General features: G+C 33.0%; 1 protein-coding gene across 1 annotated transcript; it reads left to right on the top strand.

The window, feature by feature from the left end:
- The first annotated feature begins 70,399 nt into the window (after nt 1-70,399).
- Nucleotides 70,400-242,110, top strand: vg (transcription factor vestigial). Its single transcript, XM_035353725.2, has 4 exons — nt 70,400-70,736; nt 126,426-126,753; nt 218,059-218,556; nt 233,502-242,110. The coding sequence occupies exons 1-4, from the start codon at nt 70,599-70,601 to the stop codon at nt 233,546-233,548; spliced, it is 1,011 nt and encodes a 336-aa protein (XP_035209616.2). The 5' UTR covers nt 70,400-70,598; the 3' UTR covers nt 233,549-242,110.
- Nucleotides 242,111-288,358: the final 46,248 nt, after the last annotated feature.

Genomic DNA, 288,358 nt, shown 5'->3' with positions numbered 1-288,358 from the left:
TTATTAAAGTTAAATTTGACGAAATATTCAATGAAAAGAGATAAATGAATTATCTACTGTCTGTTCTATTGAACCTTTCTCTCTAAAATCAAATGAAAAATTTAATAGTAATTCCCCTGCTCATTCTTTTTTTTTTTTTTTTTTTTTTTTTTTTTTTAGAATAATTGCAGATTTTAACTAATCATAAAAGTATGATTAGTTGAAATCTCATATAGTCACAAATTATAAATAAGGTGTTTTTTAAATTTCAGATAATTAGGCATGAAATCAACAGAATGGCTTTGAAAACTTCCCCTCTTCATAGCAGGATTCCTTTATGAAAGAAGTGAAGAAATAAAAATTTAGATCCTCCTTTCTCAGATCATATCGGAACTCTAACAGAAGGGAGGGAAAATCATTTATTTTCCGTTTAGCAACTCAAATACTGTTAAGACCAATGTCAAAATCAATTTGGTTTATAGCGTGCGGATGAGGCATTCGAGTCAAAATGTCTGACCAAACCTTTTCTGGTCCTGTCCCTGATCCGCTACAGTTGCAGAAGTTTTCCCAGCTTTCGGCAAACTTCAAGAGACCCGACTGACAGCAAGTTCTTTGTGGCGGGCCCGATGCCGACCACAGATAGAGGCACGTGACCTTCGTTCGTGCACCTCCCCCCTTACGTAATGAGCCATCACGATGCCCAAAAGTCAACTTTTTACTCCACTAAAATGTTGTTTTCACTGTTATCAGTGTGAGAGTAAACAAGAGGTATCTTGATGATGCTATCTCCAGAAGAACTTCAGCTCGTCGACTGGTTTCGTTGCCACCGAAACGGAATTTACATAAATAAAGAAGAAAAGCTAGAATTTGAATGCTGCAGGTCAAGAAAGTGACATATGCATGTTTTGTTTAAAATCCGACACTGAAAATTGAGTTGTTTGATGTAGACTTTATGTCTCTCGGATGATGAACTAGTTGAACTTCAAAAGATAAACGTTCAGACGCACGACTTGTCATAATTTTTTGATTTTATTTATCGTGTAATTATAAGCAATATTTAATATTTTGAATTACTTATTTCCATAAGTTATGAATCTCTGAGCCAATTTTAAATTGAGTTTTTCACTTCAAAATATCACATAGTACTTCTCCTCCTCGCGATTTCTGCTCTAGATTTGTCATCATATAATTTAGAAACTTTAGAATTATAACAAAAACGTAAAATATTCAAATAATTTTTAAAGAACTTTACGCAATTGAAAAGAATATTGTCGAAGTAAATAACTATGCGGAAGTTAATATCTAACGTCTTTGAAATGTGGAATATAACAATGTTAACACTTCAGCTCACGTGTACTTTTTAGTGACCTACATTCATCATTTAAAAGTAAAGCTTAAATGTTCGTTTCACTTTTTAAACTGTTGTCACCAAATGTTAGAGTCCTGCACTATATTTGAAGAAATTAAATAATGAAAAACTTGCATAAATTATGTATATTTCTCGCATTGTGATAAAACAACGGTATCTAGAGCCATCTAATTTTGAATGACGTGATCCTACTGCGAATATGGGCATCTGAAATCCCAAATTTGAAATTTGGAATTTGTTTTATTATTGATTTCATTATTTTAGAAACTTTAAAGAATTTTTGATTAACAAACTCAAGGATTTCAAGGCGAACAATGGCAACGTTGTACAGAAAAAACACTTTTATCTCCAGCGTGCGAGAGTGCATATCGGAAATTCTAAAAATATGATCATTTTAAAATTATTTTGCGATATTGCTCTTGAACTGAATTTTATGGTTTAAGCTCGAAGATATTTAATAAATAAAAGTAACACGCAAAATGTTAAAAAAACTTCCCTTTGGACGTAATTTAAAATCTAAACTTTCAGATTTTTTTTAAATTCTTTTAAATTTTTTTTTAAGTCTGACATAATTTTTGGCAGACTTTCAGAATCAGCTTTTCTTAAAGTTACCTCCGGCTATTAAAGATTCATTAAAGTTTTAATTCATCGTTGTTAGTTTTCTTACAACTTCAATGATAATGACATAAAATTTTTAAATCAAATACAAATTTGAATTGCCGCAGATATTTCAAACACGAACTAAACATAATTTTATATCATCAGATATATAAGAAGACCTTGAAAAAATTATGATTAGAGCTGTTTGAGTCGCAAGATTATCAGATACACAAAGATACAAAGATTATCAGATTAAAGGAAGACGCTTTCGAGGAGAATATTTTAAGGAAGATTTTAAGGACATTATCAGAAAACGCTTTCGAGGAGAACATTGTAAGGAAAACTGGATCATATTGACAATAATAATACATTTTTTCTATTTAGTTTTAGACTATTAAAAATAAATTTTGTCTAATATTAATTTTTACACTTTTCAAGATCCTTTTATATTTACTTTATTTAATTTTTAATTTTAACAGCTATTTCTAATATCTAATTTTTAACTAAACAGTTATGTTAGGCATAGCTGTTCGCAGGTGGTAGAGACAAACGGGATATTTGGCTTCTTGAAATCAAGAAAAAGTGTGTTCTTTATTGATGCAAATAAAGTTTTTTTTTTTTTTTTTTTTTTTTTTTTTTTTTTTTTTTTTATGTATAGTATATGTTTCTGTAATGATGTAATAATATAGTCTATAATTTACTTGTGACCTCCCAAATTCAGGTAATTGCGAATGCCATAGACCTACCTGTGTTTTAAGAATTAATATCTTTGAAATTAAAATGCGGAACAGAAAATGTACGTAGCGTATTCGGAAAACGTACGTAGCGTATTCGGAAATACCGTTTCATTCTAGCGCCGTCGTAGGCTTCCCGCGCATGCGCACTAGTCTTTCTTGTTCACTGACTTTCAATTGTCGCTCTATGTTGTGTTTTCAGTTTGTTGTGCACATTCAAAATGTTTAAGACAATTAGTTCTCCCGCTGACTGTGAGATTCGTGCCGTGATTAAATTTTTGAACGCGAGGAATGTTAAACCGGCCGAAATATATCGTCAAGTGACAGAAGTTTACGGTGAATACGCGATAAGTGATGGAATGGCGAGAAATTGGGAAAGAATGTTTAATGCAGGTCGAACAAATGTCCACGCCGAGGCTCGGAGTGGTCGGCCTTCTGTTGTCACCGATGATTTGGTAAGGAAAGTTGATGAAGCAATTCATGAGAACAGGCGCTTCACAATGACAACTCTTTCAAAGGCATTTCCACAAATTTCACGTACTGTTTTGTTCGAAATTGTGTCTGACCGCTTGAATTATCGCAAACTGAGTTCCCGTGGGTTCCAAAAAGGCTCACTGATGTTCACAAAACAAAGCGACTTGGTAGTGCCCTGGCATTTCTCACGCGGTACAGTGATGAGGGAGAAAACTTTTTAAACCAAATTGTGACAGGTGATGAAACTTGGGTGTGTTATTTCACACCAGAATCGAAACAACAATCGATGGAGTGGAGACACACTCATTCTCCGAAAAAACAAAAGTTCAAAGTGACAATGTCATCACAAAAAATCATATGCACTGTCTTCTGGGATAGAAAAGGCGTTTTGCTTACTGAATTTCTTCCTAGAGGTGAAACCATTAATTCGGCACGATATTGTGAGACTTTAACAAAACTAAGGCGTGCCATTCAAAACAAACGAAGAGGAATGCTCAGTAAAGGAATTGTGTTGCTCCATGACAATGTTCGGCCCCATACTGCTGGTGTCACTCAATCGTTAATTCGACAGTTTCATTGGGAGCAGTTTGATCACCCGCCGTACAGCCCGGACTTGGCGCCGTCCGACTATCACTTGTTCCTGCACATGAAGTGCGAGCTTGGTGGCAAGCGCTTTGGATCTGACGATGACACGAAAAATGCTGTGAAGTCGTGGTTATCGAAACTGGCGGGAAGTTTCTTTGACGATGGTATACAAAAACTGGTCACCCGCTATGACAAGTGTTTGATCATTGGCGGAAACGATGTTGAAAAATAGTTTAAGACATGCATAAAATCGTTCACTAAGACACTATCTCGTCATAAACTGGAAAATGGGGAGACATACGCATTTATTTCATCATGAAAAGTCTCTATTAAAATTCAAGATCTAACTGTGCATTTATTTCCTTTATTCACTCGCGTACGAGACTTGCAAATTGCAATACCTTTTATTTCTCTAGGCCACGAAATTCACAGACAAAAGACAATGATCACCTCAAAGAAGCCCGCCAGCGGCAGAGAGGTCGAATGGGCGTTTTCGTGCATGGGCATTTTCGTGGTTTTTCTCCATATGTATACGAGTCAGTTCCCCTTAGAAACTCCTCCACGAAGAAATGCCTTCCCTTAGGCAGGTAGTCCTAGTGTGCTTTGCCATAATATACCAAACCACCTCGAAGAAATTTCCTTTAAGGTATTTAAAAAAATAGCTGCAGAGTTACTATCTTACTAAAAAATAATATCTGACTCTTTAAAATGGCCAAAAGTATTTAGTTTCGTATTTAATTTCATACAGATGTCAGATTTCTTAATAAAACTGTAAAGAAATTTCTGTTTATGACTTTAAACTAATAGGGGAACCGGAAAATAATGTCGTTTCTGCGCATGTCGACAACAACGTGCTAAGGGCAGAAGTGGAAGCAAATCCATGTCAAACACTCTTAACCAACCTTGGTCGACCATCCAAGAACATTTAAAGAAGAATGGAAAAATAAGCAAAGGAGGTGTTTGAGTCCCTCATAATCTGTCCGAAGAGAACAAAGCCAACCGATCCATCACATGCAAAGTATTGCTTCAACGGCACCATACAGAACCGTTTTATGATCGCTTGATTACTGGAGACGAAAAATGGGTCCTATATGATAATCCAAAACGCAAAAGGCGGTTTAAATAGGGGTCACAAAGGGTTTACATCCCAAAAAGGCGCTTCTGTGTGTTTGGTGGAGTATTCGCGGAATTGTTCATTTTGAATTGCTGAAACCTGGACAAACTGTTAATGCAGACCTTTATTGTGAACAATTGGATGGAGTGAACCAATCTTTAATCGAAAAATATCAATTGTGAACAGAAAAGGCGTCATTCTGCAACACGACTATGCAAGACCGCACTGTGCAAAACGGACACTGAAAAAAAATGAATGAATTAGGGTACGAGGTACTGCCATACTCACCCACCATACTCGCCCGATATCGCAGCATTGGATTTCCATATATTCGGATCCCTGCAACATTTTCTTAGTGGCAAAAAATTTGAAAATTTGGATGATGTCCAAAATGTCCTCTCGAGATATTTTACTCACAAACCAATTGATTTATATCAGTCTGGGGATTGAAAATCTGCACACTAGATGGCAAAATGTTGTTGACAACGAAGGTGATTACATTATTGATTAAAAATAAAAATTGTTAAAAATTTATTCGTGTGAATTTAATGTAAGAAAGCGACATTACTTTCCGGTCCCCTTATTAAATTACACTTCATAAATCCTGCTTCCAGTCATTCAGTGATTCCCTTTTTGCACATTAGTAATATGAAAAGGAAGAAAATATTTTTGAGTTTCATAAAATATTTTTATAAAAATATTTTTGAGTTCTCAGTTTCTGTTCCACTAACAATAAATCTGATTGCATTATAAAGAAGAAGAGAGAGAATCTAAATTCCCTGTGTCATCATAGATTTTAGACTACGATATGGACATTATTTATTCATAATACCACAGGTCAAATGAATTAATGGGATGCAGTTCACGTACTTGATAATGAAGCCAGACACGAAAATCTAATTCCCGTGATATGCTATATACATTTTGGAAAAAAAAAAAAAAAATCGTGGTCTGCATTTACAATGATAACTTTTTATTCAATAATAATGTCATTCATTATCTTATAGGGTACACAATTTATTAAGTGTTCATATACATAATCTTTGTTCACACAAGCCACCGAAGTGTAACGAAGAGTTGAATATTCTTCGTGTTTTTAGATATGTCTGGGATGTCCAGTGATATTTTTGTTGAAGGGTCAATGCACACGAATTTTGTGACGTACAGTTAGGAATTAGTATAAACATTTTCTATGAAAATATTATAATATTTTATACATTTATTTTTACTTTATTGTGCTAAATAAAAGAAGTATTGTAGTCGTGAAAATTTTCCGATATCATACTTAAACGTAAATATCCATTTCGGCCTTTCTCAAATCCATTTGGACAATTTTTTTGAGTGACTTCTGTATGCAAGGACAGAATAAAGAACTCGTTTTTCCAGAACGGGTTGTAAAAAAGGATGTTTGTTCGTAACGTCTGTGCATACTAACTACATACCTACGTATATAGTTGGTATAAATCAGAAACGATCAACCATAAAACGTTGAAATTTTTATATGGGACAGATATAATATCTAGTTGCATAACTTCCTTTTTTATTCAAATTGGTAGAACCAAAAGTATATATATATATAATGTTGTATGATCTTAAATTCATTTAGTGCGAAAACAAGTTACTACTACTTGCCTCAATTGCTGCAAAGTTAGCTAATAATAATTTATTTCTTAAACAATATTGATTAATTAATTATATTATCTCCTAAGTTTAATTAAAGTAGAATTATTTTAAAAGAGTGAATCCATACTGGTAAGTTATATTTTGAAAGATGTTTTGAAGTAACTTGAAAGTAAAATGTTAATAATGTTTTAACGGGGACTGGAATTAAATCATTATGAAAAACAAAATTTCAATTGTAAAAGGAAAAATTAAATTAAAAACATGTAATCATTGTCATTGATCGGAAATTAGTTGACTTTTCAAGGAAAACAAACCAACTCCCGTTCAATGAACAATAATTAATAAAAATACGTAATTACGAAGGTGTTTCGTCTTTACTCGAGTTATAAGGTAAAGCTAAATCGGCAATTCTAGTCAAGCCAAATATTTCCGCGAATAGAAGGAATTACGAACCAATGCTGATACTCAAAGAACTTATTCTTACGAAGCATTTTAGCCAATTCAATTTGGAGTAAAAAGCAATTTCTGTAGAGAAATCTGAAAAAACTCGAGTAACCGTCCCCGACACCTTCATGTTTATGCTTTTGAGTTCTATATTATTTGTAAAAATTAAACATTGGACATTGTCATTATGAAACAGAATTCAAAGTAAAGTTGAAATAAACATAGAAGATTACAAAATAAGATAAATAATGCAAACTTTGTACAAATAGATCAAAAATAATATAAAAAATATAATAAGAACAGTGAATGTACATGGAGATATAAAGGCCAGAAAGGGTATTAAGTAACTTACATTCTTTCCAGTGGGGAGTTGGCAAAGTGTTCTCTTCGTGTCTGACTCATAAGTGTAGGGTGTCCTATATACTTAAAGATTCAAAAGTTAAAAGTATATTGGTGTCAAAGCAAGATTATTCCTCAACAATATTAATATTAGCAATCGTGTATAAGAGGTATAACCTCCAATACACTTTTAACTCCAATTACTTTTAACTATTATTAATTATTTAATTTGACTCCAATTTACTTTTAACTTTAGAATCTTTAAGTCTGTTTTACCCCAATCCTGCAGCTATAGCGCAAGACGGGTATAAAAATTTGCTTTTAATTTTAGCTTCTTCTTATGTTTCTTTTTCTATTTATATATATACTTAGCGTATTCGGAAACTAAGTACCGTTTCATTCTAGCGCCGTAGCAGCACTATGGTAGGCGTCCCGCGCATGCGCACTAGTCTTTCTTGTTCATTGACTTTCAATTGTCGCCATTTTGGTTGCTCTATTTGTGTTTTCAGTTTGCTGTGCACATGCAAAATGTTTAAGACAATTAGTTGTCCCGCTGACTGTGAGATTCGTGCCGTGATTAAATTTTTGAACGCGAGGAATGTTAAACCGGCCGAAATTTATCGTCAAATGACAGAAGTTTACGGTGAATACGCGATAAGTGATGGAATGGTGAAAAAGTGGGAAAGAATGTTTAATGCAGGTCGAACAAATGTCCACGCCGAGGCTCGGAGTGGTCGGCCTTCTGTTGTCACCGATGATTTGGTAAGGAAAGTTAATGAAGCAATTCATGAGAACAGACGCTTCACAATGACAACTCTTTCAGAGGCATTTCCACAAATTTCACGTACTGTTTTGTTCAAAATTGTGTCTGACCGCTTGAATTATCGCAAACTGTGTTCCCGATGGGTTCCAAAAATGCTCACTGATGTTCACAAAACGAAGCGACTTGGTAGTGCCCTGACATTTCTCACGCGGTACAGTGATGAGGGAGAAAACATTTTAAACCAAATTGTGACAGGTGATGAAACTTGGGTGTGTCATTTCACAACAGAATCGAAACAACAATCGATGGAGTGGAGACACACTCATTTTCCTAAAAAACAAAAGTTCAAAGTGACAATGTCATCACAAAAAATCATGTGCACTGCCTTCTGGGATATGAAAGGCGTTTTGCTTACTGAATTTCTTCCCAGAGGTGAAACCATTAATGCGGCACGATATTGTGAGACTTTAACAAAACTAAGGCGTGCCATTCAAAACAAACGAAGAGGAATGCTCAGTAAAGGAATTGTGTTGCTCCATGACAATGCTCGGCCCCATACTGCTGGTGTCACTCAATCGTTAATTCGACAGTTTCATTGGGAGCAGTTCGATCACCCGCCGTACAGCCCGGACTTGACGCCGTCCGACTATCACTTGTTCTTGCACATGAAGCGCGAGCTTGGTGGAAAGCGCTTTGGATCTGACGATGACACAAAAAATGCTGTGGAGTCGTGGTTATCGAAACTGGCGGGAAGTTTCTTTGACGATGGTATACAAAAACTGGGCACCCGCTATGACAAGTGTTTGATCATTGGCGGAAACTATGTTGAAAAATAGTTTAAGACATGTATTTTCATGAAAAAATAAAATTGGATTCGAAAAAATTCCTTTACTATTTTTTTTTTCCCCCAAAACGGTACTTAGTTTCCGAATACGCCTCGTATATATACACATATAAAATTATTTATCATATTATTTCTTATCACAAAAGTAGTTAGAATGCTATTGAAATTAATTATAACTCATTAGCATATTTAAAAATTTAATCTTGATTAAATTTAAAATGGAAACATTAAAAAAGTATAATTAAAAGAGAAAATGCAATCAAAAGATATATATGTATAATTATACTCACCTCCTTCGTATATATATATATATCCACCTCCTTACCCGGTTTAAAAAGCCTTATCGGCCTTTATTTTCGAAATCGTTTGGCTTTGTCCTATACTTCAAATTGCGTAATTGTTTTAAATGACAAAATTGTTCATGCTTTATCAATGTCAACTTTTAAAAAATAATATCTTCCGACAACTAACGAAATTTATCTTTTAATGCGGTCTTCCGATTTCTACTATAACTAATTATATTTGGAAAAGTTTTATACTTGTGAAAAACCAAATTTATAAGAAGTTTGACTCCAATGCGAAAAAAATTGATTCCGTGTCTAGTTATGTCAAGCGGAGTACATAAAAGTTGTACGAAAAATTCCAAATTTCAAAATTTGCAATTTTTGTTGTCATTTCCAACTTGCTTTGAAGGATCGGTTAATTCGGTTAGAATAATTCGTGGAAATACGTTTAAATGAAGTGGAGCAAAAATGTGTATAATTTAATAGGGCATACAAAGAAATCATGTGTTATCCACATCAGAATTGTTTTGTCCTATACACGCGTGCGGATGTTGCTAATTTGAACTGTTTTAACTGGATGAATATTATTTGCGAATTGCATGCAGTGGTAAATTTATGCGCCAATTTATTTATTTATTATTTGGTCTTATTTATACACTGAATTGTTTTATTGCTTTTAATTAAGGAATTATGAACACATAACGGTTCAAAATTTATTAAAGTTCTAAATTAATTTACATTATTGAACTCGAAAACTGTCGGTGAATGGCGCACTTTTGAAAGTACCTCGAAGTTTCCAGGTGAAAATTCTACTATTATACAGAGGCTGTTCGCACATTTTTTAGACGACTTTGGTAAGCAGTAATAAAAAATCCTTTCCTGCAAAAGAAGTAATTGCAATTGTACTATGTTTTTATTGCAATGTTTTTATTGCAAATTCCAAACATGTATCCAAGGAAAAAACGGACATCTTCGACTATTGCAAAGGTACGTTGTTTAATGTTAAAAGAAAATCCTCCTAGTCAAAGGACAGTTGCAAAATCATTAAAATGCTCGGTGGCCACTGTAAACAAACCGATAAACGTTGATTTAAATCTTAAGAAAGTGAAAAAATGCAATGTTCATCGTCTTCTTTCAAAGCATATCGCTCAAAGCAGGACACGCTGCAGAATTCTATATGAGGAACACTTATCCAAAGAAAAATGGGAAACAATTGTCACAATAGATGAAGCATGGGTTTATTTAAATGATTGTAACAAAAAAAAAAGAGCCATTTATTATCATAAAAGGGGAGGAAAGATTTAAGTACATGGTTCAAAGAATCGAAAGGAAATTTTTCTAAGGGATTGATGATTGTTGCTAGTTTTTCTTATAATGGCAAGTTAAAAATAAAAAGAGTGCAAAAAAATGTCAAGATTAACTCTAAATACTATCAGGAACCTATTTTATCGCCAATTTTTCTGAATGAAATACCATCGCTTTACCCACAGTGCCATCCATCTGTGAGACTCCATCAAAACAAAGCTAGCAGTCACGCATCAAAATCCACTGTCAATTTCCTAAAAGAAATGGAAAAAAAAACTGGTATCAAGGCCATACCCTTCACTGATATCCCTGCTAAATCTCCCGATGTGTCACCTATGGATTTTTGTGCTTTCGGACTTTTAAAAACTGCATTATCCAAACGTTGTCCCAAAACCCTAACAGGACTCTGGAAAGCTTTTCGGGAGGAATGGGATAGAATAGCTCTTCTGCCACTTCAAGAGGCATTATTATCCTGGAAATTGCGGTGTCGAAAGATAGTTCAGAATAAGGGATGTCAAATAGAACATTTAAAACACAAGAATTTTATGTAATTTAGTTTTGTGAATACAATATATATCGTCTTTTTAGACAGAGGCTGTTCACACATTAAAAAATGTGTGAACAGCATCTGTACAGGTGCAAATACGCAAAAATACTCTATAAATTCTCTCCCATTACTATAGATGGAAAATTCCCCACCACTGGCGCGAATTCAGGGAAAACATTTCCTTTTCCTCCTTAGCTGGGTTAAAAAATCTGTTACTTTAATGGAATTTTTATGGATAATGAACAGTGGTTTCAGTTTTGAAAGCTGATGCTAACTGTGTAGGCAGCTTACGATATAAGCAGTCTGTGTAGTTACTAAAGGTGCTAGCTACATTCAGGAATAAGAATATCTTTCTGCGAATGAATTTATTTTACTTATCCCTCTGTTTGAAAATATAATACTTAATAACTTGAATTAATTACATTTTAGACTTTCCTCATATTTAATCAATATTAAATTAATGACAGCTAAAAAATGCAGCAAATCTTAAGTTGCACAGGAAAAGACAATAAAGCCTTATAGTATTGGAAGCGGTAGTTTTTCCCTTCGCTCTAGAACAGCTTTTCTAAGTCTAAGGAGGTAGTAGGTCGACAACCCGCCTTTTAAAAGTTCAAATGCGCAAAAATACATTGATGGTAGATCAAGGGACTTTAGTACGGATATGAGTGAAAGGTATATGACCTTGATACCCCTTTCTTATTCCAGATTTTCCAGGAAATTAACAGTAGATTTTTTTTTTTTTTTTTTTTTTTTTTGACGTGTAGGTGTTTGCTTTGTCTTGATGCTGATTAATCACTACTGATTAACCACACTGTATGTAAAGAGAAAATATTTCATATTTGATAATTGGGCATAAAAAAATACTTTTTTCATAATATTGTTACAGATTTGGTATTTAAATAGGTAATGTTAGTTGAATTATAAATTAAATTGTTTATATTCCTCGTGCAGTGCAGAGCGTGACGAATATTAAAGGAAAGCTAAGCCAGAAAATTAAAAATACAAGAGCACGTGCATCTAATATTTAATAAATAAATATCTCTTTCTGATTTCGAGAAAGTACTAGAAAATTCTCGCGCATTTTTAAAGCTCATATAAAAAGGAGGAAAACCTCTCAATTCGATTAGTTAGTTAGTTTGTTGTTGTTTTAAGAGTTTGTTTAGAAAACTGCTTTTGTCTATTGTAACGAATTCGCGGATTAGCTTTCTTTAGCTGTTTCGAATTAAGTTCTTTTGAACGTTTGAGTAGTTAAAAGATAACTACTGTGAGATTTTGTAATACTGCACGAATATCTGAGGAAATTTAACCATTATTTGTGGTGATAATAATAAATTTTGTTCCTTTTTCATCGGACTTATGCATTCATTTCGTAACGAACTCGTACGCACGCAACAATGTGTGGAATTTATTTTAACAATTTGAACCCATACACTTTATTTTAATTTGCTATTATATGAAACTAGAAAGCCCGGCGGTCATACGAAATGACCGCTGTTCTAGATATTATAAATTGTAATTAAAATGGTTTGTGCAAAGGTGTATGCTAATTCAAACTGAATTACCCAGGGCAGGCGGCGAGGACGCCCCTTTGCTTACTGCTCCAGGGGGTTTCCCCCTTCTACTTGCTTAATTGCTTAAAGTAGAGTGCAATGAAGGAAACCACTGGCGGTACATTTGTTAAGAGCCACCGTTAGCTCAATAAGTAAAGGTGATTTAAATAATAAAATGTTAATTCGCATGTCAAAGATATCTGTGTACACAACATTTCTTGTGTAGACCTTTCTATCATTTTTAAGCTCGCCTTGCAGAGAATCATCAATTGTTTTTAATTTTACGTCCGTTCTTTCACAAACTCTTGAACAGGAACTCACGAACTCTTACGTTCAGTTGTAAACCATTTCAAAAACAGATGATTGCTAATGCAAACAAAAGTTCGCGTTCCACCTGACACGCTCAGTTTGCGTTCAGCTGAGAAAATTCAGTTTAAAATACAATGTCGGAATAAAATCCTGCAAAATTTTAAACTCTTTACGCGAAAGGATATTTAGTATAGGAGTTTGGGTAAACCTAACCTGATGAGATGTACTTCGCACAACTCGTTGGTTGGTTTCGTCTCCTTTAATTTCTCAACGTTTGCAAGTTTCTAGGTAACTCATATGTTAATATAGTTAAATGCATAATAATCAACAATTGTATGAATAAAAAATATTTAAATGTTCTTAAATACCATGATAATTTAATTAAAACAATGATAACTGCGCGTATGCTATCAATGTATATGGATTATTGAATGCCGTGGCAACTTCCCATTGCATAGTACAGTTACGCAAGCAACGAATAAAATATCGGCGACAAACAGACACTTAAGCCGCATATATATAAGAAACCAGCAACAATCATAAATCCCTTAGAAAAATTTTCTTTAGATTCCTTGAACCATGTTTTACGAGTTTTTCTTCTGTTTGATGATAATAAATGGATATCTTTCTGTTGCAATCATTTAAGCATACCTAAGATTCGTCTACTGTGTCAACATTTTTGCGTTTTTGTCCGGTTAAATGTTTCTCGTAAATAATTCTGCAGCGCTTTCAGCTTTTGGAGATATGTCGTGGACAAAGGCAATGCACACTACGATGTTTTTTTTCGCCATTTTCAAATTCAAATCAGATTTTGTTTGCAGTTGAAACAGAGCATGTTAATGATTTTGCATCTGTCCTTTGAATTGGCAAATTTTCTTTTAAAGATCTTACTTTTGCAACATTCGAAATGCTCCGTTTTTTCATTGGATACATATTTGGAACAATTTTTCCACTTAAAGTTAAATATTGACGTTTTCTTTGCTGTTGACAACATTACCTATTGCAACTTTAGATATCAAAACATCATGGATTTTTACAGCATTTTTTAATAACTGAATATCCAGTATTCCCTCCATTGTTTCTTTAAAAGCGACATTTTGCATGAAAACAAAACTGCCAAGTAGCAGACGATAATTTGTACTTTTAAAAATATAGCTGCAGTTGGAAAAAAATTGCAAGCAAAGGATTTTTTTTTTTTAATTTTTTTTTAAAAGCAAAGCAAAATCGTCTAAAAATGTGCGGTCAGCTTTTATTCTTCTTTCCTCTTTCTATTCTTTACTTTTTGTTCAAGTAATATAGTACATAAAAAATAAAATATTTTAAATGTATTTTCAAATCAGACGATTTTAAAGAAATCCGCTGAAAATATATCATAATATTTTCGATCATACATATTTAAAACGAAAAATCAGTGTTTGATAAAAAAAACAGTAGCCTTCACAGAAAACAACGCAAGGGGAAATCATCGTCCTACAAAATATCGTGGGAGAAAATTAAACAAGAAAACATCACGTTGTAAAATATCCTTCTAGAAAACAAAAAGGTTAAACAATTTCGCAGTTTTGATACATAGTCATAAAAAATATCACGCTAACCTATAGAGCACCTACAAATAATGGCATGATAATAATATAGCACACATGTGTTTACAGGCTTTAAAAATAATTAACGCATTTTCGCCCAGTGATTTTTGAGCACAATATGGAGTGAGGAATGCTTTTATTTCTATATTAAACATATTTGAATTAGGTAATCAACTTTTAACTAAAAATACCAGAAGCAGGCTTGCGCATTCGAAAACATAAAATTCATAAAAAAATATGTTGTAGTTAACATACTGAACTTTTTTTATAAACTTGCAGTAGTAATTATCTCCTTTATAAAGATTGGCTGATATTGCAAACATGAATTCAAAACTTTTAAAATCTAAAAACACAACTATGTGATGTTATCAACATGCTATGATTTATAGGTGCTTTATTTTTTACTACGTTATTTCCTACGGCGATGTTTCAAAATCACTTTATTTTATAATGACGATACTTTATACCCAATGTTTTAAAGAACTGCTATATTTTCTTCTTGCTTTCTTTTTCTCCCACGATGTTTTGCCTTATGATGTTTACTCCTTTCATAACTTTCATGCGACGTTTTCGTCCATGATGTCTTCGGCGGGCACCAGATTTTCAAAGAAAAATTTCGGTCAGTTGAATATAATCATCCTTTGACATTTCATAGCTACATATTATTTCCTTGAAATCACCTAAATGACCTAGCAAAATCATTCATGGAAGCTCCAAAATTTTGTGTTTAGTATCATATCATTAAGAATTCTGTACAACTGAAAATAACTTAATTTTATCACATTTAAATGAAAACCGTGTAAACTAAAAATAGATTTGTATATGCTTTATTCTACACTTTTAAGTTATAAAATGCAAAAAAAAATCAATAAAGAAGGAAAAACATAATCTCTGCATACAGAATTTTTTTTTCCAATTTGGCTTAATCTTCTGATTTATTCAAATTTTTATATTATTTAGAAACCTGTTCTCTTCATCACTTACAATCATGGATCTACTGATAATGAAAGATTAATCTTCTTGATTTAAAATCCCATCTCTTTTTATCAGCCGCACAATAGTTATAGAAAAGATTGAATTAGTTTCGAAATAGGTTAAAATTCTTGAAATAATATTTAAAAGGCGCAAAATTCTCTCATGGCAAAACAGGAATTTGTCAAAAAATTTTTATGCAATCATGGATCTACTAATAATAAAAGATTAATCTTCTTGATTTAAAATCCCATCTCTTTTTATCAGCCGCACAATAATTATAGAAAAGATTGAATAAATTTCGAAATATGTTAAAATTCTTGAAATAATATTTAAAAGGCGCAAAATTCTCTCATGGCAAAACAGGAATTTGTCAAAAAATTTTTATACAATCATGGATCTACTAATAATGAAAGATTAATCTTCTTGATTTAAAATCCCATCTCTTTTTATCAGCCGCACAATAGTTATAGTAAAGATTGAATAAATTTCGAAATATGTTAAAATTCTTGAAATAATATTTAAAAGGCGCAAAATTCTCCCATGGCAAAACAGGAATTTGTCAAAAAATTCCACCAGTGAAATTTAAAAAAAAATATAGCTGCATTGAACTGAAAAAACGTTCTTATGGAATATTTTATTGTAATCAAAAATATGTATGTGAAAAAATATTTGTAAAAATTCTGGTTGGTACAAGGAGATTAAAAACTCATTTGAAGCTTTGATCCGAACGAAAACAGAAACCAAGTTTACAACAACCTTCAAGTTGCTCTGATAAGAATTCTGTAACTGACTTAAAACTACAAACATGAAAAAGAAAAGGTAAAAGAAGCAGAAGAAACCTGAAAGGATGGCATAAATTCCTCGCAAGTGTATTTTATTTCCTTCTCTATACTCTCAGTGAAAAATGTGTCTGAGATTCGCACAAAGAACTGAATGAATATCTATTACTTCGCCGCAACAGTAAATTGCATGCTTGGAATGAAAATTTAATGCCTCGATAGTAGAAGTTGAGTTAGAAGTTGATGTATGGTATCTGAAACAAGTCGACGACTAGGTGGTCTTACATCTCAAGAACCACCAACTCTCGATCAGGTGAGAGAGAATAGGAATGGTATCCACTGGAAGGTGTTAAAAAACATATAACATTATTATAGATATTTGGATAATTTTGATTCGCCTTCTTGCACAATTTTTCGTTTAATCCAGAACAGCTATTGCAAGTAAAACATCTTCATTACAGTATAATAACAATTATATGGACTCCAGTTATATGGACTCCAATATCATTTATTCCAGGTATTTCAATTACTGGAGTCCAATTATATGGACTTCAGTTATATGGACTCCAATATCATTTATTCCAGGTATTTCAATTACTGGAGTCCAATTATATGGACTTCAGTTATATGGACTCCAATATCATTTATTCCAGGTATTTTACTTACTGGAGTCCAATTATATGGACTCCAGCAATTGAAATTATCAGGACTCTAGTTATCCGGAAAATTTTGGTTCAGATTCTTGGACAAATTTTCGCTTAATCTAAAACAGAATTTCTTATACTGTGGGTCGCCAATCCCATGGAGGTTGCGGGACCTGTAGCAGGGGTCGCCAAAAATTTCAGCAGTTTTGACATTTCTTTAACTTACTATAATAATTTTACGACTGCCAAATATTTTTACACAATGTATCTGAAAACAGATAAAGATAAGGCAATACAGACGAATTAAAAACGAAAACGTTTCGAGGCATTCGTTTTATAATATAAACGTTCATTTTACTTTGCTATGCAGTTGACACTGTCACTTCGTCTGTTACTTATTTAAAATGTTCATATTGTTCTATGTCTTAAAATTAGAAATTAAAGTTAATGACCTGAAACTGCAATAGTATACTACAATACAAGTGAAAAAATTGACAGTTTCACTTACACGCGTTTCGAATTCGCGCAATGCTTATGGGGAGAGGGGATTTGCGCAATGTTCCACAAAATTTTCGTAAATATTATAGGGTCCTGGAGTCACGGAAAAAAAATCTTAATTATAAAAAGAGGTTGCGACTGAGAAAAGAACACTATTGCAGGTAAGATCTTCATTACAGTTGAATACCGATCATCGGGATTACAGTTATCAGGACTTGCAATTATCCAAAGCTTTTGTCTTTTCGGTAAAAATTAATTTTGGGTTAACTCACTAATTAAATTACCAGTTTTAGTTATTTTCTTTGGTTCGTTTTAAGAACAATTAAATCAGCTTACATGATACATTTATTAACCACGTTACATGTCATGAATTTGTTGTCGGCCCTTTCCTTAAATCAGTTTTTTTCTTTTGGGTATATCGCTTTAATGACAGAAATAATCCGAAACCTGTCACATCGAAAAAAAGGACGAATAAACAGTTTCCTTTAGGCCTTGTTTACTAAATGATAAGAGCTCTTACATATAATCCTAAACTTATCACATCGAAAAAAAAAGGACGAATAAACAGTTTATTTTAGGCCTTGTTTACTAAATGATAAGAGCTCTTAAATATAATCCTAAACTTATCACATCGAAAAAAAGGACGAATAAACAGTTTCCTTTAGGCCTTGTTTACTAAATGATAAGAGCTCTTAAATATAATCCTAAACTTATCACATCGAAAAAAAGGACGAATAAACAGTTTCCTTTAGGCCTTGTTTACTAAATGATAAGAGCTCTTAAATATAATCCTAAACTTATCACATCGAAAAAAAGGACGAATAAACAGTTTCCTTTAGGCTTTGTTTACTAAATGATAAGAGCTCTTAAATATAATCCTAAACGTATCACATCGAAAAAAAGGACGAATAAACAGTTTCTTTTAGGCCTTGTTTACTAAATGATAAGAGCTCTTAAATATAATCCTAAACTTATCACATCGAAAAAAAGCACGAATAAAGTTTCCTTTAGGCCTTATTTACTAAGTGATAAGAGCTCTTAAATATAATCCTAAACTTATCACATCGAAAAAAAAGGGCGAATAAACAGTTTCCTTTAGGCCTTGTTTACTAAATGATAAGAGCTCTTAAATATAATCCTAAACTTATCACATCGAAAAAAAAGGACGAATAAACAGTTTCCTTTAGGCCTTGTTTACTAAATGATAAGAGCTCTTAAATATAATCCTAAACTTATCACATCGAAAAAAAAGGACGAATAAACAGTTTCCTTTAGGCCTTGTTTACTAAATGATAAGAGCTCTTAAATATAATCCTAAACTTATCACATCGAAAAAAAAGGACGAATAAACAGTTTCCTTTAGGCCTTGTTTACTAAATGATAAGAGCTCTTAAATATAATCCTAAACTTATCACATCGAAAAAAAGGACGAATAAACAGTTTCCTTTAGGCCTTGTTTACTAAATGATAAAAGCTCTTAAATATAATCCTAAACTTATCACATCGAAAAAAAGGACGAATAAACAGTTTCCTTTAGGCTTTGTTTACTAAATGATAAGAGCTCTTAAATATAATCCTAAACTTATCACATCGAAAAAAAGCACGAATAAAGTTTCCTTTAGGCCTTATTTACTAAGTGATAAGAGCTCTTAAATATAATCCTAAACTTATCACATCGAAAAAAAAGGGCGAATAAACAGTTTCCTTTAGGCCTTGTTTACTAAATGATAAGAGCTCTTAAATATAATCCTAAACTTATCACATCGAAAAAAAAGGACGAATAAACAGTTTCCTTTAGGCCTTGTTTACTAAATGATAAGAGCTCTTAAATATAATCCTAAACTTATCACATCGAAAAAAAGGACGAATAAACAGTTTCCTTTAGGCCTTGTTTACTAAATGATAAGAGCTCTTAAATATAATCCTAAACCTATCACATCGAAAAAAAGGACGAATAAACAGTTTCCTTTAGGCCTTGTTTACTAAATGATAAGAGCTCTTAAATATAATCCTAAACGTATCACATCGAAAAAAAGGACGAATAAAAAGTTTCTTTTAGGCCTTGTTTACTAAATGATAAGAGCTCTTAAATATAATCCTAAACTTATCACATCGAAAAAAAGGACGAATAAACAGTTTCCTTTAGGCCTTGTTTACTAAATGATAAGAGCTCTTAAATATAATCCTAAACTTATCACATCGAAAAAAAGGACGAATAAACAGTTTCCTTTAGGCCTTGTTTACTAAATGATAAGAGCTCTTAAATATAATCCTAAACGTATCACATCGAAAAAAAGGACGAATAAAAAGTTTCTTTTAGGCCTTGTTTACTAAATGATAAGAGCTCTTAAATATAATCCTAAACTTATCACATCGAAAAAAAGGACGAATAAACAGTTTCCTTTAGGCCTTGTTTACTAAATGATAAGAGCTCTTAAATATAATCCTAAACGTATCACATCGAAAAAAAGGACGAATAAACAGTTTATTTTAGGCCTTGTTTACTAAATGATAAGAGCTCTTAAATATAATCCTAAACTTATCACATCGAAAAAAAGGACGAATAAACAGTTTCCTTTAGGCCTTGTTTACTAAATGATAAGAGCTCTTAAATATAATCCTAAACGTATCACATCGAAAAAAAGGACGAATAAAAAGTTTCTTTTAGGCCTTGTTTACTAAATGATAAGAGCTCTTAAATATAATCCTAAACTTATCACATCGAAAAAAAGGACGAATAAACAGTTTCCTTTAGGCCTTGTTTACTAAATGATAAGAGCTCTTAAATATAATCCTAAACTTATCACATCGAAAAAAAAGGACGAATAAACAGTTTCCTTTAGGCCTTGTTTACTAAATGATAAGAGCTCTTAAATATAATCCTAAACTTATCACATCGAAAAAAAAGGACGAATAAACAGTTTCCTTTAGGCCTTGTTTACTAAATGATAAGAGCTCTTAAATATAATCCTAAACTTATCACATCGAAAAAAAGGACGAATAAACAGTTTCCTTTAGACCTTGTTTACTAAATGATAAAAGCTCTTAAATATAATCCTAAACTTATCACATCGAAAAAAAGGACGAATAAACAGTTTCCTTTAGGCTTTGTTTACTAAATGATAAGAGCTCTTAAATATAATCCTAAACTTATCACATCGAAAAAAAGCACGAATAAAGTTTCCTTTAGGCCTTATTTACTAAGTGATAAGAGCTCTTAAATATAATCCTAAACTTATCACATCGAAAAAAAGGGCGAATAAACAGTTTCCTTTAGGCCTTGTTTACTAAATGATAAGAGCTCTTAAATATAATCCTAAACTTATCACATCGAAAAAAAGGACGAATAAAGTTTCCTTTAGGCCTTATTTACCAAGTGATAAGAGCTCTTAAATATAATCCTAAACTTATCACATCGAAAAAAAAGGACGAATAAACAGTTTCCTTTAGGCCTTGTTTACTAAATGATAAGAGCTCTTAAATATAATCCTAAACTTATCACATCGAAAAAAAAGGACGAATAAACAGTTTCCTTTAGGCCTTGTTTACTAAATGATAAGAGCTCTTAAATATAATCCTAAACTTATCACATCGAAAAAAAAGGACGAATAAACAGTTTCCTTTAGGCCTTGTTTACTAAATGATAAGAGCTCTTAAATATAATCCTAAACTTATCACATCGAAAAAAAGGACGAATAAACAGTTTCCTTTAGGCTTTGTTTACTAAATGATAAGAGCTCTTAAATATAATCCTAAACTTATCACATCGAAAAAAAGCACGAATAAAGTTTCCTTTAGGCCTTATTTACTAAGTGATAAGAGCTCTTAAATATAATCCTAAACTTATCACATCGAAAAAAAAGGACGAATAAACAGTTTCCTTTAGGCCTTGTTTACTAAATGATAAGAGCTCTTAAATATAATCCTAAACTTATCACATCGAAAAAAAAGGACGAATAAACAGTTTCCTTTAGGCCTTGTTTATTAAATGATAAGAGCTCTTAAATATAATCCTAAACTTATCACATCGAAAAAAAAGGACGAATAAACAGTTTCCTTTGGGTCTTGTTTACTAAATGATAAGAGTTCTTAAATATAATCCTAAACTTATCACATCGAAAAAAAAGGACGAATAGACAGTTTCCTTTAGGCCTTGTTTACTAAATGATAAGAGCTCTTAAATATAATCCTAAACTTATCACATCGAAAAAAGGGACGAATAAACAGTTTCCTTTAGGCCTTGTTTACTAAATGATAAGAGCTCTTAAATATAATCCTAAACTTATCACATCGAAAAAAAAGGACGAATAAACAGTTTCCTTTAGGCCTTGTTTACTAAATGATAAGAGCTCTTAAATATAATCCTAAACTTATCACATCGAAAAAAAGCACGAATAAAGTTTCCTTTAGGCCTTGTTTACTAAATGATAAGAGCTCTTAAATATAATCCTAAACTTATCACATCGAAAAAAAGGAAGAATAAACAGTTTCCTTTAGGCCTTGTTTACTAAATGATAAGAGCTCTTAAATATAATCCTAAACTTATCACATCGAAAAAAAGGACGAATAAACAGTTTCCTTTAGGCCTTGTTTACTAAATGATAAGAGCTCTTAAATATAATCCTAAACTTATCACATCGAAAAAAAGGACGAATAAACAGTTTCCTTTAGGCCTTGTTTACTAAATGATAAGAGCTCTTAAATATAATCCTAAACTTATCACATCGAAAAAAAGCACGAATAAAGTTTCCTTTAGGCCTTATTTACTAAGTGATAAGAGCTCTTAAATATAATCCTAAACTTATCACATCGAAAAAAAAGGACGAATAAACAGTTTCCTTTAGGCCTTGTTTACTAAATGATAAGAGCTCTTAAATATAATCCTAAACTTATCACATCGAAAAAAAGGACGAATAAACAGTTTCCTTTAGGCCTTGTTTACTAAATGATAAGAGCTCTTAAATATAATCCTAAACTTATCACATCGGAAAAAAAGGACGAATAAACAGTTTCCTTTAGGCCTTGTTTACTAAATGATAAGAGCTCTTAAATATAATCCTAAACTTATCACATCGAAAAAAAAGGACGAATAAACAGTTTCCTTTGGGTCTTGTTTACTAAATGATAAGAGCTCTTAAATATAATCCTAAACTTATCACATCGAAAAAAAGGTCGAATAAACAGTTCCTTTAGGCCTTGTTTACTAGTAAATGATAAGAGCTCATAAATAGCGGGGTAGATAAGAGAGTTAAACTCTAGTAATTAATCCCGACTTCAAATCCTCATGAATAGGCTGGCTACATGAGTCCTTTTGTGGTTTTCCTCATGTCTAAATGAGTACGATAATTTTTTCCTTTAAGATGCCCTCCAAGAAGGCCTTCCTTAGGCAAATAGTTTTAATATAATCTAATGAATAAAATCTAATTCTATTATCAGATAAATGTGGTTAGCAAGAAACGTATGTAAACACTAATAAATGTTATCCGAATAGCCAGGTTGTAATATGATGCTAAGAAACAACGGCTCGCTCGGCGGTAATTTAACTAACAAGAACTAAACTTAAAATTCAAAGATTCTGGCATTGCCTATTAAAGGAATGGAGGCTTATAGGAAAGAAAGCATAAAACTTAACTGCTTATCCAAAATAAATATAAATCCTTGCAAAATATTACTGAAAACTATGACAAAAATTTATCTCATTAAATAACTTCCTTTTAAAATCTGGGCAGATGCAAAGAATATGTAATTTACAAAACATAGTACGTAAAAATGCAAACAAGCTTAAGAGGTAATTTTAATGGCAAATATAAATATTTCTTTGTTAGCCCAAAGGGCCGTTAGCCCATTAGGGCTATAATTAGTCTCGAAATGTCGTCTTGCGTTGAATCACTTTTCAAATTGTTGCCACCAAATATTATGACCCTGTATTGTATTTAGAGAAATTAAATTATGAAGAATCTGCATGAATATATGCAGATTTCTCGCACTGTTTAAAAACAACGGTACCTACAGGCAACAAATTTTAAACAACGTAGTTCTACCCCCGAATATGGGCATCTGGAAGCCCAAATTTTGAATTGTGAGTTTGTTTTATTATATCTTTCATATTTTTTATTAAAAAACGGAACGATTTCAAAGCGAGCGGTCACAACATTGTACGGAATAAAAATTTTTATCTCGAGCGCGCAAGACTATAGGAAATTTTAAACATATGCTGTTTTTAAATATTCTTAACTCAAAGGGACACTAACCCAAATGCACTCGATGCTCTCGAAATGTGTGCAAATGCAAAAAAAAAAAAAAAAAAAAAAAAAAATGCCCCGTTGGAGGTAATACAAAATCTGAAATCTCTCAGATAATCATAATAATAAAAATAGTAGTCACAATTATAATAATAAAAATGATAATAATAATAAAGATAATAATAATAATGCAGATGATGATAATAATAATAATAACAGAAATAATAATAATAAAGATGATAATAATTATAATAAAGATGATAATAATAATTATTATTATAAAAAAAATCTGACAAACTTTCAGAATTTTTAAGTCCAAATGGGCAATTTGCACAGAAGGATTATTAATGGCGTTTTGGCATTTTGCGTTGATTCACTACAAATGTTGTTGCACTTTTAAATTGTTGCCACCAAATATTATCGCCCAGCATTATATTTAAAGAAATTAAATAATGAAGAATCTGCAAAAATTTATGTATTTTTCTCGCATTGTGATAAAACAAAGGTACCTAGAGCCATCCAATTTTGAATGACGTAATCCTCCTGCAAATATGGGCATCTGGAAGCCCAAATTTGAAATTTGGAATTTATTTTATTATCGATTAACAAACTCAAGGATTTCAAAGCGAGCCATGGCAAAGTTGCACAGGAAAAACGCTTTTATCTCCAGCGCGCGAGACTGTGTACCGGAAATTCTAAAGGTATGCTCAATTTAAAATTATTTTGCGATATTTCTCTTGAACTGAATTTTACTGTTTGAGTGCGAAGAACATGATATTTAATAAATAAAGGTAACAAGCAAAATGTTAAAAAAAATGAGCCTTTGGACGGACGTAATTTAAAATCTGAAATCTTTCAGAATTTTATTTGTTTTTATTTATTTATTTAATTTTTTTCCTCTCAGTTACGCATATTTATTTTCCAAAATACCCAAATTATATGGAGTTGATCCCTAGCTAAAATGGCATCACCTCTAAATCAGTCTAAAACCCACGATTCTTTTGTCTCGGAGAAAACAGCTGAAAATAAATCTCAAACCAGACGGAGAAGGATATTTAGTATCTGTTTCAGAAGTTGGTGTGACACGTTCCACGAGGTTTTGCTACAGGTCATTGTGAACACATTTCTCTTGTCCATGAGCTATGGGTGGTGGCAATTTTTAACATTCTTTGACCTTCTAATTTTCCTATTTTTTACTGTTATTAAAAAAAACTTTTTGTCTCGCATTAAAATACGATAGCAGTTTCTTCATTTTGCTTTAAAGCTGTAAGGATCTTAAGTTTTACTAACGTTTATTTTATTTTAAATCTTTACTATCACTTCTTATTTTCTACTTTCGGCCAGAATTAAAAGCTTTAACTTATTTATGCAAATTTGTCTTGCGAACGCCAAGTACTTAAGTTGTGGCTTTTTGCCAAGCAAGAGAGAGGAAGGAGTTAGTAGAAGCAGGCCGCTTGCCTTAGCAGTTTTACTCGGTTGCTGCTTGCCTTCAAGGCCAGAGGTTTAATCCTCTTGATAATTTTAAACGTATCGTAGTGTTAATAGTTCTCTGTACTACATACGGCCTTTCTGTTAATATACGGCCAATCTTCAGAGTTAGCCACTTTCAGAATAGTACCTCAGTGTTTAGAGATGAATATAAGGTGTGTTATGAGGCCTTGTTATGTTGAATTTTAACACGTTAATGTTTTGATTGCAGGCGGTAGTGTTGAACACTTGTACACAAACACATTCGTGTTTGGTGTTTTCTTTTACAACACATGTCAGAGAGCACGGGGAGAGAATTAAATAAAGTCATGAATAAAATAAGAATGCTAAGAGAAATATAAATATTCATGTTACTTGCTATTTAATTGTGTAACATTTCATTAAACTAGTTTTCCTTCCAGATCTCTGGAAGGAACCAGATTTCAACTAGAAACTCCTGTTTAGATGCAGTACAGATGAAAAGTAATTGTCCATAGAATTGATAATGTAAAAACGAATTTTTTTTTTTTTTTTTAAATTTCTAGTTTCTAGTGAGAACTGTTTGTAAAAGATTGGCCTCGCGTTAGATTCTAGAGCTAAAAGTTTTCAACAAGGTCGTTTTAGACCTCAGTTTCAAACTAATTAACTCTGGCGGGAAGTATGTAAGGATCTTAAGTTTTACTAACGTTTATTTTATTTTAAATCTTTACTATCACTTCTTATTTTCTACTTCCGGCCAGAATTAAAAGCTTTAACTTATTTATGCAAATATGTCTTGCGAACGCCAAGTACTTAAGTTGTGGCTTTTTGCCAAGCAAGAGAGAGGAAGGAGTTAGTAGAAGCAGGCCGCTTGCCTTAGCAGTTTTACTCGGTTGCTGGTTGCCTTCAAGTCCAGAGGTTTAATCCTCTTGATAATTTTAAACGTATCGTAGTGTTAACAGTTCTCTGTACTACATACGGCCTTTCTGTTAATATACGGTCAATCTTCGAGTAGACACTTGTTTATTAATCCAAAGTTAATTTAGTTAGAATTTAGTTAATATTTTTATATTCTTACGTTCAGACCACAAGTGGTTGGTCTCTGTATTCCGAAGTCCGGAAATCATTGTAAAGAGAGAAAAATAAAGGGTTTCGTATACCCTTCCTTTGTATCTTGTCTACTTCCCACATTTTTTGAACATAGCTTTAGTAAGCTCCCTGTTCCGAGTCAGGTCATTTAAATGTTCCCCAAGCAATTAAGGAGGAGCACTGAACCTGATAAAGCTTTCGTAAGCAACAACTAGATACAAATCTGAAAAGTAAATATAAAGCAAAAATAATAAAAGTAATTTTTTTTTACCTTAAATCTGAAAGATGTCAGATTCTAACGGTCCCACAAAAGGGTTTGTTTATGTTTTTTACGCTCTCGCTGACCTGGCAGTCTACCCAGTCTGCCGTTATACTTACTCATACTAGCCTTTGTTGTTGTTGTTGTCTTTTTAGCTTTATTATTAATCCGTTGTTGCATCATGTCCACTCTAGAAGACAAAATTTTAAATTTGTTTATTCTTCTGTAAATGCCTTAACAGATTCCATTCCTGTGTTTATTCATTCTATATTATTAGGACTTTTCACTGTCATCATAGATGGCTGTATAGCATCACTAAGTAACGCATTGCTATTTGGAAAATGACTGCTATTTCTGTTTCCAACTTGGTACAATTTCTCATAGTAAACATTATATAATATTGCTTACATTTTCTTATACTGACATTTTTTATTCATAATTGGTCATTTTAGACATTTTATTTTAAATGTCAGTTTGAGAAAATTGTGGAGTGGGTAAATAAAGATCTGCCGAAAAGAGTGAATTGAAACTGTACTGCTTATCAAGCCAAAACACCACTGGAAATGTTTATGTTTGGCAAGGAATTTCTAGAACATTTGACTTTTGAATCCGATAGGTACAGGTTACAAAATCGCAGCAAAATGAATTCAATCACAATCGACGAAATGAAGGTATTTTGGAGGATCTGTATGTACATGTCAGTTGTAAATTTACCATTTAGAAGATGGTAATGATCACTGCAAACAAGGCAGAAAATCATTTCAAATGCAATGAGCGTAAATCGTTGGGAAGAGATTTGTATTGCATGTACGTATATGCATGCTGCCCACTGTAGTTAGCAAACTGTAGCAATTATTTAAAACGAAATTTGAATAAAATTCTTTTTTTTTTTATTATTACTGAAGTTATTTTAAGTAGAAAAAATACAAACATTTTCGTTTAACTTCTCTAGATTTGTATGCCACAAAGGGTTATGCATCATCTTCTTCGCACTTAGGCCATATAAAATTCAACAACAAAATTACAAAAATTTAAAAGTAGCATAGCAGTATACGGTTACAATTCTACAATTCCTGATGCAGAGGTAAGCATTGACATGCATATTTTTTTTTTTTTTTTTTTTTTTTTTTTTTCTTTTCTTAGTTCATCCTATCAGTGTTCAGTTTTCTTACCACGATAACCTTACAAAACATTTTTTTTTTCTCTTTTTTTAACGCTTGCGTGTTTACTATATTTATTAAATATCACGTCCACGGCGGTCATTCCAAGTAAAATTCCATTCAACAGCAAAATCACAAAATATTTAAAAACAGCGTATGTTTAGAATTTTCGATAGACTGTCTCGCGCGTTGGAGAAAAAAAAAATTTTTTTCCGTACAGCGTTGCCACTGTTCGCTTTAAAATCGTTAAATTTGTTAATCAAAAATTCATTAAAGTTTTCACAATATTAAATAGCTAATAAAACAAATTCAAAATTCAGGTGACATTGTTCTAGTGGAGGCTTGCATTATTCAAAATTTGGTGGTTCTAGGTACCGTTGTTTTTTTCACAATGCGAGAAACATAAATATCTTTAAAAATGTTTTTTTCTATACAACGTTGCCGTTGCTCGCTTTGAGTTTATTAATGGAAAATTCGTTAAACTTTTACAAAATGGAAAATCAATAATAAAAAAAATTCCAAATTTGAAATTTGGCTTCCAGTTGCCCTTTTTTGCAGGAGGATTACGTCATTCAAAATTAGATGGCTCTAGGTACCTTTGTTTTATGCGAGAAATATTTCACAATGCGAGAAACATATATACATTTATGCAGATTCTTCATTATTTAATTTCTTTAAATATAATGCTGGGGGATAATATTTAGTGGCAACAATTTGAAAAGTGCAACAACGTTTGTTGCACTTTTATCAACGCAAAATCAACGCAACGTTTTATCTGAATATGAATGAAATTTTATCAACGCAACGTTTTATCTGAATCAACGCAAAATGCCAAAACGAAATTAATAATCCTTCTGGACAAATTGCCCATTCGGACTTAAAAATTCTGAAAGTTTGTCAGATTTTTTTATAATAATAATTATTATTATCTTTATTATTATTATCATAATTGTGTCTATTATTATTATTACTATCATTTTTGTTATTATAATTGTGTCTATTATTATTATTATTATTATTATTATTACAATTATTATTATTATGATTATGATTATTTGAAAGATTTGAGATTTTGTTTGGGATTCTCATTATTTAAATATATATAATACAGGGCTCTAATATTTGGCGGCAACAATTTTAAAATTGAAACGCCATTTATAGTGAATCAACGCAAAAAGCCAAAACGAAATTAATAGCCCTTCTCTGCAAATTGCCCCTTTGGGCTAAAAATAGTTCTATTTGCCAAATGCCTCGATGTCGGTTGTATAGGAGAATTTCTTAAACTGTGGTTTGCGTCACCAAATGGGGTCGCGGGACCTGCAGTAGAGGGTGGCCAAACATTTTAGCAAGTTTGATATTTCTTTACTTATTACAGTGAAACGTCGAGATAAGAGTTTAATTCGTTGCAGAATTGAGCTCGTACAGCGAATTTCTCGTATCTAGAAGCAAACTTCCCCATCGAAAATAATGGAAATCCAGTTAACCCGTTCCACACGCTCAAAATTCTCAACATAAAAGTTAATTTTTCTAATAATTAACACTGTAATTTACCTTTATGATAGCTTCCGACACCGAACATTTAACGGCTTCCCCTTAATCCATACCAAAAACAGCTTCTCAGCATCTTCTAGGTGTGGTGTATTTAATTATGGCAAAGCACACTAGGGCTATCTGCCTAAGGGAAGGGATGCCTTCATGAAGGACTTTCTAAGGGAAACTGGCTCGTATACACGTTACACATGGGGAAAACCACGAAAACACCCATGCAGCCAGCCCGTTCGCGGTATTCGAACCTCGAACCGAACTACCAGTGTTCAGCTACTTTACCGCTCGGCCGCTTGTGGGCCAGCATCTTCTAGGAGTTCTGGACGATGCTTGGAACTCCTTTGGCTACATCAAGTTTCTTAATTTCTTCCTGCTTCTTCAGAATAGTGCAGATCGTCTATGTCGAATGGTCATAAGTTTTCGCCAGTTCTGTCAATCTTACGCCACGCTTGTTTATCTATGATTTCTTTCTTAATTTCAACGGCCATGGCTTCCTTATTTTTCTTTGTAGCACTATCTGAGGCAATAATTTTCTTGGGAGGCATCGTTAAATAATTATTTTCCCATTAAATGTAATAAACAGTTGACTCACAAGGGCATAAACACGTAGATCAAACAACACTGAGAGATCTGACGAGGGGATTCCCCGAGTCCAGCCGGATCGTTAAATGGTGCCATGCATACCATCAGCTTGGCTCACTGCTGGTTACTCGATTCGGTAATCGTATTTAGAGACAAATTTTTCGCTCATACTTTCCTCGTATTTCTGATTTCTCATATATAGAGGTTCTCGTACCTCGAGGTTCCACTGTATAATAATTTTACAATTACCAAATATTTTTACGTAATGTATCTGAAAATACGTAAACACAAGACAATACAAAGAAAAAACGAAAACATTTCTGCGCATTTTTAGTCCAAAGGGGCTTTGTGCCTAAAAGACTATTGTTTTCGTTTTTCGATTTTGCGTTGGTTCACTATAAATGTCCGTTTCATTTTTCAAACTGCTGCCACCAAATATTAGAGTCCTGCATTATATTTTAGGAAATTAAATAATGAAAAATCTGCATAAATGTATGTATATTTATCACTTTGTGATAAAACAACGATACATAGAGGCATCGAATTTTGAATGACGTAATCCTCCTACGAATATGGGCATGTGGAAAAATAAATTTTGAATTTGTTTTATTATCGATTTTATATTTTGTAAAACTTTAACGAATTTTTCATAACAAACTCAAGGATTTCAAAGCGAGCAATGGCAACGTTGCACAGAAGAAATATTTTTATCTCCAACGGGCGAGTCTCTGTATTAGAAATTCTAAAGATATGCTCATTTTAAAACTATTTTGCGATATTGCTGTTGAACTGCATTTTATGGTTTAACCCTTTCGGGCACGCTACCTTTTAAAGTCGGAGTTTTGATTTAAAAAAAAAAAGTAGGCAGTCTAATTAGGCCTAGAGGAGTACACGAGTAAAATTTTGTGAAGATAGCACTTATCGTTTTAATTCTGTGGGTGTGCCCAAAGTGGCACACTGATTGAATAGAGCTTCGAAAAGAGTCCTGAAACGAGCATTAATACACCACCCGAAATAATGTCAATGAACTGACCGCTGAGATGCGGAGAAACAAAGAATACAGACTCTCAATTGTCCTAGATCATCGGTGAGCCCGGTCTGGGCCCACCTAGGGTTCGCCGTTTAATTTTAGGCAAGATTTCAAGGTATAAATTTAAAACTAATATAGAATAAGGAGATTAGCATACAGCCAAAAAAACAGCATAGAAATTTCTTTTCAAACAATTCCTTTTATGCACTAAAGAATATGGAAGATTTCTTTGAAAAATGAGGGTCTTAAAAAACTAAGCATGGTTAAAATATATGGACTGGTTTGTGTTGAGCTACCATCTACTATAAATAAAGAAGGTTCAGAGTAACCTATAAATACTTTATCATTCAATTTTTCTGTGCGTACGGAAGGAAATTTTTAGGTGTGTCCAGACCGGACACACTGTGCCGCAAAGGGTTAAGTGCGAAGAACGTGATATTTAATAAATAAAGGTAATACACAAAATGTTAATGAAACGCCCTTTGGACGTAATTTAAAATCTGAAACATTTCAGATTTTTTTTGGGGGGGTTGTTTTTTATAATTAAAGCATTTATTTTACTTTAAGAATTAAAGTCAATAATCTAAAACTGCAATAGCATATTACAGCACAAGTGAATAAACTGATAGTTTCACTCATGCGTATGTCAGAATTGCGCAATGCTTGTGGAGTACCACAAAATTTTCGTAAATATTAGGGGGTCGCCACACCAAAAAGTTTAAGAAACCCTGTTGTATAGCATAGATAAGGTATATCTTTAGAAGTAAAAGAAACATATGTGAGATTTCTACAATATATCTTTTCATTTCGCGTGGCTGCATTGACATTCGCAGCTTAAGATTAAACATTTTTCTCAAAAATAACGCATAATTTTCATCTTTTCCGGAAAATTACAGCAAAACAAAACCCACATAAATAAAATTTAAAGCACAGGAGCAGTAAAAAACATTTAACGTAATGAAAACATTTCCGGTGCTTTCAAAGTAAACAACACTTGTTTTGCTAAATAGATATACGCCACCTTGTCTTCTTACAAGCAACTTCTAATCTTACACGCATGTAAACGAAACTTTACATCTCCGTTGCTGACATGTATTAAGCCAAAAGCCTTTGCATCCAGACAGCTGAATTACTCACATCATGTCAGAACCCGACAGCGCCCATATAATCTGATAAACAATAACCTTGCCCGCCTTCTTCATTTCTCAACTCATTAATTTGAAGACTAATGACTCATGAGCAGCTAAAAATACCAGTATATTACTTTTAACTTCCAAAAAATCATTCATAAGGCAAGTGAGCGGAAAACACAAAGCCGACATGCTTCGTTTGTTGCTCGAAAGAGAAACAAGTTGAAGAAGAAAATAAATAAGGGAAAGAGAGAAAGGTAAAGAACAAAGCGAGGAGAGCTAAGAATAAATAATAATAACCGCGAATCTTTTCTCTTCGAGGTTTGGCAACACATTTGTCAGTCGTATACGTCACGTGATACTCTGCCAAGTCGACAGGGCTGCAGAACGAACGTGTAGTGATGAGTTCAAGTATCTTTTTCTCGGAGCTGTTTTGGTTTTTTTGAAGAGTTTTTTGTTTTGTTTTGTTTCTTTTAGCATGCTCTTTTCGGGTGGCGTATTATTTTAAGCTCTTTAAATGCTTCGGGAAGCTGATCTGTGCAACGAAGCCCTGCTCTGGAGCGGGATTGTTCCGTTTCATCGGAGGTGAATTTTCAGAGGTACTTCGATTTGATACACTTTCTTTTCAGTTCTTTATTCAGTAAACTTTATTTTCTTTTCAGTTTTTTCAGTTTTACTTTCTTTTCAGTTCTTTATTTATTATTTCTTTTCAGTTATTTATTTATTATTATAGAGGTTTTTTTTTTTTTTTTTTTTTTTTTTTTTAGCCCAAGGGACATTTTGCCCAGAAGGCTATTTTATAGGAATTGGAAATTGTTTTCATTTTTTTTACCAAGTGTTATACTGATAATTACGAAATAACCCATGTCAAGTTCTGATTCATTTGAAAGTGACCATGTTATGAGAAGTGATAATGATAGTGATGTACAGTAATGACCTTGAAAGTGATAGTGGAAGTGACATCATCATTCGTTCTAAGAGATTACGAGTTATTAGTGATAGCAGTGATGATGATGAAGTAACTGCAAGTACCTCCGATGACGATATTATTGATGAGTTTTTACACGTGGATACAATTTTTTCGAACGAATCGAATACTTTTTCTGAACTACCTGGACCAAAACATACCCCTCCTCCTGATGCAAAACCAATTCAATATTTCAATATTTTTTTTTCACTTTTCAATAATTTTTTTCAATTTTCAATATTTTGTTTTTCAATTTTCAATATTTTGTTTTTCAATTTTCAATATTTTTTTTTAATTTTTCAATATTTTTTTTTCAATTTTCAATATTTTTTTTTCAATTTTCAATAATTTTTTTTCAATTTTCAATAATTTTTTTTCAAGTATACTAACCAACAGCAGCGTCTTCGCATTCTCGATACAAAACAAGAGAAGCGCTATCGCGCTGGGCCGCATTTTTCACATACGACAAGTGAAGCGCGCGCCGGACTCACGTGATTTCGTTTTTGCATTTTGCGTTGGCTCACTACAAACGGCGTTTCACGTTTCAAATTGTTGCCACAAATGTTAAAGCTCTGCATTATAATTAAAGAAATTAAATAATGAAGACTCTGCCTGAACGTATGTACGTCTTTCGCAGTGTGAAAATCAGCGATACCTAGAGACATCAAATTTTGAATAAAGTAGTCCTGTACTCGAATATGGGCATCTGGAAATTTGCAATTTCTTTCATTACCTATTTCATATTTTGCAAAACTTCAAAGAATTTTTGATTCACAAACTCGACGATTTCAAAGCGAGCAATGGCAAAACTGTACGGAAAAAAAAAAAAATTTTATCTCCAGCGCGCGAGACTGTGTATCAGAAGTTCTAAAGACATGCTCTTTTTAAATTATTTTGTGATATTGCTGTTAAACTCAATTTTATGGTTTAAGTGCGAAGAACGTGATATTTAATAAATAAAGGTAAACGCACAGAGCATTAAAAACTAAACACGCCCTTTTACACGTAATATCAAATCTGAAAGCTTTCCGATTTTCTTCTTCTCTCTTTATATATACATATTCTTTGAAGAATAAGATTAAGTACAGTGATTTATATTACTTATCGGGAGCAAAACGTACGAAGTTCCCCAAACAATTTCTTATGGATGAGATAAAATAAACGGATATTAAAATAAAATAATGAGTAGAAAAGAAAGTAATATGAATTACACTATTCTAATTAAATGTACAAAAAAAAGTTTTAAATTGTTATCATAATGCTTTTAAATTTAAAATTGTTATTATAATGCTTTTAAATTTAAAATTGTTATCATAATGCTTTTAGTTATACTTAACTGAAAATGAAATCATAAGCCTTCTGACACTAATCGGTCTCAAATCAAAATCGCCAAAGCTAAATTAATGCGAATTAATTGTAATCTCTCTTATAATACGCTATTACAATGTTATCACTTCTACTGTTTCTTGAAATTACGTTTGTATACCAGTACTATTCTTACATGAGTCTAGCTCGATAATATTTTCTTCATATATATGAGGAAGCATATTATAATAACCATAAAACATTCTTTTTTTATTTAGTGCATGTAACTAAAACAGAACAATTTAAAAAGTACCTTATATGTATATATTTTGGGAAATTAATTAAGAAAAAAATATGTGGCTTTGAATGCAAGGAAGTTTAACACAAAAAAAGTATCCTAAAATATTAAAAAAAAAAAAAAAAAAAAAATCTGAAAGCTTTCAGATTTTGCATTAGATTCAAAGGGAAGCTTTTTAGCTTCAATTTATAAGGTATTTCTCCCACTTTCTTGGCGTGTCTTCGCGGTGTAGTGGTTCTGCACGCTTGGCCGGTGTTCCAGAGGTCCGTGGTTCGATTCCCGCCGAAAGTGGTTGCTAATTTTTCATCTCCTCCTACTTCCTAAAATGTACCTAATGTCTCTACAATGGCGCCCGAACTAAAAGAGTTGCGGATAAAGACTCTGCACACCCAGGATTTGGCGATTGGGTCCCCTGAAACCTCCAGTGCCCTTAAAAAGGTGGAGTATATAAGGTACTTTTCCCGCCTTCCTAGCGTGCCTTCGGGGTGTAGTGGTCAGCACACTGAGCCGGTATTTCAGAGGTCCCTGGTTCGATTTCCGAGGAAGGCAATTGCTAATTTTTCGTCTTGCCTGCTTCAAAAAAAAAATCCTTATTTCTCTACAGTGGCGCCCGAACTAAAATTGTGGTGGATGATGATTTCTTTCCACCCAGGATTGGCGATTGGGTCCCCTAAAAACCCTAGTCGCTTTTTAAAAGAGGGAGTATATAAGGTATTTCTTCCACCTTCTTGGCGTGCCTTCGTGGTGTAGTGGTTCTGCACGCTTTCCTCTGGAATTCCAGAGGTCCGTGGTTCAATTCCCGGCGAAGGCAGTTGCTAATTTTTCATCTTGCCTGCTTCCAAAAATATGCCTAATGTCTCTACAAATTTACTCACACAAACACGATTCGAGAGCATTTGGGATAATGTCCTTTTGGGCTTAAAATATCCAAAAACCACATATGTTTAGAATTTCCGATAGACAGACTCGCGCGCTGGAGATAAACATTTTTTTATTCCGTACAGTGTTGCCATTGCTCGCTTTGAAATCGTTGCGTTTGTTAATCAAAAACAAAACACTTGTTAAAGTTTTAGAAATCTGAAATAGATAATAAAACAAATTCCAAATTCGAGCTTCCAAGTGCTCATATTCGGGTGGAAGACTACGTTACTCAACTGGATGGCTCTAGGTACCGCTGTTTTATCACAATGCGAGAAACGTACATATATTCATGCAGCTTGATCATTATTTCGTTTAAATGTAATACAGGGCGATGATATTTGGTGGAAATAACTTAAAAAGTGATAGAACGTTTTCAGTGATTCCAAGCTAATTGCCGTTTTGAGACTAAGAGCCCTTCTGGGCTGACCCCACCCCCTTTGGGGTAAAAAAGAATCTCTGCGTATAATATTGTTATTGCAAACATTTATGTTTCAAAATTCAAAATTTGATTCAGTATATTGTTTATTTATTGACAAATAAACAATATACTGAATCAATTTTTGACAATCTTTATTGACAAATAAACAATGATAATCTACTAAATTAAGATATGCAATGTCCAATGTAAATAGAGTTTTTCCTTAACAGCATGTTTAATAGTACTTAACGGTCGAAGGAGCGAGTGCCTTAGAAAATTTACAGGAAGTCTTCAAACATAACGATTTTGAAATTTATGAAATACGAAATACATACGCAATCAAGAGAAACTGAATTTTGATCTTTTTTTTTATCTTTTCCCCGGAATTTTAGATGTACTGGTACCTTAGAATAGGCACTGAAGGTCATTCCCTCCCCAGCAGCCTCATAACCATAGTAACGAAAGATACAAAAAAATTCCCAAGTTGGCTACATTTTCCTCTTTATTTTCCCCTCGTTTCCTTTTCGTTTAGCTCGTTTTACTTAACCAGTTAACTGTGGCGGCCTCGTTTAAGAGTGCGCACCGTTTTGTATCGCAAGAATCGAGCCATATTCGTCAATCACAGAGTAAGTTGTTCTAGTAAGATATTGGATGAAAAAGAGGGGTTTATTTCATAAAATTGAAAATTTTATTACTAATATTTACTTATTTAGTTAACATAAGCATATATTACATACATATTAAACAAAAAGTGCAATAAATTAAATGAAATATTATACATATAAAAGTAAGAATTTAAATTCCTGCTGTGGAGTGATATTCAGTAAAACAGGGTAGTATACACAAAGAGATTTTGCAAATCGAACACCAGTAACGCGATTCCTTCCTGATGTAGGTTTTTATTTTTTCTTCCAATGTTCCCGGTATATAATCCGGAACATGATTCCTGCCTAATTGGCTGATTATTATGTCTAAATGGCCGAGTTTGTGTCGATTTATTTCTTTCAATTGGATACGTCGCAAAAGTGTCTTCAACATATTTGAGCAAAAAGTTGATACGCGATAATGTTCCATTACTTTTTTAATATAATATGAATGCATTCAGACACATAATGTCTAAGAAATGGCGAAATATCTTTTTGTAATACTTTTTGAGTCGTTTTCTTGCTGTGGAGTACACTATGATAATTCCATCGCTCATATCCAATCCACCCATTTTTTTATTATAATCGAAGCTCCGGTTTCTTTGTTATTATTTTTATTTTCTTTGTTCCTATTACGTTGTCATTATGTACAGTACTTACTAACTAAACCTCCCTCTTATCCTTTCGTTTCATTAACATAATATACGCATGACGAGTATACTCGTCAATACACAAAATCGTGTCGCCTCTCCATAACGAGTATACTCGTCAATACACGAAATCGTATCGCCTCTCCATAACGAGTATACTCGTCAATACACGAAATCGTATCGCCTCTCCATAACGAGTATACTCGTCAATACACGAAATCGTATCGCATCTCCATAACGAGTATACTCGTCAATACACGAAATCGTATCGCCTCTCCATAACGAGTATACTCGTCAATACACGAAAACGTATCGCCTCTCCATAACGAGTATACTCGTCAATAAACGAAATCGTATCGCCTCTCCATAACGAGTATACTCGTCAATCACTGTTAACTGGTTAATGTAAAACTCGAGAATGAAGACTGGCGTGACCTGTAGTCTTAAATTAAGTGTAGAAAGTAAGCGAGTGGGTTGCGATCGTAAATGAGGGAGAGTTGAAAAGACCTTGAAGTGCCTAATTTAAAGTAATAGACTAATAGGAACATCGCCAGTTTATTACGTGCACACCATTAATAAATAATATGATGAACTAAGAAAAGACTGAAAAATACACAAAAATGTTTATCAACACTTATCGCTGCATCAGGAATTCTAAACATATACTGCTATGCTGCTTTGGAATTTTGAATTTTTGAATTTTGCTTTTGAATTTTATATGTCGTAGGGGCTAAGAAAATGGTGCTTAATAATAAAACCAAAAAGGCAATAAGCATCTTACCCATTTCTGACCCATCTTACCCATTCTGACCCATTTTAGACATCTTCCTAAGAAAACTGAACATTTTTATATAATGAACTGAGAAATGCTAAGAAATATATGCTAACACTTAACACTCTATCAGGAATTCTAAACGTATGCTGCTTTTAAAATTTTTCTGGTTTTGCTGTTGGAATTGTATGTAGCGTAAGTCTGAAGAAAGCGATGCTTAATAAATAAAAGCTAAAAAATTAGGAAGGTACTGGTTAGCAGCAGTGAGTGCATGAGCAGACTGCTAGACTGTGAAAACAAGGAGAGTGCAAAAAAACCTTAACAAATCGTTTTGGGCGATCGTTAAAATCTGATATCTTCCAAATTTTTTATTTTTTGTTTATTTTGAGGATAAGATAATCGCTTGATTTTTAGTTTTCTGAATCGCATTGGATGGAATTGGGTTAAAAGAGATTAAAATTTGGTTAGAATTTCTCCATAACATTTTTGTGTACTGACTTTTGGCGGGAAATTAAAACTCCAGTGCGATTTACTAGATCCATTTTTCATTCTTCACTTAAAAAGGAACTAAAAATTTGCCCTTACTTTCTACTTTTTCGAGTAAGCTTAAATTTAAGTCTAAATTTAAAATTATCGTAAATCTAAACTTACCTGATATTCCATGCTGAATTCTATCTATTGTCTCTTCTCATCGTTTCCTGAAGTTCTAAAATTTAAATTTAAGTTCAAATGAATTGAATTAATAGCATTTCTTTATGGCTTATTTAAATTTCAGCATTACTTTTATTAGCCATGAAATTATCATCTAGAAATTTAAAAAACAGAATTTGTCAGTGTGAAGCCATTTAGGTCATTTTAGATTAAAACGTGTTTATGCACAATTAGAATACGCAAATTAAAATAGATGATAATTTCTTAGATTAAAAAATAAATGCAAAATGCTACTTTATTTTAGTGGTCTTATTTTTAGTTCAAAGGGGCAATTTGCCCAGAAGGACTATTAATTTCGTTTCGGCATTTTACGTCGATTTACGACAAGCGTTGTTTCACGTTTCAAATTGTTGCCACCAAATATTATCGCCTTGTATTATAGTTAAAGAAATTAAATAATGAAGAATCTGCATCAATGTATGTATGCTTCTCGCATTGTGATAAGACAACGGTATCTAGAGCCATCAAAACTTAAATAACTTAGTCCTCCAGTCGAATATGGGCATGCGGAAGCCCTAATTTGGATTTGAAATTTCTTTTATTATCAATTTCATGTTTTGTAACCGTTCAACGAGTTTTTGATTAACAAACTCGACGTTTTCAAAGCGAGCAATGGCAACACTGAAGGAAAAAAAAAAAATCTTAGTTTATCTCCAATGCTGCGAGATTGTGTGTCCGAAATTCTAAAGATATGTTCATTTTTAAATTATTTGCAATATTGGTGTTCAACTGAATTTTATGGTTTAAGTGCGAAGAACATGATATTTAATAAATAAAGGTAAGGTTTAATTATATATATATATATATATATAATATATATATATATATATATATATATATATATTAAAGAAATTAAATAATGAAGAATCTGCATCAATGTATGTATGCTTCTCGCATTGTGATAAGACAACGGTATCTAGAGCCATCAAAACTTAAATAACTTAGTCCTCCAGTCGAATATGGGCATGCGGAATATATATATATATATATATATATATATATATATATATATAATGTTGTATGATCTTAAACTCATTTAGTGCGAAAACAAGTTACCACTACTTGCGCAATTGCTGCAAAGTAAGTTAATAATAATTTATTTACTAAATAATATTGATAATTGATTATATTATCTCCTAAGTTTAATTATAGTAGTATTATCTTAAAAGAGTGAATCCATACTAGTAAGTTATATTTTGAAAGATGTTTTGAAGTAACTTGAAAGTAAAATGTTAATAATGTTTTAACGGGGACTGGAATTAAATCATCATTGCTTTTCACTCAAAATGGAATTGGCTAAAATGCTTCCCATGAATAAGTTCTTTGAATATCAGCATTGGTTTCATAATCCCTTCTCTTCACGGAAATTTTTGGCCTGACTTGAATTGCCGGTTTGGCTTAGCCTTTAATGCTCGAGTAAAGACGAAACACCTTCGTATTTATTTATTAATTATTGTTCATTGAACGGGAGTTGGTTTGTTCCCCTTGAAAAGTCAACTAATTCAATGACAGTGATTACATGCATTCAATTTAATTCTTGGCTTTAATTTATTCCTTTTACAATTGAAATTTTGTTCTTTAATTTATTCCTTTTACAATTGAAATTTTGTTCATGATGATTTAATTCCAGTCACCGTTAAAACATTATTAACATTTTACTTTCAAGTTATTTCAAAATATAACTTACTAGTATGGATTCATTCTTTTATTACTTTAATTAAACTTACTTTAATTAAACTTAGGAGATAATATAATCAATTAATCAATATTATTTAGTAAATATATATATATATATATATATATATATATTAGGTCTTACAAGATTATATATATATATATATATTAGGTCTACAATATATATATATATATTAGGTCTTATAATTTCAATTATATATATATATATATATATGATGTACCAGCTTTTATCAGGAATAAATAGATTGTTGAAGAATCATCAATGTAGTCGTAGCTTAAATTATCAGACGATAGTTTTAAAAAACAGGATCCATTTATTATATTTCAGGAGAAAATAGCAATTACAAATATCTGATCTCCGGAGTAAATAAAAAAGAATTACTAATAATATTTTGTATGAAGTTTACTGCATCGTGACATTTAAGAAAAAGCCCCGATATTCCTTTTGCGAGTCTTTTTATAGCCTCTGGAAATGCGGAGCTTCCATGAAATGACGTCAGCCTCGTCAGCCAATCCATTTCGCTTGAAATATTTCCAGAACATTCTAAAACTGTACGTGTAGAAAAGGCGGGAAAAACAACTTGACTACGGGGCTGTGGATTTAATTCCACGTACTTTCAAATAAGAGAACGTCGCCATTAAAAATGAAAAGAACATACAGTTAGAATTTTAATTATATTCTTGACTATGGAATTTTATTATTACATATATATATATATATATTGTTAAAATAATGCATTGTTAATTTGTATATTAGAATGGTAACTAATATAAACTAAATAAAAATGAATGGATATTGGAAGTTAGTGTTTGGCGTTATTTTCTTATTGCAAATAAAACTTGAACTCAGACCGCAGTCTACATAACATCTTAAAAAATAAACCTATACAACGGTTTCAATGATTTCGACATGATATACCACGGCTTCAGTAACTTCAAATAGAATCTCTTTTCTAGTTAAAACTATTATGATGTAATCATACGTTAATTAGAAAATCTTATTCGTTAATCTTATTTGTTAGCCTGTTTATTGAAATACAAAAAATTATACTCAATCTATCCACCTACGGGAGGGATTTCTTGGATGGCTTTCGAAAGGAAATTCACTCTTTCGCGTTAAACATGTGGAAAAACTCGAAAGCACCCGTACCGCTATCCCTATATGGGAATTCGAACTGGTTCAACTACCAGTATACAGCGGTTTTATCCATTTAGCGTCTAAACAAAGATATAAAAATTATTTATTACTATAAGAAATTTAAAAAGAGAAGTTTTTTAATTTAAAAAGAGGCTCATCTGAGGTTTGTGGGAAATACAGTAATGAAATTTATCACGGTAACTACTTTTGAAAGCGGGAATATTTTTTAACTCAGTCTTCTTCAAAATCTGGGAACGGAAGAAAATTTTGGTACTTCATGAAATGATTTCAAATGATCTTTTTGTTTTTGTATAGTCACAAAGTTAACAGAAAGTCGTAAATTAATAGAAAATAAAGGATTTCGTAGTACGTGAATGCGGTTTGCATTAAAATGTATGCCCTGAATTCGAATAACAAAAGCTTTAGCTCAAAATTTGAACGGCAGATGGCGCTACATGTTGTAATTCTCAGCTGCCACTTAACGAAACGAAATTTGTTTGACAGCTAAACAATTGGTTTATGACAACTAAAGAAAACTAAACACTTGATAAATTAAAGTGTTAATTTATCAAGTGTTTAGTTTTATCCTCACCGCTTGAAATCCTGTTTCACAACAGTGTATCATTCATCGATATACTGAGCATATCTGAACCTCCAGGATTAAATGTCTTTGGAATCTCTTACGATATGGCAAAGTACACGGCTGTCTACCTTTATGGGTGAATTTCTAAAGTAAAGTGATCTGATTCACATTACACATGGGGAAAACCACGAAAACTTGCTTGCAGCCAGCCCGTCCTTCAAGCTTCAGTTTGAGATGAATAGTGTCATTCAACTATACTAGGAATAAGGGAATGATAGTGCGTATGCGGAACTATAACTATGCCCAAATTCTTTGTTATGGTTAATAATAATAATAATTTCTTACATAAGTTGCATTTAAAGAATGATATCTACCTCTCTTTCTCAAAGTTCCTATCATTTTGGAACTGGATCCAGCTAGCAGTATATTTCAAGGTTTTCATTGCAAGCAAGAAATATTTAGCATCACAAGTAACAGAAGAAAAAAAAAAAAAAAAAAACATTTAGCAATAAACCAAGGGTGATAAGTCAGTAATAAAGATAAAGATAAAATTTATTATTCAGGCTATGTTAGCTACTTCTTTCATTTAAATATTTGTCTCAAAGACGTGCTTTGATTTTTCATTGTTAGTCCAAAGGGACAATTTGTGCAAAAAGGCAAATTCGCATTCCTTTTAGCATTTTTTTGTTGTTTCAGTATAAATGGTTTGGTTTGTTTAATTATGGCAAAGCACACCAGGGCTATCTGCCTAAGGGAAGGGATGCCTTCGTGGAGGATTTTCTAAGGGAAACTGCTTCGTATACACGTTACACATAGGGAAAACCACGAAAACGCCCATGCAGCCAGCCCGTTCGCGGGATTCGAACCTCGGACCGAACTACCAGTGTTTAGCGACTTCGGACCAAACTACCAGTACCGCTCGGCCGCTGGTGGGCTAATATACTATGTACTCTTATTGGAACGTACGTTTTTCTAAATGTATAATTCTATATACTTCTATTAGTACTATATACTTCTATTCTAATGCTATATACTTCTCATTAGTTTTGCAGTGATCGTAGCCGAATCTTTCTAAAATTAAATTATTTTTATAATTTTATCCTCTCAATTTTCGTGCGATAAAATTAGTAAAAAGTGTTGAAAATACACCAGTAAATGTGGTAGTTAATAAAGAAATTAATGCGTGTAACTAAACTTCACTGAGCCGCTGAACCAATAAAAATGAATCTTTATGGCATTCAACCGGGATACCGTTAGCGACGTAGACTGCCGTACCGAAGGTCCCGGGTTCGAATCCCGGAGAAGGCACGGATGTTTATAAAAAGTATAGTGTCTATGCGGCATGGAGGTCCTTAAAATGTAAGGCAAGTCGAAATGTAAGGCTCTCGAAAGGTTGGTGATAGAGGAAGAGTGGGCGGGAGACCCTCGGATTAATCCCCCCTAAGGTGCTCTCCTTCAAATTTCGGGTGGAAATAGCAAAGTCGTATTATCAGTTGTACATTGCTCAACGCTCTTGGCAACGATAAGCGTGATGTTATACTCCTTGCCACGATGAAAAGGAAGTATTTTTATCGCGAAAAGTTTCAGGCATTATATTTCACCGAAAATATCCATTTTGACCACTATCGAACGCAATTTAACGATGTTTTTTTGCGTGACATCTGAACGTAAGGACAAAATAAAAAACTTCTCCCACCCAAAAAAAAAAAGTATAATTCTAATGAATTCTGAAGATAATTTTTCGTGGCGTCTGTACGAACGTATGTACGTACGTACGTATCTCGCATAACTAAAAAACGAGTAGCCTCCGAACGTTGAAATTGTGCATATAGGACTGCTATAACATGTAGATGTGCACCTCGTATTTTGGTTGCAATCGGCCGCACCAAAAGTATATAAATATATGCATATATATATATATATATCCACTCTGTTACTCGGCTCAGTGATCTCAGTTTCCTTATTCTTATATGTTTGTAAATTGTGCATTTTTTGCTTTGAAAATGAGTGAATTATGTTGTTCTTATCTTCCGGTTAAGGTTTTTATGCCTTTAGTAAATCTGCATGAATTATTGGTAAAATTATCAACAATTTAAAAGTTGTTTATGTGCCGCTAAGCCTAATTGCTTTTGCCATGGCGGCCATGTTTGTTTACATTTGAAACTTAGCAGAATAGTATATTTGTTGCCAATCTAGGGAAAGTAAGCTTCGTAACAACAAAGATAACGCCGTCTTTTATTATTGCGAATTATGCTTAATCCATTCTGGAGTTTATTCGAGGAAATAAGTGCTTAAGATTTACTTCTTAATTTTTATATTTTGAGTTTTTATGGTCGGGAAGTGAGTACTGAATTAATTGAATAAGAAATACTGAGTCGTCTTTGAAAACTGCTATTTTTTTTTTTTTTTTTTTTTTTTTTTTTTTTACATCGTTTTAGTTTTAATATAGTATTTTAACAGAACATGTGGCAACGATTAGATAATTCTTCAGACGATGTAAATTTTGTGCATTCTGAGTTATAAAATGAATAAAATGTAACGCTGTTAAGTGAACCTAACGCCAGAGTGTCGCTATTGTAAACAAATATTGTGAATTTTAAAGAGTACATTTATTCTTTTGCGGTTTATGCGCTATCGACAATGTAGATTTAATTCAATCCAATAAGTTTTAAAAAAAATGCAAGAAAAAATGCGTATAATTTAATATTTCGTACAAGGAAGTCATGTGGTGTGCATATGACATTTTGTTATCATTATTTAAGGAGAAACTTAGCTTATCAGGTTATTTTAAGCTTTTATTTTATTAATATTTTCCTTAAGAAGATATTCCAAAAAGTTATATTCCAAAAAAAAATAAAAGAATATGTCAGAATCTAAATTTCCTTATCCTTTCTTATTTCAAAGTATTCTATGAATATCCAGACTCATTCTTTGCAAGTACATATACAAAATATCTATGCATTTTAAAACTAAAATCTACCTTTGTTTTCTCCAAGTCAGTGATTCTCAAACTTTTTTTTGTCCCGGCACACTTTTAACGATTTCAAAGTTTGGCGGCACACAGAGAAAAAGATAAGTTTAAAATTGTTTACTTACCTCTGCGTAAAATAGTTTATGATAATAAATTTGAATATAAAATAAAATATGCACTATAAAAACAGCATTTCGTTTATTAAGGGATTAATTACAAGTTAAAAATAAGAATTCTTTTAATGAAAAATTTGAACTTGATGTTTTTTATAATTTCGTTTATATTCGGCCGTAAAAATGGCAATGCTACTCTCATATCGTCTTCTACATTCAATAGTCTCGATCTTTTTTTTCGTTTTTATGTTGATTAATACTGAAAATCCGAATTCACACAAATAAGATATAGAAAACTGTAATAATATTTTTAAAGCTTTTACGGCCATCATGGGATAATCGCATCTAATGTTAATCCAAAATGAATTAATTTATTCTTCGGACTATTTTAATATTAAATCTCGATTATTAGAAAGCCAAATTAGTTCTTCCTCTTCGTTCAAAGTTAATTCAAATACAGAAGTCTTCGGCACCAAAATCGGCTTGGATACCACAATTGGCGAGCATATTTATGTCTTAAAAACCGAATTTCGCCAATTCTCGTGTGTATCGTATACTAGGATTAAACCTATTATAATTTTTGCTATACAGTCAAAAGTCGTTAATCCGGACTCGTCGGGACTTCGGCGATTCTGGATTATCGATTTTTCCGGATTATAGATCATCAGTTTAAATCTGGTAAGATGGCATGCAGAAATTATAAAATTAAAAATATGAAACCATAATTTATGAAATAAAGACCAATTATGATCTAAAGGGTATCAAAATTTACAAAAAGAAAAAGCTTAATATTTATTTGTTTACTTTATTAAACATTTCTTTCAATGTAAGTTGTTTAAATTGCTTCGTTTTATGTGATAATACTTTCTCTTTAATTCTATTAAACAGACATAATTTCTTGTTTAGTTACAAAGTTCCGCTGTTCAAGTCCTATAATTGCTGTGTGGAGAATACGGACTAATTTGTCAATCGAATTTTTTTCGTTTTCAATAATCTCTGTGTCACTTTCTTCACCATCGGAAGCGAATTATAATGACGAGAAACTTGATTTAAATCATATCAAAGACGGAGTACATCGAGAATACTACATTTAGTAAGGAATTCTAAGCCAAATAAAATAAAAACATCTGCGCTGAAGATAAGGATAGTGCTGACAGATCAACTTCCATTTTATTGCGCGCCGCATCGTTTCCCTCCCCCCATAGAGCAGCGTGAAATTGATAAACATATTTCGGAATGATTAGATAATCAAAGGATATGCCTTTATCCATTTTTTGCAGCAATTCCACTTTCTGTTTAATGGACTTCGAAACATACTTTCGCTTTCTAGATCCTTTACATATTAGTAAATATATATCGGAAATTCTATTTGACATAATCGAAAGTTCAAGCTTACTTTTATAACATTGCTCTAACAGTCTGCAAAAAAATAATAAGCCGGATCCAATTCGAAGGTTAAGGAACAACGCAATCTGCAACATTAACTGAATTAGATAATTTTAGCTTAGCTTATACCGTCCGTTATACATAAAACGCGCATGCGTAAACGTATTATGCGTATGCGCACACGCATATTCGCAGCCGTAAAGGTCTTACGCGCACGCGTAAACGCCTATGCGCATGCGTCAACGTGACGCATGCGCAGAAAGTTTGTAGCTTTGAGGTCCGGATTATCGATCATTCCGGATTATGGGTGTCCGAATTAACGACTTTTGACTGTATATATTTTTTAAATTTGGCGATGCACTTTAAGAATTTGGCGGTACACTAAAGTGCTGCTGCCCATTGGTTGAGAGTCATTGCTCTAAATAGTGCTTCATTTTGCAACTTCCTCCCAGTTTGTCAAATATTTTGGCGTTTGGCTTGACTTGTCATTACAAATAAGATATCAAGAAATATTTGTCATTGCAAGTAATATAAATATTATTTTTTGAATAATAATATAAAAGTGATGAAAGGATAAACATACACAGGGGTAAAAAATACGAATTAAAATTCGAAAAAATATATAAAATCTAAAAGCTTTCAGATTTTACATTACGACTAAAGGAACTTTTTTTAACATTTCGTGTGCTGCCTTTGTTTATTAAATATCATGTTCTACACACTTAAACCATAAAATTCAATTCAACATCAATATCACAAAAAAAGAAACCTTGCACATAAGATATCCGTGCTTCAAGATGCGTGTGATGTTAATGTTAATGAACGTTCTGAAATCCTTGAGTTTGTTAATCAAAAATTCGTTAAAGTTTTACAAAATATGAAATAAATAATAAAGCAAATTTCAGATTCCAAATTAGGGCTTCCAGATGCTCATATTCTCAAGGATGATTACGTTATTCAAAATTTGATGGCTCTAGTTAAAGTCATTTTATCACAATGCAAGTGTATGTGTGTGTGTGTGATTATGGCAAAGTCTCGAGGGCTATCTGCCTAAGGGGAGGAATGCCTTTGTGGAGGACTTCGTAAGGGAAACTGGCTCGTATACACGTTACACATGGGGGAAACTACGAAAACGCCCATGCAGCCAGCCCGTTCGCGGGATTCGAACCTCAGACCGAACTACCAGTGTTCAACGACTTTACCGCTCGGCCGCTGGTAGGCATCACAATGCGAGAAACATGCATGCATTCATGCAGATTCTTCATTATTTAATTTCTTTAAATATAATAGAGGACTCTAATATTTGGTGGAAACAATTTGAAAACTGAACCGGCATTTACAGTGAATCGACGCAGTTTGTCCAAACGAAACTAATAGCCCTTCTGGGCTAACGCCGTTTGGGCTAAAAATTAATCTTCGACAAGTAACGAAATCTAACTTTTAATGCGATCTCCAGTTTTCTAGATTTATATCTGTGAAAGATTTATGCTCGTTATGAAAAAAAATAAAATTATAAGAAGTTTGACTCTCGTACGACAAGAACTGAACAGGGTATTAAATTTCAAAATTTTCAATTTTTGATGTCCTTTTCATCTTACCTGAATGATCGGTTGATGAGATTAGAATAATCCGAGAAAATCAGTTCAAATAAAGCGCAGCAAAAATTATGTATAATTTAATGGGCCATACAAGGAAGTAGTACAAACACTACAACGATGTGATATCCACATCAAATTTTTCCTTATATAATTTAAACATTCGCTTAGCTTTTCAGGAAATTCTTCGCTTCGTAAGATGGGTGGTCTTAGCCATGCTACACGCGATATAATGAGAGAAAATTGTATAGGCAGACTATCTTTAAGATATCAGCTAAGCGGAAGTAGTGCAGTATTAAAAAATATCCTTTCTTTTTAAAAAGTTTGGAAAACATAGACAGGAAAAAAAAAACATAGAAAAGTTAAATTCTATACACGTGAGTTTCATAAATTGTTACATCAAAAGTGAACTATTAAGGCTGTGAGCCGGTAGAAATGTCTTCTTCACGTCTTTTTGACAGATATGGGCAGAATTCTGTTCTAAACGGGGTTGTCGGTTTCCACTTCTCTCGTATTTATCGTCTGCAGGCAGGGAGAGGAATGCGGCACTGATATTTTATCATTCCGTCCTTCCAAAATTAGAGAAGTAAGAGAAGAGTTGTCTGCGTTAAGAAAATATATCATTTTAATTGGCTACGAAGAGTTGTCAGTTTGTACATGGCAACGGATGACTTACTGTTTTTTTTATCATTATTACTATTATTATTATTATTATTATTATTATTATTATTATTATTATTATTATTATTATTATTATTATTATTATTATTATCATTATTATCATTATTATCATTATTACTATTATTATTATTATTATTATTATTATTATTATTATTATTATTATTATTATTATTATTATTATTATTATTATTAATCAGTAAGAAAAAATGTGGAGGATTTCTTTTTCTTCTGCTTTTGTTCAGTAGTTTAAGAATCTTTGCAATAATAAAAAAATGCTTGAAAGTTTTCTGATTTTATATTACGACCAAAGGGACTTTTTTAACGCTTTGTGTGTTACCTTTATTTATTAAATATCATCTTCTCAGCACTTAAACCATAAAATTCTATTCAACAGCAATATAGCAAAATAATTTAAAAAGAGCATATCTTTATCATTTCCGATATACAGTCTGGCGAGCTGGAGATAAAAAATATGTGTATTTTTTTCCGTACGATGTTTCCATTGCTCGCTTTGAAATCCTTCAGTTTCTTAATCAAAAACTCATAAATGCTGTACAAAATATGAAACAGATATAAAACAAATTCCAAATGCCAAATTTGGCTTCCACATGCTCACATTCGGGTGGAGACGTACGTTATTCAAAATTTGATGACTCTAAGTGTCGTTATTTTATCATAGTGCGAGAAACATACATACATTCATGCAGATTCTTCATTATTTAATTTCTTTAAATATAATACAGGGCGATAATATTTGGTGGCAACAATCTGACAAGTGGTACCCCGTGCATATTGAAACGCTACAAAATGCCAAAAACGAAATTAATAGCTCTTCTGAGCTAACAAACGAAAAAAAAAAAAAATAGAATTTTTAAAACCTTAAACACTTTTAACCATTTTTAAAGTGACGTGTATATATTGTTATTTAAATTCAGCACCTATATTAATGTCATTATTTCCTGGTAAAATAACAAATACCACGACAGACTTTCTAATAGGGATCTACGCAAATACTGATATTATGTTTGCTAGTATTTAGATTTTAGCCCAGAATTGTATGTGACTCTCTTTACCTAACATCGCACATCTAATTCATTAAATCCTCAGATGTGAATTCTAGCCTCGCAGTTCTTTAGTTGGAAACAAAATGAGATCATGCATAAAAGATCTATCAAGCACATATCTCAACATCGTGTATAAAAGGACTGTTGCTAAGTAAAAAGCCTGATGTGGCCACCATAAGACCTCATTATACGTCCTATTACATTATACGCTTATTTAAACCTATTTCCTCGAATTTCATTAGAGATATATTTCTCATTCAATTAATTCAGTTCTCACTTCGTGGTATGGCAGAAGTTACGAGTTATTAAAAGTAAAAGAAGAATGAGAAATTTTGATTGAAGCAGAAGGTAAAGGGAAATAGAAATGAAGTTTTCAGCTGACATTTACACTGAAGTTCTTTTATTAAAAGCACAGCAAAAGAAACTCGGGTAGTTCCTGATCGATGCCCTATAAGATAACTGAAAGTTCAGATGAAACGGAGCTATTTCGGAGTAAAAATTAACATTATAATAAAAGCCACAATTTTAGCTGATGCCATATAAATTTCAAGTCTCTGTTTATGTTTTATGTTTATACATTTATTTGAATTGCTTTGAGTTCTATTTCATAATTCCAATTAAGATTACCACTGTTTAATTTTTATACAAATAGTTTTGAATTAACATGCATAAAAGCGAAGGCGTCGGGGGACATTTACTCAAGTATTTTATAAATTTTACTACATAAATTGCTTTTAACTTAAAATTTGTATTAGCGAAAATGCTTGATTCAGAATGAGTTCTTTGGTACTCTACTTCGGTTCTAAATCCCATCACTTCACGGAACTATTTGGCCTAACTTAATTTGCCACTTTGGCATAACCATTCTTACTTGAGTAAAAGACGAAACACCTTCGAATTTACTAATTATTGTTCATTGAACGGGAGTTGGTTTGTTCCCCTTGAAAAGTCAAGTAATTTCCGATCAATAGCGATAATTACTTGCTTTTAATTTTAATTGAATTTTTAAAGTTTGAAATTTTGTTATTCATGATTTAATCCAAGTCCCCGTAAAACATTTTTAATAATTTACATTCAAGTTACTTTAAAACACAATGTTCGGAATTAAACTTCCTACATATGGGTTCACTAATGTTTTATACTTCTACCAAATTTATATTAGGAGATAATATAATCAATATTTCTTTAGTAAATAATTTATATATATATATTCGCTATTTATTTTATTTCGTACATTTTCCTAACCAGGCCAAATTGTATAGTTTTTTCTTACACCATTAATGTGTTTTTTCATTAAAATTTTCCAGCGGACTCGTCGGGAAATGAAACAGAGAATGGAGACTAAAGTGTTTGTCTAAGTTATTTTTTCAGTTGATATTCAAAAAGTTTCATGTACAGTTTCAATTGTCTGTTTTGACGAAACGCGATATGAAATTACCTGAATTCGAAAAATATTATGTATTTCCCCTGAAGAGTCGGTAATGAGATTCGAATTGGGCTAATTTACAATTTACCGCTTTTTTGTTTTATTGTACTTTTGCTTTGTATTTTTATTCAAATGTTTAAAGCATGTCTTTTCCAATCAGATTTGAGTTTTAAATACGCTTTTTATTTGTAAGTATTTTAGTGATAATTTGTTTATTTTGTAATTACACTTTTCATTGCACTTTATTTTACTTACGTTAAAAAAATTCTTCATCGGAACCACAGCATCACAACCACTTTTAAACGGAAGCATTAAGAATATTCTTTTTACCTTGTTTTCTAATTTTTGGAGCTCAATGCGCAAAATACTTGACCACAAAGGTCTTTTTTTAGTTTGTTTTCCTTTCTTTAATTATATATATATATATATATATATATATATATATATATATATATATATATAAATTTTACTACATAAATTGCTTTTCACTCAAAATTTGTATTAGCGAAAATGCTTATTTCAGAAGTTCATGAGTTCCTTGGTACTCTACTTTAGTTCTAAATCCCATCATTTTACGGAACTATTCGGCCTAACCTCATTTGCCAGTTTGGAATAACCATTCTTACTTGAGTAAAAGACGAAACACCTTCGAATTTACTAATTATTGTTCATTGAACGGGAGTTGGTTTGTTCCCCTTGAAAAGTCAACTAATTTCCGATCAATAGCGATAATTACTTGCTTTTAATTTTAATTTAATTTATTTTTCAAAGTTTGAAATTTTGTTATTCATGATTTAATCCAAGTCCCCGTAAAACATTTTTAATAATTTACATTCAAGTTACTTTAAAACAAAATTTTCGGAATTAAACTTCCTACACTCTTTTTTGATACTTCTACTAAATTTATATTAGGAGATAATATAATCAATCTTTCTTTAGTAAATAAATTATATATATAGAAAGGTGTGTAGATAGATTATTGGTATTGTAATTAACAAATCTGATGTGTACGCCTCATGACTTATAAGGAATGTTCAATTATACGCATTTTTTCCTGCATTTTATTTAAACTTATATCCTCGAATTTCATTATTATTTCCTCGAACTGAATTAATTGCATTAGACATATTTCTCATGCAATTAATTCAGCAAGACAAAATTAATGCAATTAATTCAGCATGCAATTAATTTTCATGCAATTAATTCAGCAAGGCCACTTCGCGGCAAGGCAAAAATGCATAAAATGTCAAAATACCTTCATTAAAAATTTAAAAATATAGAAAAACATAAAATACTAGATACAGTCAAAACAATTTAAAAAAATCTGCATAAATATATGTATGTTTCTCTCTTCAAATTTTGCATAACGTAATCCTCCACCGAATATTGGCATCTAGAAGCCCTAATTTGGAATTTGTTTTATTATCTATTTCATATTTTGTAAAACTTTAACGATTTTTGATTAACAAACTCAACGATTTCAAAGCGAGCAATGGCAACACTGTAGAGGGAAAAAAAAAAAACTTTTTTATTTCCAGCGCGCGAGACTGTGTATCGAAAATTCTAAAGGATATGCTTATTTTAAGAATATTTTGCGATATTGCTGTTGAATTGAATTTTATAGTTTAGGTGCGAAGAACATGATATTTAATAAAAGATTAAACACGCAAAACATTAAAAAGACGCTGCTTTGAGCGTAATGTAAAATCTGAAAGATTTCAGATCTTTTCTTACATTTATTTATTAGTTTATTTATCGCAGCGTATTTTTTATGGAATCCAACAGTTTTGCCGTCGTTGGGAATTCCCACTCCGTAAGCTCAGTTCCTTAATAATTAAAATTAAATCTAATCATTTGATATATGCTGCTGATAATGTAATATTCAATTCTCTGCTGATAATATGGCAATAGGTTTTGATGGAGATGGGCCGAGAAAATTTTCGCAATCAAAGACCACATGTTATTTTCCGCAATTCAAAAGCAGCTGTTTTGTTTTAATACATGAATACCATCTACCTGAACGTCTTCCTTCTTTTTTTTTTTTTTTTTTTTTTTTTTTTTTTCCCCGTTGTAATAGCTTTACTGGATTTATGAAAAATTCCATTGTCTTTGGCATTGCGATAAGCCTGACTCCAGTTGCTCATTGTTGTGCCAGCCGTTAAAAAATTACCTAAATCTAAATAAATGTACATGTATTTTTCGAGTTTCAGAAATGGAAGAGAGGATGATATTCTAGTAGCGGTGAAAGGGGTGAATGAGGCAACAAAAACTGGAACCATTGTGTTAGAAAGCAAATAAAAGATTCTGGCAAATACTGTCTTTTATTTTTATTTTAAATTAAAACTAGCAGAAATTTATTTTAGATGATCCTCTTTGTTATCGAAAATATGCTTGCTTTAAATTAATTATGCCAATTTTTTGCATTCCTTACTTAATATGATCATTATGTGTATTGAAAATAAAGCTGTTACCTAAATTCCAGCTGGAGTCATTTAATCTTTTCCTGGAGGATAAAAATCTGGTTTATTTTTCTTCCCCCTCTCTCTTTAGCTTTTTAGTTCAAAAAAGGCTATTAGTTTCGAAATGAGATAAACACTATAAATGTGTCGTTTCACTTTTCATTCGGGTCTGTTGCCATTCCTCGAAATGAAATATATTTATCTTTTAGACTGATTGTTGTCTGTTGTGGATTAACAAACTAAGCTATCTGAAAGCAATAAATGCAGTTACTAAGAATATCCATTTCTTACATTTGAATTGAATTGATTTAAATATTAAAAATTTATTTAATTTATGAGTTATCTAATTAAATTATTCAGTGTTATCATAAAAAGATGATTTATATGTTTATTATTAACCCGAATGGGTAGTAGCCCAGAAAGGCTATTAGTCTCAAAACGGCATCTTGTGGTGTCTCTATTAACGGCGAATCACTTTTTAAATTGCTGCCACCAGATATTATCGCCCTGTATTATATTTAAAGAAATTCAGAAATGAAGAGTCTGCATGATATGCAAGTTTCTCTCACTGTGAAAAAACGACGGTACTTAGAGCCGTCAAATTTTGAACAACATAATCCCGCACTGAACATGGACTCCTGGACATCAGAATTTTGAATTTGTTTTATTATCTACTAACAGCTTCGCTGCCAGTCTTCGTCTGGCTTTTAAATGTACCGGAAAAATGGCTGAAGGGAACACCAAACGTTAAATTTAAAAACTGCGTAGAATTTTACTCTGCAGAAAAACTTCATAAAAAAAGTTATTACGTATAACAAAATTACAATGAAATAAGCAATATCCCTTAATACAAATATTAGTTATGCTAATAAATAAATTAACCAACTTCCCTTTGCAAAATCTTAAGAACTCAAATGGTATAAAGGAGGTTAAGAACTGTGTTTCCTAAAAAAAATCACTCAAAACTTTTCAATATCTTAAAAACAATGAAATGAGCAATAAATAACATAAAAGAATACAAAAAAAAAAAAAAAATTCTGAAAGGCAAAGTATAATTAATGATATTTTATCTTATATTTTCAAGAGAAAATTACAATGAAATAAGCTATATCCCTTAATACAAATATTAATTATCCTAATATTAAAAATTAACCAACTTTCCGTTGAAGAAAAAAAATCATGCAAAACTTTTCAATACCTTACAAACAGTGAAATAAGCAAAAAAATAACATGAAAGAAACTCAAAAAACAAAAAAATCTGCACACAATTTTACTCTGCAGAACAACTTTATAAAAAACATCAATAAAATGTATTATATATATAAAAAAATGACAATGAAATATGCCAATCTCTTAAAAACAGTGACATAAAAAATACTATGAGAAATTGTTGCGAAACCTATATTTCTAAAAGAACGAAACGATTCAAAATGATGCGATTTCATCAAAAATCTGTCAACAACAATAAGAAAGGAAAATTGTTGCCAAAATCACATTTTTAAAGATGTGAGATGTCAAAAGTGTACTCGGAAGCTTCATTTAAAAATTTTTTTAAAAACACAAAATATTATCATTTTTCCAAAATTCTTTTTGTAAAAGCAGTCGCAAGGATGAAAGTTTAATGTGTTCAAAAATCAAAGAAAAATAAATTGTACATTTTTAAAAATAAACTTTTTTAGAAAAAATGCCGTTGAAAAGGTATTAATCTCACATTGTTAAATAAATTCGTATTGAATCGATTTATTGAAACACGAAATTTATTTTAAGTTCGTAAAATAGTTAGGTGCCTACGTTTCATGACGATGTGAAAATGGAGCGTGTAGAGTAAAATCTCGTTTTCCTATAACCCTTTATGTCTCAAAATGACGCGATTTCGTCACAAAACATAAAATAAAAAAAAATTCGAATTCGAATTTCGAAAAAATCGCTTCGAGGTGCACTGGCTCTTGTCTAGATGCACCTATGTACCAAATTTCGTAGCCGTGGGTGGGAACGAAAGACACACACACACACACAGACAGACTCTTTTTTTTTTATTATTATTACTCGTATATGTAGAGATTTCATATTTTGTAAAATTTTAACGAATTTTTGATTTAACAAAGCCAACGATTTCAAAGCGAGCAATGCCAATACTGTACCGAAAAAACACTTTTATCTCCAACACGCGAGACTATTTACATATCAGAAATTCTATAGGTTTAAATATTTTATGATATTCCTGTTGAATTGAATTTTATGTGGTTTAAGTGCTAATAGCATGATATTAAATAAATAAAGGTAACACACAAAACGTTAAAAAAGTCCCTTTGGGCGTAATATAAATTCTGCGAGCTTTTAGATTTTGCTTTTATTTAGTTTCATATTTTGTAAAACTTTAATGAATTTTTTATTAACAGATCCAACGAGATGAAAGCGACCAATAGCAACACTGCACGGGATAAAAACTTCTTATCTCCAGCGTGCAAGATTGTATGGCGGAAATTATAAAGTTCTTAAATATTTTGTGAATTTGCTTTTGAACTGAATTTCATATAACGTGATATTTAATAAATAAAGTGCAAAACATTAATAATAATAAGACAAAAGTAGGTTTTGTAAGCCATGTTACTAAGAAAAGTGAATATGATGAGCTGAGAAAATATTTAAAAACGAAAAAAATATATGCTAATCAGGAATTTTGCTAAATAGCTACATCAGGAATTTTGAAAATATGCTGTTGTTAAAGAGTTGTGATTTTGCTGTTGAATTGTACGTCGCATAAGTATGAAAGAAACGATGCTTAATAATGAAAGCTAAAAAGACAGGGAAAGTAAAATGGGTTAACAGGACTGTGTGTAAGAGCAGGCTGCTAGACTTGGATCTCAGAATCAGCATAAAAAACCTGAACAAACTCTTTTAGGTGACTTTTAAAATCCGAAATCCTTCAGATATTTTTTATTTACAGTTTTTTACTTTTCATTCTTTTGTGAAAGAAAGGAATTGTGGAAGTTAAATAAGCTCTGAATTTTCCTTCAAGAACAAATCTGCGAAAGTGCTTCCCTCAAAACAGAAAATTCACCCAAAGTGATGAAAACAGAGCTGAGAAGAAAATCGTTTTGTTGATCTCGTTACTTGTCTCTCCGCCGAAATGAGTTTAGAGGGAAAATACGACAGAAGGGCAGAAAATATTCCAAAAATGTCCAACCTCACGCGCCAAGTTAGTGATACATCAGATGAAACACTTTGCCCAAATTTAGAGGCTCGCCGATTAACCGGCATAAAGCGTAATCCGTTTAAATGAACCGTTCTGCATCCGCCATTATTCATCCACAGCTTCATTCCAGGCATTCTCGGCTCGGATCCAGTGACGTTCCCAAACGCGTGCTTTAGACGCCTCCTATTGGCTGCAGGATGATGGATGACATTGACGTTAGGCGTGGCTGAGGCGAACATGTTACGCCTCTTCTTCCGAAGCCAGGGAGAAACCTGCTGCTAATCGATCAAAATCCGCGTTTCGCGTTGGCGCCCACGCTTGGCGACTTATCGCCCTTTTTAACACTTAACAATGAATACGTGAATATTTAGAATTTCTCCTAACAATTCAAACAATTTAAAATTTTGCTTAAATTCAATGTAGCATTTATGTTATTAAAAAACATTGTTTTTTAAACTATTAAATAAATGTATAATTTTTAGAAAGTAAATTAAATTAGTTAAAACATCAAAATTTAGGGAAAGCTGATAAATGTTTTCTTGTAATGGATTGGATTGGATTATTTGATTTGAAGCACTCGAGGGCTATTTGCTTATTTTCATACAATGTTTCTAACTCTTATGTTAAAATTTACTTTTTACTATACATTGTTGTATTTAACACGCAAAATACTACTAATGAAAAAAATAACTGTGAAACCAAAACATTAATTAAACCTGGGATTTTAATTTGTTTGTTTGAAGGAAAACTGCAAAGCACACGAGGGTTGTTTGCCTAGCGAGGAAAATGGTGCTTTCGTGGGAGAATTTCGGAGAGAAACTGGCTGGCATAAACTTGCGGGGCTTTACCTTTCCCCCAAATTTCTTCAGTGCTCACGTGATGCTGCTATTGCTTAGTTACAATATCATTTAAATTCAAAAAGCACATGTGTATTAAGTGCATGTATCTAAAACAATGAAAAAATATATTATTCGAAAAAATTATATTTATTATTCCAAAATATAATTGCATAAGTGAGCAGGCAGGAGCTAGACTTATCAACGGGATGTTGTCTCCAAACCTAACTCTTCAATTACTCATATATAGATATTGGAACAGAGAATTGAGACTAAAGTTTTTTAGACAGAGGTTATTTAATCCATTAAAAATTTCTCGCGCAAAGTTTCAATTGTCTGTTTCGGCAAAACGCGTAATGGGGTTAGCTTAGTTCGAGGTTCATTTTAAAGAAATTTCGCTTGAAAAGCCAAAATGAGCTTCGAATTGGGCTAATTAACCATTTCCGCTTCTTAATTTTAATATTTTTGTTTTTTACCTTGTTCAATTGATTAGTATTTTTTTGTGTTTATAATTAACTTTTGATTGAGCATATAGCCAATTATTCAATTGATTTTTACTATGTTAAAATTCCTAATTAGTTTAGCAAATAGTTTTTATTAATTTTAAAAAAAATTCTCTTTTTCACACTTTTCATAGATACTAAATATGTTAACTCAAATTGTAAATATTCAAATATTTTTTCTCCTCTTTCACACTTTTCATAGTAACTAAATATGCTTATGTTGGAGTTCTCTTGAAGCCACAGTTTTGGTAACTTTTCGGCGAGCTTTCTAAAATTTATCTTCTAATTTCCTTAATTTTGCAGCACAATGCGCAAAATTTTGACCTAAATTGGTTTTTTTTCGTTTGTTCTTACAACCTTACTTATAATATATATATATATATATATATATATATATATGTTTCAGTAATAACTTCAGTTGTTACTTAAACTTCTTCACAACTAGAAAAAACTCCGATTTCTACATTTAAAAAAAATCTTCCTCCGCTCTCAAACTTTCTCGTGCTTTTTACACACTCTCGCACATAGCGTTGAGCACGGATAATCCACAAACCGGATAATCGAGTCCCACTGCGTTTTAAATTTTCATGCTGTTAATGAATATGTATTATGCCAGATAACACTTTCCCTGCAGAAAGTAAACTATATCTCAGATAACGAAAATTGTTATCCTTTGGGATATCCTTTGGGATAACAATTTCCGTTATCCTAAAGGATAACAATTCCGAAGCTTTAGCCCAGAAGCTTTACCCAGGAGCTTAGTCTCAAAACGGGATTTTGAGTTGAATCATTATAAAAGTCCTAATCACTTTTCAGATTGCTGCCACTAAATATTATCGTCCCGTATTATATTTAAAGAAATACATAACAAAGAATTCGCGTGAATGTATGCATGTTTTTTGCAATGGGAAAAAACAACGGTATCTAGAGCCATCAAATTTTCAATAACTTACTTTTCCACCCGGATATGGACTCGAATATAGACCCGAATATAGACTTGGAAACACGAATTTTTAATTTCAAATTTGCTTAATTGTATAGTTTATATTTTGTAAAACTTTTGATTAACGGTCTCAGTGATTTCAAAGCGAGCAATGGCAACACTGTGCGGGGATAAACACTTTTATCTCCAGCGAGCCAGACTGTCTATCGGTAATTCTAAAGATAGGCTGTTTTTAAATATTGTTACGGATTTCGTATTTAAGTAGGTTATGTTAGTTGAATTATAAATTAAATTGTTTTATTCCCTGTGTAGTGTACCGCGTGACGAATATTAAAGGAAAGCTAAGCCGGAAAAATAAAAATACAAGAACACGTGCATTTAACATTTAATAAATAAATACATCTCTTTTTGATTTCGAGAAAATTCCAGAAATTTCTCGCGCGCGATTTAAAATCTTATAAAAAGGAGGTAAACCTCTCAATTCAGTTAGTTTGCTGTTGTTTTAAGAGTTTGTTTAGAAAACTACTCTTATCGATTGTAGCGAATTCGCGGATTAGCTTTCTCTAGATGTTTTGAATTAAGTTCTTTTGAACGTTTGAGTAGTTAAAAGGTAAATACTGTGAGATATTGTAATACTGTACGAATCTCTGAGGAAATTGAAGCATTTTTATTTTTTTGTGATAATAATAAATTTTGTTCATTTTTCATCAAACTTGTGCATTCATTTCGTAACGAACCCGTACGCACGCAACAATATCTTACTGTGTATTTCAAATTTTGTAAAAATTTAACGAATTTTTGATTAACAAATTAAACGATTTCAAAGCGAGCAGTGGCAATCCTGTACGAAAAAAAAAAAAAAAAAAACTTTTATCTACAGCGCTCGAGACTGTCTAGGGGAAATTCTAACGATAGGCTGCTTTAAAATATTTTTAGCCCAAATGTCCTCGAAATGTATATGCATGTCAATGAATAAAACACTCCTTTGGACGTAATATAAAATCTGAGAGCTTCAGATTTATTTACTAATCTAAGATTTGTTATAAATCACACTTGCTGATTATTATGTCTCACTGATCTGTATGGACAGAAAAATAAGCAATCAGAATGTGAAGTTTTCTTACGTGTCTCTCTCTTCCATGGAACGATGTTTGGTACACCAGGGTACTTGAGCGACAAGGCTCTACCTGTTGTAGAACAGTTTGCAAATTACGAATGGTATGATGAAATAACCTAAAAGATATCTAAAATAATTTGCTTTTTATAATAAAGTTTTTAAAATGAATAATTAATAATTTAGAATTCATATTTAAGCCAGAAGTTAGGAAATGCTAATTAAAGTGTTAAGCGATGTCAAATGAAAGCAGGCCAGAAGGCGTTGAGCTGATGAGCGTGCGGATAAAGGCAAGGTTAGGCGAACACTGGTAATTTGAATCCGATATGTAAGATACAAATATTATGAACTTAAAACTAAAAAGAATGGATAGCAGATACAATAAAAGAAGGTTAACATAAATCGTAAAGGCATTATAATAAATATTGCATAATATATATATTCAGTTGGGCTATGGCCCTGTCCATATTTGCTAGGCCATTGCAGCCATAATTGCAAATCTTAATGGCCGGGTTGTTATTTTCTTTGTCTTGTTCTTTATATTGTTCTTTGTATTGTTTTATTCTTTATATTGTTCTTTATATTGTTTTATTCTTTATCTTGTTTTTTATATTGTTTTATTCTTTATCTTGTTCCTTATATTGTTTTATTCTTTATCTTGTTCTTTATATTTCTTTATATTGTTCTTTGTCTTTCATGAAAGGTTTTAGCAAGTTTATAATAATGCGAGAGTAGTTGCTCCATACTCAGTTCTTCATGAATTCTATTGTTGCGGATATACCACTTCGCATTATCTATTTGCCTAAGAACAGAATTTTGGCAAGTCTGTAATTTTTTTTCCTATTACATTTTTTGGTATAGGCCCAAACTGGACTAGCATAACATAGTAATGGACGGAGAACGAGCTTATAAATGAGTAACTTGTTGTCAATTGATAAAACACTGTTTCGAGCAATTAAAGGGTATTGTAACAGCTTTACATATTATTAAAATCTTGTAGTTTAAACAATTTAAATAGATGAACATTAAGGTATTTGTGTATGGCAATATTTGAAACCAAACTCGAGTGCCTCGTGCGACTCTCGCACGAAGAATGTAATTTATTTTTAAATGTTAGAATATGTTTTATCTTCTTGTTTTTAGTGTTAAATAAAAGTTATTGCTGTGTTCCATCATTGGAAATGCTTCATTTCGCCAAAGAAGTATCACAGTATAGTTTAGCTTTACAAACTCGAAACTTTTGGATAATAGATGTAATGTGTTGGGCCCATGTAAGAGTTTTGTTGAGGATCACCCCAAGATAAGGAACCTGCTTGGCCTAAGGAATAGGGGTGTCACTGAAGATGAGATTTTTCTTAAATTTGCTTTTTTTTTTTTTTTTTTTTTTTTTTTTTGTGTGTGTGTGAACATAATAGGCAGTGTTTTATCCACGTTGACTTGAATTTTCCATTTTGTATACTAAGTCTCTAATGGTGTGAATGCAATTTTGTAATCGTTGAAAGACTGGACCTACGAATTCACTTACAAAATTAGCTATGTAATGCAGTGTCGTCTGCATTACATAGCTAATTTTGTGTCCTTCTTATGTGTCTAGTGGAGTAGTATTTAAGTGTAGTGCATACTGTCATCCTCTTTCTTAGAATCAGCTGTTGGAAACCTATCTCCTGTTTAGTATACTTCCAACGTATTATTTATCAACAGTTGTGTACTGTCATCTTCTTTGTTTTAAATAAAAGAGTCTGGCAGTCATTATCGCTTTCATGAAGATTGATATTAACGCCATGTGCTGCGAAATTTCAGTGCTGTAGGTAGGGTTTTCAGCGCCCGGAGGCAACTGAAGATCAGCCCCCCCCCCCTCCTCTTTGCCAAGAGTGGAACAAATTTCATTCTGAAAATTCATAACATGACTTTAGCGCCCACTGGAAGCTGCGCCCGGGAACAAATTTCCCCCTCTGGCTATGCCCTTGTATCAAATACTGTAAGTTGTGAACAACGGATCAGTAACTATAAATTAGTAATCATTAATGTATACATATACTAAAGATTGGTACAGGATTAGCTGTTTCGAAATTACTAACGATTTCAAATGCTTTCTTAAATTATTTCTAATATTTACTTTAATATACCACAAGCGATTTCAATAGAATTTTATTTACATTTGTAGAGTCATTAGGTTAATTGGAAGCAGAAAAGATGAAAAATACGCAACCGCCTTCGCCGGGAATCGAACCACGAACCTCTGGAATACCGGCCCAGCGTGCTACCGTTACACCACAAAGGCACGCGAGGGAAATGGGAGAAATACCCTATATACTCCCCTTTTTAAAGGGCGACTAGGGTTTTAGGGGATCTAGTCGCCAAATCCTGGGTGCGGAGAACCATCGTCCACACACCTTTTATTTCGGGCGCCACTTGCAGAGTTATTAGGTTAATTGGAAGCAGAAAAGATGAAAAATACGCAACCACCTTCGCCGGGAATCGAACCACGGACCTCTGGAATACCGGCCCAGCGTGCTTACCGTTACACCACGAAGGCACGCGAGGGAAGTGGGAGAAATACCTTATACATTTACATACAGCATCATTTGTTAAAGAATAAAATGAATTTCTTTCACTTTTATTTGCAAATACGTAATATTTATAATCGTTCAATAAAATATAAAAAATGAAAAAATGTTCTTTTAATATTTTCACATAAAATTAACTAGATTAATGGTTAAAAGCGAAAACATCGAAGCAAAAACATCGTGAACGGAAACGCAGTGCTGAGAACAGCGATAGCATCGTGGTACTAAACATCATGGGAGATAGAAAAGCGAAGAGAAAACATCGAAGTTCTAAAATAACGTGGTCGGAAATAAAGCGGTTCAAAAACTTAGCAGTTTAAAAACATCGCAATCAAAGTTAAAAATAAAACGGCTGCAAATCATTGCACGACGATAATATCACAGGCATGCACGATACTATCACAGGTACGTTTTAAGGGCTTTAAAAGTTCTAAACGCATATTCGTAATGATTTGTGAGTACAAGAAGGAATGGGGACTATTTTAAGTTGAATACTTAATATTTTGAAGTAAGCAATAAATTTTTACTGAAAAAGTAAGCAGGAAACTTAAGCATTCAAAAACTGTAAATGAGTAGAAAGTTAAGGCTACTTTATATTAATTAGCAATTTTAATCTTACGTAATTAACTAACAAAGGTTATTAATTAATTAATCACTTTTATAAAATTTTATTGATAATTTTTCATGAAATGTATCGTCAAAAATAATTTGGAAAAGAAAACGAATATCTGCATAAGGTTACTTCTCTTAAAATTGTTTAATTTAATTATCAAACTGTAAAATTATTTTCTTTCACTTTTGTTTCTGACATTCTTTTTGGTGGAAATCAAATCTTCTTTTGTTTCGGTTTAGTCGTCTTCTTAAAGTGTCATTAACATTTTCATGTACAATGTACAGTTAATCACTTAGATTTGTTAGTTGTGACGAAACATATCAGCTATATAACATTGATAATACCGATAATTTACGTAATTTTCAGTTTTCGAATGCTTAAGTTTCTTGCCTATGTTTCCAGCAAAAATGTATTAGTTCGTTCAGAAGTAAGAAATATAAAAGTAAAAATAGTCCTAATTCCTTCTTGAGCTTACAAATCATTCTGCGAATATGCACGCCTGGAAAATGTATGCATGCTATGTTATCGTCACGTGATGATTTGTAACTATGCTATATAGAATTTTTATTGTTTTAACTATATAAAGACATATTTTATTATTTGTATTTTAACAATTTCACAATAAGCTTACTTATGCTCTTTACACCACTTCACTCAGGATTACCTTGCTACAATGTCACATGCCTCACGATGTTGGTCGTCCCCTTTGGCAACCCTGCCCGTTTCCCCTTGGAATTCCACGAGCAGATACCGTCTTATTCTGAAAATAAGACATCCTCCGAAAATAAGCCCTATCGTAATTTTCGGAACTTTTTGTAAAATAAGACATCTCCCGAAAATAATCCCTAGTTAAAATAATGTGACAAAAAGAATTCGTTAAAAAATGCTGTTGATTTATTAAGTATAAGTAATAATATGTTTAGCTTTCCTAATACTCGTATTTCAGAGACATGTTTGAAACAAAATATTCCGAGAAATTAATTGTTTACCTCTACAGTTCGTTTCAAATTAATTCTTGGAATTTATCTTAACCAGTTCACCGTTTGCCCCGAGAGAGATACGTTCACAGGAAAGGCATCGTCATCCGTTAGCATCGGCAGACTCTCGTCGGGGTGAAATTTGGGCTGAACCGTAACCCCCGAGACACATACATGGAGGTAGGAAAGTCACATACACATACATGGAGTCTTACTTCCTACCTCCACGGACACATACGACGCAGCGACCTTTTTCCAACCCCCACAGAATGAGTCGAAAATCAAAAGGGGTGATTGATGGGTTACTTATCTTCTCAGCGGGGCTGTTTCAGGAAAGTAAAGGATGGGGACACTTTCTTCGAATAGCTACCCCCTCAGCATATCTTATGAGATCCACAACAGCTTTCTCCTTTTCTATTAACGAACAAAGGGATTTGAATGCTATCTTTTCAATTCTAAGGATTCAATTCTTCTCTTTTGTTACAGGCCATCAAGAGAATAATAAAACAAAATTCAAGGACATTAATAGAAGTATTAATTTAACGATAGCTATATCGCAAGACATAAGAGATTCGGACCAATGATTCAACAGGAAATGGATTTGGAAGAAAATCAGAATATAATTCAGAATTTTATTTGTGACGATGTTCCAGAAGAAGATGACATGACTGTAATTGAATAAATTTAAATTTCTGTATTCTGGGTAAAATAAATATTAAATAAAAATTTATAAATATACTTTTATTTTTTCCCTCCCCCGAAAATAAGCCCTAGCGCGTATTTTGGACCAAAAAAGAAAGTAAGACAGTGTCTTATTTTTGGAAAAAGACGGTAGTAACACGTGATGCACCCTTGCGGTGATATTAGTTGAGCCGGATACTCTGTGCGGTATTCCCGGCTATACAATAACAGTCAATCAGTCAGTGATAATGATGTTTGTTTTGGAGTGGATGATGATTTACTGCAAATAGTTTTAATTTTTAATAATTCGTACGTAAGATAAAAGTTTCATGACTTTAATGTCTCAACACTGATTTTCGTAACAATCTGTGATATTATTAGGGAAATAACCATTATAAATTAGAGGTTCAAATGCTTAAATTAAATTAAAGCTAGAATTAAAGCTAGAATTTTGATTTATATGTTTTTTTATCTCCCATTTTATCTTCAAAGTGAAAAAAGGCTTAACTACAAAAAAGCCATTTTCGAGAAAAAGCATTAAAGCAGTAAAAATGAAACGAAATAAATGTCCTAATATGAAAAACATAAATCTAGGAATTTTGAGTTAAATAATAATTTTTAAAATAATTTAAAACTTAAATTTTTAACATTATATGCAGTTTTTTTCGATCCAATTAAAATTCCAATATTCAGTCCAATTTCGAAATGGTCTTATTTTCCAAAATTCAAATGATCATCAGTCTTTAGGGAATATTTTTGTTCTTTAAAGAAGACCGTAAATAAAAGCTTTTACATAGCATTTACTTATCTTGATATATCATAAAAAATCACAAAAATTCACATTCTAATAATGCTTATAATTTATCTTATCATATGTAATGTAATGTTCTACTGAAATTGTAGTTTCATTTATATTTTTCATTATCAATTCGTACATACAAATAATTACATTTTATTTAGCCGACAGGATATCGCCTTTCGGTAAACTCCTACTTCATCGAAAATTTTGGCTGCAAGTCTATGTCTACAAATTTCTATTTTCTTGTAGTAATCATCCATATTGAAACATTGTTCGTGTTCAAAATTTAGTATTGCAGTTGCCAAAACAAAATAGTAGGCCACAAAAGCCAAATACTTGTTTTTCAAATCGTTTTGCAACAGGACAGAGCATACGTGATTTGTATTTTAATTTTTACCGGGATGTGAAATAGACCGGCCGGGACACCTGGATTTTGTCTGAAAACCGGAACTGTCCCGGTCAAACCGGGAAGTCTGGCAAACGTAGTTAAGGCCACACTTGTACTCGAGTTTTAATTCAATATTGAGATTAAAGCGAGATGAATTAAAGTGAAGTACTATAAAGATTTCATTTTAAATGTAGCAGTTTCATTAAGTTAACGGATTTTTTCAGAAATCTTGAGATATTATAGCCAAATTAAATAATAAAATTTTTTATCATATACACGAGTAAAGTGTCCCCCGACACCCTCGCTTTCATGAAAGTTAATTCAAAGTCCTTTAAAAATATTATTTTCGGGATTTAATTTAATAATTTTGGGTTACTTAATTCAGATACATTTTACTAACTTTACATTAGAAGATAATATAATCAATATTACTTCAGTAAATAAATTCGTACACCTATATATATCTGTAATAATAAAATTCCATAGTCAAGAATACACTTAAAATTCTAACTGTATGTTCTTTTCATTTTTAATGGCGACGTTCTCTTATTTGAAAGTACGTGGAATTAAATCCACAGCCCCGTAGTCAAGTTGTTTTTCCCGCCTTTTCTATACGTACAGTTTTAGAATGTTCTGGAAATATTTAAAGCGAACTGGATTGGCTAACGAGGCTGACGTCATTTCTTGGAAGTTCCGCCTTTCCAGAGGCTATAAAAAGACTCGCAAAAGAATATCGGGGCTTTTCTTTAATGTCACGATGCAGTAAACTTCATACAAAAAGTTATTAGTAATTCTTTTTTATTTACTTCGGATATCTGATTTTGTAACTGCTATTTCTCCTGAAATATAATAAATGGATCCTGTTTTTTAAAACATATCGTCTGATAATTTAAGCTACGACAAAAGCTGGTACATCACACATATATATAATTTATTTACTAAAGAAATATTGATTATATTACCTCCTAATATAAATTTAGTAGAAGTATCAAAAAATAGTGAACTCATATGTAGGAAGTTTATATATATGTTGAGAGAGAGGTAGATATATAGATATCTGTACCTATATCTATATCACAAGGCCCTATTGAAGAAAGAAAAGAGTTGTCAGAGTGTTGTTTGGGTGTGCTTTCTGGTGTCTTTTGTGCATTACAACACTACAAGATGCATTAAAGTGTAAACTGATATCATATATTTCCTGTTCGGACACATGCTAGTTTGATACTATGCCATTGTGGTCTACAGGTATTCTTTGTCTGGTATCGAATTCGGTCCCGGGGGGGGGCGAATGCGGAATGCAATCGTACCTCTTTTATACCAGAGAACAAATCATGTGCACCAAGGCCCCGTTGTTAATTATTGTGGCCTCATCTCTCAAGGTCACTCCAATGGTAGGAGAGAAAGGTCTCTCATTGGGATCGAAATGTGGATACCTTTGTGGAATGTGAACTACCAAAAAAGGGCGTTTCGCACCCAACAGATGTCTGTTGTAACAGTTTCTGAAACAACATAATAGAGTAATGTTCAAGTTCCAGATTGCTTTATCCCCGCAACTGTTAAAGTCTTTTTTTTTTTTTTTTCCCATTAAAGTTCATGTTATTTTTGAAAATTCATTTCAACCCTACATTACAACAGGTGCTTTGGGTAGCGGGTTCAGCCACTATACCATACCACATTAGTTCACATATTGCTTTGTGTGTGCAGTAGAGCACGAAAGCTGCTACACTGCACACTAGAATATCACCCCACTCCTCTTAGTCGCTCCGAATGAATTTTTATGTGAATTCATTCGGAGCGACTTGAAAGCCGTTATTAAATCTTCTTAATTAACTCAGAAAAAAATTGGTTAACTATATTACATAAATACTGCACATTCTCATGCGTTTTTCAGCCTTAGCTGTTGACGGGCTATGTCTTAATATATTATTTAATTAATAAAGCCAAGATGTGTATCCAACTCATCAGCAAGAAGACATGAATTTCACCAAGTATTTGTAATATATGAAACTATTTAACATTTTGTAAAATCGTACTTGTCCTCCCCTCGTAAACTACTTCTTATCTTTAATGTATTATTTTCAATACCAATACAAACTTTTCGGTGATTTTACCAGTTGCTAACCAAATTCCAGTTAAACAGAAAATTTTTGAAATTGAAAGTTACTTTCCTTAACCTACGCTTAACGTTTTAATCAAGGCACAATTAAAACTTTCTTAATGTGTTAAAAATTTAAAACTCTTAATCAATAATTATGAGAGAATATAAATATTAAAATGAGGAAACGAAAATTAAAATTTCTTTAAATCCAGTGCATTCTTCTATAGTATACATATGGATCAATAACTAAATCTAAACTTTTTTTTTTTTAGTTTGTTTTAGTTTTTGTTTTAGTTTTTTTTTTGGGGGGGTTCAATTATGGCAATTATGGTTCAATTAAGCCCTAGCGTGCTTTGATATAATTGAATATCGAGATTATTCAATTATGGCAAAGCACGCTAGGGCTATCTGCCTAAGGGTGTGGATGCCTTCGTGGAGAACTTTGTACGAAAAAATGGTTCGTATGCACGTGACACAGCTGGGAAACCACTAAAACGTCTATGCAGCTAGCTCGTTCGATTGGATTCGAACCCACTTAGGGTTTCGTTTGATTTATTTGATAAGGGCAAAGCACACGAGGGCTATCCGCCTAAGGGAAGGGATGCCTTCGTGGATAACTCTTTAAGGGAAACTGGCTCGTATACACGTTACACACAGGAAAAACGACGAAACCGTCTATGCAGCCACCCACGAAACGCCCGTGCATTTGCCCCGACCGAACTACCAATGTTCAGCGATTTTACGGTCCGACCGCTGGGGGGGGGAATATAAACCAACTATGCGTTAATAAAATTGCAGTTAAATTTGATAATAAGAATTATTATAAGATGGACTATAGGTAAATGAGAATACGTTAAATGAGATGGACTAAAAGTAAAGAGACTTTAAATTAAATGAGATAATAACATATAAAAATTAAAGAGACTATAATTATTAAATTATATGTTAAAGATACTTAATCCGATTTTATGATCGAATGAGCTTATTAAGAGATAAGAGTTAAATTTAGTATTAATATCGGTAAAACTATTCCTTTGTCGGCAATTATAGTATCGAGCGATGCGGCGAGGATTTTTTCTTGAATAGTTCTCCATAAAGGCAGCTAGTCTGTATATGGTTAACTTCTGCAGCAAACGTGAAGCATTTCCCACTCCACTCTAATATTCTTCATCTGTATTCTTCGTGGCCATCACACAGTCTAAACAGAAGATGAGAATACTCTCAAATTTAACGGCTAACATTGATAAGTTAAAATTAGCTTTTAATCTTTGCTTTATAGTCTCTTAACCAATGATGACCTCATTTTTGAAAAGTATGTATTCGAACTTCAAAAGCTGCAATAATTATAAATTATTATAACAGATTACTATTGTAGACTTGAAATTTGACTGCAAACACTTTTTATGTCTCTGAATTTTAGATTATGAAAAATATTATTGAAAATAATTCGTTTTTCAATGCTTTTATGGCGAAATTTGCTTTTATTTTCCATGCATTTGTTAATTAAAGCAATCTTAAATACTACAGTTATTATGGTTTAGTAAAATAAATTTTCGCCACCTGTTTTCTTTACATTTCTATGTATCTTCCTTTATTCCCCCATTTAAGAACGTTGAAATGTTTTTAATTTAGTAAGTTTTCTTTTACAATTGCATTTTTAATTTGCTCGTTCAAGAGATATTAATAACCAAAAATTATTTTTAGCTTAGATAAAATAACAGTGCATTTCTTCTGTAGCTTTCAGAGATGTCATTAGATTCAGAGATGTCTTTCACAGATGTCATTTCTTCTGTAGCTTTCTGCATACATAATCAAAGAGTGTCATTGTTAAAAACGTAGAAGTATTTTTAACTTAAATTTCCAAGAACGTGAAAGCGGAGTTTTAGCGAGTATCATGGCAATGACAGCAGACCGCAGGTGCTGAAAGCGTTCTACACACGCAACGCGGACGTTTGGCGACTTCTCCTCCTTCTCCATCGCCAACCCCACCTAATGTTGCGTATCAACGTTGGCGCGGTCTCTCGTCTCGCTTTCGTGGCAACCCACCAACACCGAACCGATCGTCAGCGGGGCAAAAAGGAAACCAAAATGACTCCTTCCAAAAAGTGAAGTTTCGTCTGCACGCATCGGACGCGTGCGCGAGAGCGGCCCGCTCGGGAAATTTTGATTGGGCACTTCGAAGTTTGTGACTTTTTTTGGTCTCAGCCGGGTTCTTGAAGCCAGATATTTTGGATGCCTATGCGGGATTCGATCCCGGAACAATGAGTTGCGCCGATGTCATGTACCAACCTTATTCGCCATATTTCCCGTACCACCAAAGGTCCCAGGTAGCGGTATCGTCGACAGGAGGGGTCGGACCCCTGACACCGGTACCGACACAAGCCACTACCGACTACAGAGTAAGTTCGATTTTTCTTGTTCGCTACAGTAGCTGTCTGATGCAAGGAAACCAATTTATAGGGTTTACATATTTTTATTTACGTACTGTTACTATGCAAAATTATTTACAGTCAATTCCCGATTATCCGAGTAGGAATTAACTGGGTTGTGCATTAATCGGGGCCTGTTTCCTTCCATCAAAAAATAAAAGTTGCGTTTGTTTGTTTGCAGTAGTTGTCTACAATAGTTGTCGGATGCAAGGAAACAAATTTATAGGGTTTACATATTTTTATTTACATACTGTTAATATGCAAAATTATTTACAGTCAACTTCCGATTAACTGGGGAGGAATTAACTGGGTTGTGCATTAATCGGGGTCTGTTTCCTTCCATTAAAAAATAAAAGTTGCGTTTGTTTACAGTATTGTCGAATGCAAGGAAACAAATTTATAGATTTTACATATTTTTATTTACATACTGTTACTAAATCATTCACAGTCGACTCCCAATTAACTGGGCAGGAATTAACTGGGTTGTGCATTAATCGGAGCCTGTTTCCTTCCATCAAAAAATTAGTTACGTTTGTTTATTGCGAAACCATGGAAAAATGATTGTCGCAAACCATCAACCAAGTGTTTACTTGTTTTGACTGTAAAACAAAACTGTTTACAGTAAATACAAAAAGGAAAAAAATGTAAATAACATATTGCCAGTATTGTACTTTAATATCTTTTATAACTTAACTTCTTCATTTCTTGTTGCGTTTATTCGTCTGTTATGCACAGAATGTTGTTTTTGTTTTGAGTGATATTTAATTTAGGTAAACAAATGAAATTCTCTACTAATTAACCAACTTTAAAATGCAAATAAATTGTTAATAGTATGTTATGTTAATGATAATGCGAATTGTTCCTCTTTTGTGTGTTTTTTTAACCACTCTCGAATGTTTTTAGCAGTACATGTGTATCGTTCCGGTATTACACAATTAAATCAAGATTTGACTATATATCGATTTACGTATTGATTACATGTACCCTATACTATGAATTTTTGTTCATTTAACTAAATTATGACAAACTTTATGAATCTCAGTAGATTAATTAGTTCATTGTATGATCCTTGTAGAATGTAAATACAGATCTTCGACTGGCAATGTCCATGCATGTGTATGCATCCCGGCCGGCAGTGACCATGTAGTCCGTGCATGTAGTAGTCGATGCATACTATAAATATAGTAGTTCTGTAATTTATAATTCATTACTCTATAGTACATATTAATGATGTATTGTGTGTCATGATAGTGCTTAGTAATGATGAAGTAAACAATCGTTACCATGCATTTTATTCAAATCTTAATTCATATATATTTGATATAGTGTTTAAAAGCAAATGTATAATCAAAGGACGCCATGAAAGATATAAAATTTTAGAAATAATATGGTGATGTACAGGATGTTTAGCTATACACAGAAAAGCTGGGGAAATATTTTAAAAGTGATTTCTTCGCTTTTATTAGGTTATTCTTTCAAATCCTTATTATTAAAGCTATTAAAAATAAAAGTTTTTAAAATGTTTTAAATTGATTTATTTTGTTAGTTATATTTTTTCAAAGGCTATGAGATATTTTATCTTATTGACTACTTTACCTGTACATATTTCATTTTATTTCGGTTTTCGTTTCCTGTTTTATTTCTGATATCTCATATATTTAAATCCCAGCCCCCCCCCTTGAGTATAAACGCATTATCTATACATATTTCCTGGATTTCTTATCTTTCTTTTTTGTTCTTGCTCTTTACACTTATACTCACTATTTGGATATTATGTCAATCATTTCCCGAGAATTCAAAAGATAGTTTTTCCTGAATCTAATTCCCTTAGGAATTGTTTGGTACACATTTTACCGATGTTCCGTGTTTTTCGTGACATATTCAAGCAACCAATGCGAAGAAATAAGAATATATTTGAGGATCATTTGAAAATTACATCCTTGATAATAGAGTAACGTGGAGATTAGAGATGTTATTAGAAAAGCGCAAATATGTGCACATCAAAAAAAGCTCATAATCATGCTACTTTACCTTTCATGAACTTTAAAGCATTTGTATAACGTAATTGGAAATGCACATATGTACGTATTTATCTTATCCTTCTAATGCAGCGGTATGGTAGGGCAGGGTTCTGATTATTACAGTGCAATCCATGTGTGCTACTGATAATTTACATGTCTCTTCTTAAATTATGCTCGCATTATATTTGTGCGTAAAGAAATATATCTCCAATGGCTGATGTTCTCTCCAGTGGATGATCGTTGGTAATTATCTCCAATGGTTGATGTCCTGTCCACTTATTCCTGTCGCAATACATCCTTGTGCCCGCGGAGATGGAGGCTGTAATAAAATTTAATACATTAATTACCTACTGGCCAAAAAAAATTATATTTATATAAATTATATTTTTTCTCAGTTTTGGTGCTCCATTAACGGTCCCCAATACAGGCCACACTTCATCTGGTCTTAGTTACAGGCATATATTAACCACGCTATCAAACATCAACTTTTAATATCTGAATACAAGCAACTTCTAGTCAACAGTAAGCTAGCCTGCTACCAAAAACATTAATAAAACGTAAATAGTCAATTATGAAATGTTTTCTATTTTACATGAATTATACTGTAACAAAGTAACCTAGAGAAAATTCTGCAAGAAAATTATTAGAAAGAGAAAATACATTTACAAGAATATAATACACTTATCAGCTCCTAAGTTTAAAACGTTTGAAAGATGAGTCATCTGAAGAACTTACGTAAGTATGCATTGCTGACATTAGACATGAAAAATATGTAGTGCTGGTTATACACATATGTAAGATATAAATAAATACTATGGCTACGTTAAAAAAAATAATTGGCGACCACAAAATTAACATTCTAAATTTGGTGCTCTCCCCCCTAAATTCATCTGTTGTCCCAAATTCGAGAATCTTCGATGATTATGACCTCTACGCTAATTATTCTTCTATGTTTCCCAGAAATATGACATATATATATTCGATTTAAGTAAGCTAGTTAATCAGGCGTAATAAATTGCCTAATACGTGCGCTAAAGCTGCAAAGTAATAAAATAATAATTTATTCTCTAATAGATTATTTAGTATCGGGTCAGCCCAGAAGTTCATGCGCATTAAGAGTATGCGTGGAATTCTCTATGACGGATTTACTAAAGCAATACAATTTTGAATATGCTGAAAATTGTCATCGTTTGACTGACATATTATTCAGTTCATCATCAACTTTCGTAAATATCGAACGCATTTTAGTACCCGTAGAAGATGAATATAGATAATCAGTACAAACGTACTGTGCTACATTTTTTATTTTCGTGTGGTGAATCTGCCAGGTTTGCAGTGATATAAATTGATAGTGTACATGGTGAACACATTATTAATGGACTGCCCAGAAATGGTTTAAAAAATTTAAAGTTGGAAAAAGCAGCCTTGATGATGAACCCCGTTCGGGACATTTTGAACTGTTAGAACCAAATCAGACGATTAATTCAGAAGTTTATAGTGAACAACTTTGCCGTCTAAACACAGAATTGATTAAAACATGCCAACGATTGGTGAATGTCAAGAAAGTGTTGTTTCATCGTGATAACGCTAGACCGCATAGGGCTCGAACAACCGTCCAAAAAAATAAAAGTTAATTTAATTGGGAGCTTTTGCCACATCCTGCTTAGTCTCCAGATATTGCCCCAAGTGATTTTCACTTATTTCGTGTCTTGCAAAATTTTTTACTGGGAAAAAAAATTAAATTCTGAACAGGATGTGTACAATGAACTTTCAAGTGTTTTTTCGCATCAAACCCAGAGTCTTTCTACAGCAATGGCATAAAAAAGCTGCCTGTAACATGTCGAGACATTGCGGATAATGGAGAGGAAATATAATTGATTAAAATGTTAAATTGATTTTTTAATATTATTTAAAAATTTACCAAAAAATGCGCACGAATTTATGGACTGACCCAATACATTATCTCCTTTGACAAAAGTAACTAAAATTCTATTGAAAGGTAGTAACTCATTAGCATATTCAAAATGGAATTTGAAGGCATTGTTTTTTTGACAATTTCAAGCTACGAAATAAACCCGTGAGTTTGTCATATTATCGCATTATTTACTAAAAAGTTTCCCTTGCAATAGGAGCCACGCGTTAGTTCAAATATTTGCTCTTATTTCCAAGTTCAACTGTACTCATTATGTATACGTCCTGCTGTGTGAAATTAATAAATAGTCTTATTTGGCTGTACACTCTCAACTGTCACTGTCATTTTAGATTATTTCCTCTTGAAAGGAATTAAATCAAAGAAAGTTATTAAAATACGAGTAAATTCATTTACATATGAAAATACGATTGATGTAAGTTTATTAGAAGTATTTCTTAGAATTCTATTCGAACTATTGAGAGAATATTCCGGTCACAATTTAATAAGACTGACGCATACTGATTAGCTTGAAGAACACTGAGTACGGTTATATATAATAAATATCAGCGCAGTATGTAGTTTAGACTCGTTTTGGCTCAAGCCTACATCAAGGCTTATCAAGAGTCACAGGAAGCATGTGTAATTATCTCTTATTGATAGCCTTTCGACCGCCTACCAGTCCCTCCATATAGAAACTCAAAGCATTTTTTTAGCCTTAATTGGCATTTGCCCAGAAGGATTATTAATTTCGTTTTGGCATTTTGCGTCGCTTACGATAAAAGGGCGTGACACTTTTCAAATTGTTGCCACCAAATTTTAAAACTCTGCATTATATTTAAAGAAATTAAATAATGAAAAATCTGCATAAATGTACGTATGTTTCTCGCACTGTGAAAAAACAATGGTACCAAGAGACATACAATTTTGAATACGGGCATCTGGAAGCCCATATATGGAATTTGTTTTATAATCTATTCCATATTTTGTAAAACTTTAACGAATTTGTGATTAACGAAATCAACGATTTCAAAGCGAGCAATGGAAACACTGTATGGAAAAAAAAAAAAAAAAAAACATTTTTATCTCCAGCAAGAGAGACTGTGTATTGGAAATTCTAAAGATATGCTCTTTTTAAATATTTTGCGATATTGCTGTTGAATTGAATTTTACGGTATTTGACAGTTTTAATGAATCTAAGAATAACGAGGTATAGAGAAAACAAACACTAGCTTTTAAGAACAATTTTAGCAGACTTTTAGAGATATATTTATTACATTATAATATCATCCTTTTTGAATATTTAAACTATATAAAATTCAATTTATCTCATAAAACATGAAAACAAGAAACAAATATGTAATTTTTTTATTATTAGTTTCTCTGAAATAAATTTAAGAAAACTGTAAACCTAATTTTATTTGGCTTTAATTTTATTTGGCTCGGACGTAAAAACCAAGTTCTGACCATCTTTATCGTTTCATAGTTTTACATTCATTGCATGCATGTGAAGTTATATGTTTCAATATATATAGCAGCAGCAAGCCTTAATTCTTTTAATTCACAAAATTCAAATTTATTTCTAATCAGTTCCTGTAAATATAAAAATTTAAATTCTTACTTGAAATTAAAGAACACAGCAGATTATGTTACAGAAACTGAAAATAGCCTATTTTTCGCAAGAGATTTATTTATATGTGCATTTTATCTTGCAACAACATCATAAGCAAAATGGAATTTTTCGTTAGCAGGAGGGGAGAGGGTAAAAGTTACATATCCCTTCATTAAAAACAAAATCAGTATTTTTAAAATGTGTTCTCCGTTACAGGAAATAACATCACTTCAAAATTACCTTAAATTTTAGTGCGTTTTATTAAGCTGTGTTATTTAGGTTAGCGTTAATGCTATGTTATGCTATATTACTTGGGTTATCATCTCTATTTACTTATCTGGCTTCCAATCCACATTTACTGAGCTGATTTGCTTGAAATATTACATGCATAGGTATTTTTTATATAAATACGATAGTTCATTAAATATGTGTTAATCCCCCACCCCACCCCGAAATTCTGACCCTTTGGATTCGTACACTGATAGGTGACCATTGCAGTAAAAGTACCCATTAGAATGTCTTACTTGGGGGGAGGGTTGTGTTGACATTCAAATACCCTTTCTCGGATTTTTATATTTCCAGTAAACTGCATCAATATGGACTTAATGACTTAGCAATATGGGCATTTTATTGCTATTCCTCGTAGATCCTACGCCATAGAATGTCAAACTGATCATGTCGAGAAATGGCAGTAAAAAATTAAAATACAAACAAAAACTTTGATTAAAAGCTTAAAAATAAGAAATGATTTGTTTAACTATCACAGCATTTTTTATGTTATATAACTATAAGTAAATTCATAGGCTAATGAAATCAGAGGCAATTAAAAATTTTTAAATCAAAGCTCTAAAACAAAAATTGACAAAATTTTCGTATATGTATTCTCATATGTATTATTTCCATGTTATCATGATCAGTGTCTCTTAAAACTCTGTTAATTTCCCGATACTGTTCTCTCATAACGCCCCATAATTTTGTGTTTCGTTTCATATGACAAAGAATGATGCAATGGGTAAAACATAAATATATATATTAATTTTTCATTGCTTTTTATAAAAACTGTATAAGATAAAAAGCGTTTTATCTTAATTAATTGTATAGTAAGCATTTTATCTCAAATTTTAATTAATAGTACATTAATATCACTCATCCTCGTTACACACCAAATGAGAAATTACTACAGCTGAAGCAATGATAATATTCTGATAATGCCAAATTTTAATATAAAGTTTTGTTTTTATGTTATTTCCAAAAGTGTTGTAATAAATTTTAGCTATTGGAAATTATTAATTAAAATTTGATTTTACGGAAAACGACAAGTCGTATTTCAGATTTCCTTCGTTATCTTTACTTTATCTTTTCGTTTACCTTTTTCTCTGTCGTTTATCTTTCTTGATAATACATAATAACATTTATGACTATAGAAAAGATATATATCTCATCAGACCTTTTGGCAAAGCCTTATAAATATTTTTTTTTATTATTATTATTTATCTTGACAGTTTTTAAACCGTTTGCTCAAACCGCAGCTAAAAGAAATATATCAGAAAACAGTAATGTGGATTAACCCTACCTTTTAAACGCGTCATTTAGCATTTTGCCATTCTTTAAATTTTGGATTCCTTATTTCCATCTTCCTTATACTAACTAAAGTAATTTATTGTTTATTAACATGCATCGCGGTGAGTTGACCTTGACCTGCGGTTACTGTCAAATACGTAAGTAGTTCTCTGACCTTGAAAACTTCGAGCCAGCAGTTTGATTCGCCAAAGCGGCTTCCGTGCAGCATAATAATAACATTTATAACACTAACAGTAACAACAACAATAATTTAAATCTGAAAGCTTTCAGATTTTATATTACTATCAAAGGGGCGTTTTGTTCATTTATACACACACGTTTCGAGAGCATTTGAGGTGGACTCAACGTAGACTAGAAGAGAAATAATGGGGGAGCAAGCTGGAAAAGATAATAAGCAACGGCATTCTTATTTACTAGGATAGAATTTAAAAAAAAAAAAAATCTGAAAGGTTTCAAATTTTAAATTACATCCAAAGAAGCTTTTTTTTTTTTTTTTTGAACATTTTGTCTGTTACCTTTATTTATTAACTATCACGTTTTTCGCGCTTAAACCGTAAAATTCAGTTCAACAGCAATATCGTAAAATAGTTTTAAACTGAACCCATCTTTAGAATTTTCGATACAGAGTCTCGCCGCGCTGGAGATAAAAATGTTTTTTCTGTACAACGTTGCCATGGCTCGCTTTGAAATCCTTGAATTTGTTACTCCAAAATTCGTTAAAGTTTTACAATATGAAATCGACCATAAAACAAGTTCCAAATTTCAAATTTGGGCTTCCACAGGCCCATATTCGCAGTAGGATTACGTCATTGAAAATTCGATGGCTCTATGTACCATTGTTTTATCACAATGCGAGAAATATACATATATTTATGCAGATTTTTCATTATTTAATTTCTTCAAATATAATGCAGGACTCTAACATTTTGTGGCAACGGTTTGAAAAGTGAAACAGACATTTATAGTGAACCAACGCAAAATCGCAAAATGAAAACAGTAGTCCTTCAGGAACAAAGCCTCTTTGGACTAATAATAATAACAATTACATCAGCAATAGTAGTTGTAATAGTAATAATAATTACAACAACAATTATAATAATAATTTTAAATAGCTTTATTCTTAAAACATTATTTAGGGAAATAAGGGAACAATTCAAGTTTGCTATGGATTCTTACAAGATGTTGATATAATGTAAAATTTATAAAAATTTATCTGAGAATAATTCCAGTACATTTTTATTACCCATTTATTTAATTGGTATAATTTTATAATAAATAGAAATTAAGTAAATAAGTAAATTCTTACAGGATACCGTAGAGGTAAAAACTTAAACTGATATTTTTGATTGGCAGCTGAGTTAGCAGTTATTAAACAAAAAATTATCATCTCAGGCATAAAAATATAAAAGCGAGCCATTTCATTTATGGTTATGTGACATCATATGCTCAATGGAAAAATATATTTTTTTTTTTTTCTAGAATGGTAAAAATAATAAATCTCACTCGATTTCAAAATAATGTTTCTGTTGGTATGCAATCTACAATATCATTCCACTTTGCAACAAGATGAGGATAAATTAAATAAATTTGTTATTAGCCCACAAAATATATATACATCAGAAAGTAACTCTATTATTTTGAAAGCATAATTCAAAAAGTATTATGTATTATATTTCCCAAAAGTATTACATATTATACTTTCCAAATGTATTATACTTTCATCTGTTATATTTCCAATTTTGTGTTATACTTTTCAAACCAAAATGGACAAAATTACCAAAATGAATTAATGAATGAATTAATTAATTTACCAAAGTGAACAAAATTTACCAAAATGAATTAATGAATGAATTAATAAATTTACCAAAATGAACAAAATTTACCAAAATGAATTAATGAATGAATTAATTAATTTACCAAAGTGAACAAAAATTTACCAAAATGAAAGAAATTCACTAGCTCGAATTACGAATAAAGCAAATCAGTTGTTTTTAATAAAATTATCTTTTTAAATTAATTGACGGTGTGAATTTATTAAAATTTGCTGCAATCGAAATAACGTCGAATAGAGATACCTACGCTAAAAAATGTGTTACATTTTCGTTAAATGTTTTACGAAGCAAAATTAAAAAATAAAAGTTATTTTTAAAATGAAAGCAATTTTTTAAAGATAATTTTATAAAAGATAAGTTTACTAGTGAAAGATATTTTCCTAAGTGTTTGGTTTGGTTTAGTTTATTACGTCAAAGCACACTGCCTAAGGGAAGTGATGTTTTCATGGAGGACGTTTTAAGGGAAACTGGCTCGTATATACGTTACATATGATTTTCCGAAGAGAAATAAATTATTAGGATAACATTGTAACTAAAGGCAATTAAAAATACGCAGCTGCAAGACATCTTTATTCATTTTTATCAAGCATTTCCATGAGCTAATTTATTCTAGCTCAAGAAAAAAAGAGTTTTAAATAGCAAATAAATTTTATAGTGCTCTCGTATTAAAAAAGTTAACGTAACATAAAATATATTTTAAATGTCTGTGTAAGAGCTAAATTCTTTCGCAGTGAATTAAAATTTCCAGAAAGTTTCCTTTAGAAAGTCCTCCATGAAAAGTAAACCTTTCAGTATACACAATTTTTCAAAACAAAATATATTCATTTATTAGAATTAACCTTGAATAACATTTATAATTTACGTTTCTGTAATAATGTTAATAAAATAGAAATATAAGTGATCATACACAGCTTATAAACAAAAACTTCCATTGTCACTTCTTTACTAAGGAAATTACGTCATCCCTCTGGAAATGGCGAAGTGTTATGACATAGTTTCATAGGAAAAAAAAAAAAAAGGAATAGGTAAATTATAAATATTATTAAGCACATGAAATAAAACAGTCATGCAATTATTTACTAAGAATACGTCTCCCGTGAATGAACTAGAATTATATCTTAGAGCAGAAATATCAGTCAGCATCAAGTGACCTTTGGATAGAACTGGTTTCTTGTATCTGATATAGAGTTTATCGAGTAACTCTTCACACTAGAAATGAAAAAGTGACCTTCACAGTTAACTTCAGTCATGTAACAATGAATTTCTTGTAGTACAGTTTGATAACTGTTAAATAGATTAAGGTGGTGTGGTGGTGGTGTATTTAATTATGGCAAAGCACACTAGGGCTATCTGCCTAAGGGGAGGGATGCCTTTCGTGGAGGACTTTCTAAGGGAAACTGGCTCGTATACACGTTACACATGGGGAAAACCACGAAAACACCCATGCAGCCAGCCCGTAAATAGATTAAGGTATTTTCTGCTATATAAACAGTTACCCTGCGCTTTCATTCAAACTACTAACCAGCTAGTCAATGCCAATGATTTTAATTTACGGAATGCAAATGGTTCAAAAGCATTTCTTTGCCGTAGGCGAAAGAGCTTTGTTGAGGATTTTGTAAAGAAACTGGTTGTTATTTGCGCTACACGTGGAAATCATTTGCTGAAATGCATTCTGTAAATAACTTTGAACGCCCTCTATCTAAATGGACGAATTTTTGGAGAATTTTTGTAGAGCACTAATATACTTTATCTGATAAATCAGCCAAATTATCCGAAGCAACTCGCTTTAAATAATTTATCCTTAAGGAGGAAACTTGATTGATTCCGCTTTTAGCTGATATAGAGAAGACATCCGTGTCCTTAGGTTTAACATAAGGATATCTTCGTGAAGCACTTTAAAAGGTTAGTATTTTAGCTTGTAAGGTCCCTCACTTGAAATTCTAAGTTAATGTTGGAAGTGAGGAACCTAGGAACTGATAAGCGAATAATCGCTAGAGTTCGAAGACAGGAAACAACACGAGAGAAGGGTAAATAACCCTTTATTATTTCTATAAGATTTAACAAAACTCCGCCTGGGAGTGAACAAATAAAGTCCGCACTTTCGACTTGAACTTAAAAGACTAAGAATTAAACTAAAACTAAGATTAACTAAGTATAGCCAAAGCTATCAAGATTCAATGAGAGTTGGCCCCTTAACTTATTTGACTACGAAGCTTAGCAAAGGCCTGAGTAGGGCCGAACGTATAACAGCTTTGAGAGAGAGCGGCAAGGGCCTGAGTAGGGCCGAGCGTATAACAGCTTTGAGAGAGAGCGGCCAAAAGGGCAGACGCGCGTAGTTCAGAAACTCTGATTCTCTCTCTGTCTCAGTAAGTAACTTCGTGGTTTAAATACCGCTCCTTCTCATTAAATATTCAGCAAATTCCAAAACCACGTTCTGGCCGGAAGTAGTAAGTTGAAGTTAAGAATTTGACAGGAAAGGAACTTTAACTTGAAATTTAACTGTTAATAAAATTAACATAATCCTTACACGCTATTTGAATATGGCAAAGCACATGAAGGCTACCTGCCGAAAGCAATGGATCGTTGAGAACGTGTAGAACTTGTACACACAGCCCTGGAAAATTGCCTTGCATTCACACAAGGCCATCGCCAGGGCATGCGGAAATGGTGCAGTCGCACCGGGCGGCAGAATTTTGAAGTCCCGGAGTTTGCCCCGGGCGGCAGAAATGTGTAGCGCCGGCCATGCTTTCACTTTGCATATTGCAAAAATCATGAAAACACTCATGCAACCAGTATGTTTGCCGGAATTTTAACTCTGTTCTAACAACCAGTCTTGCTAATATCAATAAACGGCTGGGATCACGTAGTGGGGAGACGGCGCTAAGCCAATTAACCAAATGGTAAAGTTGTGGTGCCCGTCTTCCCCGTTCCTAAATCCTAAATCCTAACAACCAGTGTTATCCAGAAATTCCTCTTACAGAAAGCAGAAGAAAAAAAAATTCTTTAGCTTTCTATAGCTATTCCCGAATTGTCCGTCTTTTTGAAAAAATTTACAAGAGATGGTGAAAGGGTGAAAAGTAATTATTTTTGAGATATACTGAGTTGGTGCATAAATCCTTAACGATCTTCATTCGGTTAGCCTTTTTACTATGCTATGATTTAATTAGTACAAAATACACTACACAACAGTACAATACACAATAACAAGACATTGATACGCTCCGTTATAAATAATCAATCATTCATTCGGTCGACGAGCGGTAAAGTCACTGAACACTGGTAGTTCGTTCCGCGGTTCGAAGTCCACGAACGGGCTGGCTGCATGGATGTTTTTATGGTTTTTCCCACGTGTAACGTCTATGCGAGAGAGTTACCCTTAGGAAGGCATCTGTCATCTTAGACAGCTAGCCCTTGAGGCCCTGCCGTAATCACACAAACCAAACGAAGCAACAACAATCTCTCCTTCACTTAATGTTGTAATCACCATCTTTATGAATGTCCCCCCCCCTGCCAGCATTCGGGTAGGAGCTCAGTGCCCTTTCTGTAGAACTGCTGTGGTTTCAAGTTGAAATCTGATAGACAGCTGCTAAGAGAAAAGTCATCGTGAAACACATACCCCTGAATGTTGTCCAGAGAGTGACTTGTTAAGAGAGTCACTGGGAAAATATGTTAAACACAAGGGGCGAAATATGTTTCAGAAATGTTAATTTTTCTCTACTTCACATTTCTCATTGATTATGGCTTACATAACCTGCTAAGAACATATTACAAGCTCCACTTCGCAACAATCAAACTCCAAACCGTTGTTGTTATGCCACTTGCAAATCCAAACCGTTGTTGTTATGCCACTTGCAACTCCAAACCGTTGTTGTTATGCCACTTGCAACTCCAAACCCGTTGTTTTTATGCCACTTGCAACTCCAAACCGTTGTTGTTATGCCACTTGCAACTCCAAACCGTTGTTGTTATGCCACTTGCAACTCCAAACCGTTGTTGTTGTGCCACTTGCAAGTTGTGCCACTTGTCTGACCTATAGTCAGCCCAAGGCCACGAAATTCCTCGTGGCATGGAGCGCAAGTATATGCCTGTCTTTGGCAACAGCCTTGAGCATCTTATTGCTGACAGTGCAATTTAGCTCAGCTCAACCCCCAGTTTTGATAAAGAGCACTCCGTGTGGGGGGCGACTGATCCGAGGGTCTCCCGCCCCTCTTCCTCTACCACCAACCTCACAAGAGGCCTTTCGGCTCGCTACATATTTAGAGTGCCCCCATGCCGCATGGACACTATACAAATATCCATGCCTTCTCCGGGATTCGAACCCGAGTCCTTCGGTACAGCAATCAGCGATGCTGACTACTATACGGGTTGGGCGGAAACTCTAAACTGAAGAGAAACAATTGAATAACGGAAAGCGAAGGCTATGTTGTTAACCCAATGAAGAATTCCACGGATTTATGCCCCAACCCAATATTTTGTCACAAAAAATCTATTTCTCATCATCTTAAGAATACTTAAATATTTGTTTAATTTTTAAGTGTTATTAACAGCTTTTATATAAACTATAACAATTAACTTGTAAAAAACATTTGTCTTTCATTAATTGTTTTCATTAATTGTGCAATTGTTTGCTGAAATTTTGCCAGATATGAAATATTTTGCTATGCTTTTACGTTACTTCCCTTTCCAGTTTCAAAATTTGAAAAATTCCCTGCATTATTTCTAGTTAACTTTATTTAAGAAATGTTACGTTTTATGTTTTGCATTTTTTATGATCATATTGATATTTTATGATCATATAGTTGCTCTGAATCTTTTAAATGGTATGCGCATAAATTTGGAAAAATATTTCTGACATTTTCATGCCTCATTTTCACATTTTTTGAATAAATTTTTGAGAAACGTCAATGAGATATTTCGCTCTCTGACGAAGTATAAATATCTAATTAGTAATTAGGCTTGTCATATTTAATGTATTCTTTGTTTTTAAAGACCTTTCGAGCTCAAAAGGGAGGAAAATGCAAAATTGAAATTATTTTATATAAGCACATAAGAGACATGTAGGAACTGATAAAAAAATTAAATAATAGGCTTAGCAATAAATCAGAGTAATATATATAGTTTGCTTATATATCGAATTGCTAAGACGATATTCTTAGAGTTGGCAACAAGAATTAAAATTCAAACTAGTTGTAAGATGTCAGTAGTTTTCTATTGTATTTTGTGTGCCGTATGTGTATTTGGCGTGCGTTCTGGTCCATTCAAATATCTTTCTAAATCAAGAAGCTCCATAGATTTAACTTCTGCAGTCCACATGGACTTTACAAATATGTGCATTGAAAAAAAAATGCTTGAGTTAATGAACTCTCATAAATTCGTAAGGACATTGAAACGTTCACAATGATTTCCATGCAGAAGATAGATGTTTCACATTACGAAGTTAAATTGTAAATCGGAGAGTTTTCCAACAAGTTCTTATGTTAATTCTAAAGATATAGCTTTGTAAATACACCTGTCTAAAAGATTAGCAGATAAATATGATGCTCACTGTTGCTAATAACTAGTATTCTTTTTCATTATATATACGTATATACCTTTATGCATAACATTACATAATGCAAAAATAGAAGGCTTTTCATTATAAGGGCATACCGAACCCTTCGTTTATCGAAAACCCATTTTTCCATGATACACATGAGTGCGTTATGATTTTTTCATGATACACTCATGTGGCCTTCATGATACACCATTTTTCCATGATGCTGAGTTAGTTAAACAATGCAGTAGAGTTTTAAACTCAAACGCAAATAAAAGATCCTTGTCATGTCGAATAGTAACACTAATAAGAATTGGCAGTTTGCCATACGGCGAGACGCAGAAGCTGAATAACAATCAGAGTAACTTACTCAGACTAAAGATTATACCTTTTAACCCATGGCAGATCAACTGCCCATGTCCATCCTCAAATAAATTAGTTACTATAAATAGTGCTGTGACTTATCTTCTGACAGCTCATGAACCTTTAGTGGCCTAACTATTTTGCTTTGGGCTACATAACTCAGATAGTTGCATTTGTGGCTTACCAGGTACATCACATCACTACTTGTTTCAGAGTAAAATATTCAAAGATCTACATTTTCGGCCCTATACAGCAAACAAAGCTCGTGAATAGTTTCAGCAGATTCTCAGGAATAAATCTCTTCGCCAGAAGCTTTACACTCTAATGAACTGAATATAAACAGTGACAATCTCCAATCAGTATAATTCTCATTTTTAGTTCAAACGGGAAATTTGTCTAGGACTATTAATTTCGTTATGGCATTTTGTGTCTATTCACGAAAAGCGTTGTTTCACTTTTCAAATCGTTGCCACAAAATATTATCGCTCTGTATTATATTTAAAGAAATTAAATAAGGAAGAAGCTGCTTGAATGTATGTATTTTTCTTGCATTGGGATAAAACAACGGTACCTAGAGCCCGCCAAATTTGAATAACGTAATCTTCCGTAGAATATAGGAATGTGGAAGCCCTAATTTGAATTTATTATCAATTATTATTGTTTTATTACCAATTTCAGATTTCGTAACACTTCAACGAATTTTTGATTAACAAACTAAACGATTCCAAAGCGAGCAATGGCAACACTGTACCAAAAAAAGAATATATATATATATATATATATATATATTTCAGCGAAACGCGATATGGAGTTAGCTTGATTCGAAATTCATTAAAAAATAATTTCCCCTGATGAGCCATAATGAGATTCGAATCAGGCTAATCTACCGTTTACCGCTTCTTAGTTTTTATATTTTTGCTCATATCACTTGTTAGTACTTTTACTAATGTTTAAAATATACCTTAATTTGATTAGTATATTGCTTACTATTAGTAATGATTTTTACTTGTAAATATTCAAATGTTGTATTTTTTTCTCTTGTAACACATTTTAATGCAACTTATTTTGCTTATGTTAATGTTTTCGCGGAACCACAGTATTTAAGCGGCTTTTTAGCGTACGAACTAGGATTTTTCTTTTAACCTTTTTCTTAATTTCTTCAGCACAATGCGCAAAGTTTTTGACCAAATAGGTCTTTTATCGTTTGTTCTTTTTACTTTACTTTAATTTATATATATATACACTTTTTTTTACACCTTAATGTGTCATTTTGTGTGGGCGCGTCGAGAAATTGGAACAGAGAATTGAGACTAAAAATTTTTTCTAGACACTTCATCTAATTAATTAAAAATTTCGTAACGCAAAAGTTTCAATTGTCTGTTTCGGCGAAACGCGTAATGGAGTTAGCTTGGTTCGACGTTTAACCAGAAATTTCCCTTGAAAAGCCAGGTTGGATCTCGAATTGAGCTAATTTACCATTTTCCGCTTTATAATTTTTATATGTTTTTATTTGTTTTATTTGTTTTAACTTGTTCCATCGATTGGTTTTATATGTTTTAACTTGTCATATCGATAGGTATTTTACTGTATTTTTTGCCATTAACTTGTTTCCAACGATTTGTATTTTACTGTGTTTTATATTTTACATTTTATTTCGCGTGTAGCCTAATTTTTCACCCTTCAATGTCATTGTTTTTTAAAAAAACTGTGTTCAACTTTTTCTTGGAGCCACAGCTCCTGGTAACTTTTTGGCGAGCTCACTACAATGTTCTCATTTCCTTAATTTTGCAGCATATTGCGCAAAAAATTTCTACTTTTTAATATTGTACTTACGACCTAGCTTTGAATTTTATATATATATCCAGCGCGCGAGAGTGTGTATCGGAAATTCTAAGGATATGCTCATTATTAAAATTAGTTTGCGATATTGCTCTTGAACTGAATTTTATGGTTTAAGGGCGAAGAACATGATAATAAGGTAACACACAAAATGTTAAAAAAACGCCCCTTTGGACATATTTAAAAATCTGAAACCTTTCAGATTTTCTTATTTTATTTATAATTTTTTACCTATGAATGTTATTAATGTAAGTAGCGATGACAAAAGTGGCTTATAATCTTAAAGATAATAGTTTTACTTTTGTAATATAATTAGTTTATTACTTTTAAAAATAAAATGATGCAGAAAAATCTGTCAGACAGACAGCTGCTCATTCTATGGTTTCCTGCCCATGTCCATTACCAATAGTAATAGAATCGAAAAAGTAACTTAAACATTTGTTGAAGAATGTAAATTATTAAAAAAAAAAAATCTGATGTGTACACCACATGACTTCCTTGTATGGAATATTAAATTATACGCATTTTTTCTTGCATTTTATTTAAACTTATTAGATTGAATTAAACCTACTTCACCGACAGCGCATAAACCACTATAGAATAAATGCATTCTTTAAAATTCACTTTGTTTACCATAGCGACACTTTGGCGTTACGCTGACTTAACAGTATTATATTTCGTTCATATTATAACTCAGAATGCAAAAAATTTATATCATTTAAAGAATTATCTAATCGTTGCCACATGTTCTATTCAAATACTATAATAAAGCTAGAACGATGTATAAAAGATATTAAGCAAACAAAACAAAAAAGAAAGTTTTTCACAGACGATTGAGTATTTCTCATTCAATTAATTCAGTTCTCACTTCGCGACAAGGCAAAAATACATAAAAACTCAAAATATCTGTATTAAAAATTACGAAGTAAATTTTAAACGCTTATTTCCTCGAAAAAATTCCAGAAAGGATTAAGCATGATTTAAATAATAAATGAAGGCTTTATCTTTGTTGTTGCGAAGCTAATTTTCTCTAGATTGGCAACAAATCCGCTATCCTGCTGTTTCAAATGTAAACAAGCAATGGCCGCCATCAAAAACATTATTAGGCTTAGCGGCACTTAAACAATTTTAAAATTGTTGATAATTCTAAAATTATTGCATACAGATTTACTAAAGGCATAAAAGCCTTAACCGGAAGATAAGAACAACATAATTCAATCACTTTTAATGCTAAAAATGTACAATTTACAAACATATAAGGGTAAAGAAACTGAGATCACAGAGCCGGGTAACAGAGTGGATATATATATTAACTATATTTATATATGTTTGGTGCGGCCGATTGCAACCAAAATACGAGGTGCACATCTACAAGTCATAGCAGTCATATATACAAAATTTCAACGTTCTGAGGCTACTCGTTTTTGAGTTATGCGAGATACGTACGTACGCACGTACTTATGTTCGTACAGACGCCACGAAAAATTCTCTTCAGAATTCATTTTAAAGCAGTTTTATAATTTTTTTGGAGGAAAAGAGTGTTTTATTCTGTCCTTACATACAGATATCACTGAAATACTTCGTTAAATTGCATTTGAAAGAGGTCAAAATGGGACATTTTTGTTGAAATATGCTGCCTGAAACTTTTCGCGATTACAATACTTCCTTTTTACTTCGTACAAGGAAGTAAAAATATCACAACATGTGCAATTTGACCTAGAAGTAGCATCTTTACTTTTTGAATTACGAATTAGGGTACTCAAAACACTATTGCCTTGAATACTAATTAGATAAGAGCATGGGTAATGAGAAATATATATTTAAATGACATTCTGGAGATATTAACTAAGAGATTGATAACACACTTTTGATTTACTAATGCATCCTCCAATAATTCAAGTTCTTTACGTGTCCATGTAATGCCGGTCTCGCTATTAGGAATTCACCTATTTAACCAAGACTGCATTTTCTTTCTCAGACACGAAGGTCAGCACAGGAACTGTTCAGCAAACCAAAAACTGAGGTTCATTAAATTAGTTACATTAACAAAAAAATACCGGGATAGAAAAACCAAAGCAAAGCTCAAGTAGAAAAAATGAAGGCATTGAGGTATACCGCATAAAAACGGAGGACATTTTTATTTAATCCATTCAACCGCAAAAAAACATACATGATATGGTCTTTGAACTGTTGGACACGTGACATATTTTCCGCAGATTTACTATCCCGGTAGGACCGGACGGTCATGTAACGCCTCATTGCCTCCGTAGATACCGCCCAAAGAGTCGGCTGATAATGAAAATCAGTGGGATTTCATTGACAGCACAACTGGGGCTTTAAGTGAATGGTTAGGTTCTTAAAGATATTTAGAGAGCGAACCAAAGCAGTATGGCAAACCTTTGATGTCAAAGTAATTCATTAATTAAACAGCTTGTGAGAGACCAATTAAACTAAGCATAATTAATTAAGTCTATAAAGCAGCCAAGTAAAATTCTTATATATGTATTGAACATACAACGGAGACTCTTTTCCCCAAACGTTTTTCATTAAAATAAATATCTGTTTCGTATAAATATGTGTATTTATATTAACCAAGATGTTGAAATAACAATTGCCGTTCTGTAACCCAGATTAGATTAAATTTTATTTGGCGGTGGCGTCATCTTTGTATGGTGTGTATCCTACAGCGAATAAATTCTGAAAGTAGGACAGGTTCAGGTTCAGGTGGAAATGTAGTGGGACACCCAATGTTTACTATAAGTAATGTAGGTATAGTCCCACTACACTTCGGTTTATTTTTAAAGTAATATTCAAAATAGTACATAGTATAATAAAACACATAGTATAATATAACATAATATAACAGTATGTCGATATTTTGATTGATATATCTATTAGATATAATTATAGTAGTTATAATAGCTATAATAATAGTAGGCTAACAGTCATAATTTATAACAGTTCTTAATAGTTCCTTGAGATAAAGTTTATTATATGAATCTGTATCTTCTTCCTCTTCTTTTTCCCTTTTTCACTATATCATTATTATTGCAGGGGTTTGTTTTTAAGATAATTAGATAATAAAAGTTTTAGATGAATTGCAGCTTCAAAAATGAATTTTGACATTAATTACATTAGTGCTCACATAAATTTTTGCCTATTGAAGATAGATATTTGATTGTATTTTCTATTTTACTTTTTAAATGTTTGTTGGTAATTGCAAAACGAAGGAAGGCATTGATATTTGAATTAGGCAATTTAATATGAGTTGACTTTGTTAAGGGATATTGAGTAATATAATGGATTGGATCACCTTTATTTCCACATACACATTGCTCAGATTTAGAGATGTTGAATCTGAAGAAGTATGTGGGAAATGGCCCATGTCCAGTTAAAAAGCGGTTTATATAACCATTGACCATTGTACATGTATCATTTACATGAGGTGCTATTTGATTTAATTGTCTTCCTGTATTTATTGTTGCCCATTCTTCTTCCCACATTTGGAGGCTGATTTTATGTAGATATTTCTTGAGGTATGATTTCGGCCAGGAGATTTTTCTTGAAGGGATATTATTGTTGGTAGTAGCTGATTTGGCTGCTGAATCGGCTTCTTAGTTACCAAGAACTCCGACGTGAGCCTTTATCCAATAAATGTTTGGTGATATTTGAGGATATTGGATAATTTTGTTAAAAATATCTTGAATTATTTCAGATGTGTGTTTGAGATTTTGTAGAGCTAGTATTGCTGATTGACTATCCGAGAAAATATTGACTTTTTGTAAATTGTTATCGATAGAGTATTCTATTGCCATTCGAATTGCGTGTAATTCTGCTTGAAAGATACTATTTTCCTTGGAGAGACGATTTTGGAGAGTTATTTTCTGGGTTTGATCAATTTGTATTATACATAGGAGTAGTAGGACATGGGTCTTCGCATGGACTGAAGTTGCTTTTATGAAAATATATGTATTAGGATCAGGGCTTAATTTCTAAGATTAGAAGTGTCAGAGCCCTATGGAAGACCGTCAGCAAAGAGGAACAAGAGTAAATAAATAAATAAAATGACTATTAAACTCATTAATAATTTTTAAATTATACAGTTAATTACTATCAAATTAATTAATAGCTATTTAATTAATGTTTATAAGTTGTTATTTAATCAATAATTATTATATAGTTAATTATAATTTGATTGATAATTATTAGATAATTAATTATTATTTATTCAAATAATTAAAGCTTGAAGTAATTAAATAATTAAAATTAAATAAAATGTAAAGAGATAAATTGAAATTTAATAAGCGATTTTTAATATAATTTTATTGCTAAAATAAAATTTTCGAGATAAAATTTCTACTGAAATTGTTATTCAATTACATAAAAGAAGTGCCGCAGCCTTCTTATTCAGTGCGTTAAATTGTGGTTCAGTTTTATAAAAAGAAGTACCGGAGCTCATCTTATTTAGGGCTCCGGTGCGCTCCGGCTAAAATTGTAATTTATCTTAAAAATTGAGAAGTACCTCCGGTGCAATTTAAGCACTGATTAGAATCCAGCTAAGAATCAAACTCAGAACCTCGGCCTTAGCTCTGCTTTTCACGGAAGAATTTCACGTTAACTTTTCTAATAACAAAAATAGGTTTTTACGCATAAAAGTTTTGAGTTTTGAAAAAAAAAATCTGAAAGCTTTCAGATTTTCCCCAAAGGGACTTTTTTTTAACGTTTTGTGCGTTACCTTTATTAATTAAATATCATGTTCTTCGCACTTAAACCATAAAATTCAACAGCAATATCACAAAATTATTTTAAAAAGGGCATAACTTTACCTTTTCTGATACACAGTCTTGCGCGCTGGAGATAAATACCTCCCCCCAGACGTACAGAGTTGCCATTGCTTTTTTTAAAATTGTTGATTTTGTTAATAAAAAATTCGTTAAAGTTTTATAAAATCTGAAATAGATAATAAAACATATTTCAAATTTTTCCTAATAAATCCCTAGATTTCCTAAATAATCGGAGATTAATAAATGTGAACTGGCAAAATTTTAAATTTACATTGAGGAATCCAATAGGATAACTCCTGTGTGAGAACTGTAAGAGTACAGTGGCTGTTCGCACATTTTTTAGACCATTTCGGTTAGCGGTAATAAAAAATCGTTTGCTGCAAAAGAAGTAATTGCAATTGTACTATGTTTTTAAAAGTCAAAATTATCGTCTGTGGCTTCAAAATTTTGTTTTTATTCAAAATGGCGAATTTAACAAAGCAGTGGTTCGAAGGCTACAGTTACGCTCTTTCCGAAGAGAAATATGCATACTCCGTTATTTAAAAATGATGTGACAGTCATGGTTTTGTGATATCTAAAGCGTCGATAGGTAATATCATCAACAAGAAAGGAAAAAACGTCAAATTGGAGCCTCAAGTGGGACAAAAATTCCAAACAATTATCCAAGGAAAAAACGGACATCTTCGACCATTGCAAAGGTACGTTGTTTAATGTTAAATGAAAATCCCCCTAGTCGAAGGACAGTTTCAAAATCATTAAAATGCTCGGTGTCCGCTGTAAACAAAATGATAAACGTTCATTTAAATCTTAAGAAAGCGAAAAAAACGCAATGTGCATCGTCTTCTTCCAAAGCATATCGCGCAACGCAGAACACGCTGCAGAATTGTATATGAGAAACACTTATCCAAAGAAAAATGGAAAACAATTGTCAGAATAGATGAAGCATGGGTGTATTTAAATGATTGTAACAAAAAAAAAAAGAGCCATTTATTATCATAAAAGGGGAGAAAAAAAAATTAAGTACGTGGTTCAAAGATTCGAAAGAAAGTTTTTCTAAGGGATTCATGACTGTTGCTGGTTTTTCTTATAAAGGCAAGTTAAAAATAAACAGAGTGCAAAAAAAATGTCAAGATTAACTCCAAATACTATCAAGAACCTATTTTATCGCCAATTTTTCTGAATGAAATACCATCGCTTTACTCACAGTGCCATCAATTTGTAAGACTCCATCAGGACAAAGCTAGCAGTCACACATCAAAATCCACTGTCAATTTCCTAAAAGAAATGGAACAAAAAACTGGTATCAAGGCCATACCCTTCACTGATATCCCTACTTAATCTTCCGATGTGTCACCTATGGATTTTTGTGCTTTCGGACTTTTAAAAACTGCATTATCCAAACGTTGTCCGAAAACCCTAACAGGACTCTGGAAAGCTGTCCGGGAGGAATGGGATAGAATATCTCTTCTGCCACTTCAAAAGACATTATTATCCTGGAAATTGAGGTGTCGAAAGATAGTTCAGAATAAGGGATGTCAAATAGAACATTTAAAACACAAGAATTTTATGTAATTTAGTTTTGTGAATACAATATACATCGTATAAAAAATATGTGAACAGCCTCTGTAGTAACTTCACAGAAGAAGGGTTAAAAGTACCCTTTATTTACTCTTTAAAATTTACAATGCACCAACTTGACGCTAACAAACTACGTCTCTGCTTGGGCGGTAACTGAAATCAAAAAGAATTAACTAAAGATTTAAGGTTAAGACAAGTCGTCGAAATAAACTACAGGGCTCGGAATAATTCCTGTATATTAACCTCCCATCGAAAACTAGTAGCAGGAGGTAAATGCAATTAAGCCACCCGAAGCAGCAATAATAATCTGGCAGCAGACGAGGTGACGGCAAATAGCCTTTCTTTCTTTCCTACTAAAACTCGGCTTTTAAACTCTTTCTTCAACGTAGAATTTGCATTCCTTCACGCGCGCTACCGAATTTAAGTATTCTGGCACTGACAATTAGGGGAAAGAAGGCTTATAAGAAAGAATAGCAAATTAAATAAAATTGGTTATTTAAAATAAATATAAATCCCTACAACATAATAACACGTAAGTGAATTTTATAATTTTTTAATCCAACACTACCGAATTTTTTCTACCGCATGTGGAAAGAAATTAGGACAAAGGAAAAAAAAAAAAAAATCTGAAATGTTTCAGATTTTAAATTCAGATTTTAAATTACGTCCAAAGGGGCGTTTTTTAACATTTTGTGTGTTACCTTTCTTTATTAAATATCATGTTCCTCGCACTTAAACCATAAGATCCAGTGCAACAGCAATATCGCAAAGTAGTTTTAAAACGAGCATATCTTTAGAATTTCCGATACAGAGACTCACGCGCTGGAGATAAAAATGTTTTTTCTGCACAACGTTGCCATTGCTCGCTTTGAAATCCTTGAGTTTGTTAATCAAAAATTCGTCAAAGTTTTAAAAAAATAGGAAATCGATCATAAAACAAATTTCAAATTTCAAATTTGGTCTTCCACATGCTCATATTCGTTGGAGGATTACGTTATTCAAAATTCGATGACTCTATGTACCGCTGTTTTATCACAATACGAGAAATATACATACATTTATGCAGATTTTTCATTATTTAATTTCTTCAAATATAATGTAGGACTCTAACATTTTGTGGCAACAGTTTGAAAAGTGAACCGACATTTATGAGTCCGACGCAAAATGCCAAAACGAAACTAATAGTCCTTCGGGATTCAAATCCCTTTGGACTAAAAAAAAACCCCTCAAACTGGATACAGAAATATTCAAAATTTCTTTCGAATCAAAAGAAAATACTGCTAAATTTTCAAGCTTTCTTGAAAATACATGAGTGAAAATGAAAGCAATCTGTCTCATGCAATACTTTACAAACAAAAGTGAGAATTTAGTTGAATGTTATGTGCGAATGCGAAGAAGGTCTTTACTGCTAAGCCATTTAACCTAAGGAAGATTCATGAGATATCTCTTAACTCAGCTGCTGGTCATATGACACTCCTTCCGCCGGTAGTTCCCCGGGGAAGGCGGACGTTAAATGGCTCATTGCTCCCCAAGATGCCGGTCAAAGAAACGGCTGATAAGATATAAGAGGGCGCTTTACTATCGTCACTTCGTGACTAGCATGTTACGCTAACCACCAGAGCGTCTGTTTCCTACAGAGTCAAACCAATGAATAGATTTAAGATTTCTATACACAAGAGTTGTAGTTGTTGCCTACCAACTTCAAATTTAGTAGCGGGTGAAATTCAAATATTGTTTCAGGTTTCGAATAAAATTAACATTAACTATTAGAGATGATTTTAGAAAAATGATGTTCAATAAAATAACAAAACATCCTAAACTGTGTTGTAATGTCTCACATTTAAATGCAGTGATATGAAACAGAAAGTGAGTCTTATCTCCAAATTACTTGCATATAAATATTCTCTGATTTTGCGAAAAATATTCAGTCATCAAATATGATATATATTTGGATATATGCTTTTTAGATATATGTTGTTCAAGACCCTCTGTAAATCATTTACATATCCAAATCAGGATGCATGAAATGTTTTTGCATTACTGCCGCAAATCAAATGTTTTCCCATACACGACAAGGAGTTAGCTAGTGTATAGTAAATATTAAAAATCTGATGTGTACACCACATGACTTCCTTGTACGGAATATTAAATTATGCGCATTTTTTTCTTGCATTTCGTTTAAACTTTCATTGATTGAATTCAATCTACTTCGCCGACAGCGCATAAACCACAATAGAATAAATGCATTCTTTAAAATTCACTCTAGTATTTGTTTATTATAGCGAAACTCTGGCGCTAGGTTCACTTAACAGTATTATATTTCATTCATATTATAACTTAGAATGCACAAAATTTATATGATTTAAAGAATTATCTAATCGTTGCCACATGTTCTTTTCAAATACTATAATAAAGCTAGAATGATGTATAAAAGAAATTAAGCAAACAAAACAAAAAAGAAACAGTTTTTCACAGAGGATTGAGTATTTCTTATTCAATTAATTCAGTTCTCACTTCCCGACAAGGCAAAAATACATAAAAGCTCAAAATATCTGTATCAAAAATTACTAATTATTCAAAATTAAATTATTAAAAATTAAGTAAATCTTAAACATTTATTTACTGGAAAAAATTCCAGAAAGGATTAAGCATGATTTAATTCGAAATAATAAATGAAGGCGTTATCTTTGTTGTTGAGAAGCTACGTTTCTGTAGATTGGCAACAAATTCACTACTCTGCTGTTTCAAATGTAAACAAGCAATGGCCGCCATGAAAAAAATTATTAGGCTTAGCGGCACTTAAACAATTTTAAAATTATTGATAATTCTAAAATTATTGCATACAGATTTACTAAAGGCATAAAAGCCTTAACCGGAAGATAAGAACAACATAATTCAATCATTTTTAAAGCAAAAAATGTACAATTTACAAACGTATAAGAGTAAGGAAACTGAGATCACTGAACCGGGTAACAGAGTGGATATATATATATAAATATATTTATATACGTTTGGCGCGGCCCATTGCAACCAAAATACGAGATGCACATCTACATGTTATAGTAGTCCTATATACAATATTTCAACGTTCTGAGGCTACTCATTTTTGAGTTATGCGAGATACGTACGCACGTACGTACAGACGTTCGTACAGACGCCACGAAAAATTCTCTTCAGAATTCATTTTAAAGCAGTTTTATAATTTTTTTGGAGGAAAAGAGTCTTTTATTCTGTCCTTACTTACAGATATCACGCAAAAACATCGTTAAATTGCATTCGAAAGCGGTCAAAATGGATATTTTCGTTGAAATATGCTGCCTGAAACTTTTCGCGATTACAGTACTTCCTTTTTACTTCGTACAAGGAAGTAATAATGCTTATGAGGACACTATTGGTTAGACTATTGAGTACCATTAAAACATAAATAAATAAGTAGTTTCCGAGTTTCTGGTAATAAAAAGTATAAAAACGAAGATACGGGACATCAAGGCACTCTGCAATTCATTGACGTTTAAATAAATATCCAAAAATGTTTTTGCATTATTGCCGCAAGTCAAATGTTTTCCCATGAAAAGGAGTTAGCTAGTGTACAGTAAAGATTAATAATACTCCTGTGGACATTATTGGCTAGACAAAGTGGCGGCAAATTTGGAAATTTTTTTATTATCTATTTCCTATTCTGTAAAACTTTAACAAATGTTTTATTAACAAACTCAGCGATTTCAAAGCGTTTCATTAACATCGCGTGCACGGATATTTCATGCGCGAAGTTTCTTTTTGCGATATTGCTGTTGAATTGAATTTTATGGTTTAAGTGCGAAGAATATGGTATTTAATAAATAAAGGTAACACACAAAACTTTTTTTAAAAAACGCCTCTTTGGGCGTAATATAAAATCTGAAATCTTTAAGATTTTTTTATCTTTATTGAAATCTTTAAGATATCGAGGAAAACTGCATAGGATAGAAGAAAATTCAAATCCTTATTTATATGCATTTTTTGTGTTATTGGCTTCTTGTTATGAAATGATGTATAGCACAGAGTAAGTTTTTGCAGTGGTAATATATATAAAACCAATCTGAAATAGGATGAATGATATATTCAAAGTTCTTATCATAACAACAGTTATATTTACTTTAAAATAAAATAATAATAATAATAAAAGACTACATTCATACCTCTCTGAAAATTTTGCATTTTTCTATAGTAGAAACTCAAACAGGTAATGCAATCTTATTTTCACATGAAATGATCCCGATGTCAAATTTGACCTGAGGCAAGGACAATAGGCTGATGAGCAATCGGTATAATCTTTCAAAAATGCATTTCAGGAAACGGGATCAGCAAAAGACTGTGTACAACAAAGGGATATTCTCTTCTACAGCAAAGGGAACAGGAATGGCTATTGTAAATACAGGAGACAGGAGACCACTGGGTGAGCAGCTATAAATATTAACAGAAATTTTGATGGTACGTACGTAGAATATAGAATGCATAATATGAATGCACAAATAGAATATAGAATGCACAAATAAAGATTTAGATACAAAATTTTGGTTATATACATAATAAATAAAATAGGATTTTGATGATTTGTTGAAATTCAATAATAGTTCACAGTCGATGTATAGTTTATAATTCATAAATAGTTCACTATTCATAAAAGTTCCCAGTTCATGAGTCTGTTAAAGTTTATTTATCTGTTGAAGTTAATAGTTAGTCTGAAATAAGTTCTGAGAAAGCTCTGATAAATTTTATAGTTAGTCTGAAGTAAGTTCTGATAAAGCTCTGATAAATTTTATAGTTAGTCTGAAGTAAGTTTCATTTTTATTGACTGAAGTTGTGCTGCCTTGAAGTGATGCTAATTATATCGAAAAAATGCTGATGTGGAATTGTGATGCCTTAATTTATACTGCCTTTAGATTATTACAATTTTCTGTGAGATATTCCATTAAATTATGAAGTTTTTTGCGAAGAGATTTACTTCTGAGTAATTGTTTGAACCATACTTGGGCATTTTCACTTGTGAAAGGACGAAAGTGGAGGTCTTTAGTGATTGCACATTCAAACAGGTAATGATCTATTGTTCCTGTTGATCAACATATGCATTTGTCTGTATGATACAAGCCGAAACGAAAAAGATATGAAATGAAGGGTCCATGTGCTGTTAGAAGATATGTTATTGCATTATTTGTTGTAATTAAATTTCGTGTTGGTTTTGGTAGAAACATAAAAGTTCGTCTGCCCGTATTATCTTGTGACCACATGAGTTTCCATTGTAAAATCAAGTCTTGTTCAAGTCTTGATTTTAAAAGTGATATTGGATTTCGTAAATACGTTATTGCTGTTATAGTACTATTTGCTGCTTCTTTTGCCAAGCTATCTGCCATTTCGTTGCCCAATGTTCCAACGTGGGCACGTGTCCAATGTGGTTTAGGTTTTTGTCCGGTTGGAAAATATGCGAGTAAATATTGTATATCTTGAACCAAAGGAGAGTGATTACGACCAGCTATTGCTTGAATACTTGATGCACTGTCAGAAATTATAACACTGGTTATTGAGAATTGCTTTGCATATGTTATTGCTTCTCTTATAGCCAATAGTTCTGCTTGAAATACTGAATTTGTATGATTCAATTTTGTTTACCAGGTTTGTATAAGATTATTATTTCTGAAAACGCAATAAGCACTGCCTACGCCTAACTCTGTTTTTGATCCATCTGTAAAAATTTGAATTTGAAAATGATCTATATTTGAATTTACTATTAGATTTTCTGAATATAATTGATTTGGATGTAAGTTTACATTTTGTTTGAGTTCTTCATATTCTGTTGGATGATAGATATTAGAATTATAGGTGCTTGTTTGTCGCAGGCGTGCAACTTTTGTTTTAACTGCTTCTTTTTGTAAAGTCAGAGTAATTGGTGGAATACCTGAAATTATTTGTAAAGAATTATAGGTGTTGTTCTATATGCTTTTGTTATTGATAGCAGAAAAAGCCGTTGTATTGAAGTTAGTTGTCTTTTTGCATGTTGATTTAGATCTGTGCCCCAAACAGAAGCGCCGTGTAGAAGAATCTTTTCTATTACTGTTGTATACCAAATTTTCTGATATTGAGAAGAAATTCCCCAGTTTCTTGCTGTGGTTATTTTTATTGAGTTTGATAATATTAGAAGTTTATTTTTGATATATTTGATATGTTGATGCCATGAAAGTCTATTATCAAGCATCATACCTAGGTATAGTAGTGAATTTACTGTTGCTATTTTATCTTGTGCTATTTTGATAATTGGGTTTCGAAGGTTCGTTATCTTGGTAAAATCAAGTCTTGATTTTAAAAGTGATATTGGATTTGGTAAATAGGTTATTGTACAATAGTAGCATTGGATTTGGTAATAGGCTATTGTAAATACAGCGTGAGTCTAAATTGTTTTCACAGAATAAGAGGGGTGATTGTAGCCATCCGGACGAGCAACAATGACCATGGAAGATACGGTTGCACTCCGCTTTGAAAGGCAGAAAAGAGTAAAATTAAAATTGCAAAATGAAATTATAACAGTGTTGGGAAAGCTAATGAACGATACCAAAAGTTTCACAGTCTGATTTATCGCTTATAGAAAAACTCACAGTAAGTGCCCAAAGTGGCGGCCACGCATGTTCTTGCACAGTTCACACCCTCGAATAACTGACTGGCGCACCCTCTTGAAGATCCCTGGTATTGCGTTAATTTTGTCTCCGACATCTTAAACCGAGTCCAAGGGCGTCTTGTATACTAAAGATTTCACGTGCCCCTAGAAGAAAAAGTTTACCCATATGCTTATCACGTTGAACGTACATCACCTATTTTTGCCAATCCTTTGGGAACTTATGCCTTTGATTGACTACTTTGTGGACCTTGCCATTGCTTTATAATTGCTGGATGGTTCAACTGATTATGCCTTTAAAAACTATGCGCTGATATGGCTATCCAAATTTGCTACTCTGCTGTAGTTTACTGATGATTGCCATATTCTCACGATCACACTTCTACGAACTTTGCGCTGTATGCTTCTCATAATTGCACTCTTATGTCTGTAATTGCTAACTACGTTTTTACTTCCTTGTACGAAGTAAAAAGGAAGTATTGTAATCGTGAAAAGTTTCAGGCAGCATAGTTCAACGAAAATATTTATTTCGACCGCTTTCGAATGCAATTTAACGATGTTTTTGCGTAATATCTGCACGTAAGGACAGAATAAAAGACTCTTTTCCTCCAAAAAAATTATAAAACTGTTTTAAAATGACTTCTGAAGAGAATTTTTCGTGGTGTCTGTACGAACGTATGTACGTACGTACGTAAGTACGTATCTCGCATATCTCAAAAACGAGTAGCCTCAGAACGTTGAAATTTTGTATATAGGACTACTATAACATGTAGATGTGCACCTCGAATTTTGGTTGCAATCGGCCCCGCCAAACGTATATAAATATATTTATATATATATCCATTCTGTTACCCGGCTCAGTGATTTCAGTTTCTTTACTATTATATATTTGTAAATTGTACATTTTTGGCTTTAAACATGATTGAATTATGTTGTTTTTATCTTCCGGTTAAGGTTTTTATGCCTTTAGTAAATCTGTATGCAATATTTTTAGAATTATCAACAATTTTAAAGTTGTTTAAGTGCCGCTAAGCCTGTTTTTAATGGCGGCCATTGCTTGTTTACATTTGAAACAGCAGAGTAGTGGATTTGTTGCCAATCTAGAGAAACATAGCTTCGCAACAACAAAGATAACGCCTTCATTTATTATTGCGAATTAAATCATGCTTAATCCTTTCTGGAATTTTTTCGAGGAAATAAGTGTTTCAGATTTACTTCGTAATTTTTAATACGGATATTTTGAGTTTTTATGTATGTTTGCCTTGTCGCGAAGTGAGAACTGAATTAATTGAATGAGAAATACTCAATCGTCTGTGAAAAACTTTCTTTTTTGTTTTGTTTGCTTAATATCTTTTATACATCGTTCTAGCTTTATTATAGTATTTGAATAGAACATGTGGCAACGATTAGATAATTCTTTAAATGATATCAATTTTGTGCATTCTGAGTTATAATATGAACGAAATATAATACTGCTAAGTGAACCTATCGCCAGAGTGTCGCTATGATAAACAAATAGAGTGAATTTTAAAGAATGCATTTATTCTATTGTGGTTTATGCGCTGTCGGCGAAGTAGGTTTAATTCAATCTAATAAGTTTAATTAAAATGCAAGAAAAAATGCATATAATTTAATATTCCGTACAAGGAAGTCATGTAGAGTACACATCAGATTTTTTATTATGCCATTCAAAAATCGCATGCCATTGCCATATCTACAAGATTGCTTATTTTCAAGGATTGACTAACTCTTCATTTTTGCATCTCGCCCCCCCCCGGGTGTTGATGTGTTAAACGCCATTATGTACCGATTCAACGCGAAAGGCCATAGGCACTATAAGGAATGACAGGTAATAATTCTAGTAAATCGAGGCCTGATTGCAAGAAGATTGATTCAGATTCAGAAAAAGCTCAGTGGGTTATTGTCCGGTAAGCGAGGAGGCCAAGACACAAGTCCGGCAGGTCCGATCCTTCGTGCAGGGTATTCTGCCTCTCAGAGTAGAATGCAAACCTATGTTCCATGTTAATTATTGCTCGTCTGGATGTTTACTATCCCCTATCTCTTAATGTCTCTACAATGTTTTTCTAAAACAGTCGAAATTTTTTTTTTTTTTTTTTCCTCCTCTTTACAAGTCTCTTCAAATGCGATTCTGCTTCTGAGTTAAAGTACAACTACTTCCGTTTTATGATCAGGATCAGTATATACATGTAACAGATTCGGAAAAATTGACATGTAACAGAAGATCATAAACTTGTTACATACATGTAACAGAAGATCATAAAACGGAAGTAGTTGTACTCTAACTCAGAAGCAGAATCGCATTTGAAGAGACATGTAAAGAGGAGAAAGAAAACATTATCGTCTGTTTTAGAAAAACACTGTAGAGGCATTAGGTATTTTTTGGAAGCAGGAGTTATGAAAAATAATCAACGCCTTCGCCGGGAATCGAACCACGGGCCTCTGGAATACGCGCCGAGCATGCAGACCACTACACCATGAAGGCACGCTAAGAAGGCGGGAGAAATACCTTATATACTCCCCCTTTTAATTAAAATAAAATTATCTCGTGATCAAACTGAAAAATCCATCCTGCTTTCAAAGTCTCATCTTCCACAAGAGAAATTCTTGAAATTTTTTTTAGAAAAATTGGCTTTATACGAGAATAAACATCGTCATATTCAATCTTTTTTTTCCCTGAGGATTTAGGATGCAATTTACTTGTAGTAAGTTTTCCTATTCAGCCTTCAACTTTCGTCCAGCGGGCTGGATGCTTGGAAGTTTTCGTGTTTCGTGAAAACCTACATATTGAAAAACCTTCTTTGAGAAATACATTTCTGTGTTTCTCAAAGAAAGGATTCAACTATATAAACTATATAAGTCAAAGGATTAAGATAGTGAAAGGATTAAGATGTATAAGTCAAGGGATATAGTCTATATAAGTTAAAGGATTAAGATATACTCGTAAAAGTTAAATGACATAATCTATTCTTTGACTAATATTTCAAAGGATACTTATATCAAAATATATGCTTTTATCAAAGGATTAAGATAAGGATAAATTGAAGGATTCACCTATATAAGTCAAGGATTCAACTATATTTTTTAAATTGTGATGAATTCTTTGTAGCATAACCATGAAGGATATAGTCTATATAAGTCAAAGGATTAAGATATATAAGTCAAAAGATATAGTTTATCTTTTGACTTAGATAAACTATATCTTTTGACTTATATTTCAAAGGATACTTTGACTTATATCAAAATATATACTTTGAATTATATCAAAGGATTAAGATAAGGATAAGTTGAAGGATTAAACTATATAAGTCAAAGGATTCAACTATATTTTTTTAATTATGATGAATTCTTTGTAGCATTAAACATGTTACAATTCTTTCCTAGTTTTACGTTTGCCCTTACTTTGTATTGTAAGGATTGTTGCCTTCAGAATTACATTTACCTTTTAAAATGGATTTTATGAATTTCTTGGAAGTACGTGTATAATGGAAGTTGTATAATTTCTGAACTTTCAAAGCCTCAGTTCGACAAAAAATATCTTCAATTAAATATATGAATATCTCCAGTTTATAACAAATATGTGGCAAAGAAAGGATTTTACAGAGGCTGTTCGCACATTTTTTAGACGATTTTGGTAAACGGTAATAAAAAATCATTTCCTGTAAAAGAAGTAATTGCAATTGTACTATGTTTTTAAAAGTCAAAATTATATCCTCTGTGGCTTGAAAGTTTTTTTTTTTTTTTTTTTTTTTTTTTTCAAAATGGCGAATTTAACAAAGCAGTGGTTCGAAGGCTACATTTACGCTCTTTCCGAAGAGAAATATGCATACTCCGTTATCCAAACACGATGTGAGAGTCATGGTTTTGTGATATCTAAAGCGTTGATAGGTAATATCATCAACAAGAAAGGGCAACAACGTCAAATTGGAACCTCAAGTGGGACAAAAATTCCAAACAAGTATCCAAGGAAAATACGGACGTCTTTCGACTATTGCAAAGGTACGTGGTTTAATGTTAAAGAAAATCCCCCTAGTCAAAGGACAGTTGCAGAATCATTAAAATGCTCGGTGTCTACTGTAAATAAAATGATAAACGTTGATTTAAATCTTAAGAAAGCGAAAAAACGCAATGTGCATCGTCTTCTTCCAAAGCATATCGCTCAAGGCAGGGCACGCTGCAGAATTCTATATGTGTGTGTGTGTGTGTGTATTTAATTATGGCAAAGCACACGAGGGCTATCTGCCTAAGGGGAGGGATGCCTTTCGTGGAGGACTTTCTAAGGGAAACTGGCTCGTATACACGTTACACATGGGGAAAACCACGAAAACGCCCATGCAGCCAGCCCGTTCGCGGGATTCGAACCTCGGACCGAACTACCAGTGTTCAGCGACTTTACCGCTCGGCCGCTGGTGGGCCTATCAGAATTCTATATGAGAAACACTTATCCAAAGAAAAATGGAAAAACAGTTGTCACAATAGATGAAGCATGGGTGTATTTAAATGATTGTAACAAAAAAAAAAAAAAAAAAAAAAAAGGGCCATTTATTTTCATAAAAGGGGAGATAAAAATTTAAGTACATGGTTCAAAGAATCGAAAGAAAGTTTTTCTAAGGGATTCATGATTGTTGCTGGTTTTTCTTATAATGGCAAGTTAAAAATAAAGAGAGTGCAAAAAAATGTCAAGATTAACTCCAAATACTATCAGGAACATACTTTATCGCCAATTTTTCTGAATGAGATACCATCGCTTTACCCACAGTGCCATCCATCTGTGAGACTCCATCAGGACAAAGCTAGCAGTCACACATCAAAATCCACTGTAAATTTCCTAAAAGAAATGGAACAGAAAACTGGTATCAAGGCCACCTTTCTTCACTGATATCCCTACTAAATCTTCCGATGTGTCACCTATGGATTTTGTGCTTTCGGACTTTTAAAAACTGCATTATCCAAACGAAAGTCCTGTTAGTTTTTGTCCCAAAACCCTAACAGGACTCTGGAAAGCTGTTCGGGAGGAATGGGATAGAATATCTCTTCTGCCACTTCAAAAGGCATTATTATCCTGGAAATTGCGGTGTCGAAAGATAGTTCAGAATGAGGGATGTCAAATAGAACATTTAAAACTCAAGAATTTTATGTAATTTAGTTTTGTGAATACAATATACATCGTCTAAAAAATGTGTGAACAGCCTCTGTATGAGTTCCTGGTTCGTCCACGGGTTAACCAAGCAAATTTTCCTTTGAACTTACAGCTGTGGTACTTTTTTTTTTTTTTTTTTTTTCTTAAGAGAAATAAATCTGAAAGGAAAAGCATGTGCATTATAGTGTTAACATTAATGCCGCGTAATGTGTGTGTGTGTGTGTATTTAATTATGGCAAAGCACACTAGGGCTATCTGCCTGAGGGGAGGGATGCCTTCGTGGAGGACTTTCTAAGGGAAACTGGCTCGTATACACGTTACACATGGGGAAAACCACGAAAACACCCATGAAGCAGCCCGTTCGCGGGATTCGAACCTCGGACCGAACAGCTTAATGCCGTGTAAAGAAAGGTTAGAGAAAAGGTTAAAAATAGTTAAAGAACACATTTCTTTAACCACTTGCGCTACGACTAAACTTCCTGGTTGCGGTGCCGTGCGCTACAATATAACATGCGGTAAAGTATTTACGCCGCTCCGCGTCTGCGAGTGCAATCCAGAGCTGTAACTCGAGAAATAAACAATCTCGTTGTTAGGCGACGTGTGCACCACGTTATTTTCATTTTTGCGATAAATGCCTATCCACGCGGTGTTCACGTCGCTCGCGGTTTGAGACAAAAGCATCTCGACGTGCGTGGCACGTCTTTTTAGCGCAAGTGGTTTAAAAAAACTATGTTCTGTTTACGAGGATTTTTTATTTAATTCCTAAATATGGACTTTACTTTTTAAATTAAATCTTGAAAAATCGATTTTTGAAGGTCTCATGGTACCAAATATCATAAAACAAATTAGTATCAGAATATATCTTCTCTCAGACGGATTGCAATTTCTATGATAGGAATGAAAGATTAACCAAGAAGGCGAATGCTTTTTAATTTCGAAAGTTAACGTCACAAAACTTCTTTTCTTATTCACCGCTAAACACAATCGCGCAAGCGGTTTGTTAGAATAATAAGAAGAAAGAATTGTTAGAATAATAAGAAGAAAGAATTTCTAAATACTATTACAAAGTTTTGTTTGCGATGTTAGTGGTGGACATCTTCAAATAAATGAAATATATAGTTTTAAATGTAAATTTTCATTCCCACATTCACTTTTAATTTCGCTTTTATTTAAAGGTTTACATTCTGAATAATTGTCAAATTTACTATCACTTGTTCCGAAACACTACGCAGAATGAGCTCTGGCACCTCGTCTTTCTGTAATTATTATTCTTCAGCAGTCTAGCGCGTCTTCAGCAGATCTTCTACTGATAATATTTTATTTTAGCAATAAGAGGCCTTGGAAATCAGAACCAGTTTCTTTACACGAAAGGCAAAGGCAAGGATGAAAGATGAGATATTTAAAAAAATGAAAAGTGCACACCCACAGCCACCAGCAACCGAGCGGTAAAGTCGCTGAACACTGGTAGTTCGGTCCGAGATTCGTATTCCGCAAACGAGCTGGCTGCACGGTGTTTCGAGGTTTTTCCCATTTGTAACGTATATACGACCCAGTTTTGCTCAAAAAGTCATCCACGAAGGCATCTCTCCCCTTAGGCAGATAGCCCTCGAGTGTTTTGCCATAACTAAATAAACCAAACTTAATTTATTTGTGTTACATGGTATATTATGCTAAAAGTGGGCCACCAGTGGCCGAACGATTACGTTCCTGAACACTGGTAGTTCGGTTCAACATTCTAAAAGAACTGCAGGAAAAGAAAATACCAGCAATAAAAGTTAGACAACTTTTCAAGGACGGAAAAATTGCTAATATTCCTATTTTCGTAGTTGACCTCAAACGATGCCCAGAAGGGAAAGAAACATATAATATTGAGACACTCCCCGAGGTCTTCAAGTCTTAATTGTTACTTACAGAGCCAATGCAATGTCATAGATGTCAAAGGTATGGCCACTCTATTGAAGTGTACCATTACAAACCGAGATGTCTTAGATGGGGTCAATTTCACGAAACATACACTTGCAAACAGAAAAAAGAAGATGGTAAACCAGCAATTTGTGCCCTTTGCGGCGAATTTCATGTATCTTCTTACAAAGGTTGTAAGAAACATCCAAACAATATCAAAAAGGCCATTGAAGCTGCCAAGAAGAAAAGTGAAGAAAATAATCCGAAGAATACTCGTAACTTCAATCTCAATGAAGAAGATTTTCCTGCTCTTAATAACGACCATCCGGAAACCCAAGAAGCTCCTGCATGGAAGAAAAAGCCTACAAACCTCTCATTTTTTGAATGGATGAAAAACCATGCGAAAAATGCTAAAGAACTCCTCGCCAAATTTAAGCAAGCAAAAACGATGCTAGAGAAGTTAGAAGTAGGCATAGCTAACTTAGATTACATTTCCTATAGTAATTTGGAATTTTAAATCCTGCGAACTGCATAATAAGTGAAACTACGCTCATGTCCATAAATTAAGGATAATGCAAAATCAGGCAAAGGAGGAATTAGAAGCAAAACAAATTTGACTTATTTGTGAAGCTTATTTATTAAACAAAAGGTAAAGAGCAAATAAAGATGCTATATATTTGATATTATTAAAAAAATTATCAATTTTTCCTCCTTGGAGCAAATTACAAAAAAAAAAAAAACTATTTACAAAAAACCAATATTACATGGTTGGTACGATTGTTAATACATTGTATGTCTCCCAGACGATGCAATACAGTCCGTACAACGCCTAGGCATGCTGAGTATCAAATTACAGATCTGATCTTGGGGGATATTACACCATTCAAAAAGCAATGCTCTGCGAAGTTTCGGTAGACATGTAGGAGGAGGTTGACGGGCTGCAACTCGTCGGCCAAGCATGTCCCACGCGTGCTCTACTGGTTTCAAGTCCGGTGAGAATGCTGGCCAGTCCATACGGATGATATCCTCCGATTGAAGGCATTCGCTTACGATGTTTGCACGGTGAGGACGGGCGTTGTCATCCATAAACACAAATTGTGCGCCCATGGCGCCCCGAAACAAACGTACATGTTGTTTCAGAATGACGTCCCGATAGCTTCGGCTTGTCATGGTTCCAATTTGAACATGCAGGTCAGTTCTGGAACCCAGAATAATTCCACCCCAAACGAGCACTCCTGCACCACCGTAACGGTTTCGTTCAATGATGTTTTCTTGGTGGTAACGGGTACCTGGAGCTCTCCATATGAACGTCCGACGAGAATCAGACTGCAAGCTAAACTTAGACTCGTCGGAAAACATCACACAAGCCCACTGTTGCGGTGTCCACAATGCATACTCTCTACTCCAGGCTAACCGCAGGCGACAGTGAGTTGCAGTAAGTGGAATGCATCTGACAGGTCTACGAGCATATAGACTAATCTGCCCTAAGCGTCTGTACACGGTCTGCCTTGAAATTGTCGTACCAGTGGCTGAAGAGAGTTGACGAGACAGGTCTGAGGTTGTGCTCGGCTTGTTTCTTTTGGCAGTAACTACCAAATACCTGTCCTCATTCGGCGTTGTAACTCTGGGGCGACCTGTTCTGTAAGGTCTACTCTCATTACCATCATCTTGGAATCGTTGCCAAAGCCTGGAGATGACACTCTGGTGAATTCCAAGTTCGTCTGATACTTCCAGTTGGGTATGCCCACATTCCAGACGGCCGATAATTCTACCACGTAAAAAATCATCCAAATGCGTCCTTTGTGTTATAACTATTCAGTTGTTGCACTGAAATACTTATAAAGCGCCTGCGAACAATTTTACTTCTTTGCCTGTATTCCTTATATATCACTCTCTTACACTCTCGTCATTGTGACGTACCATCAATGTCATCTGGTTACTTCCTGAAATTTGCATATGATTCTTGAAGATGTGTGTATTGATTTTACAGGTGATATATTTATTTTAGAGTTCGATTTCCGCGTGATTCCGAATTATTCTTAATTTATGGACATGAGTGTAAATAAGTTACTATTATATTTAATGTAAATAGCTTGTATATAGATTATTTAAGTGACTTCAAGCTCATCCTCCACGTCTTGTCTAGGAAGAATTTTCGTGTTCAATGATAATTATTTATCAACTTTGGAATGAGCTTTCATTTATTGGTTTTCTCGCCGCGTGCGCGACGCATGTTATCATGTGTCTTTGATTTTCAAAACCAAGCAAGAGTTACGAGTTCGAACCTTAACACACTGTGTAAAAACTCTCCTAGTTAAGACCAGCTAGTGACGTAAAGATCCAGATCCAGTTCGGTCCGAGATTCGAATCTCGCGAACGGGTTGCCTGCACGGGCGGTGCGTTTTCGTGATTCCCCCCCCAAAAGTGTAATGTGTTAACAACAGGAATCAGTTTCCCTTAGAAAATCTTCCACGAAGGCATCTCTTCTTTCCGTGTAGTGCCTTAGAGTGGAAATAATAATAATAATACGCTAAAAGTGCGTATTTATTGCTGACTGCTGGCATCTCGTATACCAGTAATCTCTGTTACTCATCTTTATCCCGTTTTATCGGTTAAATTAGGTTAATTTGCATAAATCAGGGCTAAACATATAAAATCTATCTGATTTAGGAAGAAATGACTTTGCAGAGGATCTTTTAAGGCATATTGTTTTGAATTTACGTTATACATGAAATAAAACGCAAATTCTTTCATTCAGCCAAGATTTGAAGGTCGAACTATCAGTGTCCAGGGATGTCATACCGCTTTGTCGCTGGTGAAACTTACTCATCACAGTGGCAGTTCCAAGAGTGAAAATTAAGCGAAGTTTCACTGCACATTTGTAAACAAAAACACTGTACATTTTTAAACAAATGTATGTCACTTAACTGAGTTGAAGTTAGCTGTTGCTATCCTACGTTTTCAGATCTTCCAGATAGAATTTTTTTTTTTTTTTTTTTTTTTTTAACGATAGCGGTAATATTTTATCTGTTGCATTTTTCGATGGTTTTTCAGTCTTCCAGATACAGTTTTCTAAAATAAAACATCGAAAACGTCAGAGATTTGATAATATCTGTCTCGGTGTAGTGTCGTTCTCTGTTTTCCCACATAAACTAAATTAGATCCTTCAATGAACCTGCCGAAAGCGAAATCTCGCACAGTCGTGAATAAATACCAGCACAGAAGAAGGAGTAAAATAACCCTTTATTAATTCAAAACAGTTAACAGAAAGGCACAGTCTTCGTGCGTTACAATGGCACCGTAAAACTTGCAGTGAAACTAAAAAGTAGAATGAAATTCAGGTCAAAATCTAAAATGAGCAGTGCTGGATAGCACGTAAGTTATGCCTAACAAGTTGACTCACAAAAACCTAACAGGTTGACTCACAAAAACCTAACAGGTCGACTCACAAAAACCTAACAGGTTGACTCACAAAAACCTAACAGGTTGACTCACAAAAACCTAACAAGTTGACTCACAAAAACCTAACAGGTTGACTCACAAAAACCTAAAGGCGTGATGATAAATCCGAAATGGCCAAAAGGCTTACGTAGCAGCGAAACAAGAATGAAACTTGCGCTGGCTAGCGAAAACACGCTCTGAATAAACTTAGAGATTCACCTGTTTAAATACGCACTTCACTTAACTTTAAATTTACAACCTGGTGAAAGAATGTAAGGGGAAGTTGAGAAATTCAGTAAAGGTATCAAACTTAAAATAAATTTGTTATGCCAAATAAGGGAAACCCTAAATCAGTATTCCTTCAGACTCATGACGACAATCAAGTATATATTTATTGATAGCGATTTATAGTCTTTGGAAGACAAAGTTGTACTTACAAGACTTTTTGGCGCCTAATTATACACAACTCACTAGCCAAAATATTTGGTTTCGCCTAGTAACGGTGAAAGGGTGATATCGCTGAGATAATGTTTGTTGAACTTGAAACTACTTCCTTCAAACAGATAACAAGGAAAATCATTCTGATCAAATATCAGATACACGTCGCCTCTTATTTACCCTGTCTTTCTTATCGTTAATCCATGATAGTGGACCAAGGAATTATCTTTTAATCCTAAACGAAACTCTGACTGCTATGGAACTTCTGTCAAAATTCACGTGTCGCTCTTCATGTGAGCTGCATCTGGATTCTGGATGGATTTGGTTCTTCTATAATTTTTGTGCAATTATAGGAGTATTAATTATTGTAAATTTTAGTACGAATTAGAAAACTCTAAACACATCTTACGAATACCACAGAAGGACACGCGAAATGTATTAAACGTTAAGAAAACGCAAAATTTACGATAAACATTAATGTAAATTGTAAGTAATTAAATAATTAGTTTAGAAATTAAATTAACAATAAATGTTAACATTAGAAATTAACAAACTAACGTAAGTAATTAACGTGGCTTATATGTAGCAATAAATATTAACATAATTAAACTAAATATTAATAATAAATATTAGCGTAAGTTGTATATAATTAAGTAATTAGAAATTAAATTAACAATAAAATTAAGTTAAAATTAATAGCAAATATTAACATGAGTTGTAAATAGCAATAAATATTAACGTAAGTAAGCAAAATATTAGTAATAAATATTAACGTAAGTTGTAAGGGATTAAGTAAATTTGTGTGTTTATAGTGTAATACACAAAAACACTGCCCTATTAAATAGCAATCTTGAACAAAAGTAACTGTATAAAATAGATTTTCATAACGGTATATAAATGTAAATTTCCATTAAAAAGTATAAAGTACAATTTTTACTTAATTGTATCTTTCTGTTATTCCAAAATACAACAAAATTTAGAATAATTTAGAATTTTAGTTTTGATTAGACATTTTAACAGTCCAGTAGTTAAGCTTGTAAGATACTTGTAATATCGCTTCCTTTTTGTTGTTTTTAACCCAACTATCGTTTTTATCTGTATATATAATAAATTAAAGTACAACTTGCTGTACTGTTCATTTAATAATGATTATAATTATACCAATTTTTAAATTACCGTGGAACTTATTCATAGTTTTTTATAACTGTATTTTCCTTAATTATATATATTTATATATATGAATTTAACAAACATTCTCTATTCGTAAAAAGCAAATTTAAAGTTAATTAAATTTTAAATGAAATTGAATTACAAATAAATGATTAATTATTGCTTCGAACTAATCTAGAGTATCATTTAAATTCTTAGAGCATATGTAAATCAAGTGCAAGTATCAGAATCTGTGAATAAATATATAATTCCAATAAATTTTTTAATCCTAAAAATTTATAAAAATGCATAAGTGAATAATTGTTGAGCAGGCAGGATTATTCAGTTATGGCAAAGCACACGAGGGCTATCTGCCTAAAGGGAGGGATGCCTTTCGTGGAGGACTTTCTAAGGGAAACTGGCTCGTATACACGTTACACATGGGGAAAACCACGAAAACGCCCATGCAGCCAGCCCGTTCGCGGGATTCGAACCTCAGACCGAACTACCAGCATTCAGCGTCTTTACCGCTCGGCCGCTGGTGGGCTTTGTTGAGCAGGCAGGAAACAGAGTTATCAAGGGGAAGTTGCCTCCAAACCTAGCTCTTCAATTATTCAATTCGTGTTTCGTATCCATGTAGGCAAGGCTAAAAGGAAAATTCAAAACTAAAAGTAAAACCTAATGTTGTGAATAACAAAAAAAGAAATTTAAACAAGTGGAATTTTTAGAAATTAGCAAGTAAAGACTAGAATTAAAATTAAAGTCAATTAAGAGTAGAAAACCAAATTTTTTAGAAAACAAAAGTAATTTAGAAACTCTTGCCTACAAAAACTTCCTCGACACGAATTATGCGTATAAATCAAAAAGAAACTAGACTCTATTTATAAAAAATACATAAATAATACTAAAAAGGCAAGTAAATACAGTACAAAGTCTGTAATCCGGACGTCTATTATCCGGAATAATCTATAATTCGGACCTCAAGCGACAAATTTTTTGGTATGCTTTACGCATGCGCGTTTAGCACAAAAAAGAAGCAACTTAAACAACATACAATGGAAGAAATGTTTAATAAAGTAAACAAATAAATATTAAACTTTTTTTTGTAAATTTTGATACCCTTTAGATCATAATTGCTCTTTATTTCATAAATTACGGTTTAATATTTTTAATTGTATAATTTCTGCATGCCATCTTATTAGATTTAAATTGATGATCTATAATCCGGAAAAACCCTTAATCCGGATTCGCCGAAGTCCCGACGATTCCGGATTATGGACTTCCGGATTATGTAAGTTTTATTTTAACATACCAACTATATTTGTATTTGGAGAGGGGAGCAGCATGCCATACTAAATGACGCTAAGTAGTGTGTTTCTTTTAACTTTATAAATAGAGGGCGCTAATAAAAGATTGAGTGTCAAGCTGCTATCTGTTAGATCTATTTTAAAAACCTATTCTGTAAACTTTTAAGTAATGTAAAATGTGTGTATTGTTGCAATTTTTTCTTTTTCTAACTGTGAAGTATTGTAAAAATTATATATATATATGAAATAACAGCAGGGAAACGATGGAGCACTGTTGATTCGTAATACCCAGATAAGATAGATCGTCGATCCATACTGAAGAGGAAGTATTCTGATTGCGTAGTATGTTAATGTGTTGAGATCATAATATCTAAGAAACTTGGCAGTCGAGGCAGTTTTAAGTCCATTTTTATTTAAATTGACATTTGTGGTCACAATCACTTGGCACTCTAGACTTGCTTATTCAAGAACATGTGCATTTTTGATATTATTGCAATAGGAAGTAGCATAGCGAAATTAATCCAAGCAGAGCAGAGACAGAAGCCGAAGTGCGTAGTTAAGCAAGATGGAAGCACACGAAGAGAAAGGTTTTGGTTTGAGTTAAAGTTTCAGTTCCCAATTATTACGTCATCACTGCTGCGCAGGCCATGCAAAATCGAATGATCTAGAAAGAACGCAATCCAGAGAAGTTATTACGATATGAACACAGAGGGAGAATTAAAGCTTTACCGTTAGTTTAAATTATAATTTTGATTCACATATTTTTTGCCTTACACATATATATGTATTATATTATACTCTCCTTTCGCCCACCCGGCCCACCAGCGGCCGAGCGGTAAAGTCGCTGAACACTGGTAGTTCGGTCCGAGGTTCGAATCCCGCGAACGGCCTGGCTGTATGGGCGTTTTTGTGGTTTTCCCCTTGTGTAACGTGTATACGAGCCAGTTTTCCTTCAGAAGCCCCCCCCTCAGAAGTGATTTCAAATTTACTCAATCATTTCATTCTAATAAACTCATATTTTATGCCATATTTTTACTTCCGATTTAATGTAGGCACCAAGATAATTTTAATAGAACAGAAATTAGCTTAATTTGCGTTAATAATCATCTAAAACGTTTAGTCGGTTTTCCTTTTGCCATTTTCGCGTCATTCAGCTGCAATGGAAATAAATTTGGGAAATATTGCTATGAACACAATGAGTAATTTCAGAAAATAGTATTAAATATTTTCATTTTATTTTATACTGATATTAAATATAAAAAGTTGGAATTTTCAGATTTAGTTCCTTAATCAGCAACAAACAAGCCGAAAAGCATTTCAAGAGGAACTTGCTTGGTATACGACGTAACATTACATACTTCACTGCTATGTAAATGATTTTTCACATTTACCGGTAAATGATCATTGTTTCATAATTTTGCTGACTTACCAGTTACTGTTTCGTTATCCCCCCCTCCGAATGAAGAACTGAATATCGTTGTATATAATTTAGTTTTCACTTTTGTTAATTATTATTTCGAATATGTCATGAGAAATTTGGTATTTTTTTAATTAAATGAAACTTTTCTTAGTTCAAAATTAGATAATCATAAGAAGAATTTTGATCGTCACATCACCTTTTTATACTGGATAATGAGTCTCAGACCATCGGAGTCCACCAATGGTCAAATGGCTAAAAATGCTGGGGATTCGATCTAGGTTTTATCCCATGCAAACGGACTGGCTGCATGATTGTTTCTCGTGGTTTCCTTTGTGTGTGAGATGAATATCAGCCAATTTTTCCTAAGATGTCCTCCACGAAGGCATCCCTCCTCATAGCCAAATAGCCATCGAGTGCTTTGCCATATTTAAAAAGCCCAATTTAACATATCAGGAGTATTAACTATTACGGAGAATGAATTAAATGAGCTAATTAGTTAGGCTGGCTGTAAGTCGATTTTTGCGTGTTCCCCCATGTGTAACGTGAAACAAGTTGTTTTTTCCTAAGAAATCGCCTACGAAGGCCCTCCTCCTCATCCAGTGCTTTGCCATATTCAAATAACTTAAATTAACATATCAGGAGCACTAACTATTAAAAAGAATAAATTAAATAACGACTGTTTCCATTTCTAAGATGGTACAAGAAATTTTTAGTCATGCTGTTTTTTTACAGGTTAAAGATAAAGCTTTTTTTTTTTTTCGAAGGGGGGTCCAAAATTACTTCAAACTATTAAATAATATCTTTATTTTAACTAATATTCATTCCTGAGACGATGTAGTTTGCTGAAATTCATTTTTTTAATTTATGGTTATAGAAAACTAAGCCTGTCTTTGAAGGTTATTATCATGTATTGCATTGGAAACAAACAAAATACAAAATCTTAGTGATTGAGAAGAACTGTAAATATTAGTGATTGACAAAGAGATTGGTGATTTCTTCTCGCAGCAAAATCCCACATTGCTGTTGTGTCTTTTGCGGCATACAGAAAACAATGGAAGTCAATTCCAAGAATTACATGAATCGTGGTTTTATGTTGCACAAACTCAGAAAGCAGCTTAAATTCCCAATTAAGTGTTTTACATCACTTCTTTCTGCAGCTTTCAAACACCGCCAAGAAAGATGTTTACTTCTCACGTTTGAAATCAAAAGAAGAAAGAATCTAACATATTATGTTGCAAACGAGACCAGGATCAAAGCTTCCGTCCCTTTTGAGACAAGCTCTTGTTGTTGTCTTCATGCAGGTTGACGATGTCGATGAGACGTGACCATCATGTATGACGCTAACGACTTTGCTGACTTTAAGAGGCGGGAGCTGTTGAAGGAAATACGGAAAGGCATGTTTACAGATCTGGTTCTAATATTTTAGAATAAAGGCTATTTGAAGAGGAAAGGAATATGTATGATGGTATATATGTTACGGTGAAACACCGAAACCTGGAGAATGTCGGCTTTCACCGGTGAATGTCAACATTCACATAGTCTCTTGGTGTATGTCCGAAATATTTATTTTCCAAATACTCTTATTTCTGACTTACACCGGTCAATGTCGACATTCACCATGTACTAATGGTGAATGTTGAACATATAACAATATTATATTTTCTTCTCCGTAATTCAGTCGCGAATAAACGCACTTGAGACTTGAAATAAGAACTTAAGAACATGAGAACCTAAAACACACAGTACATTCAAAATGAGAAAGGAAAATAATAGAAATTAAAAACTTACTTAATTATACAGTACGTTCTAAATGAGAAAATAAAATAAAAGTAATAAAAAACTTAACTAAATTATGTGATTGAAATCTTATTTATTGCAACAACTTATTTATTGCAACTATTATGGCACTTTATGACCTCTCTTTTCGACTTTCACCACAGCATATCTGTGATTGTCGACATACACCGGTGAGGGTCCGAATATACAAGAGTGTAGTGAAATATTCGCTCTTTCACCGACGTATTTGGTGAATGTTGATATTCTCCGGTGAAAATCGACATTCTCCAATTTCGGTCTTTCACGGTAACATATATACTACAAAGACGATGTATGGAGAATATATGGAAGAGAATATTTATAAAAATATACATGGGAGAAGAAACAGCATGTATATAGGCATATTTCAGAATGAAAAGTACTTAAAGATTGGAAAATAAGTGGCTATTTAACTGCGTGTGTTTGTATTACTATACAGAGATGGTTTTCACACCTTTTAGACAATTTTGCTTTGTTATAAAAAAGATTCTTCTGCTGAAATTTTTTTTTTAATCGCAGTTATATTTTTAAAAGTATTTATTTTCATCTAATACCTGACAGTTAAGTTTTCATGCAAAACAGCGGTTTTCAATATGAAATGGATGGAAGACTATGTCTGTGCTCTTTGCGAAGAAATTTATTCTTATCTAATAATAACAAAACACAGTGAAAGCCAATGATTTTCAATATCTAAAGCTACTATAGATAATACTGTCAACAAGAAGAAAAAATTCTGAAAAATTTCAGATTTTAAATGACGTCTAAAGAGGCGTTTTTTTTTTTTTTTTTTTTTTTTTTTTTTTTTTTTTTTAACATTTTGTGTGTTAGCTTTATTTATTAAATATCATGTTATTCCCTTTTAACTCATAAAATTCAGTTCAAGAGGAATATCGCAAAATAATTTTCTGTTAAGCATATCTTTAGAATTTCCGATACACAGTCTCACGCGCTGGAGATAAAAATGTTTTTCTGTACAACGTTGCCATTGCTCGCTTTGAAATCCTTGTGTTCGTTAATCAAAAATTCGTTAAAGTTTTAAAAGATATGAAACTGATAATCAAACAAATTTCAAATTTGGGCTTTCAGATGCCCATATTCGCAGTAGGATTACGCCATTCAAAACTCGATGGTTCTAGGTACCATTCTTTTATAACAGTGCGAGAAACATGCATACATTTACATAAATTCTTCATTATTTAATTTCTTCAAATATAATACAGGGCGATAATATTTGGTGGCAACAGTTTGAAAAGGGAAACGGACATTCAGAGTGATTCGACGTAAAATCGCAAAACGAAAACAATAAGTACTCCTTCAGGGACAAAGCCCCTTTCGACTTAAAAAAAAGTCAAATTCTAGTTTCAAGTGGAAAAATTTGTTCCAAATACATATCCAAAGAAAAAACGCAATTTTTCCGATTTTGCAAAGGTTAGATCCTTAATGTTAAAAGAAACTCCGCCAAATCAAAGGACAGTAGCAAAATTATTAAGATGCTCACTGTCAACTGTAAAAAAAAATAATTAATGCTGTTTTGAATCATAAAAAGGAGGTAAAAACATATCATCTTGCTTTACGATATATCGCCGAAAGCAGAAGGCGCTGAAGAATTCTGTATGAGAAACATTTATTCATAGAAATATGAATAAAGAAATTTTATTACATAGAAAAATGAAAAAATGTTGTCATAATAGATGAATCTTGGATATATTTAAATAATTGCAATAAAAAGAGATCCATGCTTATCATCAAGGAGGAGGAAAGAAGTCTTACAACATGGTTCAAAGAATCACAGTTCGATAATATTTAGCGGCAAAAATTTGAAAAGTAATTCAGACATTTAAAGTGATTCAAGGCAAAATACCGTATGGAGACTAACACCTCTTCTGGGCTGAAAAATAAAATCTGAAGGCTTTTAGATTTTATATTATGCCAAAACTGGGCGTAGTTTTTTTTTTTTTTTTTTTTTTTTTTTTTTTTTTTTTTTTTTTTTTTTTTCCATTTATAGACACATACGTCTTTTCAGAGCATTTGGGCTAGCGCCTAATTGTACTAAAATATTTTAAAACACGATTTGTTTAGAATTTCCTATAGACATTTCCGCGCGCTGGTTATAAAAGTGTTTTACTCCCTACAGCATTGCGTCTGCTCGCTTTGACATTGTTGAAATTCTCAATCAAAAATTCATTTAAGATTTACGAAATATGAAATAGACAATAAAACAAATTCCATATTCGAAATTCGGGCTTCCAGCTGCCCATATTCGGGGGGGAGGGAGGTTTATGATACTCAAAATTTCATGGCTCTAGTCGTTGTTTATTCACAGTGTGAGAAACATGCATACATTCATGCAGGTTCTTCATTATTTATTTTCTTTAAATATAGTACAGGGCGATAATATTTGGCGGCGATAATATATAAAGTAATACGTCGTTTATAGTGAACTTACGCAAAGTGCAGTTTGAAGACCAACAGACTTGGTTTAATTATCCTTTGGGCTAAAAAAAGGGGGACAAAAAGGGCGTACTTGTATTTCAATATGTTTTATTAAGTCACGATAGAACTTAAATGATGAATATAATTATACAGACTGAGCAAAAGAAAAAAAAAAAGAAAGAAAGAAAGAAAAACAAAATTGCGACAGTTCTGTATCTCCCGTTCTAGTGAGCCGATTGGCAAACTTCAAATTGCGTTTTTCATGTCTCGTTCATGTCTTTGTCATCGTGTGTGTGTATTTAATTATGGCAAAGCACACTAGGGCTATCTGCCTAAGGGGAGGGATGCCTTCGTTGAGGACTTTCTATGGGAAACTGGCTCGTATACACGTTACACATGGGGAAAACCACGAAAACACCCATGCAGCCAGCCCGTTCGCGGGATTCGAACCTCGGACCGAACTACCAGTGTTCAGCGACTTTACCGGTCGGCCGCTGGTGGGCCTTTCTTTGTCATCGTTTCTACTTTCAAATAATTTTAACAAAGTGCCTAAACAACACTGGATGATTTATGGCTTTCAACAAATATGCGAAACTTCAAAACGTGCCAATATATAAATTCTCGTATATCTTCTGAAATTTTGAATAAAAAACTATAATTATTTTCAGGTATGCTTAAAAATACGTCTGATTCAAGATGATGGCAAAATTTTTATAGATTATGATTCACACTTTTTTAAAAAAAATTAGTAAAAAATATTTAAAAATACAAATTTTAAAAATAAATCATACAAAATGGCTGTATTTTATTTGAAATTAACCTAAATTTCGAAATGTGAAATATAGAATCAAATAAGTTTAATAAAAAAAGAGAGATTAATAAATATATACCAAACTCAATTGGCCCACCAGCGGCCGAGCGGTAAAGTCGCTGAACACTGGTAGTTCGATCCGAGGTTCGAATTCCGCGAACGGGCTGGCTGCATGGGCATTTTCGTGGTTTTACCCATGTGTAACGTGTATACGAGCCAGTTTCCCTTGAAAGTCCTCCACGAAGGCATCCCTTCCCTTACGCAGATAGTCCTGGTGTGTTTTGCCATAATTAAATACACCACCACCAAACTCAATTAACATTGAGAAGCTAAAATTTTGAGGAATAACATTTTAAAAACTACTCGTGCGATTTTTACAAAACTTGGGAGTTGGCGTTATTTAAGCCGTAGGATCGAAATATGGAAAAAAAATTGGCATGTCATTTCAGGAAAAGTCCGATTATGTATCAAAATACCTATATTAGAACAATGCTGTATATAAATCTAATACATAGCCTAAATCGCGCTTTCGAGACACGAAAAATGCAAGTTGAATTTTGTCAATCGGCCCAGTAGAACGGGAGATATAGAACTGCCCCCTTTCTTTTAGTCCAAAGGGGCTTTGTCCCTTAAGAACTATTGTTTTCGTTTTGCGATTTTGCGTTGAATCACTATAAATGTCCGTTTCACTTTTCAAACTGTTGCCACCGAATGTTAGATTCCTGCATTATACTTGAAGAAATTAAATAATAAAAAATCTGCATAAATGTCTGTATATTTCTCGCATTGGGATAAAGCAACGGTCCATAGAGCCATCGAATTTTGAATGACGTAATCCTCCTACGAATATGGGCATATGGAAGACCAAATTCGAAATTTGTTTTATGATCGATTTCATATTTTGTAAAACTTTAACGAATTTCTGAGTAACAAACTCAACGTTTTAAAAACGAGCAATGGCAACACTCTACGGGGGAAAAAAAACCTTTTTATCTCCAGCGCGCGGAACTGTGTATCGGGAATTCTAAAGATATGCTCATTTAAAAATTATTTTGCAACATTGGTATGAAACTGCATTTTGTGGTTTAAGTCCAAAGAACATGATATTTAATAAATAAATGTAACACACAAAATGTTAGAAAAAAACCCCTTTGGACGTAAAAATCTGAAACCTTTCAGATTTTTTATGTTATTTAATTTTTATTTATTTTTATTTAATTTTGAATGACGTAATCCTCCTACGAATATGGGCACGTGAAAGACCAACTTTGAAATTTGTTTTATGATCGATTTCATATTTTGTAAAACTTTAACGAATTTCTGAGTAACAAACTCAACGTTTTAAAAGCGAGCAATGGCAACACTACGGGGGGGGGGGGAACCTTTTTATTTATTTATTTATTTATTTATTTTTGCGTAGTGTAAAAAAGACGGTTATATGGATTGAATGAAAAACTCTACCAGAGACTGCCGTAAAACTTCTTTCTTAGCACTAGAAGAGTGGACCGACACGAATCACTTTCACGGGCAGAGCAGAAGAAAATTCTTCTTTATTTCGAGGGGGGGAGAAACAGTAGAATTATTAAGATATTTAAACATTTTGCAATGTAGATAAAGCAATTTGTAAAGAAATCCATCAGTGACTGGCATCTGGAGAGAAAAAGAGACGATAAGCACGCCGAAAATGCGTTTTCGGAATTCCAAGAGTTCTGGAAAAGGGGAAATTTGCCAGAGCAAATTGCCGTTTTTTCCCCTTGTAGTTGCGCATTACACAGGCCTGAAAAAGTTAAGCGAATAAAAAATATTATGGAATCTTCGTTTTATTCCTAAGCCAGGGAAATGTTTCGAGAGATGTTGCTTTTATATTTCGCAATTTAGATATGACTATGTCAATGTTTCTCTTAAATTATAACACTTGCTGTTTTAGTTTCAAGATGGCGTTTTACATTTTATTATTCAACTATAGTTTTTACTTCCTTGTACGAAGTAAAAAGGAAGTATTGTAATAGCGAAAATTTTCAGGCAGCATATTTCAACGAAAATATCCATTTTGACCGCTATCGAATGAAATTTAACGATGTTTTTGCGTGATATCTGTACGTAAGGACAGAATAAAAGACTCTTTTCCTACAAAAAAATTATAAAACTATTTTAAAATGAATTCTGAAGAGAATTTTTCGTGGCGTCTGTACGAGCGTATGTACGTATGGACTTACGTACGTATCTCGCATAACTCGAAAACGAGTAGCCCCAGAACGTTGAAATTTGTATATAGGACTACTATAACATGTAGATGTGCACCTCGAATTTTGGTTGCAATCGGCCCCCGACAAACGTATATAAATATATTTATATATATATCCCCTCTGTTACCCGGCTCAGTGATCTCAGTTTCTTTACTCTTATATGTTTGTAAATTGTACATTTTTCCTTTAAAAATGATTGAATTATGTTATTCTTATCTTCAAGTTAAGGTTTTTATGCCTTTAGTAAATTTGTATGCAATATTTTTTATAATTATCAACAATTTTAGTTGTTTAAGTTGTTTAAGTGCCGCTATGCCTAATAATGTTTTAGATGGCGGCCATTGCTTGTTTACATTTGAAACAGCAGAATAGTGGATTTGTTGCCTATCTAGAGAAACTTAGCTTCGCACCAACAAAGATAACGCTTTCATTTATTATTGCGAATTAAATCATGCTTAATCCTTTCTGGAATTTTTTCGAGGAAATAACTGTTTAAGATTTACTTCGTAATTTTTAATACAGATATTTTGACTTTTTATGTATTTTTGCCTTGTCGCGAAGTGAGAACTGAATTAATTGAATGAGAAGTACTCAATCGTATGTTTTTTTTTTTTTTTTTTTTTTGTTGTTGTTTTGTTTACTTAATTTCTTTTATACATCATTCTAGCTTTATTATAGTATTTGAATAGAACATGTGGCAACGATTAGATAATTCTTTAAATGATATAAATTTTGTTCATTCTGAGTTATAATATGAATGAAATATAATACTGTTAAGTGAACCTAGCGCCAGAGTGTCGCTATGGTAAACAAATAGAGTGAATTTTAAAGAATGCATTTATTTTATCGTGGTTTATACGCTGTCGGCGAAGTGGATTTAATTCAATCCAATAAGTTTAAATGAAATGCAAGAAAAAATGCGTATAATTTAATATTCCGTACAAGGAAGTCATGTGGTTTACACATCAGACTTTTTATTTCATTTGCGGTACTACACTCAAGCGTATCCGCCAATAGGAGGATAATATTGCAGAAGATTCTGTTACCGAGACTTGGCTCGTAACCATTACGTTTACATGTGGGAAAAATTGCAAAAACTCTCACGCAGTTGGTTCTGTAGGATTCGAATGCAGGCCGCATGGCTAGTATTCAGTGAATTTGCCGGTGATTTACACTATTCAGATAGTGGCACCAAAGATAAAAATTGCAGATAACATGTTTACGACAAAGTGGAACGCGAAAGAGAATGCGTGACTTACAGTAAGGAAATTAGACTAAGGACAGCTAAGTTATGGTTTTGTTTTAATTCCCTTGGCTGATTAAGGTTTTGGTTCGCAAATCTTATTGTTGTTATTGTCTGAAAGCCTTTTTGCGTTATTTAACTGCAACTGCTATGAGTTTTGTAGGAGAATCATACGACAGAGATTAATTTTGAAGTGACGTAATTCAGGGAGACTTTTGATAAGATTGTTAGTATTTTTAGGTTTTAACCTGGAGGTACTGAATTTAGATCTTTATTTTGCATAAAAATTATAAATCTTTCAACTTTACCTTTGAGTTCTATTTCTTTCTTTCTTTCTTTCTTTCTTTTTCTTTTCTTTTATTTGATCTACTTTACACATTTTTTTCCTTGTATATGGTATTTATTATCTTTAAAAGATTGGAATTCTGAATAATATTTTATACCCTTTTATTTATTACGTACATAATTTTAAAACTTCTATTAAATATCAAAATAATAATAGCCCTCTTCGAATTTTTGGATTTTGGTGTGCCGGCGAAATGAAAAGTGTACTCATTTAACAGAAGTATTTTTTTTTTTTTTTTTTGGCAAACTTATTGCAAGTTAATGAATTTTATTGCAAACTTATTGCATGTCAATGAATTTTATTGCAAACTTATTGCAAGTCAATGTTAAGTCAATAAAATACATGTATTACCTTTTGTATTAATGAATTTTTTTTCTTTATTAAACTACTGCAGGAATCTCAAAGTTGCGTTAATTCGCAATGAAACAATGCAATAGCGTATATTTTCCTATTTGCCATATTATTTTGAGGTCCACCAGCGGCTGAGCGGTAAAATCACTGAACACTGGTAGTTCGGTCCGATGTTTGAATCCCGGCGAATGAGCTGGCTGCATGGTCGCTTTCGTGATTTTTCTCATGTGTAACGTATATATGAACTATTTTTCCTTAGAAAGTCGTCCACGAATGGATCCATTCCCTTAGACAGATAGCCCTCGAGTACTTTGCTATAACAAAATAAACCGAATGACACCAATATGAAAAGTGATGCGTCATTTATTGTAATTCAACGCAAAATGCCGTTTTGAGACTAATCTTCCATTCCAGACTAACGTCCCTTTGGGGCTAATAATTCTTTAAGCTCAATTGTCTTAATGGTACGACTGGTTTGACTATTTATGCATAATCTCTGTATTAAATACGTAAATAATTTTCGTATTTCCTTGTGCGTATTTTCGTGATTGTACGTGTTAGTTCCTACTGGAAACTTTCCTGGTTCGCATCCTAGGAAGAAGACAATTGCTTTTTAAAGTTCCCCCCCCTCACAAAACTTAATAGTCTTTTCAATGAATACTCAGTTACAATCCATTAATCAGATTCACATTAAAGTCTCTCATTTAGCACTTCTAATTACCCTCAGACAAAATTAAGTATGGTGGCATAAAAAGAATGCGTTGAATTATGATGTTTCCTAAATTACGCATTTGATCAATAAGGTAAATAGAATAAGCCCTAGAAAAATTAAAGCTTTTATGACTATATTTGTTATCAGTATGAGCCAGCCTTACTAATTTCACCAAGTAAGACCCCGCTTAACGTGGGGGATACGTTCCATCAAAGTAAAGCGCAATGCGAAACAGCGCTAAACGAGGCTATCTTAACATGTAAATAATGAGGTTAGGGGAAGATGGATAGAAAATTGGTTAGGTATTAAATTTAACTATGTTTTTTAATAAAAATAAAACCAAACATTTATTTCTTACAAAAATAAAAACAATATAAACGAATATACTTATAAAAACAAATAAAATTCTCAGTCAGATCATTCAGTCTATTCTGTGTTTCCAGTTTTCTGCCTTTTTGTCAAGAAGGCATTAAGATAGATTGGCTTAATGGCATATTGCGTTCAATTTCGTCGTCAATCCATATAGACAGTCGTTTTTCCATTTCCTCTATAATGTTATTTCTAGAACGGGTAATTCTAGTTGCAAAGCTTGACGTAGTTGCAGTTGCCGATGACAGTATTTTTTCTTTATTCTTAAGAATTGTCCTTATCGCTGAAGTTGCCAAATTCTGCAGCACTAATTTGAGATTGACGTTCACCAGAATCTAATCTTCTAATCACTTGCATTTCAGTTTCCAGTGAAATGCTTTTTCTGGTTGCTTTCTTTTCTTGTTTCTTATTATCACCCATGTTAAGAACTAAAGATCATAATATTTGTCACTGTATTAATCGTTATAGTATTATATAAATTTATACTTACAATAATGCCTACAAATGTTTCAAATGATAAAAATGCGTCCGTACAGCACCGCACCAAGCAAGAAACAGAACTACACTATTTCGGATATGTTATTTGGAAACCTAACGCTGCGCACAATTTCGAGGAATCCCTGGGTTAAAATAAAAGAGCGCTAAACCGAAACAGCGTTAAGCGGGGTCTTACTGTATAATCTAGGCCAATCTAAGGGGTGTTCTTTTCCTCCTGATTTTACATGAGTACTCAATTCTGAATTAATTAAAAATGAATTATAATGATTCCTTTTAATATAAATACAAGAAATGATCTTAGCTAAATGTATTTCTCATGTTTCAGAAATTTGCTGTTGTCAAGTCGCACACCGATACAAGCCCGAGCAGCCTCGAACAGACACCGGCGGGATCGCCGATTGATTGCCGACCGCTCCCGGCTACAGCCTCTGCGGCAGCCGTCCGAACTCCGAGCGCGAGCGCCTCAGTAGCTGCCCCGACTGAGGAGAAAGAGAAGGCGGAGGCCCAATACCTATCTGCCAACTGCGTGCTTTTCACGTACTATAGTGGGGACATTTCTTCGGTAGTTGACGAACATTTTGCACGGGCTCTCAGCCAAGCTACTAGCTACTCAGCGCCTGAAGCTACGACGGCCAAAGGACTACAGACGAAAGGCAAGTTGTTGGATTCTATATGCTGTTTGTTACAGAAGTTACATTTATTCTAACATTTATGAGAATATGGCTGTTTATATTCAAAAAGCTAAACGAAACGTATCAGATGGTTAAGTCTAAACATACTGCATTTCTTTGCTTCTAAGTCATTCTCTTTTTTTTTTTTTTTTTTTTGCACATTTATTCTAACTTTTATAAGAATATGGCTGTTTATATTCAGAAAGCTAAACGGAAACGTATCAGATGGTTAAGTCTAAACATACTGCATTTCTTTGCTTCTAAGTTATTCTTTTTTTTTTTCTTTCACATTTATTCTAACATTTATAATAATATGGCTGTTTATATTCAGAAAGCTAAACGGAAACGTATCAGATGGTTAAGTCTAATCATACTGCATTTCTTCGCTTCTAAGTTATTCTCTTTTTTTTGCACATTTATTCTAACTTTTATAGGAATATGGCTGTTTATATTCAGAAAGTTAAACAGAAACGTATCAGATGGTTAAGTCTAAATATACTGCATTTCTTCGCTTCTAAGTTTTTTTTTTTTTTTTTTTTTTTTTTTTTTTTCCTGTTGTTGTTACATTTTTCTTTGCTGTTACATAGTAACATTTATTCTAGCTTTTATAAGAATATGGGTGTTTACGTTTCAGAAAACTAAACAAAAACACGACAGATGGCTAAATCTAAACATATTGTATTTCTTCGCTTTTAAGTTATTCTTTGTGTTTGATGTTACATAGTAACATTTATTCTAACTTTTATTAGAATATGGGTGTTTATATTCAGGAAACTAAACAGAAACATGTCAGATGGCTAAAACTAAATATATTGTATTTCTTCGTTTCTAAGTCATTCTTTCTCCTTAGCGTTATAAGGGCATAGGATCGACAGACTAATTGCTAGGATAGACAGGCAGCTCAAAAACCGGTTTCGATCTTACTTTGATATCAATTCAGTGCCACTGTCGATTTAATGCCAGTATCGATCCTGAGCAAATTTCACAATTTAATGAAATGTTTATATTTCCTATGCTCCATTGATAATTATGTCTGTGTTATACGAATGTCGATTGATAATGCTGTTGTCGATCGTAATGCCGGTGTCGACTCTAATTATTGTCGATGTCGTATGTCTGTGGTTCCTCTATGCAGATGAAAATGTATATTAATCTATACCGAAATTCCTTTTCTAACACTTTGATTATATGCTGACAACTGCTATCGATCCCATTCTGGTATCCATTCTGTGCCAGAATCCACTCTACGCTATGTCGACTGTACATCGTGTAAACCTATTCAGCATCAATGCTTTGGGAAGATCTTATATAAATAATAGAAAGAGTGCAATCGGTCGATCTTATGATAATATCGATAATATTGTAGAGACATTAGGTATGTTTTTGAAACAGGAGTAATGAAAAATGAGCAACGCCTTCGCAGGGAATCGAACCATGGACCTCCGGAATACGCGCCCAGCGTGCAGACCACCACACCACGAAGCCATGCTAAGAAAGCGGGAGAAATACCTTATAACGTAAGAGTAACGTAATCCGTCTTATAATAATATTGATAATGTAATCAGTAATGCAGTTATAATGTATCGATACTGAAATCCTTGATAATGTAAATCATATAAGCCTGTCCTGGACAAGATGCTTCTTAGATTCATTCTCATATGGAAGAGCTATTATGTATTTATTTAAAGCAAGAAACATAAAAATCAACTCTTCCCTCGCCCGAATTCGAATTTACATTTTCTGATTGCCAGATGGATGTGCTACCATTTACACCAGGAAAGCACGCAGAAGGGAAGGAGAAAATTCCTTAGAAGCTCGCATTTTTTACAACATTTTCCTTTTTTCCAAGCCTGCTTAAGGTTCGTTCATTTATTCGTTTCCTTTGTTTCATGAACCAGATTAAAATGAACTGTTATTTTGAGCCAGAAACATATTTTGTGAATTCTAATAATATGGCAAGTATTCATAAATATTATCATTTTGGATACGTCATTTTAAATTAAGTGCATGATAAACTGTACGAAACAGTATATTATTAAAATATTAAATAAAAATGTTAATGATGAAAGAAAAAAACCGGTCTTTGGTTTCTTTTAAATTGCTAAGCGTTTTTTTAGCCCAAAGAGGAGTTAGCCCAGAATTTGAATCACTTAAATGCGGTGAATCACGTTTTAAATTATTGCCCTGTATTATATTTAAAGAAATTATCTGCGTGATCTGCATGAAAAATCTGCATGAATTTATGTATGTTTCCCACATTGTGAAAACCACTGTGTACCTAGAGCCATCTAATTTTGAATAACGTAGTTCTCTAATCAAACATGTGCACCTGAAAGCCCTAAATTTGAATTCCAATTTGTTTTATTATTTATTTCATAATTTTTGAATAACGTAGTCCTCTAATCAAACATGTGCAGCTGAAAGCCCGAAATTTGAATTCTGATTCGTTTTATTATTTATTTCATAATTTTTAGAACCTTAATGAATTTTAGATTAACACACTCAGCTATTTGAAAGCGAGTAGTGACGACACTATTCGAAATAAAACTTTTTTTAACTCGCGCGTGTGACTGTTACCATTCTGAAAAATGTAAGATATTAATGTTTCAATTTTAATTAGCAAACTCCGCTCTGCAAAAGTGATGTGTTACCCTGAATGGAAATAAAGTACTTTTATCTTCTGCGTGCCAGAGTGTTGCCATTCAGTAAAGTCTAAGATACTTTCATATTTAATATGGAATTTTTCTCAGTAATAAACCAAGCGATTTAAAAACAATAAACACATTTCTTAAGAATTGTTTTCTCCTTTTTAACTTGATCGATTTAAATAAACAAAAATTAAAGTCATGTGATTCTAATTAGGATTATTCAATATTTTTATGAAATTACACTAGCTGGGACCATTAAAATCATTGTTTACTTTTCTTTTTTGTGATAATTATTTTAGTCGGCTGGTCATGCTACGGCTTGTTTTTAAAGAAATAGTATAGCGAATATAAAAATATGTACTGTTTTAACCTCTAATTACTCTCTCGGAAATTCTAAAGATATGGTGTTTTTAAATATTTTGCGCTTTAGCCGTTGAACAGAATTTTGTGTCGCGTAAGTGAGAAGATCGTGATGCTTGATAAATTATATTAACACATAGAAAGTTAATAATAAAAAGACAAAAAAAATTGTTAGCCATCTTACTAAGAAAACTGAATAATGATATGATAAACTCATAAAAAACTAAAAACTATATATATAATTGTACATCAACATTTAACACCGCATCGGTAAATCTAAACATATGCTGCTATGCAGCTTTTAAAAATTTTGTGACTTTGTTGCTGAACTGTATGAAAGTATGTAACTGCATGAAACAGTGTGATACTGCGAAGAAAGCGATGCTTAATAATAAAGCTAAAAATACAAAAAAAAAAAAAAAAAAAAAAATGGTTAAGCAGTAGTGAGTACAAGAGTAGAGTGGTAAACTGCGAACTCAGCGAGAATATGAAAAACCTTAAAAACTCTCCTAAACGACTTTTAAAATCTCAAACGTTTCAGACTTTTATATATTTGTTTCTTCTGTCTGTTGAATTTAGATTAAGAAGTGCATCTTAAATACAATCATGATGCTACGGAATCTGAAAGATAGAGTCTTAAACGAACAGAAAATTAGTTAAAGCATTTAGAATCGCATGAACAGTAAATTAAGAAAATACAATTATTATTAAAATTTTCGAAATTTGTTGAATTTAAATTAAGGGATGCGTCTTAAATACAATCATGATGTTTCGGAATCCGAAAGATGAGGTCTTAAACGAACAGAAAATTAGTTAAAGCGCTTAGAATCGCATGAACAGTTATCTTTAAAATTGAATCTGTCTGTTGTGGATTAACAAACTGAGCTATTCCAAAGCAATAGATACAGCTCTTAAGAAAATTCGTTTCTTACTTTTGAATCGGTTCGATTTAAATAATAAAAATGCATTTAGCTCCTGATCTATCTTACTAAAATATTCGGAATTATCATAGAATCACATTTTTAGTCTAAAAGGCAATTTACCTTGAAAGACTGTTAATTTCGTTTTGGCATTTTGCGTTGGTTCACTATAAATGTCGGTCCGCTTTTGAAATTGTTGCCACCAAATATTGCCGCTCTGTGTTATATTTAAAGAAATTAAACAATGAAGAATCTCCGTAAATGTATGTATGTTTCTTGTACTGGGATAAAAACAATGGTACAGAGAGCCATCAAGTTTTGAATAACGCAATCTTCTACCGAATATGGTCATTTAGAAGCCCAAATTTGGAATTTGAAATTTGTTTTATTATCAATTTCATATTTTGTAAAACTTTAGCGAATTTTTGATTAAAAATCTCAATGATTTCAAAGCCAGGAATGGCAGCATCGGTATCGGAAATTCTAAAGCTCATTTAAAAATTATTTTGCGATATTGCTGTTGAATTCAATTTTATGGTTTAAGTGCAAAGAACATGATATTTGATAAATAAAGGCAACACACAAAGCGTTAAAGAAACGCCCCTTTGGACGTAATGTAAATGAGCTGTATCTATTGCTTTTTTTAAATATATATATATATGTATATATTTGTTCTTTAAATGAATAAAATGAATTCTGCTGATCCTCACAATTGTACTGACAGTTACACATCATAAACCTCACAGTGCTTCCTCATTTTTTATTTACCCAGGGTGTACAAATTTTTCTACGTACATAATACATAATTCTCACGGTTATATAACACATAATCCTCACTCACGGTTATATAATACATAATCCTTACGGTGCTTCGTGATTTTGTTTTTATCCAATGTGCACAAATTTTTCTAAAAGCCAAAATGCTTTCTTCCGAACATTTCACCATTTCATTTTTATTTTTATTTGCTATTTATTTTTCTTATTATCCATATGCTAATTTTAAATCGATTTATCAAATGAACGTTTAGGCAATAAATCAGAAAATTCCAGAGTGTAAATTTTGACTGATCTTTGTTATCTAGCGCCTAAAAAACGAAGTAAGCATCAGTCGAAAGATGCCTTTTGATTCAGATATTGCTACAACATCTCTGGGGGCAAGGTAAGGGGAAAGATGTACTGTTAAATAGTCACATATACGTGAGGCATCCGACCGAGGAAGTGAATATCATATAAGTCCCATTGTTGAGAACATGGTGGCGGGTTACCAGTCACCAAATATATCACAAAGTCTTTTCATCTCGCAAATAATTTATATGTATCGTCACACTCAATGCCATTCTGAGGCCCTTTAAAACCGGTATTACACATGGCTTTAAAACCAAAGCCGTGTGAAATACCGGATTTGCCCTCGCGATAAATCCTCACAGCATGAAGAGATTATCAGTTAAGAACCAAATTGTGGGAAGAGCTGGGGGGGGAGAGTCACCAAACTGATAGTGCTCGGGAACCAACCTCGCGTTCCGAAGTAAGATTCGAGAAGTGTTATGCAAAATTCCCAAAGAACGTGGTTTTGGCACGTGCAGGCGACGATTTCATAGACTGGATCAGGTTCTCCAGGAATGACGAAAGATGGCGCTTTTGTCGTCATCGTAAAATTCCGCGGACTGCTCGAAGCTCGACTCGTTTTTCTTCAACGAATCTGTATCTCCCTTTTTCTTTCTTCCCTTTATTCTTTCTTTCTTGTTCTTGAGATAAATGAGCAGAAGACTTTGGAATCCGCACCTGTCAAGGGAAGGCAAATTACTTTTTCGTTTGCTGGAATGTTTCTCCTTTTTCTGTCTCTTCTTTCTTTTCTCTTCCTCCCCCCCCCCCCACATTCACTTACTACACCAAGCGTTTTCAATTATAATTTTATTTTTGCTCCCAGCAAAAATGTTATTATCTTTTTAATTGGGAGGTATATTCTTTAAAAACGTTTTTATAAATTGGCTTTATTAACTATGCTCGTATAAAATTATTAAAACAGCAATTTAGTAATATTTTCTTTCCTTAAAAAAAAAAAAAAAAAAAAAAAGTAAAGAAATTGCCTGTCTGAAGAATAATTGGAAATTTGTTCGCATTCAATGTGATAACCACTATATATTTAAACTCAACCATTTAAAATTTTTTTAAAAAAATGACGCATACCCCTAAGTGCTTTAAAAGCTCTGGTATCAAATAATTCATGACTTCATTAATTGCTTAGTGATAACGATCGCCCTGCTTTTTCCCATAATTACACGAGGCTTTTTAGGTAAAAAATTACTACGTTTAAGAAAGGGAAAAGAACTAATCTTTATAAAGGTAGTGACATCCTTAATTTGTTTTGATGATGGCTTTCTTTCCCATCGGCAAGTAGTCCTAGTATGCTATTCCATAATACCGAATTATCTAATTTTACCCTGGAACATCACTGTGATGGATCCGCCCTCACCCCTTGACGAACATGAGCCCTTGACTTGACTTGAACTCACCCCTTGACGAACAGCATCTTTATGCTGAGTCACCACTGTGGAAGTTTTTGTCTTAGCGAATCTGAGCGATCTGTGCATAGACGCTCGCACTTTCATGAAGCGGCACAGTTATATACAAACACCATTTTTTTTTTTTGAAAGTTTAATGTCTGGATGGACATCACGAACATTTTCTCTACTATAATGTTGTAATCGTTTGTGGTTGCGGGAAGTTAAGAGAAATCAGAGAAATCGTCTTCAGAGAAATTATATATGTCTATACTCGTCATAAATACCCCCACCAATAGGGTGTAGTAAGTGTTATGTAGATCAATCATGGTGTCCATCTTGACTGGGTGATGTTCACCATCTGAAAAACTGTTTTGCAGGTCGGTCATATTTACCATCTTAACAACTATGCTATATAACAACTGGAAGATTTTCACCACCTTTTTAACAGCTGTGCTATGTAGGTCGTCCATGTTCACCATCTTAAAATCTGCACTATGTAGGTCAGCATGTTCACCAGCTTAACAATTGGGTGATGTTCCCCACCTAAACAACTGTGCTGTATATAGGGCGGCCATATTCAGCATCTTAACAGCTGGCTGATGTTCACCATTTTTAACAACTGTATTATTATATAGGTTGGCCATGTTGGATGATGTTCACTATCTTAATAACTGTGCTATGTAGGTTCACGATGCTCACCATTTTAACAACTGGGAGGTGTTCACCACTTTAACAACTGTGGTATGTAGGTCGGCTATATTCACCATCTTAAAACTGTGCTATATAAGTCGGTCATGTTCACCATCTTAACAATTGTGTTATGTAGGTTGGCCAAGTTCATCATCTTCACAGCTGGACCTCAACCCAGTGATATCCCCTTATACCGAAGCACCATTGCTAAGGCATCTGCTTTGAGATACACTGGCTGATCATTGTGAAGGATCAGCACCTTTGTAAAGTCCTCCCGAAGAAATTAATACCTGATAGCACATGCTTGCAGCTTAGCAAAGACTTAGTGGTTTATAAGACTTAGTGGTCCGGTAGTCTGGAAGTTTTGTGTTGGACTTTAATAACTTGCACAATCTACACGCATGAATGTTTTCTTTACTTCACTCATGTGTAATCTAAGAAGACGAGTTTCCCTTGCACAATCTACACGCATGGGTGTTTTTCTTTACTTCACTCATGTGTAGTGGGCCCACCAGCGGCCGAGCGGTAAAGTCGCTGAACACTGGTAGTTCGGTCCGAGGTTCGAATCCCGCGAACGGGCTGGCTGCATGGGTGTTTTCGTGTTTTTCCCCATGTGTAACGTGTATACGAGCCAGTTTCCCTTAGAAAGTCTTCCACGAAGGCATCCCTCCCTTTAGGCAGATAGCCCTAGTGTGCTTTGCCATAATTAAATACACCACACCACACCATGTGTAGTGTAAAAAGACGAGTTTCTCTTGCACTATCTACACGCATGGATGTTTTCTTTACTTCACTCATGTGTAGTGTAAGAAGACGAGTTTCTCTTGCACAATCTACACACATCGAGGTTTTCTTTACTTCACTCATGTGTAGTGTAAGAAGATGAGTTTCTTTTGCACAATCTACACGCATGGATGTTTTCTTTACTACACTCATGTGTAGTGTAAGAAGACGAGTTTCTCTTGCACAATCTACACGCATGGATGTTTTCTTTACTTCACTCATGTGTAATGTAAGAAGACGAGTTTCTCTTGTAAAATTCTTCGCCAACGTGTAAGCAGATATTATTCGACTAGTTTGTTTTAATTAACTAAAATGATTGCTCTGTAAAGAAAAAGTTTTTTTGACTAAAAGAATGTACATAATATCATACAACGATCGTTTACCTTGACAGAAATCAAAATTTATATCTGGAATCTTAATAAGTTTTGTTAAAGTTTTAAAAATGTATTAAAATCTTGTGTAAAGTAACCATCTTAAATAATAACAATGTATGAAGCTGGGCAATATTTCCTGAATGACTTACCCAGTAATTTTATTAACAAAAAGCGTGTTCATACTAATTCATTGATGGCAGGAGTTTAAGTCTTTTTTTTTTAAAGCAAATGGCAGTTATTCTTGTTTCTCTCTTTTAAAAAAATTAAAGGCAAAAAAGTGCCACCTTTAAAATGGTTTGTTTTCAACTGGTAAATTATTTCACGCTAGTTCAGACCGTTCTCTCACTTAAAGTGAAATAAATGGGAATTTGTAATAAATAAATTATTTCCATACAGGATGAATGAAATTTTTATGCCGTATAAGAAATATCTCTATTATATTTTAAAATTAAAATTTTTTTTTTAAATTATTTAAAAGATCTCTACCCATTTCCAAAGAAAAATCTGATTTTTTTAAAAATAATAATCGGCTTTTTTAATAATAATAATCTGATTTTGTTTGATAATAATAATAATATACTCTTATTATCTTTTTTCTGAAATAATATTTCTTTTTTAAAATAAAGTTTTTCTTTGAAGAAAACAATTCCGCATTAGTCTGTCTTTCGTAGTATTTTAGTATTAGCGCTTAAAATACATGGAATTCTAAGATTAAATTTTGCTTAGTTTTAAAATCTCTATTGCCGTGCTTGGCTTACATCTGTATAAGGCATTTTTGTTTTTAGCTCAAACAGCATTAACCAAAAAGGGCTAGTAGTCTGAAAAAACACGATTTTGCCCTGAATCGCTATAAAAGTTTGATTCGCCCTTCGAACTGTTCCTACCAAATATTATTGCCTTGTATTATATTTAAGGATATTAAACAATGAAGAATCTGCATGAATGTATGTATGTTTCTCGCATTGTGAAAAAAACGAAGGTACCTAGAGGCATCAAAGATTTCAAAGCGAGCAAATGCCAACTCTATACGGGGAAAAAAAAAAGAAAAAAATAAGTATCTAAAAAAAAAAAAAAAATCTGAAAATTTTCAGATTTTAAATTACGTCCAAAGGGGCGTTTTTTTAACGTTTTGAGTGTTACCTTTATTTATTAAATATCATGTTCTTTGCACTTAAACCATAAAATTCAGTTCAAGAGCAATATCGCAAAATAATGTTAAATTAAGCATATCTTTAGAATTTCCGATATACACAGTCTCGCGAGCTGGAGATAAAAGTATTTTTTTTTTTTCTATATAACGTTGCCATTTCTCGCTTTTAAAGCATTGAGTTTGTAAATCAAAAATTCGTTAAAGTTTTACAAAATATAAAATCTATAATAAAACAAATTCCAAATTTGGGATTTCAGATGCCCATATTCGCAGTAGGATTTCGTCATTCAAAATTCGATGGCTCTATGTACCATTGTTTTATCACAATGCGAGAAATAGACAATCATTTATGCAGATTTTTCATTATTTAATTTCTTCAAATATAATGCAGGACTCTAACATTTTGTGGCAACAGTTTGAAAAGTGAACCGACGTTTATGAGTCCGACGCAAAATGCCAAAACGAAAGCAATAGTCCTTCGGAACTGAAATCCCTTTGGACTAAAAATCTTATTTCCAGTACTGTGTATTGGAAATTTTAAAGATATGATTTTTTAAAATTATTTTGTGATTTTCCTAACTGAATTTTATAGTTTAATTGCGAAGAACATGATATTTAATAAATAAATGTAACGCACAAAACGTTAAGAAAACACCCCTTTGAGCGTAATATTAAATCTGAAAGCTTTCAGGTTTTTTGTCCAAAGTTTTTTTCAGGTTTTTCAGGTTCTTTGTCCCTGAAAGACTATTGTTTTTGTTTGGTGATTTTGCGTCGAAACTTTAAAAAGCTGTATCACTTTGTAGGGTTTATATTTATTTTAACTAACATTTATTTTAAGCTATCTTTCCTGTCAAGCCTTTACTTTCCCCTAGAATTGCCAATGCCAGAGTATGTAAATTGTAGTAGAACGCGCAGTGTATTCAAATTTTAGCAGAAGTAAGTTAAGTTTAAATAGAAGGGAAACGAGATTGTATCTTGAATCGCTAACGTGAAGGTTGCTAGGTAGAAATTCAAGAACCGCGCGTTTCGGCCTGTGTGCCTATCTCGGCAGTTCGTTGAATCTTTCAACTGCTTAATCAGTAAGCTTGCTGAATCTCACCTGTATTTTAGAACGCGGTTAAGTTAGTTACGATTTTAGAGCCTCGTAGGTAGTGATCTAGTTCATCCTGTCATTAATTTTTAGTTTCACAGTTCTGTTTTTGTTAAACCGACGGGTCGGCGTAGTTTGTGAGCGTCAAGTAAACGCAGCTGTTATTTCTAAAGCGGAATGAAAAGGGATTTAAACCCTTCTTACGAGTTTGTGTCATTTACAGTTCATAGCAGTCACTACCATAGTTGCTGACAAGTTGAGGCCACGCAACACTACAACTTTTCAAACTGTTGCCACCAAATATTATCGCTCTGTGTTATATTTAAATAATGAAAAATCTACATAAATGTTTGTATGTTTCTCGCATTGTGGTAAAACAACGGTACCTAGACCCATCCAATTTTGAATAACGTACGTTTACACCCGAATGTGGGATGCTGGAATCCCAAATTTGGAATTTGCTTTATAATCGGTTTCATATTTTGCAACACTTTATAAGGTATTTCTCCCACATTCCTAGCGTGCCTTCGTGGTGTAGTGGTTCTGCACGCTGAGCCGGTATTCCACACGTCCGTGGTGCGATTCCCGCCCGGCGAAGGCGTTTGCTAATTTTTCATCTCGCTGGCTTCCAAAAAAATCCTAATGTCTCTACAGTGGTGCCCGAACTAAAAGGGTTGTGGATGATGATTCTTCTCACCCAGGATTTGGCGATTGTGTCTCCTGTAAACCCAGTCGCATTTTAAAAAGTTGTGTATATGTTACCGTGAAAGACCGAAATTGCAGAATGTCTTCTTTCACCGGAGAATATCAACATTCACCAAATACGTAGGTGAAAGACCGAATATTTCACTACACTCTTGTATATTCGGACGCTCACCGGTGTATGTCGACATTCACAGATATGCTCTGGTGAAAGTCGAAAAGAGAGGTCATAAAGTGCCATAATAGTTTAAGTTGTTGCAATAAATACGATTTGAATGACATAATTTAGTAAGTTTTGTATTACTGTTATTTTATTTTCTCATTTAGAACGTACTGTAAAATTAAGTAAGTTTTTAATTTCTATTATTTTCCTTTCTCATTTTGAATGTACTGTGTGTTTTAGGTTCTCATGTTCTTAAGTTCTTATTTCAAGTCTCAAGTGCGTTTATTCGAGACTGAATTACGGAGAAGAAAATATGATATTGTTATGTGTTCAACATTCACCAGTAGTACATGGTGAATGTCGACATTGACCGGTGTAAGTCAGAAATAAGTGTATTTGGAAAATATTTTGGACATACACAAAGAGACTATATGAATGTTGACATTCAGCGGTGAAAGTCGACATTCTCCAGATTTCGGTGTTTCACCGTAACATATATAAGGTATTTCTCCCGCTTTCCTAGCGAACCTTCGTGGTGTTCGTGTGCACGCTGAGCCGGTATTCCAGAGATCCGTGGTTCGATTTTCGGCGAAGGCGTTTTACTCATCTTTCATCTTGCCTGCTTCCAAACATATTCTAATGTCTCTACAGCTTTAACGAATTTTTGATTAAGAAACTCAACGATTTCAAAGTGAGCAATGGCAACTCTATACAAAAAAAAAAAAAAAAAAAAAAAAAAAAAAAGAAAATACCACTTTTATCTCCAGCGCACGAGACTGTGTATCGGAAATTCTAAAGCTATGATCATTTTATAATTATTTTACGATACTGTTGTTGAATTGAATTTTATGGTTTAACTGCGAAGAATACGATATTTAATAAATAAAGATAACAAAGAAAACGTTAAAAAACGCTTCTTTGGACGTAATGTAAAATCTGAAAGCTTTCAGATTTTTTTTTTATTATTTTATTTATTTGTTTACATACTAACTTATTTATTTGCTAACTTAGCGAGAGATTTGAATTAACGCTTCGCGAAATCATTTTAGTTACTGTAATCAGGTATAAAGTATTTAAAAATAAATCACTTTAAAAAGGGGGGGAATAAAATATAAATTTGTTTGCAGTGTTCAGTTTTTATATTTTACAAATACAGATATAATATAAAAGTGCATATTTTAATGTTCAGTTGGCAACGCTGAAAAGCTCTTTATCGTCTCGAAGATAAAAAGCTTTTATCTTCTCACTGTAGGAGCTGATGTTCAAAATGGTGGCTTCAGCCAAAAGATAAATCTTGTTGTATACTAGAATACGCACTTTGCCGCGGCACGTTACGTTGTCTGCTGGCACGATACATTGATTTACCGGGGTTCCGTAAGCAAGGCGTACGAAAGTTTTCCACCATTTCATTGTTGATGGATAGCCGGTCTGAGCGTTTTCCCTTGCATAAGCAACACGTCTTCTCAGACAGTTTTATCTACTTCGTGCTTTTGTAGGTACGTCTTTGCGAAGTTGGTCTGGAAATGTTCCTGAACAACTGTTATAACTGAAGTTTTATGTATTCCAGAATACAGTAATTCTTTTTCTTTCTCTCTCACATTGCCATTTTGCAAAACTTTCTGAAATGTTAAGATTATCTATCGGGATAACCAATGGAAAAAAAAAACTGAAAGGTTTTAGAATTTAAATTACGTCCAAAGGGGCGTTTTTTTAACGTTTTGAGTGTTACCTTTATTTATTAAATATCATGTTCTGTGCACTTAAACCATAAAATTCAGTTCAACAGAAATATCGCAAAATAATTTTAAAATGAGCATATCTTTAGAATTTCTGAGATACACAGTTCCGCGCCCTGGAGATAAAAAGGTTTTTACTTCCTTGTACGAAGTAAAAAGGAAGTATTGTAATCGCGAAAATTTTCAGGCAGCATATTTCAACGAAAATATCCATTTTGACCGCTATCGAATGCAAATTAACGATGTTTTTGCGTGATATCTGTACGTAAGGACAGAATAAAATACTCTTTTCCTTCAAAAAAATTATAAAACTGCTTTAAAATTAATTCTGAAGAGAATTTTTCGTGGCGTCTGTACGAAGGTATGTACGTACGTGCGTACGTACGTATCTCCCATAACTCGAAAACTAGTAGCCTCAGAACGTTGAAATTTTGTATATAGGACTGATATAACATGTAGATGTGCACCTCGTATTTTGGTTGCAATCGGCCCCGCCAAACGTATATAAATATATTTATATATATATCCACTCTGTTACCCGGCTCAGTGATCTCAGTTTCTTTACTCTTATATGTTGGTAAATTGTACATTTTTTGCTTTAAAAATGATTGAATTATGTTGGTTTTATCTTCTGGTTAAGGATTTTATGCCTTTAGTAATCCTGTGTACAATATTTTTAGAATTATCAGCAATTTTAAAGTTGTTTAATTGCCGCTAAGCCTGTTTTTAATGGCGGCCATTTGAAACAGGAGACTAGTGGATTTGTTGCCAATCTAGAGAAACTTTGCTTCGCAACAACAAACATAACGCCTTCATTTATTATTGTGAATTAAATCATGCGTAATCCTTTCTAGAATTTTTTCGAGGAAATAAGTGTTTAAGATTTACTTCGTAATTTTTAATATAGATATTTTGAGTTTTTATGTATTTTTGCCTTCTCGCGAAGTGAAAACTGAATTAATTGAATAAGAAATACTCAATCGTCAGTGAAAAGTTTCTTTTTTGTTTTGTTTGCTTAATTTCTTTTATACATCGTTCTAGCTTTATTATAGTATTTGAATAGAACATGTGGCAACGATTAGATAATTCTATTCTTTAAATGATATAAATTTTGTGCATTATGAGTTATAATATGAGCGAAATATATAAGTTAATTGTTATATAATTATTAGATTATATAACAGTTAACTCAGTTTTCGTTATAAAATTATTATATAAGTTAACTGTTATATAATTATTAATACTGTTAAGTGAATCCAGCGCCAGAGTGTCGCTATGGTAAACAAATACTAGAGTGAATTTTAAAGAATGCATTTATTCTATTGTGGTTTATGCGCTGTCGGCGAAGTAGATTTGATTCAATCCAATAAGTTTAAATGAAATGCAAGAAAAGATGCGTATAATTTAATATTCCAATTTAATATTCCAATACAAGGAAGTCATGTGGTGTACACATCATATTTTTTTTCTCCATAGAGTGTTTCCATTACTCGCTTTTAAATCGTTGAGTTTGTTAATCAAAAATTCGTTGAAGTTTTATAAAATATGAAATCGGTAATAAAACATTTCCTAATTCCAAATTTGGCCTTCCAGATGCCCATATGCGGGTTTCAACATACGTTATTCAAAACTGGATAGCTCTAGGTATCGTTCTTATACCACAAAGCGAGAAACATACATACATTTATGCAGACTCTTCATTGTTTAATTTCTTCAAATATAATACAGGGCAATAATATTTGGTGGCAACACTTTGAAAAGCGAAACGGTCATTCAGAGTGATTCGACGCAAAATCGCAAAACAAAAACAATAGTCCCTCAGGGACAAAGCCCCTTTCGAGTAATAATATCACTTTTATATTACATTTGTTTTGTAAAATAAACTCATCACAGTAAACAAGAATTTCTTAAAATTAGGTAAAACGGCAAATTTAGGTTGCCATAGATTTTAATCAAAGCTCTCTTGATTTCCAGAGGAGTCAAAAATAATTCCCTCTTTGTCAGGAGCAAAACAACTCTGCACAGATTCTGCAGAAATGTTTTTACTACTGGCGAAGAGGGACATGTGCTTGATCACCTTCAATCTGTTAAATCATCAAATCGGTTAGCGTTTTGATAAAAATCTGCGCCATACATGTAATTGCTGTTTTGTCTAATTTTAATCTTAACATCGGCGCATTTCTCTCTTCCCTTGGACCTCGAGTATGTTTTGTTTTTGTAGCATTCATTCTTAATTATCCTGAATCCTGCTGATAAACATGTAGCATAAAGCTGTTATTCATTTCACGCAATTAAAAATTATAACTTATTGCTTATATTCGATGGCTGTCTTTAAATGAAGAGAAACCTCGGATCATGAATACCTCAGTTCATGAACAATTCAGTTCATGAACAATTCGGTTTATGTGAGGAGGGAGACATTAGGATTTTTTTAAGCAGGAGACGTGTAAAATGGGAAATGCCTTCGCGGAGACTCGACCGTGGACCTTTCGAATACGCGCCGTGTGTGCTATCGTTACACAGCGAAGGCATGCAGAAAGGAGGCAGAAAATACATCATATACTCCCCCATTTTAAGGACGACTGGAGATTAGGGGACCCAGTCACCAAATTCCAGTGGTGAAAAACCCTCCTCCTCCACCTTTCAGTTCGGGCACCACTGTAGAGACATCAGAATTTTTTTTAAGCAGGAGACATGAAAAGTGCGCAGTCCCCTCGCCAGACGCGCCGAGTGTGCTACCATTCCACCACGAAGGCATGCAGAAAGGAAAAAGAAAATACCTTATACATGAAGCCTCATAGCCATATGCCAGGCCCACCAGCGGCCGAGCGGTAAAGTCGCTGAACACTGGTAGTTCGGTCCGAGGTTCGAATCCCGCGAACGGGCTGGCTGCATGGGTGTTTTTGTGGTTTTCCCCATGTGTAACGTGTATACGAGCCAGTTTCCCTTAGAAAGTCCTCCACTAAGGCATCCCTCCTCTTAGGCAGATATCCCTAGTGTGCTTTACCGTAATCTCAATAAACCAAACCATAGCCATATGGCCTCATAGCCTTATTATCCATGAAGCCTCATAGCCATATGGTAGGCTTCGCCTCCTAAGTAGGCTGGAAGCCAGTGCTTAGAACTTAACTAACTAATTAACTAACCCTATACATGAATCAAAAACATTACTTTAACATGAAACTCCTTATATGACGAAGAATGTCTGGAGTTACAGATGAAGGGTTACGTGACGAAGGGTGTCTGAAAGAACTGAACTCAGTACAGTTTTACCTGTAAAAAAAATTCTCACATAACATGTATCAGACTCCCAATATATTAGCCATATGCTCATTTACTTACATAAAAATGCAAAATTTCCAGTGCAAAGACCTCCAAAATATCAACTCTACTATATTTTTGCGTAATCCAATATTTTAATGAGTGTACGCAACAATCTGTGCTATTTATTTAATTTTACCTAAATTTACGTTATTATCCTCTTATCTTTAAATGTCAAAAATCCGATGTAAAACTCCAGTGTTACTTAGTTTACGTTATTATCCTCTTATGTTTAAATGTAAAAACGCCGATGTAAAACTCCAGTGTTACTTAAATTACGTTATTATCCTCTTATATTTAAATGTAAAAACTCCGATGTTACTTAGAAACTCAGTGTTACTTATAACATATAGTCAATTCAAGCTTTTCATACTCTAGCTGGTTAGTGTATTGGGACAATACCTTTTTGATTCTGTAGTGAAGTTTTTGGTGCCCCATACACTTTTACCTGTTGACCTGGAATTACAGACACTCAAGTCGGCGAAATATGATTTCCGAAGGTGTTTTGAGGTAACCTAAGCCCCATAATTCGTGAAAGGTCATTTTAATATTTTCCATTGCTAGGATCTCATTAACAAAGCCCAGCAAGGTAAAGCCTGGAAGAAATTATCGCCAGCTTGTGTTCCAGGCAGAGACTTTGAGCACTTTTGAAATTTAGGTCTTTTTCTGTCTCTGAACAAAACCTTGGGTTAGAAATTTAACAATCAAAACATGGATAAGTTATTAGAGGACAATGAAAATATGTTTAAAAGGAAGGAATTACAATAACAATCAGAAACAAAACAGAAAGCAATTGGGGAAGAAATGACTTCTAAAGAAGAGGAAAAAAGTAAAATGATACTAGTTTTCTGACTTGCGAAATGTAGAATAGGGTAAAATGACCAATTTCTTAAATAATTAATTAAATTGATATCACTTTCATCAACTATAGTAATAAAAGCCACGGAAGCTCGAATGTGGAATTTGTTTTGTTGCTTATTTCATATTTTGCAAACTTTAAGGAATTTTTGATTTAAAAACTCAACGATTTGAAAGCGAGCAGTGGCAACAGGCAACACTGTACGGAATAAAATATTTTTAACTCCAGCACGCGAGACTGTCTATCGGAAATTATAAAGATAGGCCGTTTTTAAATATTTTTAGCCCAGGGTATTTCAGCCCAAGTGCTCTCGAAACGTGCACGTGTCTTTAAATGACAAAAACGCCCGTTTGGCCGTAATTTAAATCTGAGAACTTTCAGTGTTCTTTAAATTTCGAATGAAAGAGAAGCTCAGGCAGATACCAGAGGCGCTTAGAGACAAAGAAAAGATAAAATAAGTACACCCTTTAAAGAGAGTTATCTGATGTTTTATGCAAGGAAATTTCGCATCCAAACAATAAAATCACCTTCATTTTCAACTTATGCATCTCCTTCTTCCATTACTTTTAACAGGTGCAGTAAAATTAAATTAAATTTTCATGTGTTTTATGAGTTTAATATAATATATATAATGATTTCGTTATCGGATTTGGATTGTGAACTTATGTACAAAATAACTGTTGCAAAGTGTAAATAAGCAATCATCTGGAACGAATTAAACTATTTATTATTAATTATTTATAATTAAAAATGTACTACATCATATAAGTAGTTCAAAAGGGAAATTTGCCCATCCAGACTATTAAATTCGTTTTGGCATTTTGCGTTGAATCACTATAAATGTCCGTTTCACTTTTCAAACTGTTGCCACCAAATATTATCTCCCTGTATTATATTTAAAGAAATGAAATAATGAAGAATCTGCATAAATGTATGTATGTTTCTCTCATTGTGATAGAACAACAGTACCTAGAGCCATCAAAATTTGAATAACGTGATCCTTCTGGAAATATGGGCATCTGGAAAACCAAATCTGAAATTTGGAACTTGTTTTATAATTTATTTCATATTTTCTAAACCTTTAACGAATTTTTGATTAACAAACTCAAGGATTTTAAAGTGAGCGATGGCAACGTTGTACAGAAAAAAAAAATATCTCCAGCGCGTGAGACTGCGTATCAGAAATCCTAAAGATATGCTCTTTTTAAAAATTATTTTGCGATATTGCTGCTGAACTAAATTTTATGGTTTAAGTGCGAAAAACATGATATTTAATAAATAAAGGTAACACACAAAATGTTAAAAAAAAACGCCCTTTTAGACGTAATTTAAAATCTAAAACTTTTCAGATTTTTTTTTTTTTTTTTTTTTTTTTTTTTTTTAGTCGGTATTTTCAAGATCTCAGAAACAAGCTCTTTTTTTTTTTTTTTTTTTTTTTTTTTTTGTCTTTTTAGCTTTATTATTAAGCATAATTTTCTTCGCACTTATGCCATCTACAATTCAACAAAAAATTACAGAGCAGCATAACAGTATACGTTCATTTTTCAATTTTTTCTCAGTTCATAGTATCAGTTCATAGTATCTCAGTTCATAGTATCAGTTCATAGTATCTCAGTTTAGTCTCAGTTCATAGTATCAGTTCATAGTATCTCAGTTCATAGTCTCAGTTCATACAGTTCATAGTATCTCAGTTCATAGTCTCAGTTCATAGTATCAGTTCATAGTATCTCAGTTCTTAGTCTCAGTTCATAGTATAGTTCATAGTACAAAATATGTTCAGCTTTTTTAGTAACATGACTTGCAAAGTGTTTCCCTCCCCGTTTAGTCTTTAACGTTTTGTGTGTTAACTTTATTCCTTAAATAACACATTCTTTGCATTTAAACGACATAAAATTCATTTCAGGGGGGAAATCACAAACTATTTCAAAACAGCATATCTTTGTAATTTCTGATAGACTGTCTCTCGCCTTGGAGATAAAAATATTTTATTCCGTGCACTGTTGCCACTGCCCGCTTCTAAATCGTTGAGTTGTTAATCAAAAATTCATTAATGTTTTCCAAAATATAAAATATGAAATTCAAAATAAAATTTTACAAAATATGAAATAGCTTCTTAAGTAAATACTAAATTCAAAATTCGGGCTTCTAGGTTGCATAAATTCGGGGGAAGGACTACGTTATTCAAGATTTGATGGCTGTAGGTGTCGTCGTTTTTCACAGTACGAGAAACATATATACATTCATGCAGATTTTTCATTTATTAATTTCTTTAAAATCAATATAGGTGGGTAGTATTTCGTGGCAACAATAACCTCTTTCGTTTAATAAAATGGAGATTCAGTTTTCAGGTAATTCTGTCAAAGAAGCCGGGCTGTGTTAAAGATAAAAAGACAGCCCAACTTCTGCATATATGCAGCTTTTATCATTAACTCTGTTGGGCTGTACGAGCTTGTTCTATTAGGCTGTACGAGCTGCATATATGCAGCTTTTATCATTAACTCTGTTGGGTTGTACGAGCTTGTTCTGTTGGGCTGTACGAGCTGCATATATGCAGCTTTTATCTTTAACTCTGTTGGGTTGTACGAGGTGCATATATGCAGCTTTTATTTTTAATTCTGTTGGGCTGTACGAGCTTGTTCTGTTGAGCTGTTCGAGCTACATATATGCAGCTTTTATCATTAACTCTGTTGGGCTGTACGAGCTTCTTCTACGAGGGTTGAAACTTTAATAGTGGCAACTATTTATTTACAAGGAATGCAAAAGTGATTCATGTCACCATGTTTTACAGTCCTTCAATATATTCGCCGGCATTGTGTACAACCCGTTTCCAACGATGTGGAAGTCTCAGAATACCTGTAGCAGCGCCCGTTTTGTTGATAGTTTGAATGGACCGGTCTACTGCCGCAAGAATCTCAGGAACAGTTTGGAAGCGAGTGCCACGAAGTGGTTCCTTCATCTTAGGAATTAAGTCATAGTCACAAGGGCTTAGATCTGGGAAGTATGGTGGATGGTAAAGCACTTCCCAGCCCCATCGCTTGAACAAATCAGTCACAGCTTGCGCTGGATGCGGCCGAGCATTGTCATGCAAAATGAGAGGAGCGTTCTGCAGAAAGTGTCGCCGTTTTTTCTCAAAGCTGGTCGGAGATTGTGCTCCAAAAATGAGCAGTAATACTGCGCAGTGACGGTCTGCTGTGGGGGAACGGTATGCGTTAGGATGACACCATCACAGTCGTACACGAGAATCACCATAACTTTCACATTGCTGGAATTCTGACGAAATTTAGAACGTCGTGGTGACCCGTGATGACGCCATTCGTTTGATTGGCGTTTCAATTCTGGCTGGTACGATCGGGCCCAAATCTCATTCAGCGTAATGATACGGCGTAAAAAAAGCATCTCCTTCACGCTCATAGCGCTCCAGGTGGGTTCGGGCAGCATTGTATCGTAGCATCTGCATTTCCGTCAATTGATGTGGAACCTATCGTGAAGCAGTTCTTCTTATGGACAGACGTTCCTTCAGAATGTGCAGCACAGTCGCATGCGCTAATCCTGTTTGTCCGGCCAGCTGACGAATCGTTTGGCGGCGATCGCTGTCCATTAGTGCGGCAACAGCTTGCACGTCTGCATCGCTGACACTCGGACGACCTGGCCGCAGCATGTCTGCCAAGTTTTGGCGTCTTTCGTTGAATGCTTTCACCCATTTTGCTACGGTTCTGTAAGGCAATGCAGATTCCCCGCAAGCCTCTTGAAGCCCTTGATGACACTGTCGTGCTGTACGACCTCTGGCACATTCAATTTTTATCCAACATCATTGTTCTTGTTTTGAAAACATCCTGACAACACTTACTTTAGACCGCGAGCTAATACAAGGATTCGTTCTTCGCATCACTCCGCATGCGCGTGACGTAGGCAGGACGAGTCGTTTCGCTGAGGTATGTAAGGTAGGTATGTAGTTCACGTGTGGTATACGCGATATTCTTTGGTTTTGTTGCGTAGCGTTTTTTCACCTGTGTTGCCACTATTAAAGTTCCAACCCTCGTATTAGGCTGTACGAGCTGCATATATGCAGCTTTTATCATTAACAGTGTTGGGTTGTACGAGCTTGTTCTGTTGGGCTGTACGAGCTGCATATATGCAGCTTTTATCTTTAACTCTGTTGGGCTGTACGAGCTTGTTCTGTTGAGCTGTACGAGCTACAAATATGCAGCTTTTATCATTAACTCTGTTGGGCTGTAGGACCTTGTTCTATTAGGCTGTACGAGCTGCATATATGCAGCTTTTATCATTAACTATGTTGGGTTGTACGAGCTTGTTCTGTTGGGCTGTACGAGCTGCATATATGCAGCTTTTATCTTTAACTCTGTTGGGCTGTACGAGCTTGTTCTGTTGAGCTGTACGAGCTACATATATGCAGCTTTTATCATTAACTCTGTTGGGCTGTACGAGCCTGTTCACACATTTTTTACACTACCTAAAAATATTTTACCTAACGTTTTTGTTTTTTAAATGTTCCATTGAGCAACGCTTATTCTTTCCTATCTTTCTACATCGTAATTTCGAAGCTAATAAAGCCTTTTTTAAGTATTAAAAGAGGTATTTTATCCCATTTCTCTTCAATAGCTTTCCAAAGTCCAAACAGGGTTGTAGGTCGATGTTTGGAATTTTGGATGTTATCGATGCTTGGAAATTCGCTTTTAAAAGTTAAAAAACGGAAACATCCGCGGATGGTAGATCAGGAGATTTAGAAATGCTATGAATGAAGGCCGCTATACACGTTTTCTTGTTCCAATTTTTTCCAGGAATTTAACAGTGGATTTTGACGGGCGGCAGCTTGCTTTGTCTTGATGCAGTTCTTCTAGTTGATGGCACTGTGGACAAAGAGAATGGCATTGCATATTTGAAAATTGGGTATAAAATAGGTTCCTGATAGTATGTGGAGTTGACCTTATTAATTTTAGGCACACCGTTTAGTTTTTATTTGTCGTTATATCAAAAACTAGCAACAATCATTTTAATACCTTTGAAAAACGTTCCAGCCGGTGGTACACAAAAGCAAAATAGAGTATTTTTAACTATTAAATTCAAAAATTTAAAACCCAACATCCTGATTGAGTTTTTCTCTTGTAAATTTATGCGATCTGAGCTTTGTTCAAGAGTGGTGGTGGTTGTAGTACTTTGTAGTGGTGGTACTAAAGGTTTTCAATTTTTTTTAGGTGATACGCTTTAGTCAAACGTTTGAGCACCGTTGCTTGAGATCCTATGAACCATGTTGCAAGAATTTTTTCTTCTTTTGGTGATAATAAATGGATCTCTTTTTATTTCGTTAATTTAAATATACCCAAGATTCATCTACTGTGACAACATTTTTCCATTTTTGTCCGAATAATTGTTTCTCACAGCGAATTCTCCAACGCGTTCTGCTTTCGGCCACATGTCAGGGAGAAAATCGTAAGACACCTTACGTTCACACACTTTACGTTAAAACGCTTACGTCGTTTCTCCACGATACGTTACTTTCATACACCTTACATTAACATGTGTATGTCGTTTTTCTACGACACCTTACATTAACATGTTTATGTCGTTTTTCTACGACACCTTACGTTAAAACGTTTACGAGGTGCCTTACGTTTTTCGCCATTTTATGATTAAAATCAACATTAATCACTTTGTTACAGTGAACATTGAACATTTTAATGAATATTCAACTGGCATTTGACTTCGCAGATTTTTTAACATTAAAATTCTTACCTTTGCTACATTCGAAACATTGCATTTTCATCTTGAATATGTATTTTCAACAATTCTTATCCTTCAAGCGAAAATTTGAGATTTTTAGCTCGCATTGTGATAAAACAACGGTACCTAAAGCATTCCAATTTTGGAATAACGGCAAATATGGGCATCTGAAAGCCCTAATTTTGAACTTGTTTTATTATCTATTTCATATTTTGTCAGATATTAAAGAATTATTGATTAAAGAAACCAACGATTTCAACGCGAGGAACGGCAACACTGTACGAGGAAAAAATAGAAAAAAAAATTTTTTTTTATCTCCAGCGGGCGAGACTGCGTATCGGAAATTCTAAAGATAAGCTCATTTTAAAATTATTTTGCGATATTGCTGTTGAACTGAATTTTATAGTTTAAATGCGAAGAACATGATATTTAATAAATAAAGGTAACACACAAAATGTTAAAAAAAAAACACTCCTTTGGGTGTAATGGAAAATCTATTCTTATAAAAATCTATTCAGATTTTTATAAACTGCTTACTTATTATTATTTGTTTTGGTAAAAGTGTACAAATGGGTGCCCCTTGTTTCTTGGTGATTCTTTTTTGACGCCCAAATCGGAGCCAGGAAGGCACAATTTCAAGATGGCCGCTACACAAAACCAAAATAAGAAGTCAAAGAATTGCACAAACTTTGTGTCCATGTACACATCGATCTGTATTTTCTTAAAAAAAAATCCTAGAATTGCACAAACTAGGCATTGTGCAGTGCCTTAAATTTATCCATGTGCACATCAATTTATTTTCATTTAAATAAAATCAGGAAGCTAAAACAAAATTAAAGCTATCATGGTAACCAGAAGTGAGATTTCATTTCCCAAAATTTAAAAAAAAAAACTGTCGCTAATCGAAGGGGCACCCAATTCTACACTAGAGCTTTTGTTTTCTTTTATGTAGCTTTCACAGCATTTTTTAATAACTAAATACGAATAATGTTTTTCGGAAAAAGCATACACAATAGTCTTCCATGCATTGCTTCTTTATAAACGCCATATTGCATGAAAACAAAAGTGTCGACTAGCAGACGATAATTTACACTTTGAAAAAATATAAATGCAGTTAAATTTTTTTTTCTAAGCAGGCGATTTTTTTATGATAAAGCAAAGTCGTCTAAAAAATGTGCGAATTGCATCGGAAATTTATGTACCGAGTTATTTATATTATAAAGATATACGCACTAATTTTTCCTATAAAATGTTACACTATAATGCCAAAATTAGAAACAAGAAACAGTTTTACACACCATAATTCTAGGAAGTATCTCCTAGAATAGCTCTTAGTAGCAGAAAAACGACAAGTTCATTTTAATACGTGCTTTTCTGCGCATTGTTTCTCAGAACAATTGCCATTTATTGCTCCAAGAAAATAAACCTAAGACTATTCGTCAGCTTCTGCTAATGGTTGGAAGTGCCAGTAGTTTAAAACAAAAAGAAATCTCTGTTAATTGCCAGGTTGTTTTACTTTACGCTACACTACCCATTGTATTAAAAAGCTATAAATCCACATCTGCAAGTACATTGTCTTCATTGCGATTAATGGCAATAAATTTCAAATAGCACTTGCCAACAAAAGTGTCTGAATATAAACTACTAGATACTTATTTACCTCTTCTTAGACATAATTATAAATTCTAAGATCTATATATAGGTATGTAAGATGTATATTTATATATAACAATAAATTATCAATTTATTGTTATCTATCTATAACAATAAATTTCAAATATCACTTGCCAACAAAAGTGTCTGAATATAAACTACTAGATACTTATTTACTTCTTTTTATACATAATCATAAATTCTAAGATCTATATATAGATATCTAAGATCTATATTTATATGTAGATAGATATAAATATCTATCTATATATAAATATAAATCTATATATAGATATAAATATCTATCTATATACAAATATAAATCTATATATAGATATAAATATCTATCTATATATAAATATAAATCTATATATAGATATAAATATCTATCTATATATAAATATAAATTTATGTTGTATGATCTTATTCATGATTTAATTCAAGTCCCCGTTAAACATTTTTAACAATTTATAGTCAAGTTACTTTAAAACAATTTTCGGAATTAAACTTACTAACTATGGATTCACTCTTTTTAGATAATTCTACTAAAATTAATCTTACGAGATAATATAATCAATATTTCTTTAGTAAATTAATATAAATTTATATATAGATATAAATATCTATCTATATCTAAATAAATCTATATAAAGATATTTATCTTTTGGTTTTGGCAATTGACAGATCGTCTTGAAAGATTTCATGCAGAAACGTAAAATGGTTCTATACAAATATCAGAAGCTAAGTTGCTATGGTTCTTATGTTAATGAAGCAATTATTATGAGTTTAATCTTTAATTTTTAACTTCTGTATTTCTCACCGGAGTACTAATTAGCTTTTGATGTATTTAAGCTGAGGTTTTTGAATCGTAGCAAGAAAGAGCTTCTGGCAATCGCTTCTGCTGTTAGTTTTTTGCCAGCTCTGTTTAAAAGTGAAATTGTGGCTTTGGCATTCTGGGTAGCCGATGCTTTAAACTTAGGCGCTGAGAAAAATATCTGATGCGTACACCACATGACGTCCTTGAATATTAAATAATACGCATTTTTTGCTGCATTTTATTTAAACTTATTTCCTCGAATTTCATTAGAAATATATTTTTCATTCAATTAATTCAGTTCTCGCTTTGCAACAAGGCCAAAAATGCATATAACCTCAAAATATCTTTATTAAAAATTGAAAAATATAGAACACCAATTGCAATTAAATTGCAAATTGTTTTAACTGAGCTTGGTGTTCAAGCTCAGTTAAAACAATCAGTCAAATTGCAAGTTAAAACAATTTGCAATTAAATTGCAAATTGTTTTAACTTGCAATTTAATTGCAATTACAAAATTGCAATTAAAATTAGAGTTTCTATGCAAAAATAAGCAAATCAGCCAGCGGGCAAGAAGGCAGATTTTTCGGTGCCCAAAACTGAAAGTTTAATTTTGTTCCTTCTTGGAATGCCTTCGTGGTGTGGTGGCCTGCACGCTGGGCGCGTATTCTAGAGATCCGCGGTTCTATTCCCGGCGAAGGCGTTGCTAATTTTTCATCTTGCTTGCCTTCAAAAAATCCTAATGGCTCTACACCATATTACTAAAATTATGCTTATACTGCAAAATATATAATCTTTTAAAATATTTAACTAAATTTTTATTTATGTACGAAGTGAACTATAACATTGTATTTTATAGAATTTGAACAAACATGAGTTGGAAGCATTAAACATGTCAAACGGCATACAACTTTACTGCATATGTATATCTAAAATCTATTATTATGACTATTTCAGGTTCAGGACAGCAAACTCTAAAAAAAAATTAAATATGCATAAACTTATGTTAGCGTTTCAAATATACTGCTTTATTTTGGAATGCACTGCTTAATCCAGATATCTCTAGGAATTCCAAACAGCAGAGTTTTATCTCCAGCTCGAGAGACTGTTGCCACTCGGGAAAAATGAGGGCGAAAATTAACGTTTCCAAGAGATTTTTATTAATATCTCGGCTGATTCAATTCGTACAAAGTTAAGAATGGTCGAAATGTCTTCCCACGAATTTTTGGAATTGAGAGGTTGAATTCCAAAAATTGAAACTCAACTTACTGCCGTTTCGCAGGAAATGATGCCACAAATAGATAAACGCGCATAGATTTTAATAGAGTAGATTAGTTTAAAAATTGTTTATTTGTTCTGATACTTGAAATTTTACACCTCTGGTCCTTTAAATCCCAGAAACTGTTGACAGCAGGAATAAAACGAAGGCGACGGGACTTTGAACACTAAATATGTAGTTAAAATATATAGTGTTCAGTATGTAATCCGAAATTACGTGCAGTGTTTGGTTTGTTATTCTCATTCTCCAATCTCAGAATATCTGCTATTAATGCAACCATGCTTAGTGCAAATGGAAACTAGATTTCTAACACAGAGAGAATGATCCATCTTTTCTTTCTTTAAAGTTCTGATATTGTTATGAGACAAATAAATTTTTTGTTTGGGTGTGACGTAATTCCTGTATAACTTAGAACTCTTCTGTGAGAAAGTGGCCAGTCTGTCTGTACGAGAATCAACTGCATCACTGTACCTTCGAAACTCAGTTCTTATACAGTTCACATTCTGGCACAGACTTGCTGTTGCATTAAAGCATAGGACTACAGTGTTAGGTTCAAATCTAATTCCAGCGTTATAAGGTATTTCTCCCACCTTCTCGGCATGCCTTCGTGGTATAGTGGTTCTGCAGGCTGGGCCGGTATTCCAGAGGTCTGTGGTTCGACTCCCGGCGAAGGCGTTTGTTCATTTTTCATCTCTTCTGCTTAAGCTAATGTCTCTACAGTGGCGCCCGAACTAAAAGAGTGTTGGATGAGGATTCTCCACATCCAAGATTTGGCGATTGGGTCCCCTAAAAACCCCAGTCGCCCTTTAAAAAGGGCAGTATATAAGGTATTTCTACCACTTTCCTAACATGCCTTCAGTAGCGTAGCAAGCAAAACTGGCGCCCGGGGCAAAATACCTTTTTGGCGCTCCCCCGCCAAAAAAACTTTCAGTATAGAATATAATGAATAAATTTCAATGTATAGAATATATTCGTAATAAGAAAATAATGCAAATAATAATAAAATGCTGAATGTGCCATAAAATACGCAAAAATATATTAAGAATAGTCACTACCTAACTACACTAGCCTCGGGTTCGGAAATGCATCTGTGTCGGCGAAAAAAATCAGACATACGATGATCTAGAATTAGTTAAAAAGCTGTTATTTATTTTACATATTTATATAAGTGTTTTTAAAAAGTACAATTTTTAAACAATTAAAAGTTTAATATGCATTATAGATAAATAGATATGTGGCAACTTGCCTACTACAACTCAATTCTGCCAGTCTGGTAACCTATAGCAACCAAAAACAAAATAACATTTATTCTATTCAATTGTTATAATTATTTAACGATCTGTCTCAAAAAATTGTACTACCATAATTGGTGACCCGTATTTATTACGAATAGCAATCTTCAATATTGCACGAATATGGAGTTTATATGTCAAAATCCTGAGCACCAGTAAGTTATCCAGTGTGATGAGATGCAAGTAAGACATTTCACCTGTGATTTCAAGCGTTGTGCCGCATTCCGATGAGTCAATATATTTCTGTCATGATTTCAGCGGATATATGTATCGCCTGCTGCATTTGAGCCGCCAACTTCTCTGGTTTCAAGTACCAAGAAACTATGTCACTATATACATATTGATTATTTTTCTATACATATTATTACTGTGCACATTTGATTGATCTAAAGTGATTGACAACGATGCTGCTTCACAATTGGCGCGAGTGGCAGTTAAGCCATCGCCTTTTTGTCCCCGAGACCCATCGTTACGGTCCAATCAATTGGATGCGCAGTTTAAATTGAGTCGCATTACTGCCGACGAAACTCAATTTTATACAGCGATCGCCGCGTTAGAATCAGAGGTACTGCAATCAGCTCGTGAAATAATTTTGAATCCACCGGCGACGGACAAATACAAATCTTTAAAAAAGGATTAATTTCTGTTTATGAAGAATCCGAGATAGTTAAAATTAAGCAGCTGTTGCACGATTTACAATTGAGTGATATAAGGCGCCTTCTTAGTTGCTGTCTAAAATGTCAGACTTAGCCGCCGGTAACCTAACGGATAACATTCTTAAAACATTATGGATGAATAGACTCCCATCTAACATGCAAACCATTTTAGCGGCCAGTAGCGAGCCACTTAAAAATCTTCCCGAAATCGCTGATAAAATTCACGAACTGGCCATTCCTGCGCAAATATACGCAGTGCAGGCTCCTGGTCCAGGTATTGTGGCGTTACAGGCTCAAATTGATGATTTGTCCAAACAGGTTACTCAGTTAGTAGCCATCCAAGCTGAACCTTTTCACCGCAACCTCTCCACATCACGTAGTCAAAATACACGTCCTAACCCACTGAGGAAACGTTATGAAAGCCCTCCTCCGGGTATTTGTTTTTTACCACCACAAATTTAGAAACAAGGCAAACAAATGCCACCCATCGTGTAACCCATCGTGCCAACAAATGCCACCCACCGTGACCAGAGAAACGAGAAGGGCCGTTGCTCGAAGTCATGAATGACAGCGGCCGGAATTTTGCACGCCTTTTCGTCATCGAAAAGAATTCGGGCTTAAGGTTTCTTGTAGACACCGAGGCTGATGTTTCTGTCGTTCCACCACATTTTCACGAACAAAAGCGCCTTATTAAGTTACAACTTTATATAGCAAATGGAACTCCTATTCAAACTTCTTGTGAACGCCTGATATCTGTTGATTTAGGATTGCGCCGCAACTTCCAATGACAATTCATTATTGCTACTGTCCTATTATTGACGCTGACTTTTTACATAAATTTTCTTTGCTTGTCGATATTAAGAATCGCCGTTTGATAGATTCCTTAACCAACTTAACTTATCCGGGAGTAATTCGCAATAGTGAAGATTTGAGCATTAAACTGATTTCGGGTAACTCCCCATGGCATCAACTTCTCAGAGAATTCTCTACAATCACGCCCACAGTTATGGGTATTTCTGAACCCGAGAACGATGTACTACATTATACTGAAACTAAAGGACCTCCAATTGCCGCTAAACCTAGACGCTTCCCTCAGGACAAGCTTAAAGCCGCCAAAGAGGAATTTTAATACATGATGGAACAAGGAACTTGCCGTCTTTCAAAAAAATCATGGGCCAGTCCGCTCCATTTACACTCATGTCCATAAATTAAGGATAATGCAAAATCAGGCAAAGGAAGAGTTAGAAGCAAAACAAATTTGACTTATTTGTAAAGCTTATTTATTATACAAAAGGTAAAGAGCAAAAAAAGATGCTATATGTTTGATATTATTAAAAAAATGAGCGATTTTTTCTCCCTGGAGCAAATTAAAAAAAAAAAAAAACTATTTACAAAAAACCAATATTACATGGTTGGTATGATTGTTAATACATTGTATGTCTCCCAGATGATGGAATACAGTGAGTACAACGCCTAGGCATGCTGAGTATCAAATTATCGATCTGATCGTGGGGGATATTATACCACTCAAAAAGCAATGCTGTCCGAAGTTCCGGTAGATAGATATGTAGGAGGAGGTTGACGGGCTGCAACTCGTCGGCCAAGCATGCCCCACACATACTGTACTGGATTCAAGTCCGGTGAGAATGCTGGCCAGTCCATACAGGTGATATCCTCCGATTGAAGGCATTCCCTTACGATGATTGCACGGTGAGGACGGGCGATCTCATCCATAAACACAAATTGTGCGCCTATGGCGCCCCGAAACAAACGTACATGTTGTTTCAGAATGACGTCCCGATAGCTTCGGCTTGTCATGGTTCCAATTTGAACATGCAGGTCAGTTCTGGAACCCAGAATATTTCCACCCCAAACGAGCACTTCTGCACCAACGTAACGGTTTTGTTCAATGATGTTTTCTTGGTGGTAACGGGTACCTGGAGCTCTCCATATGAACGTCCGACGAGAATCAGACTGCAAGCTAAACTTAGACTCGTCGGAAAACATCACACAAGCCCACTGTTGCGGTGTCCACAATGCATACTCTCTACTCCAGGCTAACCGCAGGCGACAGTTGCAGTAAGTGGAATGCATCTGACAGGTCTACGAGCATATAGACTAATCTGCCCTAAGCGTCCGTACACGGTCTGCCTTGAAATTGTCGTACCAGTGGCTGAAGAGAGCTGACGAGACAGGTCTGAGGCTGTGCTCCGCCTGTTTCTTTTAGCAGTAACTGCCAAATGCCTGTCCTCATTCGGCGTTGTAACTCTGGGGCGACCTATGCTGTAACGTCTACTCACATTACCATCATCTTGGAATCGTTGCCAAAGCCTGGAGATGACACTCTGGCAATTCCAAGTTCGTCTGATACTTCCAGTTGGGTACGCCCACATTCCAGACGGCCGATAATTCTACCACGTAAAAATCATACAAATGAGTCCTTTGTGTTATAACTACTCGGTTATTGCTCTGAAATACTTATAAAGCGCTTGCGAACAATTTTTCTTCTTTGCCTGTATTCCTTATATATCACTCTCTTACACTCTCGTCATTGTGACGTACCATCGGTGTCATCTGGTTACTTCCTGAAATTTGCATATGATTCTTGAAGATGCGTGTAGTGATTTTACGGTGATATATTTATTTTAGAGTTCGATTTCCGCGTGACTCCGAATTATCCTTAATTTATGGACATGAGTGTAGTTCGGAAACGAAATGGTAAGTGGCGATTATCGCCGGTTAAATGCAGCTACAATTTCTCATCGTTACCCAATCCCGCGCATTCAAAACTGTATGCAAGTTTTAAAGGGAAAAGCTATTTTCAAAACCCTTGATCTTGAGCGGGCGTATCACCAAATGCCCGTTAACCCAGCTGATAGTCCCAGCTGTTAACCTAGCTGAAATTGCGGTTATTACGCCTTTTGGACTATTTGAGTTTCCGGATTTTATTATCCCATCGTTGATCGTAAATATGTGAAAATTTATTTAATATGATGAACGAACGTTCATAATTAGCATTTGATAATGAAATAGTAAGTAGTATTTGAAGTGCGACGCTTAGGTTTGGAAAAACATTTTCTCTATAGATCTATAGTGGAATTTTAGGCTCCGTTTCTTTTCTACTGCGGAGTAACGTCAAACAGTCACATTCACTGTTGTTGAATCGGTAGCCAGGAAGTCGTTTACAGGAGAGTCAAACGCAATCCATTGTAGCGGAAGCGTTAGGATTTTCCCAGAATGTCATTTCCAGATTATGGAATCCGATTTTAGAAACTGGATAATGTTTGAGAAATCGTTTTAAAATAAAAGCAGAACATATACGTGCATTTCGTTTAAAAAAAATATAAATATATCTCTACTTTGGAGAAATAAAGTGGTCAGGAAGAACGTTTTGGTTGATGTACTGCAAACATTTTGTTACACATTTTATCAAACAAATCAAGAAAATAAATAATTAATTATATATAAATAATTACAATAGTTATTAAGTTTAAATATATTTTCCAGAAATCGATCAAAATAAAAACTGAAATTTCCCGGAAAATCTTGTTTGGAGACCATTTGGCGCCCCTCTACGAACGGCGCCAGGGGCATCATGCACCCCATGCCCCCCTCTCGCTACGCCACTGCATGCCTTCGTGGTGTAGTGGTTCTGCACGCTGGGCCAGTATTGCAGAGGTCCGGTCAAAAGCAACGGTCATAAAGGTGTGCCGGCATCCTAACTCAAATTGACCTTTGGTCCACATTTATATAAACCTCGCGAGAGAATGGATAAGAGTACAATTAATAAATAAAGATATATTTAAAATTTTTAAAAGTTAATATTCGAATTATTATTATTGCTAGCTTTCAAAAATTGATTTAGTGTGTGTGATTATGGCAAAGCCTCGAGGGCTATCTGCCTAAGGGGAGGGATGCCTTCGTGGAGGACTTTCTAAGGGAAACCGGCTCGTATACACGTTACACATGGGGAAAACCACGAAAACACCCATGCAGCCAGCCCGTTCTCGGGATTCGAACCTCGGACCGAACTACCAGTGTTCAGCGACTTTACCGCTCGGCCGGTGGTGGGCCAAAAATTGATTTAATTTGTTTTGTAGCATTCCCATCTTGTAGCTAGATAATATGCAACAAGTAATATAAAAAAATAAGTCAATTCTTACTTGGGTCAACAAAGAAAATTTTACTTTGGTTACTTTTTATTAACATTAGTAACAATATAAGTAAAATATATACAACAATAAGTATAATATATACAAAAAATAATTTTTTAAATTTATTTAGGAATTTTTTGAAATATTTTTTGTAAAAACTGTATTAATATGCAGTGTCATACACTACAAGTTTAAAAAAATGTGTTTGAACTTGAATGGATGAATAAAAAGTTATTTTATTAACAATTCAAAATTTGAACAAGATATAGGGATAGTATGAGCTAATAGTAGGAATTTAAAAATAGTGATCTTTTGGCTAGATAATATAAAAAATAGAATCTACTTTGTTGGGTATAATTTGTCGAACATATGCAGACCCTGCATTAGGAAATTTTTGCCATAATCACGAGAACAGAATGTACTTCGTCACATTCCTAGGCAATGCAATCCAAATGAACACCATATTTTCCGGATAATAACGACATACCTCAAATTCCCGGTTTCTACATAAAGTGACTGCTACTTTGCTCCCAGCTTTTACCCATAATGCTACTCTTTCTTCTCCGTCACCCACAATCCGAGGCTGAAATTTCAAAAAGTAAACATGACTGCTCAAAGACCTACTGAAAAGTAGAGCTCACGGCATGCAAAACAGCACAAAGTAGCGCGTGTTCTAGCTCATAAGTCGAGACTCATAATAGATCTGAATGTGACTGCAGTGAGTGACTGCAAATTGAGTCCGCTCCACATGGTTCTAATTTAAGATGGAAAAACGGCTCTCTGCCGTTTCCAGGTGAGTGAATTTCTCCCTCTAAGCGCGCAAAATGAGGAAAAATTAAGAAGGCAGGGAAGGTGATGTTCATGGCCCCACAAGTAGCGTATATAGTAGTTTACGGCAACAAAGACAGCCATTGTTCCGATGAAAACAACGCAATATAGTTTTTGGGCGAGGAACTCTTTTTCTACGCGTCTCCGTCAACATTGCTACGCGAGCGAGCTCGCCCACGATGCGCTTAGTCATCACCTGAGAAATCTTATCGTGGCGGAAGGAGAAGATTAATGGCCAATTAGTGACGGTTTTACCTTTTCACCAACAACAAATGCAAACCAAGATCGTGATGAGGTTTTATTACGTTGTTTAAGACATTTAGCGAGAAGCGTACAGTTTAATTGATGATTCGGGTGCGTTTAATTATACACCAAGCAATATCCAGAGATGTGGAAACAGTGCAAAGTTTCGGTAGCCTTCATTATATACGTAATCATAACTCATCTTCAGTTCTATTCTGAGAATAATTTTTTGTCAGTTGAAAGAACTATCGTATTCCTTTTAAATTATTAATATAGCTCAAAAATACAGCTTCTTATTATTATACTTAAATCTAAAATTTAAAAAGAAAACCGCTTCCTTTACTTCAGATTTAGCAGCAGAAGAATTTCAATAATATTTGAGTTAAAATCGTTTTCTTTATTCCAGTTTTATCAACAGAAGAGTTGCTTTCAATAAATTTTCACTTAAACCGCTTCCTTTATTCCAGTTTTACCAACAGAAGAGTTGCTTTCAATATTTTTTCAATTAAAATCGCTTCCTTTATTCCAGTTTTACCAACAGAAGAGTTGTTTTCAATAATTTTTCAGTTAAATCGCTTCCTTTATTCCAGTTTTACCAACAGAAGAGTTGCTTTCAATATTTTTTCAATTAAAATCGCTTCCTTTATTCCAGTTTTACCAACAGAAGAGTTGTTTTCAATAATTTTTCAGTTAAATCGCTTCCTTTATTCCAGTTTTACCAACAGAAGAGTTGCTTTCATTAATTTTTCAGTTAAAACCGCTTCATTTACTCCAGTTTTACCTATACAAGAGTTGCTTTCAATAATGTTTCAATTAAAATCGCTTCCTTTATTCCAGTTTTACCAACAGAAGAGTTGCTTTCAATAATTTTTCAGTTAAAACCGCTTCAATTATTCCAGTTTTAGCAACAGAAGAGTTGCTTTCAATAATTTTTCAATTAAAATCGCTTCCTTTATTCCAGTTTTACCAGTTTGCTTTCAATAATTTTTGAGTTAAAATCACTACCTTTATTCCAGTTTTACCAGCATAAGAGTTGCTTTCAATAAATTTTCAGTTAAAACCGCTTTCTTTATTCCAGTTTTCCCAACAGAAGAGTTGCTTTCAATAATTTTTCAAATAAAATCGCTTCCTTTATTCCAGTTTTACCAACAGAAGAGTTGCTTTCAATAATTTTTCATCCAGTTTTACTAACAGAAGAGTTGCTTTCAATAATTTTTCAATTAAAACCACTTCTTTTATTCCAGATTTACCAACAGAAGAGTTGCTTTCAATAATTTTTCAGTTAAAACCGCTTCATTTATTCCAGTTTTAGCAACAGAAGAGTTGCTTTCAATAATTTTTCAATTAAAATCGCTTCCTTTATTCCAGTTTTACCAGTTTGCTTTCAATAATTTTTGAGTTAAAATCACTACCTTTATTCCAGTTTTACCAGCATAAGAGTTGCTTTCAGTAAATTTTCAGTTAAAACCGCTTCCTTTATTCCAGTTTTCCCAACAGAAGAGTTGCTTTCAATAATTTTTCAAATAAAATCGCTTCCTTTATTCCAGTTTTACCAACAGAAGAGTTGCTTTCAATAATTTTTCATCCAGTTTTACCAACAGAAGAGTTGCTTTCAATAATTTTTCAATTAAAACCGCTTCTTTTATTCCAGATTTACCAACAGAAGAGTTGCTTTCAATAATGTTTTAATTGAAATCGCTTCCTTTATTCCAGTTTTACCAACAGAAGAGTTGCTTTCAATAATTTTTCAGTTAAAACCTCTTCATTTATTCCAGTTTTAGCAACAAAAGAGTTGTTTTCAATAATTTTTCAATTTTGCCATTTTCGCGTAACAAACTTTTAGATGTCATTTAGGTTAATTAGAGAGACCTATAAGGTATTTCTCCCGCCTTCTTAGCATGCCTTCGTGGTGTAGTGGTCAGCACGCGCGATGCGAATTCGAGAGGCCCGTGGTTCGAGTCTCGGCGAAGGTGTTGCTCATTTTTTACATCTTCTGCTTCCTATAAAATCCTAATGTCTCTACAGTGATGACCAAACTAAAAAAAAAAGATGGTGGATAATGATTCTCCACCACCAGAATTTGGCGATTGGGTCCCCTAATCCCCAGTCGCTCTTTAAAAAGGGCAGTATATAAGGTATTTCTCCCTCCTTCGTAGCATGCTTTTGTGGTGTAGTAGTCTGCACGCTCGATGCGTATTCGCGAGGTTCGAGTCCCGACTCACTTTTCTTGCTTTCTAAAAAAATCCTCATGTCTCTACAGGCTGTTCGCACATTTTTAGACGATTTTGCTTTGATATTAAAAAACACCGCCTAATTGAACAAACATTTTTTAACCTCAACCGTATTTTTGAAAGTGTAAATTACCATCTGCTACTTGACAGTTTTGTTTTCATGCAAAATGGCGCTTTTAAATCAGTAATGGACAGAAGACTATGTGCTTTTTCCGAAAAAAAAATTACCCGCATCTGGTTATTAAAATTTCCGTGAAAACCATGATTTTTGTCGGTATGTAAAGCAACTATAGATAATATTATGAAACGAAAGGGGGGGGGCTTCAAGCAGAAAAAATTTTTCAAAATACATATCCAAAGGAAAAACGAAATATTGCGCATGTTGCAAAGGTAAGAACTTTAATGTTTAAAAATAAAATCGAAAATCAAAGGACAGTTGAATAATCATTAAAATGCTCAATGTCAACTACAAAGTCATTAATGCTCATTTGAATCTTAAAAAGCGAAATAAATGTAATGTGTATAGCTCTCTGCACGACATATCGCCGAAAGCAGAACACGCTGCAGAATTCTTTATGCGAAACAATTATACGGACAAAAATGGAAAAATGCTGTCATAGTTGATGAATCTTGAGTATATTTAAATGACCTCGATGAAACCAGATTAAATTATTGCCATGCCATCGAAGAAAATAAAAAAATTTAGATCGTGGTTCAAAGAATATAAAGAAAGATTTTCAAAGGGATTTATGATTGTTGCTGGTTTTTGATATAACGGTAAATAAAAATTAAAGAGAGTACAGAAAACTGTTAAGATCATCTTCACATTATCAATAGCATATCTTATATCCAATATTTAAATATGAAATAGCTTCTCTTTACACACAGTGCCATCAATGAGCTGCTTCAAAACAAAGAAAAATGCCTCATGTCAAAATTAACCGTTCATTTACCGTAAAAAAATTAACCAGAAAGGGGCTTTTTATGTTCCACGGGTGTTTGCGTTTTCTGACCTTTAACCCTCTGAGCGGCCAGGGTTTTCGGTAAAAAACCACAAATTTCCCAAAACTACTATGAGAACAAATTATTTTTTTGATTTTAATGTAAAAACTCTCTTGGAATTACATACCTGGATTTGTGTACTTTTGATATATTGCCTTAATTTCTTTAACATATTTTAATATGCACGTATATATACGTTCTTACACATACTACAAAAAATATTCTAAGCCGTATATATACGGACATCGTATATATTCTAGCGGTATATATACGGCCTTGCCGCTTAGAGGGTTAAAAAGAGAATTATCCAAACGTCGACCTACAACAATCCTTGGACATTGAACAGCTGTTCAAGAGGAATGGGATAAAATACCTTTTTCGATACTAAAACAAGATTTTATTGTCTTCAAAATTAAGGCGTACAATAATAGTGAAGATTAAGGATTATCAAATGGAACATTAAAAACACAAACATTTTAAGTAAATATTTCGTAAATACTATGAAAATCCAAAAAAAATGTGCGAATTGTATAATTGTCTGTTAATTTGTTTTTCTAATTCAAATCAGTTAAATATTCTATTTTAATACCCATCAGTTAATTAGTTATCAAATTAAAACCTTATTTTGTTTAATAAGTTGAAAATGAATGCAAATAACAATATTCGTAATAAAATGTTTCATACAAATAAGCAGGTAAATGTTAAAACAAGAGGACAATTAATAATTAATGAACAGCATTTTGCTTCGATGCATAATTTTTACTTCCTTGTACGAAGTAAAGAGGAAGTATTGTAATCGCGAAACGTTTCAGGCAGCATATTTCAACGAAAATATCCATTTTGACCGCTATCGAATGCAATTTAACGATGTTTTTGCGTGACATCTGTACTTAAGGACAGAATAAAAGACTCTTTTCCTCCAAAAAAATTGCAAAACTGCTTTAAAGTGAATTCTGAAGAGAATTTTTCGTGGTGTCTGTACGTACGTACGTATGTATCTCGCATAACTCAAAAACCAGAACTCTCAGAATGTTGAAATTTTGTATATAGGACTGCTATAAAATGTAGATGTGCACCTCGTATGTGGAATCTCAGCCCATTGGCCTATGCAGATTTTATTGTTTCGCCCAACTACGTCACTCGACGAGAAGGAAGGTTGGTTAGACACGGAGGGGTTTTGCACCCTTTTCTAAAAATTTTTCGGATGCAAAGGACGGCACCTCTCAGGTCAGTTTTTTCGTTTCTATTGTCTGTTTTTTTTTTTTTTTTTTTGGGTCCTAATAAGACCCTACGACGTTTGTTTTCTTGCAAATTTAATTGCATTATTATTTGATTACAGCACCATTCTCTTTATAAAAGTTCTATCTTCTTTAAGCTATACAGGACCAGCCCGTACGTTGTTGTAATTTTTTGACTAATAGCAGACCGCTATTTATTTTATTTTGATTTTGATTTTAATTTTACATTGCTAGGAGTTGCAATTGCTTTTAAGACCCTAATGTGTTTTTCAGCGGACGCGTCGGGAAAAAGGAACAGAGCAGTGAGGCTCCAAAAAAGATTTATTCGGGAATATTAATGTTCTTTTATAAAAAATTTTTCGCATTAAACAAGAGCTTCAATGGTCTGTTTCGGCGAAACGCGTAATGGTATTTAACCTAGTTCGACACTCATTTTTTTTCCCTTGAAAAGCCAATTGAGGGTACGAGTGGGTTAATTTACCATTTTATATATATTCACTCTGTTACCCGGCTCAGTGATCTCAGATTCTTTACTCTTATATGTTTGTAAATTATGCATATTTTTCTTTAAAAATGATTGAATTATGTGGTTCTGATCTTCCGGTTAAGGTTTTTCTTCTTTAGGAATTCTGCGAGCAATATTTGTAGAATTATCAACAATTTAAAAGCTGTTTAAGTGCGGTTAAGCCTAATATTTAAATAACATAACGGACGTTTTTGTTTATATTTGAAACAGCAGAATAGTAGATTAGTTGCCAATCTAGAGAGACTCAGCTTCGCAACAACAAAGATAACGCATTCATTTACTATTGCGAATTAAACCTGTTTAATCCTTCCTGGAATTTTTTGGAGGAAATAAGTGTTTAGGATATACTTCGTAATTTTTAATATATATATTTTGAGGTTTATGTATTTTTTTCCTTGTCGCGAAGAGAGAACTGAATTAATTGAACGAGAAATACTGAATCGTCTGTCAAAAACTATTTGGTTTTTGCTTTGTTTGCTTAATTTCTTTTATATATCGTTCTAGATTTATTATAGTATTTGAATACAACATGTGGCAACGATTAGATAATTTTTCAAATGATGTAAATTTTGTGCATTCTGAGTTGTAATATGAACGAAATATAACGCTGTTAAGTAAACCTAGAGACAGAGTGTCGCTATGGTAAACAAATAAAGGGAATTTTAAAGAATGCATTTATTCTATTGTGGTTCATGCGCTGTCGGCGAAGTAGATTTAATTCAATCCAATAAATTTAAATGAAATGCAAGAAAAAATGCGTATAATTTAATATTCCGTACAAGGAAGCCATGTAGTGTACAAATCAGATTTTTTATTTAGTTATTATTTTTGAGTTTAGTTTGCATTAATTGACTGAAACCTTGACTGCCATTTTTTCTCTTTTGTTTCATCTTAAATATCAAATTTAGCTATGTTTTGTTTAATGAAAAAAAAAACTGATACTGCATAAAAAATTCATAGGAATTTTTAGCCCAAAAGGCCTTAGTCCAGAAGGGCTATTGATTTCGTTTGGGCATTTTACGTTGATTCACTTTCTGCGTTGATCCACTTTTCAAACCGTCCCCACCAACTATTACAGCTTTGTATTATACAAGATAATTAAATAAATTAAATAATTTAAAGAAATTAATAATTTAGTTAAAGAAGTTAAATATAATAATTTTACAATTTTAATTAAATATAATAATAGAATAAATAATTTATTTAAAGAAATTAAATAATGAAGAAACTACATAAATGTATGTGCTTGTATGTTTCTCGCACTGTGATAAAACGGCGGTATCTAGAACCATCAAATTTTGAATAAGGGAATCCTCCAGCTAATATAGATGAGCGGCAAAGACGCTGAACACTGGTAGTTTGGTCCGAGGTTCGAATCCCGCGAACGGGCTGGCTGCATGGGCGTTTTCGTGGTTTTTCCCACGTGTAACGTATATACGAGCCAGTTTCCCTTAGAAAGTCCTCCACGAAAGCTAACCCAGCTAATATAGGCATCTGGAAGCCCAAATTTGGAATTTGTTTTATTATCGATTTCATAATTTGTCAGACATTAAAGAACTTTTTATTAAGAAACTCAACGATTTCAAAGCGAGGAAGGGCAACATTATATCAAAAAAAAAAAAAAAAAAGAAAAAAAGAAAAAAGAAAAAAAAATTATCTCCAGCGAGTGAGACTGTGTATCGGAAATTCTAAAGATATGCTCATTTAAAAATCATTTTGCAAAATTTCTGTTGAACTTAATTTTATGGATCAAGTGTGTAAAATCTCAAAGCTTTCAGATTTCTTAAAAATATTTATTCAATTTTTAAATAGTCAGGAAATAATATCATTTTATTAGCACAGAAGGACTATTTAGTTTCCAAATGGCATTTTACATCGGTTCACTATAAACAGCGTATCACTTTTGTTGCCACCAAATATTATCGTCCTGTATTAAATTTAAAGAAATTAAAGCTTTCGGAAAAAATCTAATGTATGTATGTTAGCAACCACGCCCAGATGGGGTTCAGAGTGATGTCGACTTTTCTGTCCTTTTGTCATAATCAAGTTACTATACTCTAACTGACGTAAGAAATTTATTGAGAATCTTGGTTAGTATTTGACGCTCACTTCTAAGAACTCTGTTACTATGTTATCGTGAAAGACCGAAATTGGAGAATGTCGACTTTCACCGGAGAATGTCAACATTCACCAAATACGTCGGTGAAAGATCGAATATTTCTTTACATTCTTGTACATTCGGACCCTCACCGGTGTATGTCGACAATCACAGATATGCTCTGGTGTAGGTCGAAAAGAGAGGAGTATATGTACACGCTGCCGTTAATTGTGTTCCACAAATAAATGCAGTTGTAAAAGTGAGGGCCTCTTGTGCAATTCAAAGTGTCATAATAGTTTAAGTTGTTGCAATAAATAAGATTTAAATAACATAATTTGGTAAGTTTATAACTTCTATTATTTTCCTTTCTCATTTTGAATGTACTGTGTGTTTTAAGTTCTTATATTCTTAAGTTCTTATTCTGAGTTTCAAGTGCGTTTTTTCGTGAATGAATTACGGAAGAGGAAATATAATATTCTTATATGTTCAACATTCACCATTAGTACATGGTGAATGTCGACATTCACCGGTGTAAGTCAGAAATAAGAGTATTTGGAAAATATTTCGGACATACACCAAGAGACTATGTGAATGTTGACATTCACCGGTGAAAGTCGACATTCTCCAGATTTCGGTGTTTCACCGTAACAATTATATTACAGGCATCTTTCCTGTGAGTAGAACAAGAAATTAGTGAAAACGTACTTTTAACACTAATCACTAATAAGGCATCTGTATTTTAATACAATATTTTTAAATGTGAATAAATAACTTTATTATAATACTATTTCTATAGTTCTGGCACTAGCTTCTAAGCACCAGTTAGAATGAAATCTAAGTCCAATCCTCCGATAGTAATTTGTATCATTCTGTGACCACTGCCCAGGTTTAATTAGTAATTATAGTTTAAGCATATTGAAGATGAAACACGCCGAAATATTTTAGCATTTTTACCCCCAAATGGCGTTACCCCGATAGGGCTATTAGTCTTGAAACGGGATTTTGCTTCGTCCACTCTAAACGGCGAATCACTTTCCAGATTGTTGCCACCAAATATTATAGCCCTGTATTTTATTTAAAGAAATTAATTGATGAAAAATCTACATGTACGTTGCATGTTTGTTCTCTCTACTGGAAAATAACATCGGTACCTGGGTCATCAAATTTTGAATAATGTAGGCCCCACCCGATAATGTGCCCCTAAAAGCTGAATTTTAAATTTTGAGTTTTATATTTCCTATTTTGTAAAACTTTAATGAATTTTTGATTAACAAATTTATTTTTAAAACAGGAAGTGACATCACTGTAATGAATAAAACATTCGTATCTCCAGCAAGTGAGGGTGTGTGTCAGAAACTGTTAAGATGTGTTGTTTTTAAACATTTTGTGATTTTGCTTTTGAATTGAATTTTATGCGACATAAGAGTGAATAATTTGATATTTAATAAATAAAGCATGAAACGGTTATAATAATAAGACAAAAATAAGTTTTATCCGCCATCTTACTAAGAAAACTGAACATTGATATGATAAACTGAGAAAAGACTGAAAAAAAAAAAGAAAAAATAGAATAAGGTATTTCTCTCGCCCTCTTGACGTGCCTTCATGGTGTGGTGGTCTGCACACTGGGCGCGTATTCCAGAGGTCCGCGGTTCGATTTCCGGCGAAGGCGCTGCTCATTTTTCATCTTGCCTACTTCCAAAAAATACCTAATATCTCTATAAGGTATGCCAACACTAAATATTTCATCGGGAATACTAAACACATCATGTTTTTAATTTTTTCGTAACTTTGCTGTTGAATCGTATGTGGAGTAAGTGCGAGGAAAATGATGCTTAATAATAAAGCTAAAAAGACAAAAAATGGGTTAGGAGGAGTGAGTCTAACAGCAGACCGGTAGACTGCGAGTTCATCGAGAGCGTAGAAAAACCTTAACAATTAAATTTAACCCTTTTGGGAGACTATTAAAATCTGAGTAGTTTCAACGTTTTTTTTTTTTTTTTTTTTTTTTTTTTTTTTTTTTTTTTTCTTTTGTTTAAATTCTACTCTAAAATTAATAACTTAACACTAGTTCGATTTACCTTTGTTAGTTAATACTAGTTTAATTTACTTTATAAAAATCATTTATTAACGCGGGTCTTGTTTATTTTATTTATATTCTTTATAAAAACAATTCATTCATGAATGTTGTTTTAATTTATCTCATTGAGGTTTCATTGTTTTGCTTCTTCTAAGAGTAGCATTTGTCAAGCCATTCTGCTTTCAGATAGCAATGGAATCCCATTGTTTGTCTTAATTTATCACAAACCACCAAGGTACGTAAGCAGATAACTGGTACTGAACTTATTCCATCAATTTCAATACCAGACCTACCACGTCGAATTTCATTGGGTTAAAATGAATTTTTCAGTGGATTAAATAAATTTTAATCCGAACATTTAGCAAGTGTATAATTATAAATTTATTATAAAAGAACATTACGAGCGTTGTGTTATTAGTATTTAAAATGGTATACTAATAAGACAACTTTTCTGTTTTTCTTTCCACATTTAAGGCAACTTTGTTTCTTGCCAGCTGTCATTCACCAAGCCTCAAGACAGATCTTTTCAAACTTCGTCTGTATGATGACAACAGCGGAATGTCTTTATTGTTTATCTCAATTTACCACAAGCAGTCAACAGAGTTAGTAGACAGTGGCATTTGGTTTTAGACCTACCACGCAGAACAACAATACCTTCCTTTTAATTAACTGTACTTAATTATCTTTTGCTTATTTTTAATCAGTATAAGGAAGCGATATCTACTAGATTACATATACCTACAATATATTTACCAAAAACCATTTGGAAAGTCTTGAGAGCTATTTGGGAATTAAATATTGGCAACATTCCGATGCAATCGGTCGCAACCCAGAATGTTTCCTAAGCGACAACCATGCAATTAATTGTCTTCAAGTAAATTTCAGACTTGAGGATTGATTGAAAGGCAACATTGTTTCCCGAGAACAATGATTGCTCCTGCCCATCTTCTGGAACAGTTGTTCCTGCTTTTCTAGATCACACTTAAGGACAGTAAAACATAATTAACTGATTTCCAAAGAGAAAAAAAGAGATTCTATGGGAGTGACTTCATGAGGGAAACAATGCAAGTGTCTCTCTACCGTGAAGAGTTTGAATAGGTAACGAATGTGAAGAATTTCGCACATTTCTTTTCATTCAAATGTCATCTAATTCATTCGCCTTGGCTTCATTTGATGAGCCGGTTTCCTTTTTTGCTTAATTCACCTGAATTGTCGCCAAATTATATACGAGATAAATGTAACTGTAATGTAAGAACCATAATTTAAACAAATTAATTTTACACACTGAATTACTTATCGTTTTATATAACAACCAACAATAATTCTGCATTGAAGAATTAATATTGATTATTTTAATTACTCCATTTTTTTTTTTTTTTTTTTTTTTTTAGTTTCAGTTACCTGAATGCTCGCCAAATGATTAACGATATGAATACATAACATTTCAAATGAGCTGAATTTCGAAACTCCTTACTAAGATACCTGATTTAAATAAATTAAGTTTATATATTGAATTACTCATCTTTATATAACAACCGACAAGAATAATGTTAATAATGTTACTTTAACCACGCCAATTTTCTTTTTACTTTAATTTACCTGAAATTTCGCCAAATCATTCACGAGATAATAAATAACGTTTCAAATGAGCTGAGTTCTAAAACTCCTTAATAAGAACCACGATTTAAATAAATTAATTTTACATATTGAATTACTCATCTTTATACAGTGGGCAGAAAAAGTATTTGCACACCTACATTTTTGTTTGCAATTCATAAAAAGAAGCATTAAGAAATAAAAAAATTGGTATTGCCAAATCAGAATAAGTTTAATCATCCAAAACAAACAGAAAAATTACAATAATATAAATAACAATGCTTTTTTGTAACAAAAATTAAAATATCTCGTATCAAAAAAGTATTTGCACAACTGCATGAATACAAAAGAAATAAAACATATAAGCAAATTTCAAATAACTAATATTTAGTATGCATTCCTTTAGCATCTATTACTGCTTGTAATCTTGCTGACATTGATTTAATTAAATTTTCTGTAACAGTAGGATCAGTATTCTATCACTCTTCAATAAGGGCAGATTTGCTTGAAATCTTCCTTTTTCTCATTGTTAAATCCAAAGAATTTCATAAATATTCCAAAGGAGTTAAGTCTGGTGATTGTGGTGGAGTGGTATGTTTTCTGGGAACATTATAAAGCAATCACATACGTGTTCTACCGACAGTGTGCTTGGGATCATTGTCTAGCTGAAAATAGTACGAATTACTGATACCCAATTTTATTGCACTTTGTGGCAAGTTATCTCGCAACACATCAATATAGATTCGAGCTGTCATAGTCCCATCAATGAAACACAAATTACCAACTGCTTTGCTAGCCATGCACCCCCAAATCATAACAGAACCTCCTCCATGTTTAACTGTAGGTAACATATTTTTGGTATGAAAAGCAGTACAAGGTTTTCTCCAAACTAATTTCCTGCCATCTGATTTAAAGATATTGAACTTACTCTCGTCGGAGAATATGACATTTTTCCAGAAATCAATTGGCTTATTGATATATTCCTTAGCGAATTCAAGTCTCTTCAATCTATTTCGTTCAGTTATGAGAGGTTTTTTTTCCTTGGAGATCTCCCATAAATGTGTGCATCGTGCAGGACATTTCGAACACTTTGGGCGCAGATTTGAACTCCAGATGTTGAAGCGACATCATTGGCTAAAGTAATTACACTAATAAATGTATTTTTTGATGCTTCTCTTATGAGTTTTCACTTCATTCGCAGTGAAAGTTTCTTTGGGTGTCCAGAGCGCAAGTTATTTGATGTAGATCCTCTTTCTTTATGACGTTTTATAACGTACCGAACAGTAGAGAAGCAAATATGTACTTTTTTTACCTATTTTTCGATAACTTAGGCCATTTTCACGTAGAGATACAATTTTTTCTCGCATCGAAATCGGCAATTCAGTTTTCTTAGGTGCTATTACAGTTTGAAATCGACAATCAACTGATAACGTTTCTAAAACACCTCCTTTTATAGTCGTCTTACGTATGTTATTTACTGCGGGAGGACTGTCAAATAATAGCATAAAAACTCAAATTTGCTAAAGTTGAGTTGAGTGCAAATACTTTTTTGACATAAGATATTTTAATATTGTTGCAAAAATATTTTTTTATTAATATTATTATATTTTTTGTAATTAATTTAAATGAATAAGCTTATTCTATATTTTAAATGCCAATTTTTGTATTTCTTAATGCATTTTCTTATAAATTGTAAACAAAAAGTATTTAAATGAATAAGCTTATTCTATATTTTAAATGCCAATTTTTGTATTTCTTAATTCATTTTCTTATAAATTGTAAACAAAAAGTATTTAAATGAATAAGCTTATTCTATATTTTAAATGCCAATTTTTGTATTTCTTAATTCATTTTCTTATAAATTGTAAACAAAAAGTATTTAAATGAATAAGCTTATTCTATATTTTAAATGCCAATTTTTGTATTTCTTAATTCATTTTCTTATAAATTGTAAACAAAAATGTATGTGTGCAAATACTTTTTGTACCCACTGTATAACAACCAACAATAGCTCTGCATTGAAGAATTAATAATGCTACTTTCATCAGGGCAGTTTTCTTTTTTAGTTTAATTTATCTGAATTGTCACCAAATCCTTCAAGAGATAAATGAATAATGTTTTAAATGAGCTGAGTTTTAAAATCCCTTACTAAGAAACCTGATTCAAATAAATTAAGTTTATATATTGAATTACTCATCTTTATATAACAACCGATAGTAATTCTGCATTGAAGGATTAATAATGTTATTTTAATCACGCCAATTTTCATTTTAGTTTCATTTACCTGAATTCTCGCCAAATCATTAAGGAGATAAATAAATAACGTTTCATATGAGCTGAACTTTAAAACTCCTTAATAAGAAACATGATTTAAATAAATTAATTTTACATATTGAATTACTCATCTTTATATATAACAACTGACAATAATTCTGCATTGAAGAATTAATAGTGTTACTTTAATCACGCCAATTTTCTTTTTTTAGTTTAATTTACAAAATTGCCCAAATCATTCACGAGAGAAGTGTATAACGCTGTTTTTAATGAGATGAATTAAAAACTCCTTAATAAGAACCGTAATTTAAAATAAATTAATTTTACGCGGTGATTTAGTCACCTTTGTAGAACAACTGATAATAATTCTGCTTTGAAAAATTAATAATGTTATTACAATTACGCCAATTTTCCCTTTCAGTTTAATTTACCTGAATTCTCGTCAAATTATACACGAGATAAATGTATAACGCTGTCAAATGAGTGAATTAAAAATTCATTAATAAGAACTATAATTTAAATAAATTTTACACACTGAATTACTCATCTCTATATATGTCAGAATAGTAGGTTAGGATGGGTTATTTAATTACGGCAAAGCCTCGAGGGCTATCTGCCTAAGGGGAGGGATGCCTTCGTGGAGGACTTTCTAAGGGGAACTGGCTCGTATACACGTTACACATGGGGAAAACCACGAAAACACCCATGCAGCCAGCCCGTTCGCGGGATTCTAACCTCGGACCGAACTACCAGTGTTCAGCGACTTTACCGCTCGCCCGCTGGTGGACCGTCAGAATAGTAACTCTACTACAATATAACAACGTATAATAATTCTGCATTTCTTTGCCAATAAATCTGTGTGATGGCATTCATTGCTTGGCAACTTCTTTGCCATTTTGTTCTAAGAAGTGATATTCCTTCCAACATGACTGTAAAATGAAAAACGTTTGCGAAAGATGCTATTGAATGCATTAATACTATCAGCCAACACAGAGCCATCCATAAACATATGTAGCCATTCACTCTTTGAGTACAAAGCATTGCTGTGGGAAATAGTGCAAACAACCAAAACTTAGAATTTCAGATATGGTTGATTTTATAACAGTTTTATGTTAAATTATTTCTAAATTCTTACAAAATAATGTGCATTATATTCATTCCATAAATTTCGTTTACTAAATTCTTTATACTGGTGTACCTACACGTGTGTGCGTTTCGTAAAGTTCAAAGAGAAGCAAACTAAAGGTAACAATAAAGCTGTGAAACCTTAAAAAGTAAGAGTTAACAACAAGACAACTAGATTATAATTTTAATGTAAGAGACATATTAATTCAAACCTTAAATATCAAAACGGATTAAGGTCAAAACGCTGAATAAAATGTGGCTAGGTAGCTTGAGAGACAAGACAATAAAAAACCCGCTTTGATATCGCAAACGTTACATTACAGCTGCAAATTTTAGTTGACAGGTACATCTTTACTGACTTATTTTTTAAGTTTTCTTCAAAGTCCTTTGCATATTCTTTAGGTAACTAATTATTCATATGTAAGTGAGATTGTATAGTTAAATTCTACATATTTTTCTCAATAAAAACAGCTGAAAAATTAATTTATGCAGCTGTGTGAATATGAATGGAATGGAACCAGTTAGTTTATGTTTTTAGATTTTTTCTTCGCTTCATACTAGATGCTGCAATGTTACTTCGCTTTCAATGCTACGATTCTAAAGCCGTTATCTTATAGCAAAGGTTGGCAGCGTGATTAATTTGTGAACCAAAAAAACAAAACTCTCTTATCAAATCACTTAATTTGTTTCGTTCTGGACCACCCAAAGTGAGTTTATTTGAAGAAGCTTGGGATCAACTTTCTTCTGTGGCGAAGATTTGGATCGTATGAATCGTAAGACGTTGTCGAAATAGTTTTGCTCGAAAAGTTTATTTGAAATCCTCTACCTGGAATTTTATGGTTACACGAACTGTTGTAAAGAAAAGAAGATACAGATGATATGAACTCAGAGCTATTTATTTTTCCTGGCGTTTGCTCATTGCAATCACTAAGCTTATGATGTCCAAACTGATTGTGACATCATACGTGCTTAGGGTAAGATCTGTTTTCAACTTTTCAATTACCTGTTTGATAAAATAAGCAGGTCTTATATTTTTGTTCGGGAAGGGGGAGAAATATAATAGAAAAATGGTTTAGAAATTTTATACGTGAATCTTCGTTAAAAATTTGCAATATGTGCTTGCACACAAAATTTGCGCATGTATTCTACACTTCAATCATAACGATATTCTTTATAAAAAATTTTTTAAAAATATACTTCCATATGTTTAAAAATTAATTGCGTTGATTATTTCTTTTATGAATTTCTGCGTTATTATAAAATCCTTTTTAAAAAAAACCTTTAAAACGGTTAAAAAATTCAGAATTTGTTATATCTAATCTCTTAAATACCATTTTTGGCCAGAACGTTAATCAAATTTTTAGTACAAATTTTATATTCCTGGTCAGTAAGTATTAAAATCATGTCGAAAAAGAAATTTTGAACCACATGCTTCAAATATTCGTGTTTAACTCAGGAATGGTATTATGTGACTTTAGACAATTTCTTGTGTGCATGCATATGCGCCAAGTTTGTGTGTACATGACGTATACTTAAGTGATTTGGTTCAGGTTTATATATATAGGATAATTAGATTTCCTTTTGGCATATGACATTAAAATTTTTTGTTCCTTTTTCCTTTGAAATTGTTTATATATATATATTACATATATACATGTGTGTGTGTGTGTGTAAGATTAAAAATATGACAGCAGACTTCTAATTTTAATTGGCTTTAACCTCATTAATTTTTACTTCCTTGCACGAAGTAAAAAAGAAAGTATTGTAATCGCGAAATGTTTCAGGCAGCATATTTCAAGGAAAATATCCATTTTGACCGCTATCAAATGCAATTTAACGATGTTTTTGCGTGATATCTGTACGTAAGAACAGAATAAAATAATCTTTTCCTCCAAAAAAATTATAAAACTGCTTTAAAATGAATTCGGAAGAGAATTTTTCGTGGCGTCTGTATGAACGTACGTACGTATCTCGCATAACTCAAAAACGAGTAGCCTCAGAACGTTGAAATTTTGTATATAGGATTGCTATAACATGCACATGTGCACCTCCTATTTTGATTGCAATCGGCCGCGCCATACGTATATTAATATATTTATATATATATCCACTTTGTTACCCGGCTAAGTGATCTCAGTTTCTTTACTCTTATATGTTAGTAAATTGTACATTTTTTGCTTTAAAAATGATAGAATTATGTTTTTTTTATCTTCTGGTTAAGAGTTTTATGCCTTTAGTAAATCTGTAGGCAATATTTTTAGAATTATCAACAATTTTAAAGTTGTTTAATTGCGGCTAAGCCTAATAATTACCTTGATAGCGGCCATTGCTTGTTTACATTTGAAACAGCAGGATAGTGGATTTGTTGCCAATCTAGAGTAACTTAACTTCGCAAAAACAAACATAACGCCTTCATTTATTATTGCGAATTAAATCATGCTCAATCCTTTCTGGAATTTTTTTCGAGAAAATAAGTGTTTAAGATTTACTTCGTAATTTTTAATACAGATATTTTAAGTTTTTATGTATTTTTGCCTTGTCGCGAAGTGAGAACTGAATTAATTGAATGAGAAATACTCAATCGTCTGTGAACAACTGTTTCTTTTTTGTTTTGTTTGCTTAATTTATTTTATACATCGTTCTAGCTTTATTATAGTATTTGAATAGAACATGTGGCAACGATTAGATAATTCTTTAAATGATATAAATTTTGTGCATTATGAGTTATAATATGAACGAAATATAATACTGTTAAGTGAACCTAGTGCCAGAGTGTCGCTATGGTAAACAAATAGAGCGAATTTTAAAGAATGCATTTATTCTATTGTGGTTTATACGCTGTCGGCGAAGTAAATTGAATTCAATCCAATAAGTTTAAATGAAATGCAAGAAAAAATCCGTATAATTTAATATTCCGTACAAGGAAGTCATGGGGTGTACACATCAGATTTTTTATTTAATTTGCGGACCTCTGTCTTAGAAATAGCGCCATAAGTTTAAACAGCGTCATTTAAATTAATCGTACAGTTTTCATAGAGTTTCATATGTCTATGTTCGCTTCTATCGCAATAATATCAAAATTGTTCTAGAAACAGGCACGATTGGAGTGCCAAGTGAATTGTGACCACAAATATGAATTTAAATAAAAGAAAAAGGAATTTAATACGTCTCGATTCGTTCCTCTTCAATATGGGTCAACGCTTTAAGCATCAAGTACCAACGCCATCAGTATTTCTACGCATCTACATCTCAATGTCCTTACATCAGTGCTTCCAAAATTGTGCTTTTATTACACACACACACACACACATGCATATATATACATATATATATATGTGATGTACCAGCTTTAGTCGTAGCTTAAATAATCAGACGATAAGTTTTAAAATAAAAACAGGATCCATTTATTATTATTCAGGAGAAATAGCAGTTACAAAATCAGATATCCGGAGTAAATAAAAAGAATTACTAATAACTTTTTGTATGAAGTTTACTGCATCGTGACATTTAAGAAAAAGCCCCCGATATTCCTTTGCTAGTCCTTTTATAGCCTCTGGAAAGGCGGAGCTTCCAAGAAATGACGTCAGCCAATCCAGTTCGCTTTAAATATTTCCAGAACATTATATAACTGTACGTATAGAAAAGGCGGGAAAAACAACTTGACTAAGGGGCTGTGGATTTATTTCCACGTACTTTCAAATAAGAGACCATCTCCATTAAAAATGAAAAAGAACATACAGTTAGAATTTTAAGTGTATTCTTGACTTGTTATTACAAATATATAAAGGAATTTAAAACCTTTTTTTTATCTTTAAAAATAATATTTTCAATTTATTATCATATGTAAGTAAAAAAATAATTAAAACTTTTAGATTGATTTTCATCATATTACGTAGAAATAGTACAAATCTGCATAATATTTCAATATTAATTAATGGTATTAATACGTACTTTACTTTAAAAGCGGTGTAATTTAAATGTTTTTAATAATCACAATATTTTGGCACTTCTCTTAAAATAAACTGAAAGACATTCTAGCTTGTTTTCAGATAATCATTAAATAAACCTCTCATAATAAGCTTAAATTTTGATTTAAAAATAAAGATTTTTAGCTCAAAGGGGCGATCTGGGCTTATAAGTTTCGAAATCACATTTTGCGTTGTTTCACTATAAATCTCCGTTTCGCTTTTCAAACTGTTGCCAACAAATATTGTAGTCCTGTATTATATTTAAAGAAATTAAATAATGAAGAATCTGCATGTTTTTTCGCATTGTGAAAAAACGACGTTACCTAGAGCCAGAAACATCAAATTTTGAATAACGTAATCCTCCACCCGCATATGGGCACCTGGACGCCCGAATTTCGAATTTGTTTCATTATCTATTTCATATTTTTAAAACTTGAACGAATTTGATCAACAAATTTAACGATTTTAAAGCGAACAATGGCAACATTGTACAGAAAATAACATTTTTATCTCTAGCGCGTGTTTAACCCATGGAGGTTAAGTACTTTTCCTTAAAGTTTTGTTTACGTCTGCGTATATATTCAACTGCAAAGTTTAAAATCGCGTTATAAATTATGGCGAAACACAAAAAGTGCTTCAGAATCATAATTTTGATCTGTTTGGATTAAATTAAATCTATTTGTTCAGTTAAAGAAACAACAATAATATTTGTAACACATTATAACTATTATCCATAGGGAATCATTGAGCGAAATTTAATACAACGGAACTTAAATTATTTATTTTTTACAATGTATAGGAACATGAAAGGAACATGAACTGGCTCATATTAACTGCATGTTAGCATTCCAAATAGTTATTGCCAGTCCTGGCTCATATTAACTGCATATTAACATTCCAAAGAGTTATTACCAGTCCTGGCTCATATTAACTGCATATCAGCATTTCAAAGAGTTACAGCCAATCCTGGCTCATATTAACTGCATATCAACATTCCAAAGAGTTATTGCCAGTCCTGGCCCATATTAACTGCATATCAGCATTCCAAAGAGTTATTGCCAGTCCTGGCTCATATTAACTGCATATCAGCATTCCAAAGAGTTATTGCCAGTCCTGGCTCATATTAACTGCATATTAACTGAATTCCAAAGAGTTATTGCCAGTCCTGGCTCATATTAACTGCATATCAGCATTCCAAAGAGTTATTGCCAGTCTTGGCTCATATTAACTGCATATTAGCATTCCAAAGAGTTATTGCCAGTCCTATGATTATGTACTCTGTTGGGTGCCAGCACACGTAGGAATATTAGGAAATGAAAGTGCAGACGATGTGGCTAAAGAAGATGCCAATCGTGCATCCTTACTTGAGTGCCCAACAACACTTCCAACCTCGCTGCTGAAGCATTCCGCATGCAAACTTCCTATAAGCCAGTGGCAAACCCGCTGGAATGATGCTACAACGGGTCGACGTACACATGCAATGCTCCCAAGTGTAAGCATGGATCTGCAGAGCAAAACTGGCAGCATGTCACATTTCCTAACAGGACATGGACCAGCCTATCTGCATAGGTTTGGTCTATCCAACACAGACATCTGCGACTGTGGGAAAGTGGGCAGTCCAGACCACTATTGCTTTGAATGCCGCTTGACGGCGAAATTCCATCTAAAAAACCAACACCCATGTTTCGCGCAGCATGGTGGAATAATGTTCAAGATAACAATGCTGCTCTATCGAAACTACATGCTATCACTACCTACTGCGTTGCAAAAACGCAGTAACCTGGAACAGCTCTCATCACAGTCATTCCCCCAAATAGCTAAATTACTGTTTCAGCTCCTGTAATATAAGTATATACTTTTTTATTTATCTTTTTTTTACATATATATAGTTATTTAACTCTTTTGTTATAAAAATCTTTGTTTCATTGAATCAACTTAAATATTTGTATTCATCCGGTGTAATACATTGTTCATACAATTACTAACTTTTGTAATATAAGCGTTCATTCCAATATAATAAATATGCCAATCTAACACATGAAATACCAATAACAATGTTGCATAATGTCTATATACTTCTGTAGTGTAAAAATATTTCTTCCGCATTGATTGTCATCACTTAAATGTATCACATTTGACTTATTTATATACCAAATGTAGTATTCATTTAATGCACTGCCAAATGCATATATGTGCATACATACAATAGGATTTCACTTATATATAGTGTTAATTTATGTTATAAGAGTGTTCATATGTAATACTGTGCTAATATCTTGTAACAAAAGAAAATAATATGTACTGAACAACAGGCCTTGTATGCCAATGTAACTGATTTCCGCAGAAATGATGTTCAATTCCTTACGGCACGAACTAGGACGGATGTCATCTTCGCGGTGTATAGTCATATTAGTATAAGATGCTTTTACTGAAGTGAAATGAAGAATGTATTTTATCCTGTAATGCTGGGGGCACCAGAAAGTTGTTTCCTTCTATTTACCATATAAGCCCCCCCCCCAGCGGTAAGGTCGCTGAACACTTTTAGTTCGGTTCGAGGTTCGAATCCCGCAAACGGGCTGGCTGCATAGACGCTTACCTAGTTTTCTCCATGTGTAGCATGTATACGAGCCAGTTTGCTTTACAAAGTCCTCCACGAAGGCATCCCTTCCTGTAGACAGATAGCCCTCGAGGCTTTTCCGTAATCTCATAAATCCCATTAAATCAAATATATTTACCAAAGACTGCATTCCGAGTCTCTCTACTTCATTTTTTAAGTCTTTATCTTAAAGTATTTATCAGTTTTTATCTAGTCACGGTAAATCTGCAAGTTACCTTTTTTCTAAGATTAAATAATTTATGTGAGTGTTAAAAAAAGTACCTCTAGACATGGAACATTTAGTTTTTTCTTGTTCTACCTTCGATGGCCCTGGATTATAATTGCAAAACGATTTGAAGAAGCTTGGCATGACTTAAATAAGGAACTTATCTGAAGTCTAGACATTTGTTCTCCGTTTTTGTTCGTTTTATTTATGCACGCAATATTTAATGTTTCAATATAAAACAAAATTTATTAATATAAAAATGTAACAAGTAATTAAAAATAATTTGATTTAAAAAAGTCAATTCCTACTTAGGTCATTAAAGAAAAAAATTTAGAAATACGCAAAAAAATTAAATACAAAAAAATTTAATTCTAAATCAAAAATTAAATTAAAATTTTAATGACACATAAATTATATTTAATTAATTGTTAGTTAATTCATTTTTAATCGTTAATAAAATACTTTTTATTCATCCACTTTTTTTCTCAAAATTTTTTTTAATTTTTTGATATGTGGAAAAATGTATTGAACTTGAGTGGATGAATAAAAAGTATTTTATTAACGATTAAAAATGAATTAATTAACAATTAATTAAATAAAAAAATTTAAAGTCAATTCCTACTTAGGTCAACAAAGAAAAATTTTTAAAATACAAAAAAATTTTAATTAAAAATTAAATAAAAAAAATTTTAATTTTTAATATGTGAAAAAACTGTATTAACATCAAGTGTCATCCACTGCAAGTTTAAAAAACTGTATTTGAACTTGAGTGGATGAATTAGGAAGAGTGTGAGCTAATAGTGGAAATTTAAAAATTGCATAAAGGCATTATTAATTATGCATTGCAGTACTGTAACTCAAAGACAGAGATTATTACTTATTTATTTCGAGAAAGACATAAATTATTATTATCTTTTACAATATAAGAGAAACATAAATGAATATTTATTTACTGTACTATTTAAAGGGACAAACTTTATTATTTATGTGCAAAACAGTTATGTATAAACTGGCATTGATTAATTGCAATACAGAGATATATAAATTGTTTCTTATTTAATGCAACACATCGAGGGGATATAAACTAATATTTATTACTCTATATAGAAATGTAAATTATTATTTGCTTATCTATTTATTTATTTCTGTTTAAAAACTCTTACGCTGCGTTATCAAAAATTGGCAATTTTTTCTACTTCGTTGAAATAAGTTTCAAGATTGCGAAAACATCTGTTTCTGAAATTTCAAGCAGGTGAGATGAGTTTTCTAATAATAGCAGTTACTAACTTTCATCTTGGCAGTTGACAAATATGTTGATAAAAGATCACTGCTTGAGATAAATGTAAATTACCTAAAGTGAAGGGGGCAAAAACCTAAATGGGCGAGATGTTAAAAAAAGTGGTGGAAAAGATTTTTAGGTTCTAAGAATTTTTACATTTTGACGTCATTTGCAAAATAAGCGATGTTTTGTATTCTATAACATACTTAAACTGAAAAGAAGTAAAATTGAAAGTTAAATGTGTGTAAATCTAGCAATAAGACATATTTCATAGAAAATATACCACAAGCTGATATGAATTTACACTATTACGTAAAATTTTTTTGGCATCATCAGATATTTTGTAATCCTCGAGCGCTATGCAAACTAATCTACCGAAGCTTCCATCTTTAATCAATTCTCGTTTCAAGCAATTTTTTTGTCCTTAAATTTACAGATTTAAGTAAACATTTAACACTGCATCTGAAGACTTATTTAGAAAATTCCCAGATTATATTTTAAAACACAAAAATAATGTACACGCAAATGTTAATTTTCGTAATTTTTAAGCTTTTTGCTATCTGTATAGAATTATAAAACATATTCTAACCTGCTTTAATTAAGCTTCTAATAACCTTTTTATTGGAACTATTTTTAAACTTTTTGCGATCTGTATGAAGAATTATAAAAAGCAAGTTTTAGTTTATTGTAATATTCTAATTAAGCTTCAAATATGACTAACTTAATCTAAGTTTTTAAGTTAATGTAGTGTTATATTGTAAAGTCTCCTTGTCTGTTTCGGGATCATCAACTAATAACCTAGACTAGGTAGCGAATTCCCGCTGGGTCTTGAAAGAACAGGTAACTGCAGAAGAAAATTATAATAACCTTTTTTATTGTAACTATTTTTAAACTTTTTTTGCGATCTTTAAAGAATTATAAAACCTATTTTAGTTTATTGTAATATTTTAAACCTGCTTTAATTTAGCTTCAAATATGACTAATTTAACGTGTGTTTTAAAAGTTAATGTAGTGTTATGTTGTAGAGGTTTTTTGTGTATTTCGGTATCATCATTTGGTAACCTAGACTAGCTAGGGAATTTCCGCTAGGTCTTGAAAGAACAGATAACTGCAGAAGAAGGTAATAATAACCTCTTTATTGTAACTATTTTTAAACTTTTTGCGATCTGTAAAGAGTTATAAAACTAATTTTAGTTTATTGTAATATTCTAAACCTGCTTTAATTAAGCTTCAAATATGACTAATTTAATGTGAGGTTTAAAAGTTAATGTACTGTTACATTGCAGAGATTTCTTGTGTATTTCAGGATCATCATTTGGTAACCTAGACTAGCTAGGGAATTCCCGCTAGGTCTTGAAAGAACAGATAACTGCATAAGAAGGTTATAATAACCTCTTTATTGTAACTATTTTTAAGCTTTTCGAGATCTGTAAAAAATTATAAAACCTATTTTAGTTTATTGTAATATTTTAAACCTGCTTTAATTTAGCTTCAAATATGACTAATTTAACGTGTGTTTTAAAAGTTAATGTAGTGTTATGTTGTAGAGGTTTCTTGTGTATTTCGGTATCATCATTTGGTAACCTAGACTAGCTAGGGAATTTCCGCTAGGCCTTGAAAGAACAGATAACTGCAGAAGAAGGTAATAATAACCTCTTTATTGTAACTGTTTTTAAACTTTTTGCGATCTGTAAAGAGTTATAAAACCTATTTTAGTTTATTGTAATATTCTAAACCTGCTTTAATTAAGCTTCAAATATGACTAATTTAATGTGAGGTTTAAAAGTTAATGTACTGTTACATTGCAGAGATTTCTTGTGTATTTCAGGATCATCATTTGGTAACCTAGACTAGCTAGGGAATTCCCGCTAGGTCTTGAAAGAACAGATAACTGCATAAGAAGGTTATAATAACATCTTTATTGTAACTATTTTTAAGCTTTTCGAGATCTGTAAAAAATTATAAAACCTATTTTAGTTTATTGTAATATTTTAAACCTGCTTTAATTTAGCTTCAAATATGACTAATTTAACGTGTGTTTTAAAAGTTAATGTAGTGTTATGTTGTAGAGGTTTCTTGTGTATTTCGGTATCATCATTTGGTAACCTAGACTAGCTAGGGAATTTCCGCTAGGCCTTGAAAGAACAGATAACTGCAGAAGAAGGTAATAATAACCTCTTTATTGTAACTGTTTTTAAACTTTTTGCGATCTGTAAAGAGTTATAAAACCTATTTTAGTTTATTGTAATATTCTAAACCTGCTTTAATTAAGCTTCAAATATGACTAATTTAATGTGAGGTTTAAAAGTTAATGTACTGTTACATTGCAGAGATTTCTTGTGTATTTCAGGATCATCATTTGGTAACCTAGACTAGCTAGGGAATTCCCGCTAGGTCTTGAAAGAACAGATAACTGCATAAGAAGGTTATAATAACATCTTTATTGTAACTATTTTTAAGCTTTTCGAGATCTGTAAAAAATTATAAAACCTATTTTAGTTTATTGTAATATTTTAAACCTGCTTTAATTTAGCTTCAAATATGACTAATTTAACGTGTGTTTTAAAAGTTAATGTAGTGTTATGTTGTAGAGGTTTCTTGTGTATTTCGGTATCATCATTTGGTAACCTAGACTAGCTAGGGAATTTCCGCTAGGTCTTGAAAGAACAGGTAACTGCAGAAGAAAATTATAATAACCTTTTTTATTGTAAATATTTTTAAACTTTTTTTGCGATCTGTAAAGAATTATAAAACCTATTTTAGTTTATTGTAATATTTTAAACCTGCTTTAATTTAGCTTCAAATATGACTAATTTAACGTGTGTTTTAAAAGTTAATGTAGTGTTATGTTGTAGAGGTTTCTTGTGTATTTCGGTAACATCATTTGGTAACCTAGACTAGCTAGGGAATTTCCGCTAGGTCTTGAAAGAACAGATAACTGCAGAAGAAGGTAATAATAACCTCTTTATTGTAACTATTTTTAAACTTTCTTTGCGATCTGTAAAGAGTTATAAAACCTATTTTAGTTTATTGTAATATTTTAAACCTGCTTTAATTTAGCTTCAAATATGACTAATTTAACGTGTGTTTTAAAAGTTAATGTAGTGTTATGTTGTAGAGGTTTCTTGTGTATTTCGGTATCATCATTTGGTAACCTAGACTAGCTAGGGAATTTCCGCTAGGTCTTGAAAGAACAGATAACTGCAGAAGAAGGTAATAATAACCTCTTTATTGTAACTGTTTTTAAACTTTTTGCGATCTGTAAAGAGTTATAAAACCTATTTTAGTTTATTGTAATATTCTAAACCTGCTTTAATTAAGCTTCAAATATGACTAATTTAATGTGAGGTTTAAAAGTTAATGTACTGTTACATTGCAGAGATTTCTTGTGTATTTCAGGATCATCATTTGGTAACCTAGACTAGCTAGGGAATTCCCGCTAGGTCTTGAAAGAACAGATAACTGCATAAGAAGGTTATAATAACCTTTTTATTGCAACTAAAATGAAAGAACATGCTCACTCACAATTTAACCGCTACTTGTGGCTAAGTAACGTAAACAGAAAATAAGGTATACATTCACAATAAAGTATTAAGTTTGGGCTACACAAATGGCTTCTTTATCTAAACCGCTAAATCTGCTGCACACGGCTAAGCCGAACGTAGAATATTCATATAATCTAAGGAAAGTGTTTGCTATGTAGCTACAAGGTTGCTAAATCAACCACTCGGCATAAACTCAGAACTAACTCTTCTAACGTCTTGGTGGTTTGGTCCGAGGTTCGAATCCCGCGAACGGGCTGGCTGCATGGGCGTTTCCGTGGTTTTCTCTGTGTGTAATGTGTATACGAGCCAGTTTCCCTTAGAAAGTCCTCCACGAAGGCATCCCTTCCTTAAGGCAGATAGCCCTCGAGTGCTTTGCCGTAATCTAATAAAACCAAAAAAACTTCTAACGTCTAACGTGAAGTCTTAAAACTGCTGCTTAAGTATCGTTTCCAACTCACTTAGATTTGCACCCACGTCATTAAATTTATATTCTGGCAAGAAATTAAAATCAGAAGGGAAGTGAAGTTTTCTTTAAACTGAAAATAATTGATTTGAATCAAATAAGACTTTTACAATATGTTAGACTGTTATATGAAATCTATGGAAATGCGTTCCAGAAATATAACTTGGTTTCAGGTTATTTACCAATAAATATTTATCTAAAACCATTTATTGAGATTTTTTTTAATTTGAAAAAACATAAATCTCCCCGTGCACCGCAGATGTACAACACAGGGCTTACAGAAGTAAGTTAACTGAAACATTAGAAGTTGCATACATTAATAAAACGAATAAAAGCAGAGAACAACGGTCTGGACCTCCCAAAAACAGACTGGCGAAGTCCCTCCAAACATTTTCAAGTTGTTCTGCAAGCATAATCTAGGGACATCAAATGTTAGTTCATGAGAAACATCAAATATTCCACATCTTGGAGTACTCATTTTGAGCATTCACATAAATTGTTTGATCTTAGATTGAAAGAAAACAGGTAACTTGTAAATTTACCGTGACCAGATAAAAACTAAAAAAAAAAAAAAACTTTAAAATCAATAGAGAAGAGACTCGGAATTTATTATTTAATTTCCTTAAAAGCGAGCAATGATATAACACTGTACGAAAAAAACGTTTTTTTATCTCCAACGCGAAGCTGTCTAAAAATATTTTGTTTTTAAATACACATTTGATGTTGCACCAATTAAGCAAAAATGTATTTTTCGAAGAATTGTTCCTGTTCAAAATAAAAAGGACATTTTATCCATCAAGCCAGTTGTGATTTTCCCTCCAGCCATATCGAAACAGGAGTTTTTATCGACCATGACTAAAAAGTGAATTGGTTTCGCAAAAGTGAATTGGTTCGCACCTTTCGCAAAAACTACATCCCCCACAGACATCACTTTTGGGGCTGTTTAAAATCTGACTGCCAGAATTCCGGGTCTTTTTGAAGCTATCGTCACCAAACTTTCTATAATTCTTTTCTGTGCCTTGGAAAAAATCAACATCCACTATTAAAAAAAGAAGAAGAAGCCTGAGTGTAGAGATATTAATTACAAACTCTGAAAAACGCAAATTGTCGCCTTCATTTTTCCGAGTGGCAACACTCTCGCACGCTGGAGATAAAAGTATGCTTTATTTCGTATTTCGAGAAATGTTGCCACTGGTCGCTTTCAAATCGTAGAGTTTGTTGATAAAAAATTAAGTTTTACAATGAAATAAAAATAGCATTGTCAAACAGTTAATACATTAATTCCGACTCCCGACTGGAAAAATTCGTCGAAAGCCAGTTCGATCATTCCCATCTTCGTACGACTTTAATCAGCCGAGATATTCATTAAAAACTCGGAAAACACTAATTTTCGCATTCATTTTTCCGAGTGGCAACAGTCTCGCGAGTTGGAGATGAAAATGCTTTATTTCGAAAAGTCTTGCTACTGCTCGCTTTCAAATCTTAGAGTTCATTAATCAAAAATTTGTATGTTTTACAAAGTCTATGTATATAAAGAAGAATGCCTATTTGTGTGTTTGTTCGCTTTATTCATTTCTGATCAATTATGATCAGTTTTTTGCCACATTTAATCGACTAAAATTGAAAAAGTTGAAATATTGGATGGAACTTGAACTTCTACTACCATTTGATTAGAAAGACGAAAATCTTTGAAAACGGCGTTTCATTGTTGCTGATATAATCGAAGAGAATTAGTTTATTTTCCTATTATTATTTTCTGATCAATTATGATCAATTTTTTGCCACATATAATCGACTAAAATTGAAAAAGTTGAAATATTGGATGGAACTTGAACTTTTACTACCATTTGATTAGAAAGACGAAAATCTTTGAAAACTGCGTTTCATTGTTGCTGATATAATCGGAGAGAATTAGTTTATTTTCCTATTATTATTTTCTGATCAATTATGATCAATTTTTTGCCACATTTAATCGACTAAAATTGAAAAAGGTGAAATATTGGATGGAACTTGAACTTTTACGACCATTTGATTAGAAAGACGAAAATCTTTGAAAACTGCGTTTCATTGTTGCTGATATAATCGGAGAGAATTAGTTTATTTTCCTATTATTATTTTCTGATCAATTATGATCAATTTTTTGCCACATTTAATCGACTAAAATTGAAAAAGTTGAAATATTGGATGGAACTTGAACTTTTACGACCATTTGATTAGAAAGACGAAAATCTTTGAAAACTGCGTTTCATTGTTGCTGATATAATCGGAGAGAATTAGTTTATTTTCCTATTATTATTTTCTGATCAATTATGATCAATTTTTTGCCACATTTAATCGACTAAAAAAGTTGAAATATTGGATGGAACTTGAGCTTTTATGATCATTTGATTAGAAGGTCGAAAATCATTGAAAACTGCGTGTCATTGTTGCTGACATAATGAGAGAGAAATAGTTTGTTTTTCTATCGAAATTTTTTATTTGGGTTCCATATCGCATTAGCCTGAAAAATATATGACTCTCAATCGTATTTTTTGCGTCGTTCTTAGAGAGATTACAGCTACAGCGGTATCGTTCTCTGTTGTTCGATACACTACTGTCAGTCTAGGTTAACTGGCATAGGGTACTTCTGCTAGTTTAATTTATACTGAATTTCAAGTATTGTTTCTTTTGAACGCTTCGCAATTTATTTATGATCAACTAAACCACATTATTTTTTAGTAAGCTTATTAATTAAATGCAGAAAATGGCAGAAACATTAAAATATTTTTTATATATTAAGCCAAAGATACATTTTATATTGTTCGTTAGCCTAATTTTTTTTAAGTCGAAGGTCTTTCAGCCAACAAACAAAGAAACATTGGTTAAAATTTATTACATTCACTTTCTAAGGATGAAAATATGTCTCATTCATTTAATTTTAGTGTTTCACTCCGGGATGGAAAGGCTATTTCTCTAATAATAGTATGAACAATCCCGTCTTGGCTAAGTTTGAGGTACGTTTATTGTAAAGGGAAGAAGACATTGTTTCCAGAAATAGCACATAAGTTGGCGTCCGTTTTCGAAGTGGGGGAACGATGCGTTTTGACAAATGAAACAGTGTCATCAAGAGGAAACGGAGACAGACCCCTGAGGTATTACGTTAGGGCCTCTAATATGTCAATTTTCTTTTTCTTCTAGCCAACCGTCACTTGGATGCAAGGGAAAAAATTATGATGACTCGCTTATTACAGAACTCCATATTCCCTGCATTGTTGATTAAAAGCGTGCAATAGCTTCAGTGAAGCATTACGTTTCTATTATTGGTCGACAAAGTGCGAAAGAGAAGAGCAGTCTTTGCTAATGACTATTGGCATTGCCTATTATTTGTTTTGCATAACTAATTTCAGTTTATTTGGCTATTATTTTCCAATGTGTCTTTTCATTTCATGCCTGCATTGCAAGGCAGTGGCTATATCGCCTGAGAGAAAATTGCTTTTTTAGGGTAAAGTTTTCATCATTGATAAACTATTGTTGATTATCTATCGAATAAATATCATTAAGTGTCAATTATGTTCATAGGTGAGTTCATAGGTGATTATCTGTCCCTTAAATGTAGCCCAAACTCTAAATGACAGATTAGGAGATATTATTAATAAGCATGCATAATTGTATCAATACAGTGTCTATGTTCATAGGTGATTTTGTAGGTGATTATCTGTCGATTAAATGTCCCAAACTCTAAATGACAGATTAGGAGATATTATTAATAAGCATGCATAATTGTACCAATACAGTGTCTATGTTCATAGGTGAGTTCGTAAGTGATTATCTGTCGATTAAATGTCCAAAACTGTAAATGACAGATTAGGAGATATTATTAATAAGCATGCATAATTGTATCAATACAGTGTCTATGTTCATAGGTGATTTTGTAGGTGATTATCTGTCGATTAAATGTCCCAAACTCTAAATGACAGATTAGGAGATATTATTAATAAGCATGCATAATTGTACCAATACAGTGTCTATGTTCATAGGTGAGTTCGTAAGTGATTATCTGTCGATTAAATGTCCAAAACTGTAAATGACAGATTAGGAGATATTATTAATAAGCATGCATAATTGTATCAATACAGTGTCTATGTTCATAGGTGATTTTGTAGGTGATTATCTGTCTATTAAATGTAGCCCAAACTCTAAATGACAGATTAGAGGATATTATTGAAAAACATGCATAATTGTATCAATACAGTGTGTATGTTCCTAGGTGAGTTCGTAGGTGATTATCTGTCGATTAAATGTAGCCCAAACTCTAAATGACAGATTAGGAGATATTATTAATAAGCATGCATAATTGTATCAATACAGTGTCTATCTTCATAGGTGATTTCGTAGGTGATTATCTGTCGATTAAATGTCCCAAACTCTAAATGGCAGATTAGGTGATATTATTAAAAAACATGCGTAATTGTATCAATACAGTGTGTATGTTTCTAGGTGAGTTCGTAGGTGATTATCTGTCGATTAAATGTAGCCCAAACTCTAAATGACAGATTAGGAGATATTATTAACAAGCATGCATAATTGTATCAATGCAGTGTCTAAGTTAATAGGTGAGTTCATAGGTGATTATCTGTCGAATAAATGTAGCCCAAACTCTAAATGACAGATTAGAAGATATTATTGAAAAACACGCATAGATATATCAATACAGTGTCTATGTTCGTAGGTGAGTTACATAAATTTAAGGCCTGCATCCTGTAAATGTACGTTGTGCTTGTGACTTATCTCACTTGTCTGACAGTAACATCAAACAATCCCCTGTGGCAAGGCGTGCAAGATGCTCCTGCCGTTGGCAAGAGCCTTGAGCACCATACAGGTGACAATACGACTTTTCCCATTTCCGCCCCAGTTTTGAAAGAGAGCTCTCCGGGGGGATAGGTACGACGGTTTCCCACCTCTCTTCGCCTTCTTCGGGATTTGAACCGGACCCTTTGCTACTGCAGCCAACATTGCAAACCACTATCCTGGTTGGGCAGCTGTAAATATATGTTTAAATAAAATGTATATGTACGTTATTCCAGAAAATATCACAGTACGTATCTAATTAGATTTAAATATGCATTTTTTAGAGGTTTCGCAGGTGGATGGCTCAGTTGAGCCGTTGCTCTCTCCTGCAAATAATGCTCTAAAGTTCGCAATTTCTAAATGCAATCAAGTGTATTCCTATAAGAAGGAAACTTCAGAATGAAGAAGAAAATAAGACCATTTACTCCATGAGAATCACCAATAAGAGAGATTTCCGGAGTTCCAAAAGCAGCCCCAGGAACCAATGAGAAGTGAGAACTAAACCCACAGGTCTGACTGGGAATTACAGAACACAAAACATGTTGCAGAAATAAACTCCAGATTCAATGAAATTCAAGTAAGTCTACTAGAAAACGAAACAGTGCATTTAAATTGAAAGACATCTTCATATATACAAGAAGTCGAAACTAGTATGTAGAAGAAATATGGGCAGTATTAAGTGACGAAGTTTTGATGGCCTAGTGTAGCAAAAAGACTTAACGAACCTATCTTCATGCAGGATATGATACCTGAGAATAATTAATTGTTGAGTAGGTAGTGGCTTTAAGGAAGAAGGGTTTCGTTGCCCTTTCGAAGCTGTTCAACTATAGGGAGAATTTAAAATCCTTGCGCAATAAGTTCGTTCACATATAATCGTAATTATTCACAATACTTTAATTTGGATTACATGAAATTTCGTAAAATTCGCTGGAGAAGGTGCCGCTCAAGCTGGGAAGGCATAGTAGATATACTCATGTCCATAAATTAAGGATAACGCAAAATCAGGCAAAGGAAGAGTTAGAAGCAAAACAAATTTGACTTAAAGCTTATTTATGAAACAAAAGATAAAGAGCAGAAATAGATGCTATATGTTTGATATTATTAAAAACATTAGCGGTTTTTTCTCCATGGAGCAAATTACAAAAACACCTATTTACAAAAAAACCGATATTACATGGTTGGTATGATTGTTAATACATTGTATGTCTCCCAGACGATGTAATACAGTCCGTACAACGCCTAGGCAAGCTGAGTATCAAATTATCGATCTGATCTTGGGGGATATTACACCACTCAAAAAGCAATGCTCTCTGAAGTTCCGGTAGACATGTAGGAGGAGGATGACGGGCTGCAACTCGTCGGCCAAGCATATCCCATACGTGCTCTACTGGATTCAAGTCCGGTGAGAATGCTGGCCATTCCATACGGGTGATATCCTCCGATTGAAGGCATTCGCTTACGATGTTTGCACGGTGAGGACGGTCGTTGTCATCCATAAACACAAATTGTGCGCCCATGGCGCCCCGAAACAAGCGTACATGTTGTTCCAGAATGACGTCCCGATAGATTTGGTTTGTCATGGTTCCAATTTGAACACGCAAGTCAGTTCTGGAACCCAGAATAATTCCTCCCCAAACGTAACCACCGTAACGGTGTCCTTCAATGATGTTTTCTTGGTGGTAACGGGTACTTGGAGCTCTCCATATGAAAGTCTGGCGAGAAACAGACTGCAAGCTAAACCTGAACTCGTCGGAAAACATCACACAAGCCCAGTGTTGTGATGTCCACAATGCATGCTCACTACTCCAGGCTAACCGCAGACGACAGTGAGTTGCAGTAAGTGGAACGCATCTGACAGGTCTACGAGCATATAGACCAATCTGCCCTAAGCGTCTGTACACGGTCTGCCTTGAAATTGTCGTACCAGTGGCTGAAGACAGCTGACGAGACAGGTCTGAGGCTGTGCTCCGCCCGTTTCTTTTGGTAGTAACTGCCAAATACCGGTCCTCATTCGGCGTTGTAACTCTGGGCGTCCTGTGATGTAACGTCTACTCACATTACCATCATCTTGGAATCGTTGGCAAAGCCTGGAGATGACACTCTGGGCAGTTTCAAGTTCGTCTGATACTTCCAGTTGGGTACGCCCACATTCCACACGGCCGATAATTCTACCACGTAAAAAATCATCTAAATGCGTCCTTTGTGTCATAACTATTCAGTTGTTGAACTGAAATGTTTATAAAGCGCCTGCGAACAATTTTACTTCTTTGCCTGTATTCTTTATATATCACTCTTTTACACTCTCGTCATTGTGACGTACCATCGGTTTCATCTGGTTACTTCCTGAAATTTGCATATGATTCTTGAAGATGTGTGTAGTGATTTTACAGGTGATATATTTATTTTAGAGTTCGATTTCCGCGTGACTCCGAATTATCCTTAATTTATGGACATGAGTGTATTTGGCCTTACTATCGCCATTTTGAGTCTTATAGAGTATATTTATTATTATTTATTATTGTTATTGGCCTTATTATCGCCGTATTGAGTCTTATTGGGTCGCCGTGTGGAGTATATTTGGCCTTATTATTGCCGTATTGAGTCTTATTGAGTCGCCGTATTCAGTATATTTGGCCTTATTATCGCCGTATTAAGTCTTTCTCCTGAATCTGAACTAGGTACACTGCGCAGAAAAAAAACAAAAAAATGAGAGAGAGACAGTTCTTTATCTCATTCTACCTGGCTAATTGACAAAATTGAAATTGCGTGTTTCACGTCTCGAAAGCGCGACTTCGAATGTATATTAGATTTATATATAGCATCATTCTAACACAGGTATTTTGATACAAATTTGGACTTTTTTATGTGGAAGAGTGAGAAACATGCAATGCTCTCGGGATGCGAACCTAGACCTCTCGAATACGTGCCAACACTTTCAAAAATATTCAAGTTCTAAAAGGGTATCTGCTGTATATCTTCTCTTATTTTAAATATTCACGAAGGCAGGAGAAAATACTTTATACACTTATGAAACTAAAAGTAAAACCTATGAGCTTGCTGTTACTTTTTGTTAAAAGATATTTAGGATCGTTCTGTCTTATACGCGTTAAGCAGCTACTACAGCAGGACGAAATTACCTTAACTCACGGAAGGTCATGGGGCTAAGTTTTTCATTAATTAATTGTAGAAAAGGATGAGGAAGAAATTTCTAAGAGAGAAATTGACTTTCTAAGAGATAAAGTGAGAGAATTTTTCCAAAATCTATCTGCGTAGCAGAAAAAAAAAATTTAAATGACATAAATAGATACATTTAAAATAAGAGTAGACATATAGCAGATACCCTTTTAGAACTTGAATATTTTTGAACGTGTATAAAAGTTAGTGTTCATTGAAATTTTTTAATTTCGTGGCGTTTAGAACAGAAACCACTAAATTAACTGATCGAAAAGACGGAACAATCACTTAAGAACTATCTATCTAAGGCAAAGGTCTTTCTAAGACAGGAAGTTTAACTTTTAATTCTTACAGCAATTATTTTTGAAGTGCATTGTGCACGTAGAACTAACTATTTATGTGTATATATACATATATACGTGTGAGCAGTTGTGAACGGGGTGAAATAAGATAATTCACCCTACTGAGTCGGCATTATTTCGCTATCATTTCAATTGTTCATTTTCCCGTCATTTTTCTGTAATATTCCTAAATTTTTGTTTAATTTGCTCTTAAATTTTTTCATCTCAATTGAATTTGCTTTTCCACAACTATTAGCTAGTGCTTCAAAAACAAAGTTTCTCTATTCCTCTTTCTTTTACAATATTTAAAAATTGTTTTCTAATTTTTTACCTTATGCTTATTTTATAAGATTTATTTCTATTTTTAATTTTTAGTACGAAGGACATTTTTGCCCAGAAGGGTTATTAATTCCGTTTTGTCATTTTACGTTGATTCACTATAAACGGCGAATTACTTTTTAAATTGTTGCCACCAAATATTAGAGTCCTGTATTATATGGAAATAAATAATAAATTAAATAATGAAGAATCTGCATAAACATATATATATTTTTTCCTCGCACTGTGATAAAACAACGGTATCTAGAGCCATCTAATTTTGAATAATGAACGTCTCCACCCGAATATGGGCATCTGGAAGCCCAAATTTGAAATCTGGAATTAATTTTATTATCTGTTTTATATTTTATAGAGCATTTATGTATTTTTGATTAAGAAACTCGACATTTCAAAGCGAGCAATGGCAACACTGTACGAAAAAAAAATATCTCCAGCGTGCGAGACTGTGTATCGGAAATTCTAAAGATATGTTCTTTAAAATATTTTGTGATATTTCTGAATTGAATTTTATGGTGTAAATGAGAATAAATTAATATTTAGTAAATGAAGGTAACACAGAAAAATGTTAAAAACCGCCACCCTCTTTTGGGGGGTGTAATATGTTTTTATCAGTTTTTTAATTATTTTTTAAAAACTTTTTTACTTCTTTTATTATTTAACTATGACTTAGTTGATTAGAATTAATGTAGACTTTAAATTGTAATTCCTAACTTTTACTTAATTGGCATTTTTGATAGAAGTATTCCGATTTCATTCATTTGAGTATATATGTTATCGTGAAAGACCGAAATTGGAGAATGTCGACTTTCTCCGGAGAATGTCAACATTCACCAAATACGTCGATGAAAGATCGAATATTTCTTTACATTCTTGTACATTCGGACCCTCACCGGTGTATGTCGACAATTACAGATATGCTCTGGTGTACGATGAAAAGAAAGGAGTATATGTACACGCTGCCATTCTAAAAGGAAGTGTTCCACAAATAAATGCAGTTGTAAAAGCAAGGGCCTCTTGTGCAATTCAAAGTGTCATAATAGTTTAAGTTGTTGCAATAAATAAGATTTGAATCACATAATTTGGTAAGTTTATAACTTCTATTATTTTCCTTTCTCATTTTGAATGTACTGTGTGTTTTAAGTTCTTATATTCTTAAGTTCTTATTCTGAGTCTCAAGTGCGTTTTTTCGCGAATGAATTACGGAGAACGAAATATAATATTCTTATATATTCAACATTCACCATTAGTACATGGTGAATGTCGACATTCACCGATGTAAGTCAGAAATAAGAGTATTTGGAAAATATTTCGGACATACACCAAGCGACTATGTGAATGTTGACATTCACCGGTGAAAGTCAACATTCTCCAGATTTCGGTGTTTCACCGTAACATATACATCTCTTGTTGACAGGTAATATAAAGGCATGATTGAGAAACTTTTGAAAAGAAATCAATTTTTAACTTCTTTTAAAGCTTGGAGGAAATAAAAAAAAAAGTGTCTTTGCTTGAGAGCTGCTGAATAACCCCAGGAGTAAAACATATTTTGAGAAGCACAAGTATACATCAATTTTCAAATTTTCTTAACTTTTAAAATCCCCAAAACTATACCTTCTTTTGTGGGACCCATAAAACTGTATTTTAACTAAACCTCTCAGATATAGTAATGTTAAAAAAAAAGCACTGAAAATTTATCTATGTTGAGTAGACCTTATTTAGGAAACGATAGAAACACTATTATTTCGTGACAATTTTACCCCAGGAGTAACGTAACATATTTTAAGAAGCACAAGTATACATCAATTTTCAAATTTTCTCAACTTTTAGAATCCCAAAAACTATACCTTCTTTTGTGGGACCCATAAAACTGTATTTTAACTAAACCTCTCAGATATAGTAATGTTAAAAAAAAAGCACTGAAAATTTATCTATGTTGAGTAGACCTTATTTAGGAAACGATAGAAACACTATTATTTCGTGACAAATTTACCCCAGGAGTAACGTAACATATTTTAAGAAGCACAAGTATACATCAATTTTCAAATTTTCTCAACTTTTAGAATCCCAAAAACTATACCTTCTGTTGTGGGACCCATAAAACTGTATTTTGACTAAACCTCTCAGATATAGTAATGTTAAAAAAAAAAAAGCACTGAAAATTTATCTATGTTGAGTAGACCTTATTTAGGAAACGATAGAAACACTATTATTTCGTGACAAATTTACCCCAGGAGTAACGTAACATATTTTAAGAAGCACAAGTATACATCAATTTTCAAATTTTCTCAACTTTTAGAATCCCAAAAACTATACCTTCTGTTGTGGGACCCATAAAACTGTATTTTGACTAAACCTCTCAGATATAGTAATGTTAAAAAAAAAAAAGCACTGAAAATTTATCTATGTTGAGTAGACCTTATTTAGGAAACGATAGAAACACTATTATTTCGTGACTATTTTACCCCAGGAGTTACGTAACATATTTTAAGAAGCACAAGTATACATCAATTTTCAAATTTTCTCAACTTTTAGAATCCCAAAAACTATACCTTCTTTTGTGGGACCCATAAAACTGTATTTTAACTAAACCTCTCAGATATAGTAATGTTAAAAAAGAGCACTGGAAATTTATCTATGTTGGGAAATTTATCTATGTTGCACTGAAAATTTATCTATGTTGGGAAATTTATCTATGTTGCACTGAAAATTTATCTATCTTATTTAGGAAATGATAGAAACAATATTATTTCGTGACAATTTTACCAGCAAAATTAGACTTATTTCATATCACTTTAGGCAACAATAATAACGAAAGTAAAGAATTGTATTTAATTTAAGGAGGAATTGCTTGGAATCGCAAAATTTTCCTTAGCATTATTTAAACATCATTGTTCTAGGGTATTTCGTAGCGCTACAGAATTCATTTCCCTCGTTAAATAAAGTATCAATATTTCTTCTCCTCTTCTCTCTATTGAACTTTTCTCAGCACTCTATTACGGAGTATTCTCGTTCTTTCAAAAAGAAGCAGAACGTTTTCCAAAGATAGGAGCTGGAGGAAACGGAAGGAAACGAGAAGGTATCGTATGTCACTGGAGTACATGTCACTCAAATTCCAAAACGGCTCACCCCCTCCACGAATACTCCTCCCCCCTTCCCCGAAGTCTCATTATCGAGCAAAACGTACAATGATGAGTGAGCGTGAGTTAATGAGGTATATGAGCGGGGGGGTGTAAACCTTATTTTTTTATTATTGTACTGCTTTTTTGTGAATGGTGTTGTTTTCTCGCTCCCACAGTCTTTGGTTGCTAACTTTTCAGTGGGAATTAAGAGGAGCTATTAGGTACGCTGACGAAATACGCGCTTGTGTTCTGAAAGTTTCGCAATGCTATTAATTTTGTTAGGCATGGCCCTTTTTTTAAACTTACGCACGTACGAAAAAAATAGTTTTCTGCAGCATCCCTTTGGATTTCACATCATTTCTTCTCCTTCTCCCCCCCCACCTCCAAGTGTAGACTAATAAATAAGTATAGTTTAGCAAAAGGTCTGCGTGGAAAAGTTAGTTAGAGAGGATCAATCGTTTAGAGATTTTTAAGTTATCGTACTTTCAAATCTGCCCAAGCACCCACGCTATACGCCGTTCAGACGGTATAGTGGTTAGGGAAGCTTACGGTGTGATCGAGTCGCCCAAACGGCGTGGTGGTTAGGGTTGCTGACGGCTGTGCCGCCGAAGGGTCCGGGTTCGAATCCCGGAGAAGGTATGCATCTTTTTAAATGTATAGTGTCGGTACGGCATGGCGGCACTCTAAATATGTATCTATGGTGTTATCCTCAGGTGATGACTGCAAGATCTTGCTGATAAGAACTTGTTAATAACGAATTATAAAGAGCTGGTTAATAAGATTTGCAACAGCTTTGCAGAAACTAAAATAACTCATGAGTGAAACCAATAGAATGTACATTATAAAATAAGAGAAAAAATGAAAAAAAAAAGAAAATCTGAAAGTTTCAGATTTTAAATTACGCCCAAAGGGGCGTTTTTTAACATTTTGTCTGTTACTTTTATTTATTAAATATCACGTTCTTCGCACTTAAACCATAAAATTCAGTTCAATAGCAATGCCGCAAAATAATTTTAAAATGAGCCTATCATTAAAATTTCCGATACACAGTTCCGCGCGCTGGAGATAAAAAAGTTTTTTTTTTTTTCCCCCGTAGATTTTTGCCATTGCTCGCTTTTACATCTTTGAGTTTGTTGCTCAAAAATTCGTTAAAGTTTTACAAAATATGAAATCGATAATAAAACAAATTCCAAATTTCAAATTTAGTTTTCTACATGCCCATATTTGTAGCAGGATTACGTCATTCAAAATTCGATGGCTCTATGTGCCGTTGTTTTATCACAATGCGAGAAATATACATGCATTTATGCAGATTTTTCATTATTGAATTTCTTCCAATATAATGCAGGACTCTCACATTTGGTGGTAACAGTTTGAAAAGTGAAACGGACATTTATAGTGGTTCAACACAAACTCGCAAAACGAAAATAGTCCTTCAGAGACAAAGCCCCTTTGGACTGAAAAAAAAAAAAAAAAAAAAAAAAATGAAAGTAAAGGGGGGGGGAAATGAAATAATAATAAAAAAATACAGAAAAACTCAAAATATCTATATTAAAAATTACAAAGTAAATCTTAAACACTTATTTCCTCGAAAAAATTCCAGAAAGAATTAAGCATGATTTAATTGGCAATAATAAATGAATGCGTTATCTTTGTTGTTAGGAAGCTAAGTTTCTCTAGATTGGTAACAAATCCACTAGTCTCCTGTTTCAAATGTAAACATCAATGGCCGCCATTAAAAAAGGCTTAGCGACAATTAAACAACTTTAAAATTGCTGATAATTCTACAAATATTACACACAGATTTACTAAAGACATAAAATCCTTAACCGGAAGATAAAAGCTACATAATTCAACCATTTTTAAAGCAGAAAATGTACAATTTACAAACATATAAGAGTAAAGAAACTGAGATCACTGAGCCAGGTAACAGAGTGGATATATATATAAATATAGTTATATACGTTTGGTGCGGCTATTGCAACCAAAATACGAGGTGCACATCTACATGTTATAGCAGTCCTATATACAAAATTTCAACGTTCTGAGGCTACTCGTTTTTGAGTTATGCGAGATACGTACGTACGTACATACGTTCGTACAGACGCCACGAAAAATTCTCTTCAGAATTCATTTTAAAGCAGTTTTATAATTTTTTTGAAGGAAATGAGTATTTTATTCTGTCCTCATGTACAGATATCACGCAAAAACATCGTTAAATTGCATTCGATAGCGGTCAAAATGGATATTTTCGTTGAAATATGCTGCCTGAAACCTTTCTCGATTACAATACTTCCTTTTTACTTCGTACAAGGAAGTAAAAAAACTGAAAGGTTTAACGGTCGTCCAAAACTGTTTAAATCTTTTACGCTCTCTCTGAGGCTTCAATCTACCAGCCCGCTGTTGCACTCACCTCTGTTAACCACCCGGTTTTTTTTTTTTTTTTTTTTTTTTTTACGCCACATACAATTCAACAGCAAGTAACAGTTACAAAAACAGCAAGTTCAAGTTATGAAACTTAACGAACTTTTTGCAAGCACTTTATAAACCCATCAGGTACTTATCTCTTTTGGAGAATATTCTCTACGGTTGTATTACAAGTCAGGTCCTAATGGAACTCTTTCAATAACTGGCCAAGAGTAGGGATCACTTTCACTTGCTGCAGGCCAGTATACCGGCCAAGCATCAAAGTATGACTTTATAAAGTCTTCAGTATTACTTGCCTTTTTAAAAATCTGGTTTGGTAAGCATGCAGAAGGAATGCAGCTGATCAAACAAATCCGCCAATTTGACGCCGTGTAGGTAAGCTCAAATACAATGGGTAAAAAAAGTATTTGCACACATACATTTTTGTTTACAATTTATAAGAAAATGCATTAAGAAATACAAAAATTGGCAACTAAAAAATAGAATAAGCTTATTCATTTAAATTAATTACAAAACATACAATAATATTAATAAAAAAATTTTTTTGCAACAATATTAAATTAGCTTATGTCAAAAAAGTATTTGCACACTCAACTCATCTTTAGCAAATTTGCATTTTTATGCTATTATTTGACAGTCATCCCGCAGTATATAACATACGTAAGACGACTATAAAAGGAGGTGTTCTCGAAACGTTATCAGTTGATTGTCGATTTCAAATTGTAATAGCACCTAAGAAATCTGAATTGCCGATTTCGTTGCGAGAAAAATTTTTTTCTCTACGTGAAAACGGCCTAAGTTATCGAGAAATTGGTAAAAAAGTAAATGTTTGCTTCTCTACTGTTCGGTATGTTATAAAGCGTCATAAAGAAAGAGGATCTACATCAAATAACTTGCGCTCTGGACGCCCAAAGAAACTTTCACTGCGAATGAAGCGAAAAATCATAAGAGAAGCATCGAAAAATCCATATTTAGTGCAATTACTTTAGCCAATGATGTCGCTTCAACATCTGGAGTTCAAATCTGTGCCCAAAGTGTTCGAAATGTCCTACACGATGCACACATTTATGGGAGATCTCCAAGGAAAAAAACCTCTCATAAGTGAAGGAAATAGATTGAAGAGACTTGAATTCGCTAAGGAATATATCAATAAGCCAATGGATTTCTGGAAAAATGTCATATTCTCCGACGAGAGTAAGTTCAATATTTTTAAATCAGATGGCAGGAAATTAGTTTGGAGAATACCTTGTACTGCTTTTCATACCAAAAATGTGTTACCTACAGTTAAACATGGAGGAGGTTCTGTTATGATTTGGGGGTGCATAGCTAGCAAAGCAGTTGGTAATTTGTGTTCCATTGATGGGAATATGACAGCTCGAACCTATATTGATGTGTTGCGAGATAACTTACCACAAAGTGCAATAAAATTGGGTATCAGTAATTCGTACTATTTTCAGCAAGACAATGATCCCAAGCACACCGCCGGTATAACACGTCTGTGGTTGCTTTATAATGTAGCCAGAAAACTTGCCACTCCACCACAATCACCAGACTTAAATCCTTTGGAAAATTTGTGGAATTCTTTGGATTTAAAAATAAGAAAAAGGAACATTTCAAGCAAATCTGCCCTTAAACAAGCCCTTATTGAAGAGTGGTCGAATACTGACCCTACTATTACAGAAAATTTAATTAAATCAATGCCAGCAAGATTACAAGCAGTAATAGATGCTAAAGGAATGCATATTAAATATTAGTTATTTGAAATTTGCTTATATATTTGATTTCTTTTGTATTCATGCAGGTGTGCAAATACTTTTTTGATACGAGATATTTTAATTTTGTTACAAAAAAGCATTGTAATTTATATTATTGTAATTTTTCTGTTTGTTTTGGATGATTAAACTTATTCTGATTTCGCAATACCCATTTTTTAATTTCTTAATGCTTCTTTTTATGAATTGAAACATAAATGTAGGTGTGCAAATACTTTTTTTACCCACAGTACTTTTAAAATAAATTGATGAGTATATTGACCGCATTCTTTTCCTAATTCAAAATGTAATACAACCTCTGTTGCAAGCATGCATCTTTAATGTTATAGTGTGCAATTCCTATGAGTGTCCTCAACCGCTTTGCAACGTGGGACGACGTATTAAAATTCTCTTTCACCTTTGCAACGCTGTGGGCGCTGAAACATATTTCTTAGGCTCGTGCATCCAGGAATGTGCAAGACCGACAATCTCAAGGCGTCACATTTTAATCAAGCAAAAAAAAAAAAAAAAAAAAAAAAAAAAAAAAAAAACCACCGCCAGAAAACAAACCTAGTGAAGATGAAATAAGAGACACCAGTATCGTTACATGCCCTGCTTATAAGCAATTGTAACGCCCTAGGAGAAATGGGAAAAGAAATCCAATAAATTTCAAAGCCTGACTCTCAGAGTGCAGCTTGTTGTGTCTAGAGAAAACAATAGACTTCAAAAACGAAATAGCTCGCCATCGTTTTGAGGTTGTGCCAAGATGAAACGTCGCCAAACTGTTATCTTTCGAGCCACTTTCTTTCTTTTCCTTATTTTATTTTATCGCCAATTAAACGTCACCACCTCGCCAATCTGTTTTTTGTATTTTTCTTGCGTATTTTTCGCGTCGTGAATTTCTTTTTCCTTCGTTAAGTAAACGGCACCAGAAAGATTCAACAATTTGCACTTTGTGTACAGACAATTTAGGTCCTGTCTAGAAAAATTCATCAATTTCGCTAGAAATAAAGGACTTTGTTTTTACTGCCTTTTAATACCTATGTCTACTTGCGTTAACGAATTCAAATCCATTTCCTTCGCAGATATTTTATCTTAATTAAACTTCTTTGTGTAACTTTCATGTATTCAGCAGTTGTTTCTAGAAAGTAACTTCTAAAAGTCAATGTAAATAATGTGCTTGGCAAAAGGTGAACAATAATTATTTATTTGTGGGTGGAAAGTAGATATTGTAATGTTTGAAGAAAGTTCTTTAACTGTTAACACATTAAAAGCTTGTGTAAATCCGTCGTACTGCAAATAATTGGATAGTACTGTTATACGAAAACTTTGTTTTTTTATCAACATTTTATAAATTTAAGAAAGTACTTGCTCGCTTGCTTAAACTCTACCGTCTGCAGCTTACACAGATATATAACCCTTATTAGCCCAAAGGGCGTTAGTCCAATTTGTAAGTTTTACAAAATCTATACGTATAAAAATGAATGTGTGTTTATGTGTTTGTTTGTTTATTAGTTTGTTCGCGTAATTGATTTCTGTTCAATTATGATAAATGTTTTGCCAAATTTAATCGACTAAAATCGAATATAGGTGAAATATTGGACGAAACTTGAGCTTTTACGAATATTTGATTACAAAGACGAAAATCGATAAAGGCCCACCAGCGGCCGAGCGGTAAAGTCGCTGAACACTGGTAGTTCGGTCCGAGGTTCGAATCCCGCGAGCGGGCTGGCTGCATGAGTGTTTTCGTGGTTTTCCTCATGTGAAACGTGTATACGAGCCAGTTTCCTTTAGAAAGTCCTCCACGAAGGCATCCCTCCCCTTAGGCAGATAGCCCTAGTGTGCTTTGCCATAATTAAATACACACACACACATTAACTGTGAATATGTTACGGTGAAAGACCGAAATCTGGAGAATGTCGACTTTCACCGGTGAATGTCAACATTCACATAGTCTCTTGCTGTATGTCCGAAATATTTTCCAAATACTCTTATTTTTGACTTACATCGGTCAATGTCGACATTCAGCATGTACTAATGGTGAATGTTGAACATATAACAATATTATATTTTCTTCTCCGTAATTCAGTCGCGAATAAACGCACTTGAGACTTGAAATAAGAACTTAAGAACCTGAGAACCTAAAACACACAATACATTCAAAATGAGAAAGGAAAATAATAGAATTTAAAAAACTTACTTAATTATACAGTACGTTCTAAATGAGAAAATAAAATAACAGTAATTAAAAACTTAACTAAATTATGTGATTCAAATCTTATTTATTGCAACAACTTAAATTATTATGGCACTTTATAACCTCTCTTTTCGACTTACACCAGAACATATCTGTGATTGTCGACATACACCGGTGAGGATCCGAATATACAAGAATGTAGTGCTATATTCGATCTTTCACCAACGTATTTGCTGAATGTTAACATTCTCCGGTGAAAGTCGACATTCTCCAATTTCGGTCTTTACAGTAACAAATACATTAAAAGCTCGTGTAGGTTCGTCGTATTGCAAATAATTGGAAGGTGCTGCTAGTTAAAAACTTTGTTTTTTTATCATGTTTTATAAATTTAAGAAAGTAATTGTTCGCATGCTTAAACTCTACCCACTGAAGTTACACAGCTATATAAACCTCATTTATATTTTAAGTCAAATATGAAAACAAACTTTTAAATTTACTTGGCTATAACCTATTTTATTTTTTATTTAATTTGGAGACTTCCTTTCTTTGCCTAAAAATAGCGCCATGAGTCTAAACTGGATCTGCATTAGTGAAAAGCTGAAGACAAATAGCAATTTTGCTGAAGATAAATAGCGAATTGTATCAACTCCACTATGAGCCTTTCTTAAAGAATCGAGCAGGAACTAAATGTATGATTTGGGAAGTCTAATATTGTATCAAACAACGTTTTTGAAAGGTAAAATAATTGACGTTAATAAAAAAACTAAATTCAAGATTCCTAAACTTACCTCCTGTATGAGAAGACTAAAAGAATCTGGTATGGTTTATTGACTAAGGCAAGTAACACGACTGCAGTCTGCTTAACGGAAAGATGCTTCCTTGGAGAACCTTCTTCAGGAAAATTGGATCGTTATTGCATTACACGGGAGAAAAACTATAAGAAACTCGTACAAACAGTCCGTTTGCCAAATCCTAACCTAGCAGGTATCAGTTTATTGAGTTTTTCAATGTCTTTTCACACAGAAAGAAAACTTATGCAGTTTTCTGGTTGCTGCTTTACTTTCATGACTTTCATTTTCTCTCTTCTGGTACAGGGATATTCATCAAGATATCCTCCTACATGCGGTCGTCTTAAATGCGTTTAGAATGTTAAAGAACATAAATTACCTCAACAAAGGGGGAATCTATGGGATCCTAGACTGTATAACAGCTAACTGTATACCTTGACTAACAACTTATATATATATATATATATATATAAGTAAAAAATATTAAAGCAAACTTTTAAATTTACTTGGCTATAACCACTTTTATTTTTTATTTAATTTGGGGACTTCCTTTCTTTGCCTAAAAATAGGGCCATAAGTCTAAACTGGATCTGTATTAGTGAACAGCTGAAGACAAATAGCGATTTTTCTCTGAATAATACTATAAAATTATAAGCAAAAATAACGCTTCGAAGAACAAATGTTCAAATGTTGCATCAGCAAAAAACAACGTTAAGTTGCGTAAATTTTGCAAGACTTTAGTTGCCATGATTAAGAAATGAAATCTGCATCTTCAGTTGCGGGAGTGAAAGTGACAAAGGAGAAAGAAGCATGTGTTTATGCGATAAAAATCGAAAAGATATATTCGAGAAAGTTCTAACTAAGGAACAGGAAGCCCAGCTACTAACACCATCTGTTGACAAAAAATGAAAACAAATATTTTTTCCTCTTTTTTGGGGGGGGGCGGTAAAAGACAGATAAAGGTAAAAGGCAGATTAAAATTTCGACCTTAAGAATATCTTGGAATAGTAGAAGGATGAATTAAACATCTTAGAATGCCGTGCGCTAAAAAACCTCGATGTAAGACACAGCTACGTGAGGATAATTTTAATCAAATGTGAATGGGTTGACTGGACATAGGATGCATTTGTTCACATTTTTTGTAGAAACTAATCATTCGAAGTTTGAAAGAAGTATTTGACATGAGCAGACAATTATTGTCAACAATTTATTTCATGTTGCAGTAACAGCGTATGTCTCGAAATCATTTCTGTTGCTTAGTCGTAAACAAATGGCAGCCTCGCTAGGCTTAGTACCACTTAAAGTTTTAAATTGTTGATAATTTTATAACTATTTCATGCAGATTAACTAAAAACATAAAAACCTTAACCGGAAAGTAATATAAGATATTTCTCCCGCCTTCTTAGTACGCCTCCGTGGTGTAGTGGTCAGCACGCTCGACGCGTATTCGAGAGAGCCGTGGTTTGATTCCCGGCAAGGACATTGCTCATTTTTCATATCTCCTGCTTGCAAACTATCCTAATGTCTCCTTAGTGGCGTCCGAACTAAAAGTGTGGTGGAAGTTGATTCTCCACCACCAGGACTTGACAATTGGTTCCCCTAATCCCCAGTGGTCCTTTAAAAGGGAGAGTATATAAGGTATTTTCCCCGCCTTCTTAGCATGTCTTCGTGGTGTAGTGGTCAGCATGCTCGACGCGTATTCGAGAGGTCCTTGGTTCGAGTCCCGGCGAAGGCATTGCTCATTTATCATCTCCTCTGCTTCCAATCTATCCTAATGTCTCTACAATAATAATAGCACAAATCAACCATTTTTAAAGCCGAAAAAAATGCACAATTTACCAATATATAAGAAGAAAAAAAAAGACTAAGCTTACCGAGACGGATAACAGTGTGCTATATCTATACATTTAATAAATATATATATCTATATATTTAATAAATATATAGCTATATATTAAATAAACGTCTGGGGCGGAGAATTGCAACGAAGAAGGGAGGTGCACAACTACATGTTCTATCAGTTCCATATAAAGTTCTACGTTTAACGTTCTAACGTTTCAATGTTTTATGGCTACATTTTTTTTTTTTGTATGCGAGATATATACATGTGTAGGTACGTACAGACGACACGAAAAGCCTCTTGTGAATCCATTTTAAATCCGTTTTGGAGGAAAGAGTCCTTTATTCTGTACGTACGTGCAGATGTCACGCAAAAACATTGTTCAAAGGGATTCGAGAGAAGTCAGAAGGGATATTTTCGTTGAAGCATAATACCCGAATTATTTTGATGTTATAATACTTCCTTTACTTCGTACAAGGAAATACAAATGTGGTTTTGACACGAGATGGTTAATATTTCGAGCGAGAATAAAATACGGCCATTGCTGTAATCTGTTTAGATGGCTGTCAACTTTATTCAGCATTTTCGTTTCTTCAAGCACAACATAGAAATCTGCAACGTGCTTAAGATACTCATTTGGCACTATAATCTTCCGCTTATTTGCTTTATTTATCTCTTCTTTATTGTACACAAACACATAGTTTACAAGTCACGTAAGCTTTCCGAGTTTTCATCTTTTTCTAACAGAAGCCTGGATTTCTGCCCAGGACATTTGAGCTTTGGTGACTTAATTAGCGTGAAGGCTTCTTCAACAGCCTAATGTAATGGGTCTTTCTGGGATGATCGGAATTTTTTTTTTTTTCTGAGTGTTTCTGCGACATTCCCCCTTTGGATAGCGTCCAGACTTAGCACATGGAGAGCTGTTAAGAGACACTAAAGCAATCACCGGACCCATTAAAAGGCTTTCTTGAAGAAAAGATTTATGATTTTCTTGATAATAAAACTCCTGGAGCAGTTGGAGGTAGGCAAATGAGAAAAATAATTATTTTTTTGAGATGAAATGCGTTAGCAAATTGCCGGTGGCATCACTAGCAAAAGCAGAACTTTTAAGTACGTTTTCGGGGTGATTATGCTCCATAGGATTACTATTTTAATGACATGGTACAGCGGAACTGAAGTAAAATGCAACTTATTCTGAATGATTACCTCCGTCCTATTCAGTTTTAAAATCTCTCTGCAACGACTTTAAAAAGCTGCGAGCTAGCAAGGCTCGATTTCAAGTTCTAATCTAGAAATAAAATATTTCAGAATTTCCAGAAATTATGGTTTGCAATCGTTCAAACAAGATCATTTCCTTTAGTCTCCTCGAAAGGAAGAAAGAGTAAAAAAACTGAAAAAGCCTCAAAACTTCCAAATTATTACAATACGCCCAAAGGGACTTTTTTTAATATTTTGTGCGTTACCTTTATTTATTAAATACCATCTTTTTCCCAATTAAACCATAAAATTCAATTCAACAGGAATATCCCAAAATATTGTAAAAGAGCATATCTTTCGAATTTCCGATACACCGTCTCGTGCGCTGGAGATAAAAATGTTTTTACTTCCCTGTACGAAGTAAAAAGGAAGTATTGTAATCGCGAAAAGTTTCGTGCATCATATTAATATTAAGATTTACTTCGTAATTTTTAATACAGATATTTTGAGTTTTTATGTATTTTTGCCTTGTCGCGAAGTGAGAACTGAACTCATTGAATGAGAAATACTCAATCGTCTGTGAAAAACTGTTTCTTTTTTGTTTTGTTTGCTTAATTTCTTTTATACATCGTTCTAGCTTTATTATAGTATTTGAATAGAACATGTGGCAACGATTAGATAATTCTTTAAATGATATAAATTTTGTGCATTCTGAGTTATGAACGAAATATAATACTGTTAAGTGAACCTAGCGCCAGAGCGTCGCTGTGGTAAACAAATAAAGTGAATTTTAAAGAATGCATTTATTCTATTGTGGTTTATGCGCTGTCGGCGAAGTAAATTTAATTCAATCCCATAAGTTTAAATGAAATGCAAGAAAAACATGCGTATAATTTAATATTCCGTAAAAGGAAGTCATGTGGTGTACACATCAGATTTTTTACTTTTGTTGCATTGTTGCCATTGCTTGCTTTGAAATCGAGTTTCATAATAAAAAAACTCGTAAATGCTTTACAAAATATGAAATAGGTAATAAAACAAAATCCCAATTTTGGCTTCCAGATGCCCATATTCTAGTGGGGACCTGCGTTATTCAATATTTGATGCTTCTAGATATCGTCCTTTTATCATTATACGACAAGATTAGTCATTATTTAATTTTTTAAAAAATTCTGAATATAATGCAGGGCTCTAATATTTGGTGGCAACAACCTAAAAAGTGAAATGCCGTTTATATGCAAAACACAAAATTCCAAAACGAAATTAATAGCTCTTCTGGACAAATTACCGCTTGGGCTAATAAGACGTATGCTAATGATATCAGATTATAAAATTTTTGTGACGTTACTTTGAAGAATTTATTATTGTGTCTTTTAATATTTTGTATTGAATAACTGCCATTAATTCAAATTTAATGAGATATTTAAAGCTTACGTCCACTGAAATGGGTTTAACGTAACTTATATTAACTAAATATAACACATCTTTCCATAATGAATCGAAAAAAAAAAGCTATTTCTTTTACTATTCAAAATTTATAAAAATGTTTAAAAATTTCATATACATTTCTTAACACTAGTAATTTAAAAAATTATAAGTAGTGTATTCTATACGCCTTATTAATGAGAACAATAATAAAACCAAGAAAAATTTATCCAAATTGTAAAAAAATGCTTAAAAAATATTGCAAAAAAGGAAAAAAGGAAAAGGAAAAAAAATCTGAAAGCTTTCAGACTTTAACGGTCTCCCAAAAGGGTTTGTTAAGGTTTTTTAACCCTTTCTCTGACCTCTCAGTCTACAAGTTTGCTATTGCATTTACTCTTGATAACCCCCCCCCCTTTTTTTTTTTTTTTTTTTTTTTTTTTTTTTTTTTTTTTTTTTTTTTTTTTGTCGTTTTAGCTTTATTATTAAGCATCGTTTCCATTGCCGTATACAGTTCAACAGCAAAATAATAAAAAATCTAAATCAGCATACATTTCCTAATGTAATGTTAAGCGTTAGCATATATTTTCTCTATACTTTTTAGTATTTGCTCAGTTCAAAGTATAAGTGTTCAGTTTTCTTAGTAAGATGGCTTACAAAACTTATTTTTGTCCTATTGCCGTTTTTGTGCTTTATTTATTAAATATCACATTCTTTGCAATTATGTCGCATACAATTCAATTCAAAAGCAGTATCATAAAATATTTAAAAACAGCATATCTTTAGAATTTTTGATAAACTGTTCCGCGACCTGAAAACAAAAATATTTCTTTTGATACAGTGTTGCCACTGCTCGCTTTTGAATCGTTGAATTTGTTAATCCCAAATTCGTTAAAGTTTTACAAAATATGAAATAAATAATAAGAAATGTGTAACGTTATTCTATGAAAATATTAAATATTTTAAATCAGATAAATCATGAATCAAATGCATTTTTAATATTGAAATCAATCCGATTCAAAAGTAAGGAAAAAGTGTTTTTGAATACATCATCTATTGCTTTCAAATAATTTAGTTTTTCAATCCACTACAGACAGATTCAATCTGAAAGATAAATATCATGCATCTTCCCCAATGGCAACAGACTCGAATGAAAACTGAAACTATACATTTATAGTATTCTGCGTAAAACCCCATTTCAACACTAATTGCTCTTTGAAGCTAAAGAAAACGATATGTTAAGTATAGAAATTCCAAACCCTATGCCTCAACTGAAAAAACAAAAGATATTTTAATATTTTTTACTAACAATCTAAAAAATTTTAACAATTTTAATAAATCATAAAATATGCATATACCGCTTACTCGCCGAATTTCCTTTCCTGCGAAAGTGCGCAAATTTCTCTTAGAATATTAAACATGAAATCCCGTTCTTAAGTAAAGCTTCACGTATTACTTGGCTTTTATACATTATCAGCTTAGCTACTTACATTCTGATTAAATCTTATCTAATTAATTTTGAAGTTAGTCAATTAAAATTTTGAATTTTTTATTTTTTTCAATAATTTAAGTCAGTATATACATTATTTTGAATTTTTTAAATTAATTAAAAACAACTAATTAATTATTTAATACTTATTTTAAATTAGTTATTGCTTTCCATGAAATAAATATTAAAATATTCATTTATAATCGGAGATTGAGGTCCTTATTTTCAAGCCGTCGGCCTAGTAACCATTTAGTGCTGTAGCGTATTGTTATCAGTGAGTGGTTCGTTGTTATTAGTGAGTCTTTCGTGAGTTGAGTGGTTCAATTAAAAACAATAGGTTTTTTTTTTCCTAAGCAAATATTGCAATTTACTTTTAAGAGTCGTTTGTAAAAACTATATATGTTTTAGGAACTGATACTAACCTATTGAATCTCATTATTATTTATAATGTAAATGGGTAAAATATTGCAATGGAACGAAAAAATGAAAGTTAGAATTTTGACACAAACTGTTAGGTTCATTTATAATTTTTGTAGCACAGCGGGTCCCTCTTTTGACCCAGAATTAAAGTATTCAAGGTTTATCGACCGAGTCTCAATATTAAGGCAGTATATGTATTATTTAAAATTATTTTAATTTAATTAAAATAATGAATTAATTTAAAATTGTTAATTAATTAACAATTTAAAATTATCATTAATTAATTTAAAATTGTTAATTAATTAATTACTTTAAATTAATTAATGATGATTTTAAATTAATTATTGCTTTCCATGACATAAATATTAACATATTCATTTACAATCGTTCTATCCTTAAAATATCCAAGATCGCTATATCCAAGGACTTTTCACTTATTTCATTAGGGTGAAATTTTTTTTTATACACAATTGCTTTTGTAAGCAAGTGGCTTTTCTGATTCTGTGGTACTACTTCAAAGCGAGAAGTGTGCCTCTTTTGGATGATTACAAACTTGAATCTCATGCTCCATTAGGACCTCAACTATTCCATTTCCACTTAAAATTCCATGCGTTACTCTAGCCTCTATCAAGAAATTTCTTCAGCTGTGGTACCTGGAAAGAATTTCACTCCCGGTTCACGAGGAATGTGCCACATTTCTTCACCCAGTTAACATCCAAAATAAGATTAAAAAGGAAAGGAAAAAGCGTTAATATTCACTGATCTGTCTAATTGATTTATATGATCCAACTGGCAACGAATTCTACGGCAAATTTTTCCCTAATCAAAGATTTATGGAAACAGTTTGCTAGTTCTTTAAAACACTTCAGTTATATGGACTGGCGCCGCTTGGAGCAACTCCAGGCAGCGGAAAACAATGCGAAAAAAATAACTGGAATTCCGTTACTAAGTTTCTTGACATCAATGAGAGGGAAAATGAAGGAAAAGAGTAAACTGCGATCGCTATTCTAATTAAAGTATATGACGTACATTCTCTTGCTTTTGTCACTCTAGTAATGAGAACAGAGACTAAATTAAGTCAGTTATTAACTTTTCGAAAGCACAAGCTGTTTCAGGTGTTTAGGTATTTCCATATCTAATTTTCTTCCTTTCAGAAACCTTCAATAAATAATCTTTTAAACAAAAGTTTTTTTTTTTTTTTAGTAGGTACCATGTACCAAATTTTACATATACCAGAGGCTGTTCGCACGTTTTTTAGACGATTTTGGTAAGCGGTAATAAAAGTTCGTTTGCTGCAAAAGAAGTAATTGCAATTGTACTATGTTTTTAAAAGTCAAAATTATCGTCTGTGGCTTGAAAATTTGTTTTTATTCAAAATGGAGAATTTAACAAAGCAGTGGTTCGAAGACTACATTTACGCTCTTTCCGAAGAGAAATATGCATACTCCGTTATCCAAAAACGATGTGAGAGTCATGGTTTTGTGATATCAAAAGCGTCGATAGGTAATATCATCAACAAGAAAGGAAACAAACGTCAAATTGGAGCCTCAAGGCGGACAAAAATTCCAAACAAGTATCCAAATGGATATCTTCGACTTCGAAAAAACAGATATCTTCGACTATTGCTAAGATACGTTGTTTAATGCAAAAAGAAAATCCCCCTAGTCAAAGGACAGTTGCAAAATCATTAAAATGCTCGGTGTCCACTGTAAACAAAATGATAAACGTTGATTTAAATTTTAAGAAAGCGAAAAAACGCAATGTGCATCGTCTTCTTCCAAAGCATATCGCTCAAGCAAGACACGCTGCAGAATTCTATTGATATAGAATTAGAATTCATTAGAACCACTTATCCAAAGAAAAATGGAAAACGATTGTCACAATAGAAGAAGCATGGGTGTATTTAAGTGATTGTAAAAAAAAGAGCCATTTATTATCATAAAAGGGGAAAAATTTAAGTACATGGTTCAAAGAATAGAAAGAAAGTTTTCCTAAGGGATTGATGATTGTTGCTGGTTTTTCTTATAATGGCAAATTAAAAATAAGGAGAGTGCAAAAAATTTCAACTCCAAATACAATCAGGAACGTATTTTATCGCCAATTTTTCTGAATGAAATACCATCGCTTTACCCACAGTGTCATCTATCTGTGAGACTCCATCAGGACAAAGCTAGCAGTCACACATCAAAATCCACTGTAAATTTCCTAAAAGAAATGGAACAAAAAACTGGTATCAAGGCCATACCCTTCACTGATATCCCTACTTAATCTCCCGATGTGTCATCTGTGGATTTTTGTGCTTTCGGACTTTTAAAAACTGCATTATCCAAACGTCCCTAAACCCTAATAGGACTCTGGAAAGCTCTACGGGAGGAATGGGATAGAATACCTCTTCTGCCACTTCAAAAGGCATTATTATCCTGGAAATTGCTGTGTCGAAAGATAGTTCAGAATAAGGGATGTCAAATAGAACATTTAAAACACAAGAATTTTATGTAATTTAGTTTTGTGAATACAATATACATCGTCTAAAAAATGTGTGAACAACCTCTGTACCAAATGTAGCACTGCTAGGATAATTAGGATAATCATACATGTTCGCAGAAGGTATTTAAATTGTAAACATTAAAAACAATTTGTAATGAGCATCTTTTGCTCTATAAGGTTCCAGAAGTGGGCGCAGCCGACCCACCTAACCAAATGAGGTGGCATTTTTCTTCCTCCTTCTAGCATGCCTTTGTGGTATTAACGGTAGCCCACTCGATGCGTATTCGAGAGGTCCAGGTTTGAGTCCCGGCGGGGACATTGCTCATTTTTCAAGTCTCTTGCTTCAAAAAACCTAATGATTCTACAGTGACACCGAAACTAAAAAGGTGGTGGACAGTAATTCGTCACCACCAAGATTTCGCGATTGGGTCCCCTAGAAACCCCAGTCGCCCTTTAAAAGTGGAAGTATATAAGTTATTTTCTCCCTCTTTCCAGCTTTTTTTCGTGGTAGCACACTCGACTGCAGGCGAGGGCATTACTCATTTTTTCTCCTTCTAGCATGCCTTTGTGTCATGCTAGAAGGCATATACCACAAAGGCATACTAGAAGGAGGAATTTTTCATGTCTCTTGCTTTAAAAAAACCTGACGACTCTACAGTATACCAGACGTCATTTTACATCGGGAGCTGCTAAATAATCCTAAATCACCTTTCTCATCCTTGCTTAAAGCTTTAAGTCTTTTAACGGATTGAATCTCGTTAATAAATTTCTATGAAGTAAAGACTTAAAATGTTTTTTGAAAATATTTTTTAGATTTAACTTCCCTATATAATTTAGAAAGGAAAAAAGAAATTCTTACCCAATAGTTATTATATTGAGAAGGCTGTACTAAATTCCATTAGTTTGAGTTCATCCATTATCTTCAACTTAAGCCATAATTGTTGGTTTCTGCAAGTACGTGTTGGTGCCGTCTGTTAAACTCTATTTCAGTTAAGTAAAGGGGCCTTTACACACTTTCCCTGTCTCTGTGATGATACTTACAAGACACAACAAAAACTCACCAATTGGCTTTTAGTATTCTGGTCTAAATTTATGCTAGCCAAGAAGGTAAGACTCTATAAATTAATGAGCTTTTCATCCACACTATAAAGGCTGTGAGGCTGCAAATTTTTTAGAAGTACTTAGTTACCAAATAATTCCAGAAGATAATTTAGTAAGGCTGTTTGCTACCCACGTGCTTACAGGCAACAATTTCTTAACCTAGCTTTGGTTACTGACTTTTACTGTATTTAGTATTTTCCTGTATATAGTTCATATAATTTATTTTTGCATTTCCGAATTCATGAATTGCATAGCTTCCTATGAACTGTATAGTGAGCTATGAGCTATTACTTCATGAATTGTATAGCTTACTATGAGCTGTTACTTCATGAACCGTATAGCATACCATGAGCTGTTACTTCATGAACCGTATAGCTTACTATGAGCTGTTACTTCATGAACTGTATAGCTTACTATGAGCTGTTACTTCATGAACCGTATAGCTTACTATGAGCTGTTACTTCATGAACTGTATAGCTTACTGTGAGCTGTTACTTCATGAACTGTATAGCTTACTGTGAGCTGTTACTTCATTAACTGTATAGCTTACTATGAGCTGTTACTTCATGAACCGTATAGCTTACTATGAGCTGTTATTTCATGAACCGTACAGCTTACTATGAGCTGTTACTTCATTAACTGTATAGCTTACTATGAGCTGTTACTTCATTAACTGTATAGCTTACTATGAGCTCTTACGTCATGAATTGTATAGCTTACTATGAGCTGTTACTTCATGAACCGTATAGCTTACTATGAGCTGTTACTTCATGAACCGTATAGCTTACTATGAGCTGTTACTTCATGAACTGTATAGCTTACTATGAGCTGTTACTTCATGAACTGTATAGCTTACTATGAGCTGTTACTTCATGAACTGTATAACTTACTATGAGCTGTTACTTCATGAACTGTATAGCTTACTATGAGCTGTTACTTCATGAACCGTATAGCTTACTATGAGCTGTTACTTCATGAACTGTATAGCGTACTATGAGCTGTTACTTCATGAACCGTTTAGCTTTCTATGAGCTGTTACTTCATGAACTGTATAGCGTACTATGAGCTGTTACTTCATGAACCGTTTAGCTTTCTATGAGCTGTTACTTCATGAACTGTACAGCTTACTATGAGCTATTACTTCATGAACTGCCTATCTTACTATAAGCTGTTACTTCATGAACTTCATATAGCTTACTATGAGCTGTTACTTCATGAACCGTATAGCTTACTATGAGCTGTTACTTCATGAACTGCATAGCTTATTTACTTTGCTTGCATTACTTTATGGTAGAGTTCCTCACTCTTTTTGCACTAAAGCGAACCTTGAGGAACCAAGTGAACTTGTTAATCACTTATCGCTGAATTCTGACAACTAAGACGTAGATTTGAGATGAGTTAACTACCCTTCCTTTCACTCAAAATAAGATGAACACTCGGCTCCTTTCTTGGGCTTACAGCAAAACCTGTACTTAGGCTTAAAAATAAGAAACAAGAGCTAACTGAGAACTAACTAAAAGAGACTTAGCCGAAGCTATCACAGATCTAACGCAGTTGGCCGTTAATTTAAACTAGCCGGCGAATATCAAAAGGCACTTAGCCCGAAGTGCGCTACTTAAGATTCCTAGCTCGCTCTCCCTCGGAGTAAGTTGAAGCTTCCTTTAATATTACTCCCAACTCATTTGCTTTCAAAGTGATTCTAAAAACTCATTCTGGTAGGGATTTGTAAGTTGAAACAAGGCTAAATAGGAAAGCATATTGAAATAAAAATGACTGTTACAAACTTAAAATATTCCTTGCAGATGTTTGCAATACAAGAGACAATGTTATCTCTCCTTTACCTCCCTTCTACTACCGTTCTCGGAGATTTCACCTGCTAACTCGACAAACTCATGTGCTCTCATATGCAAACTCATGAGCTGTGACGTTTAATTTTCTTATCTAGCTTATCATTCCTAATCCGTATCATAGCAATTTCATAATCCATATCTGTATTCGCAAGCTGAAAGAAAGAAATAGCTAGTTTAATAAAGGTGAAAGAAAGAAACAGCTAGTAGTTAATCCAAGCTGAGCATATACAATTTGAATTGACTACTGTGCTTAGCAAAATAGTTTTTTAACTTTAATATTTATTAAAATTTATCTTTTTTTATTTCTTAATAGATGGTCCTCCAATGTCACACAGAAATTTTCCTCCATCATTTTGGAACAGCAACTACCAACCAATGCCAAATTCTAACATCAGTAGCATGGGTCCAGGCGGCCTTGGAGCACTGCCACCCGATCTGACTTACGGAGGTGATCCCTACCATCACCATCCTGGAACGCTCCATGCCACATTACATCACCAGAATGACCCGTGGCACTACACATTGACTGGACAACCAGGACATTTCGGACACCACAGGTCACACGAGTTGACATCATACCACCCTGGGATGTCCACGGTGACCGGGGCATCAAGGTTTACTCCACAGTATGGATCCCTGTTGCTGCAACCGACGGTCCGGTCGGCGGCGCGCCTGGGGTCTGCGGCAGCGGCTTGTGCTAGTCTCGAAAAATCTGCTGCGGAAGGTTGGGGATCGACGAGGTACCACGACCCCATTGGACACATGGATTCCAATTACGGCGCCGCTTATGGCACCATGACTCCAATGCCAGGTAAACACAGTTGATAGTTTAGTTTCCATGGTTTTCACAAATTCGTTAGTTTGAAAATAGTGAAATTATAATACTTATTCTCTTTTTTATATCAGATAATATTGTTACGTTTTTTTTGGCACCAGTTGTTACGTTATTTTCTTCCTTCCCGTTCGTACGGGGTTCATGTGGGTTTGGGGTGATTAAGGACGAGAGCACTTGATGGAATATCGAAACACACTTTATTTAACAATATTAATCATGACAGCTCCAAAGCACTTTTACAGTCGTCGAAGATCTACTTTAAACATGCTGGAACAATCAGCGACACAGCCTTCTTACTGTCAGACAATAACGGTGGAGACAGCTTCAATGAAAAGCACCAGAGTACAGCTCCCGACTCTGCACGGTCGTTCTTGGAACTCTACGTACTCCATTTAGAAAGTAGCTGTAACTCTCCACGCTACAACTCGCGATGCACTCGACGACATACATAGCACAGCTCCCGACTCTTCGGTTCAGTCGTTCCCGGAGCTTAACACACCCTTTCGACGATGCACTAACCTCGATACGCTAAAAGACTCTTTCGATGCGCTCGATGACACACTCGGCACTCGCTGCCCGGCTGTCAACTCGATCGACTCCGCACGGACTAACTCGAGACTAACTACTATCTCGCCCTCTATGACTCACTATCAGCTCGCTAGACGAGGCACACTAACTGACTCCGGACCAGCAGGGTTTATATAGCTTTCGGCTATATTGTGTTCGAGAACATTCTGGGCTAAATCGGTAAGAATTCGTTCTAGAAGGTTCTCCATCCGTCCATGGCATATCGCTAATTTTGTCGCCAAATGTGCGATTTCTCGCCAAATGTGTCAATTCTGCCTTTCCTTGCCATATTATAGCAACCCTAAAACTGCTTTGCGGGGAAGCTATCTCACCGCGCCTGTACATTTCGTAACAATATGAAATTGAGTAAATTAAGACTTTGAAAAGTAAATTCATACCAAGAATGAAAAAGACACTAATCTAAATTAAATTGTGGGATTTAACACTTAGTTTTTATCTAATACTTAGATGTTAGATAAAAGGTTAACAGTTAAGTGTGTAGGAACCTCGTTGAACAGGTAAACGCATATTCGCTTTAGTGTAGAAACATATACGCACAACTTAAGACGGGTTAAATAATCTTTGTTTCACAAAATAAGAATTTTACAGACAGTCCTTTTCTCAGGACGTGCAGCAAAGCCTCCACTTGGGCTTGAACTCAAAGCAATAAGAACTAAAACTTAACTAAAAAGATATAGCCGAAGCTATCAAAATTTCTAAGTAGTTGGCCCCTACTAAATATCAATTAAGCTAGCAAAGCTATCAAGGGCCTGATACACGGCCGAGCGTTGTAATAGCTTAGACAGAGTGTAGTCATAAGGAAAACGCGTGCTAGTCAGAATCTCGTGTTCTCTAACGAAGTCAGTGGAACTTTGACTTAAATACCGCTCTTATTCATTTGCATTAACCGCAATTCTAAAAACACATTCTGGTACGAAATTGTAAGCTGAAATTAGGAGGGATAGGAAAGTAGCTTTAACTAAAGATAACTGTAAAAACTCAGGATAGTCTTTAGTAAGTTTACAGATGTACTGGAATAAAAGAACTAATGCATAAAACATCAAGGATGATGTTTCGGAAATATTACTTAAAAAATTCTTTAGATTTGCTTTAAAACCCGGTTAAATTTAGGAAAACTGAATTAACATTTCAGCACTTTAGAAAGGAATTTTTCATGTCATATATTTTGCTTTAAAATTTCATACTGTTCTCCGGATATATGTGAAAAGCATAACAGTATCTTAAGAAAAAAAAATTGAGAACATTTTTAAGTGAATTTAATTATTCTTTAAAAAGATTCCATATACATCAATGAAAAGAATGAATGAATTGATTAGCAATATTGTTTTAAAATATTTAAATCGTCCAAATGTTTATTAAGTGTTTAAATATATTTTGTTATTACGTGTTAATAAAATGTTAGATGTAAATATATGTAAGTTTCATATACATTATAGATGACGAACTTATTAATGTGATAACAAATTAAAAATGATTTTTTTCTCAGTCCCAGCAGAATCCGGGAGCTCCACATACTCAAGCATGTATGAATTATACAAATTACAAACAATACAAAGGCCTTACCGCTGACATTGGTTTTATGTCTGTAAGTGTTGCTATATATTTGGGATCATGGTAATGGTCTATATCTTAAGATCTGTGGTGGTGGTGGTTTTGAATGCATGAGGAGTTATATCGATGAAATTTTAACTGGGGCGTTTCCTTCATTGCACTGCATCTATATAGTGTTTGCTTTGATATTGCCTATACATTTATTGATTTTTCTAAGATTAACCTTTTATTTCAGAGTTTTTGTGATATACCCTTAGGTACAAAGTAAATGAATTTTATTAACCTTTTGAAGACGGGATGGCCATTATAGTGGCCATAGAATCCGCTCTTTGAAAAGACGGGGTTGTCCACTTTAGTGGCCATGTCTTTTTCCCCCATTTTCCAGGCTGAAAAGTGGGGTGAAATGTCAAACTTGACGTCCCTAGGGTTTTAACCACTTATCTCTTTCAAAGGTCTTCCTTTTGCGACATAGATGCACCCCTCTGAGAATCCATTAAACTACACACAAGAATCTTTGTTGCAAATAGGAGGTGATTTCTTAAAGGGGGGAAAGCATTCGGTTCAAGATTCTCCGTCCTTTGGTAGCTTCTACTGCTACCAAAGCCCCGGCCTCAAAAGGTTAATATGTTATGTATATTATTACATCAAATTACATTATTAACCATAGCATTCGCATAAAGTACAAAGTATTACTTTTGATTCATTTCGTTAAATGCTAGTTCATCTTTGTAGGTTTTGTTTTCTTGTTTTCTCTGTAAGAAATCAATAAAAAATATCTTTTCTGTAAAACTGGGATTGGTAAGCACTATTGTTGCACTGACTGTCATTTATTTTCAGCTTAACTTTGAGACCTTAATAAAACTTTCCTTTGGTAGACATACTGGTCCCATAATAAATGCACAAATGTTTACTTAACTGCCAAACTAGCATCTTTTAGGTATATGCGGTCACGCAATTTTTTTTTTTTTTTTTATTTCGTCTAAAGAGTCATTTTTTTCAATAATTATAGCTGGAACCAAATGTCCTGTTTAAACTTCTAGTCGCTTTTTAAAACTCTGGTTTACGGACTCATTGGTGAGGTATGTCTATTTTAAACCCTTTGTAATTGGTGTGACTTCTCTCACGTTGTGAACAATGCGTTAAGCCTTTTGAGTTATCAGCCCGGGGAACAACTTTCGGACAACGACACTGATGACTGTCACACGCGGAGACTGACAACTGATTGGTTAACTCATAGAATGACGGTATCAGACAAAGAATTATTTTGCCAAAGTGTGACAGCTCATTTAAGTTGAGTTCCGAAAGTGTTCGAACTCCCCCCCCCCAATTTTTTTTTTTTTTTTTTTTTTTTAAAGTCTTTTTGCCTAGCCTCGGAACATGATTCCAATCAAAAAAAGTTCTACTAGTATGTCTTGTTTTGGAAGACCAGAATAGAGCCTAGTGTTGCGTGACAGACATTCCATGAAGCTTTGAGTTCTACGAATTTGTTTTAGCTTTGTTTTTTCATCTCAACCGCAAAGAGAGTTGTATCTTTATTTTTATTATTTTTGAATTCGCCTGTCTAGTTTTGCGCATTTCAAAATAACTGAGATGCATTATTCTCCGTCAGTCAAACATAGTTAAATATGACTCCCACCTCCATTGCTATTATAAATCAGAAAAAACTCTCAGGCGAGGTCCATGTTATTGTTCAAGAATACCTTCCTTGAATTAAGTTCAAGAAGCTGATTTTAATGACTTTTCTAATTTAATAAAAAGAAAGTACTAAGTTGCATTTCATTATGCGCCTATTGTGTAAACTTAATGTAATGAACATTTTTTTAAAAAATTATCTTAATTTTACTTTCCTTATTTAACATTACTGAAATTTCCAGCTCTAAATAAATACGTGAATCCATTTTTATGTATACTAATTATCCTAATTAAGAAAAAAAATCGCAGTAATGACGATTACTCAAAAAGTTACATGTAGAATTTAATGCAACTTACCCACAGTATACAACACATAGTATGGTATAAAATAACATGGAAATAAATTACCAGACAATTATGGTGTTACAGAAATTAGCATATGTATAAAATGAAAAAAATGGGATGTGTCAGTTTCATATAACAGAATTACATTCACTATGAAGTGCGATCTTCCTTAGATGCAATACAACACATGCAGCGATATGCGATGCTCTCAATTACACAGTCTGTCAATTCCGTGGGAAGTGAGAGCCGTTGCTGCTGTGAAGCAGTTGCAAGCGTCTCAGTGGTGTGAAGAGGAGGACTGAGAGCAGCTATACATCTTCCTAAAGCATCCCAAATAGGCTTGATAGGATTCAGATCCGGTGTACGAATTGGCCAGTCCATGCGTTGAATTGTTTGGTGCTGAAGATAATCGGCGTAGATGCGCGCTCTGTGCTGTTTAGCGTCGTTGTCCTGTCACCTACTGTCCTGGAATTAGGGCACACATAAGCATCAAGGATGTCATCTCTATAGACCCAAGCAATGATGGTTCAACATGGAGGTCTATGTGTCCACACAAAGAGTTACCACCCCAAACACAGACCCTGCCTCCTTCGTATGCATCTCTTTCACGGATGTTTGATGGATGATAACGGGTTCCAGGTTCCCTCCAAATCAAATAATGCCTACTATCGCTTTGGAAGCTAAACCTGGACTCATCTGTAAAGACAAAAGCTCTCCATCCCTCTAGCTGTCCAGTGGATATGTTGACGTGCCCACCTCAAATGTTCCGTTCTATGACGTAGCATGAGTGGCACGCAAATGGCTGGTGGCCTCGCGTACAGACTTCCTTTGAGAAGCCTCCTACCCACAGTTGATGTTGACACCAGCCTTGAAGTGGTTGCAACAAGGGAGGGTCTGAGTTGATTCGGAGTTGAGGTTCTAACGCTCGTCGTAACGGTTGGTCGTCCTTGGCTAAACCTCCTAAATGCCGAATCTGTGGTTAGAAATCGTTGCCAAAGTCTACATACTACCTACAGAAGAACTCACATATAGCCATCTGACCTACAGAAGGACTCACATATAGCCATCTGACCACTTCTGTCTGATTTTTTCCTGCCTCTAGTCTCCCAATAGCTCTTCATCGATGTTCTTTGGGCGAATGATGCCTAGAGGTCATTGTTACAAATTGGCTATCCCAAATGTCTTATCTCAGTATACACAGTGAAATTTCCAGGCTTGCTCTGAAACATGCAATTTTATGCTCATCGCAGACAACATAGTAGCGCCACTAATTTGCATACTGAAGTTTTAATCAGCTATTTTTATTTGACCACATATTCAAATTGTATACTTTTTGCCTTATTTTGAAGAGTTATAGCTATTTTGGTGATTTTTCCTTATTTTTTAGAAATCAGTGCATTAAGGAGAAAATAATAACTTTCATCATTGTTTGCATATCTCTTGTGCGCTTGAATATTTTTCATTTATTTTTTGCCTCACACCGAAAGGAATATGAATACACACTTATATTATTTATTGTCTTTTTTAACAACTATTAATCAAAGCTTAGTTTTGAAACATTTTTAATCCAAATACGATTTGCCCATTGCATCAATCTGAAGTCAAATCTGAAGAAGATGAAACCTGTATCGTTTTTAATTTATGTCGTCTTTCTTACCAACCTACTTAGTATTTTAAAAACTAAAAGCCTCACAAAATTTTATTTTGCATTGGATATGGAAGATAAGCCTCATGCCTTTCATATCATGTCCCTATACATCTTTTTTTTTTTTTTTTTTTTTTTTTTTTTTTTTTTTGCTGGAAAGGTTTTATAAACTTACTTTTATATTTCAAGGGCTCATTTTCAAATACCGGTTTTTAATTTTCTTTCTAAATGTCAAATCTTAAATTAAAACTGATTTTTTTTTTAAAATTATCTTCTGCAGTTACTGCACAGAACCAGTTTCGCATCAATTTCTACTCCCCAAAAGTGTAATTCTTTTACAAAACATTCTCCTTGTCATGCACTATAGTGTCCAAATTAATTGGGTCAAAGCGTTCCTTAGATAGGCTGAAAATAGGAGAAAAAATGTAATAGGCTTCTAGTTTTTGAACACTCAAGGCATTCTAAATCAAAATTGAAATCGCGCTGGACAAGTAATTCGTTTTGTCACTAAAAGCGCTCAAGGCTTCAAACTAACGACAAGCACATTTGACCGTATTCATCATGATGTAGAGTCATTAGGGTTTTTTTATGCTGGAGAAGTGAAGAATGAGCAATGCTCTCTACAGGACTCGAACCTAGACATCTCGAATACGCGCCGAGGATGCTACCGTTACAACACGGAGGCATGCGGAGAGTAGGCAGAAATTACCTTGTATACTCCCCCGTTTTAAAGAGCATCTGGGGATATGGGGACCCAATCGCCAAATTCTGGTAGTGACGAATTATCGTCTACCACCATTTAGTTCGGGCTTCACTATTATGTCATTAGGGTTTCTTGATGCTGGAGTAGCGAAAAATGAACAATTTCATCACCGGAACACGAACCTGAACCTCTCGAATATGCACCGAATGTGCTACCGTTACACCACGAAGGCATGCGGTAAGTAGGGAGAAAATATCTTCTGCGGTTGTTTCCTATATTGTAATTCTAGGACATGGGAACAACTATAATAACTCTCTTTCCTTCTCTCTCTTCTTCCACCACTTCATCCACTTTTTACCGATCACTTCTTCATACTATGTACCTTTTCCTCTCTATGTATATGTTTCTTTCTATCTCATTTTCATTAGATAATGCTCCTTCTCTTATCGGTCTATTTCTTTCGTTTTCTCTATCTTAACTGCTCTGATACTTTCCTTTTTCTGTCTAGCTTGTGTGTTAATTTCTTTTGCTTTCTTAATTTCTAAGGTTTTCTCTCTCTATAAGTATAATGTGTGTCTCTCTTCTATCTTTTTTTTTTTTTTTTTTTAGTAATTTAAATCAGAGTTTCTTAAACTGTGGGCGCGACCTCCATGGAGGTCACGGGATTTGGAGCAGGGGTCGCCAAAACTTTTAACAGTTTTGATATTTCCTTAAATTATAATAATTTTACAATTACCAAATATTTTTACACAAAAATAAACGTTCATTTTCCTTGCTTTGCACGTGACGATATCATTTCATCTGTTACTTATTTAAAATTTTCACGTTGTTCTATGTCTTAAAATTAGAAATTAATCACCTGAAACTGCAATAGTATCTAATAGTACATGAAAAAAGTGAAAGTTTCACTCAAGCGTGGGTCGGATTTGCTCAATACTTATAGGGTCCCCATAAAATTTTTATAAATATTAGGTCGCGAAAAAAATCTCAGTGATGAAAAAGGGTCGCGACTGAGAAAAGTTTAAGAAGCCCTGATTTACATATTAATTTATCCAATACGCACCTCTGTAGGCTCCAACCAAAAACTGAGAACAACAACAGCATCAGATTAGTAAGTTGTAAGCTAATAACAACAATAACACGTCTATGTAATTTTCTCTCGCATATGGTAGGTTTTATGGCTCAATGATTTTCAGCATAGTAATATTTAAAATCATCCAGCTTCCTTGGAACCTTTTCCCCTACGTTTGAGTAAATTGCTGTTGTCTCAGCAATATTAAGCCACAAACATTTTTCTTGAAGTATTTTCAGCAAAATTAAAAAATAACCTTTTTTTAATCAACGCAAGTTTTTCATTTATTAACTTTTCTTTTTATATCTATCATCAAGATCAGCTCCAATGTCCAGCTCTTGAGAGAAATCAAAAATTCTGCTCACTGTTCATGCAAGAGGAAAGCAATATCTTCTTGCCATCCTCTTTTCTGCATCATCCCTCTAACCCCCTTCCCCCGGACACACTTCGCAGTAATTCAATTCCGGGTGCCACACCGCCGCCATTTTCATTTACTTCCGCTACCATGGACATCAAATCGCCCTCGTCCGTCGCTTGGCTCCTCCATTGGCGGATAAAGGCGGAATGGAATCCACATTCCAAGCGAGGCATCCGCTCCGCTCTGTTATTGATCCGCATTCTCATCTCTCTTACCCCCTCCACCCAGTCATCAGCTCCTAGCCTTTCGAATGTTCAATTTATGCACAAAGAAGAAAAATGCAATGGCAATTCGTAGGCAGCCGTTGTTTTCTTCTGCTTTCTTCAGTTCAACAATCAAGAGAATTTTTCTTCTTTGTTTCCTTCTTCTGGGTTCGTAATTCATTTACTCCTCTCCAGAAGCATAAGACAAACAGGGAGGTAACAAATACATTCGGATGATTCAAATACTTGGAACATTGCTGGAATGCCTGGAACTTTGTTCAATGGACACGCCGTTTAGATCAGCCTCTTTCGTTATCCATTGTTTCGGTCTCCGATAGCATAATACAGTGTATACCGAGACTGAAGTCTGAGGCTACGAATAAATGTTTTTTAGAAACTATCTTTACCAAAGTTGTAACTGAAAAACGTAAGCTTCAGACTCATATTCTCTGGCATATATAAGCGCTCTTTAGACCTGAAATTTTGAATTTTTTGATATGTACGTTTGTGCAAATATATAAATCTATACTTCCAAACGTATTGTTTGTTTCATAAACGATGTATTAACCGTTGTAGATTGAACAATTCATCTCAGCAGGTAGCCTCAATTTTTTAAAATAATAAACATTCTATAGCATTAAAGTATTCATTTCCTTATATTAAAGTTTGGCTTATAATAGCAGATAATCCATTAAAGCAGTAAAAATCATTTATCCTTCTACATTGCGTGGAATTAAACAAACAGCAGAATAATATACTTACTACCCACAGCAACAAACACAACTGATCATGGATAACTTAGGTAAATCAGCGTCTTGGATTCACAAAGCAGGACTTCTTCGTCATGGAGACGCTCTTGTTGGCAATGAACTCATTCCGACCATCTCCCTCATAGACCTGCCATTACGCACTGTAGAGTATCTTATAACAGCTGACAATCCATTAAAGCAGTAAAAAGCATTTATCCTTGTACATTGCGTGGCATTAAGCATTGCGTAGCATTAAACAAACAGCAGAATAATATACTTACTATCCACAGCAACAAATACAACTCAACATGAATAACTTAGGTAATCAGCGTTTTGGATTCACAAGGACTTCTTCGTCTTGGAGACGCTCTTGTTGGCAATCAACTCATTCCGACCATCTCCCTCATAGACCTGCCATTACGCACTGTAGAGTATCTTATAACAGCTGACAATCCATTAAAGCAGTAAAAAGCATTTATCCTTGTACATTGCGTGGCATTAAACATTGCGTGGCATTAAATAAACAGCAGAATAATATACTTACTACCCACAGCAACAAATACAACTGAACATGGATAACTTAGGTAAATCAGCGTTTTGGATTCACAAAGCAGGACTTCTTTGTCTTGGAGACACTCTTGTTGGCAATCAACTCATTCCTACCATCTCCCTCATAGACCTGCCATTACGCACTGTAGAGTATCTTATAACAGCTGACAATCCATTAAAGCAGTAAAAATCATTTATCCTTCTACATTGCGTGGCATTAAACATTGTGTGGCATTAAACAAACAGCAGAATAATATACTTACTCAACCCACAGTAACAAATACAACTGAACGTGGATAACTTAGGTAAATCAGCGTTTTGGATTCACAAAGCAGGACTTCGTCTTGGAGACACTCTTGTTGGCAATCAACTCATTCCTACCATCTCCCTCATAGACCTGCCATTACGCACTGTAGAGTATCTTATAACAGCTGACAATCCATTAAAGCAGTAAAAATCATTTATCCTTCTACATTGCGTGGCATTAAACATTGTGTGGCATTAAACAAACAGCAGAATAATATACTTACTCAACCCACAGTAACAAATACAACTGAACGTGGATAACTTAGGTAAATCAGCGTTTTGGATTCACAAAGCAGGACTTCGTCTTGGAGACACTCTTGTTGGCAATCAACTCATTCCTACCATCTCCCTCATAGACCTGCCATTACGCACTGTAGAGTATCTTATAACAGCTGACAATCCATTAAAGCAGTAAAAATCATTTATCCTTCTACATTGCGTGGCATTAAACAAACAGCAGAATAATATACTTACTATCCACAGCAACAAATACAACTGAACATGGCTAACTTAGGTAAATCAGCGTCTTGGATTCACAAAGCAGGACTTCTTCGTCTTGGAGACACTCTTGTTAGCAATCAACTCATTCCTACCACCTCCATCATGGACCTGCCATTACGCACTGTAGAGTATCCTGCTTAATATTCGCATCACATTCTTTTGACGAACTGCTTTACTTAGAGTGTTACTTTCAAGCATGATATGAGTGAAAGTCTGAGCTTACATGTGTCCCCCTAAAAGTATCTATTGCAATAAGGTCCTGAAAACTTATAGTGAGCCATCAATCGAATGTCACCAAATCAAGCATTGAATGCAACGCGCGTTTTCTTATGGGAATATGTGAGATCTCGCGTTCTGTTTCATATTAACAATCTGAAAATCTCAGTTTCGTAAGGAGACTGTTTTTGAGCAGGACATTCTAAATCGCATAATGTCAAGCTACATAAGACATGGACGTTACATGAGAAATTGTTGAATTTCCATGAAAGGCTTCAATACAGCATTAAGCTGCTGTATTGAAGACGTGAAGTCTCTTATGTGAATCCAAAATACAGACTCACTTAAAGTGGATAACATTAAGTACGGTAACATCGATCCAGTAGAACGGTGCCCTAATACCAGGGTACCTGATTCCGAGACCCTACCCCTTGTAGAACCAAAAAAAGTTTTCGAATGGGGAGAAGTAAGTGAATGTTATCCTCGAACGAAGATGAAAAGGCTGAAAGTAAATTGAAATGAGAAAATTAATCTTGCATGGAGGTCATCTGCATAATGGTCTGTACCGTTTGTAGCAAATCACGAAGTTTCTCAGCTAAGTTGATACTGCGAAGGAAACTGAGAATTTTAGAAAAATCTTTAAACAGTTCTTGAATATCCGGGCTAATGAACCAGGATAAGAGTCCTTCCATGATTTTTGACAACTTTGCAGGCTTACTTCTCAGCTTTTCATTGTAGCTGGCTCTTCTCGTAGTTCCGCTTCGCCGAGATTCGGTCGTTGTCAACTCAGGAAAGTTTTCTTGGGTGACATCTGGGGCTGGTTTCCTCTGGTTTCTGGGCTGTCCTCCTTTTTTTTTATATACCGCACAACCATGGAAACTGCTTACATGCTCCCCTTGGCTAAATAGACAGCATAGCTTTTCCTCCGGTTTCTTCAAACAGGTGTTACTCCTGTGCAGCCTTCCGCACTTCACGCATCTATCCTGGTTATTGCATAGGTGCTGCGTATGACCAAAGGCCTGGCACGGTAACCTGTGCACTTTGTTAAAATTTATTTCAGTATGGTTGCAATTTCCCGATTCCCGGGCTGGGCAAGATTGACTCATCCCTCTAGTGGGTTTACAAAATAAGTACCAAGTTTACTTGGGTGCTAAACACCGGGGATCCTGCGACAACCTGACCACTTGTCCAGGGTATATGTTATTGCAATCTGAGATTCACGGGTAAGAAAGTAGATATCACGACACTTCAGGCAATGACTCTCTGAGGGCTGTTTGCACCACTGAGTTTAGTTTGGTTATGCAACTTCCCAATTTTCACTGATATCCTAGATAATGGCAATTCTCTTCCGAAAGTATATATAATTTTCAGAGACTGCCTTAATAATTTTCAGAGACTGCCTTAGTAATTTTCAGAGTCTGCCTTAGTAATTTTCAGAGACTGCCTTAATAATTTTCAGAGACTGCCTTAATAATTTTTAGAGACAGTCTTAATAATTTTCAGAGACTGCCTTAATAATTTTCAGAGACTGCCTTATGAAGTGAAGGAAATGTTTGTGAAATAAAGTGATAATGAGCATGCATCTTATAAAAGTGAAGATTCTCTGAGCACAGACCGTGCTTCAGTTCTTAATATTTCTGAAGTCTTAATTAATTACTGTTAAAGATTCGGGTTAATAAAAGATTTTTCTGTATGTCAAACATTTCTCCTTACATATATTTTTCGAACAAAGACTCTAATCTCCCTAAAACGATTTCCGAGAGCAACTAATTTCTCTGTATCAGTATCATATTTACTGAAATATACTAATTATCCAGCTATTTTACTCTTCGAAACGCACTAAATCATTTATATTACTGATGAGGGATTGAATCTTCCATTTAAGTAAAATCATAATCAGTTCGTAAAAATACATCAGTAAAAAGCAGGAAACATAAAATTGGCATTTGTGAAAAAGGAGAATGGGGCGTTTTATCACTTGCTCAAAATTTATTATTATATCGAGACAAAACCCCAGGAAAACTAATTGCTTATAAAATACATCTCCGAGGAAAACAGACATTAATAAATGCTAGCATCCTTAAAACTTTGCAAGCACTGAACAAGTAGCACAAATCTTCTATTCCTGTCAGCTTTGTAATTTGTCAAAAGAGATAGTTGAGCTCTCTAGTAAATAAATACGAATAATGTTAAAAACCAAAAGCCAATTTTTGGCTGAAATGATGTTGGCCAATTGTTGGCTAAAAATACCAAATTCTGTTTTACCAAAATGGAAGTAAATTCATCAAGCTTTGTTTCATAAGTTACTAACTCTCAACGTATCCAACTTGCTCATGCAGCAGACATTTATGCGTCATTGGAAAAGTTTCCTGGATATACTATAAAGCTATCTTGTGTCATAGTTTAATGTAAACAACGGTGATAACATTATAAGGTCTGATTTCAATTTCCTAATCAGTTATTGTAAATTACTTTCCTAGCAAACTACGTTTCATTTCCCTGACAGAATATAAATTTGCAGCGCGCGATATTCAGATTAGGCAGAATGAAGGAAGTTTTTGGAGGGTGACATCAGAGCGTGTTCTGCCTGCTTGAAGGCCATGCTGCTAACGTTGGTTTACTTGATTAAAATTCTGCGGCGTTGAGTTATTTTTGCCATTAGGCTTGTTTAGGCTGACTTCGGTCAGAGCCAGCTTGTGCGCCTAGGCTTCGTTTAGACGGTGGTATAAGTGTCATAGACACATAAAAGTGTTTCGTTCACACCTGCGTTTAGACTGTGGTATAAATGTCATAGACACATAAAAGTGTTTCGTTCACACCTGCGAGACAGAGGCTAAGTCGTAGTTAGTTAGAGAAGCTAAATTTGCGCATGCGTGGATGTGCCTACAGCTTTCGTTAGCTCTCTGCTTTCTCTCTCAATGAGTTTCGAGTGTTCTCTCTGATTCGTCGACTCTTATACCAAGTCGACATAAAATTGAAAACTTCGAACTTTATGCCAAAATTCCTAAACCAGTTTTTGAAACGTAGCAAGGTATTGTTACCTAGCAACAAACCTCGGCTTAAACCAGTTATGACATTTATACCACCGTCTGAACGGGCCTTATGCCCATATCACACATGCATTTGTTTCACACGAATAGCTGTTTCGAACAATTTTTCTGCCTAGTTTACTATTGAAAGAAAGACACGTGATTGTTTTCCTTCCTTTCGAAAAAAACTGCAAGTTGTTCGTTTTCAACCAATCAGCTATCAGCTTGTTTGTAATGGAGGACCAGTTTACCCCGTTAGACCAGTTATGACATTTATCCCTCCGTCTGAACTTTAGGCCCATATCACACATGCCTTTGTTTCACACGAACAGCTGTTTCGAACAATTTACCTGCCTGGTTTACTACTGAAAGAAAGACACGTGATTTTTTCCCTTCATTTCGAAAAAAATTGCAAGTTGTTCGTTTTCAACAAATCAGCTATCAGCTTGTTTGTAATGGAGGACCAGTTTATCCCGTTAGACCAGTTTACTGGTTTAAGCCGAGGTTTGTTGCTAGATATTGTAACCTAGCAACAAACCTCGGCTTTTACCAGTTATGACATTTATACCACCATCTGAATCTTAGGCCCATATCACACATGCATTTGTCTCACACGAACAGCTGTTTCGTAAAATTTTTCTGCCTGGTTTACTACTGAAAGAAAGACAGATGACTTTTTTTCCTTCCTTTGGAAAAAAATTGCAAGTTGTTCTTTTTCAATCAATCAGCTAGCAGCTTGTTTCTAATGGAGGACCAGTTTACCCCTTTACATGTGAACTTCAAAGGGGTCTGTGGTGATTAGCTGTTGTGACAGAGCAAAAAAATATTCCAAACAGTTGTTCTTTCAAAACAAAGGATGTGTGACAGCGGCCTTAAAAAACAAATCTTATAACTTCTTTCAAAAAGAAAAGCTGCACGGTTTAATGACGCAGAGAACGTTTACGAGGATGCCTCAGAGAACACTTGAGATAAAATCATATGAGTGGCGCAAAGAACAGTTGAAAGCTATTGAGGACTATTTGCAAGATATTTCAGTCAAAATTTGCCACTAAGTTAGCAAATATTGAATGAGGGACTCTGGCAAAACATGTTATTTCGAACTGTTTAGGACCTGTTTGGATTAATAACAGTATGGCTTTGGTCCTATAGAGCTTCCTTTGTCTTAGTTTTATGTTATGTAGCATCTTTATACACAACAACGGTGCAACAGAAATATACTTATATCGCTAATGGTATCGTTACTCCTGTATTGCCCAACTGGGAAATCGTAATATGGGCTACAAAGAACTTATTGCGAACTTAGTAGCTTAGTTCGAAAACGTAACTTAGTGCTGTAATTAGAAACTCGACTGTTTCTAATGTCAATTATGTATCATCCTAAAGAAATAATATTTTTGGTTTCTTTCCTTTATAGGTTTGGAAGGTCAACCTCAAGAGAGCAAAGACCTCTACTGGTTCTAAGGAGCTGAACAGTGATATTTTTTCTTTCAAAAGACACAAGTATTACCACTCCAAGAATGGCAGAACAAATAGAAAGGAGATGGCTAGAATCTAGGTGCACAGTTTAATATTGTAAATTCTGTGAAAGCAAATTACGCAGCAGTATTAAAACGAATAGTTTTTTAATCGTAAAAGCAATAAAATAAAACGATTATACAGTATTAATTCAGCAGAGTTAATGTAAATAATTCATGTGGATATCAAATAATGCAACTTTGACAAAAAATACATTGAGTTTTTTTCCATTAAAAAAATATTCTATCTTTTTTTAATAATGTACAGTTTCAATTTAGTGAATGAAATGTTTTTTAATTTGATAAACAACCGATTAACAAGGTAGAGCTATATTTTCTGAATTTTTTGTCCTTCATGTTATGTTTATAGGGAAAGAAAGAAGAAATAGTAAGAAAAGTCAGCTAAAGAAATGTTGTTGTCATTTATAATTAAATAAACTATAAATTATCAACAAAAAATGGAAATATTTTGCTTTCATAAAAACTAGGCGTAGAATGTTAAATAAATATTTTATAATAAATATACAATTATCAATATTAATTAATTATTAATAATTTTATAATAAATATATAATTATTAATATATTAAATAAATATAATATTAATATAAAAAAGAATGAAAGAAAAATCCAGTTTATTCATAAAAATATGTTGAATATTAAAAAAATATTAGAAAGAGAAACACTGGTCAACTAGTATTAAAGAAAACTGCAATGAATTGTTAGAATGGATTTTAATTTGAGCACAAACACGTATCTAAATTAAAGCACATTTTTTATATTCAAAACTATGTGAAATATTAATTCTTCATAAGATATCCTAGCTAATTTCTGCCTATGAAATCTAAATTTCAAATTTAAAAATAGCAGAAATAACTTTAAATTTTGTCTAAAAATTCCTAAGAGTTTAAAATAAATTAAAACAACTAAAAGAAATAGTTCCACTTGTATTATTTATTCTCAGTTGCTTGACATGAATAACTTTACAATATAGAGTATTCCTAAAATTACTCAATAATTCAACAATTATTGTAATTATTGAAGCATGAATGTGACTATTTGTGCAATGAATTTGAATTTATCTTCATGTGTATATTTCTAACTAATAGTTTTCATCTGTTTATAAAATAATGTCTCAAATATATCTCTATTTTACTTCTTTTGTAAAAATCATTTATCTTTCTGCCAGAAAAAATTACTAGTTTAAAATAGGGCTAATGTTTGGAATATGGTAACAGGTAATTTGGCGACATTTTGGTAAGGCGATAAAGGTAAGGCTTTTTTGGTAAGGCTAGGACTTTAGCAATAATCTGAGAAGTACACAGTTCGAATCACAGATTATTTTGTCTCAGAGAAATGAGAGATCATGAGACATGTCATGTGACATTTTCCGGAAAATTCCAATTGGGATTTTAGCTAATAAGCACTTAGAAACAATTTCGCTGCTAAAGTGCAAAATCGCCCACTTATTTGTTTGGCGCTTTTTACAAGAGTAAGAAGAATTGGATTTTTGTCAATTTTCTTTGACTTTTTAAGTGAAAAATAGGTCGATGTGTACATGGATAAAGTCAAGAGTGTGCGCAATGCCATTTTTGTGCAATTCTGGGATGTGTTTTTAAGTGAAAATAGGTCGACGTGTACATGGATACCGTGTATGTGCAATTCTTAAAAACGCAGCAAGCAGTGGGCGATTCTACACTTTCTCCCAATTTCGCACCTGATCTTCGTCATGATTAAGCACTTTTGTTCCATAAAAGTTCTAGCATAAGCGTAGTTCGGCTAGCAGATTGCTGGAAAAAATTTTGTGTTAAAAAAAAAATGCCTTTACTTCGTAAAAACAAAATGGCGTCCAAAAAAAAAAAAACTAGCAGGTTGCTGTAGCAGGGTTGGTCGCCAAAGTTTCGCCAAAAATTCGCCAAGTTACCATATTTTGAAGATTCACCTAAAACAGTGGCTTTTTCGTCTCTATATTAATAAACAAATTCTCATGTAATATTTTATTAGATTATGATTTGAATTTATGATGTCATACTATTGTAAATACGCTGTCCATTTGTGCAGAGAGTTACTTCAGCGTTTAGGTATTAATCACTGGTTTTAACGACAGATGGCTGTAAGAATGTTTAAGATCCCTAGAAAACTTGCATTTAGCGCTTCTGAATTTTTATCTATTAGGCTTAAAAATTTTAGTCGCATATATTGATGGAGTGGCAACATCGAATGAATCTATTTTTTCAAGTAAAAGAATGGCACTGAAGATAAACAGTGGAAATTCTTAATATGCTGAGCATGTTTACAGTCAACCTTATGTAATCTTAATATTTTTGAAACAGAATTCCAATTATTCGTATTAACTTCAACCACAGCCAGTTTCAATAATCAGAAAATCCAGATTATAGAGTTGTCTCTTTTTTTTTCTGTAAGCCAAATATGTATTTACACTAATTCAATATCTTAAAAATAACACGTAAAGTAAAATGTATAATTAGTTTTTATCAAGTAAGACTAAATGTTATTTTTTATTCACATAAAAAAATAAAAATATAAGTAAATTGCGTCTATTCACATAAAACAGTATTAAAAAGAAACCTTTTAAACACACAAAAGCATCTCTTTCAGATATGTGCAATTCCAAGATATTAGAAATGTATTTTAGTAATTGCAGTTATGTGTGTCAATTTAACTTCTTAAAGTACTAAGAAATCCATGCATAGCTTTTAAATCGCTCAGTTCATTAAGCACTTAGAAATTGATAAAATGCGAAAGATTAAGCAAAAATTTAACTTTATGCCAAGTGGCAACACTTTGATAACTAATTAGGCTCGAGAAGCATGAAAGATAAATTGAAACATTTTCTGTAATTAACTGTAATACTTGATAACCAAAGCAAATTGGTGATATGTCCATAGTAAGTCAAAGAAACGATCTAAAAACTTGAGAAAGACCTCTCTGCGGGTAATAATTTTTTGTATTACATTTAAATCAACAAAAAAAATTGAAACGTATAAAGAGTTAAAAAATATGATGTTGACACCACATGACTTCCTCGTATAGCCATTAAATTACACATATTTTTTTGATGTATTTCATTTAAACTTATTTCCTCGAATTTCATTAGATATATTTCTCATTCAATTAAGTTAGTTCGCGGCAAAGCAAAAACACATAACAACCCAAAACATCTTCATTAAAAATTGTAAAATACAGAAAAACATAAAACACTAAACCCAATTAATTTTTTTTATAATTAAAATTAGTTTGTATGCAAAAACAAGCAATTCGGCCAGCGGGCAAGAAAACAGATTTTTCGGTGCACGAAGCTGAAAGTTTACTTTTGATCCAATTCGACAAAAAGACATTGAAAGTGCAGAAACTCACTTAATTCACTATTCTACTGCCGGTTCGTTAGGCTTAAATCGCCACTTTTAAATTTTTAATAATTCTAAAACTATTGCATGCAGATTAACTAAAGGCATAAAAACCTTGACCGAAACTTAAAAGCCACATAAGTCAATAACGATTAAAAAAACTGCACAATTTACCAACATATAAGAATAGAAAAACTAAGTTCACTAAGCCTGGTAACAGAGTGGGGATATGTATTTATATGTGATTGGTGCAACCGATTGGAACGAAAAAGAGAGGTTCATAACTATATATTACATCAGTCCCATATACAAAATTTCAACATTAACATTCTACGGCTACTCGTTCTTGAGTTATGCGAGGTACATACATGCGTACGTCCGTACATGCGTACAGATGTCAAGCAAAAAAAATCTCTTCCGGATAGGGTTTAAATCCAATTTACAATTCTTTTTGGCAAAAACAGCCCTTTATTCTGCCCCTACATGACAAATGTCACGCAAAAACATCGTTCAAATGGTTTCGAGAGCGGTTGAAAATTATACATTCATTGAAATATGGTACTCGAAATTTTTCGAGATTACAATACTTCCCTTACTTCGTCCTTATTACTCTTAAAGAAGTAAAAAATGGTGTATTTTATTTTGCTAAAAAGAATAATAAAAAATGATTTCATAATTAGGCTATTATTCTACTATTCTGAAATAGAATTTTGTGATTACCTGATTGCCAGGAGTTGAATTTTGATGCATTTAATATGCTAAAAGGAAATTAAATATGCAAAGTATATAAGAATGTTGATGTAACATCTAATAAATAACTTATATCAAAAATTATATACCCACAAGAGTCTAGTTTCATGCTTTAAAATGTGTAGAAATTTATGACGTGGTGCCTAAAATTGTTATCTCTAGATAGTACCTGAACAACGTGCCAAAATTTAGGTGTTACTTATATAATCTCTGTGCCAATATGCAATCCCCATTAACAAAATTACTATGTGCCATCTCCAGTTAACTACATAGAAAATTCAACTGCAGAATTGAATTTGAAAAAATCTCTTGTCATTTTTGTGTGTGTTACTGTCGCAGACGCTTCAAAGTTAAGTTTTTTTTTTTTTTTTTTTTTTTTTTTTTTGTAAATAGTAAAATATTTATTCGGAAATAGAATTTTGTGAAGTTGATGTAAGTGGAGTGTAATTACTAGATTTTACTGCTACACGCAATACTGCTCACTTTAATTTCTGCTGAAGTAGAGCCGAATATATGCAATTGTAAAGTTATGTAAGATCCATTGACAATGATATCATTGTGAAAGCTATCGCAGTATGTGAAACACTATATGTTGTAATTGTGCCAAATTGTATATAAATCGTATGTTGCAAGTTCTTGAAACGTAAGGCTCATTTTTCAATAATATTTGATAAATTCAAGTTTGCATTTTTCTCAACATTTTCTGAATCAAAGGGATTCAAATGATCCGACTAACCTTTGAAATTATCTCCCAAAGGGAAGATAATTTCAAAGGTTATCAGAGCTATATTACCCACTTTATACTAAATTCTTCTCTGAAAATTAAAAGTAGCGCAGGACAACTAAAGTGATAAATTAATTAAACTAAGTGATTTAGATCTTGGAGCAATCGCACTATATTTTTAGTCCAAAGGGATTTCAGTCCCGAAGGACTATTGCTTTCGTTTTGGCATTTTGCGTCGGACTCATAAACGTCGGTTCACTTTTCAAACTGTTGCCACAAAATGTTAGAGTCCTGCATTATATTTGAACAAATTAAATAATGAAAAATCTGCATAAATGATTGTCTATTTCTCGCATTGTGATAAAACAATGGTACATAGAGCCATCGAATTTTGAATGACGAAATCCTACTGCGAATATGGGCATCGGAAATCCCAAATTTGGAATTTGTTTTATTATAGATTTTATATTTTGTAAAACTTTAACGAATTTTTGATTTACAAACTCAATGCTTTAAAAGCGAGAAATGGCAACGTTATATAGAAAAAAAATACTTTTATCTCCAGCTCGCGAGACTGTGTATATCGGAAATTCTAAAGATATGCTTAATTTAACATTATTTTGCGATATTGCTCTTGAACTGAATTTTATGGTTTAAGTGCAAAGAACATGATATTTAATAAATAAAGGTAACACTCAAAACGTTAAAAAAACGCCCCTTTGGACGTAATTTAAAATCTGAAAAATTTCAGATTTTTTTTTATTTTTTATTTAACGAATACTTTTGTTAGAAGACAATGAAATTAATATTTCAAAAATTTTTAAGCAAATTTTTTTAAGCGCAGGGTAACTTTTAAATGATATTAATGATTTAAATTTATTGAAATTGGAGCAATTGCGTTATTTTTGATAACGAATACTTCTAATAGAAACCAATGAAATTTATATTTCACAAATTTTTAAGTTACATTTTTTAAGCGACTATAAAGTGATGTTAGTGATTTAGATCTATTGAAAATGGAGCAATCACATTATTTTTTTAACAAATACTTCAATTACGAAAATTTCAATAATTTTTAAGTAATTTTTTTATCACAGAGACAACATTTAAGCGATATTAGTGATTTAGATCTACTGAAACGGGAGTAATAGTATTATATTTTAACGTAAATTTCTGTTATAAACCAGTGAAATTAATATTTCACAAATTTTTAAGCGACTATAAAGTGATGTTAGTGATTTAGATCTATTGAAACTGGAGCAATAACATTATTTTTTTAACAAATACTTCAATTACGAAAATTTCAAAAATTTTTAAGTTACTTTTTTAGCACAGAGACAACATTTAAGTGCAATCAATGATTTAGATCTATTGAAACGGCAGTAATAGTATTATTTTTTAACGTAAATTTCTGTTATATACCAGTGAAATTAACATTTCACAAATTTTTAAGTTATTTTTTTTTAAGCATAAGGGGACTATAAAATGACGCTTGTGATTTAGATCTATTTAAATTGGAGCAATCGCATTATTTTTGTTAACGAACACTTCTGCTATAAGCCAACGAAATCAATATTTCAAAATTTTTTAAGTTAAATTTATTTAAGCACTGTGCAACTTTAAAGTCCTGTTGGTGTTTCAAAAATTTTAACTTAGTTTTTTTAAAGCACAGAGACAATATTAAAATGAGACTAGAGATTTAGATGTATTGAAATTGGAACTCCAGTATTGTTTTTTTAGCGAATACTTCTGTTAGAAGCCAATGAAATTAACATTTAAAAAATTCTTGAGTTTTTTTTTAAGTATAGGGCAACTATAAAGTGATGTTAGTGATTTAGATATATTGAAATTGGAGCAATCGCATTATTTGTTTTTAACGAGTACTTCTGTTATAAGCTAATGAAATTAATATTTCAAAAATTCGTTAAGCGCAGGGTAACTTTTAAATGATATTAATGATTTAAATTTATTGACATTGAAGCCATCGAGTTATTTTTGTTAACGAATACTTCTAATAGAAACCAATGAAATTAATATTTCACAAATTTTTAAGTTACATTTTTTAAGCGACTATAAAGTGATGTTAGTGATTTAGATCTATTGAAAATGGAGCAATCACATTATTTTTTTAACAAATACTTCAATTACGAAAATTTCAAAAATTTTTAAGTTACTTTTTTAGCACAGAGACAACATTTAAGCGATATTAGTGATTTAGATCTATTGAAACGGCAGTAATAGTATTATTTTTTAACGTAAATTTCTGTTATAAACCAGTGAAATTAACATTTCACAAATTTTTAAGTTATTTTTTTTTAAGCACAAGGGGACTATAAAGTGATGCTTGTGATTTAGATCTATTTAAATTGGAGCAATCGCATTATTTTTGTTAATGAACGCTTCTGCTATAAGCCAACGAAATCAATATTTCAAAATTTTTTAAGTTAAATTTATTTAAGCACTGTGCAACTTTAAAGTCCTGTTGGTGTTTCAAAAATTTTAACTTAGTTTTTTTAAAGCACAGAGACAATATTAAAATGAGACTAGAGATTTAGATGTATTGAAATTGGAACTCCAGTATTGTTTTTTTAGCGAATACTTCTGTTAGAAGCCAATGAAATTAACATTTAAAAAATTCTTGAGTTTTTTTTTAAGTATAGGGCAACTATAAAGTGATGTTAGTGATTTAGATATATTGAAATTGGAGCAATCGCATTATTTGTTTTTAACGAGTACTTCTGTTATAAGCTAATGAAATTAATATTTCAAAAATTTATTAACTTCATTTTTTTTAAACACAGAGACAACGTTAAGGTGACATTAGTGATTTAGAGCTATTGAAATTTTAGCAATCGTATTATTTTTTTTAACGAATGCTTCTGTTAGAAGCCAATAAAATAACATTTCAAAACTTTTTCATTTTTTTTAAGCATACGGCAACTATAAAGTGATGTTAGTGATTTAGATATATCGAACGCGATAGGGCAACCCTAAAGTGATGTTAGTGATTTAGATCAACATTTCAAAAATTTTAAGTTATTAAACACTAGGAATTTATAGCTCTGAATAAGGAAAAAAGCGCTAAGAATTTAAATTCTGAGTGTCAAATATTTCACAAGATTCGTGAGATATTCCAGATTTCCAATGTCCAATTTCTAATAATAACTATCTTAGTACAAAAATGAATGAATTCATTTAAAAATTTACCAAAGGAACATTCTTGAGAATCCTAAAATTATAAGCGATACGCCTCGCTTATTAACATAGCTCTTTAATTTTCGTAATTATCAGAGATATATCTTTCCTGAACTTATCTAATATAAATTTATTTTCTACTTGTAGTTCATGTGCTTGAATAAGTATAAGCTAATTTATGCATTGTGCAAAGAAATTACTACCTATGGATGAGGTACCTCTAGTGAACATATTTAATGTGTAATTTATGTTCAGCTTGTAATTAGTTATTACTTGTATAGTCAAAAGTCAAGCTTTGCTTTAGGTAGAGAAATTATTGTCAATGGATTTAAAAAATCCGACGCTTCTTCACAGTTTCTGTGTATGTTTTCAAGAATATAATCTTAAGATTTTTGTGGTCTTGATTATTATGTGTTTGTAAATCTACACGAGAATGATTGTATAAAATGAATAAAATTTATGTGATAACTAAATGGGTTTTTTTAATTGTGTGTTTGTTCTTACTTGTCACATTAGTATACAATATATAAAAGAATCGCATGCTTTGGAACTAAGAGGAGAGTTTTAAAAGGTAACACTTTTGTTACCTTCTAAAACTACAGCGTACTCTCGATTCTCCGGCCTAATACCGGCAAAGTCCGTCAAGGGTAACTAAAAATCTGATGTGTGCACCACATTTCTTCCTTGTACGGAATATTAAGTTAAACCCATTTTTTCTTGCATTTCATTTAAATTTATTGGATTGAATTAAATCTACTTCGTCGATAGCACATAAACCACAATAGAATAAAAGCACTCTTTAAAATTCATCATATTTGTTTACCATAGCGAAACTCTGGCGCTAGGTTCCCTTAATAGCGCTATATTTCGTCCATATTATAACTCAGAATGCACAAAATTTATATCATTTGAATTAATCGTTGCCACATGTTCTATCCAAATACTATAATAAATCTAAAACGATGTACAAAAGAAAAAAGGAACAATTTTTCACAGACGATTCAGTATTTCTCATTCAATTATTTCAGTTCTCATTTCGCGACAAAAGAAAAGTACCTTAAAATTCAAGATTTCTGTATTGAAAATTATGAAGTAAATCTTAAACACTTATTTCCTCGAATAAATTCCAGAATGGATTAAGCAAGATTTAATTCGCAATAATAAAATAAGGCGTTATCTTTGTTATTGCGAAGCTTACTTTCCCTAGATTGGCAACAAATCTACTATTCTGCTGTTTAAAATGTAAACAAGCAATGGCCGCCATGGCAAAAATTATTAGGCTTAGCGGCACTAACAACTTTTAAATTGTTGATAATTCTAAAAATATTGCATACAGATGTACTAAAGGCATAAAAAGCTTAACCGGAAGATAAGAACAACATAATTCAATCATTTTTAAAGCAAAAAATGCACAATTTACAAACATATAAAAATAAAGAAACTGAGATCACTAAGCCGAGTAACAGAGTGGATATATATACATATATTTATATACTTTTGGTGCGGCCGATGGCAACCACAATACGAGATGTACATCTACATGTTATAGCACTCCTATATACAAAATTTTAACGTTTTGAGGCTACTCGTTTTTCAATTATGCGAAAGAGATATGTACGTACGTACGTACAGACGCCACGTAAAATTCTCTTCAGAATTCATTTTAAATTAGTTTTAAAAGATTTTTTAAAATTTCATTTTAAAAGAGTAATTTATCCTGTCCTTACGTACAGATGTCACGCAAAAACATCGTTGAATTGCATTCGATAGCGGTGAAAATGGATATTTGCGTTGAAATATGATGCCTGAAATTTTTCGCGATTACAATACTTCCTTTTTACTTCGTACAAGGAACTAAAAAACGCAGATAACCCAAATTATTAATTTTCATACATATTGTATGCGTTTTTTCCCTCAAACAAAATCTGCAATTTAACTTTGAGAGCGTTTTCATACTTGTCGAACTTCACGGCTTATTTATAGCCAAAAAGGTACGTAAGACACGAAGTTCTGACAGCGGGAATACAGCATGAACTGTGCGTGCTAATGTCGGCATACAGCGAAAGGTGGAGTTAGGTAATAATATTCAGCCCTTGATTAGATAGCTAACTTGTTGCAATCGTTTGCGAGGTTTCCAACCAAAGATATACATTTGAGTGTTTGCCATCAAAGTCTGAGCTCGAATGAACACTCGAACGCCAATTCTGTTTTATTCGTTTTGTGCACTCTGTGTGAGTTTGTCACTGAACTGTGCAACTTTTGGTCTCGTTCAATCGCTCTGCTAACACTGTTGTAAGTTTCAGGTTGGAATTTTAATATTCCTCTTTTCAGCCTCGCAGAGTAGAATGCGACCCTGGTAATTATTGCTCATCTGGATGAATACTATCATCCCTCTTAATTGGTAAAAACAATTTAGAATCACCCTGTATATGTTACCGGTGAAGGTGTTAATTTGCACATTACCTAGCTAATCTGACTGAATAACTGAATTGCTCCGTTAAAGTGCGGTATCAAGAGTTTTCCGCATTTTAACTAGGGTAATGTACACATTAACGACTTCCGTATCATTTAAGTTCAAATGTATGTTTCTCTCATTTTCTCCGCTTTGCATATTATCAACTAGATACTAGCTAATCTGCTCACTGCCTACTAGGCATTCTTTAAACTGAAAATACGATCTTTACTGGAACAACAACAGGAACGTTTTTGTACGCTTAAATTAACGTGTTATTTTTTTATTTTCGGATATCTAAAAAAATCAAGTCAATGCAATCAAACAATCAGCAAATTAGTTGATAGAATCAATCATCTGTTAATTAGAAAACTATAATACAAAGAACAAAACGGCTTAAAATATTATTACAATTAAGAAAATGAATTTGCAAAACTTAAAATTATACTCACTTATTAGTGAAATCTAAAGATAATTAAATAAATAATTATACTCACTTATTAGGGAAATCTAAGGATAATTAAATAAATAATTATACTCACTTATTAGTGAAATCTAAAGATAATTAAATAAATAATTATACTCACTTATTAGGGAAATCTAAGGATAATTAAATAAATAATTATACTCACTTATTAGGGAAATCTAAGGATAATTAAATAAATAATTATACTCACTTATTAGTGAAATCTAAAGATAATTAAATAAATGATTATACTCACTTATTAGTGAAATCTAAGGATAATTAAATAAATAATTATACTCACTTATTAGTGAAATCTAAAGATAATTAAATAAATGATTATACTCACTTATTAGTGAAATCTAAAGATAATTAAATAAATAATTATACTCACTTATTAGTGAAATCTAAAGATAATTAAATAAATAATTACACTCACTTATTAGTGAAATCTAAAGATAATTAAATAAATAATTATACTCACTTATTAGTGAAATCTAAAGATAATTAAATAAATGATTATACTCACTTATTAGTGAAATCTAAAGATAATTAAATAAATAATTATACTCACTTATTAGTGAAATCTAAAGATAATTAAATAAATAATTATACTCACTTATTATTGAAATCTAAAGATAATTAAATAAATAATTATAATCACTTATTAGTGAAATCTAAAGACTGGTGACACTTTGAATTGTATAGCAAATGGATTTTGCGACAAGCACACTTATTTGTATTACAATTAGATTTCTAGTAACCCTACTCGATCTCTACTAGATCAAAAATTTAAAAGTGTAAGTAAAACCCTGCTTAGTCAAAAGTCTAAAAGTGGCGGCTGTACAGAACGTTGCTGTTGTTCCAGCAAAAATCTTATTTTCACTTTAATGAGTGCCTAGTAAGTAATGTTCAGATTACTTCGGTAATTTGCAGATTATGTAATTTGCAGGGCTTAATTTTAAAAATTACAAGTGCCTGAGCCCTATGTAAGACCGCCAAGAAAGAGGAACAAGAGTAAATAAATAAACAAAATGGCTATTAAAATCATTAATAATTAAAAAAATTAAATAGTTAAATATTACCAGATTAATTAATAATTATTAGTTAAATATTAATGATTAATATTTTATTGTTAGTTAGTTAATAATTATTAATTAAATATTGATTATTAAAATTTATTGTTAATTAATAATTATTGATCTAATATATTTTATCATTAATTAATTATTATTGTTCAATTAATTAGTAATAATTTAATGTTCTTTAAAATAATTTAATAAAATTATTGAAATTAAAATTAAATAAAATGTACAGAGATAAATTAAAATTTAATGTGTGATTTTTAACATAATTTTATTGCAAAAAAAATAAAATTTTCGAGATCAGATTTCTACTGAAATTGTTGAGAAATAAGAAAGGAATTTGAGAAATGAAGCAATTTTCCACACTTTAACGGATCACCCTACTTAATCCGCAGAATAACTGATTTCTACAATTTAGAGGTAACATATATATGAACATGACACCATGCTTAGAACGCAAAAAAATTAATGCAAGAAATTATGAATGAAATAATGCAGGAAAATTTCCTTAGACACTAATAATTGACAGATAAATTTCATTAAAGCTGCAAAACCGTGTCAAATGTATAATCTAAAGAACATTTTGCATTTGAAAATTTATCTTCTGAGACGGAAGAAGTTTACTTGGATTGCAACGAACTGATCTCCATGTCCTAAATGAAACAAGAGAACCCTTTACAAGCAACAAAATCAAAAACGGAAATTTTCACATTTTGTCCATGCCGAACTAATTGCCTTCCAAAAATAACAAAACAAAAATGAAATAAAAGTGTGAGAAAAGTCGTAGTTCGTCTAAATGTACAAAGCGAAGACATTTTCCAAGTCAAAGAGACAAGCAGCATTGCTTTGATGGATGAGCGAGCACCCGTGATTGGTAAACGACATGTTGTGACGTCATCTGATGAGACGTAGCACCGGAAGTTGCCAGCGTCTAAAGCGGAGAACTAATCAGCCCATATTTTCCCACTTTCCTTGTAGCGTATCCCCGCGGCCATAAGTTTACTCATTAATCATGAAAGTTAGACACTGTAGCAGCAAAAATCTGTGCAGCTGAATTGCTTTGAGAAATCTTTTTAAAAGAGAAGAGGTTTTGCTTACGGAGATTATTTCGACCCTATCCGTTTCAGCTATGGTTTTATTTGTTGCCAAAATGGGATACAAATGTTGGATAATATTTTTTTATATATTTTTATTCTCTAACAGTAATGACATTGAGGCCGGAGGTCGAGTTTTAATTACGCAGCTTCAAACTTGATAATAAAAAATTCTAAATGCCAATGGTATTCCTCTCGTAATAACATTTCAGAATTAAAGCAAAAAGAAGAAAATTTGAAATTTAGCGCTCCATTTATATTTGCAGTTGAATAAAAATAGTGGAGTGTTTTTTCGAGAAGTTTTCTTTTTATAATTTGATTCGATTTGATCGCATAAAATTTCGATCAATCTGAGTCCATAGATTGCTTTATTTAAATTATATACAATTTCGAATTTAAAAAAAAAAAAAAAAATGTCTGAAAACTTTCAGATTTTATATTTCTTCCAAAGGCGCCTTTTTTTCCTTCACATACACATACATGTTTAGAGAGCATTTGGGGTAATGTTCCTTTAGACCAAAAATATTTAAAAACAGCCTACCTTTAAAATTTCCGATAAACAGTCTCAGACGCTGGAGATTAAAATACTTTTTTCCATACAGTGTTACCATTGCTCGCTTTAAAATAGTTGAATTTGTTAATCAAAAATGCGTTTTAATTTTAAATATACAATAAAATATTTATAATCAGTATATCTTTAGAATATCCAATGGACAGTCTCGAGCGCTAGCGATAAAAATGTTTTTTCCGTATATTTTTGCCATTTCTCACTTTGAAATTAAGGAGTTTATTAATTAAAAACTCGTTAAAGTTTTACAAAATTTTAAAGCGATAATAAAACAAATTCGAAATTCAAAATTCATCTTTCCAGGTGTCCATATTCGGGCGGAGGACTTTTTATGTTTCCATTTATTTTAATCCTTATAATTTCCTGTATACTCAGAATTTTACCGTATTTCTTAAATATACTGCTCATAGTACCAGACTTACTTTTCGTAATCTTAACTACATTACTCATTTCAGGTATAAATTTATTCTACCCTGAATTATTTTCATGGGCTTTTAACCAATACTCTTAACTTACTTGTTATATTTTAAGAGAATAATTATTCAGATTTCCGTTTCTATTTATTATATTATTTAATGGTAGATGTAATTTTTAACTTTTTTCGCTCTTTTTAACATTAGTGATCTTCAACATATTTTGTATTTTAACTTATTTCATGTATTTTCTGGGGCTACCAGCGGCCGAGCGATAACGTCGCTGAACACTGGTAGTTCGGTCCGAGACTCGAATCCCGCGAACCGGCCGGCTGCATGGGAGTTTTCGTGGTTTTCCCCATGTGTAACGTGAATACAAGCCAGTTTCCCTTAGAAAGTCCTCCACGTAGGCATCCCTCCCTTAAGGCAGATAGCCCTCGGATGCTTTGCCGTAATCTAATAAAACCAAACATGTATTTTCTGATCATACAGATAACCTTTACTTAATTTTAGCTTGTTTTATGCATTTTAACCTTCATAATTTCCAATATAATCCTAATTGTAACACAATTCGTATATTTTCATACCATATACCTAACTTTTATTTGATTTTAGATGTAAATTTTAACTTCTTTTATATTTTTTAATGTTTTCAGTTTCCAACATACTCCGAATTTAACTAATTTGCTATATTTTCACACTATGTACATGCCTTTCATTTAATTTTTGACTACTTTCATACCTTCTTCATTTCCAAACAGGCTCTGGCCCACCAGCGGCAGAGCGGTAAAGACGCTGAACACTGGTAGTTCGGTCTGAGGTTCGAATCCCGCGAACGAGCTGGCTGCATGGGCGTTTTCGTGGTTTTCCCCATGTGTAACGTGTATACGAGCCAGTTTCCCTTAGAAAGTCCTCCACCAAAGGCATCCCTCCCTTTAGGCAGATAGCCCTCGTGTGCTTTGCCATAATTAAATACACCACTTCAAACAGGCTCTTAGGTTTAGCTTAATTCCTCGACTTCCTAACCATATATACGGGCTTTATTTAATTTTAGATGCTATTTTTAACTTGTTTCATACATTTCAAACCTTCGTAATTTTTAAAGTATTCTAATTTTGAACTTATTTATTACATTTTTCTACCATATACATGAACTTTAATTAATTTTAGATCTAATTTAAATACTTTTCTGACACTTTTTTCTTCCCAGTTTACAACATACTCTAAATTTTAACTCTTTTTATAATTTTCATTATTGTAATCACGCACTTGATTTTACTATTTCAGCTAAATAGACATGTTTAAATGTTTTAAACATAGAGATAGTTTGCAATTAAGCATTTTATTTTACAACCGATAACTATTATTTATATTCAATGCGTTGAATAGCCTTTACTTAGCATCTGCATATTCTGATATTTCCTTAAAGTTTTTACATCATTTTTATCTGAATCCATGCTTTTAAGCTCTTCAGTGTTACCAATGTTCGGTTTTGAATCTCGATTCTCATTTTCTAAGCATACCTGCAAAAAATTACAGTTTCTTATTCAAAATTTCCGAAGATATACTTGAATTTATATATTGGTGCGTTTTGAAATTTGGCATATTTGTTGAAAGAGATAAAACATAAAATATGGTTTAAACACTTTTCTAAAATTATTTGGAAGTAGAAACACTGTGACTTTTTCCACGCTCAATGCACAATGTAAAAAGGTAGGAAAAAGATACCTTTTTTTCCTCTCCAGTATAATGGAAGGTAAAGGAAAATTGGTTGTCACATATTAAGAAGTTCGCCAATTGAATATTCTTGGCAAAAACTGAAAAAATTGTGCCAAGATAAAGTTTTGAATTTCTCCGTAAATTTACCACCAAATTTTACAAAATTTTAATTTTAATTAAATTAATGAGGCGTAGAATCGAAATATGGAAAAAAATTGATATGTTATTTCAGAAAAAGTCCGATTTTGTGTCAAAATACCTATGTTAGATTAGTGCTATATATAAATCTAATACATATCCTAAGTTGCGCTTTCGAGACATGAAAAACGCAATTTGAATTTTGTCAATCGGCCCAGTGAAACGGGAGATATAAAGATATAAAACTTTCCCCCCCCCCCTCAGCGTGCAGAGATAGGCGAAAGAAATTAAACCGAATATTTCAGCCATTAGACAGACCGAATGAAAAAACGAATCTTTGATTAGAATAACAAAGAATTAATATAATTTTAAAATAAGCATATCTTTAGAATTTCTGATACACAGGTTTCTTTTCTGTACAACGTTGCCATCGCTCGCTTTGAAATCTTTAAGTTTGTTCATCAAAAATTTGTTAAAGTTTTTCAAAATATTAAATCGATAATAAAAAAAATTCCAAATTTCAAATTTTGGCTTTTAGATGTCCATATTCGCAGTAGAATTACGTCATTCAAATTAGGATGACTCTAGGTACCGTTGTTTTATCACAATGCGCGAAACGTACATACATTTATGCAGATTCTTCTTTATTTAATTTCTTCAAATATAATACAGGGCGATAGTATTTGTGGCAACGATTTGAAAAGTGATACGCTATTTATAGGGTTCCGACGTAAAATCGCAAAACGAAAACAATAGTCCTTCAGGGACAAAGCCCTTTTGGACTAATGAGAAGATCTATATTCATTCTAGTTTCAACAAAAAAAAAAAAAAAAAAAAAAAAAGATTAGGCTTAAAAAAAATGCTATATGCCTTTCACTAAAAAAATGCCTTTCACTCCTTATGCATTAGCAACTTGTAATTTCGGGAAAAACAAAGTTTACATTATTGAAATAAACAAGTCTTCTTCCGAAAAGCACACCCTCAAAAACTGTTCTGATTGAAAAACATCAGCACTCTTTTTTCAGTCGGACAGCTTTATAACAATTCAGCATTCTTCCCAAAGGTGATGCTTGTGAAAAAAGCTGGTCACCTTCTCTAATACAGATGCTGAAGATTTATGTTTTCCATTGCTTAATTAATTAATCACGCACTGAAATGAAATTCGGAACTGCATAAAGGTGCACGCACCTGTATGAAAAACGTCGGATTGGCAAAAAAAAGGTGCAGAAGGTCAGTTTTCAAGCGAGAAAACCATTTCATCAAAAAGTGCTGGAAACTTTATACAAGTCAGTTACTATCAGAAAAGATAGAAGCCTTCTTATGTCCGTCGCAGTAAAAGCTCATGTATCGTTATGACGATCAGTTTCTTATTTGTAGGAAGTAACTTTTATAAAGTTGCAGGCACCTTTCTTTATGTCGAAGCATAGATATGCAAGTACTTTTTTGTTCCCCGGTATATGATACATGATTTTGAATAAGACTCAAAACTAGGACTGAGTGTCAGTTTCTTTGGGAATTTACATGGTTCCATGTCATTTCAGAGTTCTTTATATTATACTTCAGTGAAGTATGAGTTAACATCAAAGAGACGGGTAAAATATTTCGGTAGTACGCAGGATGCACAAGGAAAGTCTCTGTTCATCTTTTGAAATGAAATAATTTCCCTTTTAAATTGCGGCTGATTTTGTTCTGTTCAAATCCACGGTAGTTGCTGAACAGCGGTAGTTCTGACCTGTGTTCGAGTTCAAGCAAACGGACTCACTGAGTAGGCGTTTTCATATCTGACGTGTATACGAGTCATTTGCTGCACTGACGGTATAGAGGTTAGGGCAGCCTACTAAGATACCGAAAGGACCGGCTTCCAGTTCCGGAGAAAGTATGGATGTTTGCACGTGTCTTTGCGGCATGGGAGCCTCTAAATATATGGCGAGCCGAAAGTCCTCTCGTCTGGTTTGGTGGAAGAGGAGAGAAGTCAGAGATCTTTGGACCCTTCGCCCCCCGCGAGGTGCTCCTCTAAGAATTGAGGGGAGTAGCAGAGGCGTAGCTATGGTTTTCAGCGCCCGGGCACAACTGAAGATTTTGCGCCCCTTTCTCTGTACCAAGAACGGAAAACATCTCATTTTAAAATTTTGTAACATCAATTTGGGGCCCCCTGAATGCTGCGCTCGGGGACAGATGTCCCCCCCTTGACCCACCCTAGCTACGCCACTGGGGACTAGACGTCCAACCTCCTTGAGAATCTGGCAACCATTCTTCCATGAAATTCATAGACAAGACAACAACAACAACATACGAGCCAGTTTCCCTTAGAAAGTCCTCCAGGAGGGCATCCCTCAGGCAGAGAGCTCTCGCGTGCTTTACAACAATTAAATAAACCTGACCAATCCAGTAATGATTAAAACTCAGTTTGCGCGAAATTTCTACCATCTAGTGCTAAGCAATATAGCTTTAAAAACACGGTTTGGTAACCAATGTAGTTTCAACAACATAGCTAGCTGTTGTAGCTAACGGTTACCTAAACTAAAATATTTCTAAAACACATGATCAAAATGCTCAACATTCTTATCTTCTTAAAATGTGAGAATATACTTTAGGAAAGAATATCGCCCTCTTGTTTATTATCCGGAGTGTGTAAACAATCGACATGAACGCAGTTGATTAATAATTACCATATTACGCTTGTACAAATTAATTTTGATAACAATATTTAGCGATTCTGATTAATGTCCAGTCATGTCTGGAAGTATGTGAATCTAATTATGTACTTAAGATGATACAGCACAGGTCGAGATGGACGTTAGCCCACATTGTGCTGAATCACTTGAATGCGATGTATCACTTTTCAAATGACTGCCATTAAATATTATTGTTCTGTATTACAGTAGTAGTAGTAGTAGTAGTAACGGAGGACGTGGGCACCATCCCTCTACCATTACAGTTAATCGGTTCTGCTCACGTCCGCCCTTATCTAGTATTTATTAATAAATCAAAGGTTTTTACATTGCCATATAGTGTGCCATATAGTGCCATATAAAAAAATTAAATAAAAATAAAAATCTTAAAGTAGTACTTTATAGTCCTTCATGAAGTGTATCTTTGTAAGTAATTCTTTAATAAATGTCGAAATTTGTCCTTAGTAAAAAACGTCAGCAGAAGGAGGCTTTAAAGGAAAAAGATTTTAAAGGGAAAAGGTATAAAATTACAAATAAAGGTTTCAAAGGAAAGGCAGAAGAAGGCGGTTTCGAAGGATAAAGATTTAAATGGAAAAGGTTTAAAATTACAAATAAAGGTTTTAAAAAGAAAAGGAAATTTTTCTGTAGAAGATGGAAAGAATATGTTAACAAGTAATTCATAAAGATGGATTTCTTATTCGCTATATTAAGTAAAAAGATAAAGGATATATAGGAAGAAAATACATGTAAAATGGAGGAAAGAATTTAAGATAGATTTAACGAAGAAGAAGAAGGTTAACGAAGAAGAAGGTTAAATGAAAGGAAGATTAAAGGAAAGAGAAGAACTTCTTGAAGAAGAACGAGGGAATAAGTTTCTCTATTACAGTTAAATAAATTAAATAATGAAGAATCTGCTCAATGTATGCATGTTTCTCGCACTGTAAAAAAAAAAAAAAAAAAAAAAAAAAAATGGTACCTAGAGTCATCAAATTTTGAATAACGCAGCCCTCCACCTGAACATCAGCACCTGGAAGCCCGAATTTGGAATTTGGAGTTCCTTTTATTGTCTATTTCATATTTTAAACTTTAGCGAATTTTTTATTAACAAATTCAGCAATTTAAAAGCGAACAGCGGCAACACTGTAGGGAATAAAATATTTTTATCTCCAGCGCACGAGACTGTCTATCGGAAATTGCTGAAGATATGCTGTTTTTAAACATTTTTAGTCAAAAGTAGCGTTAGCCCAAGTGCTCTTGAAACGTAATGTATCTGTAAATGAAAAAAAAAATTGGCCGTTTAAGTGTAATATAAAATCAGATTTCAGATTTTATTTTTTATTTTTTTCGCAAATATTTTAAATTGTTTGCTTTGGATTTTATAGTTGTAGCTAATGCACTTACATGGGTAAAAAAATACTCAACAGGAAAGTAAATTTATTAATAGATTTTAATTAATTTTATTAATTTAATAATTAATTGATTATTGGAAACTAATCCCAAAAATGCCACTTTAGAATGCAAAAAATTCAAAAAACGGCTTATATATGTCTTTGATATTATCTTTTAGTATTATAAACCACAGCATTTCAGATTCCCATTCCATATACCTACGGAAATTTTTACTTTCTTTCTTCTTTCAAAGCTGATGTTTTCCCGGAAATTTCCAGCTTCCTGCTTCAAGCGACTGAATCATAATTTACCGCCATGGTAGCGAAACGCATTTCTTTCTTAGAAAAACAAGACCAAGCAGACGATCAAGGAATAAGGCAAGCTACTGTAAAGAACTAACAGCCTGTAAAGTTATGAACCAGGGATTTGAAATAAGGAATCTTTTATCATGCCCGAGAGGGGGTGGGGGGAGTTATAACAAACTGGTATAGGGTTGCCAGCGTGATGGGAAGAAAATTCACATTCCTAGAGAAATTGTTTTAAGGTAATCTCATCGTACATTAGGTACTCAGTGTGGGGCCGAATTTCTTTGTAAAATGTGTTAATGATTAACAATGATGAGAAATGCAAAGATATGTTAATGATTAACAATGATGAGAAATGCAAAGATATGTTAATGATTAACAATGATGAGAAATGCAAAGATATGTTAATGATTAACAATGATGAGAAATGCAAAGATATGTGAATGATTAACAATGATGATAAAGAATTGCGTAATGTCTTTTATGCAAATGAAGTCATTTTCAGTTTCTCCAGACGTAGTTAATCGAAAACAAAGCAGTTCCATTATTTGTTTTCAAAATGATCCAACATCAGAAATGATTCATTAAATATGTTCCAAACTTTCGCAAATATCAGGGTTTTACAGGAATGTCGAATAAATTTAAACAGTTTTGGATTTTTAGTCCAAAGAGGCAATTTGCCCTGAAGGACTACTAATTTTGTTCTGGCATTTTGCGTTGAAAACTATAAACGGCGAATCACTTTTCAAATTGTTACCACCAAATATTATCGCACTGTATTATATTTAAAGAAATTAAATAATAAATAATCTGCATTAAATGTATGTATCTTTCTCGGATTGTGATAAAACGACGGTACCTAGAGCCATCCAAATTTGAAAAGGTTATCTGACAATGCGTTGCTGCGTGATTTTCCATCAGCTAGGTATACTCTATCTCTCCTGAAAGTTTGCAACCGATTTGATGAAATACCCTGTAGATGCTGTCCAAGGACAGGATTACTCAAAAATTGCTCTTCTGTACGAACTCATCAATTGTTTGGTTGTTCGCTAAAACTGGCTGCATTTGTCAATCGAAATATTTGCCATTGAGCAGTCAAGTTTATGTGCAGTCAAATCCTGCGTTGATCTTTTGTTATTATTGCTCTTATAAGTAGCCTCGGGTCTAGAGTTCTCTATCACTTAAATTTTGGTGTATGACTCATGTGAGTGCAAGTCACATTTTGCATCCGAAGATGTCACTTCTATAGCTTTAAGTCAACTATGATAAAAATCCCAACAGGCTGGTGGTTAGTGGCAAGTAACAATCTTTTAAAACTTTTTTCATTTGTTAATCGAATCGTTTGTCATTATTCATCAGAGAAATTTTTGTTCTATAGACCACTGTCTTTGAGTTCCGAGGTGAGTTGATTTTTCATTATTATATTGTTCCTGTGAGTAGCTTGGGATGCATAGTACTACTTCACTTAGATTATGGTAAATAATTCATGCATCCGAAGATGTTACTTCCGAAGCATCCGAAGATGTTACTTCAGAAGCATCCGAAAATATTACTTCAGAAGCATCCGAAGATGTTACTTCAGAAGCATCCGAAGATGTTACTTCAGAAGCATCCGAAGATGTTACTTCCGAAGCATCCGAAGATGTTACTTCCATACCTATTGTATTCCAGCAGACAGATAGTGACAAATAACATACAGTAAGACCCCGCTTAACGCGGGGGATACGTTCCATCAAAGTAGAGCGTAATGCGAAACAGCGCTAAACGAGGCTATCTTTACATGTAAATATTGGGGTTAGGGGAAGATGGCTAGGAAATTGGTTAGGTATTAAATTTAAAAAGTATGTTTTTTTAATAAAAATAAAACCAAACATTTATTTCTTAAAGCCCAAATTAATACCACATTATTATTTCTTGCAAAAATAAAAACAAAATATAAATAACAAAACGAATATTTAAAAAAAAAAATAAATAAATAAAATTCTAAGTCAGTCATATTTAGTTAGCCTTCCGCGTTTTCAGTGTTCTGCCATTTTGTGACAAAAGCATCTAATGTTGTTGGGCCTTTTTCTTTTGCGTTGTTCTCTTAAAAGTTCTTCATAAACGGATAGAGCATCTCTAACACCACGCCTTACTTTTGAGCTCCTGTCAAAATTCGGATCATTTTCAATGAATTGATCCATTATTTCAGTTATGGTAGACAAACTCCTTTTTACAAACGCCATCGAAAGTTCTTTTTGCTCTTCTTCTGAATCACTGCTGTCAACATTTTTGTTTTCTTCTTGTTCAGTTAATTCCTTGAGCTCATCATTAGAAAGACTAGCCGCTGCTTATTGAATTATTTCTTCGACATCTTCCACATTTACCCCTTCAAAATATGTCTGTACAATACCGCACCAAACAAGAAATACAAGTACACTCTTTCGGATATGTATTTGAAACCTATCGCTGCATAATATTTCGGGGAATCCCCGTATGCTGCGAGCGATTTCGTGGAATCCCCAGGTTGAAAAAAAAAAAAAAACGCTAAACCGAAACAGCGTTAAGCGGGGTCTTACTGTATCATACTTGGAATGATTGTCCATCGACAACATTCTGTTGGTCAGTACTATAGTATGCAGTTCCTGTGTTTTAAAATCAAATTCACAGGTACTTTATATCCTGCAGATCTCCAAGATTGATTTCAAAGATGTGTTGAATTTGGCAGCGCTGTATCTTCTTGTTAGCTGTATGCCAAAGCATAGAACCTAGTTGTTTATTGGTTATGTGGATGGTTCCAGTTAATTAGAAAAAATCACGTCTAGGAGATAAACACAAGTTGTTTCCGTACCAAGGAAAAAAAAAAAGCACACTCCAATAAATTTAAAAGAAAGCTGACACAAAACGGAGAGGGAGAAGAAAAGTACCAATTCTTAACAGTAACCCGTCTCGCAGGTAAATGGTGAACGCATACTTCCTAAATTACAAATCAATAAAAATACCAACTGGCTCGGGTTAGGGTTAAGAAGTTTCCTACTTGCCTGGGCAAGTTTAACATAATTAGAAAACTTATATGAACATTAGAAATACTAAATTCAAGAAATCTATTCGGCACGTAAATGAATAGGATTCAATGATATTTCTGCAGTCATTGGAAATCTTTAATTGGGCTGACACGACATGAATAACATTAGAAAAAAATCAAAACTTCAACTTGATCTTTTGAAATTCTACCGCAACATTTAAAAGCTTCCGTAAAATTTATTTATAAAAAAAATCAACAACTATATATTGTAGCGTGAGAGCGCATTCGTAATAAATTGAATGAAAAGTGAATAAAATTTATTCTTATCACAACACGTAAAAACTAAATGCTGAAATTGCCTCAGAGATGTTAGTACAATATCGCAATACCTCACAGTAGTTATATTTTAAACTACTAAAATGTTGAATAGAACCCAATTCAAAACAAGAAAAAACGTAGAGAATGATAATCCGATCTCGCCGCGAATTCGCTACAGTAAACAACAACAGTTTTCTAAACAACTGAATTGAGATATTTTCCTCCAGCTTTTATAAGCTTTTCAAATGCAAGAGACCATTCTCGTATTTTCTCGATTTTTCTGAGTACAGTTACGAGATCTCTATTTATTAAAATGTTAAATTCGTGTGCTCCTGTATTTTAATTTTTCCAGCGTAGCCTTTCTCTATAAATAAGTCTCATGCTACATTGCATATAAAACAATTTTATTTGCAAATTCTACTAAAAATAGCTAAATAAATACAAAAACCGTAACAATATATATGTTACCGTGAAAGACCGAAATTGGAGAATGTCGACTTTCACCGGAGGATATCAACATTCACCAAATACGTCAGTGAAAGACCGAATATTTCACTATATTCTTGTATATTCGGACCCTCACCGGTGTATGTCGACAATCACAGATATACTCTGGTGAAAGCCGAAAAGAGAGGTCATAAAGTGCCTTAATAGTTTAAGTTGTTGCAATAAATAAGATTTGAATCACATAATTTAGTAAGTTTTTAATAACTGTTATTTTATTTTCTCATTTAGAACGTACTGTATAATTAAGTAAGTTTTTAACTTCTATTATTTTCCTTTCTCATTTTGAATGTATTGTGTGTTTTAGGTTCTCATGTTTTTAAGTTCTTATTTCAAGTCTCAAGTGCGTTTATTTGCGACTGAATTACGGAGAAGAAAATATAATATTGTTATATGTTCAACATTCACCATTAGTACATGGTGAATGTCGACATTGACCGGTGTAAGTCAGAAATAAGAGTATTTGGAAAATATTTCGGACATACACCAAGAGACTATGTGAATGTTGACATTCACCGGTGAAAGTCGACATTCTCCAGATTTCGGTGTTTCACCGTAACATATACACATATAAATTTTTATTTAAAAACAAAATTATTCCAACTTCTTTCCGCGCATTATGCTGCTGAATATTTATCAGTACAGACAAAAAGTAAGAAATTTAGAACCACGAAGACGCAAGAAAAGGAAATTCAATGGCAGTGAATTACAAAATTCTTTATAATATGTAAAACTAAGTCAGAAGAATTAAAGAAATGTGAAATACTAAAACATCAAAAACTACAAAAACTACCAAAAAATTTACAAATACATACAAAGGAAGAGGAATGCAGTCAAATCTGATATAACACTATCATGAGGAGGTACATCAGACTCAATTGAACTCCCACCTTCTCTTTGAAAATACCATGGAGGTAGGAAGTAAGATGGAGTGGCCCTAACCGGTTTTCCCCATACCCTGTCGAAGACATGGATGTCTGTAAATGTATAGTGTCTGTGCGGCATAGCGGCACTCTAAATACGCGGCAAGCCGAAAGTCCTCTCGTGTGGTTTGATGGTAGCCGACAGGGGTGAAAGCCCCTCGGACCCGTCTTCCCCCTCGGAGTGCTTTTCATCGAAATCGGGATCGGAACTGAGCTAAATCGCCCTGTCAGTGTCACCCCGCCGCGGCGGGGGGGGGAGCCTTGCGCCCCGCACAGCGGTTCAATACAGGTAACTCCGTTCAATACAGGTAAATCTTTCTCCGTAATGCAGGACAATCTTATTCGATCTCTCTTTTAGCTCATCACTTTTCTTTCTTACATCTTAGCTTATGCTTCTCTCTCAACCAATTCATTTTATATCAACGAAAATGTGGAGGGTATTGCATTAACTTGCAAAGGTACTGCGTAACAATAATACCTTGGTCCTTAATCCTAAAAGGTCAACAACGACAATAATAACACTGTTACGACCAATGGGATATTTTCTGTCCGTCAATGAAAAACGCAATTAAGCAGGAGTCGATTTTATTCAAATTTATCGAAGTCACTAGTTGTATGTATTGAAAAATCGTATAATTTCATTTTTGCATTGTTAAACGTTATTTATAAGTACAGTAAGACCCCGTTTAACGCTGTTTCGTTTAGCGCTGTTTCGATTTAGCGCTCTTTTATTTCAACCCGGGGATTCCACGAAATCGCTCGCAGCATACGGGGATTCCCCGAAATATTATGCAGCGATAGGTTTCAAATACATATCCGAAAGAGTGTACTTGTATTTCTTGTTTGGTGCGGTATTGTACAGACATATTTTGAAGGGGTAAATGTGGAAGATGTCGAAGAAATAATTCAATAAGCAGCGGCTAGTCTTTCTAATGATGAGCTCAAGGAATTGACTGAGCAAGAAGAAAACAAAAATGTTGACAGCAGTGATTCAGAAGAAGAGCAAAAAGAACTTTCGATGGCGTTTGTAAAAAGGAGTTTGTCTACCATAACTGAATGGATCAATTCATTGAAAATGATTCGAATTTTGACAGGAGCTCAAAAGTAAGGCGTGGTGTTAGAGATGCTCTATCCGTTTATGAAGAGCTTTTAAGAGAACAACGCAAAAGAAAAAGGCAAACAACATTAGATGCTTTTGTCATAAAATGGCAGAACACTGAAAACGCGGAAGTCTAACTAAATATGACTGACTTAGAATTTTATTTGTTTTTTTTTTTAAGAATATTCGTTTTGTTATTTATATTTTGTTATTATTTTTGCAAGAAATAATAATGTGGTATTAATTTGGGCTTTAAGAAATAAATGTTTGGTTTTATTTTTATTAAAAAAACATACTTTTTAAATTTAATACCTAACCAATTTCCTAGCCATCTTCCCCTAACCCCAATATTTACATGTAAAGATAGCCTCGTTTAGCGCTGTTTCGCATTACGCTCTACTTTGATGGAACGTATCCCCCGCGTTAAGCGGGGTCTTACTGCACCTGTTCTAGCAACGCAGTTATCTACATCGAGCTCAGAACATTGGTTTGACCAATAAAATTTTTAAATACAATATCCGGAGGCAATCATCTGCATAAAAATAAATGGAAACATTTTATATTTCATAGAATGGGGTCATTTTCCTATTATGTCAGGACACGGTATTTCTGTGAGTATGAATTTCATGGATTAAAATAAAATAATTCATAGATTAAAATAAAATAATTCATAGATTAAAATAAAATAATTCATGGATTAAAATAAAATAACCCTAGCTATACTTTTGCAAAGTAAAGCTATCAATTTAATTGTATGGTCAATCCAAACCAAAAGGAATTTTGCAGACATGAATGAAAGTTCTTTGAAATTCTTTCAAACATTCTTCTTTTCTATTTAATTTTTTCTAATTATACAAAAATCCGTCTCAGATTGACTTAAGTTTTTATAAGACAGCTATTATGGATTGCCAAAAAAATCCATAAAAGTATGATATCTTCATGTACATTTCACATTTTTTCCCTTATTATATAGATATATATATTAATTTTTCAATTTTTATTATTTGATTTGTTTTTGCAAAGATAGCATTATGTATGTTTCTTAATTTTCTAATGTTTATTTCAATTACTTTGAGTTCTATTTCATAATTCCAATTAAGATTACCACTGTTTAGTTTTTATACAAGCAGTTTTGAATTAACATGCATAAAAGTGAAGGTGTCGGGGGACAATTACTCGAGTATTTTATCAATTTTACTACATAAATTGCTATTCACTCAAAATTGGTATTAGCGAAAATGCTTATTAATTCGCCAGTTTAGCATAACCATTATTACTTGAGAAAAAGACGAAACACCTTCGTATTTATTAATTATTGTTCACTGAACGGGAGTTGGTTTGTTCCCCTTGAAAAGTCAACTAATTGCCGATCAATAGCGATAATTACTTGCTTTTAATTTAATTTCTTTTTCAAAGTTTGAAATTTTGTTAGTCATGATTTAATTCAAGTACCCGTAAAACATTTTTAACAATTTACATTCAAGTTACTTTAAAACACAATTTTCGGAATTAAACTTCCTACATATGGGTTCACTCTTTTTAGATACTTCTACTAAATTTATATTAGGAGATAATATAATCAATATTTCTTCAGTAAATAAATTATTATTATCTTACTTTGCAGCTATTGCGCAAGTATTAGAAAAACGTGTTTTCGAACTAAGTGAATTTAATATCATACAACAAAGTTCTGATTTATGTACTAAAGTCAATGAAAAACTGATTTGTTTGCAAGCCTTTGTTTATTAGCGCTCAAATTGCCGGCTTCTTTCGTATCCGTTTCGACCCATGTTTACTTCCTTGTACTAAGTAAAGAAAATATTATAATCCTGAAAATTTCGGGTGTCGCATTTTAACGGAAGCATCCATTTCGACTGTACCCGAATTCATGTGGAGGATTTTTATTGTGTAACTTCTCAAGTACGGGCAATATAAAGGAGTATTTTTTACCAAATGTATTGCAAAATATATTTAAAAATATCAAAAGAAATTTTTAGTTTTTTCCATGACTGTGTGCATGTGTATGAATGTATCTCGCATCAACTCACAAACGATTACCCTTAGAAAGTTGAAATTTTGTGTATGTGATTGCTATAACATCTAGTTGTGCAACTCCCTTTTCTATTGCAATCGGTAGTTCCAAATATATGTATATACCCGCCTTAATCGGCTTAAAAGTCCTCATTCGGCTTTCATTTTTGCAATTGTTGGTCGTAGTGATATATATACTTTCAGTTACAGAAGTGTTTTAAATGGCCAAAATATTTATACTATTTTGGCAGTGTCAAATTTATAAATAAAAATTCCACAAATAATGACATCTAGCTTTTAATGCAATCTCCCGACTCCTACTTATATTTTAGAAAGTTTTGCACCCTTTATGAAAAAAATAAAACCATAAAGGCTTATCTCCCATACTGTAAACCTTGACCGGAATATTTAATTTTAAAATTTGCAGTTTTTGATGCCATTTTCGACTTGCCTTGAGAGATCGGTAAATTAAGTTCGAGTAATCTGCGGTAATAAGTTCAAATAAAGAACAGCAAAAAATTTTCATAATTTAATAATCCATATACAAGGAAATCATGTGGCGTCCAAATCAGATTTTTTTAGTTTATTAATTACCTCTTGATTCACTCTACTGTTGCTTTTCATTTGTCAGATCGCTTATATATATTTAAACTCATTTTTATTTGCTTTTCCTACAATTCCGTCTCATTTATTTACATATTTATTGATTCAGTGTTAATTTTTGTGCTTCAGATAGTTACAGACTATTTTTCAAAACGGTGTTTGGCTTATTTATTCCTCTAACTTTTACTTCGAAATTTTTCTAGACGAAAAGTTGATAAATCGCCAAAACTAGCAACTCTTTCTCTCCACAGTGTGAAACATGAAATAAATCCTCCACTTCCTACCCCATTAACTTGAAACCAAAAGAGCCTCCTTATACCAAAATCACCCGCTCACTAGCCCCGTCCCTCCCCATGCCTCAAACACTTACACCCCCCTTTTCTTCTTTCCACTTTTAAAGAAACACGTTTCCGAAACGTGGAAGGGGTGGGGGTGTTACGTCATCATTATAGCATCTTTGACGAAGAGGGCCCGCTGAACACGGGGGCTTAAGAAATTATAGGGAGGGGGAGCGAAAGGCAGGTGCTTCCGGCGGGGAAAGGGGGGCGGAACTGTGGCGAAAAGCAAGACATTTATACTCTCGTTCAGGGGTTGGTATGCACATGTTTCGTAAAAGGGAGGATTACTAATATACTCATGGGATGGAATTTTGTCTCTGTGTTACACACATTGGATAAGAGAGAAATATCTCTTCTACGACAAGATGAGACTACTTTTCTAAGTTACTCTACTTTTGTATGTTACAGTATCATTATAGCAAATCTTATGCACCAAATTCTAATGTACTCTATTTTTTTCTGTTGCAGTATTATTATAGCAAATCTTATGCACCAATTCTAATGTACTGGCAAATGATTAATCAATATCAACTTAATTATATAAATTTTTATAATGTAATTTACATTAATGGTAGAATTGCTTTTTCAAGATGTTAGCACATATTTGAGATTTAAGTGCAAATCGCCCCGAAAAGGTAATCATACGGAATAAATGTTGCTATTTACTGATTTTGATGTATTAACTCAATCAAAGATATACTGATGGCAATTTTAACTTAATAATGATTAAACACTTTAAAAGGGGAAGTATATTCACTCTTTTTCGGTGTAAAACTATCGTAAGGAAATGTAATTTTCATATAGTGAGAGGATTAGAAACATAAAATCATCTTTTGAATAGAAAAGAAATAAAATGCGACAAATAATTGAAAATAAAATATTAAAAAAAGAAATAAAACTTTTAAGATTTTTTTAATAAAGGATAAAAAATAAGAAATAAAATTAAACTAAATTTAAAAAATAATTAAAGGAAACAAGAAATAGAATATTAAAGTAAATTTTAAAATAAAATGATAAAATGTGTAAAAGAAATAAACCCAGTATTCTACGCTTAAGAAATGAAATAAATAAATAAATAATTGCGTGCTGAAATAAAACGTTATTAGAAAGATAAATGCGAGCACAAGAAAAGAAAATTTAACGGTTTCAGATTTAAACGGTCGCTCAAAAGGGTTCGTTAAGATCGTTTCCGCTCTCGTTTTGAGCTGGCAGTCTACCAAATCTGCGGTTATGCCCATTCCTTCTAGCCCCTCTGTCTTTTTAGCTTTATTATTAAGCATAATTTCCATATACTATTTAACTGCAAAATTACTTACGCTATATACAATTCAACTGCAAAATTACTTACGCCATATACAATTCAACTGCGAAATTACTTACGCCATATACAATTCAACTGCAAAATTACTTACGCCATATACAGTTCAAATGTAAAATTACTTACGCCATATACAATTCAACTGCAAAATTACTTACGCCATATACAATTCACCTGCGAAATTCAAAATTACAAAAATTTTAAAAGCAGCAACACGTTTAGAATTGCCGATGCAGCGTTAAAGTGTTGGAGTACACTTTTTTTTTTTTTTTTTCCCCTTAGTTTATGATATCAACGTTCAATTTTCTTACTAAGAGGGCTTTACAAAACATTTTTTGGGGTCTTTTTATTATTAATGTTTTGTGCGTTTACTTTATTTATTAAATATGACATTCTTGGCGTTAAAACCACATAAAATTCGATTCAACATAAAATCACAAAATATTTAAAAACAGCCTATCTTTAGGATTTCCGGTAGACAATAGTAGTGAAGATCAGAATGTTTTTTTTTTTTTTTTTTTTTTTTTTTCGTACAATGTTATCATTGCTCGCTTTGAAATTGTTGAGTTTGTTAATCAAAAATTCGTTAAACTTTTAGAAAATATGAAACAGGTATTAAAACAAATGCGAAATTCAAAATTCGGGCGTTCAAAGGCACATAATCGGGTGGAGGATTACGTTATTCAAAATTTTATGTCTCTACGTACAGTCGTTTTTTTTCACACTGCGAGAAACATATATACATTCATACACATCCTTCATTATTTAATTTCTGTAAATATAACACAGGGCGATAACATTTGGTGGCAACAATTTGAAAAGTGCTTCGCCATTTATAGTGAAACGCCACAAAATGTCGTTTTGAGACTAATATCCCTTCTGGGCTACCGCCGCTTTCGGCTAATAAATTGTTAAAATAAACTATAGAAAATAAAATATTAAAAATAACAAAATAAAGCTATTCAAGAACATTTTTAAAAAAATGTAATAAATAAGAAATAAAATTTAAATAAATGTTTAAATAGTTAAAAAAGCAAAAAATAGAACAATAAAGTAAGTTTAACAAATAAAACGATCAAATGAGTAATTTCTTAAATTTAGAAATAAACCCAATAAATTTTCTGTGTTGAAGAAATGAAATAACTAAATAATTTCGCGGTTAAATAAATATTAATGAAAAAAAAGTTAACAAATAAGTACATAAACTTTTGTCTGTCTGCAGAAGAAAGAATAATGAACGCTTGTGCATGCAAGCAAAAGTAATTTAAAAAAATTAATAAATGAAATGGGTAAAAATCCAATGCGTATAAGAAATAAGATATTGCACAATAAGAATTGGAAATAACCATTAGTTTAAATAACACATTTCTTGAGAAAAACTGATTGATCTTTTTTACGTGTTTTCTCTTCCCTTTTTACTTCCTTGTACGAAGTAAAATGGAAGTATTGTAATCGCGAAAAGTTTCAGGCAGCATATTTCAGCGAAAATATCCATTGTGACCGCTATCGAATGCAATTTAACGATGTTTTTGCGTGATATCTGCACGTAAGGACAGAAGAAAAGACTCTTTTCCTTCAAAAAAATTATAAAACTGTTTTAAAATTAATTCTGAAGAGAATGTTTCGTGGCGTCTGTACGAACGTATGTACGTACGTACGTACGTATCTCGCATAACTCAAAAACGAGTAGCCTCAAGAACGTTGAAATTTTGTATATAGGACTGCTATTACATGTAGATGTGCACCTCGTATTTTGGTTGCAATAGGCAGCACCAAAGGTATATAAATATATTTATATATATATCCACTCTGTTACCCGGCTCAGTGATCTCCGTTTCTTTACTCTTATATGTTTGTAAATTGTACATTTTTTGCTTTAAAATGGCTGTATTATGTTGATTTTATCTTCCGGTTAAGGTTTTTATGCCTTTAGTAAATCTGTGTGCAATATTTTTAGAATTATCAACAATTTTAAAGTTGTCTAAGTGCCGCTAAGCCTTTTTTTTTTTTTTTTTTTTTTTTTTATGGCGGCCATTGATGTTTACATTTGAAACAGGAGACTAGCGAATTTGTTGCCAATCTAGAGAAATTTAGCTTCGCAACAACAAAGATAACGCTTTCATTTATTATTGCCAATTAAATCATGCTTAATTCTCTCTGGAATTTTTTCGAGGAAATAAGTGTTTGAGATTTACTTCGTAATTTTTAATATAGATATTTTGAGTTTTTATGTATTTTTGCCTTCTCGCGAAGTGAAAACTGAATTAATTCAATGAGAAATACTCAATCGTCTGTGAAAAACTGTTTCTTTTTTGTTTTGTTTGCTTAATTTCTTTTATACATCATTCTAGCTTTCTTATAGTATTTGAATAGAACATGTGGCAACGATTATATAATTCTATTCTTTAAATGATATAAATTTTGTGCATTATGAGTTATAATATGAACGAAATATATAAGTTAACTCTTATATAATTATTGGATTATATAACAGTTAACTTAGTTTCCGTTATATAATTATTATTAAGTTAAATACTTCTAAGTGAATATAGCGGCGGAGTGTCGCTATGGTAAACAAATACTAGAGTGAATTTTAAAGAATGCATTTATTCTATTGTGGTTTATGCGCTGTCGTCGAAGTAGATTTAATTCAATCCAATAAGTTTAAATGAAATGCAAGAAAAATGCGTATAATTTAATTTAATAATTGTGGTTTATGCGCTGTCGGCGAAGTAGATTTAATTGAATCCAATAAGTTTAAATGAAATGCAAGAAAAAATGCGTATAATTTAATATTCCGTACAAGGAAGTCATGTGGTGTACACAGATTTTTTAGTATTGTATCAAAAATTAAAAGGAAAAAAATTATAATAAAATAAAAAATTAATTATTTAAAAAATCATATAATTTTTAATAGAGAAACACGCGTGTCACACATACATTAGTCACATATGCTAAATATCTTTTAAACTTAATGTAGTATCTCAGTGCAAGAAAAACAATGTTAATTGAAACAGATTTTATTTTAGCAGAAGCGCTTTCGCCTGTTGAATAGCATTGTCTTCTTCAGCTATAAATAAAAGAACAAGCTTACTGCGGTACCGAAAGGTTAAGGGTTCGAATCCCGCAGAAGGCATGGATTTTTGTGAATGTATAGTGTCTTTGCGGCATGGGGGTACTCTAAATATATGGCGAGCCGAAAGTCCTTTCGAGAGGTTGTAGTAGGCTAAGAGGGGTGGAAGATTCTTCGACCCGTCCTCCTAAAGTGTCCCCATCAAAATTGGAGGAGGAACTGTCATATATGTATAGTGCTGAATATATGTATAGTGTTGTCATATATGTATAGTGTACTGTCATATATGTATAGAAGTCTGTCATATATGTATAGTGCTGAAGATTGTTGCCAACGACAGGCTTAAATTTGGTCCTCTTGCTACGGTAAAATTGGTGGGCTTGTTCTGATGTTACAAGTGAAATAAGTCACAAAAACACATTTGTCATTTGATTAAAGGTACAACAAACAGGGAGATCAAGTTGCCTTTCAGTTAATTCAAACTGAAAATACCCACTCGCTGATAGCGTTTCAGCTAAAATAAAATTTTCATGATTTAACATTGTTTTAATTACACCTATTTCTACTTGATACGTTATTCTTTCTATCCAATCCACTATTTGTTCATAAACATAGTTAACATATTTTATGAAGCTATTGCTGCCCAACTGTTAAAACGGTTAGCGTCGCTGACTGCCGTGTCAAAGGGCTCGGATTCGAATCTCAAAGAAGGCATGGATGCGTGTAAATGTATAGCGTCCGTACAGCATGGGGGCTCTAAATATGCGGCGAGCCGACCGTCCTCTCGAGAGGTTGCGGGAAGAAAAAGATGGATCGCAGGCCCTCGGACCCGTCACCCGCGGGGTGCTGTCCAACAAAATTTGGGGGCGGAACTGATTTAAATCGCTCTGTCACGTGTAAAGTGCTCAAGGCTGTTGCCAACGACAGGCGTAAACTTATGCTCCTTGCAACGAGGAAGCTCCTGAGCTTGGGGAGCATTAGGAGCAACATAGAGCTATTAAACTAGTTTAAATGATATTGACATTTTTTAAGTGAACACATTCCCTCTGAACAGAGTCACATTCCCTCTGTTAGGCGACCATTCACAAAGAAAATTCTGCAAGTATAGCTGGTCGCCTTAGAGAGATTCATTTCGTAACCTCCCTAAGACGACCACCTCTAAAAGATAAACTTACTTCTGAGAACGTGAGTATATATTAATATTGAGCATCCCCTCTCTAAGGCGACCACTTGCAAAAATGAATTATTATTTGCGGCTGGTCGCCTTAGAGAGACCTCGTTGCGTGTGGTGTATATGATTACTGTTATTGTTCCCGAAAAATAATTTTAAATCAAATAAATAAGCATATTTAGTAAAAACCCTCTCTTAAAACGACCACCTGCGTTTCCAGGTTACTCTGATGGTCTTAAAGAGATCATATTTTCATTCTATTAATTTTATTGTTTACAAGAAGTCTATTAACGTCAGATAGAAAATTAGCATAAACCCATATAAACCAACAGAAGATTTATTATTATATTGATACCGGTAAGAAAACCAGTAAAATTCAATATAAACCAATACAAACCAGTAGAAAGTTCTGACATTGATGTTGGTTGTATGGGTGTCAATTGATACCAGTAAGATAAACCCACAAAGATCAATAAAAACCAGTAAAAGTCAGCAGAGACCAACAAAAATTCTATAGGTACCAATATAAAGTTTTACTGGTTTCTATGGGTCATTATGAAACCAGTAAGAAAAACCCACAAAAACCAGTAAAAGTCAATAGAAACCCATAAAATGTTTTACCGGTTTCTGTGGGGCATTTTTAGCAGGGAGGCTCATGCATCATATATATTAAATACATTGTTAATTAACAGATCTGACACACCGAGAGAAGTAAAGTGACATACTAAATTTACATCGCAAAGTAAAATTACTATGCTAAAATTTTTATCTTTTAGTGATTTGACTGAAAAAGTTTCAGCTTTATACTGCACACTTCAATACATTTAATTTTTTACAATCACATGAGCTTATATTTACCAAAATATTTCTTTCACACTTTATGGACATATTTGATGATTGGCTATATGCGCACCTTTAATAAGAGTTTTTTTTTTTTTTTTTTTCTCTTAATATACCACGGGAGTAATTTTAATGCCAGAGATTTAAAACTAGATTACCAAATGTCCAGCATCATTCTGGAGAGTGCTGAGTTCATAACTGTATCCGGGGTTAAACAGAAGAAAGTCGGGAAATTTTAAATGAATGGCTGCAAAAATTAAAGAGGAAAATTTTACTTTATAGAAGGGAAAAAAAGACTACGAAAGAACAATTAGTCGAATGCTGTAATTTTAGGATGAAATCAAGTAATTTTTAACGTTGAGTGATTTCATTAATATATCTTGGCACAATCGACACCTTTGCAGATATGCTGTAAATTGGATACCATCTGCTTTTCTATATTTTGAAAAACTTGCTGATTGAGTCCCTTGCTTTGACATTTTACTTCATTTCCTTTTAATTTTACTTTTATCTTTTTTATTTCCTTTTATTTTTATATTTATCTTTTTAATTTTATTTCCTTTTATTTTTATATTTATCTTTTTATTTTTATTTCCTTTTATCTTTTAATTTTATCTTTATCTTTTTATCTTGTTTCCTTTTCCTTTTAATCTTTTATCTCTTGATACCAACTGAAATTTACTCCTTTCAAAATCTCAAACATAGGTTCTTAAATATTACACTTTAAGAGAGTTAAGATCTATAAATCTAGTTTTGGTTCTACACAGATCGAGAGAGTTAGGAGTTAGTTACATCGAATGATTTCAGTTACCATCCAAGACATCCCTTCATCTATGAATTATCTTTAAGGCAGCCCCATAATTTAACTCCCATGACACCATTAAGTGAATCTTCAGGAGCACAATGAAACTTAACAGACGTTTCACAAGAGCTTCACAAATATCAGCACTCAAGATACGACAGAAATTCCTCCAGACATTTAATCAGATAAGAAATCTCCAGAATTCGAGGAAAAAGGTAAAGAAATATTTTATCTTCAAACAAAATCTTTCGAATTTCACGTCGCGTGGGAAACTAGACTCTTCGAAAACTCCTCATCTCCGGCATTCCATTTTCAGAGAGAGAAAGATCGAAAACAAAATAAATACACCCACGATAACTTTGGGTTTAGATTGCAATAAGAATGTACTTTTCGGAAAAGCTAGAATACTTCGCATACGTGCCTGTCCATCCGTATACATCCAGTAATCGTTACGTTGGTGTAGATACGTCGTGGATGGTGGCGTACTCTGTGCAAAGAGGGGAAAGTTGTGGAAAGAGGGGTATGAAGGAAAAAGAGACGGGATTTTAAAGACCGCAAGCCAACATCCAGACGTTTTGTGTGTTGAATGAAATTAAGATGTGACACACTGATAAATATTAGGAAGCATTCAAGATCCTTGCTTCTGAGTGTGTTGCCACAATCCCTTTCCGTCTACCCTGAGATCATAATCATTTAATCTGCGTAAGACGGAACCTCCGGTACCACTTGTAAAAGAAGGGAAGTAGTACATATTGCTGAGCATTTCTTGCAGATCTGTTATAAACTATAGCACTGCCCATTATAACGTAAATGCTGGCACTAGAATTAAACCTACGTGAAATGAATATACATTAGCTCGAATTCGATCTGACCGCGTTATATGCATTATACAACTCGTATGCGGTATATGTACTATGTATGTACACATAACTCTATGCAACTAATACGCGTGTAATTTAACTTTACATGTGATTTTATGAAGCATTACGTGTTACGTTAGGATAGGTCAATTGAGTAGAACAAAGCAACTCATTAGCTATCTGCTTATGATTCTACATGATTCTAAGGGCGTCTAGATTTAATTCTATATGGCCACGTCAGTCTCATTATACGTAGTTGATTTTCCTATTAGTAAATTATAACTGCATGTAAATCTACGTATGTGTTGATTACGTGGGGAACTTCTGACCATTACACTTTCTGATGCCCCTTAGCTGAGTGTAATCACATAAAATCGTCACAAACTGATCTCCTGGCATTGCAGAGGTTTCTAATTAAAAATAAACATCAGTATCCCATGTTCCAAAAAATTATGCACAGACTCTGTTCCTAGAGCCTAGACTTTTGTTAAGTACAAGTTCTTATACGGCATAAATTTAATGAAGTTTTATTTTCATTAAATATAAAACATTTATAAGAGTTTTATGTTCATTAAACATAAAAAAATATAAGAGTTTTATGTTCATTAAACATAAAAGATTTATAAGAGTTTCACGTTCATTAAACATAAAAGATTTATAAGAGTTTTATGTTCATTATACATAAAAGATTTATAAGAGTTCTTTGTTCATTAAACATAAGACTTTTGTATTCATTAAACATAAAAGATTTATAAGAGTTTTATGTTCATTAAACATAAAAGATTTATAAGAGTTCTTTGTTCATTGAACATAAGAGTTTTGTATTCATTAAACATAAAAGATTTATAAGAGTTTTATGTTCATTAAACATAAAAGATTTATAAGAGTTCTTTGTTCATTGAACATAAGACTTTTGTATTCATTAAACATAAAAGATTTATAAGAGTTTTATGTTCATTAAACATAAAAGATTTATAAGAGTTCTTTGTTCATTGAACATAAGAGTTTTGTATTCATTAAACATAAAAGATTTATAAGAGTTTAATGTTCATTAAACATAAAAGATTTATAAGAATTTTATGTTCATTAAACATAAAAGATTTATAAGAGTTTTATGTTTATTAAACATAAAAGATTTATAACACTTTTATGTTCATTAAACATAAAAAATATAAGAGTTTTATGTTCATTAAACATAAAAGATTTATAAGAGTTTTATGTTCATTAAACATAAAAGATTTATAAGAGTTCTTTGTTCATTGAACATAAGAGTTTTGTATTCATTAAACATAAAAGATTTATAAGAGTTTTATGTTCATTAAACATAAAAGATTTATAAGAGTTTAATGTTCATTAAACATAAAAGATTTATAAGACTTTTATGTTCATTAAACATAAAAGATTTATAAGAGTTTTATGTTTATTAAACATAAAAGATTTATAAGACTTTTATGTTCATTAAACATAAAAAATATAAGAGTTTTATGTTCATTAAACATAAAAGATTTATAAGAGTTTTATGTTCATTAAACATAAAAGATTTATAAGAGTTCTTTGTTCATTGAACATAAGAGTTTTGTATTCATTAAACATAAAAGATTTATAAGAGTTTTATGTTCATTAAACATAAAAGATTTATAAGAGTTTAATGTTCATTAAACATAAAAGATTTATAAGACTTTTATGTTCATTAAACATAAAAGATTTATAAGAGTTTTATGTTTATTAAACATAAAAGATTTATAAGACTTTTATGTTCATTAAACATAAAAAATATAAGAGTTTTATGTTCATTAAACATAAAAGATTTATAAGAGTTCTTTGTTCATTGAACATAAGAGTTTTGTATTCATTAAACATAAAAGATTTATAAGAGTTTTATGTTCATTAAACATAAAAGATTTATAAGAGTTTAATGTTCATTAAACATAAAAGATTTATAAGACTTTTATGTTCATTAAACATAAAAGATTTATAAGAGTTTTATGTTTATTAAACATAAAAGATTTATAAGACTTTTATGTTCATTAAACATAAAAAATATAAGAGTTTTATGTTCATTAAACATAAAAGATTTATAAGAGTTCTTTGTTCATTGAACATAAGAGTTTTGTATTCATTAAACATAAAAGATTTATAAGAGTTTTATGTTCATTAAACATAAAAGATTTATAAGAGTTTAATGTTCATTAAACATAAAAGATTTATAAGACTTTTATGTTCATTAAACATAAAAGGTTTATAAGAGTTTTATGTTTATTAAACATAAAAGATTTATAAGAGTTTCATGTTCATTAAACATAAAAGATTTATAAGAGTTTTATGTTCATTAAACATAAAAGATTTATAAGAGTTTTGTGTTCATTAAACGTATAAGATTTATAAGAGTTTTGTGTTCACTAAACATAAGAGTTTTGTATTCATTAAACATAAAAGATTTGTAAGAGTTTTATGTTCGTTAAACATAAGAGTTTTGTATTCATTAAACATAAAAGATTTATAAGACTTTTATGTTCATTAAACATAAAAGATTTATAAGAGTTCTTTGTTCATTGAACATAAGAGTTTTGTATTCATTAAACATAAAAGATTTATAAGAGTTTTATGTTCATTAAACGTAAAAGATTTATAAGAGTTTTATGTTCATTAAACATAAAAGATTTATAAGAGTTTAATGTTCATTAAACATAAAAGATTTATAAGACTTTTATGTTCATTAAACATAAAAGATTTATAAGAGTTTTATGTTTATTAAACATAAAAGATTTATAAGAGTTTCATGTTCATTAAACATAAAAGATTTATAAGAGTTTTATGTTAATTAAACATAAAAGATTTATAAGAGTTTTATGTTCATTAAACGTATAAGATTTATAAGAGTTTTGTGTTCACTAAACATAAGAGTTTTGTATTCATTAAACATAAAAGATTTATAAGAGTTTTATGTTCGTTAAACATAAGAGTTTTGTATTCTTTAAACATAAAAGATTTATAAGAGTTTTATGTTAACTAAACATAAAAGATTTATAAGAGTTTTATGTTCATTAAACGTATAAGATTTATAAGAGTTTTGTGTTCATTAAAAATAAGTGCGTATTTAATTATGGCAAAGCACACGAGGGCTATCTGCCTAAGGGGAGGGATGCCTTTCGTGGAGGACTTTCTAAGGGAAACTGGCTCGTATACACGTTACACATGGGGAAAACCACGAAAACGCCCATGCAGCCAGCCCGTTCGCGGGATTCGAACCTCGGACCGAACTACCAGTGTTCAGCGACTTTACCGCTCGGCCGCTGGTGGGCTTCATTAAAAATAAGAGTTTTGTATTCATTAAACATAAAAGATTTATAAGACTTTTATGTTCATTAAACATAAAAGATTTATAAGAGTTTTATGTTTATTAAACATAAAAGATTTATAAGAGTTTCATGTTGATTAAACATAAAAGATTTATAAGAGTTTTATGTTCATTAAACATAAAAGATTTATGAAAGTTTTGTGTTCATTAAACATAAAAGATTTACAAGAGTTTTATGTTTATTAAATATAAAAGATTTATAAGAGATTTATGTTCATTAAACATAAATCTTCCTGTGAACATCCTGTGAATATGTTCAAAAGGATTCCACTTTTTAAATCAATAAACTGTAACAATATTTTGTAATCCCGTAGGCACCTCTTTAGTATTTATTTCAGTTCATTATAACATTGTGTTATTATAAATTTATTCATATTTATCTGTTATTTTTGTTACACTAAAACAGGTGTTCACTTTAATTCGTAAATTTTAAATTGTTTTGAAAACTATAATCTTTTAATTAAACCTACGTGATAAAAATGCACATTATTTTTAATAAATATCATTATTTTTAATTAATACTAATCATTATTACCGAAATCATTATTTTTAATGAATACTGGCTGTGGATGTACAGTGGGTGCACGATAAATTTTAGATCCTTTGGAAAGCTTCCGTTGCTCATTTTCAGAACCTTTTTATGGTTTAACCTCTTATAAAGCTTGTAAATTTTTTGAAGAGTTAATTAATATGGGAAGGCAATATCAGTTGAGCCGTGGTAGCTCGCTGGTGTTCCCTATACTTTTACCTGTACCTATATCCTCTATACATTGACTTAATTCTATATGACTACGTTATTCGTGATACACGAGATTAATTCTTTTCCTCATCAGTAAACTTTTCAATCGAATATAATGTGAGAGAAAAATTTTCTGATGAGTATATTATGATGAAAGTTTACTGATTTTATAAGGAATGTTTACAATTATGATGAATATATATATGAAGCTCATTACTGATTACTTTATCTTATAATAAAAGTTTACTGATGACTGTATTAATGTAGTAATACGTCTTTTTAATTAGTAAAGCATTACTAATTAAAACTGATTAGTAAAAATTCACTAATTAACAAAATTGGGACTTTAGAAACCTTTTACAATTTAAAAATTTTCTGATTGAAAATATAGATAAGTAACGCAGTAATAGCAACGTAGTTCTTTAAAAAAGAGCATGCAACGATTTAGCTCACAGTTAAATAAATTACCAAGTTACTAAAGTAACTTAGTAATTTATTTAACTGTGAGCTAAATAGCTTTATACATCTCAGTTATCAAATTGCGTAAGCAATTAACTACAAAGTTAATTAAATCGCAATACACATATTTATTTAATCTAAATATAACTAATGTATTTTACTTTTGTATTTTCTACATATTTCGGATATTTTCCATTTAAGTTTTGATCTTTACATTTTGTAAATGTAAGCTTAAGGAGAAAATAAAATCCATTTGTTTATATAGTTGACACTTGTTCTAAATGACCGTTTATTATAGTGATAGTTCCATTACCACTGTCAGTAAAAATGTCAAACTGATGATATTACATTCAAACCACTCATAATAAATCATCATAACGCAATTAACTTGAGGACGTAAAATGTCATTATAATGCCAACAGGCCTTACGGGGGCTATTTATTTATATTAGAAACTCTTAGTAGTATAGTGAATTAAGTCAATTGGTGCACCAACTGCAGCATCCTTTTGCCCAGTGGCACCGAAATTTAAGTTTGCCTAGACAAAGATTAAACTTTATTTTGGTCAAATTGCTTGCTTTGCCATAGATGCTCTAATTTTAATTGTAAAAACACTTTAAATTATTTTTACCTCTATTTGGTATTATAGATTTTTTTCTATATTTTACAATTTTTAAGGAAATGTTTTGAGTTTTTATGTATTTTTGCCTTGTCGTTAAGTAAGAACTGAATTGATTGAATTCTATCTCTAATGAAATAATTTAATAGGTCTTACAAGGAAATCATATGGTGTCCACATGAGTCCACATCAAATCTTTTTTATTCAAGTTCTAGATTAAATTCTGTTGTTCCTATTAATATTTACATAATATGTTTCATCACGCGTTTACCACAAAGGGGCAATTCACTCTGCTTCCTTGTAAGCAAGCCGTAAGGAAAAACAACGTCATAAATATCACTTAAGAACATTGAAATTTCAGATTACGTACTTAGCATCAGTCTGAAAATTGTTTGCTTTATCCCTTTAAAAAAGTGTGCCAGTTTTAAGTAGCTGTTCCTCTTTGGTTAATTTTGAATACACTGACTGATATTTACGTTTAAATAATTTCCACACTAATCTTGAAACCCAGTTAATAAGTCATTAATTACCATTTATGATAATGCCTAATTAGAAACAATGCTTATTGTGTCCTAAACTCCATGTATCACGTAAGTTACATTTTCAAATTTGCAAATTATTTTATTTTCCTCTGTTTCTTAACGTAATCTGTCTACATTACTCTACTTTTCTTTTAATTCAAATAACATCATCTGCTAATGTCATGCCTTCAAATACCGACGATTTGTCATCACTCTTCACGCAGTGGCAACAATGAACGCGTCCTTGAAGACAAGGAAAGTGTTTCCCACCATCGTTTCTATTTTAGATCTGTCTCTCTCAAAGGTTTCTCAGTTTTAACTTCTCGTATATTTTCTCATCAAGCTGAGGGCTAAACTTTCAAGAAAAATACGAAAGAAATACCTGTTTCCTAGAAATACGAAAATTACATGAGTTTTCATTATTTTTTTGTATAGCTCTTCAAAAATTTCATATGCCTTGATGGCCATGTTAGCATCTTTCGCCTACAGATCTAGCAGATTACTAGTCTGTGTTATCTACTACCACTACAAATTTTGTGTTATTACAAAACCTTGAAATATTTAAGAAAATTATTCTCGGATTTTCAGCTTAGTCCCTTTCTGACCAGCAAGGCCGTTTATATATGAACTAGAATATTTTTTTGTAAATATGCAAGCTGTTTCAGCAAATCGGTTACAAACTTTCACGAGAGAATGGGTACACCTAGACAAAGGAAAATTGGTACTATTCGGTTTCGAGGGCAGTAAAAAATCGCCAAATTATTGTTGATGCCAATGCTGCCAAAAGAGTTACGGCAACCCTAATAATTGCGGCAAGAAAGTAAGTATAATAGTAAATAACTAACTACCTAAGATTGATGTTTTAATTTAGATGAAAGGTTAATTTCATATAATACTTTTTTATTATTAAATTTATATGAAAAAGGCTAAACATGACTGAATGGAAGCATAAGAGTAAATGACTATTTCAGATCATTATAATAATTTATATAAAAATTGCTAAACATAACTGAATGGATGCCTGCATCGCTATTTCGCTCCCGACGCTAAAGCATAATTTCATCTCGTTGGTTGTTCAAATGTAATTTTCTATAATGAATGATGCGTTTTCTTTGAAAATATTCTCGGTAAAGTGCACAATCGCTCAGTTATTTGTTTGCCGCTTTTTACAAGGGTTAAAAACAATTGGATTTTTGTCAATTTTCTTTTACTTTTAAAGTGAAAATAGGTCGATGTGTACATAGATAAAGTCAAGGGTGTGCGCAGTGCCGTTTTTGTGCAATTCTAGGATTTTTTTTTTTTTTTTTTTTTTTTTTTAAGTGAAAATAGGTCTATGTGCACATGGATACCGAGTATGTGCAATTCTTAAAAACGCGTCAAGCAGTGGGTGATTCTGCACTTTACCCAAAATTCTATTGCCGACTTTTCGTCATGGTCAATTCCCAAATTGTTAAATCCATAGGATATCAAAAAAGGATTTAAAATCAAAAAAGGATTTAAAAATTAAACTAGTATTTCAATGTCGCCTTAAGAAATATAGAACTTTATAAACTTAAGCAATTTAAAATCAATGCGTACGCTAGATTTGGCGCGCTGTTAAATGGGTGCGTTTGCTAGATTTGGCGCTTTTGCGCATACATTTTCGCTGCAATTTTCTTACGGCCCTCAAAATAGAATAGTACTGGAAAATCATACAAGCAATGCATGGTCGGAAACGATTTCCTGCCGAGGTAGTGATGACACAAAATATAAGAAAGGAAAGGGCACGAACAGGGTGAAAATATATGTTTAATAATGCTTAGTGCAGTGGAAACCAAGAAAAAAGAACAAAAACAGACGAGGGTCATCAAAGGTTTGGAAGTTACATTCGAAGCATGGAATCTTAACATGGAATCGGCAAAGGTCGTCCTGTGCATTGGCCAGCAAGATCGCCATGTGCCGGAGATGTGAGGGTTGCATCAGAGTCCAGGATCGTAATTTCGAACACCTCTTTGATGACGATCGTTATCTATTTTTGTTCTTATTTCTTGATTTCTGTTGCAGGTAAGCATAATAAGCATGTTTCCTCACCCTGTTCCTGTTCTCCCTTTTTTGTGTTTTGTGTTGTGGCTACCGGAGGCCCGGTGGCGCAGTGGCTAGCGCATCGCGCAGCAGCACCAGGGTTCGATCACCGGGCTGGGCAAGGTTAACTCAGTCTTTCATCCCTTGATTTCCATCCTTTGAGTCGATAAAATGAGTACCAAGTTCGCTTGGGGACTAAACACTGGGGGTCCTGCGACAAGCTGACCACTTTTTCAGGGCACATGCTTACGCAACCCTTACGTAGGGTCTGGGTCATAATCCCGACAGGGTCAGAATCCCGAGTGTCCAGAATCCCGACAGGGTCGAAATCCCGACTGTCCAAAATCCCGACAAGTTAATATCTAAATACAAACACTCAATTTAGCTTAATAAAATACAATTTTAACTAACTATTACATATTACTAAATAAAAGTTTAAATCCAAAAATCATAAAAATTATGTCATTACTTAAAATAATTTTTAACAAATTGAAATGACCGTTAAAATTTGAAATGAAGATTTATAAAATTCTTTTTATTAAGAAAAAGAAAACATCACTTACACATGCGAACGACATATTTACAGTGACACATTGTGAGCGATAACACGAAGATATTCCATCACAGATCGATTATCACGATCGTCCACAACAGTCATAATTCTCCTTTCTCTGTCATCATCTACCTTCCTACGTTTTGGTTGTTGTTCTCCGCGAAGAATGCATTCAACTTGGTATTCCACATGCTCCTGTTCTTTTTGAAATCCTTCTATGATGTTATAAATGCCAACATGGGCCCGTCCAATTAAGGTCTCCTATCTTCTGTGCCAATCCTCGACAGCATTTTGAGTGCGCGGAGCATTTATAGCTGCCTTTTCTAGATCACTAATGATTCTAGATGGCCTCAGTTCAATATTAATTTCTTCAGCGAAATCAATTAAATCTTAGAATAATCTTTTGTAATTTTCTTCAGATTTGCTAGTCATCAAAGCATATACTAGTTGCAGCTGTGGAAGTATGTTAAGGGGTCATTAGGCCTTATTGGGATTTCGCCCGTGTCGGTATTTTGACCCTGTCGGGATATTGGACAATCGGGATTTCGACCCTGTCGGGATTTTGGCTTGTCGGGATTCCGTCTGTCGAGATTCTGGCTTGTCGGGATTTCGGCTGTCGGGACTATGTCCGGATACCGCTTACGCACCCCGGAGCTCACGATCAAGAAAGCAGATTTCGGGGCACTGCAGGCATTGGCCCTCTAGGGCTGTTACACCACTGGGTTTAGTTTTGTTTGTGACTACCACTCCAGGAAAGCCTTTTTGACCATTCATTACTACTTGATTTTCCATCGTCTAGGTGTATTCTATCTCTTCTGAAAGTTTGTAACCGGTTTGCTAAAACATCATATATACGTGCATTTTGAAACATGTTAAAAAATTAAGACAATATATTAAAAGTACATAAATCAAGGTATAAATTGGCAGGAGTATTTTGGCATTGAAGTTAAGAAAATACTTCTTGCCCAAAGAGTTTTGGGAAAGATGAACTTCCTTAGCAAATCCCTGTGTCCATCAAAATATTAAATTATTTCATGTCACCACCAACCATTGTTTTGAATAAACACTAGAATGAAAGAATGACTCATATGGAAAAATGGGCTTCAGAGATGCCAACTTGAGCCAGCATAAATATTCTATTTTATACTTATCACTTTCAAACTGCACTAACTCTCTTTCAAATAAAAAGAATCCGGCTTGAAATATTTACAACAAATATAAAGCTTTGCTTTCTGATGACAAAGTTCTGAAATGTATCTTAAATATTCTATTTTATACTTATCACTTTCAAACTGCACTAACTCTCTTTCAAATAAAAAGAATCCGGCTTGAAATATTTACAACAAATATAAAGCTTTGCTTTCTGATGACAAAGTTCTGAAATGTATCTTAAATATTCTATTTTATACTTATCACTTTCAAACTGCACTAACTCTCTTTCAAATAAAAAGAATCCGGCTTGAAATATTTACAACAAATATAAAGCTTTGCTTTCTGATGACAAAGTTCTGAAATGTATCTTAAATATTCTATTTTATACTTATCACTTTCAAACTGCACTAACTCTCTTTCCAATAAAAAGAATCCGGCTTGAAATATTTACAACAAATATAAAGCTTTGCTTTCTGATGACAAAGTTCTGAAATGTATCTTAAATATTCTATTTTATACTTATCACTTTCAAACTGCACTAACTCTCTTTCAAATAAAAAGAATCCGGCTTGAAATATTTACAACAAATATAAAGCTTTGCTTTCTGATGACAAAGTTCTGAAATGTATCTTAAATATTCTATTTTATACTTATCACTTTCAAACTGCACTAACTCTCTTTCAAATAAAAAGAATCCGGCTTGAAATATTTACAACAAATATAAAGCTTTGCTTTCTGATGACAAAGTTCTGAAATGTATCTTAAATAGAAACAGCATTCTTTATGACTAGAATATCATAACTTTATTTGCTTTTACTCTAAATGCAAATTTTCTTTACCATTCTACCTATCTGTATCAAAAATTACCTCTACTATAATAATTGTGCAGTAACCATCTGATGTTACTAGTCTGCCTGATTATTTACACTCATGTTCATAAATTAAGGATAATGCAAAATCAGGCAAAGGAAGAGTTAGAAGCAAAACAAATTTGACTTATTTGTAAAGCTTATTTATTAAACAAAAAAAAACGTAAAGAGCAAAAAAAAGATGCTATATGTTTGATATTATTAAAAAAATTAGCAATTTTTTCTCCCTGGAGCAAATTGCAAAAAAAAAAAACCATTTACAAAAAATCAATATTACATGGTTGGTACGATTGTTAATACATTGTATGTCTTCCAGACGACGCAATACAGTCCGTACAACACTAAGGCATGCTGAGTATCAAATTATCGATCTGATCTTGGGGGATATTACACCACTCAAAAAGCAATGCTCTCCGAAGTTCCGGTAGACATGTAGGAGGAGGTTGACGGGCTGCAACTCGTCGGCCAAGTATGTCCCACACGTACTCTACTGGATTCAAGTCCGGTGAGAATGCTGGCCAGTCCATACGGGTGATATCCTCCGATTGAAGGCATTCGCTTACGATGTTTGCATGGTGAGGACGGGCGTTGTCATCCATAAACACAAATTGTGCTCCCATGGCGGCCCGAAACAAACGTACATGTTGTTCCAGAACGTCGTCCCGATAGATTTGGCTTGTCATGGTTCCAATTTGAACATGCAGGTCAGTTCTGGAACCCAGAATAATTCCACCCCAAACGAGCACTCCTGCACCACCGTAGCGGTGTCCTAATGTTTTCTTGGTGCTAACGGGTACCTGGAACTCTCCATATGAAAGTCCGGCGAGAATAAGACTGCAAGCTAAACCTGGACTCGTCGGAAAACATCACACAAGCCCACTGTTGCGGTGTACACAATGCATGCTCTCTACTCCAGGCTAACCGCAGGCGACAGTGAGTTGCAGTAAGTGGAACGCATCTGACAGGTCTACGAGCATATAGACCAATCTGCCCTAAGCGTCTGTACACGGTCTGCCTTGAAATCGTCGTACCAGTGGCTGAAGAGAGCTGACGAGACAGGTCTGAGGCTATGCTCCGCCTGTTTCTTTTGGCAGTAACTGCCAAATACCGGTTATCATTCGGCATTGTAACTCTGGGGCGACCTGTGCTGTAACGTCTACTCACATTACCTTCATCTTGGAATCGTTGCCAAAGCCTGGAGATGACACTCTGGGCAATTCCAAGTTCGTCTGATACTTCCAGTTGGGTACGGCCGCATTCCAGACGGCCGATAATTCTACCACGTAAAAAATCATCCAAATGCGTCCTTTGTGTCATAACTATTCGGTTATTGCACTGAAATGCTTAAAAAGCGTTTGCGAACAATTTTACTTCTTTGCCTGTATTCCTTATATCTCACTCTCTTACACTATCGTCATTGTGACGTACCATCGGTGTCATCTGGTTGCTTCCTGAAATTTGCATATGATTCTTGAAGATGTGTGTAGTGATTCTACAGGTGATATATTTATTTTAGAGTGACTCCGAATTATCCTTAATTTATGGATATGAGTGTAATATTGCAATTGGAGGAGAATTATCTTGTCTATAGTTTAGCGAAGAATGTGTTTCTGGGCTTGACTGTTGATAATTTAATATTTACTGTTGATAATTTATATTGACTGTTGATAATTTATATTAATGTATTTAATATCGTCCGTTTAAACTGTTGAAAACAAAATGGGTTTATAGCGAATTATAAATAAGAGAATAAAATTTTTGTTGGGAGGGAAACAGTTTACTTAGTTCAGTCCTTTTAATAAATAGTTTATTTAAGTCATTAATATAATTTTATTCTGCTGACTCATCATCAAGCTACTATCAAACTTATGAAATTACGAAAATTGTGAAATAAAAATAAGAGAAAATTTACCAAATTTGGCTTTCAGTTTGGAAAAGGAAAATTTCCATGCAAATGCTCATGAAAATGTAGTGTGCAAATATTATAAAATGCATGAACAAAAAAGGAGTCAAAAAAGGAAAAAAGGAGAAAGTCTCGCAGTCTCCTTTTTTGTCACAAAAAAAGGAGACTGCGAGCTAGGCTTCAATAGACACAACTTCATTTCCTAAAACAAATGTATAGAATTTATGAAAATATTATTAATACTGCGGATAAGAAAAGGGTTCTATAAAAATAAAATCTAACATTTTATATTGTACCATAAAGTAAAATTTTAATTATATAAATATTATAAAAATGGAAAAAAATTATTAACGGAATTTTTCTTAAGCAGAAATAACTTGCGCGAAACATGAAGATAAATTGAATCTAATAATGAACTGAAGCCCCAAAATTTAAATGAATGAATTTTTTAAAGTTAATATGTACTTTTATTATGGAAATAAATAATTTCAAAATGCTGTATAGGCTAATAATTAACCTGAAATCTTTATCTAAGATATAACTTTTTAAATCTGAGCAACAAATGGTACTGTGATGTAGAAGCATGTAATATTTAGTACATTCGTTGTTTTCGTTATTGAGAATTCGTTGTTTCCTTGAAGATGTTCATTGAAGAACATTCGTTGCAGATATGTTAATGTGTAGTTTTCCTCCTATGAAAACGTAATAAATACTCACAATGTTCTTTAACACAAGTAACACATTCTTCTATTCTTCTATAAACGCATATAATATTTTATATGCGTTTATAACTGCCTTTAATTGCGAAAATAGTTACATCGTCGTCTTCACTTGTCTGTACAAATTAGTAGTTTATAATCTACTTGCTGTGCTTAATTAATAATAAAAAAAATCTGATGTGTACACTACATGACTTCCTTGTATTGGAATAATAAATTATACGCATTTTTTCTTGCATTTCATTTAAACTTAGTGGACTGAATTAAATCTACTTCGCCGACAGCGCATAAACCACAATACAATAAATGCATTCTTTAAAATTCACTCTAGTTTTTGTTTACCATAGCGACACTCTGGCGCTAGATTCACTTAACAGTATTAATAATTATATAACAGTTAACTTATAATATAATTATATAACTGAGGCTAAGTTAACTGTTATATAATCCAATAATTATATAACAGTTAAAGTATACATTTCGTTCGTATTATAACTCATATGCACAAAATTTATATCATTTAAAGAATAGAATTATCTAATCGTTGCCACATGTTCTGTTCAAATACTATATAATAAAGCTAGAATGATGCATAAAAGAAATTAAGCAATCAAAACAAAAAAGAAACTTTTTCACAGACGATTAAGTATTTCTCATTTATTTCATTCAGTTCTCACTTCGCGAGAAGGAAAAAATACATAAAAATTCAAAATATCTATATTAAAAATTACGAAGTAAATCTCAAACACTTATTTCCTCGAAAAAATTCCAGAAAGAATTAAGCATGATCTAATTGGCAATAATAAATGAATGCGTTATCTTTGTTGTTGCGAAGCTAAGTTTCTCTAGATTGGCAACAAATCCACTAGTCTCCTGTTTCAAATGTAAACATCAATGGCCGCCATTAAAAACAGGCTTAGCGGCAATTAAACAACTTTAAAATTGCTGATAATTCTAAAAATATCGCACACATATTTACTAAAGGCATAAAATCCTTAACCGGAAGATAAAAACAACATAATTCAATCATTTTTAAAGCAAAAAATGTACAATTTGCAAACATATAAGAGTAAAGAAACGGAGATCACTTAACCGGGTAACAGAGTGGATATATATATAAATATATTTACATGCGTTTGGTGCGGCCGATTGCAACCAACATACGAGGTGCGCAGATACATATTACAGTAGTCCTGTATACAAAATTTCAACGTTCTGAGGCTACTCGTTTTTGAGTTATACGAGATACGTACGTACGTACGTACGTACGTGCGTACAAACACCACGAAAAATTCTCTTCAGAATTCATTTTAAAGCAGTTTTATAATTTTTTTGAAGAAAAAGAGTATTTGATTCTGTCCTTACGTACAGATATCACGCAAAAACATCGATAAATTGCATTCGATAGCGGTCAAAATGGATATTTTCGTTGAAATATTCTGCCTGAAACTTTTCGCGATTACAATATTTCCTTTTTACTTCGTACAAGGAAGTAAAAAGACAATAATTTCAATAATTTATATAGAAAACTTGCGAAAATATTCAACAATTATTTTACTGGTTTTGACTTTTTCGAAAATTTCTAAAAATAAATATATAGACTAGTTTACAGTTTATTACTTCAAGTTTTAAAACTTGAAGTAAAAACTTCAAGTTTTGGTGGTCAGTGGTTTTATCCTTCGGTAAAACTCTAGTTATTGTGAAATTTGTATCTGACGTAGTAAAATGTTCTAATGATCACAGACTTAACGGGGAGGCTTTATGTTTACATTTGAACTTTTAGTATAGTGAAATACGTCAATCGGTGCACCAACTTCAGTGTTTTTTTGCCGAGTGGCTCCAAAACTTAACTTTTGCTCATCGAAAATTTTGTCTTTCTACCCGTTGGTAAAATTGCTTGTTTATACGTAGAAAGTCTAATTTTAATTGAAGAATTTTTTTAACTGTATTTTTAACTGCCTCGAAATAAGAAATAAACTGATTGAATGATATATATATCTCTAATGAAATTCGAGGAAATAAATTTAGATACAATGCAGCAAAACGTGTATGATTTAATAAGCCGTGCAAGAAAGGTCATATGTGTTGTCATCAGATATTTTTCACTGAAGGCTAAGGACAGTTAATTTTACATATTTATTTTAAGCCTTATTTTAAGATCATTATTAATATCTATTAAAGTAAAGACTATAGCTATACTTTCAAGCAGATTATATGGAAGCATATTTAAATATAACTTCTGCTTATTAAATTTGCACGCTTCTGAGTTTCCCGAATACTAATATGACAAATTTGCTGAAACGAAGAGAGAAATGATGTCTCCTGAGCCTCCATGAAGCAGACGACATTTATAACATCAAATAAAAGAAAAAAAATTAACTATAATCTCTTGTAGAAGTTGGACCCCCTACGCGATGATCGGATGCTATGTGGCAACCGCTTTTCAGTCCGGCTGTCATAGCAATAGTTCTCACCCTCCACCCCTCAGCTTCGACCCAAGCACCAAACGATAGTCATAGGACGATGGGGCGGAACTCCCTCTCTCTCTCTTCAGATCTCGTTCTCGGTCGGTTCTCATTCGAATAGACAGGGGGTCACGTGTCGCCGCTTTCCCGTAAATATGGACAATCTGCTTTGCTCCTCGTGCTCTCTTGATCTTTAGAAGGCTCTCAGAGGGGTTGCCAAATGGCGTAGTTTATCCTCCTTTGGCTAAAAATCTTGAATTTTTAATTTACCCTATTTTTTGCTAACTTAATCATTCCAAAGTAGTTTGCAATATGGGAGTTTATTGGGGATGTTTCAAATAATCCGATTGACTTGAAATTTAAAAGCAACACAAATGTGAAAAACCATCAAATACGTAAAACAAGAGAAGATAAAAAAAGTTGGAACAAATCGTATAATTCCTTTACTAAGTTTTGCCATATAAATGAAAGTGTTTCTTTTCTCTTCTTCCAATATTAAGTATATAAGATTGAAATTAGTTAATCTCAATAAGGCAATTAAAAAGATTGTCATTTCTTTCACACCCAGAGGCTGCTTGCATACTTTTAAGAAGATTTCTATGAAAAAAAGTACCAATAATTAAATAAAACATTTCAAAAGAGTTATATGGCAATACTTTTTCATGTTTAACGTGAAAACGAGTCAGTTTCCTTTACAATGTCCTCCACGAAGGCCTTTCCTCTTAGGTAGATAGCTCTCTATATTTTGACACAATCACATAATCTAATTTAATAGCAACTATTCTTTACTTTGAACCTAAATTATCATTTGATGTAGTCAAATATTAGTCTGATGTAACTGATTTAAAATGGCTCATGTAAACAAGTTTGGGATCCTAGATTTAAATTTTAATCTTTCCTAAAAGATCTATTCCCATTGACTAATTAAAATTACTTAAAAACCTTGCAATTAATATTTCTTAAACGCAAAGAAACCGCCGTGGTTCATCACCTTGTCCTTTAATGGCGAAACGTGTAAGCATGCCTTTGTTTTCTCCGGGAGTCTATTTTAACTTCTGGACAATATCTTAAGTCTCCGGAGCAGAAAGTATGAAAAATCAGGATGGGATTCGAACTCCAGACCTCGCTACTGCTAAACGTACGGACTTTTCAATTACACAATACACCCGTGTTACAAGGAAGGAGAAAATTTCGTACATTCTCGCCCACTTAAATGGCTTCTGTCATGAAGTGGACTCAGTTGAAAAATACCGGTAGTATATAATTATCGTCCACCACAAGGTACCACTTGTACAGTCATCAGATTTACTGGTGGATCAGCAGTGTCCTCGCGGGTAGTCGAACTATAGATATATCGACTGCTGGTCGGGCGTGCATTCCATGTACACGCAAAGATAGACTGCAAGAAAGGTGAAAGTTACTTACAATGTTCTTTTTCAAGGCAATGCACTTATCATTAGAATTCTATTAACCATTTTTTAACAGAAAATTATAAAAACAAAAAGTTGAGAAAATAAGTGCACTTGTAATTAATGATTCAAAAATATTCTTCCTATAAATTCTCTCGGGTAAAAAGTATCCTAGCAGCTCATAGATCAAGCATCATCTTTTTTAAATACTTTTGTACAAATAATATTCAAAATAATAATCATCAAAGATTTAAATGATAAATGGCTAAAAAGCAGAAATCCTTTCCCTTTGATCTGATTACATGGTTTGACGCGTAATATATCGTAAGTGTTTTATCAAAACCATTAAGTCGGGATGAGATTTAGATTTGCTTTGACTTTTGATGAAACATGTAGTCGTTTAGGTAAATCTCCATTACTTTAATAATACAGGTATTTCTCTCTAAAAGTGGAGGGAAAAATGTTTAAAAATTTTGATCAAAGAATTCAAAACAAATATACTTTATATCTGAATTACTTTAATAATATAGGTATTTCTCTCTAAAAGTGGAGGAAAAAATGTTTAAAAATTTTTATCAAAAAATTCAAAACAAATATACTTTATATCTGAATTACTTTAATAATATAGGTATTTCTCTCTAAAAGTGGAGGAAAAAATGTTTAAAAATTTTGATCAAAGAATTCAAAACAAGTATACTTTATACCTGAATTAC

This window comes from Stegodyphus dumicola, chromosome 11 (genome assembly GCF_044657685.1).
Source record: "Stegodyphus dumicola isolate Sdum_Otavi_A_Nest chromosome 11, ASM4465768v1".
NCBI classification, from domain to species: Eukaryota; Metazoa; Arthropoda; class Arachnida; order Araneae; family Eresidae; genus Stegodyphus; species Stegodyphus dumicola.
The sequence above is the reverse complement of the archived record's forward strand: the minus strand, read 5'-3'. Positions and strand labels throughout refer to the sequence as shown.

Coding starts and splice junctions, on each gene's coding strand:
- vg (XM_035353725.2), top strand. CDS start 70,599: ATGAGTTGCGCCGATGTCATGTACCAACCTTATTCGCCATATTTCCCG. Junction 70,737..126,425: donor AAGCCACTACCGACTACAGA/GTAAGTTCGATT, acceptor CTCATGTTTCAG/AAATTTGCTGTTGTCAAGTC. Junction 126,754..218,058: donor CAAAGGACTACAGACGAAAG/GCAAGTTGTTGG, acceptor ATTTCTTAATAG/ATGGTCCTCCAATGTCACAC.